Source organism: Tyto alba, unplaced genomic scaffold, assembly GCF_018691265.1.
Source record: "Tyto alba isolate M040663 unplaced genomic scaffold, T.alba_DEE_v4.0 Super-Scaffold_1000006, whole genome shotgun sequence".
NCBI classification, from domain to species: Eukaryota; Metazoa; Chordata; class Aves; order Strigiformes; family Tytonidae; genus Tyto; species Tyto alba.
In genome coordinates, this window is record NW_024881272.1 from 7,981,691 (window position 1) to 8,204,259 (window position 222,569).

General features: G+C 52.0%; 13 protein-coding genes and 1 long non-coding RNA gene across 21 annotated transcripts; 8 read left to right on the forward strand and 6 right to left on the reverse strand.

Annotated features, from left to right (window-relative positions):
* Positions 1 to 18,207: 18,207 nt before the first annotated feature.
* On the reverse strand, positions 18,208 to 33,839 carry TADA1 (transcriptional adaptor 1). The gene is made up of 8 exons (XM_032998576.2): positions 33,753 to 33,839; positions 33,463 to 33,554; positions 31,731 to 31,796; positions 25,033 to 25,130; positions 22,032 to 22,241; positions 20,835 to 20,986; positions 19,660 to 19,822; positions 18,208 to 18,657 (listed from the first exon to the last, which is right to left on the reverse strand). The coding sequence occupies exons 1-8, from the start codon at positions 33,824 to 33,826 to the stop codon at positions 18,505 to 18,507; spliced, it is 1,008 nt and encodes a 335-aa protein (XP_032854467.2). The 5' UTR covers positions 33,827 to 33,839; the 3' UTR covers positions 18,208 to 18,504.
* A 151-nt stretch (positions 33,840 to 33,990) lies between these two features.
* Positions 33,991 to 43,450, forward strand: PRDX6 (peroxiredoxin 6). Its single transcript, XM_042803237.1, has 5 exons — positions 33,991 to 34,174; positions 35,818 to 35,974; positions 40,480 to 40,626; positions 41,212 to 41,358; positions 42,728 to 43,450. Exons 1-5 carry the CDS (start codon positions 34,083 to 34,085, stop codon positions 42,857 to 42,859), a joined length of 675 nt encoding a protein of 224 aa, XP_042659171.1. The 5' UTR covers positions 33,991 to 34,082; the 3' UTR covers positions 42,860 to 43,450.
* Positions 43,451 to 44,927: 1,477 nt separating this feature from the next.
* On the reverse strand, positions 44,928 to 51,284 carry FAM78B (family with sequence similarity 78 member B). The gene is made up of 2 exons (XM_032998574.2): positions 50,959 to 51,284; positions 44,928 to 49,566 (listed from the first exon to the last, which is right to left on the reverse strand). The coding sequence occupies exons 1-2, from the start codon at positions 51,219 to 51,221 to the stop codon at positions 49,044 to 49,046; spliced, it is 786 nt and encodes a 261-aa protein (XP_032854465.2). The 5' UTR covers positions 51,222 to 51,284; the 3' UTR covers positions 44,928 to 49,043.
* Positions 51,285 to 51,646: 362 nt separating this feature from the next.
* On the forward strand, positions 51,647 to 54,823 carry PLPP6 (phospholipid phosphatase 6). Its single transcript, XM_042786359.1, has 2 exons — positions 51,647 to 52,124; positions 54,008 to 54,823. The coding sequence occupies exons 1-2, from the start codon at positions 51,710 to 51,712 to the stop codon at positions 54,376 to 54,378; spliced, it is 786 nt and encodes a 261-aa protein (XP_042642293.1). The 5' UTR covers positions 51,647 to 51,709; the 3' UTR covers positions 54,379 to 54,823.
* A 1,746-nt stretch (positions 54,824 to 56,569) lies between these two features.
* Positions 56,570 to 62,146, forward strand: FMO5 (flavin containing dimethylaniline monoxygenase 5). Of its 2 annotated transcripts, none has more exons than XM_042807189.1 (9): positions 56,570 to 56,794; positions 58,146 to 58,346; positions 58,564 to 58,752; positions 58,833 to 58,995; positions 59,236 to 59,378; positions 59,797 to 59,996; positions 60,355 to 60,704; positions 61,052 to 61,124; positions 61,374 to 62,146. In XM_042807189.1, the coding sequence occupies exons 2-9, from the start codon at positions 58,215 to 58,217 to the stop codon at positions 61,717 to 61,719; spliced, it is 1,596 nt and encodes a 531-aa protein (XP_042663123.1). In that variant the 5' UTR covers positions 56,570 to 56,794; positions 58,146 to 58,214; the 3' UTR covers positions 61,720 to 62,146. The 2 variants fall into 2 exon arrangements, with proteins under 2 accessions (XP_042663123.1, XP_042663117.1); XM_042807183.1 differs by lacking the exon at positions 56,570 to 56,794 and adding an exon at positions 57,604 to 57,759.
* Positions 62,147 to 62,222: 76 nt separating this feature from the next.
* Positions 62,223 to 67,381, forward strand: LOC122154833 (flavin-containing monooxygenase 5-like). Its single transcript, XM_042807176.1, has 8 exons — positions 62,223 to 62,967; positions 64,116 to 64,304; positions 64,384 to 64,546; positions 65,006 to 65,148; positions 65,401 to 65,600; positions 65,691 to 66,040; positions 66,452 to 66,524; positions 66,609 to 67,381. The coding sequence occupies exons 1-8, from the start codon at positions 62,833 to 62,835 to the stop codon at positions 66,952 to 66,954; spliced, it is 1,599 nt and encodes a 532-aa protein (XP_042663110.1). The 5' UTR covers positions 62,223 to 62,832; the 3' UTR covers positions 66,955 to 67,381.
* A 76-nt stretch (positions 67,382 to 67,457) lies between these two features.
* Positions 67,458 to 72,543, forward strand: LOC116963092 (flavin-containing monooxygenase 5-like). Its single transcript, XM_042807173.1, has 8 exons — positions 67,458 to 68,202; positions 69,351 to 69,539; positions 69,619 to 69,781; positions 70,241 to 70,383; positions 70,636 to 70,835; positions 70,926 to 71,275; positions 71,687 to 71,759; positions 71,844 to 72,543. The coding sequence occupies exons 1-8, from the start codon at positions 68,068 to 68,070 to the stop codon at positions 72,199 to 72,201; spliced, it is 1,611 nt and encodes a 536-aa protein (XP_042663107.1). The 5' UTR covers positions 67,458 to 68,067; the 3' UTR covers positions 72,202 to 72,543.
* Positions 72,544 to 72,911: 368 nt separating this feature from the next.
* Positions 72,912 to 81,009, forward strand: PRKAB2 (protein kinase AMP-activated non-catalytic subunit beta 2). Of its 5 annotated transcripts, none has more exons than XM_032998654.2 (9): positions 72,916 to 72,969; positions 73,998 to 74,142; positions 75,626 to 75,803; positions 76,046 to 76,212; positions 77,112 to 77,205; positions 77,788 to 77,908; positions 79,147 to 79,280; positions 79,601 to 79,669; positions 80,124 to 81,009. In XM_032998654.2, exons 3-9 carry the CDS (start codon positions 75,642 to 75,644, stop codon positions 80,199 to 80,201), a joined length of 825 nt encoding a protein of 274 aa, XP_032854545.1. In that variant the 5' UTR covers positions 72,916 to 72,969; positions 73,998 to 74,142; positions 75,626 to 75,641; the 3' UTR covers positions 80,202 to 81,009. The 5 variants fall into 5 exon arrangements, with proteins under 5 accessions (XP_032854546.1, XP_042663141.1, XP_032854545.1 ...); XM_032998656.2 differs by having other exon boundaries at positions 77,788 to 77,902; XM_032998655.2 differs by lacking the exon at positions 73,998 to 74,142 and having other exon boundaries at positions 72,912 to 72,969.
* A 154-nt stretch (positions 81,010 to 81,163) lies between these two features.
* On the reverse strand, positions 81,164 to 107,403 carry LOC104357392 (phosphodiesterase 4D interacting protein). 2 transcript variants are annotated; one of them, XM_042807162.1, is made up of 39 exons: positions 107,213 to 107,403; positions 105,997 to 107,170; positions 102,299 to 102,418; positions 100,434 to 100,553; positions 100,096 to 100,188; positions 99,766 to 99,981; positions 99,059 to 99,217; positions 98,582 to 98,695; positions 98,215 to 98,352; positions 97,734 to 97,913; positions 97,261 to 97,455; positions 96,546 to 96,689; positions 95,413 to 95,491; positions 94,783 to 94,871; positions 94,479 to 94,595; positions 93,893 to 94,030; positions 93,436 to 93,548; positions 92,550 to 92,677; positions 88,713 to 88,804; positions 88,431 to 88,591; positions 88,021 to 88,336; positions 87,766 to 87,934; positions 87,516 to 87,632; positions 86,957 to 87,431; positions 86,476 to 86,711; positions 86,205 to 86,256; positions 85,668 to 85,885; positions 85,156 to 85,350; positions 84,378 to 84,599; positions 84,084 to 84,215; positions 83,823 to 83,942; positions 83,564 to 83,741; positions 83,354 to 83,478; positions 83,011 to 83,112; positions 82,643 to 82,830; positions 82,259 to 82,396; positions 82,049 to 82,181; positions 81,902 to 81,948; positions 81,164 to 81,710 (listed from the first exon to the last, which is right to left on the reverse strand). In XM_042807162.1, exons 2-39 carry the CDS (start codon positions 107,143 to 107,145, stop codon positions 81,678 to 81,680), a joined length of 6,741 nt encoding a protein of 2,246 aa, XP_042663096.1. In that variant the 5' UTR covers positions 107,146 to 107,170; positions 107,213 to 107,403; the 3' UTR covers positions 81,164 to 81,677. The 2 variants fall into 2 exon arrangements, with proteins under 2 accessions (XP_042663096.1, XP_042663089.1); XM_042807155.1 differs by having other exon boundaries at positions 82,259 to 82,830.
* LOC116963099 lies at positions 107,213 to 115,103 on the forward strand. Its single transcript, XR_004407944.2, has 3 exons — positions 107,213 to 107,298; positions 111,841 to 111,844; positions 114,519 to 115,103. It is a non-coding gene; the product is annotated as an uncharacterized LOC116963099 (long non-coding RNA).
* Positions 115,104 to 118,463: 3,360 nt separating this feature from the next.
* On the forward strand, positions 118,464 to 122,298 carry PHGDH (phosphoglycerate dehydrogenase). Its single transcript, XM_042806929.1, has 12 exons — positions 118,464 to 118,785; positions 119,046 to 119,197; positions 119,357 to 119,422; positions 119,509 to 119,563; positions 119,648 to 119,746; positions 119,855 to 119,987; positions 120,082 to 120,230; positions 120,480 to 120,632; positions 120,757 to 120,889; positions 121,218 to 121,345; positions 121,542 to 121,770; positions 121,995 to 122,298. The coding sequence occupies exons 1-12, from the start codon at positions 118,648 to 118,650 to the stop codon at positions 122,147 to 122,149; spliced, it is 1,590 nt and encodes a 529-aa protein (XP_042662863.1). The 5' UTR covers positions 118,464 to 118,647; the 3' UTR covers positions 122,150 to 122,298.
* Positions 122,299 to 122,875: 577 nt separating this feature from the next.
* On the reverse strand, positions 122,876 to 126,204 carry HMGCS2 (3-hydroxy-3-methylglutaryl-CoA synthase 2). The gene is made up of 9 exons (XM_032998702.2): positions 126,092 to 126,204; positions 125,396 to 125,835; positions 125,005 to 125,130; positions 124,629 to 124,793; positions 124,389 to 124,557; positions 124,133 to 124,303; positions 123,523 to 123,629; positions 123,290 to 123,415; positions 122,876 to 123,207 (listed from the first exon to the last, which is right to left on the reverse strand). The coding sequence occupies exons 1-9, from the start codon at positions 126,202 to 126,204 to the stop codon at positions 123,101 to 123,103; spliced, it is 1,524 nt and encodes a 507-aa protein (XP_032854593.1). The 3' UTR covers positions 122,876 to 123,100.
* Positions 126,205 to 127,335: 1,131 nt separating this feature from the next.
* Positions 127,336 to 129,057, reverse strand: REG4 (regenerating family member 4). Of its 2 annotated transcripts, none has more exons than XM_042785194.1 (6): positions 129,019 to 129,057; positions 128,189 to 128,276; positions 127,972 to 128,069; positions 127,753 to 127,890; positions 127,566 to 127,671; positions 127,336 to 127,418 (listed from the first exon to the last, which is right to left on the reverse strand). In XM_042785194.1, exons 2-6 carry the CDS (start codon positions 128,250 to 128,252, stop codon positions 127,345 to 127,347), a joined length of 480 nt encoding a protein of 159 aa, XP_042641128.1. In that variant the 5' UTR covers positions 128,253 to 128,276; positions 129,019 to 129,057; the 3' UTR covers positions 127,336 to 127,344. The 2 variants fall into 2 exon arrangements, with proteins under 2 accessions (XP_042641128.1, XP_042641131.1); XM_042785197.1 differs by having other exon boundaries at positions 128,189 to 128,329; positions 129,019 to 129,043.
* A 2,739-nt stretch (positions 129,058 to 131,796) lies between these two features.
* Positions 131,797 to 219,600, reverse strand: NOTCH2 (notch receptor 2). Its single transcript, XM_032998544.2, has 33 exons — positions 219,408 to 219,600; positions 209,316 to 209,397; positions 199,083 to 199,342; positions 198,067 to 198,402; positions 191,398 to 191,520; positions 176,259 to 176,492; positions 175,299 to 175,454; positions 173,983 to 174,171; positions 172,734 to 172,847; positions 171,457 to 171,570; positions 167,916 to 168,149; positions 167,289 to 167,399; positions 165,423 to 165,615; positions 163,716 to 163,861; positions 163,066 to 163,185; positions 162,803 to 162,955; positions 159,783 to 160,011; positions 157,112 to 157,313; positions 154,403 to 154,556; positions 153,276 to 153,460; positions 152,323 to 152,455; positions 149,967 to 150,212; positions 147,854 to 147,966; positions 146,778 to 147,307; positions 145,660 to 146,007; positions 145,273 to 145,415; positions 144,211 to 144,421; positions 143,492 to 143,588; positions 142,839 to 143,007; positions 137,495 to 137,796; positions 136,988 to 137,135; positions 136,390 to 136,487; positions 131,797 to 135,545 (listed from the first exon to the last, which is right to left on the reverse strand). The coding sequence occupies exons 1-33, from the start codon at positions 219,487 to 219,489 to the stop codon at positions 134,202 to 134,204; spliced, it is 7,299 nt and encodes a 2,432-aa protein (XP_032854435.2). The 5' UTR covers positions 219,490 to 219,600; the 3' UTR covers positions 131,797 to 134,201.
* Between the last annotated feature and the right edge of the window lie 2,969 nt (positions 219,601 to 222,569).

Sequence of the window (222,569 nt, forward strand, 5' to 3'; positions counted from 1 at the left end):
TCAGTACAGATGACACAGATAACAGGAAGAAAGTTTATTCCCCTGAGACTACTTTTCCCTACCAACATGCTTAGCTCTCTTCAAGTCTGTGTACGTGGGAAAGAGCCCAGATTACCTTATTTTTTACAGCATTTTGTCTCCTTTCATGGTGTCTGCCCTGGACAGGGAGGGAGCTGCAGTGTGGCCAGATCCACCAGTTCACATGGGAACACCTGGCAGCGCTGGGTCGTGGCTGCTGGGGTCCACCTGCACCCCAGCCGCAGCACAAGAGGTGAAGTAAAGCCTCGCTGCCCCAGCTCTGCTTTGGGCAACCCCCCCAGAGCAAAAGCAGCCCCGGCCCCACTCCCTTCATAGCCAGGGACGCCTCAGCTGGCCCCGGGGATGCTCCTCTGACATGCAGTGAGCTGAGCCTGTCTCCAGCCTCTGCAGCCGTTCCTTGCAGGTCCAGCTCCTACCACTCCTTCTCAGCCTATGCCATGCCAAACCTAAGTCCACCTCTTACACATGGGGAGGTTTTTTCTTTTTGATCCCCTTCCCTGCAAAAAACAAAACAAACAAAAAAAAAGGTTTGCACATACACAAAAATAAGACTTTTCAGGGGAAAAAAAAAAGAGAAAAAAAGCCTGCTAAAAAAATCCTGCTTCTACCTTTCTGTCTCAATCCTGAGCAACCTTTAGTGCCAATAATAATAATAAATCTGTATTTTTTCCTGGGAAAGGCTTTCTGCATCATAGCTCTCCTGGAGATGCAGCAAGGGCTGCACCAGTGGCAGTACTGCCTGCTTCCCATTGCCCTGGGTTCAGCACCCTGGGGAGAGGGTCAAATGTGTGTCCTGCCCCTCCCTGGGGGTCCCTGGGATGGGTCCCGTGGAGGGGCAATGATCTGATAAGACACACCAAGCAGTGACTCAACAGGTGGCTCTATTTCCCTCGAAACTGGTCAGGAAAAGCACTTGCAAGCAGTGAATACGTGCCTGAACATGTTTAATGTGTCTGAAGCAGGGTTTAGCACCCAGCCAGGTCCCTGCAGGAGCTCACCCAGAGCCCGGCTCCTTTCCCCAGCACCCAACCTGCGCCTTCAGCTGGTGCCATCTCCCCTGCACATCAGCTGGGAGAGAGCCACCGGCTCTGGCAAGAGAAATCAACTTTTCCCTTTGGACTGCAGCATGGGGGACAGGGCCAGGCTGGTGTGACATGGGTGTAAGCGAGAGCCGGCCCTTTCCACCAGCCCTGCCCAAAGGCGCTTGCTCGCCTTTTGCCCCCCCACTCCCCCCCACCTACGTGGGACAGGGAGTGACCCTCAGGAGAAGCACCTTTTTCTCCCCGGGCAGCGTCAGTGCCAACCACAGCGCAGGATGTCTCTCACTCGCCGTCTCCCCGTGACTCAAGTAGGTCAACCGAAGGCAGGCCGCGAGCGAGCAAGGAGGCAGCCGTGGTGCAAGCGGGGTTTTCTCTGCTCTTAATGCCACAGGCTCTCATCGCTTTGGGACATTTTCCAGCCCTGGTTTGAAGACGGGGGCGATGGGAAATCTGTCCACATTTAGGGCCGCTCCTGCACATGCCCTTTGGCAGCTTCCCCTGGGCACCGAAGCGTGTGTGAGCCCCAGTGGGAGTGAGCCCACCGGGCTGGGGGCTTGGCTGGCGGGGCTGGGACAGAAGGGAAAGTGGGCCACTGCCTCCAAGCTGCTGCCCCACCCTGCTTTGATGGTGAAGTATGGAGGTACCCATAAGAGACATCTCTGTGAGGTACCATCAGATCTCAAACGATTTGTGCTGTGCTTTGCCAGGTTTCATACCCACTTTCCCATCTTTCGGGCAAGTTTGTCCCAGTCATTTTTCTACTTCCTCTGCTAATTTCTTTGTGGTTGTGTTACTCTTGCCAGGCTTAACGCTATAATTATTCTAAGGGATAAATAATATTTGTGGTTATGACTCATCAGTTGCACCATTACCATCTACAAAATCAGTGTAGATCTGGGTAGAGATTCTGGTTAGCACTGGAAAATAAAGCCCCCATGGCTTTATGTGGCACCTACACTTGTCTCAAGGTTGTGACGCACTAGCCCTGCCTGGTGGGCTCCCTTCTCCTGTGGTGACACTGGAGTGAAGAGGGGACTTTTTAAAGCCACTGTCTCCATGGCGTTTTATCAGGCCAGCTGAAACGTATGAAGGCTGCCTTTTGATCCACTTCACTTTCCAGCATTTGCTTGATATGGTTTTGTTGCAGTTTAACTGCAAAGAAATCAGCATTTTTGCTGGAAAAAGACTTCTGGTATTTGGTGGCTGAAGAAACAACAAAAAAAAAAATCCCAGAGAAGTTCAGCTGATAAGGTGGTGGAGTCATCTGCGTAGTGCTAGGAGCGGGTGCAGTCATGTCTCCCCACCTAGCGATATCATCAATACTGCTATGACTTGTGCAGAATATAGGATGGAAAAAACGAAAGTGCTCGAGTCAGCTGGAAATTTTCAGGTTGGAGCGTGTGTCTGCAGGCAGCGCCGCTGCCTCCCAAGAGCCCACCACAACCTGCAGCCCCAGCCACACAACAGCCCCTCTCCGAGAGCCACACTCGGGTGCAAAAACTCCTCCAGCAGCCAGAGAGAGCCCCAAACCCAACACGGCGACCCTGGTATGGAGAAAGCCGAGGTGGAGGGGCTGCTCCAGTCTCCGAAATGGAGACGGCTGGTTTTCCTTCAGCCATGCGTCCTGCTGAAACAGAGGGCTGGGGTTTTGTGGGGCTGCCTGAGAGGCAGATGCGGGGCAGCAGCTTTGTCAACCTCTGGCTATGCCCAGTTTCAGGTAGCTAGATAAACGCTCCTGTGCAGAGCTCCCTGTACCTTCTCGCTGAAATTATTGACCCAGGCTGCCTTACACACGTAGTAGGAGCCTGAGAGCCCGTACGCCTGACGTCCCAAGTCTGGGGCAGCGTTGCTTCCCTAAGGCAAACACCCCAGAGTTAGTGGGTGCCAGCTGGTCCCTGTCATCTCGACTTGGGGTCCCTCAAGCTGAGCAGGGGTGTTTGATGTTGGGCACTGTGGGCTGGTGGAACTTCTCCACCCCATGTGTAGGCTTTTAATGATACAGCATGTATGTATTCAAACACGGGGTAAAAATGCACTACCTAAGGCTGTGATTGTCCCAGGGTCAAAGCAATCCAACACTTGCATCCCCAAGACTTTTGTAACTCTCCTAGACATCTTTAAAGATGAAAAACCAAAACCCTAGGTGTCAGAGGCTGGCAGGCTCCTGGGGCAGAGGGTTTCTCTCAGTGCTGGGCACCAGGTCCTTGAGAGGAATATTGCCTGCAGAGCAGGGTCACAGCCTTGTCCCCAGGGTGCCATCCTCCATCCTGCCCTCACTGCAGGAGCCGCTCGAGGGCAGCTTCAAAGCATGTCCAGAAGCCCCAGCACTTCTCTGGGGCCCCAGAAAGGAGCCAAGCAGCTGGGGGGATTGTGTGTCCATGCCCAGCCGGAGCTGCCTCAGAGGATGAGAGAGCCAAGAGCACCCGAGCTGCAGCTCTCTGGCACCATGGGCAGCTGGTGTGCCCCAAATCACAAACTTCTTGGGAAGAGCTTACTTTCAAACAGTTCTTGCCTTTACAGGGAATGACAGTCCCTCTATCTTCGTGTTGGGTTTGTCAAGAATTGTGGGAAGGAGAATGAGCTGGTTTCCTCAACAGGCAGTTTTGCCATGCTGATAGGAATCAGGGAGGAATTTCCCTGAAGCCATAACCCAGCAATGCCCCCAAAAGCAAAACAGGGATAGCTGTGGCAGGGGAAACCACTGGAGTGAGCCCCGTGAGCTGCGTCCTGTCCACAGCAGTGCCCAAGCTCACTCTGACCACTGCCCAGCTCCCACTCTCCTCTCCACCTGTATGGACTTTGATGCTTCTTTCAGACCTCTTTTCAAGCTGATGCCTTCTGGACTCAAAAATTCTCATGGCAATCCACTGGCTGTCAGTTAATCCAGAGGATGATCAGTTTAAGCAAATTTAATCACTGCTAAATGCCACAAAGTATCACCCATCGTTGGGAAAACTCGGCAGTGGGAGGGCTGGATGGCTTGCTGGGCGGCCTGCCTGAGTCTTTCCCCTGGCTCAATATCAGCCTCTGTACAAGCTGCTAAATATTGGGATCCCGTTCTCAGTTTAATTCACCTTCTGGTGACTGCCTCGTCAACAAGGTGTGATTTGCTCCAAGAAGCCATGTGGGAGGAATGGAGAATAGTTCTTAAATTGGATTTCAGACTACTGGGAGCAGGGAAGTTAATGGATGGAAGCTATTGTTTGGGAAGCCAGCTCACTTATAGCAGATCTCTGTGGTGTGTAATGATTTAAGCCTCTAAGAGAGCAGCTTTCCTCCGCTTTCTGGTGTTTATGTACGCTATCACGTGGTGTTAGGCGACATGGCCTTGTTGGCACCAGCTCCAAGAGAAATGAGTTCACATTTCTCAGATTCCCTGTGGTTTTCTGCAATATTAATTAATTTGAATTACTGGATCTGAAGTTTCTCTGAGACTCACACTCTAATTTACAGCATACAAGTTGTCCAAGAGAGGATAAATTACAGGAAATGAGCACACAGAGAGGCAGCGGTGGGAAGGTAACTGCTCTGTCACACATCTGCCTGGTGAGGTCTTCTAGGGACCATATCCGTGGAGATCAGGTCTTTGAAGATGCTGCGAGTGATGCCAGGGGTAAATACCCCTTCCCACACACTCCCTGCGTTCCTGGAAGCAGCGTCATATTCCGGTCTCAGCAGTGACTATTTGCACATGGTGCAAAGCCCTAACCAGCAGTGAGGGGCTGGAGACTGTGCTGTACTGTTGTGCCGAAGTTGTGCCTCTCATCAGGCTTTTACATGGGTTTCTTTTCTTTTCCAACTTGACAACATCCTCCCCACCATAGAGTACATCTTGTCTTTGGACCTGTCTATGGGAATCAAGAAAATGATCCATTAAGAGCCTTTATATGTTCTGGTGGTTTTGTTTTGGTTTTTGTTTTTTTTTTTTTTTGCAACCACATCAGCTGGGGTGCATAGCATGTGCCTCTGGGCAGAGATGGGGACGTGGGCTGGAGCTGGTCTTACCATCATCCCCCCTCATCAGCAGTGTGGTGCCAGCCCAGGGCTCCAGCCCCCCATTTGGGTGCAGGGTGCTCAGAGAAGCTTTCAGCTGCCCGTAGCATCCCCTTTTCAGCCCATTTCACCCCAGGCATCCCCACTGTCACTTCCAGTTCACCACCTGCCCACAGATGCAGCGAGGTCCTGGTGGCCTGCCTTTAGCCTTGCACTCCAGCGATGGGCTGTGAGAGTGGGCTGGGGGGAATCTCCCCCCCTTATCTTGCTGGTATTTGCGTCATGGCTTCATCAGGCTTTGGAGGAGCATTTCCCACTGTGTGTGACTGCCCAGGGGCTTCGTGGGTGTCTCTCAGGGGCTGGCCGTGGCCTCGGCAGGACTGGCTGGGGACTGCAGTGATGGATCTCATTTGCTCAGCAGTTCTCTGACTCACCAAGATGAGTCTGAACCAAAGTGCTCACAAAAACACTACGGGAAGAAACATGCAAAGATCGAGATCTCATTTACCAAGACACCACTGAGTCCTCTCTGTTTTTTCACGGACATGTAATTTACTGGGTGCAGACCTCAATAAGGGGAAAAGCAGCATCTTAGTGCCAAGTGAGACCCTGGACCCCTCCCCAGGTGACCTCTTAGCCAGGGGCCAGTGGGGACTGGGACACGCATCAGCTCTTGTGCTTGAAGAGTGATGGGCTTCTGTGTGGTGATCCCGGGAAGGAATTAGACTTTAGATGATGTGCTTTAAATAGAAAACTCACTTCTGAAGTGAACAGAAAACCACAGATAAGGATAGCGCAAAGATGTGGCTAAACTGCTGAGGAATTCCCCTGACAGAGCAAGCTGTGGCGGCAGCCCCAGCCCTCTCTGATCTCCCTGCTGTCCCCCAGTCTCAGTCTCTGCTGGCCCCACGCAGCCATCACGGATTAGCTGAGGCACCAGGGGATTTCTGAAAGACCCAGAGCAGTGCACGGAGGCACGGAGCTCCCTGCAGCAGCACACCCTGGGCTGGTCCCGTGCCTGGCCCCCAGCACCGTGACCATTTGTTTGCAGGGTCAGTGATAGTCCCGCAGCACCCGCCCGGCGAGCCACACACAGTGGAGAGGGGACATTGGCCCCTGGCTAACACACCTGCTCCAGAGGCTGAGCCCCATCTCCCAGCTGGCCAGTGCAGCAAAAAGAGGCTTTTGGAACCCCCAGGTCTGTGCCACAGGAGGATGGCTGCTGCTCCCCAGCTCCTTGTGAGCCCCCGAGAGGCATGGGGACTGGCCACAGCTTTTCCTGCATGGCTGCCGGCCGGTGCAGTTCTTCCTGCTCACCCAGCCCCTTCCTGGCCCGGCTGTAACACCGGATTTCTCCAGACTTTAAACAAGTCAGGGAGCAGTGTGCTCCAGCCCCACTGTAGCAGGCAGCACAAGGCAGGCAGGCAGCAGCATCACCCTGGCCCGAGGGAGCAAATGTTCCTCAGACATGACCCAGACATGCCCCAGACATGTCTCCATGCTCTGCTCTTTAAAAGAAATCCTTAGCTCTTCTCTCCCTCCTCAGTTTCGGTTTGAAAAGCAGCTACAGCTTCTTTCGCCTGTGACACCAACAGGAAACAGGGACCCGTGGCTGGGACATGGTCGTGCCCCAGGGCGCCAGGCTCGCCGGCACGGGGCACACGATGCCCTCGCTGCATGGGGTGAGCCTGGCCCCGTGGCACTGACACAGGCCCAGCAGAGTGGGGGGCACAAGACTGAGAACATGTTTCTGCAGGGACGGGAAATTTTGTTCTTGTAAAAAAACTGATGGCCAAGGTCATCCCAGCCGCTTCAGTTCAGCCTCTGGCTAGGGATCACATTTATCCCTGTGGTTGCTGTTTTCGGAAAGCATTACCAAATAAACCATCAAAATCTCAGAAAGCAGAAGCCGTGGGTAATGGTCTTTGAGCTTCCTCTGAGTTTAATATCAAAGCAATCAACAATTATAGGAATAGAAAGGAGACCAGGCAGTGAGTGAGCCCTCCCTGGGAGCACCAAGGTGCTCCTCCATCACCTGGACAATCTAGTATTTGGGCAGTCAGGCCTGTGCTTTTATATTTTACATATTCCCTTTTACTAGCAGCAAAAGCAATAGCCATTAAGTGCTTGGGGGAGCAGAAATGTTAGGGGCACCAGGAGGTCGCGGTGTTCCCTCGCCACAACGCCAGCAAAGGCACCCATGGGTGCCTTGCTCTGCCTGCTCCCCTCCTGGTCTCCAGCCATGCCTCAGGACCATGGAGGACACACCGTGGCAGGGCCAAAGCCGTGGAACAGACCACGGGCACCTCTGAGCTCACGTGCGAAGCTTCAGAAAAGGGAACCATCAGCTTATTCCCACAGCAGGCGCAGAAGCACAGCTGTGGTTAAGCACCAGCTCTGAGGTATTGCTCATTTGCATCGTGCACTTACCTCAGCCGCTTTGATGTCGCACGTGAGGTTATGGTGCCCGGGGTGCCTGGAGCCTGTCTACCCCAGGAGGACAGGTATGCCCGGGCTACTCTGGTGAACACGACGACCATGGCCAGGCAGGCAGGCTGGCTGGCTGGCTGCAGGCTCGTCCCTGCTCCCTCCCTGTCCCCACCATGGCCAGCTGAGCCAGTGGCACCGTGGTACCCAGGCGACCCGGCCCCACTTGCCCATCACCGCTTTCTTAGGAGGCAGCGAGGGCCTGGGGGGTCCGTGGGCCGGGAGGGCACCTGCTCGTCTTTAGGCACTGAGGAGGCTGCTTCTTCCTCAGTTTATGCCTTTGTGTAGTTTCTGCAAGACGGGGCATGTCCCTGCGTGCTAAGTGGTCACTGCCACCCCTCGGCAGCCCCTGTACCATCAAAGGTGGCAAGCTTGCAAAAGGCTCCGCTCACAGCTTGCCCAGCGTGATGGCAAGATGGACCTCTCTGGGGCAGAAGAGACACAGCTGACCTCGATGGGCCCCAAACAGACCCCAAACTGGGGGTTTGTCCCTCAGGGTCACTGCAGCTGGTGTTAGGTGCAAGCCAGCCCCACTGCCCGCTCACTGGCATTTAAAGGTGTGATCACCCCACGGCTGTGGCTGCTCTGTATTAATGATGCTGTTCAGCCTTTGTTTGCTTTATTCCTTTCTTTTTTTGGCTGCGGATGCAGAGGGTTAGTTTTAATGGGATCAGCTGTGTGCAGGGGCCAGCACCCCCTTGAGCACTGAGGTGGAGGAGGCCCGTTTAGATGACCCAGGACACGGGCTCATTCTCTACCATGCCAAAGATGCAAATACACCCACTACTCGCACAGCAAGTCCTTGAGAGATGGGGATAGGTGACCGGGGTGAGCTGTAGCCCCCTCCACGCAGCAGGGAACAGCCAGGATGAGCAGGAACCTGCAAAACACAGTGCGGTCAGCGCAGCAGCTCCCGGTGTGAGCGCCGTGGCCATTCGTCACCGGCGACCGGTGGTGGCTGGGCTGCGCTCAGGTGTTTTTTGTGTGTGTGTGTGTGTGTGCGCGCGCTGCCGGGTGTTTGTCTCTTTTGTTTTTTTTCCACCCGTGGGCGTCCTGAAGACTCAAATAATGCAAATCACCCCCGTCACTGTCCAAGTGGGGCGAGGGGAGCTGGAGCCCTCAAAACCGCAGGGAGCACGCGAGGCCAGAGGGTGCAGCTGCCCTGCCAAGCACTGACACGTCCCTCTGGCACTGGCCAGCAGAGCATGAGGCTGGCCTGAGGGAATCTCTTCTGAAAAAAACACCCTAAATCAAGCCCTGCGTGTTGTTTTTTACTGGCAAGCTCCAGGAAAAGGCAGGAGAGCTGTCCTGGGGGTGGAAGGGGGAAAGGGGGTGTAGCCTTGGCAGTGGTGATGGACTTCCCGATATTCCTGCACCCTTCTGGAGGGGAATCATGGTGCCAGGAAACCACGGTAGCGGCCGCACAACTCCACACTGCTCCCTGCACCCAGCTGGCTGAGCAAAGGCTGCCCCCAAAACCTCGTGGGATTTGGAGACCAAGTTCTGCCATCCCTTCCTGTCAGCTCCCCAGACCGGCTTTTTCAACACTCTTACTTAATAAGAAATAAGGGAGGTAGGGGGGAAATATTCCCATCTTTCTGTTCTCTCCTCTCCTGTTGCAGCTGTCGAGCATCCCACGTTTTTCCCCTGGGAACAAGGATGCGGAAGGCTGTGGCGTTGCACCGGCTGTTTTGGAAACAGGATGCCTGCGCTCGGGTACCGCGCGAGCTCTGCTTGGCTGCGTCAGCGTCGCTGGCTTTCGCAGCCGGCGGGAGCGAAACTGAGAAAGCTGCAGCGGAGGGATAACGCAGCCAGCATACCCACAGCCCCGGGACGTGGGGCTCAGCCGCGCGTGGGGCCGAGCAGCGGCACCCCCTCGCCCTTCAAACGGGGGTCAGCGATGGGAGCCGGGCCTCGGCAAGGCAAACGGGGCGGGGGGGCACGGGCTGCCCCACGCGGGGCCGGCTACCCCAGCCACGCCGGCAAGAGCCCACGGCCACAGGCAGCTGTGAGGCTGGGGCAGCTGGGCCAGGCAGGCTGTTTGACTTGCTGCATCGGTGTGTACAAGCTGGTTTTGGGCAGGAGAGTAAATTTTTTTTTTTTTTTTTTTTCCCCAAGGGCTTCTTTCCCCCCTTTTTTTCAGCACTGCCTTTCAAGAGTTTTCTGAGCTGCAGCTGCTGACCCTCAGGATGCCTCCCAAGGCTGCGTGTGGTGCCTGTGGCAGCTCCAGAAGGAACACCAAGCCAAGCCAAGGACTGTTCCTTGTCTCTGGCTCCGGGACAGACACACAGCTTACCTCTCTCGATGGAAGGTCCTGGCAGAAGAAGGGCCACCACGCTGTGTGGTGTCTGATGCTTATTTTGGAGGTCCAGCCCCAGCTCTCACACATCACTTGCTCGCAGGCTCCAGGGAAAGCCAGAGAGGCCAGCTGAGACGCTTTGCAGAGCAGGAAGGATTCATACAGATGAATCTCCAACTCGTGAGAGAGGAGAAAACCTGCTAATGCCCCTGTAGCATCAACCCTCTGGTGCAAGCCATTGGCCACCTACGAAACAGCAGGGCTACACCTCCACCAAGCGTTCCCAGGATGTGGGAGCGAAGCTGATGGACAGCCACGCTCCTCCTCCCCTTGTCCTATCTTTAAGGAGCACAGTAGGGAGAAGATGAGGACAGAAGGGAAACTGGTGGATAAACATTATTCTGAAGCTATTTATTATGGAGTTATTCATTAACTCTATTATAAAAATCAGATTTGACAACTTGGAACAATCTTCCAGTGAATATTTTGGAGAGGTTGGGGGCAGAGGCAAAAATAAAGCAGGCTGATCTGCCTTGTGATTTCTTTCTGGTGGGAAAATAGCATTTTCGTGAGAAATAAAGTTTCAGTGGAAAAACATCTGAAATCTTTGCTTTTCCCTAGAGCAACACAGAGTATCCACTACCATCAGCATTTCATATAGTCTAATAGCAAAATATTCATCTATGAAAATCAAGCCTACAGTTGACAGAAGGGCTTTGTGCCAACCTCCTGCAGTGCACAGACAAGCACCAGCTGATGGCTCGGCCAGACCCTGTGTGGAGCATCTGCTTCCGAGACAGAAATACAACCACCTGGGAGACTGCTCCCTGCAGTGTCTTTACTGCTGCAGCCCAGCCCGCACTGAAACTTAAAGACATAAAGGAGGCTCTTCTGTAATTACCAGCGTGACAACAGTCGAGGACTGCCGGGGAAGACTGCTCAGCCGGGGCCAACCTCCAGGGATGCGAGAGCAAGCTGGCCAGCTGTGCGTGGGGAGGGAGGCGTAAGGAAGGAAAAGAGGCACAGGCCTTTGCCTGCGTGCATCACTGCCAGGCCTTGGACGGGAGCACCGCCTCCACACCCCAAAACAAGGTCTAAAAACCATCAAAGGGTTTAAAGAGGTTACGGGCTGCTCCATGGCAAGGCCAGCAGCCCTTCCTGTGAGACAAAATCAACCCCAGCTCCTTCTTATCGAAGTGGAGTTTCAGAAGTGGCCGTCATTGCACAGAAGGAGATATCTGATTGTGGGAGCTTTGAAATTTAACAAAGACATAACAAAACCCACCAACGGGAAACTGGTTTCAGAAATTCAAATGGAAACAATAGTTTTTAATGATAACTGACAACAAGGCAGCCACTAAGCTGATGCTGGCCATCTTTCTGAGGGAGCTCTCTTCAGAGCCCGTTCCTCCAGGGCTTACCCAGGCACCAGGTCCAGATGGAGCAGAGCAAGCTGCCGTGTGCCATCCCAGCCAGGCATCCAGCCCTGCTCCCGGGCACAGCTCCCCAGCATCTGGCCCCACGGGGCAAGGGTAAGGGCTAGATGTGTGGCTGGCAAGAGGGCCACGACCACTCACTGCAGTGGCAGTTTGAAGTTCTTTTCCACACGCTGTACCCATCGCAGGGAGGGCAAGACGCCAAGCAGAGCCCCAGGAGCAGCTGGTACTGCTCAAAGGCAGGAACTTCTTGTCCTCAGTTAAATGGCCCTCGGGAAGAACAAGAGCCCAAGTCCAGGCTGCCGATAGTCCACCTGAGCATCCGCAGGCTGAGGATAGGCTGCAGTCATAAAACCCCCATCAGCCCGATGTTATCTGGAGACACAAACTCATTTCCTGGCAAGAAATGAATCAAAAAAATTTATAAAAAAACTTCACTTGGATGAACTTCTTGGTAAAAAAATTATTCTTACACAAGTTTTCTGTCCAGATATAACTTGATGCTGCCTCTGCCTTTCATGATCCGGAAAAAAAACAAAACAAAACAAAACAAAAAAAAAAAAAACAAAACCAAAAAAAAAAAAAAAAAAAAAACACAAAAAACCACATTAATCATCTGATCAGGACCTTGGACTATAATGAAACTTGGAGCTGGAGGTATGTCACAGCAGCAGCTCAGTGGTGGCCAGCAGCCTGTGCCTGACCCAGAAGAAAACTGCACCGTGTTCCTGTCGTTGCTACACAACCAGACCCAGAGCTGTGTCTGCATGGGGATGCCCAGGACACTTAACAGGGCTCCTCAGACAATGCGGAGTCTTGGAGGCAGATGAGGGGCCCTGATCTCAGTGTGAACTGAGGTCTTTGGCCACCTGAAGAAGGCAGACACTCGTGATTTGCACCCTGGACTTTGCACGCCTTGTTAACTCTCCCTGCTGCTGCGCAAATAGCAGCTGAGGGGTGCCAAGCCCACAGGGGCCCCTTCAGCCTGCGGTGTGTGGAGCACACAGAGCTGGGCTTGCCTCCACGTGTGCTGAATACTGACCTCAGGGACACGAAGGGTGCACTTGCCTGACACTGCCTGGCCTTGTAGCGACACAACGTCTTTTTCTGCAGCAAGTGCGAGGCAGGCAGGTGAATTCTTCCTCTCCTCCTGCCAACCAGATCACACCAGTAACCAAACTGGTGAAGAAATGCAATGCCACAAACAAAACTTTTGGCTCTGAGAAATTCTTTCTTCCTAGGAGACTGTTGAAGTTACGCTGCTAAAGCCTCCCCCTAGCAGCACGAGCTGTGCCTCTCGCTGGGAGGAGAGCTTGCTGGCACCATGCTGCTGCTACAGCACCGCTGCAAACCCTTCTGCACATCCTTTCAGGCCAGCAAGACACATCCATCTGTACCTACAAGTCCCTGACAGGGAACAGCCGCCACCACCCCTCTCTGTGGCTGCCTTCTCAGAACTGGGGAGGCAGGCACTCTTCTGTGGAGACTTTCTTCTTTCTTTTTCTACCAGACTGCAGCAATAGGTCCCATTCTTCCTCCCACCCCAGGAGCACAAAAAGAGGTCACCTTTCTTGGTATTGCTTTCACTTGGCTGGACAGCAGAGCATTTCTGCAGCCCCAGTTTGGGGCTCTTGGGCATTCACGGTTAAGGACACAAATGCAGTGTGTGTGGTTTCTTCTTAAAGGCAGTCTCATTTCCTCATTTGCCTCCCTTTGCCATAAATTTCATAGAGGTCAAGTAGGAGGAAGGTGGTACAAAGTCATTGGTTTAAATTTTTCTCTATTAAGAAAGCAGAATCTGCATCTAGGCACTACTAGCACACAGTTTCTGGCCCTCAAGCAGATGAGCCACTCTTTGCATCAAGACCAAGCCCAGCTTTGCTGGGAAGGAAGAACTGGGGCAACAACCACAAAAGTGCACCTCAGCTGCAGAAGGAGGAGTGGGAAGGCTGAGAGGGGCTATGTGAGCAGTTAAGCTCATAAGAGGCAGTGCAGTGCGTGTTTGATAGCAAGTGTTATGCTCCAGGTTTCTGCTGTGAACCAGCAATGAGAAACATCTTTCCTGCTCACCAGTCTTGGGAGCAAGAGTTTGGCTATCTGGCGGCGTTGAGGAGAGCTACATTCACATCTCTAGGACCCTCCTTGGCACCCAGCTGGAAAGGCTTGGTCAGGCTGAAGCCAGGTCTGGCAGCTGGAAGTGTCTGGAAGAATAAAAATAACAGATTTTCTTTCTGCATCCTATGCTCTCAGGGGCATGGACCACACCCTGAGATCAGATGGCCATCTTCACCCAAACTCAGGCCATGAAGTGAGCCTGGTGAAGCTCTCGAGCACTTTTTTTTTCCCTCTGCATGCTGTGGCTCATGGTTTTCCACTGTAAATCTAGAAGAGGAAGCCAAAAGCACTAGAAACTCCCAACTGGCAACTTTCAGTACATTGCACAGTTCCTAGTGGATTAAGAACAGGATGCAATTCTCGCTACTGGGGACATGACAGGTGACGTCTCATCCCTTCCCTTCTCTCTTTCCATACAATACTCTGGGGTGAATGTAACAGGTTCTAGGCCAAAGGTGCAGCAAGAGGCACAGGACTGTGGAAAAAGCCTTCAGTGGTGAAGATGGCTGAATCGCACAACACGTTGCCTAAAATAACTGTGAAAGCTTCCATTGTAAGTTTTTCAGCTAACATCTGTCAGGAAGATTTTGGTCAAGCTCAGTTTGCCATAGACCTGGCAGGTTCTTGGTGGATCTTGGGGCAGAGGATAAACCCTTTCAAAATAATTTCAGTGCTACTTTGAGCTTGCCGCTTTGAAGTTCAGCAATCTTATTCATTTTAGAGGGCTGATTACTGTAGTGAAGACAGACGTATGTCCCCTCACAGGGAAAGCCACCAGCCAAACAGCAATATGTATCAGTACCATCACCCTGTTCTCAGGGCAGGGCTCCAAGAGCACTGGTCAGCGATCCAGAGTCCAGCTGGATCCTGGTTACTAGTGGCACTCAATACTGGGACCAACACTTAGGAGTCAATACTGGGGTTTCTCCTGCTTCAATATCTTTGCTACTGACCTGGATGATAGGATGGAGCACGTGGGCAGCAAGGCTGCAGATGACACCAAACTGGGAGGAGTGGTTCCTACACCGAAGGGCAGCGCTGCTAGTCAGAGGGACACAGTCAGGTTGGAGAAATAGGCAGAGAAGAACCTCAAGAAGCTCAATGGCAAAACGCACAGCCCTGCCACTGGGATGGAGTGACCCCTCCCCTGCAGCAGAACAGGCTGGAGGCAACAGGCAAGAAAGCAGCTTTGCAGGAAAGGGCCTAGAAGTGTGGATGGACAAGCAACCCGGCAGTCAGCAACGCACCCTGCAGCAAAGGGCACCTGCCAGCAGAGGCACAGCCGGCCGGGGGAGGGCAGGGGTCCTGCATCTCTGCTCAGCCCTCCCGGGGCCGTCCGGGAGGGCTGGGTCCGGTTTGGGCTCCCCAGCGCCCGGATGGTGACACGCCAGAGCAAGTTCAGTGGAGGCTATGAAGATGGTTTGGGCTGGTGCACGCAACAAACAAGGAGAAGCTGAGCGAGCTGGCTTTGTTCAGCCTGGAGAGAAGGCAAAAGGGAGATCTCACTGTTACCTGCTACTCTCTGATGGGGAGCCACAAAGACACACAGAGGAAAAGCTGAAAGGAAACAGGTACGACATAAGAAATTCTGATGAGAGCTGCAAGGAAAACCTTCACCACCAGCATGGTCACACACTGGAATAGGAAATGCTACCACTTCTCTGGTCTCATCTCTGGAGCCGGACAACCCGCTCTTACTTTGAACTTAGCCCTTCGTCCAGCAGCAGGTGGACAAAGCAGCCCCCAGCCAGCCCTCCCAGCTAAACTACCCCAGAAGCCTATGAAGCACCACTTCTCACAAGGCCTCACACTTTGTGGGAAAGTGCATTGAGAACATGTGCCTTTCAGTTTTCCGATCTGTGAAATAGGGCTGACATGATTTCCTTATTTGAGCCTTTGTTGTCTAGCAGATGTCCCATATAACCCACTTTTTTCAGTGTGGAATAGATGACTCAGCTCTTCAGAGCCTGAGGCTGTCTGCAGAACCTTTCCCCACCACATGCAAACAGAAGAGCGCGGCACTTCTTGTGCCGTACTTAGTATTTTGTTTCAGAACTCACTTGTGATGCTCTTGGAGGCTGCGTGCTTTCTTCAGATCTGAAATCCTCAGAGCTGCCCAAAAGTTTCTAGCAAACAAACTTAATGCTTACATTTTACACCAGAAGCATAACAATTACCTGGGAAATCCCCCTCCCACACCCCAGAATCCGCACCTTGGGTGACTTGGTGATCTCACCACATACAGTTACTCAGGGTCAACGTTGCTTTTAAAAACTGTCATGTAAAAGCCACTGGGGTCAACTCTTAAGCTAAGGCTCACTCTGGAGAGCTAACACGTACAAATGTAATACAAAAGAAATGGCAGTTGAGAGAAAGGGACCAAAAGACATCTTCCATCCCCTCTCTCACACTCCCCTCTTAACCAAACGCTGCCGTACCTCGAGAGACATGACTTACCTAGTTATCACTGCTCTCATCCTGCCAGGCCCTGCTGTAGTTCTCTGCTGCTGCCTTTCCTGGCTTCTTCCTAACCCTAAGATGGGCTGAGATGAGAGCCACCGATACCAGCACAGGCACTGCCGCTTGCTGTGCCCAGCACCACAGCACATCCTGCAAGGGGATGCAGGAAAGCCAGGGACACAGCGAGAGCTGCACAGCCCCTTGCTACAACTCTGGTCCAGTATGAACAACCACGTGGGGGTCAAGAAAGGAAGTTATAAAGGAGATAACTGGGAGGAAACACCACCCTCTGCAGTCCCGGGGGCGCAGTAGAGAAGGAAACTGCATGGGAAAGGGGAAAGATGACAGCTCTCCTATCCAAATACTTCCCAAACAGAGGAAGCCTACAATGGAGGGGAATCACGGGCTTCCCTTTTCATAGTCCCCCAGAGAAACCTGTTTCAATTAATTCCACTACCTGGAGGCACAATAAGCCAAGTCATCCTTCAGCAGGTACATCCATAGGTATGGTTAAAAACAGGTAATATAGTAATTAATATATTTTAATAGACTTCTCGTGTTATAATAAGCCTCCGTCTAAGGCGCACACAGCTGACTCAGGAAGACAGAAGGGTACCTGAAACGCAGCAGGCGGGATTTCTCCTTTTCCACAGGGTGACCTGCGTGCCTCCCCGCGCGGAGAGGTGTGGCCGCATCGGTTTTGCGACGAAGGAATACGAGACGCTTTGTTCACGCTGTAAATCCAAGGAGCCTGCAACGCTAAGACAGTGACTTGGCACATGCGCTCGCTTGGGAGGTGCTGTCCCACCTCCACACCCAGCCGGGACGGTCAAGCTGCCTGCTTGTGGTACTGACGGCACAGAGGCTGCCTCGTCGTACGTCCAACAACTCACAGAACATCTGGTCACCACCACTTCAAGACGGGTGAGTCAAGGATTAGGATAAATTACTCATAACCTTGATTTTATTGCTTATTTTGATAACTGCTGAGAGATTCCTATGACAGCACTCACCTTCACGTTTTGTGATGCAGAACAGTTCGAAAGGCAGTCTAGAAAGGACCTTTCCCTTTCTGCCTTGTTTTCTCAGCATTTCTAATCAGAAGTTCCCCTGGTAGAAGAGGAACAATGTCAGCTTACAGAATTGCTCATCCTTACTTCACAGCCAGCCTGCCCTGTTTCCAGTTAAATGAATGTGTGTTGGGTTTGTGTGGCAGGATTTTAGCAGCAGGGGAGGGGCTACAGAGCTGGCTCGTGCAAGAAGCTTTTCAAAGCTCAGCCAGCTCTAAGTCAGACCCACCTCTGGCCAAGGCCAAGCCAAATAGCAGTGGTGGCTGCGCCCCTGAGGTAACATACTTAAGAAGGGGAACCTGGGAGAAGGAGTTGGGAGGAAGACACCTATGTGAACACCAAAGTCAGTGGAAGAAAGGAGAAGGGAGGGAGATGCGCTGGAACAGAGACACACACCCCCCTCCCCACAGCCTGCGGTGGGAGGGCAGGCTGTCCCCCTGCAGCCCACAGAGGTCACTGGTGGAACAGATGTCCACCCACAGCCGGTGGAGGACCCCACACCAGAGCAGGTGGCTGTGCCCCAAGAAGGCTGGGACTCTGTAGGAAGCCCACGCTGGAGCAGTCTGTTGCCGGGAGGAGTGCAGCCCGTGGCAGGGACCCATGCTGGAGCAGTCTGTGAAGAGCTGCAGCCTGTGGGAAGGATTCATGTTGGAGACAGTCTGCTCCCTTGAGAGGGACCCCACACTAGAGCAGAGGAAGTGTGAGGAGTCCTCCCCTTGAAGGAGCAGCAGAAACAAAGGGTGATGAACTGACTGCAATCCCTATCTCCTGACCCACCCCCCCTGCACCGCTGGAGGGGAGGAGGCAGAGAAATCTAGAGCAAAGCTGAGGCTGGGAAGAAGGGAGAGGTGGGGGGAAGGTGGTGTTAAGATTTCTTGTATTTCTCACTGTCCTACTCTGATTCTTAAATTAAGTGGTGGTGGTGGTGTTTAAATTAAATTGATGTTACTTTTTTGTTCCCCTATTGAGTCTGTCTTTTGCCCATGACCATCACTGGTGAGTCATCCCTCCCCGTTCCTGTTTCGATTCCCATGCTGTCTGTTTTATTTTCTCCTCCCCATCTCTGACAGGGAAGGAGTGACCGAGCGGCTGCGTGGTGCTCAGTTGCCCTCTGGGCTTAAACCAGAACAGAATGGAAAAGGATCCAACCAGCTGCAACAGAAGTTGGACAGGGCTCCAGGAGACTGAGCTCAGAAGGGAAACCACCTGAGGGGAGGATGAGGAGGCAGATTCCCCATGCTCACAAAAGAAAACACAAATACACCTTATTTAAAAACCAACTCTTTCCACCCCCTCACATTTATTTTTCCTAAAAAAACCAGTCTTTGCAAACAAACCTCTTGTTTCTTCTTTCCAATTCAGTGGGATTGCTGCAAGCACTTCATGGCACATGACTCTGGGGAAGCAGAGAAAGTGTACCGCAACTCAGTCATATTTCCATAGGAAAGTTGACTCATAGCTTATGTCATCCTCGAAATGCTGACACAGGTTTGTAAGAAGCATCTGAATGTCAAGTCCAAGGAACAGCACCGTAGCCACCTGAGGCCCAGCATGGCTGCCTGGCTCTAGCAGAGCAGGAGACCCTCCTTTGCTGCCAGGCGCTGGCGATGGATTTTATCCTGCTGTAGCTCCTCATGGTTTGGATGCCAGAGTTTCATGACAATTCTCTCAATGTTTAGAGCGTAGACAGTGTGTGCAGGAATAACTTCTTTGTGTACCTGGAGATACACACCAGAAAACAAGTGTCACGCTTTTTCATACACACTTCCCCATGCTGCCCATGGAAGAACCTCCCTCAACTACAGAATGATCAGAGCCAGCGCTGCGGAGCGGGAACGCAGGCTGTCACACACGAGGAGAGCTGCAACTTCCCAGCACTGCCACACCAGCCAGCACAGAACCGCCTCTTACGCCGTTTTGTAAGGGAGTGGCATGGTAAGGAAATCATCATTTTGCTCTTGCGATGACAAGCAGTTTGTCATCAAAACCTTCCAAACAACAATTCTGACTAAACACATGAGCTGAATGCTTGACGACAGCTCTTACAATGAATGGCCTGCCTCCACAGCCTTGAGACAAAAACCTTAAGGCCTGTTCACAGTAGCAGAGATCAAGGGGGAATTTTTGAACGGCTAATTTTAGACAGTCTGGATGTCCCCAAAGCTGCCAGAGTGGGAGGGAACCACAGGCACGCATTTCCAAGGAAGATTCATCCAGTCTACCACAGACAACTCCCCAGGGTTAGGGTGATTGTAGCTAACCCACCGCAGCAGCCTGCATGCCAGGACCAAGTATTCCTCTGAGTACCCCGGTGGAACTGGAGGAGTAAGAAGTGACATGCCAGGCAAGTTGTTTTGCTGCATCACTGTCAAAATCTCAGTCTAGCTCAGTTCTGATATACTCACTGCAGTCTAGCTACGGAGGAAGAGTTCACCCTTGTTACGTAGCTATAAGCACAGACAGGGATTCCCTCATCAACTCTCTGACCAAGGGCAGCGGAACAGGCATTAAACCATGAGCTGTGACTGTATGTTAACTGTTACCTGACAGTGGGAACAAGTCAAAGCCAAAGAATTGTAAAATTGAGAGGGAAATAACGAAACAGACTGGAGGAGGAGAAATCAAATCCCTCTCCATGCATGTAAACCAAATCTGAGACTGGTAGCTGGCGCTCAGGACAGCGCTGCCTGTGACAGGACAGTGTAATATGAAGAGCTTACCTGTAATGCCTCAAAAAGGTCATACATGTTCACTGGCGGGAGGGATGCTGGTAAGGTGTCTCCAGAGCACGCCAGGAGCAGAGCTGCCTGCTGCTCGGCATCGTCGGGCGGGGGCTGCGGGGCTAGACCCTGACCGGCAGAAGGTGTCGCACAGGTTGGAGGGCTGCGGACAGAGCAGGCAGCAAAACCAACAGTCAGGAAAATAATACAGCCAGCTTTGGAAGTCACACAGCAGGGGCCTGGCCCCAGGGCTCGCTTTTTCTGTATTAGCTGACTTAGCCCTTACGTACATAAAATTATTTCAGCTGTAATTAAAACTTCTTTAAAATTCCGGTTTAATAACAATAGCGCAAACCAATCCTCAACATGCTTCAAACCTGCTTAACTGATCTCAGCTGGGCAACTTTTGTTATTTACAGCCAGCAGTTTCTACCCAATATAAAAATTAAATCACCTACAGCATTAAATTGAAAGACACTAGCTGTTAGGCAGAGTTGTTTGGTGTGGATTGCATTTGTAGTGCTATAACCAAATCTTAAAACACCCACGACCTCCTGTCAACTGCTAGAAGCTGCCACAGACAAACACAACTGCCTTCTCATACACACACGCTGCCAGATGCACAGCACAAGCTGTTTTGACATTGAGACTTAGGAAAACAAGATGACCTTGAAGTTCTGCTAACTGGAAAGGTGTGCCAAGGAGCCATAAATACACTTGGATGCAGGAACTGACAGGATGGCAGTGTCCTGCAGGTCCTCACCGACACTTCACTCCTATGCCACAGCAGCAGTGTCCCCACAAAGGCAGGGCTCCTCTGCCCAGGGGCAGTTCCCCCAAGAGCAGCAGAATTCCTGTGTCACACTCTACAGCTTCCAGAAAGAAAGAATTACTAAGGACATTCAGAAGGCCAGGGGTCACCTTCGTAAACTGATGGACAAACACAGGCAAGGAAGAGAGACTTAACACTCTCCTAAAGTCCACTGCTAGAGAAATCCCCATATTTTCCCTCCCTCTTTAGCCATACAGTCCTCCATACCGACACCTTCTTATGTGTGAAAGCTGAACACCATTACTAACAGATTCTACTAAGTAAAAGGAGAAACTGAACCATAGAGTAATTCTGGGACTAGCACATTGCATTTGAAATTAGCAGTGCGTGGAGAGCTCCTTACCACTCAATTAAATTGTTATAAGCAACAACACTGTTCTTCAGATATGGCTGAGGGTTAACATTGCTTCCAAAGGCATACTTGAAATGGCCATCTCTCAGGCGATAGGCTTTCCGCCTGGATATCACAGATGTCAGAATATCCTTCAGGTGGTTCTGCAGTGAAAAACAATCTTGTTACGCATGCTGATTTATTCACTCTACCAAGCCACAGCTAGGAAAAGTGCCTCACTAATTGGCAGGACAGACATAGCGCTGCTGTGATGACGAGGACCTAGCGATGTAAGGGAACCAGGATCTGGAGAAGTTACAGTAGGTTTTTCACTATCTGACGCAGGCATCACAGCACTGTGTGAGTACTGTCTTCGTTAGCCTGTGAACTGTACTTTAACATGTCATGCACTGCTTCAAATGTCAAAGAGGTTTTTTAAATGCTAGGAAATTCCCAACCTCTGATCCCTTTGATAAAGAGTTAAGAGATTTCATAATTGGCGCTAGGCCTTACACCTGTACTGAAATACTGGCCCTAAAACTACAGTGAAAAGCCACTCACTCCTCTTTTTCAGACTGTTCAGTTGTCTGGAAAGTCCTGGAGAAGGAACTGTCTGGAAAGAAAAAAAAAAATAAAAAAAAATAGACAACTGCTTCTTAATTTGGCCTCACCCCCAGATGGGGAATTCAGGTTGGCCTCCACACTCTGACTTCAGAAAACCATCCACACATCAACACTCCAAGTAATGTCTGTATCATTCCTGGGATATGTCAGGTAATGAACCACTGATGGCCAAAACTGGCAAGAGCAGGCACTTCAGCTGCAGGCATTACCCAACTCTGTCACTTCGCTTCCACATGCCTGTAACTGATTATTTTTTAATAGAACTGTTTAAACCAGAGCTCCTGTTTTGTCCCTGCTTTAAAGTGACAGGAACTGCATTTTCCCAAACAGCTATTTGAGCATGCCTGAAGTTCATACACAAGTACTTCAAAATCAACATTTGCAGGCAGAAATCCAAGACTTTACATCTATGATGCCACAAATCTGGAAGCCCTTTGATTCTCATCTTACCCCTCCTCCCAAGGCAAACGGACAATCAGAGAAGCAGGTTTCCTCTCCCCACCGAGGGACACTGTCCCACACTGCACACAGAGTCTTTTGCTGCTGGTACAACGAGAACACCACTGCTACCCAGCCCAGTCTCACCTCCACAGCATAAACAACTGCAGTCACTGCCTCCTCCGTGACATTGTCTAGCCCGTGCTCATATGCGGTTACAATCATCCTTCCTTCTAACTGGCCACGTGTAGGAAGCATCATGGTATGAGAACACAGCTTCAAATCGTCATCCTCCTGAGGATCCTTTGCCACAAATTGCTGGGCTCCAGAGAGCGGATTCTGAGGCTGGAACCGGTGCTGTTTCGAACATTAGAGCATAAGGAGATAAATACTTGGTCAGAACCTTTGGGTCATCAAGCCAACTATCCCTTCTCCTGTTGGAAAGCAAACACTTTTAAAAGTTTGGGTATCCACAACATCCCGCACCAAGAAATTCTACAGTGTAATAACACACCACACAAAGCATCACCTCCTCTGGTCTGCTCTGCACCTCCCACCTGCCAGATTCCTTTGATTTTCCTGTAAGTCTCAAATGTGGTCAGTCATTATCCCTTTTGTCTGTTCATGCTAACCAGGCCAGTGATGACTGTATGGACTTTTGCATCTCTCAGTCACCTCCTTCTATACCAAATAGTCTCGTTTATTTAGTCATTTCTTGTACAGAAGGGTGTATTTTTACTTACTAACTGTACAATTTTCATCAAAATTAAAAAACGTGATCCTAAGCTTGTGTGATTATGTTATTCTTATATTTCTTTAAAGCCTTAAATGTAACAACGTAGCCAAATTCCAGTTCCAAATTTCATACTTCAGTCTCCCCGTGCACTTTAAGTACTCTAGGCAGAGCTGTGTTACTGAGCAGCCACTGATTCCAAGATGGATTATAGCTATTTTTCGGAACTGACTCACTTATTTACAAAAAAAACACCCACCACAGAGCAGGAATTCATAGCAGAAGGTGGCAACCCCCATTTCCCAGGCCACATGTATTCCACCAAAATTCCCTTGCTGTGCTGGTGTCTCAAGCTCTGAGTGCTTGTGGTGGCTCCTGGGAAAAGCCTCGGTCCCCAGGTAAAGGGGGGAAAAAAAAGCAGATGGGAATAACTGATCCTTGAGCCCAGACATATGCTTGGCTCAGCCCCAACCCACAAGGGAGGAACATGACCCTGGCTTAATTACTCCCACAACTCCTGTACCTCAACTCTCCGAGCCACAGATCCAGTGGCTCTGGAATGAAGATTGCTGCAAGGCTCTTATGAGGCATCAAGACAAACATATACTTTAAATATAAACAATGAATATACAGCAAAGTGGATTTCTCACATCTTAGTTTCAGGAGAGGAAAGGAGGCTGCTTTATTCAAAGGACAGTGTGGCATTTAACTCAGAGTGAGAAACCAATCCACCCACTAATGATGTGAAAGCAGGTTTCCCTCCCCGTAATTCTGAAGACTTATGCTTTCATTACAGGAAAGCTACATGCCTGTATGCCTGGAAAAAAAAAGACCTTCAAAATGTAAGCAGCTCTTAGAGGAATGTGGTTTGGGAGAGCAGAAGCCAACTGGAATGAACCCATGGTCAATTCACAGCTGTTATTCTCACCAGTGAGAGAAACATCAGGAAATACAAGGCACTTCAAGTTCACACTACTCAGGAATCCCACTAGTAATAGACAATCCTGCTGATCCTAACATCCACTTCATACAGCATTCCAGGAACACATGTATAAACACACACTAGAAATACGGTGTAATGTAGGGGTATCAGAGCAAACCAAATTCCAAGATTCCCACTATGTCACGACTTGTTTCTCAAACTCTCCTCTACTTTATACTGAGAAGTTACAGTGAAGTTTTAAAACAAAAACATAACAGACTGCCATTAGAATTCAGATCAGAGCTGTGAGCACTGCAAAATATTTCAGCAGTTTCTGAATACAATGAGCCTTCAGCTGGACTCGCATCCCTTTGAAACATTAGCCTGAAGCATGCATAGTGCCTAATTATAGTCCCTAGAAGTGCAGTATGCGCTCCAGCTGAGCCAGGCTAACCCCTCACAGCGTAAGAGCGGGAGGTTTTGCGTGCCCACCACCTTTCTCCCCTACCCCCAGCCCCTTCCTCCTCTGTGCTGGCTTTGGCATTCATCCAAATGAATGATCCAGCTGAACAAGCCAGCAAGAAAAGCTTGGTGTTTGCGGTCTTTTTTGCTTGGTTAGCTTTCTGCCTTGTCAAGAGAACTGAATCAGATCACGATGGGCTCAGACACCCGATAAATCTGGCTCAGTGAGGCACAGACGCTCTCTCTTCCAACAAACTGTTAATTCAGTTTGAACCACCTTATCAAACCCCACCCTTGGAAGACAGTGTCCCATCCCGATCCTCCTTCACACCAGGCCCCCTCCACACCGGTCTGGCAGCACAGAAACAACTGCAGAACGTGCGACAGTGCCGGGTGGACGCACGGAGCCTTCGCTGCACAGTGACATTGTGCATTTCCCTGCCACCTACCAGAAGACAGCATCTTTGCAGAGCATTTTCAAATCTCAAACAACTTGAATCTCTAAAAACATTCCACCCAAGGAACATCTTACTTCTAATACTTTGGACTGCAGAGTCCTGTGGAGGGGATTGTGGGATCATACAATCACGGAATTCTGCCTGAACAAATAGGAAATCACTTTTGCTTTAAGAATTCAGCAGATGTGTGAAGTGAACAAGTTATTATAGAGAATGTGAAAGGGGAATGAGACTATGAAAGACCTGCCCACTGCAGTGACCAGAGAGCTAACGTTACTCCTCGTTGGTTCCTGGAACACAAGCCTTTGCAACATTGACATTTAGGTGCTCTTCCATGGATTCTCTGGTGCCTGACAAAGCCAAGTGACACTGTAGGATTTGTCCCAAGAGGCTTCCACGAGAGAGGCAGCAGCCACTAACCCCCAGCTCTTGCCCCAATACAGCACTCAAAACAAATGAGACATACATCATTGTACATCATCCCTGGGAATAACAAAAACTAGATGCTGTGCAGAGCTCTTCACCCCCAACAGAATGTCAGAGAGCCACAACCATTTGACTGGGGACACTTACATCAAACTTTTGTCGAACCGAAGAAATCTTTTTCTTTCCTTTGGGTTTTCCAGGTTTAGTTGCAGAGCCACCTGGCCATGGGAGAGATCCAGCACCTTCTACAAATTGAAAAGAAAAAAAACCCACTCTATAGCTGTTGCTGATTTAGGGCCAGGATGAAACTGTCCACACAGGAAAACCCTTAACATCTGGCCCCCAGCTAAGCCTTAACCCCAAATTAACAGCCATGGCCAGAGGAAGGATTTCTTGGGGAAGAATGCTTTTGGCAGCCCTTCCCTTCCATTGTCAGCCCCCTGCTAGCTTGACTCACTCATGAACTGTTACTTAAGTAGAAACTTCTGTCCACACACCACACAAAAATGCATGGCAGAAGGAGAAATGAGCACAGCCTCCAAGGAAAGCCAGAAGAAAGGAACAAGCCATTTGTTCCATCAGGCAGGCGATGACCGATGACGACAGGAGCTAGCCCAGAAGGGGATTCTCCTCCCACCAACTCCTGGATCAGGTGCTGACCTGGAGGATCAAGCTGTCTGATTCATTACATCTACCTTTACAATTCCCCATCAGCTTCAGCACGCTTTGTCTCCGACTCTTGTGAAACATCATGGGTGGTCATTCTTGTTACACTGAGGGGAAGGGAATGGGGAGGTGGGGGGGAAGGGGTAGAAGAACTGCAAAGGCCACTGAGCCCAGGAGCAGGATGATACCAGTGTGTGCAGTGAGCTCAGGACTGACCAGAACTGGCAAGCAGCTGACTGTGTAGTACTGATAAATAAATACATTTGGCCACATCACCTTGAGGAGACTGCTCAAAAGTCTACTGTATGCTGTCTGACAGCTACACCTACAGTACGCCAAACCACATCCTGACAATCACAGAGCTCTCGGCAGGGACAGCCTAGCAGATTTCCTGCTGACGAATCTGCAGGATCTGGGCACAATTCTTTCAGGTACATCAGGGCTTAAGACAACTCTGCAGTGGATTTGCATGCGCCTGCTCACAGTGAACAAGAAGTGCAACCCAAAGACTGGACAGCCCTCTCGTGGCTACAGAGGCAGCCAGCCTCTGCTTTGTGCCACCAGCACCCTTCTCTCTTGGTTTTGCACTGCAGACGAGCACCCTTTTTCCTTCGGAGCAGAGCGTGCCCTGCGCTGCGGTCCCGGCCCACCTCCAGGGAGCTTGGACAGCTCAGCTCTGAAGGTACTTCTGTCACCTTCGAAGTGGAGGCTGGAGCTCTGCTCCCAGGCACCGCTGCCAGCACAGCGAAGTCTCAGATGTTCCCTGGCCACACCTGTGCCAGCACTTGCCATTTCCTCTGGGCACGGACGAGACGTGACAGCAGCCACCCCACAACTCGGCCTCACGCGCGTTCACCGAGCACTGACAAACAACCAGGTCTGGGCCTCCCCCGTTACCGCAGGCTGCCACGGCTCAACCCCAGCTTCACATCAAGCTGTGTGTTTACCTCTGGCTCTCGCAACTATGTTTAATTTGCTGTAATCAGAAATTCATAAATACAGTTACACTACAGCCCTGTTTATAGGGAACGAGGCTGGCTGGAAGTCCTTAGCTACATGGAGCTTCCCACACTCATGGCTGGAACACAAGCACAGTGTCCTCTGCCATGAAAAAAAAACTTCAGAAACACGACTTTAAGTATCAGGCTAAACCAGAGGATTCAGGTGAAGTTTTTGAATGGTCAGATGCTAAGAAGAGGTTGAAACAACCTATATACACACACAGAGGGCATATATTCCCTACTAAAAAAAAAAAAAAGTTAACTAAAAAGTTGAACTACATCCTATTAGTGAGGTCAAAACCAACAGACTCCAACAAACCGTTGTCAAAAACCACCGGTCAATTATAGGAAATTAAAAGATAATAAATAAACCCTCTCCAAAAATCATAAAGCTGGTGTCACTACTCATCACTACAACATCGCAGCAGAGGCCCTAATGAAGAAGGAAAGCACCATGGACAATCATCTCAAGGATCACTATTGGCCTTCATCGAGATCTCAGGACTTTGTCATAGGATCTATCACAACAATGCTACTTCTCTCCCAAGGTGTTTTGCTCTTTACAGATGAGTCCGTTCTTCCTCCTCCTCTCCTGCATCACAGGTGAGACCCCTTCTAGGCACGGCAGATTAGGTGTGTTAAGGACAGAGAGGGAAACCACCTGGCCCATTTCACAGCTTTCAATAAAAGCACATCTCTCTAGCTTGCAGCGTCACCCCAGACCCTTCCTCCCTGTCTGAAGTCTCATACAGCTCCTTCACAGCCTCATTTATAAAAGTATCCTTAGCTGAAAAGTATCCTAACTGTGAAGCCAAAGGTACCCTAACTGTGTGACCAGGTGGCAGAGACAGAGAAAGTGGAATGGATGGAGACAGAAATAGCAAATAACACCTTTTTATCTGACAATGCATTACATATGAATAGGTTATAGCAGAGTATGAATTTTTTAAATTAATTGTTTTAAAAAATAATATAGTAACTTTTAAATCAAGTAGTGTTTAAATTTTTAGGCTTTGACAGTAGACCTGAAAGATGCAACTTAATTGAACCTCAACCTGCACACTTAACAAAAACTCAGCCAGGCTTACCTTAGAACAACGAAAAAATGAGATATTATCTCCTATTTCCCATTATAATGAGCCCACAGCAGAATTTTTTTGGCTCCTTTTCCAGGTTTCCATATTACCAAGCCTGACTTGCACTAAATGAAGAAAGCAAAATTTCCCTCTAGTATTCTAAGAAAACCAGTACTTGCCTTCCTGGCCACAAATGACAAGGCTGGGTTGGCTCAGGCATCAAACTTGAGATGTTAACAGCTTTTATTTATTCTTGCTAGCAAGAGAATTAAGTGTTAAAAAGCCACCAGGACAGCTGCTGATAGGCCTTCAAAGATGAGCAACAGATAAGAATGTTTTTCTAAGAGCTGCCACAGTCTCTGCAGTGATGGCACCAGCCAGTCCAGACAGAGTGTGTCAGGTTTTCCTTACGTGCTGCACCCGCACTGCGCAGGAGGAGAGGACAAAGATACACACACAGAGAGAAAGTCACCACAGAGAAAATCAACCAGGCACAGGAAACATGCATTTTCCCACCCTCGTTTATTTGATCTTCAGTCGGTTTGCTGTATTTTTGTTTTGACTTGGTTTTTTTATCTTCTTGCAGGGACAAGGGTTTAGTTAAACATGCTCTGATGACCCTCCTCCATCAACAACTCACACTCCCATTTTATTCCCTTTCCTCCCTTCCCAGCTCTCTGGAGAGAAGTGGAACACAAGCAACCTGGGCCCATCTCATAGTTGGCAGCCCTTCAAGCAAAGCCTGTGGGCAATCCTGATGTACTAAAATACTCCTGCTATCCTGGCAAGAGTTCTAATTCACTGAACCATCTCCTAGTTGGCTCCAGACTACTTGTAAATAAATTAAATCCTGACATTGCTAACTCAAGTGCTTGCAATTGTCTCAGTTTTATCGTTAACGTTTAGCTAAGCAGGGAGGTAACAGTTTAAGTGAGATATGTATTGACTCAAAACACCTTGCTAACTTGATTGCTTGCAGTCCTCCAACAAGCAAGGTAAGCTTAGTGAGCAAGTCCATGCAAGGCTAAGAAAGGCTTTAAACTGGAGTTCCTCTTGATGGACTTTTTTGGGGAAGAAAAACCCCAGACTCAAAAATTCAGAAAAGCACTTCTGAAAGTAATGGTAAAAAGAAAATACCAAATAAAAGGATTTTCTTGTAATGGGAAGTGTGCCGCTCTGCTCGGGCTGGTAGAGCCAACCTAAAAATCACTATTAGGGCACTCGAGGATTTTGGATAGCATGTTTCTGGGAAATTCCACTCTTCAGGCACTTTCACAGCTTCCCAGCTATGTTACAGCTGGGTGCCACTCAAGTATTTCTGGGTGTCTTTACAAACGTGGCTACCTGAGGTAAGAACATCACCCATTTTTAAAAGGGGTAGAAAAGTCAGATTTAGGATTGCTCAGGATGCTGCTATGCCCCTCAGTGGGAGCTCAGCAGGAATTAAAGCAACTGGTCGTTCTTCAGATCAGATTAGATAGGAACTTCCCTCCCTCTCCACCACCTAGTCCCAAACATCCTGGGCCACACAGGCTTTTGAACCAGGACTTGAAGTCTGCATGGCCAACAGCCTAAGCAGACAAGAGGGGAAATGGAAAGCGTTCTCTCAAAGGGTCACATTCACCTGTGTTCCCCTATGAACCCAGGTGGAACCACTACTACCAGAGGCAGCAAAATTTGGATCAGATGGGTTTGTTTGCATGGTTCAACATACATTATAATCACTCCTTAAAAATACCCTCCCCAAGGTTTCCTATCCTAAATGCCACAATATCAAATACACTTTAACACTGACCACACGATTTTTACTGTAATACAAAATAGCATTTTAAAGATAGTTCTTTCCCCCTGGTCTCCACACGAAGGTGGAAAGTACAAGCATCAGTAACCCTTGTGATGGCGTGCCAAGTGCACAGAGCACACTTCTTTAAAGTTGCTCGTTTCCACGAATCATGAAGTAAACACCTTCTACCCAAAAGACAGTGGTAGAGACAAAAGCTTGTTAGCTTTCCATTCTTACATGGGGCCGGGGGGGGGGGGGGGGGCAAGAGAAAAATAAAAACAAACAAAAATCAAGCAGGTGTCAGACTGGCATCTAGGGGGAGAAAAAGAAATCTAGACATCGACATCTAGTATTCCACTCATACTGCACTTTCCTGGGCTTGCATGTAGTACAATCCGCTACACCACACAGAGCAAACTGGCAAGTAAAACGTGTGTGTAATAGAGCTACCAGAGTGGCCCAGAAAGAGATATCTCAATACAGATTAGCTTCAAAATCGTTGGGAGACTGCAGTGATCCAAGAGCAGCAAAACAGACTCTAGCAGGGACTAGCAGTTTGTACAGTTGACTAGAGAGCACTAAACCATGTCTTTAAGAATACACACGTGACTAAACTCATTTTTTTCAAGCTGGCTTTTGCAGATCTGTGGACAGAGAGCCAACAAAAGCCTGACTAAAAGCACTGGAGGCAACCAGCTGGTCAGCTAGCACTCCGTTACATGCTGTCACTGATCTGCTGGAGCACTATAAAGAAGGGTTCTTCAAGGGCTCTTAAAGAGAGTAAACTTCAATGAGACAAGAGGAAAAGTCCTTGCAAGGACTTGACATTAAAAAAGGTCAGGCAGGAAATAATGAGTATATGGAAGGCACCTGTGGAGCACCACACTGCTTTGTGCCAGGGCTCGTAATTTTAACACATTCCTAGACAGCCTTGAAAAGGGGGTACTGGAGAGCTGGTAGAGTTTGCCGACAGATCTGAGCTGTTCAAGGCAGGGAGGATGAAGCCTGTCTGGACGGCTACAGAAGAGCTGCACGAGAATAAGTGACTGGATAAAGAGACAAAGGAAGTTCAACACAGTTAAGCACAGAGTGGTGCACACAGGAATAAACAACCCCAGCTTCAGTCACAGGGCAATGGGCTCTAACCTGACTACTGCCACTCAGAAGCAAGACCTCCAAGCCATGATCTCTACTCCAACACCAGCACCAGCTCAGCGCTGAGCTCAGAGAACGCAGGCACTCCCTCCCTCCCACTCCTAATTTAGACTCAGCTACTTCAGGTAGTACTCACAGGGGAATCACTGTTCTCATGCCTTCTTTTTATAATCTAGCTGTAAGTACTCTAAGATAAAGTCAAGGAGCAGCAAGATTTAGACATAAATCTTCTGAATTACATGAGTGCAGACCACTAAAGAGGCCAAGTCTGGGATGAAAAAGGTGTTCCTAAACTTCAGGAGCAAACAAAGCAAGTTAGGAGGTGGGGGAGGTGAGCATTTCATTAGCACAGCTGGTATAATTAAGGACCAGCTATCACAAAAAGCTGTGGGTAACCAGAAGTTTTGCATCTTTTCCTTCCTCTAGCTACATCAAGTACCCTAATAACAAGTATTCTCTTATCTCAAAGAACTCATCTCTCAGGTCTCGGCCCATCAGAGCTGATTTTCTCTCCCTTGATACACAGCAGTTTCATATCTTGAAGTGCAGCTCAGCTGTCCTTCCTATCAGATCTCTGGATTGAGTTCTTCCAAAGACCAAACAAAATATACCTTGCAACCCTGATGACAGCAATTCTGCATGCTTACAAAGTTAAAAGGTTAACTGTCTGCAGAAGCCTGAGTTAATTGGCCATAGCTCAACTGAGACTCACTGTAAGCATTCTCAGTAAGCATTTTTCGATCAGATAGCTACTAGATTTCAAGATCAGTCAGGAACATCCAGCTCCCCAAAATGACATCCCTAGCAGAGAGAAGAACAAGGAGTATCACCAAGTTCAGAAGAGAGAGGAAGCGCAAGCAAAGCAGATCAAAGACAAAGCAGCATCTCCCTTTACACATCAGCTACAGCACACACCAATCCAGAAATCAAACCATCTTACAGCACACAGCAATCCACTGTTAGCTCAAGCATACACAGCTTATTTATAAAAGAACCACTACTGAAATCAGCTGGATCACTACTTTGCTACCTTTTTCCCTGTGTGGCAAAAAATATGAATATTAAGGGTCAGAAAATGATAGTGCTCTGTATAAAACCCACCAAACGCACATGTGGCGAAGTGTTACTACCCTTTTGTTTTTAATGAGGCTTCTCAGGACTTACCTGGTGCAGAAACCAAGATCTGGCATCGGGTAAGAATAGCCAGGAGGAAATCGTTGTGAGAGTGGACTGTGTAAAGACAGAGAGCTATTAGCAACATCCCCCACAGCGACCTTAAAGTAGCTCACTGTGCCTTTCCACAGTCGTGTTTTCCCCACATGCTTAGCTACACAGGCACAACTTTAAGTTCTATCAGACCCAGAATCCGCTACTACCATGCCAACAGAAAGGATACTACACATGGCGTAGAAACAAGTAAGGTCACCTCTCAGTGTGTCACCCTGTCCTGGCTTTGGCTGGGACAGTTAATTTTCCCCCTAGTAACTGGTACAGTGCTGCATTTTGGATTTAGTGCGAGAATAATGTTGATAACACAACAATGTTTTAGTTGTTGCTAAGTAGTGCTTACCCTAAGTTAAGGATGTTTCAGTTTCCCATGCTCTGCCAGCGAGCAGGTGCACAAGCAGCTGGGAGGGAACACGGCCAGGACAGCTGACCAGAACTAGCCAAAGGGATATTCCATATCACAGGACATCATGTGTATAAACTGGGTGGAGTGGGCTAGGAGGGGCAGATCGTTGCTCAGGCATCAGTCAGCAGGTGGTGAGCAATTGCACTGTGAATCACTTGTGTTTTATTTCTCTCTGTTATATTCCTTTTCATTACAATTACTATTTTTTTTAAATTATATTGTATTCTATTTTAGTTATTAAACTGTTCTTATCTCAACCCATTAATTTTACTTTTCTTTTTTTTTGATTCTCCTCCCCCATCCCAGTGGGAGGGAAGAGGAGCGAGCAGCCACATGGTGCTCAATTGCTGGCTGGGTTTAAGCCACAACACAGACACACACCAACCCAGCCCCCCAGCAAACAACATGAAACAAAACATCTGGTGTAATTAGCCAGAGGAGGCTCAGCTGTGCCCCCTGCCACGCTGGTAGCAGGGCTTTTGGTTTTTCTAGAAAAGGCCCCTTAAGAGCCAGCCCCAGGAAGGTGAAGTTAAGTCAAATAGGTTCTAGATAAAATGCAACTTCAGGCTACTGGAACACGGAGTGGGCAATTATGTGTTAGAAGGAGCGAAGACAGACTTCACAGGCAGGGTCAGAAGGATCCGGGATCCTTTCTGGACTTTGAACCCCAGCACCAACAGACTCCCTGCCCTTCCCCACAGGGATCAGGAAGGGGGAGGTCCAGAGCCCCCAGGAAGCTCTCAGCAGGGCTCACTAATGCCTGTGGGCCCTCACATGGGTGAGGAGGAAGGAATCTCACCCTTCCAGGCTCCAAGCTGCCACCCCCAAAGGCCAGGAAGGGGATCTGCCAGCTGCAAAATCACCTAGATGAATTTGGGGGTTCCCTCTTCTGCTTCAGCCACCACAGCCCTTCTGCCCCAATCATAGGGAGAGTACAGTAAGGAAAGGACTGGGTCTCTACAGTGACATTTTAAAATGGCTTTTTTTGTTGCCAGGACAATATATTTTACCTTTCTACTGTATTTACACGAGGCCAAATTGGCTGTCAGTGCCAGGGCCACGACTGGTCTTCCCTGTGCAGGCCAGGTCACCTCCCACCTTTTCAGCTCTCTAGCTACCAGAACCCTGGCCGTTCTTACTTCCCTCAGAGCAATCTCCCCACTCGGGAAGCGACGTGCAGCAGCGGGGAGCTCCCCCCCGGGCCTGGCGGGGGCAAGGCAGCCTCAGAGCTGGCAGCAAAACAGATACAAGGCGGCTCTTTACCATTGTCCTGCGTGAGGAGCCTGCGCGCTTCCAAGTCAAACTCCTCCTTACTGATCTTCTGCTTGAACCAGAGCTTCAAGTTGGCCCAGTACCTAGGGGAGAACAGGGAAATGTGCAGACACCAAACGAGAAGCGTTGTTTAGAAAAAAACACTGCTTTCCCCCGCACCAGCGCGAAGGGGCCGGGCTGAGGGTCCCGCGCAGGCCCGGAGCGGCCGAACGGGCCGCGCAGCACCCGAGCCCAGCCCGCACTCCCCTCCCTCAAGCTCGGCCCTCCCCCGCCGCACTCACTGCTTCACATTCTCGCCCAGCGCCTCGCTCAGGCTCTTTTTAGCCGCCTCCAGCTCGCTCACGTAGGTCGCCATCCCCGGGGCCGCCCCGAGCGAGGGGCTGCAGCCCCGCCGCCCTCCCCGCCGCGCCGCAAAGCGAAAAGCCGCGAAGCCAGCCGTAAAGCGCGGCGGCCCGCCGTCCCGGGGGGGGGGGGGCGCGGCCGCGGTGGCTCCGCTCATGCGCAGCGGCGACCGGCAGCCGCCGGAGGAGAGGGGGCGGAGTGGCTCCGCGCATGCGCAGCCGGGAGCCCGCGGAGGAGCTGCCGTTGCCGCCGTTGCCGCCGCCGCCGCCATGCCGGGGCTGCTGCTGGGAGACGAGGCGCCCAACTTCGAGGCGGACACCACGCAGGGCCGCATCCGCTTCCACGATTTCCTGGGAGACTCGTGAGTCCGCCGGGGGGGGGGGGGGGTGGGGGGGGGATGGATGGAGCCGCCGGGCAGGCGGGTGCTGCGAGCTTCCCGGGCGCACGGGCCCCTCTGAGGGGGCTGAGCTGCAGCCCCGGGCCCTGCTGCGGGCCGCAGGCGGGCAGAGCCCCGGAGGAGAGGGAAGGGGCGCTCTGAGCCCAGGGAAGGGCAGAGCCCGGCTCCTGTGGCACGTACGTCCCTTGCGAGCGCGCCCGGGCACACGGAGGTGCGTGGCGGAGCGGTGGCGAAGGGCTCTTGGTCCTGCTTGAGCCCGGCCTGGGAACCTTCAGGCACCGTTTCCCACAGAGCCTGTTGCTCCGTTGCTGGCACAAGCGGGAGGGTGCTGGCGCGGCACCTTCGGGACTGGCAGCGCTTGGCAGGCTTGAATCGGCGTTTGAGCCCGCTTCTGGCCGCGGTGTGAGCCTGGGCAAAAAGAACCCGCTTAGTGAGGAAATAAGCTGCAGGGCTTCTTAAAACTGGCTGTTCCAGCCTGGCCCACCAACAGGGCAGCTTTCTTGGCCAGCTTCGACTCGGTTGTTTGCTGCCTTTTTACTCAAGTAGCGTACTTACTGTACCAGTGGCTGAGTAGCTGCCCCATAATTTCGTGGCTAGCATGGCAGAGCTGCAGGCTGCCCCACTTGATCCCTCCAGATCCGTTCCCAAATCTCTGAGACAGGACCTTCCCTAGCCGCTGTGGCTGAGCACTGGGGCCAGGTGAAGAGCAGGGCAGTAAGCCCTGTGAGTGCTGAGCTGAGAAATTGTGAGACAAGTCCCTGGCAGGGAATTCGAAGTGCTGGAGGTGGCTTTGTGTTAGCCTCTGGAAACTCCTGAGAGCTGGGAGTAGTTTTGCCATAAACCCATCTCACTGCTGGGCTGCATTGCTGCCTTTCTCAGTGAGCCGGTTGCTTTACCTGTAAAGTGGGGTGACTAGTATTGGCCTGCTCTAAAGACTGCAATATCCACTGGTGGGAAGTGGTGGGCAAAGGCGAGGTGGCAGTATTGTAACTGTAGCTGTAATGTGTTGTTAACTTCTGGCCTTCCCCGTTAGTTGATTAATTCTTATTTTTTAATTAAGTGTGTTGGGCAGCTCATGGCAACGGTTGGGTTAACGTTTGGTCCTATTCCATTATTCTAAGCTGCGTGATACATGTGGGTGTTTCTCCTCAGAGTGGTTGGTGGGGTGTACAGGGCAGTGAGAGTAGCCTTGTAAATCAGTAATGATCTCTGCAGTAACGTGGCTGGCAGGTTGGCATCTGTCCTCTCACACGTGTGGTCTCTGGGGCACAGAGTGTACATGTGGCTCCCCCAAACTTCCTCACGCGGCATGGTGTCTACCTCCACGCCAAGAACAGTGGACTATTCCAGCATCCTGTGTGGGATCCTGGAGGGAGAGGGGGAGTGAGGCACAGGGAGTTTCGCAGAGCACGATGCACGGGGCTTGCCTCGTGAAGGCTTCTAGCGATAGGGAAAGAATTGTTCCCGGAACAAGATTTCTGCTTAGCAAAGAGACGAGCTGTTCCCTCACTAGCCTCTGTGCAGTGCAATCTGTACAGCTTTTTGTCTGCACTACAAACCCAGAACGACATCTCGCCCTAACGCCACCTCCGGCTCTCTTCTTTCAGATGGGGCATCCTCTTCTCCCACCCGCGGGACTTCACGCCCGTTTGCACCACGGAGCTCGGCCGGGCGGCGAAGCTGGCGTCCGAGTTCAGCAAGCGCAACGTGAAGATGATCGCCCTCTCCATTGACAGCGTCCAAGACCACCTCTGCTGGAGCAAGGTGCGGGGTGTGGGGAGGCGCGAGGGGGGGCTTGTACTGCTGCCTTGCTCTGAAGACCAGAGGGAAAACCCACACAGAACAGAGTACAGGCTTGGAACGACACGTCTCGGATCCCGAAGCATGTAGGATAGGAGGTGCTAAAATTCAGAGCGGGAATAGGAAGGTCTGCTCCATCTTCATGGAGCACTCCACAAAGTCCAGGGCGCTCTATGCACTGACATTTTGAAACAGGAGGAAAACAGTATTACTGCTCTTCTGCTAGTACCTGAACGGGTAAAATGTATGTGAAGGTGGTACCAAAAGCTCAGAGGAAGGCAATCTGTGCACAGACCCTCAGAAAGTTCTGTAATAGAACAGGAAAGGAGGCATCAGAAGTGAACAGGCAGTCTTCAAAGGGTGCGATTCATGCACAAGCAGGGAAGAGAAAACAGAGAACAAGCAGGAGCATGTTAAACATAAAACCACAAATAGGAGAATGCTCAATGTAAAACCATCACAAGGGAGTATAAAAAAAGAACGGGAACGAAATAGCTTGCTGAATGAACATAAAAGGAACTAATGAAGAGCTTCAGACGCAGCCTCAGCAATGGTGTGCTGCCAGGGAGTAAGACCTGGACTCATCGGTGGTAGCAAGTGTAAAATAAGCATTTCAGACAGATATGGCCAGAGTGTAAAAATCCCTGGGTGAATTACCTGCCTCTTTCTTTGCTCTTAAAATTGGGAACGTTCTCACGCATTTTCCAAGGGCGGGACATGCACGCAGTAAGAGGTTGTAAAGCTGAGAAATTTCTACACTCAACTATTGTTTCATGACTGACCGGCTTTGGAAATTACCTAATTGCCTTATTGCTTAAACTGACCTTCGTACCTGAGTGGTGCATGGCCGATGTCCCACCAAGCCTCAGAAGGGCCTGGGAAAAACAGCATACAAATCCCACACCAGTAAATGAGATTTCTGTGCTGGTCAAACTGGCTGAAACCAGTCAAATTAGCAGATAACATTGCATAAAATATAACAGAAAGTTTGGGTTGTGCTTTTGTAAGGGAGTCACATCTCTGGGTTACCTAAAGCCCTTTGAATGATTATAGGATATTGCTGGCTTGTATGAGGTCCTCAAATTTCATGGAAATCAGCTCTGTGAAGGGCAGGCTCTTTTCCGCAGGGAGATAAGAGGAAGCGTTGAGTTGTGTCAAGGGAGGGAAGCAGTGAGCTCCCTCGAGGGTCTGGGGGGACGCGTGGGGTTCAGCATACTCAGGTGATCTGGAAAAGAGATGAACAATGAGCTGACTCTGCTGATGCTGTGGAATTGTTCAGCGCAACCTCGGGTAAAACCAGGAGAAGCTGCAGAACAGCCTCTTGCCGCTGACTGATGGGAGGTAGAGTAGCGCGTTTGGAAAACCTTCCAAAACAAGCACAGAGTAAGGCAGAGGGCAGCAGTCCAAGCTGCGGTGAGCTTTCTGTCAGGCTGGGAGAGGCCTCAGACACAGTGGTTTGGAAATGTCAGCTCAGCAGCTGTCAAAACCGTGAAGGTCCTACAGAGCAAGAGATCCAGTTGGTGAGAACAAATCCATGGCAGACTGGAGTCTTCCAAGCAGCTTGTGTTTGAAATTGCCCATCTCACAGACTACAGGGGAACAAGAAAAGCTGCAGAGGGGGCACACAGCTGCCCGCAGACTTGGGCAGGTTTGCTTCAGTGCAGAGTAACGGGCCCTTTAGCCTGGGAATGGGAGGACAGGTCAGGCTGCGACACCATGAGCGGTGCGGGGAGCGTGGAGGAGCAGTGAACGCTGCATGCGTGCATTGTGGAGGACATAAGGGAGGGCAGGGATGCGATTGCTCTGCTCTTAGACCTGCCCATACACGTGATCCTTTTCCTTTGTCCTTGACAAAGCGGAGAAGAACTTCAGCTAACATGGAGAACTAAAGAGCTGAACTAGGAAGGCAAGTGTTAGAGCCTGCCGCAAATGAGACCAGGGACAGTGCCCCAGAGGTTCTCCTGTTCAGCCACAGGGAAACAAAGAGCTTAACAGAGATACCAAACCTTGGCAGAAGCTGCCTGTCTGGACAAAAGCAGTCTTCATTAAATACTAGATTGCAGTGTAGAAATTGCAGTTTCGCTAGATCTTTACTTAGAAATCCTAGGAGTGAGCAAAAGTTTGGGCAGACCTCTCTGTGCAACATATCTTTCCATACATGTGCTTTCTCTTTGGATGAAGCGACTAGCAGTAGTGAGAGGATGAAGCTGTTTTTATCTAGAGCACAGCCTGTGAGGAATCAAGTGGGCAGGAGGGATGACTGAAATCCTGCATGAAACAACAAAGAAACTTCTGCTTGCTTTGCTGCCAAATTTCAGTGGACAGATGGGGCCTGGAAAGGTGGGACGAGGTGGGACCAGAGTATAGCCAGTCATTCTCACATCACATTGCTCAGCTCTGCTCTCCCAGCCAAAGATGACACTGCTGTTCTTATCCATCCCTAGCCAAGACCCAGAGACTTGCTCCAGGACTCAGAACAAGCCTGTAGCTCATCCAGGGATCGATCCCACTCTTTGACCTCCCCAGCCTGTGCTCTGCTTCTCCAAGGGTTGGCTGAACGCATGAGCTCCTTAAGCAGGGTTGACTGGCATGTGCCATGCACATCAGAGGAGGTTTCAGTGTTCTCTGGCCACTGATGCCTTCGCCTTGGTGAGTCAGGGGTGAATAAACCACTCCAACAATATCTGGTTTCAGTTTGGACTCTGGAGAGAAGAATAGTTCATAGAGAAGTGAGCGAGTCTTGAGTGTCTTTTTGCAAAATAGGGTGCGGTTTGTGAGGCTGTTTTGTATAGAGGTTCCCCAGGTCATGAAAATACGTGCATTTTGGAATGAGTTACAGTCCACAGGACTCGGGTATTGCTTCTCAGAAGCTCTCTTCAGTCCTCCAGCCCCGGCTCTGAAGAGGTGGGGGAGTGTGTCACTGTCTGACCTTCATCTACAGCCTCTTGCAATTCTGTGGGGCATTCAGATGCCTTTTGCCTGGGCTGGCCTCTGCAGCTCTGCTTTCCTTCCCCACTCTGCTTTGACAGGACAGGTCTGCAGGAGAATAGAACCAATTCCTTCCTTCCAAGGCAGGCCTGACCACAACCCAGCCAAAATAAACAGCCCCTTTTTGCAGTGCAGTGCTGACTCGGAAAGCCCTGGGGAGAAACAAGTGAAGAGAAAAGCTGGAAAGGAAACATCTTGCCACATGTGCACCACTTGACCTGCTTACAGCATCCTGAGCAGCCAGGGCAGGGTTACAGCCCCTAATGTCACCACCGTCACCCTAGGAGGGCTGAGGAGTTGTGCAGGGCCTGCCTGCTCTTGTTGCCTCTGGCGTGCTCTGAGCAGCAGTGCCAAGGGCAGCATTTCCAGCCCTGCCCTTCCCGAGTTCCCTCGGGGCAGGACCCAGCCTGTTCCCCCACGTTCAGAGCCCAGTGAAGGCAGAGAGACTTGTACATATAAATTATCAGCTCAGCTGATAAGGTACCACAGTGGTGCACGGGAGACTTGCATCAGTGCTGGAGTCAGTTTTGTCCCCTTGCAGCATAAAGAGGATGGAAGGAACAGGCAGCTCTGTTCTGGGGCAGAAACCTTGGATTAAACTTGCTTTAATGCTGGCAGCTGCTCTGCTTGTGCAGCCTTGAGCAGGCTCCTCCCAGCCCTGCTGTGGCTCAGCATGACCCATACGGGTAGTACCACAAACTACAAGGATAACTTGAGTGCTTTGGCCAAGTCCAGACCAGATTCAGAGACACTCAAAATACGGTCTCCCTGTGAAGCAGATCAAGTTCGGACTAGCACAGGGAGCAACCTCATAAACTGTGGTCACAAGGGAGAGCCTGCACAGCTGTGGAAGAGGATGCTTTTCTCTTCTGTCCCAGCTTTGGTTCAGAAAGGAGAGTGCAATGTCCCAGCACCTGCACTCAGACTTTCACTCTGTTTTCAGGAGCCTTTAGTTAAGTAAACTAGGAGTGGCTTGCTGAATGGAGCTGGTCCCTCGCACAAGATCTGTGAAGTGTTTGACACTTGTTAGCTGTAGAGTTGCTGATTTGCTCTGCCACTAGAGAAATTATTCCTTAAGAGTACAGTCCAGTTCAGGTGTGACACCAACACATCTGTCAGCAGTGCTAGATCACTTACTGGGAGAGGTTTGGAAGAGGGACACCTCTGCTCTCAGGGAAAGGTGGTTAAAAAAAAAAAAAAAAAGCTTCCCTTTTTCTCCATACCCACTGCCTGGGAAAGCAGTTGGTCAATGGGCCGTTCTGAGGTGAGCAACAGGCTGTGAACACACAGACAGCCTAACTGACCTCTAAGAACAAGGCAGGATCTGGCCTGGCACACAGGTTTCTGGTTTGTCGCCTGGTTTCTGGAAGCAGAGAAACTTCATGGAAAGCCGTGAACCCTTGTCTGTGCCGTCCCAGCCTGAGACCACGGGGCCAAGCAAGTCACAAGCTCCTGTCATGCCGATGGTTTTGTCTCTGCAGGACATCAATGCGTACAACGGGGGGCAACCCGAGGAGAAACTCCCCTTCCCCATCATTGCTGATGCGAACCGGGAGCTCGCCATCAAGCTGGGCATGCTGGACCCAGATGAGCGGGACAAGGACGGCATGCCCCTGACCGCTCGCGTGGTGAGTACCTGGCCCTGGAGCACTGCTGCCCAGCAGCCTTCTCAGCAGTAGGCATCGCCTGCCATCCTGCCCTCTGCCCGTGGGGCTGAGCTTAAAGATGGAGGCAGCTTACCTGGATGGACACGACCACCTACCTTCAGGAGGTAGGTTGACTTCCTTGGGCTAGATCCGTGGATTGTGCTGCAGGAAGGGGCTGGCACAGCGCTGGCCTGCTGGCAGCATCTCCATCTTGCTGTTGCCACCAGCTCATCCCGGTTGTGCCTGTCCTAACACAGAGAGGACAAAAGTGCTTGATCTATCTGCTGGACTTTCCCTCTCCCCTTCCGTGCTTGCATTAGAAGGGTGCAGGTCAAGGGGAGGAAACATTTCAAGTAGTAAAACAAACTGGCAATGGAAACAGGAGTTCCCAGAGCAAACACTGTGTTTTCCCTGTGCCTGGGCACCCCTTGTTGCTCTAGGAGATCCCTACCATGGCATCTCCCCTGTCCTGCCATCAAGCAGCCACCTCCCAGGAAAGGGAGGAGCAGCAGGGCAGTAGGACAAACATCTTCTGCCCAGCCCCTAACCCTGTCTCCCTGTGTTCAGGTGTTTGTTTTTGGCCCAGATAAGAAGCTGAAACTCTCCATCCTGTACCCAGCCACCACCGGGAGAAACTTTGATGAGATCCTGAGAGTGGTGGACTCGCTGCAGCTGACGGCGTACAAGAAGGTCGCTACCCCCGTGGACTGGAAGGTGAGGAGGGGAGCAAAGCTCACAGCCGGGCACTGAGAACGTGCATTGAAACACCAACCAGCCTCCCTTGGCCGGGGACCCACAGGGTGGGGAAAGCTGATGAGGTCTTGGGATGGGAGTTAGTTCCCAGCCCAGGCCCCAGGGCTGTTGCAGTCTGGAGTCAGCAGTAGGAACTTCCTGCCCCTGCCCATGGTCCCTGGTGCCAGCAAATACTGGGCTTGGCCCCTTCTGGCTATCAGTACTTAAGCTTTGGGGCAAGGCAGGTCCTGCCCTTGTTGTCTGTGATAATGAAGGGCATTACCAGGTGTCAGTGTGCCAAAGTCTACTCAAAGCCAGCCAAGCAACAATCATGGGGCACCGCTCCCCAGCCGGCTGGCTGCTCTCCTGTCTTTGAGCCAGGATGGGTCAGCACGGGCACCGCTCTACTTTGCCCAGCCTGTACACAGCCAGGTCCTCATGGAAAATTACTGGTTGAAGTTGCTTAGTTGTGGCCATCCCTGTTCAAGTAGCATTATTTAAAACTCCCCAAAACAGTTGGGCATCCAAGATAAAGCAAGGACAAGCAGCACAGTCTGGCTGCTTCAGCTAGCCTGTGTTTCCTCAGCCCAGCAGAACTGTTCAGCTCCGGGACCTGTCCTGCTGCTGGCTTTGATAGCTGTTAGTGGGGAATCCTGCCTGTCTGGAGCCAGAGGACACACTCCCACTGTTATAGGGTGCCCTGGAGAAGTCCTCCTGTGTTAGGAGGCAGGACCAGGTTCCCAGAGCATTGTCCCAAGCACCCACTCCATCTGGGCAGGAAGGCCCTGTAGGCACAAGCCTTGGAGGTCGAGTAACTCAGGGTATGGGTGCACTTCACCGTGCCTCTCCACCCCTCAACACCAGTGTCCGTGGGCTGAGTGTACAACAAACTGCACCCTCACTTCCTGGGGCAAAGCAGAGCGTGGAGGCAGCCTTGCCTCTGAAGGCTCCTGTGTCCTGCAGCACAAGCTCCCAGCGGTGTGGGGCCAGCTCCCCCCCCCCCAGCCCACCTCCCAGGGAAGCACACCTTTCCCCAGGGCTTGGCACGCCAAGGGGGTGCCAGCGCCGCCTGTGCAAGGGGAATGGAAGAGCAGAGTAAGGCCTGCGTCATGGAGATGCCCAAATTCCCCTCCCTGTTCCCGTGGGAGTGCTGGCGGGGAAGAGCTGGGCTGTGGGATCCCGGTGGCAGGGCTGGCAGACATCACCCACAACCCCTGGGGCAGCTCCCACTGGGTCCTCACTGCCGGCTCCAGGCCGAGCTGCAGGGGATGTGCCTGGGGCACTCACGGGGAAGCAGCATCCAAGCCTGCCAGCTCCTCTGCTGCTCTCACGGTTCCCATTTGCTCCCCAGCCTGGTGACAGCGTCATGGTTGTGCCCACCTTACCTGACGAGGAAGCCAAGAAGCTCTTTCCCAAAGGAGTCTTCACGAAGGACCTCCCGTCGGGCAAGAAGTACCTGCGTTACACCCCGCAGCCAGAGTGAGCGGTTCTGCCCATCCATCCCGCTGGGCTGCAGGTCGTTCGGTGCCAGGAGCCTTCCCCGTGCCCAGCTCCTGCCTCCCTGACACCGCACAGTCAGCAGCCTCGCACCGTCACACTGATGGTGCATCACAACCCTAAGCCAGTCCTTCCCCCCCCCCCCCCATCCCTTTCATCCCCCACATCCTCTCAAAATTAAAACCCTGGGTGTTTTCTTGCCTCGAATCAGCCCTGCAGGGAAGCAGTTAGCAGACCAGTCGGGGCTCCAGGGCTCGTGCTCTGGAATCTCTCCTGTTCAGCACCGGCCGAGCTTTCCTCGAGGCACGGTGAGAAGCGTGGGGTCAGCAGCCAGGCCCCAGAGGGGTGTCCTGGGCTCACACGCCTCCCGTCGGGGAGCTTCGCGGGCTCCCAACTGCTGCGTGCCTTTCGGAGCAGCCGTCACTAATGCATTAACACCTTTGCCTGGTCCCGTGCGTAGGGGGGGAGCTGCAGAGCCAAATCTCCCACTTCTTACTGCTTTCCCATCTCTTGCTGGAAGTTGTTTTCAAGTTTTATGGAAGAGGGAGTAGAGTAAATAAACTGATCTTCAGCACTATCCTGCTGTATCCCTCATCTGCCTCTGCTGGCGTCCACAGCACCCTGCACCATTTCCTTTGTTCCCTGCGGCCGTGCAGCTGGGACGCGTGCTCCTGGGCGGGTGGCAGCGCCACAAGGTGCCCTTGTTCTTGCTCTATAAATAAGACACTTTGGAAACACAGGTTGTCCCAGGGCACGCAGTCTCAGTCAAGGTGGCGGGGCCCAGGGCAGTTGTGCTGCCCCTGCTTCACGGCAGAGCCTCGGTGGTGGGAAGGAGGAGAGTTCTGCTCAGGGAGCATGCCTCAGCCGGGCCGGCCGTGAGCTGCTGGGTGGGGGGGGTCCTACTGTGCTTCCCAGGGCATGAGCAGGCATGATACAAGCCACGCGAAGTCCTCCCTGCCCTCCTGCAGCTACACCTCAGGGATCTGTCAAGAACTCGCTCACCGAAAAGCTCAGAGGCTGCCTGCCAGCGTCTCTCGGTGCCCAGCACAATCAGCAACGCTCAAAATGAGCAGCTGTTAAATAACCCGCCTGGCTCAGGGCACAAACGTGCCCCCGAGCAAGCGGGGACTAGTAGGGTTGATGCTCGTGGTCAGGAACACGCTAGATGCAATGAGAATCCTGCAGACCCTGCTCCAGGGGCAGCACCCACACCCACCTGGGACGTGGCCTCAGTCCTTGGAGAGCCGCTGGCTTCTCCCAGCGCCCGTGGCTGTACCCCACCCCGGTGTGCAGGCCAGGACACCCCCTGAGGACATTCTTCCCCAAACACAGCTGTGTTTCAGGGACCTCCCTCTTTCATTATCAAAAAAAAAGTATTTAATTGCCTCCAGGAACTAGACTGAATATATTTTTTCCCAAAATGAGTTTTAGATGAACCCTCATTATGAAATTCTGCATTATCCCCATGGATTACTTTTACTGTAAAAAAAACCTCAGTCTCTGGGTTGACTCTTGTTTCCCCTCTTTCACTCTGCAAGAAGTGGGAGATCTGCAATTTCAAAGGGGAAACATCCCTTTTTTGTGTAGTTTTTTTCAGCTTTATCAAGCTTGGCAGCTTCCCTAGTTCCCCACAGTTGTGCTGCACGAGCTCTTGGGTTTCTTGGCACGCAGGCCTGGCCTTGAGCTTGTTCCCCAAGGGAAAAAGGGCTGCGTGACCCGCCCTCCGGAGCCTTCCAACCAACTGCCCAGTTTTTTGGAAGCTTGACGACACGACCCCCGTGGCGAGCTCTGTGTGAACAGGCTGCTCTGAGCATCCCCGGAGAGGGGCCACGGCAGGGCGAGCGCAACCTCTGGGACACCAGAGAAGCCACCTGCAAATCGGGACGAGGGGGAGCAAGTCCCATCGCCGGTCCCAAGGGCTCAAAGCCGGCAGGGGCAGCCGTGGTCCCACTGCCGAGCTGACGGCCAAAAGCCCCCGAATTCCTTCCTGCTCCCCCACACCATCGTGGCCCCAGAGGTGCAAGCCAGACAGACGGACTCAAGCAAACGCAGCGTTTGGTTCCAGTACAGCTCGAGTGGTTTTCTTTTAATCCCAGAGAAGTGAAATGCAACATTTGTTCGAGTTGGTAATAATATCCAGAGACAGAAGTCCAAGCCCCCTACTCGGTAAAGTCATTTGTGTTTAAGGCACTCTGCAAAACCAGCTTTCCTCTTCTCCTTCCGATTTTCCCCACGCGGCAGCAGAATACCTGGTTTGGTCTTTTCTCCATAGCGACACCCACACACGTCCTGGCTCTTCTCACCATCTCCGGGAATTGGCAACAGCAAATCCAGCAGGAGCCGAACGGAGAAACGCCAGGAGGGTGGATCCATAAATACGGATGGGCACGGGAGGGAGCACAGCTCCCGGGGAGGGGGCACGGGGGCTTCGCGCTTCTGCGGGAAGGGGACAGGCACCGGGTGTCCTCCCTGCAGGCACCAATGTGATTCCCCTTCCTTTCTTCCCCAGCACATCCCCGGGGCTCCGAAAGGGGATGGGAGCACCGGGGGCCCGCAAGCATCCCTCCCTGGCGGCACCCCAAAATGCACAGGGGGCTGGGCGGGGGGGGGAACCCAGCTGACCCCACCACGCAGCAGAAATGACACACCCCCCCCCCCCGACTTTCAGCCATCAATAAATACAATAAATAACTTAAACCTTAAATAAATAAATAAATAAATAAATAGATAGATAGATAAATAAATAAGTGACCCAATGATGGGGACGGAGGGGAAACGGGGCACCCCAAGGCTCAGGGCAAGGGGAGTGTGTGGGTGGGCATTTCCGTGACCTGCCCCTCCCTGAGATAACGGGGTGCTGGTGCAAAAAGGGGGAGTGCAAGGAAGGCGGCCCACGGGGTGGTTGGACAGCCAAGCCCGTGGGTCCGGGTGTTTGTCCCTGGCATGGGCTCTGCAGCCAGGGCTCCCGCTCGGGGTGCCCATCGGTACGGCTGCAGGCCACGGGGACGTGAGCCAGACCCGGATTTGCAGGTGGGGGCTCCCACCCGCCGCCTCCCCTCCCTCCCCTTCACCTGAGCGTCGCGAGCCCTGCACCCAGGCTCCCCCCGTCAGTGCCACCGAGCTCGGGCAGACGCTCACCCAGCACCTCCACCCAAGTGTCAACACGCACCTTTTGCGAACACGCCAAATGCCTGCAAATTTTTGCAAACATTGTTTGCAAATTTTTTTTTTTTTTGCCAACAATTTTTGCAAACTTTTTTCTTTTTTTTTTTTTTTAACGGGGAAATGCCCACAAAGACAACCCACGCATCAAACCGAGTTAAGTGCATCAAATCCAGCTGTTGGAGAAGGAGCGGGCGCGGAAGCCTGGCAGAAGCCTGGAGGGGTGAGCTACAGGCATGGCCCCGGGGCTCAGCCAGAGCCTGCCTGCAGGCTGGGGAGCCCTGGGAGCGCAGGCACACGGCTACGGCCAGGCCCCCAGCCCAACACCGGCACCAAGCACCTCCCCGGGGACGTTGCAGACGCACACACACGAACAGAAACGGCGGCCGCTGCTGCCTCGGCGTGAGGCAGATGATGTGCCGAGGCTCCGGTCGGCCAGCACCTCCCAAAAAACGGCAATGAATTCAGCAGCATCCCTGTGCCAGCATCCCCGCTCTCCCACGTGGGTTTTGGGGAGCTGACTCACGCAGCCTGTCTGGACGTGGCATCCTCTCCCATCGGGGAGCCCATCTCAGGGCTACCTGTTTGTTGGGGAACCCCTTCCTCTGGCTTTTTAGCTCTGATGCTGCCAGAGGCATTTCTGTCCCACTGGGTCCAAAGTATACATCTGACTTATTTCAAACCGAAAGCTCTTTCCTCCTCCTCCGCCCCCAAATGTTAAGGAAAATTGTATTTAAAGTTTCTAGCCCCTCTCCACACACGCTTTTTGAGAAACGAAACATCGGTGACGGCAAAAGCTGCTGTCAATCCCGCGGCAGGACAAAACCACGTGCAGAGTCTCACAACAGCGGGACATCTTCCCACACCAACAAGCTAACCAGTAGAAGTTTTGCTCCAGAAAACACAGCAAACCAAAGCTCAGAGCCCCCCTCTCCCTCCAAACCTTTCCCACCACAAGGCTGTAGCCCCCAGCGAAACCCAGACGGAGGCACCGAAAGCAGCAGCTTCTCAACCCCGCCGTGAGGCCAGGCGGGAAGAGCAGGACTGCCAGCCCCAGCACCAAGAAATGTGCATCGAGGCGTCAAAACACGATGCTCCCAAAAGAAAAAATAAATAATAGAAATCAGCAGCAAACACTACTGAGAATAATAAGGAGCATGAGGATTTCACAGGGATTTTTGGTCTAAGATGCCCGGGGAGCCCCTTTGCCAGTGGGGACCAGGGTGCACATCCCTCCCTGGAAAAGCACAAGCCGTGGCCGAAGCTTTGCAGGAGCTCGGCCGCGCTCTGCGGAGCGATGCCGCGGGGACGTGCCAGCACGCCGTGGGGAGCAAAGCAGCGCCGGGCCGGGTGTCCCGGCAGCCAGGCTGAGGGCAGCGCTGCAGGAAGGGCTTCGCGTGAAAGCGCCGAACGCGGCGACCCTCCCCAGGCTCTCCTTGGGGATGGGACAGAAGATGGGACCATCCCAGAGGGAATTACCCCCTGGAGATGCGGGTAATTCCCAGTGCAAACCTCCCGTGGTGCAAAGGCAGGGGCGTGAGCCGGAGGAGCTGCAGGGCTCGTGCCGGGATGGAGCGGAGAAAGTGGCAAAAGCTGTAACCAGCTGCCCAGGAGCGACGGGGCACCTGGGGCACTGGCAGCACAGCCGTGGCTTACACCTCTGCTGCATCTCGAGGGCGAGATTTTGGGAATTACAGGTCACAGCCCACAGCACGGCACCTGCTCGTGGACCAGACAATGCCAGCCATCCAGGCAGTGAGGGGCGAGAAGAAAGGCAAATAAAACCCCCTGTTAAGACCCCAAGCAGTGCAGCAGCAGGAGGCAGCATGCTCACCTCCTCGATTCCACGCAAACCCAGCCCTGCTCCATGCAGCTGCTGCTCACATCCCTGCCTCTGACCCATGGGGAGGTGACCCCCAACCCAGCAGAGCCTGGGGAGTTACCACAAGGTGTGCCGTCCCCTCCGCCAGTGTCCCTGCCAGCAGGCACCCTGCTCCGTGGGTGGCTAAGGAGGAGGAGGGTCTCCACACGAGCCGGCATTGGTGTGGAAAATGAGCAAGCACTCAACTTCTTGCAAGGGACTTGGGCCCGCAGTGGAAGCGTGCAAGTCCCAAGGTACCTCCAAGCTGGTTTGGGTACCCCACACACAGAGTCAGCGAGCAGCTGGGCTGGGTGGACGGGCACTGCTCCCAGCTTCTCACTCGGCTGAGAATCGGCTTTGCTTCCGTAAGAGAAGGGTCAGTGAGATTTCGGGGAGGTGGGGGTGGAGGGAGGTTGAGGAACTGCAAAGATTTAGTGCACCTTAAAATGAAAGGACATCTAACCTGCCCTTAGATCTCACTCGAAGACTGAAAAGAGCTATGGCATCTCCTACACTCACAACTACTCCAAACACACCCAGACGCATGCAAAAATGTGTCCCGCTTCCCCTCGGCTGCAGAAAACCCCTCCCGGGCAGCGGCCGGGCTCCGGCTCGGCGCCCCAGCACTGCCAGCTCCCGCTCCGCTCCCGGGCCCTCCCGCCCAGTCCCAGCGAGCGGGGCGATTATCGATCCGAAATGCATAGGTATAGACACGGCGGGGACACCCGCGCCCCCGGCGGGAAGGGTCACCGCAGGAGCCCCCCCCCGCGTCCCGCAGGCATGGCCTCCGGTTCTACCTCCAGCTGGGCGGCAAGCAGCGCTCGCCACGGGCACAGCTCAACCGCACTCACGCTCCTCGCACCGCGCCGCAAGGGAAGACGGGTCAGTTAGGTCAGACAGCCTCGCTGCCAGATGTAAGCCCCTAGGGGTACTCAGATTCTGCTTCCTGGGAAATCCTCCAGCTCAGCAATCCCTCTTCTGCACCCCCTGTGCCGGCCAGGCCCTATTACTAAGGAGGAGCCGCGTTTCCAACCACAGCTACGAAGGCAGGAGAACCCAAGAGGTCTGCTTTGGCTCAGAAACCCCGTTTTGCTTGCAGCGGGCTGACAGCACCCAGGTCCTCGCGCGCGCGCGCACCGGCGCCGCTCTACTTGGGAGGTATCACGACTATCGGCTGGCCTCGCTTGGGTCTCCACATGAGGACTTGGGCATCGTTGGCGTTGGGTTTCACTAGTGCGTTTGGTGGGATGGGCTCCATCCTGCTGAGGATCCGGGGCTGCTCCTGCTGAGTCCTTCCCACCAGCCGTGCCCGCTGCCCCAGCAGCTGCATGGGATCAACCTCAATGTCCACGCGCATCCTCCACTTTATAGTCTGCAAGATGATCTTTTCCTTGGTGGTGGTGTTCATGGCCACCAGCCACGTGGTAAAGCTCTGGTCCCTTTTGATCCTGGTCAGCAGCGGCACGTTACTGTTGCTCACAGGGACAGCCCACGTCACGCTGGGGTAGAAATTGTCATTCATGCTCACCGAGAACCTGGAGATCTTGTTCGTGGGCCCGACCAGGGTCACAGTCTCTGTGGTGTTTCCATACCAAGGGTAGCTCACGCCATCCGAATCGCTGATGGCTTTTACTCTTCCTTCTCGCAGGTCGGGCAGCTCCCAGCTCGACCTAGTGAACGGGAAGAGAAAGGCCAGGTTAGCAGGGAAACGGCAACGCCGGCGCCCAGCGAGGGGCAGGGGGCCAAGCAGCATGGGGACCCTCTCCCCGCCTGCAGCAAGCTCTCAAGGACCTCCCTCAAGAACAAATTCGGCTTTGGTTCCTTCAATGAGTCCCTCAGGGCCAGCTGAAGCTTTTGCTCTGCCAGCACACCACTATTTTAATTAACCTGCAATCAAACCAACCGGGCCAGAACTCATTGCTGAGCCTCTCCGGGGTCAATCTCTCCTCAGTCAGCTCCTGCGCTGGAGGAGAACAGCCTTCCCCATCTTGCCAGCTGCAGCACCGCAGCCACGGCACTGGCCAAGCCCGTCAGCAGCCTCCTCCTGCGATTTTTATGCCTCTAAATATACGCGCCTGCAAATAAGCGTGTACAATAATTAAACACCATAATCACGCCTGCCGCTGGGTGCCATGAAATCCCTGCAGTATGGCTGGGGAGGGGGGGAGCGGAAATTCCAGCCCCAATCTTGGCTGTCAACCACGTTAGCAACACCGCGCGGCTACGGCACAGGAGACAATTGCCACGTGGCAATTACAAGCCGGGAGCTCTGGCGAAACCTCCCGCCGAGTCCGAGCTCTGGCTTCAAACGCATCTGGGCTCTGAAGCCACCCGTGAGTGGCCGGGGACAGGCGGCCGCCGTGTCCTCTGTGTGTGTGTCCCCCCGCCCCCCCCCAAAAGCGACAACCTCGGCTCGCTCCAGCGTCACCGAGCGCTCGGGAGCCACGTGCCAGCGAGCGGGCAGCACGAGGACCTGCTGCTCCCTCAGCACCCGTGCATGTTGCCTTGCTTGTTACCCAGTGCCAGCACCCCCCCGAGGCACCGGGACCCCTCCGGTAGGAGACACGGCGAGGTGGCCCCCTCAGCGTCCCCGTCCTTCCCCGAGTCACCGCTCGGCCTCGGGAAAAGTTGCATTTCAGGGGCCATTTCTGCCGAGCGCTGCCAAGCTTCCCTCGCATGCCAAGGGGGCAACTCCCCCAGCGCTCACGACCTGGCCCCGTTAAAAAAAAAAAAAAAACAAAAAAACAATAAAAAAACGAAAAAAAAAAACACACACAAAAAACCAACCAACCAACCAAACAAACAAAAAAAAAAAAAAAAAAAAACCACGCGACTCTGTGGACACAAAGCCCTCGGGGCTCAGGCCCCCAGCTCGGGGAGCGGGCACCGGGGTGGAGGTGACACCCGTGCGCGGCTGTGGGTGCAGACACGGGGCGTGGGGGGTGCAACCCCCGGTGCGTGGGCGTGCAGCCCGGGGTTCCCCCTTTGCCGTAGCCACCCCGGTGCCCGTGCGCCGTGTCCCGCCCCCCCGTCCCCCCCCGCGGGTGCCGGCCGGTGCTCACACGCCGAGGTCGCTGTAGGTGTTGTAGAACTCCATGTGGTTGCAGGCCTGGATCCAGCCCACCACCCAGGTGTGCCGCCGGGCGATGGGCGGCATGAGGACGCGGGCCGAGGCGCGGAAGTAGGGCGTGCGGTAGCGCAGCACCACCGGCGAGCTCTCCTCGATGGCGGTGGCCGCCGGCTCGATGGTGGCCGACACGTCCGACACCACGATCTGCTCCCGGCGCACCCGCGCCTTGCAGGCCACGCTCTGCAGGCACCCCATCGCCGCCGCCGCGCCGCCGTCACCCGCCGCCGCCGAGCCGCGGGGCCGGGGGGGCGGCTCGTCCCCCCGCCGCCGCCGCCGCCGCCGTCCCCCCCCCGCCGCCGCCGCCGCCGCCGCCTCCGCCGCGCATCGCCGCCCGCGCACCGGCGCCCGCACCGGCGCCGGCAGGGCGAAACGCGCCGCCGCCGCGCCTCTTACGGCCCTCGCCGGCTGCCGTACGCCGGCCGGGGCGGGGCGGGGCGGGGCGCACCGAGCCCTCCCCCGGCAGCGGCGCGGACCTCCCCTCCGCCAGGGGGCGCCGCAGCGCCGGGGCGTCGTGGCTCCATGGCAACCGGGTGATGTCACGGAGCGGCGGAAGAGGAAGCGGAGCCGCCCGGTACCGGAGAGCGAGGTGGTGGGGGGGGGGGGGGAGTGGGGGTGGGTGCGGTGTCCCGGGGACACGGCGGGAAGGGGGGAACTGGGCGCCGGGCGGCCCCCCGCCTCTTGCCATGCCGAGCCCCCGGAGCAGCCGCGACCGACGCGCCGGTGGCAGCGGCGGGGGCAGCAGCCGCCTGGAGTTCCTGTCCCTGGTGAGCCAGCGCAGCCCCGGCGCCCCGGACAGCCCGTCGCACCGGCGGGAATCGGGCAGCTCCGCGGCCTCCCCGCTGCCCGAGGAGGACTGCATGAAGCTGAACCCTTCCTTCCTGGGCATCGCCCTCAGCTCCCTGCTCGCCATCGACCTCTGGGCCTCCAAGCGCCTGGGCGTCTGCGCTGGGGAGGACTCGGCCTGGGGCAGCGCCCGTCCCCTCATGAAGGTCGTCGAGGTTTCGGGGCACGGCATCCCCTGGCTGCTCGGCACCTTGTACGGGCTCTGCCAGAGCGACAGCTCGGCGGCCAGGGAGGTGCTGCTCAACCTGCTCTTCGGTGAGGCGGGGGGCTCTGCAGGGCGGGGGGGGGGGGGGGGGGGGGGGATCGCCGGAGCAGAGGGGGAAGGATGGGAACGGAGCTGAGCAAACCTCAGCCCCCCCCTCAGCCCCGAGGGAGCCAACTGGTTTTGAGTCACTGGCGCAGGCTCATCTGGGGTGCCCGGCACCAGAGCGAGTAACCCCGCAGCCGGAGGGCGCGGGTACAGCTCATCTGTCACGGCTCTTGACAGCAAAACTGCTCCTGCAGTTGCACAAAACTTTCAGGGAGCTGAACTCTCTTTGAGTTCTTCGGCTTGTCAGGACTGGGCATTCCAGGCGCGGCTGCCTCATGTTGAGACACCAGACCGCTCCCTGAGAAGCTGCTCTGGCACACAGATGTCTGCACCCTCGGGCTCCCTGCGGGCAGTACCTGCGTGGATGGATCTGGATCAGCCAGTGAGGAAGCTTGGTTTGAAGCATGTGTTTTGATCTTGTGCGCTGTCATATTCCCCCCGCTAGCATCCTGTCCTATTAGGTATACTTAGATTCTTCATTTTTCCTCATTTTGAAACTGTAGGAACTCCAGAGCGACAGACCTCATCAGGTTCCTAGTTCTTACTCTTTCATTAAGTTGCAAATAGCCAGTATCTCACACTTATCACTCTAATTTAAATTTGTTTGGTAGGAAACACGTGGGGGTTTTGTGCACCTTTTTCATCTGGCAGCACAGCGTTACATTACAGTCCCACAGCAGAGGGAAGGGACCTGGAGGCCTCCAACCTAACCTCTGCTCCAAGGAGGTCTGTCCCAGCACTGGAGCCTCATCCAGCCCTCAGTGCTCTGGGGCAGAGCCACCCACCTTCCTGGGGCCCTGTCCCAGGGTTGCAGCACCTGTGTGGGGAAGGAGTGTTCCCTAATGTCCAAGCTGAATCTCCCAAACCATATGTAAAAATGCAATGGAACTAGGTTTACATGGGGGGGGGGGGGGGCAGGGGGGGAGGGAAATACTTGTTCACAAATGATTAACCCAAGGGAATGAACTAGAGCGACCAAAAGATTTGGTGTCCAGAAACAAGCCTTAGGACAAGCAGAAGTTGGCCTCTCACAAGACTTCCTTGGAAGGGGGAGCCCTGGCTGTGAGCACTGCGCTAGTTGAGCTAACAGGGATGGAAAAAAATCACCCTCTGCCCTACACAAGAAGCTGCTCTTTTCAAATCCCGGCTGAACACTTCTCACAGGTGCTTCGCCTCCGACTTTCACCGCAACAGCCTGTAGCTCTCTGAGGGCGAGCCACCATTATTTACATCATCCTTCATTCAGCTCTTGAAAACCAAAGTGTGGTCAACTTTTTGGCGTTGCTCCCCGCAGCAGCAGGGAGAAGCCAGACCTCGCGCTGAGCTGCGGCTGAGCGGTTGAGGTGGGTTGATCGTTCACCCAGGTCAGTTTGACCCCCAGCCAGGAGTCAGCAATGCCGAGTCAGCACGGGCTGTCAGGACTATTAACCCCTGTATTGCCTTCAGATTAAGGATCAGTTTGTGCCCCAAGTCACAGTGAGATCAGATTTCACACAGAAAGAGCAGCCCTTGGGCGCAAGCTGGGCAGAGCCCCATCGTTGCCTGTGGCAGGGAGAGGGTCTGGTGTCACGCAGGGGCTGTGTGCAGCAAGAACAGGGCTTGAAGACGCACTCATGCGGGAGAAGGCCAAGCGCTGGATGAGCGCCATGCTCTCCACACCCAGGTATTGCAGCCATGGGAAATACTGCCTTCTCTTAGCAGGTTTTGGTAGCCAAGTGCTTTTCTTCTTAGCTAACGGCTTCGCTTTGATTCTTGCCTTGTGTGCCACGGAGGGAAAGCAAAGAACCAAAACCCCAAACCTTGCTCACTCGCTGTTACTGTCTCCTAGCGTTGCTGCTGGATCTCGTGCTGGTGGCAGCGGTGAAAGGGCTCGTCAAGCGGCGGCGGCCCACCCACAACAAGATGGACATGTTCGTCACCATCTCGGTGGACAAGTACTCCTTCCCGTCGGGCCACGCCACCAGAGCCGCCCTGGTCTGCCGCTTCGTCCTGCGCCACCTGGTACTCGCCGTCCCGCTGCGGGTCCTCGTGGTGCTCTGGGCTCTCATCGTCAGCGTTTCGAGGGTCATGCTGGGCAGGCACAACATGACGGACGTGCTCTTTGGTTTGCTGCTGGGCTACGCGCTGTACAGCGTGGTGGAGTACTGCTGGCTGTCCCCGCTCAGCGCGCCTGCCCTCTTTGCCCTCTGGAGCCATTGATGGCTGGGTCCCTCCCAAAGGAGGAGGTGTGCACCTGGTTTTCTAAGCATGCACAGGGAGGGGATACTGGGACTTGCACTCACATCCTAGACCCCATCTATCCAGCCGCCAAGATTTCACACTAGCGGTGCTGCAGACTCCTGGGCCCACACTTAAAAGTTTGGTGCTGCCTTGCCCTCCTGATGGGCTGTGAGGCAGGGAGTGCGCTGGCCAAGCAGCTGCACTGACTGTTCTCCCGTGAAAAAAATACCAATCCCTGCAGAGCCCCAGAAGGGCTCATCACATCCAACTGGCAGCTCACTGCCGATACCGTGAATCTGCATGCTCTTGCTGGGCACCTGCTGCAGTAGCCCGTGGTGTACGTGGTAGTTGTGGCTTTGCAGAAATTTCTCTGCAGTCCCCCATGTATCTATATGCTGTAAATACACGGATCATATTGCTGTCATGGGCACAGCCTGCTCCATAATGTCTGCCTGGAGGGGACTCGCTGGGATCTGTCCTCAAGTTTACAGAAAGCTCTGCCTTCCTAAGCAATCCATCTCTTCTTTATTGCTCTCAATTTAAGCACTGCACTGAGGCCTGATCTTAAGCAATAAGGACACAGGCACCTGCCTCCCAGTGCCAGGGAAAAGGATGGTGCAGCCAAGGCTTTGATCCACCCATGCCATCTGCAAGCCAGCGGGTAACAGGAAGCAGCTCACAGCTCCTGAAGCCCTTGTGCAGAGCTTTGCAGCTCCTTCGCCGCAACAAACCCCCCCCCCCCCCCCCCCCAGGATTTTCAATCTCCCAGGGGGTACAGTACATTCACAGCAATTCCCATTTGTCAGCACATTACCAGCGCTGCTGGGCAGCCTACTGCCAAGTGAGCCCCTTCCCCGTAGCCAGCGATCCACCCTTGCCCAGGCTGCTGGGCAGCCCCAGGAGCTGAGCCTTACCTACACCTCCCGCAGCAAGAGGCCCTGACTCTCCTACCCTGGCACCGTTGGTCCCAACAGCCTGCTGTTTTTCATAGAGGACTGATTGTCCTTGGCAGAAAGGGAACCACGAGAAGCCTCTGTAATGAGCCAAGACTGAGCTCAAACCAGAAAAAGCACAGAATCGACACCAGCAGGGAATGAGAGCGCTGCACTGAGCTTAAATAGTGCTCCCGGAATGGGGGTGGGGGTGATTGAGCCCAGGTGAGGCTCATCGTGGCCATCAAGGTCTATTAGTGAACTCAGGCTCTGGAAAGCACTGATGAGTTGTATTAAAACCAAGTAGTGTTTAAGTGTGTTGTATCCTGTGGGTGAAGGGTGCAGGAGCAGCCTGAAGGCTGCTGGCACAAGCACCCCATCTTTGTCACCCACCATCAGTTATATGGTGCTGAAATGAAAGCGCCTGACGTGACAAGGTTCCCCCTAGAGCTGAGCCTTGACCCACCGGCATGCTGAGTTGGTGAAGCTACCAGCCTCAGTACCCCCCCAAAAAAATAATCCCCTGGGTTGCAGCACATGCCTGGCAGCCGGCTGAGCCAGTCTGTCCACAGTGGCAGCTGGCCACCCCGGCCAGCCCTCCTGCCCCAAGGCAGAGACAAGCTCTGCGGTGGCTGCGGGATCACGGCTAGGCGCCATGCTCCAGTGTGGTTAGGATTTGGGGTGATCAAGCCTTGTTGAGCTGTGCCAAAACACCTGAGCTCTACTTTTTTCCCCGAACACAGGGCGCTTTTCAGCCAAGCGGTTCTTGCAGCCGTTGGGGTCTTCCTCTCCAGGCCACGGAGGAGTACAGCAGCAACTCCACATTTGTGGCTTGTTCCCACATGCACGTGTGTGCCAAGAGTTGCCCCCAGCTCACTTGCAGGACCCTCCGTGAGCTGCTTGGTGACCCCCGCCATCACCAGTGCGCAGCCCCTTGTCACTGCTCCTCCGAGCATGGGTGCCAGCCCGCTGATGGGAAGGAAGACACTGGTGCTTTCTGCTTGCCTTGTCCCACGGCACCTCAGCCTGCTGCAGAAGCCCTGAGCAGACATGTCTGCATCCAGTACCCACTACGCTAAGTATCCTGGGTGCTTGCCAGGCATGGGGGACCATGGCTGTCCTGCAGTTATCAACAAGCAGATCTTGACCGAAATGCCGTGGCTTGACCCCTGTACAGTCCCGCAATCCCCTGTCCCTGCCAGTGTGGTTCAGCCGGGTCATGAGTCCAAGCACAGTGCAGGCAAAGTCCAGGGCTTTGCAGCCTCTTGTAGCTGCCAACAGAGAAGGGCAAATTCGAAGGCAACCAGCACAGAGGTTTCATAGCACCTGGGCTGAGAGCTGGGAGAGACTGTGGCCTTTGGGCAGTCCCTGCAGAGCTTGCAAGAGAGCCAGAAGCCAGCTGAGAGCGGAGCAGGGAGGGTAGCGCTGCCTCCTCGCCGTCCCCGTGCTGATCCCCCTGTCCGGTAAGAGATGTTTTTGATGCTTTTCGACAGGCAGGCACAGAGCGTGGGTTGACAGCTTAACACCCCTGCCCCTGGCAGAGATCAGCCCTTGCCAACAGCAAGGGACAGAAAGAGCTTTATTGCACTTAATGCAAACATACTGTGAGTTTTAGAAGATTAAAATCATTTCAGCTGCAGGGCTTCGCCCTGCCACAGCCCTGTGCCTTGCAAAGCTTTGGGGTGAATCTCCCCAGACAGAGGAGAGCAAACCCCCTGCAGCCCCCGGGACCGTCTGGCTGCAAGCGTGCCACGAGCCAGCGGTGCCACACGCTCTGCTGCCAGAGAGCCTTTTCCTAACCAGTCCCACCACCCTGGCACCAGCGACACCCCAGCAGCGCGGCGCTCCTCGCACTGGGGTCCCGCTGGCCCCAGGACTCCGATGGCCCAGGAGCGAGCTGCGGCTACGGGGACGCTGTGCCAACATACCCAGCCCAGGGGCACGGGGTGTGGGTGATGCAGTGCCAGGTGCCACTCGGAACAGCCGGAGCCACGTGTGCCCCCAGGTACCAGCATAATCAGGGTTGGGCTGATCCTGATAATCCCACAGGTAAAAGTTCAGGGCAGCGTTTGTTTACTCGGTGTGCAACACTATGGGGTCCGGCTGCGTCTCTGCCTCTTCCTACACTGTCCCACGCGGGGATTTCTGGCAAGGCACCTGGAATGGCTCCTCACCCCTCCGTCCGAGGCTGTGGCAAGAGCTGCTGCCGGAAAAGCCAAGCAGGCGGCCGGGAAGCAGCCGGGTGCTGGCTTCCTCTCCCCAACCCCGTGGGAGGAGTGACGGAGGGGGAGGCCCCGCTCGTCGCCGCCGCGCACCATAAAGCCAGGCCACCGTCCGGCGTCACGGCTTGTGGCAACCGGGCAGAGACCCTCGCGTGGCTCCCTGCCTGCCGCCGGCCTTCCCTGGGCTGCCGCTCCCACGGCTGCAGGTCGGTTGAGGGCCACCCCGCGGGCTGTCGGCACGCAGCGGGCACCCCGGGTGGCACGGTGGGCAGCCCCCCCGGCGAAGGGAGAGGGCAAAGGGCAGGCGGGGGGGGGGCTGCTGCCCACCAGGGAGGGAGCCATCCGTCCCCACTCCAGCACGCCTTCATCGCCAGGATTTGGCGTGGGCAGGGAGATATCGAGGCTCCCTGGCACTCGATAGCGTTTCGCCCCATGGCATCCAGAGGCAAACACCGTGATGGTACAAAACCCCAGCACCAGCCAGGTCCCTGCTGGGGGATGGATAGCAGTTGCCTCGCAGCCCCAGATAAAACTGGGGGGGGGGGGGGGGGGGGGGGGCTGTCTCTCAGTTTGGGACCTCTTTGGTGCGCAGGGCCAAGATTTTGCTCAGACCCGCTCTCCAGCACTGACCCCAGGCAGAGACCCGGTGGTGGAGGACAGCATGGTGAAGAGGGTGGCCATCATCGGCGGGGGCAGCAGCGGGCTGTGCGCCATCAAAGCCTGCCTGGACGAGGGGATGGAGCCCGTCTGCTTCGAGAGGACCGGGGACATCGGAGGGCTCTGGAGGTTTGAGGTAACCCCTCTCGGCAACGTGTCCTGCTGGGGGTCAGCACCGTGGCAGCGGCTGGGGATCAGTGGTGGCTGGTGGGGTGACACGCAGCCGGCCACAGCGGGGTGCTGGGGGCGAGGCTGAGGGCAGGGGCTCCACGCAACGGGCCACCACATCAGCCCCAGCCACCCCTCCCCACCACTGCCCCTGCCCAGCGCCGAGCTGTGCCCTGCTCCCGCAGGAGCATCCCGAGGAGGGCCGCGCCAGCATCTACCGCTCCCTCATCATCAACGCCTCCAAGGAGATGATGTGCTTCAGCGACTTCCCCATCCCCGAGAACTTCCCCAACTACATGCACAACTCCAAGGTCATGGAGTACTTCCGCATGTACGCCCGGCGCTTCGACCTGCTCCGCCACGTCCGCTTCAGGGTGAGAGCTGGGGGGGGGCCCGGGGGGACAGCAGGGCCAGGGGGCGCGGGGTGCCTGACACCCGCTCTCCCCACACCCAGACCAGCGTGTGCCGCGTGTCCAAGCGCCCCGACTTCGCTGCCACGGGCCAGTGGGAGGTGGTGACGGAGAGCGAGGGGAAGCAGGAGGCGGCCGTCTTCGACGCCGTGCTGGTGTGCACCGGGCACCACACCGAGGCACACCTCCCGCTGAGCATCTTCCCAGGTACCCCACACCCCGGCATGAGGAGAGACCCCAGAAAACCCGACCGTGGCAGTCTGTATTCTCCCTGCTGCTCTTCCTCCCAGCCCCAGCATTTCCCTGCCTTGCTTTGGCTCCAGGAGCACTCCCACGTTCTCCAGGAGGGGTCTGGTGGGGCCAGGGAGCAGCCCCGCTTCAGTTTTTGGGGAGGTCACTCTCCAGCCCAGTGCCAAGAAGCCAAGCATCCTTCCCCCCTGCCCACAGGAATCAAGAATTTCAAGGGCCGCTACCTCCACAGCCGAGACTACAAGGATGCTCAGGATTTCACAGACAAGAGGGTCATCGTCATCGGGGTTGGGAATTCAGGGTTGGACCTGTCTGTGGAGATCAGCCGAACAGCCAAGCAGGTGAGAAGCGGGAGTGGGGTCCCAGTGAGCAGGGCAGCTCCCCATGGGTCATTGCTAGCTCCACGAGGACACCAGGACCAAGGTGCTGGCACAGCCACCTCTCTATCCCAGCACTCGCTGCATTTGGCGGTGCCAGCACCTGCCAATCCCAACTGCCAGGCAGTGCTGGCAGTCTAGACTCAAACCCATATGGAGAACCTGATTTCCAGTCCCGAGCTCCAGGCTGGGGCTGCTCCTGCGGCTCTTCCCTACCCCTCCTTGCTGGGCACTGACTGCCAGCTCTTCTCTGCCCTCTGGGTCTTCACCCAATGCTTGGGCAGAACAAAGAGGAGCAATCCTGGTGCAAGGATATGTCCCCCCAGGGGTGTCCCCTCAGGAAAGTCAGTCTCCAGGCAGCGACACTTGCTTCCTTGCCCAGGTCTTTCTCAGCACCCGCCGGGGCGCGTGGGTCCTCAACCGCGTTGGAGATCAGGGCTACCCCATCGACGTCGTCTTCACCACCCGCATGAATATATTCCTGAAAGAGCTGCTGAGCTCATCTGTGATGAGCATCTTCATTGAGAAGCAGCTGAACGCCAGGTTCAACCACTCGCTCTACGGCCTGAAGCCAAAGCACAGGTGCCAGCAAATGCTCCCCCTGCCCAGGAGGGACCCTCCGCCTGCCGCTGCGTCCAGCCCCGCTTGGCCATTTCCATGCTCCCTGTACCTGGGCTAGGGCTGAGGCACCAGTCCTGGAAACCCAGTTAATAGCTGCATTGTGCCCAGGCAATGCTCGAGGGAGCTACCACTGCCCCTTCCAGGGACCCCTGGTGGCACCAATGCAGTGGCGGCTGCCGAGCATCCCTGGGGGACCAGCCCCACTTGTGATGAGCATCCCTGGGGATGAGCATCTCTAGAGCAGGGAACAGTGGCTGGAGCGGGACACGGAGCAGAGACACCCCACTCCAGCACTCTGATGGGTCCTTGTACCTTTCAGGGTATTGGACCAGCACCCAACCGTCAACGACGACCTGCCCAACTGCATCATTTCGGGCAGGGTGCTGGTGAAGCCAAACATCCGGGAGTTCAAAGAGACATCTGTCATCTTTGAGGATGGCACCAAGGAAGACATTGATGCCGTGGTCTTCGCCACAGGATACATCTTCTCCTTCCCCTTCCTCGAAGGCTACGTGAAGGTGGTCGAGAACCAGATCTCTCTTTACAAATTCATGTTCCCCACTGACCTGGAGAAGCCAACGCTGGCTTTCATCGGCCTCATCCAGCCCCTGGGTGCCATCATGCCCATCTCTGAGCTCCAGTGTCGCTGGGCCACCCGCGTCTTCAAGGGTAAGCGAGGCGAAGCTCCCCTGTGGCTGCAGCCTGAGCCCGCACCCCTGGAGCTGGGGCAAACGGTGCCCAGCCATGTTTGGGTGGCAGCTGCCAGTTGTGCCACCGTGGCCGCAGGCGATGGCATGGCCACCTCTCAGCTCTCGTGGTGAGCCAGGCTTTTGCCTGAGTGGCACAGGGACACCCGTACCCTGAGCCTCACCGGCTGCTCACTGGCATCTCGAGGAGTTTGGACACGCCTCGGGTGCCAGGCCGCCCGCCACAGTGGTGCCAGCAAGGGCAGCACCACAGTGGCCACTGTTGCCAGCGGGGTGCAGCACCCCCATGCTGTGGCTCATCCTCCCTAGGGCTGCACAAGCTGCCCCCACAGCACGACATGGAGGCTGACATCAAGAAGAAGAAAGAAGCGATGGCAAAGCGGTAAGGCGCCCCTGGGAACAGGGAGGGGGACAGTTTGGGCACGGCTGCTTGTGGGCACTCATCCCATCCTCTGTGGCTGTGTCCCGGCACATTTGGCCACACCAACAGATGGTTCGGATGTGCTTGGCTGCTCTGCCCCCCCACCCCGCTGATCCTGCCCGATGGAGCTCTGTCCTATATTGCCCTGCCGGAGTGCGGGGCATTTGCCAGCTCTGCCACAAGCACCCACCTTGCCCACCCTGCCCGCAGGTACGTGAAGAGCCAGCGGCACACCATCCAGGTGGATTACATCCCCTACATGGACGAGCTCGCCTGCCAGGTGGGGGTCAAGCCCAACCTGCTCGCCCTCTTCCTCACCGACCCCAAGCTGGCGCTGGAGGTGGCCTTCGGGCCCTGCACGCCGTACCAGTACCGCCTGCGGGGCCCGGGCGAGTGGGTGGGTGCCAGGGAAGCCATCCTCACCCAGCGGCAGCGTATCATCAAGCCCCTGCAGACGCGGCACATGGAGAAGGAAGCATCGGCCCTTGCCATGCCCCTCGTCTTCAAGCTAGTTGGGGCCGTGGCCGTCCTCGCTGTCATTTTTGCTTACTTGTAGGTGCCCTACAAGTGCAGGAAGGGAGGTTTTGTGATGTGCTGGGGGGGGGCGCTGCCCGGTCCCCCCCTGCCCTGCGGCAGCCTGTCCGTCCCAGTGCTGGCAGGAGCCCTCCTCCTGCCTGGCACGGCCCCACCGCGGCCGCACCGCGAGCTCAGGGTGCACGGAGCCTCCCTGGCTGCTGAAATAACGCCTCTGCGCCCGCTCTGCACCTCCCCCTGGAGAGCCGCTGCTGGGGACGGACAAGGAAACCTGCTCACACACAGGATAAAATCCAGTCCCTCTTTGAGCAGCGCTTTTGACCCAGCGGGGACTTATCAGCTTCTCTGTTGCCGATAACCCATCTAAGCCACCACTGGCACACTCACGTGAGAGCCAAGTAGCAAAAGCACAGCAGACTTCCTAACTGGATAAAAGTGTGTTAAACAGAGTCAGGCGTCCGTCCCATCACTGATACCACAACATTGCCCTACGTGCTGGGGGAGATGGGCACAGGTTTGAGGTCGGCCTCAGCTCCAGCTCCGTGGCAGCACACACACACGTGCACACGTGTGTACCCACAGCAAAACAGCCTCGCCCAGGGCGTGCGCCGCCAGAGTGGGTCGCGGTGGTCACAGCGGCACGGCTCAGCGTCACCCTCATCCCCTGCATGCAGCCCCTCCAGAGGATGGCTGGGTGGGCTGGGGACCCGGAGCGGTGACGGGGGGCTTCTGGCCACCACACGCCAGGGCTGGCACAGCTGCCAGCCACCAGTACCCTCAGCATCCCCCCGCTTTTGTTTTCCATGCCGCGACCTGCTGAAATCTGGAGCGCAGCTACCTCTCAGCCCCGCACCCCAGAAATCCTGGCGCGGCGTCTGCGTCGTTAAGTGCTTACAGAGCCTAATGATCCCCTTAGGAAGGGCAGGCGCAAGCAGGTGTGGCACGGCGGGTGGGGGAAACCTGTAGATCATGTCTGGAAGAAATAAACCTTGTGACACTCCGGCTGGTTACCCACGGGAAACACGGGAACAGCCATCCCCGACCAAGCGGCACCGCGTGTCCCCCTCGGTGTGACCCACCAGGCTCCACATCCCCCTGAGGGTGTTTCACCCCCAGCATCCCTGCACTGCGGGACATGGCTGCCCGGAGAGTCGCCATCATCGGTGCCGGTGCCTCTGGGCTGTGCGCCCTGAAGTGCTGCCTGGACGAAGGGCTGGTACCCACCTGCTTTGAGAGAAGCGGGGACATCGGGGGGCTCTGGCGCTTCGAGGTAAGCCCTGCACCATGCCAGCCTGCCCCGCGGCAGCAGCACGGATGGGATTGGGATCGGTCGCTGGCAGCTAACGAAGCACCACTCCCCTGCTCTGCGTGCATGCGGCAGGCAGGTTTTCAAGGAAAACCCCAGGAAAGAAAAGCTGCTGCAGCAGCGGGAGGTCCCCAGGTGCCAGTCAGTGTGCCGGCCACACGGGACCCGTCTCCTTCCCACCAGCAGCAGGACAGAGCCTTGCCAAGGACCTTACCCCAGGGCTCACTCCCCCAGCTCAACCTTCCCCCTTTCCATCCCTCCCTTCTCAGTCTCATCCATCCCTTCCTCTGTTGTTTTGCTCTTGGTCCCCTCCAGCCCTTTCCTACCCATCCTGGTCCCACCTGACTCTGCTGCCTGTCCCAGTTCCTGTCCTGCCCAGCCCCTCCCTGGAAGTCCCAGTTGCTCCTCTCCCTGCTGCTGTGCAGCTCACCCACGCAGAGGCATCGAGCGCCGCCTCCTCTGTACTTTGTCTCTCCCTGCCTCGGGGGAACCCCCCCAGTTCTGCCCCTCACCTAACGCGGCTGCTGACTTTTCCCCTGAGGACCCACTGACAAGAAAACAAGCCTTCCCACCGTGCCCTGATGGGTGTGGGAGAGCCCGGGGGGACATACATCGCACCGCGCCAGCGTGGCGTTTGGGGTGGCTGGGCTACCAGTCCACTGGTTCTGCCCATGGTGAGTCAGAAATAGGGCCGGTGCGGGAGCGCCAGGGCAGCAGCGCCCAGTGCCGGGGCAGAGACCCGGCTCAGCTAGAAGCACCAGAGCTGGCTCACCAACCAGTGAGACCCAGTGTGGCAACCAGAGCAACGGCACCACGGGCAGCTTTGGGAAAGCGCCACCTCATCAGGGCCGGGAGTGGGAGGCAGGGAAACTGAGGCACAAGACCCCACAACCTGCTGTCACCACTGCATGGCCCCTGCCAACCCAGAGCTTCCTCTTCCCTCTTTTGTGGGGCGGATGGTCACACCCGCAGGAGGGTGCTGGGTGCAAGGATGGGTATTACGACCTCCCGTGGCTTAATCCTGCACCCAGAGGCACAGCAAGGCGACAGACAGGGCAGACAGGCAGCCCTGGGGTCCCTGCCCAGCGCCGAGCTGTGCCCTGCTCCCGCAGGAGCACCCCGAGGAGGGCCGCGCCAGCATCTACCGCTCCGTCATCATCAACACCTCCAAGGAGATGATGTGCTTCAGCGACTTCCCCATCCCCGAGAACTTCCCCAACTACATGCACAACTCCAAGATCATGGAGTACTTCCGCATGTACGCCCGGCGCTTCGACCTGCTCCGCCACGTCCGCTTCAGGGTGAGAGCTGGGGGGGGTCGGGGGGGACAGCAGGGCCAGGGGGCGCGGGGTGCCTGACACCCGCTCTCCCCACACCCAGACCAGCGTGTGCCGCGTGTCCAAGCGCCCCGACTTCGCTGCCACGGGCCAGTGGGAGGTGGTGACGGAGAGCGAGGGGAAGCAGGAGGCGGCCGTCTTCGACGCCGTGCTGGTGTGCACCGGGCACCACACCGAGGCACACCTCCCGCTGAGCACCTTCCCAGGTACCGCCCCACGGGCTGCCCACCCGCTCCCTGACACCCCTGGGGCAAAAATGCCTGGGGGGCTTTCAGCTGTGGAGACCCTCTTTGGGTGGGGAACAGGCTGGAACACATCGTCATCGGGGTCTGTTGGGACAGCACAGACTCCAGCTGCTCCTGTGCCCCCAATGCCTGGCAGCAGGTTGGAACTGCAGGAGGATTTGGGGACGGGAGCACAGAGGTCTCCAGTCCTACTTCAAGCCAGGCTAGCCCCAAAGCCAGAGCAGAATGCTCAGGGCCTCGCTCACCATTTCCCAGGCTGGAGTTGCCACCACCTCTCTGGGCACCATCCCCAGGCTGCATCGCTCCCGTTGGGTCACACTGGTCCCAGCCTGTTCCCAAAACACACCACCAGTGTGAGCAGGGGGACAGCCACTCCCTGCGCCACATCCCTGCCCAGAACAGCTTCCCTCTCTCTTCCAGGGCTTGAAAAATTTGAGGGTTGGTACCTGCACAGTCGGGACTACAAGAGCCCCCAGTCCTTTTCAGGGAAGCGAGTGGTCGTGGTCGGCACCGGGAACTCAGGCATTGACATCGCAGTGGAGCTGAGCCATGTAGCCAAGCAGGTGTGCCGGGAGAGCTGCTGGGGCTGGGGTGTTTATTATTCGGACCCCAGAGGGCACCAAGCAACCCCCTGCCATCTCCTGAGGGCTCCCCTCCCTCCAGCTCCTGGCCAGGACCACCCTGTCCCCTCTCGATGGGGGTGGCTGCTGTGGTCCCAGCAGCTGTGCCAGCATCCCTGTCCGAGGAGCACAGCGGGGACCATCCCAGTCCCGAGGATGCGGCCATGCCACCACCTCTTCTCTCCTTCCTCCCAGGTCTTCCTCAGCACCAAGCGTGGGACCTGGGTGCTGCACCGGGTGGCGGATGGCGGATACCCCTTTGACTTCTCCTACCTCAGCCGCTTCACGCAGCTTCTCCACAGCCTCCTGCCTCAAAACGCCACCAATTTTTTCCTGGAGAGAAAAATGAACGCCCGCTTTGACCACACACTCTACGGCCTGCAGCCCCAGCACCGGTGAGTGCCCCGGCAGCACCCCAGGTACCTGCCCCAGTGCTGCCCACCCCACTGCCCCAGGCCCATGCGAGGTCTGTCTGTACCTTCCAGGATCCTTGACCAGCACCCGACCATCAACGACGACCTGCCCAACTGCATCATTTCGGGCAGGGTGCTGGTGAAGCCAAACATCCAGGAGTTCACAGAGACATCTGCCGTCTTTGAGGACGGCACCAGGGAAGACATCGATGCTGTGATCTTTGCCACGGGATACAGCTTCTCCTTCCCCTTCCTTGAAGGCTACGTGAAGGTGGTGGAGAACCAGATATCTCTCTACAAATTCATGTTCCCCACTGACCTGGAGAAGCCAACGCTGGCTTTCATCGGCTTCATCCAGCCCCTGGGTGCCATCATGCCCATCTCTGAGCTCCAGTGTCGCTGGGCCACTCATGTCTTCAAGGGTAAGCGAGGCAGTTTGGGGGGACACAGCTGGGCTCCCCCGGCCATAGCAAGGCTGAGTTGTTCAGGTGGTGGCATCTTCTTGCACACCATCTCCTTCCGCTCACCTTTTTATTCTCCTTCCACTTCTTCACGGGGACAAAAAACAGTGTTGCATTTGGAAATGAGCTTTGCGCTCATCTTCTCTTGCAGGGTCCACTAACAGGTCCCATTGCCTGCAAACCACCTCCTCCCTTCCTTTCCTTGCCATTACTTTCTTCACCCACGCCTCCCACTTTGCTCCTGACATGGTGGCACGTCCCCGAAGAGCCAAAGGCTTCCATGTGCAAGCAGGGGCCAGGCTGTGCTGCCGAACCAGCCAGACCATGGCGGGAGCACAGTCCTTCCTCCAGATATAGCCTCCTCTCCCCCAGGGCTGCAGGACCTGCCACCGTCTGCCGACATGCTGGCTGACATCGCGCAAACCAAGGAGAAAATGGCCAAGAGGTAAGGACCCTGCGCAGGCATTGCCCCTGTCACGGTTGCCCCCGTGTCCACATGCCAAACCCGCCTTGCCCACCCTGCCCGCAGGTACGTGAAGAGCCAGCGGCACACCATCCAGGTGGATTACATCCCCTACATGGACGAGCTCGCCTGCCAGGTGGGGGTCAAGCCCAACCTGCTCGCCCTCTTCCTCACCGACCCCAAGCTGGCGCTGGAGGTGGCCTTCGGGCCCTGCACGCCGTACCAGTACCGCCTGCGGGGCCCGGGCGAGTGGGTGGGTGCCAGGGAAGCCATCCTCACCCAGCGGCAGCGTATCATCAAGCCCCTGCAGACGCGGCACATGGAGAAGGAAGCATCGGCCCTTGCCATGCCCCTCGTCTTCAAGCTAGTTGGGGCCGTGGCCGTCCTCGCTGTCATTTTTGCTTACTTGTAGGTGCCCTACAAGTGCAGGAAGGGAGGTTTTGTGATGTGCTGGGGGGGGGCGCTGCCCGGTCCCCCCCTGCCCTGCGGCAGCCTGTCCGTCCCAGTGCTGGCAGGAGCCCTCCTCCTGCCTGGCACGGCCCCACCGCGGCCGCACCGCGAGCTCAGGGTGCACGGAGCCTCCCTGGCTGCTGAAATAACGCCTCTGCGCCCGCTCTGCACCTCCCCCTGGAGAGCCGCTGCTGGGGACGGACAAGGAAACCTGCTCACACACAGGATAAAATCCAGTCCCTCTTTGAGCAGCGCTTTTGACCCAGCGGGGACTTATCAGCTTCTCTGTTGCCGATAACCCATCTAAGCCACCACTGGCACACTCACGTGAGAGCCAAGTAGCAAAAGCACAGCAGACTTCCTAACTGGATAAAAGTGTGTTAAACAGAGTCAGGCGTCCGTCCCATCACTGATACCACAACATTGCCCTACGTGCTGGGGGAGATGGGCACAGGTTTGAGGTCGGCCTCAGCTCCAGCTCCGTGGCAGCACACACACACGTGCACACGTGTGTACCCACAGCAAAACAGCCTCGCCCAGGGCGTGCGCCGCCAGAGTGGGTCGCGGTGGTCACAGCGGCACGGCTCAGCGTCACCCTCATCCCCTGCATGCAGCCCCTCCAGAGGATGGCTGGGTGGGCTGGGGACCCGGAGCGGTGACGGGGGGCTTCTGGCCACCACACGCCAGGGCTGGCACAGCTGCCAGCCACCAGTACCCTCAGCATCCCCCCGCTTTTGTTTTCCATGCCGCGACCTGCTGAAATCTGGAGCGCAGCTACCTCTCAGCCCCGCACCCCAGAAATCCTGGCGCGGCGTCTGCGTCGTTAAGTGCTTACAGAGCCTAATGATCCCCTTAGGAAGGGCAGGCGCAAGCAGGTGTGGCACGGCGGGTGGGGGAAACCTGTAGATCATGTCTGGAAGAAATAAACCTTGTGACACTCCGGCTGGTTACCCACGGGAAACACGGGAACAGCCATCCCCGACCAAGCGGCACCGCGTGTCCCCCTCGGTGTGACCCACCAGGCTCCACATCCCCCTGAGGGTGTTTCACCCCCAGCATCCCTGCACTGCGGGACATGGCTGCCCGGAGAGTCGCCATCATCGGTGCCGGTGCCTCTGGGCTGTGCGCCCTGAAGTGCTGCCTGGACGAAGGGCTGGTACCCACCTGCTTTGAGAGAAGCGGGGACATCGGGGGGCTCTGGCGCTTCGAGGTAAGCCCTGCACCATGCCAGCCTGCCCCGCGGCAGCAGCACGGATGGGATTGGGATCGGTCGCTGGCAGCTAACGAAGCACCACTCCCCTGCTCTGCGTGCATGCGGCAGGCAGGTTTTCAAGGAAAACCCCAGGAAAGAAAAGCTGCTGCAGCAGCGGGAGGTCCCCAGGTGCCAGTCAGTGTGCCGGCCACACGGGACCCGTCTCCTTCCCACCAGCAGCAGGACAGAGCCTTGCCAAGGACCTTACCCCAGGGCTCACTCCCCCAGCTCAACCTTCCCCCTTTCCATCCCTCCCTTCTCAGTCTCATCCATCCCTTCCTCTGTTGTTTTGCTCTTGGTCCCCTCCAGCCCTTTCCTACCCATCCTGGTCCCACCTGACTCTGCTGCCTGTCCCAGTTCCTGTCCTGCCCAGCCCCTCCCTGGAAGTCCCAGTTGCTCCTCTCCCTGCTGCTGTGCAGCTCACCCACGCAGAGGCATCGAGCGCCGCCTCCTCTGTACTTTGTCTCTCCCTGCCTCGGGGGAACCCCCCCAGTTCTGCCCCTCACCTAACGCGGCTGCTGACTTTTCCCCTGAGGACCCACTGACAAGAAAACAAGCCTTCCCACCGTGCCCTGATGGGTGTGGGAGAGCCCGGGGGGACATACATCGCACCGCGCCAGCGTGGCGTTTGGGGTGGCTGGGCTACCAGTCCACTGGTTCTGCCCATGGTGAGTCAGAAATAGGGCCGGTGCGGGAGCGCCAGGGCAGCAGCGCCCAGTGCCGGGGCAGAGACCCGGCTCAGCTAGAAGCACCAGAGCTGGCTCACCAACCAGTGAGACCCAGTGTGGCAACCAGAGCAACGGCACCACGGGCAGCTTTGGGAAAGCGCCACCTCATCAGGGCCGGGAGTGGGAGGCAGGGAAACTGAGGCACAAGACCCCACAACCTGCTGTCACCACTGCATGGCCCCTGCCAACCCAGAGCTTCCTCTTCCCTCTTTTGTGGGGCGGATGGTCACACCCGCAGGAGGGTGCTGGGTGCAAGGATGGGTATTACGACCTCCCGTGGCTTAATCCTGCACCCAGAGGCACAGCAAGGCGACAGACAGGGCAGACAGGCAGCCCTGGGGTCCCTGCCCAGCGCCGAGCTGTGCCCTGCTCCCGCAGGAGCACCCCGAGGAGGGCCGCGCCAGCATCTACCGCTCCGTCATCATCAACACCTCCAAGGAGATGATGTGCTTCAGCGACTTCCCCATCCCCGAGAACTTCCCCAACTACATGCACAACTCCAAGATCATGGAGTACTTCCGCATGTACGCCCGGCGCTTCGACCTGCTCCGCCACGTCCGCTTCAGGGTGAGAGCTGGGGGGGGTCGGGGGGGACAGCAGGGCCAGGGGGCGCGGGGTGCCTGACACCCGCTCTCCCCACACCCAGACCAGCGTGTGCCGCGTGTCCAAGCGCCCCGACTTCGCTGCCACGGGCCAGTGGGAGGTGGTGACGGAGAGCGAGGGGAAGCAGGAGGCGGCCGTCTTCGACGCCGTGCTGGTGTGCACCGGGCACCACACCGAGGCACACCTCCCGCTGAGCACCTTCCCAGGTACCGCCCCACGGGCTGCCCACCCGCTCCCTGACACCCCTGGGGCAAAAATGCCTGGGGGGCTTTCAGCTGTGGAGACCCTCTTTGGGTGGGGAACAGGCTGGAACACATCGTCATCGGGGTCTGTTGGGACAGCACAGACTCCAGCTGCTCCTGTGCCCCCAATGCCTGGCAGCAGGTTGGAACTGCAGGAGGATTTGGGGACGGGAGCACAGAGGTCTCCAGTCCTACTTCAAGCCAGGCTAGCCCCAAAGCCAGAGCAGAATGCTCAGGGCCTCGCTCACCATTTCCCAGGCTGGAGTTGCCACCACCTCTCTGGGCACCATCCCCAGGCTGCATCGCTCCCGTTGGGTCACACTGGTCCCAGCCTGTTCCCAAAACACACCACCAGTGTGAGCAGGGGGACAGCCACTCCCTGCGCCACATCCCTGCCCAGAACAGCTTCCCTCTCTCTTCCAGGGCTTGAAAAATTTGAGGGTTGGTACCTGCACAGTCGGGACTACAAGAGCCCCCAGTCCTTTTCAGGGAAGCGAGTGGTCGTGGTCGGCACCGGGAACTCAGGCATTGACATCGCAGTGGAGCTGAGCCATGTAGCCAAGCAGGTGTGCCGGGAGAGCTGCTGGGGCTGGGGTGTTTATTATTCGGACCCCAGAGGGCACCAAGCAACCCCCTGCCATCTCCTGAGGGCTCCCCTCCCTCCAGCTCCTGGCCAGGACCACCCTGTCCCCTCTCGATGGGGGTGGCTGCTGTGGTCCCAGCAGCTGTGCCAGCATCCCTGTCCGAGGAGCACAGCGGGGACCATCCCAGTCCCGAGGATGCGGCCATGCCACCACCTCTTCTCTCCTTCCTCCCAGGTCTTCCTCAGCACCAAGCGTGGGACCTGGGTGCTGCACCGGGTGGCGGATGGCGGATACCCCTTTGACTTCTCCTACCTCAGCCGCTTCACGCAGCTTCTCCACAGCCTCCTGCCTCAAAACGCCACCAATTTTTTCCTGGAGAGAAAAATGAACGCCCGCTTTGACCACACACTCTACGGCCTGCAGCCCCAGCACCGGTGAGTGCCCCGGCAGCACCCCAGGTACCTGCCCCAGTGCTGCCCACCCCACTGCCCCAGGCCCATGCGAGGTCTGTCTGTACCTTCCAGGATCCTTGACCAGCACCCGACCATCAACGACGACCTGCCCAACTGCATCATTTCGGGCAGGGTGCTGGTGAAGCCAAACATCCAGGAGTTCACAGAGACATCTGCCGTCTTTGAGGACGGCACCAGGGAAGACATCGATGCTGTGATCTTTGCCACGGGATACAGCTTCTCCTTCCCCTTCCTTGAAGGCTACGTGAAGGTGGTGGAGAACCAGATATCTCTCTACAAATTCATGTTCCCCACTGACCTGGAGAAGCCAACGCTGGCTTTCATCGGCTTCATCCAGCCCCTGGGTGCCATCATGCCCATCTCTGAGCTCCAGTGTCGCTGGGCCACTCATGTCTTCAAGGGTAAGCGAGGCAGTTTGGGGGGACACAGCTGGGCTCCCCCGGCCATAGCAAGGCTGAGTTGTTCAGGTGGTGGCATCTTCTTGCACACCATCTCCTTCCGCTCACCTTTTTATTCTCCTTCCACTTCTTCACGGGGACAAAAAACAGTGTTGCATTTGGAAATGAGCTTTGCGCTCATCTTCTCTTGCAGGGTCCACTAACAGGTCCCATTGCCTGCAAACCACCTCCTCCCTTCCTTTCCTTGCCATTACTTTCTTCACCCACGCCTCCCACTTTGCTCCTGACATGGTGGCACGTCCCCGAAGAGCCAAAGGCTTCCATGTGCAAGCAGGGGCCAGGCTGTGCTGCCGAACCAGCCAGACCATGGCGGGAGCACAGTCCTTCCTCCAGATATAGCCTCCTCTCCCCCAGGGCTGCAGGACCTGCCACCGTCTGCCGACATGCTGGCTGACATCGCGCAAACCAAGGAGAAAATGGCCAAGAGGTAAGGACCCTGCGCAGGCATTGCCCCTGTCACGGTTGCCCCCGTGTCCACATGCCAAACCCGCCTTGCCCACCCTGCCCGCAGGTACGTGAAGAGCCAGCGGCACACCATCCAGGTGGATTACATCCCCTACATGGACGAGCTCGCCTGCCAGGTGGGGGTCAAGCCCAACCTGCTCGCCCTCTTCCTCACCGACCCCAAGCTGGCGCTGGAGGTGGCCTTCGGGCCCTGCACGCCGTACCAGTACCGCCTGCGGGGCCCGGGCGAGTGGGTGGGTGCCAGGGAAGCCATCCTCACCCAGCGGCAGCGTGTGGTCAGGCCTCTGCAAACCAGAGCCTGGGACCGTCCTGCCCGCTCCAGCACCGTGCCCCACGTCTTCAAGGTCTTCTTCAGCGTCGGTTTGATTGTGGCCACCCTCGTCTATGTCTTGCTCTCTCCTTAACCTAGAATGAAGGAGGCAGCGGGTCCTTCTGGCAATCTTTTATTCGGGCTTGGGTGTTTCTGCAGTCTTGCTAGATCTGCTGTCATGTCATGAGGTACCGAGGGAGTCAGCTCCTGCTCTGTCTCGCCTTCCTGCTGTACCAGGGCCACACCAGGACTTTTGGGGGGCTGCTCTGAGGACAGGCAGCACTCCTCTTCCCTAAATCCTGGCCCAGCAACTCCGCAAACTCTACCCGTGGGTTAGGTCACCACAGAGGCAGTGGGGAAACCGGGAGCTCACCCGGCCAGGGCGATTTGGGGGAAAGGACAATAAAGCTTGTCCCCTTGCAGAGGGGACCAGGGACCATGCTGTGTGGGCTCTCTCAGTCTCCGGTATCCGTCCTCAGGCGTCTGTCCTGCCCACGCAGGGCCTGGCAAGCCCATGGGCAGCACCCTGGCCACTAGCACCCCACAGCCGACCCGCCCACGCTGCCGCCCAGCCCCACGGCCATCCCCGACCCCTTCCCCTGTCCTGCCTTCACCCGACATGGCGGGTGAAGCCGCGCTGCCCTCAGCCAACATGTCCGCCAGCCAGGCCAGCGGCCCTTCACAACAACGGGCGAAGCTGCCCTCAAAAAACATGGCGGCGGCCCGGCTGCGGGGAAGCCGGTCCGCGGCCATAGAGCGGCAGGCGGGGGCGGGCCAGAGCGCCCCTCAGAGGCTGGCGGTGGCGGCGGGGGGTGTCGCCATTTTGGACGGAGGCGGAGAGCGGGGCGGCGGCGGCGGCCAGGTGGGGCGGCGGCCGGGGCCGGGGGGTGACGGCGGGGTGTCACGGCTGGCCACGCCGCGGGTGGGTTGGGTGGCAGCCGGCCGGGCGTTGCTGCGGGAGGCGGTGGGCGAGGCTTGGCTGGGCGTCCCCCCGGGTGACACTGCGGTGGGTGGCGGTGGCCCTGTCTCACTTGCCGGTGCGGCCGCTTCTCCTCAGGGCCGTGGCGGAGGCGACCTGGCGGGGAAGGGGAGCTGGCGGCCGTGGGCCGAGCTTTGCAGAGCCCTCACCCCCGCCGTGCCTGCTCGGCGTGGGCCCGGGAGGAGGGAGAGTTTCCTCTCCCCGGTTTCCCGGCGCGTCCCCGAAACCTTACGGCAACCTCCTGGCTTGGTTCCCCTCTCCGAAAGCGGGGAGGCGGGAGAGTCCGGGCGAATCGGGCTTCCCTGGGCAACTCCAGCCCCAGGAGGGGTCAGCAGCCGAGCAGGCTGCGGGCAACTGAGGTGCTGAACAGAGAGCCCATCTCTCCAAAATAAACCCTCTGAGGCTAGCCGCCAGCGTTCCCAGTCACAGGTCACTGGCCGGGTGGGAGAGGCAGCAAGCATGACACATCTCTGGGGGGGAACTGATGTGGTTTCACCTGTCGTTTCCAGAAGGAAAGTGGGGAGGTAGGGCTGGCAGAGGGTGAAAGGGCCTTGGGATCCAGCCGGCAGCACCCACCTTACTGCGGACTGCAGCTGGCAGCGGCTTGCTGCCAAGCTGGGAGCGGGTGCGCTGAGACGCTGCGGAGGTTTGCTTGGCCCTCGGTGTGGGCAGCGTTTCCATCGGTCACTTGGACGGACTTGTGTCGCACCATCCGAGCGTGCTGCGCAGCAAGGGCTCGTCCGAACGCAGGAGGGGTTTAGCTGTAGAAGTTAATTAAGTTACTTAAGTTAAATACTTAAGTAAATTCAAATACTGCCGGCTGTGCTCGAAGAGCTCGCTGTCCCAGCGCAGCAGGGTGCCTGTGTGCACGATGCAGGAGGTGGGGTGGTCTTGTCTGTGCGGTGTTTCAGATGCCAAGTGCCGGAAAGGAGCCACCGCTTGAGAGAAACCTCGGGAGGCGTTTGGAGAGCGTGACCTATAAGGGACAGCCAGAGGGACTGGACTCATTTTAGAGAAGAGAAAGGGAAGCTTTCGACACCTGCACGTCTCTCTCAGGTCTGCCTTGGTACAAGAGCCTTCCCTACCTTCCTGCTCATGGATGAGAAGTAAGGGAGCCTTAGCGGAGTTACTGAGGAAGGAGCTCCTCAACAGCAGGTCTAGTGGTACAGGGTTTGTGAGGAGCGGGCTGAGCCTTCTCCAGGGCAGAGGGGGAAGGTGGCAGAGCAGGTGGTGTAGCTCATCTGACCTGGATCTTCAGGTATACTTGATCCTCACTGAGTGGGGGTGGGGGTACAGTGCCCTCTCAAACTGCCTTTTAGCCCTCAGGAGTTAAGAAATACTTCAGTAATTGCTCCGCAATGTTCTAAAGCCTGGCTTTGGCTGCCAGCCTTGCCTGGCACCCTTCATATAACTTGATCTTCTAAACAAATACCCAAATGTCGCAACTAAGCGCGTGGAGCAAGGCTGGCTGTCCTCTTGCCTTGCCCTGCGGAGCCCATGATCAGTGCAGTAAGCTGAAAGCTGCAAATTAAGCCTGGGAAGGGGGCAAGAACCCCAATCCATCCTGGCTGCTAGAAACTGGGTAAGGCCTGAGGAGTCCCACGTAGCTTGCAGTGGCTTTGTTGTTTGTCCTGAGAGGTGTGTAGCTGTTCATGGCTTGGCCTCGTATGGCCAGTTCTTCTGTCTTGCCTTCTGGGAGCTGGGTGAGATCGGGGGTGACGGCCCATCTCCAGCTGCAGAGTGGCCCTGGGGGTGGCTGGCATCGTCCTGCCCTCATCGTCTGCCTCTGGGTGGCCAGGCCAGGAGTGCTGGGAGTGGTGCCGCTGGTTTGGGACACAACAAGCAGACCTCCTCGCTGTGCTGTGATGCAGCTGACATGGTGGCTTGCCTGGTGAATCATAAGTGAATGCCGTTGAGGGCTGAGCTTTTTGCAGACACCACGGCATTAGCCCTACACCTTGGCCAAGATCCAGCTTGGGCGATTCCACTCAGACTCTTTAAATGCTCCCTGTCGCCTTTGCCAGGTGCAAGGCTCCACTCTTCTGCTCGCAAGCTCTTGGAGACTTGTTGGGAGCTGTTAAACAGCTGCTACTTTCACTCTCCGGCTGCTTTCGTGCTGGATGTTGGGGATTTGTCTGTAGAGCCTGACTGTGGGGCTGTGGAAGAGGCTGTTTTAACGCCAAGCAATTGATTTGCCAGTAAAGGTTGGCTTTATTCTTCCCATCAGCCCTTCTACTATGCTGACTGCCGAGGGCTTTTGTGGGATGCAGCGTAACTAGTATTGGTTTTGGAGTACCACAATCACCAGCTTATCTAGAGTGATGGTTCGTAAGGATATGGCTATAATTAGGTCAAGCTGTCTTGTTTGTTAAATTCCCATTCAGCTCCCAAACTTGGCAGTGGGAATGAACTCTGGCCCCTTTTTAGGATTGTCATCAGCCTCCCCTGGCAAAGAGCGTTGGGAGACGGCGCCTTTGCTCCTCTCCTCGCTGCCGGAGCCCGTGGGCACAGGCACACTGCTGTCCTCTCTCTCTCACAGGGGCTGCTGAGCTGTCATGGGGAACACCACCAGCGAGCGAGTGTCTGGGGAACGCCATGGCTCCAAGTCCCACCGCTCAGACGGCTCCGGTGCCCCCCACCCCGCCAAGGAGCACCCGCACAAGATCATGGTGGGGAGCACTGATGACCCCAGTGTTTTCAGCTCCCACGATTCCAAGGTAAGGGCTGGCTGCTGGCTGTCCTGTCCTGCCCTCTGGGTCCCTGGCTGGGGCTTCCGCTCACCGGCTGTGCGGGGCTGCGCTCCCAGCCACGTGAGGGGGCTGGGGAGAGCAGGGAGGCTGGAGGAGCTCTGCGATGTTCTTGTCTGGGATGTGCAGGCAGGCTTGGAGAGGCCAGGGGGAAGTAAAGGTGGTCCTGGTTGTCTCTGTGTCTCAGTCGGACTCTGGTTTTCTTTTCTCAGATTGCTGGGGACAAGGAGTTTGTGTCGTGGCAGCCAGATCTGGAGGAGTCAGTGAAACCGTCCCAACAGGCTCGTCCCACTGTCATCCGCTGGGCTGATGGAGGCAAAGAGGTCTTCATCTCCGGATCTTTCAACAACTGGAGCACCAAGATCCCACTCATCAAGAGGTAGCCTGTCTCTCAGGTCACTCTATGTTCTCATCTGCTCCATCGCAGGCAGTGTTTTCCCTTCTCTGTGCTGGTTGCTGTTCCCTTTGCTCACCTGGCTTTTCTCAGTTGACCCAAGCTGGAGGGTCTGAGCACAAATACGTAGTCAGGTTCTTCCCTGGGTGGTGCTGTGGTGGCGGTGGGAAGTTGTGAAACAGAGGGACAGGACAGGATGGGCTACTTTGCTTGTCCAGCCGGGTGTCACGCAGCAGCTAGTCCTGGCAGCAGAGCCCTGCCCAGGTATGCAGCAGTCCTCTGGAAGCTGTCAGCTCTTCCCTTGGCTGTGGCCTTACCCTGTGCCTAGTTGTGTTGTTGCCAGTGAGGGTTGTTTGTTTGTCCCTCACGTGTCTTCCTGCCCTAACGATGTTCTCGCTGTTCCGCAATACATCTGTGATTTCCGTGGAAACACTGTGTAGGACTCTGGGCATAATCCCAGCAAATCATCTGGAATGGATTTATCTCAATTGCAGGCTTCACAAACAGAGCTGTTACACTTGCTGCCCCCTTCCTGCGGTGCCAGCGCAGGGTTAGATGCTTTGCCCACGCATCCTCCCCGGTGTGTCTTGCAGGGGGTGCCTGTCACATTGACTTTCCCGGGGCACACAGGGCTGGACTGCCTCCTGCGCTCCTTGCAGCTGGACCCCTAAGGGTCTGAGCCACGCCAGTGCTCTGAACGCTCGCGCCTGCTGTGCCTATGCCTCAGATCACTGACGATGAGCAAGCCTAACCCTGCATGGAACGGTTGGGGTAGAGGGGCTGGGCAGTGCGTGAAAAAGTGCTGTTTGCTGGGACCCCGTGGAAGAATGGCATCCAGAGCATCAACAGGGTAACGCTGTTGCACATCTGTTCTCTCTGCACAGCCACAATGACTTTGTCGCTATCCTGGACCTCCCAGAAGGAGAGCACCAGTACAAATTTTTTGTGGATGGCCAATGGGTCCATGACCCATCTGAGGTAACGCTCAAAGCTTTATCCCTTCAGATCTTGTCTTCTTCGGGAGACTAGACATGATGTAATTGCAGCAGAGGGGGAACAGGAAGAGCAGAGGGTGTCTGCCAAAACAAAAGGGACTTCTCCATCCCATGAATCCTTTCAGAGGCTGGTTCCTCTGGGCTTAGACGTGCTGTATAGGGGAGTGTCGGAGAGGTACTGAGGGGCCTGGTAACACCAGAAGGGTTTTAAGTCCCATTGAGAATCGACTACATGGGAAGATGGGCCTTGGGGTCAGCACTCACTCGCAGGTTCTCCTCCAAACTGAATCATACAGTAGCAGCATGGGAAGGAGAGGACACTTACCCATTGGCACCTAGCAGGATGGAGAGTGAAAATAGGAGGTGATGTAAAAGCCTGGGAGTAAAGGGAGATCCTCCCAGGGTGAACAGCAGAGACCTGCAAGCGTAGAGCCGAGCTAGACGCTGCCCACATGTGCTCTCAGGTGTGCAGCAAAGACAGCTTGGGCTGGGAGGATCTAGGAAGCCCTGAGTGTGCTTCGATTGGAGGTGAACATAGGAAGACTCTTACTTCAGTTCTTTCCAGCCTGTGGTCACCAGCCAGATGGGGACGATTAACAACCTGATTCACGTCAAGAAGTCTGACTTTGAGGTCTTTGATGCTTTGAAGGTGGATTCCTTGGAGAGCTCAGAAACCTCAGGTCGGGGTGAGTTTTTGTAGCATTACAGCTTTGCATGTGCTATCTTCCACCTCCTCTGCTCTGAGACTCACTGCTCTGGGGGTGAAGAGAACCCCTGAGCAGAGGTGTGTGCCTGCACCCGAGAAGAATAGTGTTTGGCAGCATGTCCTCAGCAGCCCACAGCTGAGAGCTCGTCTCTGTGGAGGGGCTGTGCTGGTGTAACTTGTTCTGTGCTAGCGCTGTCCCAGAGCAGGGCCAGTGCCTGTGCGTGGCTGAGGCAGCCATTTCAGACTGGTGAACGCCGGGAACATCAGCCCTTTCTGTCTGCTCAACTGTGAGTAAGTCATCCGATCTGGGGTACAAGCTAGGTGAGAGCAGGATCCAGGTTATTTTCAGCGGCTACTCTTGGTTTTCATGCCAAGGTAATTTGTACTAGTGCTAGCGCATCGGAAACCTCCCTGTCCACTTGTGTTACAGCAGCAGGTTAGGTTACCATGCAGACACCGGCGGTGCTGGCTCGGTGTGTAATGCTGGCAGGTAGCTCAGTCGTGTTTTGGTCCAGGGCACTCTGAGTGCAGCTGCCATCTCTGCTACAAGCCTTGTCTCAGATATAGCTCAGCTTCACGTCTTTGCCCGGCCCAGCAGGAGATACTTCCTTGGAAAGAAGCCAGCAAGCAGCAGCAGCTCCAGGGAGGTGGAGCCCTTCTGGGCGTTGGTTGTTCTAAAATGATCAGGTCAGATGTGGCAGGGAGATATGGCCAGTCCAGCTTCCAGCAACCACAAGCTCCCGCAGTCCCTCACATGGGTTGAGCAGCTGCTCAGTCTAGACTTCCCCTTTGCCCTTTCTGGGACCTCCTCATCAGGCAGTCCTGCAGCACCCAGAGGGTGCAGGCGTGCTGCTTGCTGTGCCCCTGCTGCACAGGGTACAGCTCTGGGGCAGGCTGGCTGCTTGCTGCAGGGAGGTGAGGACCCAGCTGTGCCCAGAGCTGCGAGGAGGGGTCTCGGGGCAGATACCACAGGGTGCTTGTGTTGTGTCAGTGCATGTACCAGCTAACAGCCCTGCTTGGAGATGCCCAGGGGTCTCCTGGCTGCTTTTCCTGATGTGAAAAGGCTGAGCTGTTGTTATAGGATACATGGCCATGGCTCATGGAAGATGTTTGTGCCTGAAAGACCCTGCTGGGTCCTTCTCAGTTTCTTGGGAGCTGCTCTGTGCTCACCAGTCCTGCTTTAGCTGTTTCATGTCTCCTCCTTTCTCTTCTCTTTAGACTTATCAAGCTCACCCCCCGGACCTTATGGCCAAGAAATGTACGTATACCGGCCCGAGGAGCGCTTCAAATCCCCACCCATCCTCCCGCCTCACCTCCTCCAGGTCATCCTGAACAAGGACACCAATATCTCGGTGAGTACCAGCATACTGCCCACACTTACAGAGCCGCACTGGGGTTGGAAGGGGAGTCCTGTCTGCAGTGAGCCAGGTCTCCCCTTGGCTGGGGCCTAGCCCTTGGCATTTCCTGGGAGAAGCATCATTTTTCCCATTAACCACGCTGGTTTGGCCCCTTGCTCTGCCTGGTGCTTGGCTGAGCTCTGTTCCTGTTCAGCATCAGCCAGAGACACCAGTGGCTGAGGTTGCCCGAGAGGGCAGCTCCCTGTGATGGCTTGGGGGGGGGGGGGGGGGGGTCAGGGCTCTGCTGTTCCCCTGTGACACTCCTCTCCTCCTAGTGTGACCCCGCACTGCTGCCCGAACCCAACCACGTCATGCTCAATCACCTCTACGCGCTCTCCATCAAGGTAAGGGCAGGTCCCCTGAGGCCGCTGGAGGAGGGAAGGGGAGCTGCTGGGGCTCCCAGGAGCCTGCAGCACCGGTGGGGGGCAGAGCCGGGGGCAGGAGGCGGTGGGGCAGGGATGGGAGGACCCACGCAAGGCCAGCTTGGCTGCCTGGCGAAGCGGGGCACGCGCAGGGGTGCGGGTTGTGGTTTTCTTTACAATTCCCTTTAGCCGCCTCCCCACAGCGGGGTGGAGCTGAGCGGCTCTGGGCACGCTGACTGTGCCACCAGCCCCTTCCCCTGGCTCTGCCCTGGCTCCCCGTCGTGGGTGCTGGACGTGTCTCGCCGGCTCTGCTCCCCGAGCTGGCAGAGCCCTCTTGCTGCCGGCTGCCTGGGGGGGTGCCCCGCGCCCGGGTGGGCGCAGCCAGGTTGCGCTGAGCTCTCCCGCCTGCTCCGGCTGACGCCGTGGCCTCTCGCAGGACGGCGTGATGGTGCTCAGTGCCACGCACCGCTACAAGAAGAAGTACGTCACCACGCTGCTGTACAAGCCCATCTGAGCCGGGGCCTCGCCCGCCCCCCCCAACGCAGGACACGAAAAGCCGCTTTGTCTGCACACACTGGGCCACGGGACTCTGTGAGAACTGGCCGCTGGCTCCAGCCTCGAACCTGGCAGGGACGCGGGCCCAGGCGCTGAGCCCAGGGCCGCTGGGGCCTGTGACACTGCCCCATCCTACTGGTGTGGTTTGATTTAACCCTTGGTTTCCACCCACCTACAGCTCCCCTTGGCTTCTGTGAGTCTCTGGGGCCACTTTGTTTGCTGCTCACCAGAACAGCCTTTCCTCACGCCCAACACGGAAAGGGCTTCACGCTACCCGACTTCTCCAGCCTGCAAGCGCCCCGAGGTGGTCCTGGCACTGTCCCCCAGGCCTCCGGGAATGTGTCCTGCCTGCTGAAGGTTGCTGTGCTGTCCTGGTGATGGGCCTCCGAGGCCACCTTCATCCCTAGGGGCTCTGGGACACCCCAGCCTGCCACCCGCCCCTCGGCTCTGGCTGCAGCCCCAGCCCTCTGCCAGGTTCGGCGTCGAGCCAGCGGGAGGGAGGTTACAGCCGGACGCAGCCACGCTTACCTGCGGCCGGGACGGCCCCGTCGAGGACTGAACGCCCCGTCCCCAACCTCGAGTGCTTCTGCGGGGCAGGGCTGGCTTCGTCACAGCCGGAGGGGCACCTGCACCCACCCACGCTGGAGGGGGCCCAGGGAGAGCGGAGCAGGGCAGGTACCCCAGGGCCCCGGCTACACCGCCCGCCGCCGGAGCAGTGCCATGTGACAGGGTTTTCTCTATTTATTACAGTATTTATTGTTCTCGGTGCTGCTGGCCTGCTGTTGGGGAGGGAAGGGAGCGCCCGGTGGGGTATAGAGCTGCCCCTGGGGTGGGGCTCGGGGCCAGGCAGTGCCTGTGGCCCCTGGGGCTGCGTGGGGAGGGGGGAGCACGGCTGCAGAGAGACAGGCGTGCCAGAAACACCACAAGCCAAAGGAAACCTTTATTGGGGACTCCCCAGCCACTGAACAGAACGTGGCATTTCTTACATCTTCCTCCTGCGCCAGGGCCCCGACATGCCCGGGGAGCCCCTGAAACGCAGCTCTGATACCTCTAGCTATATACATATACATACATCCACGAGCAGGGACAGGTACGCAGCAGGGTTACAAACGGGACTGAGCCCTGGGGCGAGAGGTGCTCAGCGTGGAGGGCTGGGACACCCCACTCTAAGCACCCCGGGAAGCGTGGGGCGAGCAAAGCCCAAGCCAGCAGCTGCTGCGCCGCCAAGCGAAGGTGGGCAGAGGGCACACAGCCACTGTGGAAGCCCAAACCCACTAAGTGCAGCATCGGCCCCCGCCCCCCCCCCCCCCAAACTCCTGTCCACCCCTCGGCAGGAATGGGGAGAGGGTCTGCTCCAGCCCTCCGGCGTGGCACGGCTCGGCAGCCAGCGGGCTGTTCCGCGGCCAGGGGCATCGCTCCCTGCCCTGCCGGGGGCTCACGCGACGGGCAGGGCCTGCTGAGCCTTCACCTGGCGAGAGAGCACGCGTGGCAGGGAAGGGAAACACGGACACAGAGGCTGGGGGCAACCAAGGAAAACAGATCCACGTGTGTCCCCCCCCCTCCCTGCACCCCCCCTGCGTCCGTCCGTCGGTCACCACGGGGTGTCTGCCATTTGCGCCCATCCCCAGGGCAGGGGCCATCCCCTTGGGGCAAACTCACCTCCAGGTTCGTCCTGGCCTTGCGCAGCACGTCGTGCGTCCTGGTCACTGCGGGGGAGAGAGGGACAGCGAGGGTCAGCGGGGTCCCTGCGCCGCGGAGCCGCCCCGGGGGACAAGGGGACCAGGCCAGCTTGGCGGCGCCACGTACGCTGGCTCACGATGAACTGCTCCATGCTGTCCTTCAGCTGGGCTGTGCTGCGCAGCCGCTCGGCCGTGCTCCGCAGAGCATCCTCCCTCTCGCGCAGCTGGGCCCGCAGCGCCGCGATCTCGCCCCGCAGCTCCTGCTCCCGGGACGAGACGAAGGCGCTGAGCGGCGAGCGAGCAGCCGGCCCCGCCGGCCCCCGGCCCCCGCGCTTACCTTGCCCTGCTGCGGGGCAGGGCCGGCGGGCAGCACGGCGCTCCAGAAGGCAGCGAGGAAAGACGCGCACTCCTCCAGGATGCGGTGCAAGGTGCTGGCGCTGCCCCAGAGGTGCCCCGCGCCCGCCCACCCCCGGGCCTGCGGGAGAAGGGTGCGGGAGCGGGCGCCGCCGGGGCACCCGCATCCCGCTGCACCCCGGGACTCGCCGCGCCCGGCCCAAGGCAGCGGGGCAGCGCCGGCGACAGCCCCCAGGCTGGGGGGTACCCGCCGCTCGCCGGCCCCGCCAGCCTCGGGGGTGGTAGCGGGCTCAGGAGCTGCTTTCTGGGTGGGCCGGGGGGGGGCTGGCCCCCAGCCGCCGCCAGCCCCGTCCTGCCCACGCGTTACCTCCTGTCCTGGGAGCGGGCAGTTGGGCAGCCCGAGCGCCGGGCGCGTGAGACACATCAGCTCGTGGGCCAGCGCCTTCCCCTCCAGGATGTGCTGCTCCAGGGCCCGGTAGGTATCCAGGCGGCCAACGACGTGAGCCCCCGTCGGTCCCTCGCTCTTCCTCACCCGTGGCTCTGCCCCACGTGGCTCTGTGGAACAGGCTAGGTGATGACCACTGCCTGCTTCTCCCTGTGGCCCTGCCCATCCCATTCCAGAGGCTTGGCTCTGCCCCGGGCTCTCCAGCCCTTGCTCAGCAAAGGCGCTGCCATGAGTTTGTCAGGTCTCGGCAGCTCCCCGAGGCACACGTGTGGGCAAACTCCGGTACCCACCATCCATCTGCCGGCCCACCGGCATGTCAGAGGGCAGCGGGGAGAAGAGGGGAGCTGCCAAACTTGTGCCAACATCCCGCACCGGAGGAGATGGGAAGCAGCCTGGAACAAGAAGCGTCGGAGCCCCTGCGGAGGGCTGTGACCCTGGGGCTGCTGGGGGCTCGCCCTCCCTCACAGCAAGCCGGAGGGGCCACCACCTCCTTCCTGCTGCCACCACAGGAGAGGTGCGTGGGACCGCCCAAGGGTTGCAGAGGGGCCAGGCACCCCAAAATCAGCAGCTGGGCAGAGGGACTTGGGGCTGGTGGCGAAAGTTTTAGGGGGTTGGGCATGGGGGTGCCCATACCCGCACGGGTCTCGGCAGGGGGGCCGGGGAGGCTCTCGTAGACGTGCAGCTCGGCGCGCAGGGTCTGCAGGAGCAGGCGGTGCTCCTCACACTGCTGCTGCAGGAGCGTCACCGTGTGCTGCAGCCTGCAGAGGGGTGACACGTGGGTCCGGCGCCAGCCCGTACCACCCAGCCCTGCTGTCCCCAGGGCCACAACACCCCAAACCTGACCTGTTGTTGTCTTCCTGCAGAGAGCGCCGCTCGTCCCGGAGCTGCCGGACACCCTCCTGGTGCTCGGCGAGCTCCTCTGCCAGCCTCCGCTGCTCCCCACGCCTCTGGCCCAGCTCAGCTTCAGCCTCCCGTGCCCGGGAGCAGGCAGCCAGGAGCGCCTCCTGCACCCGCGCCAGCTCTGGGGACAGAGAGCACGGAGGTGTCGCTCGGCCAGTGCCCTCTGGGGCTCAGCCCCGGGATGCTGGTGGCCTGGCCCTACCTTGGGAGAGGTGGTCACGCTGGAGCCGCAGGGTCCGGTTGTCCTCGCGCAGAGCCTGGTTCTCCCCGCTCAGCTGCAGCCCCAGCTCTGGCGTCTGGGCATAGACATCACTGGGCAGTCCTGCAAAGCAGGGGCCGGGGATGATTGTCTCTTCCCAACACCCCGCCGTGCACGGGGTGAGCGCCCTCCCCGGGCAATGGGGTTTGCAATGCCAGGGCCCCCCCCCGCCCCGGCAGCCCTGGCTCCAGTGCAGCACCGTACCGCTGGCCTTGCCGGTGGAGGCCAGGCGGCGTTCGAGCTGCTCCCGGAGCCGGTCGTTGGTGCAGATGGACTCCTCGAGGCGCTGGCGAAGGCTGCGGATCTCCACCAAGTGTTCCTCCAGCAGGTCCGCCCCTGCCACCGCCAGGGAAATGGTTGAGGGCAGGGGTGGCTGTGCCACCAGCCTTCTGCTGTCCCCGCTATCCTGCCCCATACCAGTCGTTCTGGTGCCGGGTCTCCTCCCTGCTCCCCTACACCCAGCCCAGGTGCCCTCACGCTCTCCAGCGTGGACCTTACCCGTTAGCTTCTGGCTGGAGGGGTACCCCGATGGCAGGGCCCCGTAAAGCGGCTGGCCGGGAGGGGGTACGTCCCAGAGGGTGCGGGTCTCTGTGGCCCCCGGGATCTCAGCCAGACTCCGCAGTGCTCCGTGTCGGCAGAGCGATGCTGGGGCTTTGCTGCCCTCTCCGAAGGGGCCCAGGGGGGCTGTGGGCTTTGCTGGTGCCACGGGCAGCGTCACACCTGCACACACAGGGCAAAGCGGTGAGGAGGAGGAGGAACAGCGAGCAGGCAGGAGGAAGGGGGGTAACACACTCCAGCTATGTGCTTTTTGCCCCCTTCTCGCTCTGCCCAACATCCCCCCCATCACCGAGCCCCTGTCCTGGTCAAACCCATAGCCCCCGAAGAGCAGAGGCTCTCCCAGGGCATGCTGATTACGTGACGCAAGTTGGAGGGTCTCAGCCCCACTCTCATACAACGACTAACCAAACCAGCCCTTTCCCAGAGGCCCTAGGACATGCAAGTGCCCCCACCAAGGGCTAGTGCTGCCTCAGGCTGCGTCCATCCCACCCACCAGGTTCTCTCTACGCGAGAGCCACATGTCCCCGCTGTTCCCCAGCCAGAGCGATGGGATCCTGCCACGAAACAGTAGCCCTGGGAAGCAGGAGAAGGGCCAGGGCAGGACAGGCGGGTCAGAGAGGGTGGGGGGCCATGTGGCACGGCACAGCACAGCATGGAACGGCAGGGCACAGCATGCAGGGCAGGCAGGACCAACCCCATGCCAGAGGCACACGCTCACTTTCTCCCAGCTGCCTCCGGAGCACCTGCAGCTCCTGCTGCGCCTCGGCCAGGGAGCAGACGGGGGTCCCGCAGCAGCCCAGGAGTGGGGGGGCTGCGGGATGGGAGGGGCCAGCAGGCAGGAAGGGGGGAGCCCCGGGGGCCAGCGCAGGCAGGGGGGCACTAATGGGTTTGGATAAGGAGTCATAGTGAAGGCCTAGATACAGGAGAGAGACGGAGATGTTAGCACAGCTCTGGCTCAGCCTGGCAGGGACAGGACCCCCCCTCCCTGGGGGCACTGGGGACCCCGGCACACCCCGAGCAGCCCCGTCCCCGTGTCCGGAGGTGCTGTGGGCTGGGACCCTCACCTGCAGCCCCAGGAGCTGTGTGCTTACCCCCCCGCCAGTGCACAGTGCCACACGGGCAGCCCCTGCCCACGCCTGATGGGCACCTACTGCCGCAGGGACCCACACGCGACAGGGGGGCTGCGTGTCCCCAGCCCGTGGTTGCGGCCCCCGGGGAACCCCGCAGTACCTGCGGGTTGGGTGGGCTCCTCACGGCACTGGCTGCACTCGCTGGCTGCGTCCCCATCGGAGCAGGGCTCCAGCCCCTCGGACACGAAGGAGGAGCTGGTGGCAGAGCAGGAGGACTCGGAGGGCGGGCGGCTGCTGCCCGGGGACTCGCACCGTTCCTGCAGCTTCGCTTCCAGGCTCTCAATCACCTTCTCCTTCTCCTGGAGCTCCCGGCTGAGCCTGCGGAGGTTGCCCATCACCAGGACTGGCAGGGCAGGGTGACTCCCCCCCCCATCCCACAGCCCTTCCCCTCTGTGCTGTGCACCCTCCAGCATGACACCCCACACACCGTGTCTTGCCCATGCTGCAAGGCTGCCCGGAGCCACGGGGTGCCCAGCCCAAGCCTGAGGCTCCCCATTCCCAGAGCAGAGGCAGTCCGGGGATGTCCACCTGGAGCAGAGACCCCAAGGGCACCCCGGAACCCCACCCCAAGAGCAGTGACAGCCCTCAAGGTGCCCACGCAGAGCGGGTCCCCCAAGCCCTCCCTGGGAACAGGTACCTCAGTGCCAGCAGTTCGTGGCTGGTTTTATCCTCTCCATCTTGTCGATCTCCTGAAAAACCAAGCCAGAAAGGAATCAAGCAGTGTCTCCGTGCCCCAGGCTGCCCGTCCCCAGAACCAGGGCAGGACAGGACAGCTCAAAGCAGGTAGCCCACAGGGCACAAGGTGTCCAAATGGCCCCAGCCCTTCACAGCACCCGTCAAAGCACCCCCTCCTGGCCCACCATACTCCACAACTTTCAGCCCCAGTGCCCCTCACCAAAGGTACTTACTGGTGCCCAGCTTGTCGCTAAGCCTCTCGGCCAGCTGCCTGCCCTGGGCCAGCTGCTCCCGGAAGCCCTGGCCCAGGTAATAGTCGATGTCGGTGCCGCGGAGAAGGTCCTCAAAGGACCGCAGGGCATCGCGCAGGTGCTGGGCCAGCCCGCGGCTCACCCCGCGGCCCTCCCGCAGCGTCTGCCGCAGGTGTGAGAGCTCCCGAGCCTGCGCTTGGATCAGCGAGTCGTACTTCCTAGGAGGGATCAGCAAGCGGGGGGGTCCACGGGGCTGCCAGACCCACCCCCCCACCCCCCCCAGAGAGCACGGCAAGGACGGGGTGCTGTGGGGGGAGTCTGAGCACCGTCCACACGCCCCAGGAGCCCGGCTGCAGGGAATGCGTGCAAGAAACCACCACCTTTTGGGCAACCCCTGGAGATCCCCAGAGCCCCCTGTTTGGTCCCGATCCCCTCAGCCGTACCCCGATCCCCTCAGCCGTACCCCGGCCAAGTGGCAGATTGCAGCTCCTTGGGCAAAACGCCTCCAGGCTTGGCTGCAGGCAGCTGTGCCTCGAGGAGGGTGACGCGGTGCACGAGGTGCTGCAGGTCACGATGTGCCCGCAGGGCGGGTGGGCAGAGGGTGCCGTGGCCGTCCGACTGCCAGCCCTCGTCCTCGTCGGTGAGGCTGTGGGCCGGGGAGGCCGGGGCTGTGGCACCCGGTGGGGGCCGCTCGGCACCCGAGGTGTAGCCACTGGTGACAGAGATGGAGCGGGCACGGCGCTGCAGGCTCTGGATCACCTTGTTGGCGTTGAGCAGCTGTGCCTTGAGGTCCTGGATGTGCTGGTGCAGGGCCCCCACATCCACAGGGGCCATGGCTTTCCGGGCAGCCTTGCCTGCCCTGGGCATCCCTGGCTGGCACGGGGACCCCGGCTCCTCGCCCAGGCTGGGCTCACTGAACACATCCGCCTCCTCGCACTCTGCAGAGGGGACAGAGCACGGTGTTACTCCCCCTCGCCAGGTGGGCAAGGCACAGGGATCCCCAGAGCCCCATCTCTCCTTACCAGGACTGGTGGTCTCATCCCGGTCGGCTTCAGTCTCGCTTCGCCCACACGTCTCGTAGCCCAGGTCCTGGAAGTCCACCTGCACTTGTTTGCTCAGCTGCTGGGCCTGGGGTTCACCTGCTGGGCAGCCCCATCACCTCAGGGTCCCCCTCCGGGCAGGATTCACCGCCCCCGCCCCACATACAGCACACAGGACACGCCAGGCTCGGCACAGACCCCACCCCCAGTCCCTCCCGGGGTTTTAACTCACGGAGCAGGACGTGGTACTTCTCCAGCTGCTCAGCTTGTGCCCGCACCGTGGCCTCCGAGGCGGCCAGCTTGTCCTGCAGCTCCTGGCACTGCCTTTGGCCCTGCGCCACCTGGGAGCGCAGCTCCGCGCCCAGCCCCGGCCAGCCCCCGCCGGGGACCGTGCCCTCCACCTGCCAGAGGGGAGACGGGCTGTGACGTCCCCGTTTCCATCCCCACCTCCATCCCCACCCGGCTCCCTCGAGCCCAGGGCGCTTACACGACTCCCGTCCCCTCCGCCCGGGCTGCCAGGGCAGGGTCTCTTGGGCACATCGTCCTGGGGTCGTGCCTCCAGCGCTGGGCGTTTGGTGGGCACAGCCCCCCTCTCTGCCAAGACCCCCTGGCCATCCCCGTTGCTGCCAGCCGGGCGATCCCCAAGGGCGCTGCGGCTCTTCCGCTGCAGCCTGCGGGGCTCAGGGGCCGGGGGGCTGCCCAGCCCAGCCTCCTCCTGCTCCCCACTCTCCAGCAGTGATGTGGCTTCACCCATCCGCTCCTTCAGCTCCGCGTTCTCCAGGCACAGGCTCAGCATCGCCTTCCTGGGGGCACAAGGCACCATGTAGCGCAGACAGCGGCTGGGATGCACGTTACCCCCTCCAGCCACTGCTGGTTTCAGCATCCCAGGGCTCTTGCCTGATGTGGGAGACAGAGGAGAAGCCGGCTTCCTCCAGCTGCGCCTTCAGCTCCCGCAACTCCTCTTCCGCCCGCAGCTCCCGCTCCGGCACGGTGGGTGCCACGCTCCCCATCAGGGTCCTTTCAGTGCCCCCGTTTTCCTTAGGGACCCGGGGGCTGCTCTGGAGGGACAAAGACAGAGGGTGACTGGGGTGTTTCCGAAGGGGCTAGGACACGGTCTGGCAGTGGCGCAGCGCCCAGCTCTTCCAGCCCTGTTCCCCGTGCCATGCTGCCCCGACTCACGTGCTGGGTTTCCACGCCGCGGGCCGCCTCCTCCTTGACGCTGTGGGTGAAGTTGGCACCGGCATCATCAGCATCTGTGCCTGGGGCCTGACCTAGGGGACAGCACAGCAAAACGAGGCACTCAAAGCAGTGGCAAGGGTGGCATCGCTTCTGTCCCCTCCTCCCCGGCGATGCCTGTGGCCGCTGCGGGCAGCCCCAGGGCGGGTGCCTGCTCTCATACACGGCTGGTGCTGGGGCACTCCCAGCAGGACTGAGGTCTCCCCACTGTCCCTGTGCCCTGCCACCCCTTCTCTGCATGCTGGAACTCCAGCCCAGCACCCAGTGCTGGCCCCGCACCAAGTAGGGGGGAGAACAGCCCCAGAGATGGCACCCCAGCACCAGCACCTGCCCCAGCCACACCTCTGCCTTTGCAGCACCTCGTGCTTGCTGCCCTGCAGCAGAGCTAAAGGGACATTTGCAATCCCACGCCACAGTGCGTGGGGGCGGGGGGGGCTTGGGCCCACCCTGCCCCAGAGAGCTGAGGCGGGGGGCACGCTTTTCATCTTGCACTCACAGCTCTGCTCCTGGCCCCTTGGTGCAGAGCCCCAGCCAAGGGCTTGCACCCCTTGTCTGGGCAGTTTTCCTTCCATACAGCCACAGGGCCCTGCCTGGGCTGGGACACGGGTGTACCCCCAGTCCCTCCTCTCCCCAGGGAAAGGGGAGCTTGGACAGAACCCAAGCCCATCCCCTGGGGCTGCGCCGGGCCAGGTTTCACAGCTGCCTGTGCCCTGCAGGAGATGCAGCTGCTTTGCCCCCAGCCAAACCCATCACCATCAGGTCTGGAGCTCCCAGGAAAGGCTGAACACGGAGCAGGGGAACGCAGAGGAATCCTGGCAGGAGAGTGGACAAATGTTGCTGGTGGAGGAGAAGCCAGCAGGGATGCATACTGCTCCTGGGAAGGAGAGCCGAGGACCAGCCAGGAGCACACACCTTGCAGCAGAGCGGGCAGTTGCAGAGTGCACAAAGATGTCGGCACAGCAACTGCCAGGAGGTTGCAAAAATCAGGAGCACCTCACCGCCGAGCCTGAGCAGGCATCACCCTGCGTGTGGGGAGCCCATTTGCTGAAGCAGCAGGGAACAAGGACAGCCACTGCCGAGAAGCAAAACGCTTAGAGGCAGCCGGCAGCGCCCCGGTGAAGAAGCAGCTCCCACGTGTGGCATTCAGCGTAGCCAAAGCGCAGCCCTGTGAGCCCCTAGGGACACCACCTGCCAGGTGACAAACCCCCTAGGGCTACAGCTCGAACGCCTGCAGGGCCCCCAAGGGTGAGGGGATGCAGACCCTCGGTGGCACGTGGCTCCCAGCGTGGGTCACTGTGGCTCACGGCCAGGACAGCCGCTCTGGGGACGTGGCAGACCCACCTCTTGTGCCAGGACACAGCACCCCGCTTCTCACCGTCACCCACAGCTTTGCACAGCTCCCAGCGCTCCAAGACTGGGGCAGAAAAAGGGAGTGCAAATCTCAAAGGAAAGAAAGAAGAAGAAAGAAGAAAAAAAAAAAAAAAAAAAAAACAGGAAGAAAAAGAAGCTGGTGCTGGGGGAGCAGAGAAGCGTGCATGTAGGGCTGACTGCTCAGCCTGCTGCTCACAAAGCGCTTGAATCCTCCATCGCAGCAGGAACACACCAGGGTGCAAATTCAGAGGGACAGAGGCTGCTCTGCTCTGTGTTACCAGCAAAGGAAATAAGAGATGCAACCCCAGCACTGTTTTTCAGAGACTCCTCTTTCACACTAGCCTGAACGCAAAGTGAATGAGTTGCATGGCTTGAAAATTGCACGTGGCCCACAGGCACAGGACACCTAGGTGCCCAGGCTGCGCTGGAAGTCTTCACACTGCTGGGAACACGGGAAGGGAAGAAAGGTCCCCAGGGAAACTGAGAGAGGAAGGCGAGACCTCCACAACGAGCTGAGAAAGCACAAAGCACTGCACAGCTTGACAGAAGGTGCTCAGGCTGGTCCTCCCATAGGGCAGAGGAGTGCTCAGCCAGGGATATCAGGGAGAAGAGGAGGCCTTAAGGAATAGAGCAGAAAAGTTGGGATGCCTCAGCCTAGGATGATGCTTCCCTACCAGGCACTTTACAGCAGTGATGCGAGTAGAGGCTGGGGACAGAGCTGCAGCAAAATGTGCACACACACACACAAGAAGGGATGGGAGCTGCTGGAACGTCAGCCAAGACTTCCCTCATACCATGCCCCTGAGCCTGTGCTGTGTCCTGGGTCCGTGGGATCCAAGGGACCAGGGAGACAGCCGGGCACCAGAGCCAGGATGGAGGAGGGAAGGTGGAAAGATAAGGACAGGGACACAAAGGCTCCTACACTGAGAGGCAGGAGGAGGAAGAAAAGATGGTGTTACACAGAGAAGGGAGAGGAAGGGAATGAGATGAAACACAAGAAAGGAAAAGCTAACCAAGTACCAGAGCTGCTCAGCAGCCACCAGCTGTGTCCCTTCAGGCTACACGAGAACTGCTGAACTCAAGCCGCGGCTAAGTGCGGACGCAGAGGAGCAGTGCTGGCCGGCTGCGTGTGAAGGGAGAGCCGTGCTGCCCCCCAGCCCTGGCTGAGGCGGGAAGAGAAGCCCTCAGCATGGGCAGAGGGCAGGGGATAGGCGGTGTGTGTGAAGCTGGCACAAGGAGATGTGCAGCAGAGCAGTCACAGGTCCAGGTGGTGCAGCCCAGCAAGACTGAGCCCTCCTGCTCTACCCGCTCCCCGTTCAGCTTCCCCAGCAAGCAGAAGCAGATGCTCGGAGGTACAAAGTTTGCTCCTGCCACCCTGGGAAGTGATCGAGTGGGAGACAGCTGATCTGTAACCTGCGACGCCTGGGAAGGGCTGGTCATGGGAAAGCTGGTGCTATTGCTTTTCAGCTGTCACGCCAGCCCCAGCACTCCCAGAGGAGGTGAAAGATGCCCTAGCAAAGGTATGCGGTGGTGTCAAGTGGGACTGGCCCCAGCAAAGCAGAAACAGGGCCCTGCCCATGGCCCAAGGGGTGTGCGGAGCCTGTAAGTGAGATGTGCACAAGCAGACCCAGCCCAGACCCTGGGAGCAGGGACAGGTCTCAGTCACTCCAAACCATTTGTCAAAAAGAGGAGGAAGCTTTCCTTTGAAGGCACTCGCAAGCTAGGCTGAGAAAACTTAGTTAGGGGAAAAAAAAAGTCAGTAAAATCATCAATACAGGAGTAGGATTTGGTTTAAGCATAAAACGAATCATTGGTTCCGCACTCGAGACTTGTGTAAGAAGTCTGGGCAACTGCCACCAGATCTTGCAGCCCTTCTCAAATTCTCTGTCTCTAGAACCCACTTTTGCATATGTACCTTCTCCTTTTGGGCCAGCCACCATCGACCCAAGAGGTGGATGTCACGGGATAAGAAAAACGGTGAGGGGATACAAAAACTCACACTCATGCACTGGGGAGATGATAGAGAACATCTGGCGTTTCCTTCAGATAAAGGGAATCTTTATTCGGCCCATGGGGGTGGGAGGAGAAGGGAGATAGAGGGAAATCAACTAAAATGGAATGATTTGAATGTGCAAATACATCAGTGGCCACCAGGGTGGGTCAGACAAGGAACATACACGAGACACAGGTGGATTGCACTGATCGCCATTTCCGAAGCAGCACAAAAAGAAAACAAAAAAAAAGCCCTGCACCAGTTCTATCGTACCATTCCTAAGTACCAAAGCAACCCTCCCAGAGTCAGTGAGACAGGCTCGCTCGGTTAGTGAACTGTTTTCCGTGGCAGGCGGGCGAGCGCCAGTGCTCAGAAGGCATGCTGGGGTAGGACTCTCACACGCTCCTGTTCCCCACCTCCTAGGGTGCCCTGTGTCTCCAGCCTGCTCAAACGCTCCAAGCTTCTTCCGAGAGCTTCTTCCAGCTGTCCCCGGAGCTCGTGGACCCCCTCCAGCTCCACCTGCAGAGTGTGGTCTCTGGCAGCGCTAAGCGGACACGCCGTGCAAAAGGGAAGAGGGTTAGACAGGCTGCAGCGAGTTCATACCAAGTTGGCCCCTCCATCTGGGACTGCCTCTTGCTCCAGGCACAGGCCCTGCGTGCTCTCCCCAGGCAGCTTGGCCACCTCTTGTCTCACCTCCAAACCTCCCCAGCGCACAGCCAACCCCAAAAAAGGCTCCAGCCCATGGTAAGGGACTCCTAGTCACAGCTGTTCTTCAGTACTTACCCAAGCACTCCACTTATGTGCTCTCTTGCTATCAGGTAGCTCAAATATCCCAGAGGCTGCAGCCCCATGAAGGGCAGGGGATTAGTGCAGAGGACAGAGAATGCAGGCCCTACTGCGCTGCAGGACAACTGCCTCGATAAGCACCTAGATAGATCCTTATCAACCCAACAGTTGGTTGGGAATTTGACAGCAGCCTCTGAAAGGTGGCCAAGCGTGGGTAGGAAACGGAGCCGGGAAGGGATGAGCCAGGCAGAGATGAAAATCCCAGGGCCTGAACAAGAGGTGGCAGCGAGGGGAGTTCACGCAGTGTTTAAAGCTGGCCCCATCAAGGGAAGAAGGCAGCCTAAAACTTGGACTCCCAAAGACGCATGTCTGATCCTTCGTTTAGGCTCCCTCTTTCCCGCTGAGGGCTCTCAGACTTGCAGAACCATCACTGCTTCAGGGGTTGCCCCAGCAGACCACCCACCCTTGCCCCAGCAGCGGAGCAGGGCAGCACGGCGCTGAGCCAGCCTCGCTTACCTGTCCGGGTGCGTGTGAAACTTTACCAGGCTGCCGTAGAGCTGCCTCTCCGCCTGGAGAGCCTCATTTAACCGATTCCTTTCAGCCACTAGCCCTTCCAGCATCAGTAACAACTGGTTGGAGAGAAGAGACAAGATGCAACACTTAAAAAAAAAAAAAAAGACAGAAATTGAAGGAGCCATCTGGCTGCCCCAGAGAAACAGGGGCTTCCCCTTCCTTTCTTGCTTGTGTCCAAGTGATCAAATTGATCAATGTCACCCTTGGACTCCCAAAAGACTCTGCCCTCGAGACAAGTGCTGAAGGCAGCCAATCCTCTCCTCTATTCCCCCTGTCACACACAGGCAGCTTCCGAAACCGAGCACATCTCAGCGTACTCAGAGGCTGAAAACAAAGCCTCGTAACTGAGCACCAGCAGAAATACAAACACATCTAAGCTTGCCCCCAAATGGCACACTACCTGCTGCCTTCTGTTTCCAGTAGCCTCCTGTCCTCGTGATTCTGCTACGGCCACTTTCTCCCGAAGCACCAGCACTTCTTGTGTCAGCCTTTCCACGGCTGGAATCTCTTCGGGATCCACCAGCTGCATCTGCAGATCCTGAAAACCAACAGCAGGAGAGCTCAGTCAAGAAGGGATCAGTAACAAGGACAGCTGGACCTTCATAATCCTCCCTGAAACGCAGTTGCCAAAAGTTTCCAGTGTTTGGAAAGACCCAGGTCTCCTAAGAAAGAAATGCCAAATCACCCAGGGTGTATTAGGCACAGACAACAGCCCGGAGCAAGAACTGAGAAGGAACACAAAGCACTCCGCTTAAAGGACTCTCAAAGAAGGGCATTTGGTACACAAGGAGCAAAGAGCTAAATAACAACACTCCGCTGGTTGGGGCCTTTGCCTTCTGGCCAAAGTAACACAGAGGGCTGTAGGCAAACCAGCTGCAATACCATCCATGGACAGCCAGCCGCATTACTCTGAGGATGTGGGGAAAGAAGAGACTCCTCTGCAGCCTTCCCAGGCAGAACTGACCCAGCATAGCACGTTATCTCACCTTGATGAGGTCCTCTTTGATCTGGATGGTCCTGGTCAAGGACTCTATATCTGAGGCCTGCACCTGCAGCTCTTCCTCCTGCGTGGCCACAACAGACTGGAGAGCAGTGAGCTCTCGCTAGGGAGGGAAGAGAAGTCTGTGAGAGACCTCAGAAAGCCAACACCCCACTGCAAGCTGCTGCCCCATTTCTCTCACTGGGGGTACCCTCAGAAGAGGGGTGTCCAAAACCTCCAGTGAGGTGAGAGGCAGCCCAAGGGACTCCTGTAAGCAGGGGAGATTGGCACAGGCTCCATCACAAGCTTACCCTGCTTTCCCTTTCCTTCTTTGCCATTAGCTCCAGCTCCTCTTTGGCATTAACAAGATCCTTCTCCAGTTCTACTGCTGACATTGTAACTGCAAAGACAACTTGGTTACTGTAGGGATACCGTGTGTCAGCTCTGATCCCAGGATCAGACAGAATCCCTCTTCGGCAGGATAAGTCCATGATGCTTGCACTTCCCATCACACTGCCGCTCAGTAAACACTCTTCTTCCCTGCTTGATCCTTAAACAGCAGCCCAAAGCAACAGCAACATCCCAGGCCTGCTGTCCCAGCCCTGGCCAAAGTTCAGGTGTCCTGGCCCCAAGGCAAAACCCAAACCAGTTGCACTTGTTTCAGCCCAGCCCGAAAAGTCAAAAACCCTTCACTGGACAGCATCAGTGCTTGAGTAGATGCATCTCACCTCAAACCCAACACCAGCCTTTCTCTTTCCCATACTCCCACCCCCAGACATCCCTGAACCATCACCCAAAGGGGAGGCACAGCTTTATTTCAAAATACTCACTCTTACTCAATGCTCTTTACTCTCTCACAGTTTCATGGAACCACATTTCCCCCACAGGAAAAAGCCCTGGACATGTTTGGGGACCTCAAAAGAAGCTGTCACCACACTCACCTCCCTCTGTCCTGCAGCTGCTGTCCCGCTGTGGGGGTCCGGCAATGGCTGTAGCTCCACAAGCTCTTTGTGGCATTTCCTGAAAACACCAAAGCCTCCAGGTTTGCACCTTTATAGGGAACCTATCCCTTGCAGTTCCACCAGAGCTCCAGGATTGCAACAAAGCTGCTGGCTGCTTTGTTGGCATCTCTGAAGTGTGAGAAACCAATGAAGGGGATCTAGCCAGGCAGTGGGGACAAGTGAATTGCACCTCACCTAGGAGCTGTGGGCAACAGGGTGCTGGCCTGGTTTGATCTGGCACTGGGAAGTTGCTGGCAGTGAGTGTCTTCATAGTAAGGATTAGACAGGTTTCACTCAACTGCAGCAAGTCCACCTTTCAACTGAGACTCTACAAAGACCTAAATCTTCATCCAAGGATGTGGCCCAGAGGGACCATGCGGGAAGGAAAACACAGAGCTTGGCCCACATACACATCCCTGGAAGTCTCTAGAGCTCACTTTGATCCTGGGAACAGAAAAAAAGCAACCTGTTTACAGCTGCTTAAAAATATTCAACATGTCAGCTCACCGATAAACCGTTAACAGCTGCTCAAATAGGAGCGTGGCATTTGTAGCCTTGGAGTTGTGTTCAGCCTCAAAGGGGTTTTTAGCAAAGCTGCTCTAAAAATACCAACTCCAATTGTGGAAAAGACAGCAAACAGCCAGCAGGCTCTGCCAAGAATTAGTGGGACCTAAAATTAGCTCTCTTGTCCCCTCCAGAATGTGACAACGTCAGGGAGGGGATTACAATACAGTGAGGCAGCTCAGCCCAAGGAAGGACTGGGTCAATGCTGGAAGGTCAGAGGGTGAATTTCTTTCATACTCTCACGTGCCGTAAGGACTCAAATGCTGCCTGATCAAAACGAAGGGAGACACTGAGTGACAAAGGCTGGTGGAATCAAGATCAGAACATGCAGGCAGCATTTTTGCTCCTCAGTTTCTTCTCTTCCTCCTATAGGAAGTCTCTTCCTTAATCCCACTTTCATTTCTATCGTTCTCTGTGGTGCTTGACACTCTCCCACTTCCTTCTCTGGCAATCAGTTCTCTCTGGAGCCCCAAGGCCACAGGCAGAGAAACACAATGCACGATTCTTACTTGTACGGGCTGTTTGTCCTGCTTCAACAGCCTGGCACCAGCCGACTGGGTCCCGACAGGCTCCTTCCCCAACATGTGCTGGCGTAGGAGTTGTAACTCACAGCTCCTTTCAGCCAAAGCCTGTGCCATCTTCTCAGCAGCTGCCTGATTGAGCAGGAAAAATAGGGAAAGGCAGGGTTGTGATCAGGGGTAGGAGCCCTATCCCTCACCTTCCTTAGAGGCTAAGGGAAACCATCTTAATATTTATCTGTCACTTGAGACTAGAAGTCCTCTGCAAACCAGCCTGGGAGCTACTGCTCCTGGCCACGCACAGTGGCTCTACTGCAGCTCTCCCATCTCTGCTTGCCAGACAGCTGCAGAATGGCTCGGCCTCTCTACGCACAGAGGAACAAGCAACCCTCCTGCAGCCCCTCTGCTGCCCCAGGAGAACGGATACCTAGGGTGATCTGCACCTCCTTCCCCACCACACACACAAACCCTGCCCACTCCACTTAATAAGAGGGACCTGACACCTGAACACTGCTACAAGAGCTGCTGCTTCATAGATGCTCCCACGTGACAGGTTGAGACCAACCTAGAAACCGCTCATGGCATCTCACGTGGCTCTTCAACACCCAGCAGCTCCACCAAGCTACACCAACCGCAGTCAGAGAGCAGCTTCTATTTGCTTAACGCAAGGCGTATCCATCCACACCCCAGCCTCTCCACAACTCACTCTGCTCTGCTCCTCCTTGGTGCTCACAGCCTGCAGCAGCTCCCGGATTTCAGCATCGTGCTCCGTGGTCTGACGGCTCCTGTCGCTAAGAAGATCCTGCAGCATCTTCTCCTTGTGCTGGAGACGCAAGCACAGCTCCTCTGCTACCCCACTCTGTCCCGGGCCCAGCTTGCACAGCAGAGTTGCTGTAAGCTCCTGAACAAGGGGGAGGAAGGGAGAGATGGAGATGCATTGCTACCATCAAACCACAAGCTGTTCAAGGACGAACAGCTCTTCAGCCTGGGTGTAGCTAAGAGCACAGCGTCTCAGCACGCACAGGTATTTAAAGATGCCAAAAGCAGCCAGCTTCCAAAGCAGTGAGCACAGGTTCAAGCACCCTCCTCAGAGGCAGGCGGCCAGGAGGCTCTGGTTTGGGACCACTCACTCTGCAGACAAAGTGGCTGAAGGATCAAGAAGCCAAGCTAAGGCCTTACCTCCACCTCCTTGTTCCTGTCATGCAGGCAGGTCTGCAGCTGCTGGATGATCCCCTCCTGCTCCTTCTGCCTGCTGCAGGATTTGGCCTCAATCTCTTCCTTGAGCCAGCGGAGGTTTTGGCAGGTTGCCGAGACCTGCTCTAGTTCCAGGGTTTTGGCTTTCAGGAGGCTCTCCAGGCTCTGGGGACCACAACAGAAGCAGCTCAACCAGGGACAGAGACTTTATCCCAAATTAAGCAGAACTGGAAATACCAGCCTCTCCCGCTAGTGAAGTCACATATATTCACCCCTGTCTTCTCCATACACCACACTCACCTCTACACCCAGCTCAGAAACACAAGGGTTTCCTGCACAGGGCCAGAGGAAGGCCAACACCCTGCAGCTGCTCTCCCCAGCACCAACCAGAGCGTTCACAGGAAGGTTTGTCTAGCACCACACCACAGTCAGGTTGGACTCCGCGCGCCCAGGTACAAGCACTCACATGAATGGTGGCCTCGTTGCTGGACAGGACATCGCGCAGTCTCTCCAGGTCACTTCCACGCTCCCTTATTGACAGATGGAGCTGTTGCAGCTCTTGCTCCTTCTTCTCCAGGGCACAGAACTTCTCATCTACGGCTCGCTAGGGTGAGAGGGGGTGATGGCTCAGAATGGGGTAATAGGGCTCTGCAGCCCACCACTCACTGTGTAGGGCACCTCAGCTCTCCCTTTCAGAGGACTCCTCTGGAAGGCTGAGACATGAGGAGCATGCAGAGGTCATGCCTGGGGTCAGCCTGGGGGTGCACTGCTGGTGGTAGCCCAAAGGCTAAGCCTCAGGGAAAACTGAGACCTCACCAACAGACTGTGCTCACCTCCAGAGCAGCATCCCTGTCGCTGACTCGCTGCTGCAGTTTCTCCAACATGGCATTCAGTGCTGCAGGGCTCTTGTCCAAGCTTTGCTGGCATTGCAGAAGCTCCCTTGATTCCTAGAGGTCACACACACCCCCCACTAGTACAGCTGTCAGTCCAGAAACCCCCAAGAGCAGCACAAGAGAATCAGGGCTAACTACCTCCACCCTACACTTGCTCCACCTCCCCCATAAAAGTGGTGGAGCACCAGCACCTGGGGCTGGTTGACTAATGCCTGCCAGGGCTCACCAGGCATTTCTGTGGGCTGAGGTACTCAGATACCTGTGCCTTCTTCCTCATCTTGGGAGCCCAGAAGCATCTCTTCCCTTCTTCAAAGGGCATGCATGAAAACTACAGACTGACTTTTGCATGGCCAAACACCAAAGGAGGAGCAGGGGCCCTGACGAGTTATGATCAACTGGAATCTTTCTGCACCTCACCTGCAGAAGCTGTTCCTTGCGAGCCAGATGCTGACTCAAACGCTGAACTCTCTGCTCCTGGGCTTGCAGCTCACGGCACTTCTCCCACTCTACAGTCTGGAGCTGCTGAGCCTTGTCCTGCAGCTCTGCCTGAAGCTGCTGTACCACAGCACGCAGCTCCTGCACGGGAAAAGCACATACCTTGGCAGTCACTCCTCAACAGACCTGTAAAGAGCAGGCCAATCTGAAGAAGGCAAGAGCAACAAGGGCTGTGGGAACAGCCAAAAATGCTCTGCAACACTACAACTTTCACATCTCAAAACACACTTCCATGGTGATGAAGTTTGAATTTATTTCATTTCCCAGGGTATCCATCCATCTCTACCCCTTGCTCTAGCCACAGGCAGAGCTTTACAGTCAAACACTGCTAACCTGGGCAGCAGTGGACATTAACTTTGTAACACTGCAAAAAGAGATGCGACATTTGCACCAGCCAAAGACATACAAGTGACAACACACCCACTATCAAGTGTCTTTGCTGAATCTAAATCCTCAGATACGAAGCTAAGGAAGCTGGAGAATTCTCCCTGCCACATGTGACAAGGGGTTAGCCAAGTGAACCCAGACTGGCGTAGGCAGAAATGATGAATGAGAGCGGAGTACTAACTATGTCAGTGCTTCTTAAGTCATGTAAAACCGGAGACTTCCAGGTTAAGTGCTTGTCATACCTGGTTGTGTTTCCAGGTTGCCTCTTTCTGCTGTTCCTCCTCATGCACCATGGTCTCTAGGAGCTGGGTTGTCCTCCTGGCTTCAGCTAGCTGATGCTCTTTCTGGCGCTGAGCTCTTTTCAGTTTCCGCACCTCCAGCTTGGTGCAGAAAAGCGTATTCTGAAGATCTAGCAGTGACATTTGCTGCTCCTGGGATGAGAGTGGGCTCTCTGACATCTAACAAGAGTGGGAAGCAGAGAAACTCAAAGACTCACTTCACAAGAGGGATTTAAAAATCAGGATCCCTGCAGAACAAAACCTGATGTATTTGAGGCTTTCTGGGGGACGTACCTGCAACTGTCCCAGATGGCTTCTGTGTAACATGTCCTGCAGCTTGGCCATTGTCTCGTTCTGCCCATCGATGATATGGTACAGCTCTTCTGCCTATAAGTGAAAGGAGAGGAAGCCCAGTCACTGGCAAACCAAGCACAAATCCTCTCAGCCCAAGCCTCCAGTGTGGATTATGACACATGTCAGCATCGCACAAAAGTAAGAGCTTCGCAATAAATAATTTCATGAGATCCAGGATGCCTAGCAGTGGCTTAAGCATTCCTTTTTAGTCACTGCCAACAGAGCTAGCACACTCTTCTTTTTTGGTGAGCACCACCTTGTTCACCCAAAACCATTACCTTACTCTCTTTGCTCTTCAGGGCCTCCTTTAGACTCTGGATGGTACAATCTTGCCTCTGCGATGTTTCTTGGACAGATTTTAGTTCAAAATTCAATTCATTCAGCTTTTCCTGTAACAACTGAAGACAGAAATACATTGTTTTTGTAATCCTGCCTAATAATCTACATAAACACCCTTAGGACTCCCTCCACTCCTTACTCAAGTTCATACAGCCCAGGTGTTCACAAGATCAAGATAAACGCGGCTCCCTCTAAAGTCTGTAAATACTGTTTGAGCTGGGTGGAGCCTGGCGAGTAAACACAAAGGCTTCAGGCCCTCCACAGAACTGTTCCAGTGCTTCTGGTGCCTCCAATGCAGCCTCCACATGCAGGGCAGATGTTCCAGGATTGGGTTAACGTATCATACTGCCTCCCACATACTACAGGAGAGTCTTGCTCAGGTTGCCCAGCAGCCTTCCTAGTTTCTACCATTTGGTTTTGTTCCCTTAAGAGGGAAGGGGCTGCTTCAGCACAAAAACCTCCCAAGACATCTGAAGAAAAAAATAAAATCAACACGAAGAAGCTACACATTCTAAAAACTGTCCCCTTTGTAAAGGGGCAGCTGCAATGCCCTGGAAGACCTCAGAAACAAACTTCCAGCCCCTTCTCTTATTGTCTCCTTCAATGACCCAGGCACTCTTGCAGCTACTGCTGGCCTAGGTAATTCTACATTTGATCAGAGCAGTGGCTTATTTAGCCTCAAATTCTGACTTCAGCACAACAGAGTCTTGCCAGTGCCAGAATGCCAACAGCACGGCTGAAAAGCGAAGGGGAACATCTCACTAGTCTCTGTAGCTGGTTTACAACCTGAGAAACTTCTGCCTTTGACATTTTCACCCTAAAGACACTACCACCTCAAACAGTTTTCGGACTGTTCTCTGTTTTCACCATCACCTTCATGATGTGACGCACGTTGTACATTTAAGCAACTGCTTGTTAGCATTTCTAAACATGCTGCCTGTTGGCATTCTTCGTCTTGGATGATACACATCTTTCTTGGAACTTACTCAAGCCTCAATTTCTTAAGGAGTTGGTGCTGCCACATGATTTCCTCGTTGCTCATTAGTTTACACACCTGTCATGTTAACTCTCATCTAAGAGACACTGCCCCTAACCTGTTTAAACATTTCCAACTGCATTTACTAAGCCTTAGGCCTCTTTATTTCCCTGTAAACCTCTGTGGTCCAGGCAGTTCCAACAGCTTACACCTGTCCCCAGATTTAAATAAAGATCCCATCCCGATGTTTTTTCCCCTATTTTACCCCTCTGTTTTCCCAGTGGGTGTAATTTACCTTGGAGTTCAAGAGCATAACGAAGACCATCCACCCACCCCTTGCAATATCTGTTAAATTTTATCTGCCTCAAGACAACTCAGATGCATGTTTCTTTCCTAAGAAAGCCTTTAAATTGAAATGAAAACAGGACCCCCTCTGGGCTGATCTCCCTTACTGCTTGAAAAAAAGCAGCAGCTGTCTAAAAAGGGAGGTGCCCTTCCCTCCTGCACCAGGCTCAGCCCATGCAAATCTAAGAGACTGTGCATCTCTCCTTCACCAGCTCCTGAAAGGCTCACCAGGCGAATGGGAAGTTCTTCCAAAATAATGGTTTGCAAAAACAAATATGAAAAATTGACACAGCCCAGCTGCAGAAAAAAGTAAATGCTTTTAACTCAAGCTGGCAGACGACAGCACTGGGAATCATGGGTCAGCACACACCCTTGCTGGAAAGGAGATGCAGATGCCTGCCTCTGGTCAGGCTAGGAGGTACCCTCCAATACCAACTACATCAGATTCACTAGGCACTAAATTTGCTGTTCATGAAGAAATACCTTGTTAGCATCTTCAAACTGCTGGATTTTGCCTTGCAGCTCTGCAGCACAGAGATCGGACACATGTTCCCCTGCTGCAGGGTCACCTGGAGCCAGCTGCTGCTGTTCATCCTGCAAATTCTGAAAAAAAAAAAGAAAAAAAAAAAAAAAAAGAGAGAGAGAAATGGCTCATGAAATGGCTCAAGTCTTGTACCGTCTTCTTCTATTCAGCCATCAGCCCTCACAGACCTTGCAGCATGGGCTTAAACATGCCCCACTGTGCTTTTCTAACTGCCTCTGAAACATCATGCTGCCCATGCCTCCCTTCACCTGGGTGGCAGCTCTCTGCCTGACCTGCCAAAGCACCCTGCTGCCCCGAGGCTCTGGTCAGGCTCGCTGTCTTTCCTTAGTCTCGTACTGCAAACCCAGCAGCTCACCTGACTCTAACCACTGTCTGCAGGCTGATGATGGATCTGGCTCCCCACACTCAAGCCACAGCCCTGCAGCCTCCCCTCCTTTCCATGGGCCCTGCTGACAGCTTCAGAAAGCTTCAAAACCAGCAAACTCAACGCCTCCTTCCCATGCTCTGCCCAGCTTCTCTGTGTTAATCAAGCCCACAACCTTCAGCCCTTTCCACCAGTCACCCCCTGTTCTAAACCCCCTTCATTTGTGATTCTCGGGGCCCTCCTCACAGCTCCCCATGCTCCAGCACCCACGTCATGTGCTATTCCCTGCAGCTCCACAAACCACAGCAAATTCAGTGCCACGGCTGTAATTTTTTTCATGACACATATCCATTTATTAAGGAAACAGCCTACAGACACATGGCCTGCCAGACCCTACTGGCTGAGCACACACTAATCCCTTGTCATCCCTTCTTAATATTCTGCTACCTCCTGCCTAGTGAGTTGTTAACTCCTTAGAGCAGCATTCAAACCCAGCCACCCACCCCAGCCCTCACAGGACTCATTAGGTATTCATGAATATCATCAGCAATATGAGATCAATTGTACTGGTGTCTGCTTGAAGTGGGAGCCCTGGCAAGCACAGGCTTGCAGTGCAGAGGCTATGAGAATATGGCAGAGCTTTTCTGAACACACACAGGAGCACAGCAAAGGGAGAACTACTCTGATTAGCCCTCTCAGACTGAATCCTCATCTTCACCAGCCACAGAAACACTGTCTCTGGGAAAGACAGGCAGCACAGGTGAGCTTCCCCCAGTCCTGTGCACTGCCTCTCACATAGAAAAGCTTCCATACAGAAGCAATGCTTCCCTTTACCCTGATGTTCTATTAAGATTTTAGTGAAAACTCAGACACAATAAATAATTTTAAATTTGGCCAGCCAGAAGGCTTTGGATCAGACAGGGAGAGCTGCTGGAATCTGCCACACAGCAGATAAGGCTGATGAAAACAGAGGGGGGAAAAAAAACAAACAAACAAACAAACAAAAAAAACCACATGCCTTTCCTTACAATTTTCACATTCTAAAGAAAAACAAGCAGAAAGCCTGCTAAGAGCAGGGAGGGCAAAGGCAGAGCCAGTTCCAGAGTCCGAAGTCCCAAAACCCAAGCTGCCTCCCTCATGCTTCACCACAGCCACGTCAGGAGCACGGCTCCCCAGCGGTTTCTCCCACATCAGCATTTTACTGACAATCCCTCCCTCAGTACAGCTCCAGCGACGTCAGCCCACACTAACCTAGACAGAACACTTCTTTAAAAAATAAGAATAATAATCACGGCATTATCTGAGCCTGCCAAGGTCGCATCTGCCCAGAACAGCGGGTAAAAGACTGGCTGTCAGTAGGGCAACGCTTCCCTCGCTGCCAGCACAGCACCGCAGGCAGCTGCAGGAGTGGGTCTGACAAAGGCTTGGTTCAGTGGCATTTTCCCAGGGCTGCAATAGTGAAGGGGAAGAATTGTTTGTTCAAGAAAATGCCCAAGACGACAGTACCTACAAGGTCACACGCCCCAACACCAGACTGCTCTCAGCCATTGTAGCTTGAAGCAGTAAATTTAAAGTACTGCAGTTTCCCAAAAGCAATAAAGGAACTGTGGTCCTACATGTCCTATATATTCCTTTCATGTTACCAGAAAGGCATTTATACATATGAAACACTGGACAACAGTACCTGACTGTTAGAAAGAGTGTTGCTTGTACAAAGCAAAATAAAAATAATTTGTACAAGAACTATGTAGTCTACTAGCTGCACCCAACTTCTCATTTTTGCTGTTAAAGCCATCCAAAGGATTGAGCTATTTCCCCCTTCTGCCGGAACCTGACCCAAAGACCACAACTGCTGCTACCGTGGCAAGAAACAGGTAGTAAAAAGTCCCACAGGACGAATTCCTGGCAGGGCCAGTCAGATGGCAGAGGTTGGAGAAACTCCTCAAACGCAGTTCCCAGACAAGGATGGCGGTGCGTGACACAAAGCCAAGCCCTAAGCGTGCCACGTTGATTGTGCCACGTTCTGTTAAGAGAAAGCCTATTTTTATGCTGTAAATATATCCCTAGCAGTGACAATTAGTAGCAAGCAACACAGGCTACAGAAGCAGCATCAACACCCTGCTTCACATCTCCAGTCGCCGGCTGCCAGCGCAATGCCTTTGTGCACCAGATGAAAATTAGTTTTTCTATATTCCTCCCTAGCACCATTTCTTGAGCAGGCTGTTATGGAAAAAGCACACAGCTCTGGGAAACGCCCCAGCAGACGGGACAGCAAGCAGTGCTGGCTGAATAGGAAGCGTAATCCAGTACAGCCACAGTTGCCATAGTAATATACAAGCATTTTTCTAAACCCCAAGGCCACCTAGAGTATTAGACAGCACTAAGGCTGCTAATGGGAATGCAATTAAGCTGACATGGATATTCCTGAATTGAAGCTGACGGAGGCCTTTTATTCATTAGGGAAAGTGGTAAAGGACTTACAAGTTCAGCTTTTTGACTGCATACTAATGAAGACTTCATTAAAGCCAGCCAAACAGAGGCGATCTGGAGCTACAGGAGGACTACAGTGGAGGCAGGTAACAGCACCAGGAAGTGCTGTGAAAGCAGAAGCTTTCATCAGCTCTCAGAAACACCTGCCGCTAAGCGAGGAATCTTTTCAAAGGATCAGAAAATAAACCAATTATTCAGAATACCAACCCTAAAGCCATCCTCTGGCGCATATTCACCTGCAAGGAAAACACCTTTTCCTCAGGGCACGCACCACAGGTGGATCTGCACGTTAGGCAGGTTGGAGGCCTGATCTGCAGAGGCAGGGCTCTGGAGGCAGGCATTCTGACACTGAACCATTACCCAGGCACAAAGGAAACACGTTTGCTGGAAAACACATGCCCAGAAGCTCAGAACACTCCCTTTGGTTCTGAGTAAAAGTCATACTGACTTCTTAAAGAGAAAGCTGAAGTGAAACTGCTGTTTTCTCAGCAGAAAAATGACAAAGCATGCAAAGAGCTCATATTCATCTCACAGGCTGCAATGACAGCGAGAGCTGCTGGAGAGTGGAGAAGGTTAATTCCCCAGAACACAAGGAGGAAACAGAGGTTGGAGAATGACAGAGGAGAAAGGCAGCACACCTAAAAAGGACCGAGCTGCCTATTCTTAGCCCTGGGTTTGGTGACACATGGCTATCTATTATCTCAGCACAGAAGAATCCCTAGTGGGCTCAGCGCTGGGCCACAGGGATGCTGCTCAACTGAACAGCAGGACAATGACCTCTACCTGTACCCGCAGTGGCATATAATCCTCACAGAGGTCGTCCCACAGCTCCTGCAGTTCAGAAATCTCCAGGGAAAGACCCAGAGGAGCTCTGGAAAATGATCGCCTGTCTGCATTCAGGAAGGCAGAACCAGCACACGCTAAGCCAGCAGAAGTGCTGCCATCTGCCAAGTCACGGCTGAGCTTGGGAGGGGGCAAGCTGGACTTCACGGGAATAGGTAGCTTGCTGCCTCGGGGACTCTGAAGGGGTTTGTAGTCCAAAGCCTTGATCAAACTGAGGGCCAGCTCCAGCCTGTTCCCGCTCAGCGAAGAGTTTGGAGTCATGCGGTCATCTGAGAAATCATCACATTTCCCATTCCCTTTCACCCCCTTATCTCCATCTTCATCCTTCTGCTGTGGAGGGTTTGCCTCCACCGTCGTGTCCAGGGACTCAACAGAAGACGCAGGTGTGCCTTCCTCCATGCTCTCCCCATCCACTGGCACTCTGGCGCTGGCGGGCTCCGCCACATCGCACACGGATGACTCCTCGTTGCCCATGCTGGCCGACCACCGGCTGGACAGCCCGCAGGAGATGCTCCTGGCCACCTTCCGCGGCACTTTGCAGATTGCTTCATAGTCAGCATCAGCCACCCGCAGCGCAGCACAGCCACGGCAGCGCCGCGGGCGGTTACTCGCTCCCTCTGAAGCATGGCAGCTGTGTGGCTCCAAGCTGTGCTCTTCTTGATCCGTCCAATACTCATACCCAGAATAAGCAAAGTCCTCCTGAAGGAGGGCAGCATACCGTACATCAGGCAGGTTAGAAAGGTCCACAGTCCCATCCCCAGCTCTGTCATCTGCGCTAGAGTCTTCATTGTTCCTGCGGTACATGCTTGCAATGCAGAACTTGAGGCGGTCTTTCTCCAGCAGCAGTTTCTGCAGGCGCTCGATGGAGAGGGCTTCGATGCGTGCGATGACGGTGTCGAACCTGTAGATGCGGTCCAGCATGAAGGCACACTTGCTGCAAGCGAACTCGGATCTGCCATCCCGGCACAGCTCCCTGCCCAGGACGTGGGAGAGCAGCACCTGGAGGTTCAGCTTGGCCGCTGTGTGGAAGATCCATCGCCGCTGGTTGCCACACAGCTCCCGGGCACAGATCCGGCAGGTCTCCTTCATCCTCCCTCCTGACCAGCACCCGAACCTACTTCTGGGGGCTCTCAGAAGACCTTCCCGAGGCCTCTACCACTCGCTCAGCGCATCTCCTGGGGTACAGCTCCCTCAAGCCCTGAGCCCACCTGCAATTCTCACCCCACCAATCCCCCCTTTTTAGTGTGTGTGTGGGGGGGGTGTGACACACCGGTACTCCTGGTGCTATAAAAACATCCCACCCTGCAACACCTCCTTCACACCTCAGGGCTGCCCCCCATCTCGTGGCTGTCGTCCCCCCCCGCCCCTCCCCGCCCCTTTCGCTGCCCCCCTCTCCTCACAGCTCCCCCCACTCCGAGGCTGCCCCCTGTCTCCTCACTGCCCACCCCCTTCCCCGGGGGCGCCCCTCACCCCGGGCTGCCCCCCTGCCCCTCAGGCCCCGCCGCTCCGCCTCCCCCCGCCACCGAGGATGCTCCTGCCACGGCGGCGCCCGGCTTGTGGCTCAGATTTCAAGATGGCGGTAGACGGCAGCCCAACCCCCCATCCACGCATGCGCGGTGGCCGCGGCGCCTGCTGGGATTTGTAGTCCCCACTGTCGTGTGTTACGCATGCGCAGTGGCCGCCCGCCGCCCGCCCCGGGGACCGCGTAGAGCGGTGTCGGTGTGGTGACACTGTCGGCGACAGCGACAGCAACCGTGACAGTGCTGGGGCTCCGCCCCAATACCAGTGCCCAGCCCCAGTGCCGGCACCTCCACTACTGCCTGCTCCCAGTGCCAGTGCCACATCCCAGTGCCAGTGCCTATCCCAGTACCAGCCCCCTGCCCCACTGCCAAGTCCCAGTGCCAGTGCCAACGCCCAGCCCCGGCAGGCAGTGCCGGTGGGACAAGTCCCCGCAGCACAAGGCCACCAGCACCCACGCACCAGTCACCTGCACCCAGGGTCCCCCAGCGGGATCACCAGCTCAGGCGCTGATGGCCCTTGGCTGCTGGGGACAGCGCTGTGTCACCAAGACGCAGCGTGGCCAGAGCCGTGCGCCTGCCAGGAACACGCTGCTCTGATCCCTCGCAGCCCTGAAATCCTGGCTGGCACCGTGCCGGGCTGCTGGGGGTATTTTAAGACCGAGGATTTAAACGGCAGATGGGCGCAGGCAGCACCCTCACCCACAGAAGGGCAGCGCAGGCTGGTGGCCTCTCCCCCGACGCTGTGCACCAGGTCCTCCCGGCCCCCCCGGGACTCCCCAGCACCACAGCACAGCTATGCAAGTACCCGATGCTGCCGGGCTGGATGCGGCACAGCCCTGGCCACAGCCCCAGAAGAGGACGGGGATGACAACTGCCAACAGAGCCCTGGGTGACTGTGCTCCTCCCCATGGTGCTGGGATGGGGTCCCTCATGCTTGCCCACCCACCTGCCCCCCCACAGCTGGGGGCTCCTCCAGTCGCTGCTGCAGGTCATGCTTCTCGGCTGACAGTGTTTCCACGAGCCGGTTGCTGTCGGCCAGCTCTCGGGTCAGCTCTTCGATCGTCCTGAGAGGGAGGGAAGGGCAGGAGATGCTCAGGCACTGGGATGGCCCTGGGGACAGCTGGGGGGAGGCACGATCTCTGGGGCAAAGCAGAGCAGCCTCAGGGCTGCTCCCCCTTCCCCACAGGCCAGCTCTCTCCTCTTGGAGTGACCCATCCACACCCCCGGCTGCCAGCAGCCCCACAGCTCTGCACAACATCAGCCCCTTGGTAGCCCCCAAGGACTGGCACAGGGCACAGTCTGGCAGCCTGGATGGAACAGGTCCTGGGTACCCACCTCTGGGCTGTGGCACTGCAGCCATCATCACTCCTGTCCTCCTCCTTCATCCTTGCAGCTTCCTTCAGCTTCCCTGTCAGCTCCCGGCACCTCTCCGCCTCGGCTCTGGCCAGTGCCGTGGCCTGCTCGGCCTCATTCCGTGCCAGCCTGGCCTCCTGCGTGGCAGCAGGGTGAGCGCCCAGGCACCAGGCCCCCAGTCCCCCCCTGACCTCCACCTCCCCCAAGATCACCTCCTGCAGGAGCTGGATCTTGTTCTCCAGGAGCTCGTAGACGTGTTCCGACTCCCGCTGCCGTTCCTCATACTGCTGCCGGAGCTCTGCCTGGCTGCGGCTCGTCTGGTTCTCCGCAGCCACCCTGACAGGCACAGCACGGCATGGCACGGCACGGCATGGCATGGCACAGCGTGACATGGCATGGCACGGCACGGCACGGCACAATGTGGCCCAGCATGCTATGGCACGGCATGGCATCTCACATGACATGGCATGGCACTGCTTAGTATGGCACAGCACGCTATGGCATGGCATGGCACATGACATGGGCATAGCACGGCACAGTATGGCACGGCACAGTCTTGCTTTGCAAAAGCCCCCACCCCAAACCAGCCAGGGCTGGGCAAGCCGTGCCACCCCGGGTGCCCCCAGCCCAACTCCCCCCACACTGTGGGTGCCTTTTCTGCGGGACCCTCGTGCAGGGCACACTGTAACCTCCCAACGCCCTTCCCTGGGGACATGGCTCCTCCGGCAGCACCAGCTCAGGCTCTGAACCACCAACACAGTCCCCACATGCTCCCCAAATCAGGGGGTCCCCAGCTACCACGCCCCTGGCCTCCCTGACCAGCGGTGCCCCGCTGCGGGACACCCACACCACGGCCCCCGGGCACGACGTTGCCCTCCCCTGCCAAACAGGTGCTGCCCTTTATTTTTGGCTGGCGCCAGGGCTGTAAGAGGAGACCTGCGGGTGTCCAGCCCCATTGCAAACCCCTCCAGCCCCATTGCAAACCCCTCCAGCCCCATTGCGAACCTCTCCAGCCCCATTGCGAACCTCTCCAGCCCCATTGCAAGCCCCAGCGCTGCCCACTGCAGGCAGGGTGAAGGCAGGCAACCCCTGTCCCCTGTGCCCATGGTGAGTGGGTGCCACATCCACCCCGGGGCGAGGGGCTTGGCCAGCTCCACTCACCATGTGTTGTCCAGGGCTTGTTGCTTCTCCTGCAGCTCCCGCTTCAGGCTCTCCACCTCCACCTTCAGCTCGATGTTCTGCGGGGTGGGAGGGAGATGGGTAGGGTGCCCCCACACTTGCCCAGACCCCCCAGCCCTGATGCCCACGGGAGCGCATCAGAGGTGGCATGGGGGTCTCCCACCCCACAGCAGGGTTTTGGGTGCTCCTGGCATTTGGGTGCTATTCAAGCCTGCTGACACTGGGATGGGGTAAACCTGCTCCATCTGTCTGCACCCCAAACTGGCACTGCCACCCACCCTGGGCACCCCACTGGGTTGGAGGTGCCCTCCCTGATCCTCTCCCCACTCCTGCCAAAGGCAACGAGGGGCAAACTCCCATACAGCAGCTCCCGCAGCCCCAGTGCCGTGCCCAACGCTCTCCCTGGCATCCCCACCAGCTGCACCCGCCTGGCCCCATTCCCTCCCAGCAAAGAGAGGGCACTGAGAGAGAAACTCCCACTGGGCACCCATCCCTGTCCCCCCACGGGCGCTCACCCGCCGGTAGACATCATCCCGGCTGCCCTCGCCCTTCTGCTGAACGCGCTCCTCCAGAAAGTAGATGCGCAGCTTGAGGCTGAAATTCTCCTTCTTGAGGTCGTTGAGGTGCTGGGAGAGCGTGCGGTACCCGTTAGCCATGGCCGGCGCTCCATGGGGGGGGCATCCCGGCACCCCTCACATGGCGCCGCTGGGGACGCGGACCAGGGTCCCTGCCCGCCCGCAGCTCCTGTTGCCGGCCCCGCCGCGGCCCCTTTCCTTCTATATTTTTTTTTTTTTTTTTTTTTTTTTCCCCTCCCGGAGCTATTTGAGGAATCGCCGGAGCAGGGACAGCGGGGACGGGCGTGTGGTGAAACCCGAGCCCCGGCGGCCCCCACGGGCCTCAGCCAGGAGGGTGGCGAGGGGGAGCATGGCGCCCAGGGGGGCCGAGCCCCCTCTCCCTGTCCCACCGCCGCCTGCCCTTCGTCCCCCTCCCGCCCTCCGCACCCCACTGGTGCACCCAGGGGATCTGGCATGTATCCTGCAAGCACCCGGGCGGTGCTGGGGTGAGGGGTGAGTCCTGGGGGTGCCATAGGGGGTCCTGGCACCCCGCAGTCTCACCTGCTCGAAGTCCCGCAGGGTCTGCGTCTGGGCGAGGGGACCCATCTCCAGATCCCGGAGGAGACACGTTTGCACCAAGGGGCCAGGCTGGGGCTGAGCACCCGGGGGGCCATGGGACCCCCCCGGCTCGTCCGGCGCGGGGTCCTCGTCACCCTCACCCCACGGCCTGTCTTGGGAAGCTGGGAGGGAGCGAGGGCGAGCGGCAGTCAGGCGAGCAAAGCAACAGCTCCACGCACCGCCTGCCTCCGAGATGTCACCGGGAGGGGACACCGGGATGCCTCGGGGCCCGGTGAGCCGCGGGACGACCCATGCTGCCAGGGTGCTGAGCACCGGTGCATCACCCTTGGCGGGGCACGGGAACAGGGTGTGTGGGGTACGGGGGGAGCTCTCAGGGTGTCTTACCCGCCATGCAGCTGGCTCCGGGGAGCACAGCTGGTCCGTTGCCGCTGTGGGGGTCCCTGCAGAGAGAGGCACATGGCCATGTCACACACGGCATGGGGGGTCCAGTCCCCAGGGCCCCCCACGCACCACCTGGCTGCGCCAGAGGGGCCAGGGAGGGCGGTGGGGGATTTTACCAAAGGCTCTGCACGGCGGCTGCTGCGTCTCCCCCACCCCAGAGGGGTCACAAGAAGCTGGTGGGCACCGGGTGGGCGGCGGAGGTGAGCTCCAGATATCAAATGGTCACCCAAAAGCCTGAATGGGGTGGGGGTTGGGGGGGTGTGGGGGTGCGTGTGAACTACAGGCAAGGCAAAAAACCCTTGTGCATCCATGAGGAAGCATGGGGGGGGGACCGGGGGGTGCGTGCCTGCACAAGGGCACACGGGCGTCCGTGCATGCATGGGGGTGCACGCGTGTGCTCCTGTACCCGGGAGGCATCTGCTCTAAGTGCAGAGACACAAGGCTCTGGGGGCCGTGCAGATGGCCGTGCCCCCTTAGGAGCACTTTAGCCCCATTAGCAGCCCTGGCAGGGCCACCTGAGCCCCCGCAGCAGCCCGCTGCCGCCCCTGGGGTGGGGGTCTGGGTGCTGGCAGAGAGAAGGGGCTGCCTCAGGCAGGGCTGGCCCCCACTGCGCTCTGAGGGACCCCGTGCCTCGGTGCTATCACGGCTCAGCAGCTCCCCACCGCAGCAGTAATCAGGTTTATTTTCAGCTGAGGAGAAGTGAGTCATTGAATGAAAGAGGAAAAAAAAAAAAACAACCCAACACACAAATAATAAATAAAGGAAAAAAAAAAAAAGGAGATTTTTTTTTTTTCCTTTAAAAAAAAAATCAGAGCATTTCTTTTCTAATCTCAGCATGACAGCCTTTTGGTGGAGTCCCACGAGCAGGGAGGTGGACGCTCACCCCCAGCACCACGGTGGGCACAGTGTCCTGCCTACATGCAGGGGGCTGAGCCTCAACGGCCGGGCAGGGCCAGCACGTTCCTGTGGCACAGGCCATGCTAGGGGCCCTGGGGCCATCTCCCCAGAGCCGGGCACACCATACCAGCACCTTGCAGGCAGGGGATACAGCACTGCCAGCTTGGGAGGGAGCAGGGGGGATGCGGACACAGGGTGCCACAGCCGCTGCAGCAACAACCCACCATGAGGGGAAACTGAGGCACGATGGCTTTAAACACACCAGCAGTGGCCAGGCGTGGCCCTGCACCCTGCCAGGCACCATAACCAGCATGATACCCAGAAACTCAGTACCTAGGGGCACAGAGCCCAGGGGCGTGATATTCAGAGGCACCCAGAGGTACAATAACCAAAAGCACGATGCCTGAAGAGACCCCATAACCAGAGGCACAATATTCAAGGAAGCACGATCTCTGGAGACATGACACCCCGGGCGGACCGATACCCAGGGGTGCAACACCCAGAGACAAAACACCCAAGGAGGCACGATACCCAGACTCAAGCTGCACAAGGATGCACAATATTCAAGGAAACGCAGAACCCAGTGGCACGATATCCCAAGGCATGATATCCCAGGAAGCAAAATACTCGGAGAAGCACAATACCCAGTGAAATGACATCCAAGGAGGCACGACACCCAGAAGCAGAATACCCGGAGACACAACAATCAAGGAGGCATGACAGCCAAACGCCTGATACCCAAGGAGACATGATACCCAGAGGTGATACCCAGAGGCACAATATCTGCAGAGACACAGCACAGTGCCCAGGGAGGTGCGATACCCAGGGGCACGACACGGGGAGGAGGTGCAATACCAGAGGAAGCGCAACAGTCGAGGAGATGCAATGCCCGGCGGGGCGATACCCAGGCAGGAGGGTGACCAACCCCTGCAGACCCAGTGCCGTGGGGGCTCCCTGGGGCCACCCTGAGGCAGGGCCAGCCCGGCGGCGTGGCTGGCTGTGGGGTCTGGGGTGAGCGAGCAGAGCACCCAGTTTCCCACAGCCCAGCCAGCACCCCACAACACCAGGACTGGGATCTCTGTGCCAGGCCACGGGGACACTGGGACCAGCAGGAGCCCCAGGCTCTGCCACAGCCCTGGTAGGCTAGGCTGGATGGGGGCTCCCCCCCTCCCTGTCCCTGTGGCCAACACTGGGAATTTGTTTGCTGAGAAGGGGAGGCCGCCGCGATGCTGCTGGGGCTGCCGGAGGACAAGAGCCCTTTCATGCTGGCCGTGCCACCCCAGGGCAGGGAGCAGAGCTGCCGGCACAGCACGGAGCTGGAGGGGGGCACAGCCCTGCGTCCCCCCCACCCTCCGGAAAGCACTTCCCACCCCGTGTACCTTCAAGCCCTGGCACGAGGGGTGCCACGCGGCCCTGACTCAGAGCACCCACTGACTCAGAGCACCTCCATGGCGTTGCACCAGGGATACAGTGGCAGCTTGCCGGCACCGGCCCTCCGAGGTGCCGCCGGGGTGGCCTGTGCCACGGCATGTGGGCAGCGTGAGGGTGGCCTGCTGCCCCACGGGTGAGTGTCCCCAAACCGCCCAGCACCACGAGACAGCAACTCACCTCCTCCTGCGGCTGGGTCGCCTCCTGCAGACGGACAGAAGGGCAAACGGAGGGATGGACGCCAGCCCCCCCAGCCCCGTGCTCGGCCACAGCCACTCTGGGTGCCAGCGGCTGCCTCCGGGCTGACAGGGCGTCCGTGGCGAGGGCCGGGCAGGGCCAGGGCGAGCGCGGCGACGTGGGGCCGGGATGCCGAGCGTGGCACAGCCTGGCTCCCCACTGACTCGTCGGCACAAATGTTTCAGCGGGGGCTGTCACGGAGGGAGGTGGAGCCGGGGACAGCCGGCCACGACCGCGGCCACCGCCTGTGCGCCTGGGGGGGGGTGTGGGTGAGTGTGTGGGTGTGGGTGTGTGTGTGTGTGTGTGTGTGCGCGGCACACGGCACGGCCACCCGCCCGCCCGCAGGGCACGGCAACAAGGTCTCCATTGAGCGCGGCGGGACGGGGGGAGCCGGGGGCCGGTGTTACCCACACTCCTGCCGTGGAAGGCTCCCGGCGCTGCACCGCACGCGTGGCAGCCGGCACAGCTCCCGGGGCCCGGCAGCCCTGGCTGGGTGCCGGGATAAGCGGTCTGGCCGGCGGCTCAGGCTGGAATTAGGGGTGGACAGAGCCAGGGGGAGAGCAGGGAGGATGCAAACGCGGCTGGGGAGATGGGGCAAGCCAAACTCGCCATGTCAGCACCCCAAACCGCAGCCCTTCCCACGGGGCCACCCTTGGCCCACCGCCTCCCAGCAAACCTCCAGGAGAGCGGGCCCAGCGAGGGGCCCAGCAACCTGGTGTCCCACAACCCCACCAGCAATGCCAACCCACGGGACACCAGCAGCAGGCAGGGGACACCCACGGCCCAAGAGGGATGTGGTTTGGGACAGGCAATGTCCGGCCCCACACAGCCCCGAGGGAGCACACCCGCATCCCGGCCGCATCCCCACCGCACCGATGCTGGTTGGTACCGGGGCCTCAACCTGCCGCGGCATCACCCGAGGCCCAGCGTGGGCACTCGCAGCCCCCCCCCTCCCACGCGTGCCCGGGGCACACGGACATCCTGACCCGCATCGCTCACGGACACACGCAGCCCCGGATGACACACGCACACACGGACACGCTCCTCACCTCTGCCGCGGGGCTCGCATCCTGCCCCGCCGGGCACGGCCGCACCGCACCGGGAGGCACTGGGCCGGGCACCGGGCGGCACCGGGCGGCACCGGGCGGCACCGGGCGGCACCGGGCGGCGCCGGGCGGCACCGGGCGGCACCGGGAGGCACCGGGCCGAGCCGGCGGGTCTCCGCAGGCGCTGCCGGGCCGCCCCAGCGTGCGCCGGGGAGGCGGCTCTGCGGCACCGGCCGGCTCCGCCCGCCGCTGCATGCCCTCCTCCTCCTCCTCCTCCTCCCTGTCTCCATCCTTCATCCATCCCTTCCCTCCCTCCATCCTCCCTCCCTCCATCCCTCCCTCTGACTCTCCATCCTTTCTTCCTTGCACTTTCCCTCCCTCCATCCTCTCCCCACTCTATCCGCCCCCCCCCTCCTCTCTTCATCCGCCTTTTCATCTCCCCGCTCCCCCCGTCCTGCAGCCAGCCTGTCCTGGCTAACACAGTCACCCCCCATCCCTCTGGCCTTAGCTCCAATTCTTCCCCACCCTTCAGTCCCCCTGGAACAATCCCTGATCTTTCCCGGTACTCTCATTCCTTCCCCCAACCTCCCAGTCACCCCAAAAGACCCCCAAATAACCAAGTGCCCATGGCACTCCCAACCATCTGTTTTGAGACCCCAGTTACCCCCAGTCCTCCTTGTCATGCCTTAGCACCTTGCTCTTCCTTGGATGTTCCCATCCCAGCCTGACACTCCCCCATCCCCTTTGTCACCCCCAGAGCCCCATGACCCCCCCAAGAACCCTTCCAGCCCCACAACACTCTCACTTGCTCTCTAATGTTCCATGACTTCCCAGTCCCCCACTGGGACAGCCCTATCACCCCCCCATCACACTTGGCCCCACCATCATCCTGACCCCCCTTGAACACCCACCATCCCAACCTAACACCCCCAATTTCCCCCACCCTTGCTTCTCCTATGCCACTCCCCATCCCAACCCCAATAACCACAGTCTCCTTTGTTCCCCCCCCCGCTTAATTCCTTTCCCGGCTTGATACCCCAGTCCCAGTGCTGCCTTTGCCCTCTCCTCCAGCCCCATCCACTCTGCGGGGACCCCCCTCCCAACACTCCCCCACTGTCTGGCCCCACTCTCCTCCATCCTGCACCCACAGCCCCTCAGCCAGCTGTTCCCTGTGTCCCCCGTGTGTCCATCCCCTCCCTCCACCTGCAGAGCCCACCCAGGACCCCGCTGTTAATGGGGTCAGCAGTAGGGTGCCATATCCCCATAACCCCCACAGTCCATCCCAGTCGTGGCTCTTGGGCCACCACAGCCCACGTCTCCCAGGCACCCGTCGCGGTGGCCCTGCCAGCTTTGGGGTCCCCTCCAGCCCGAGGGGCCCTTCCTGGGGACCCAGGCAGGGACCAGATTCAAGTCTCTCTGTCTGGCTCCCTTGAAGGACCAGGAGTGGGGGTGCCCTGCTAGCAGCGCCACCCCACCCGTACCCCCCGTGTCACGGCAGGTCCCCGGTGAGGGACGGGATGCCGTGGGGCTGTGCCTCCGGCGCCGCTCCCCCAGGAGAGGGCACCCGCCGGCCGGGAAAAGCCGGCAAATACAGCACCGCGGCGGTAGCGGTGGCTTGGCCACGCGTGGCCTCCTCACAAGCGGGCCACAGGCGTGGGAGAGGTGCCACAGAGATGTTACGGAGGCGTGGGGCAAACCCAGGGGGTGCCAGCAAGGGGAGCAGGGCGCTGGGATGCTCGGTCAGCCGGTGCCTTGAGCAAGGTCTTAGTGGTTAACAGAGCCAGGGCTGGTGGCAGGGCTGGGTGGAGCTGTGTCCCAGCCACGTCCCGCAGTGTGGGTGCCCCCAGCCCACGCCACAAGAGAGGCTGTGGAGAGGGAGCCCTGTGCCGGTCCCCGGGTCACACAGCCCCGCCGAGGGGCCATTTCGGGACCTCACTGCAGATTTCACCAGCCGCTGCCCTTGACCGCGTCTCTCGCCCTGTGTCGGCTGCCCTGGACTTTCCCCGCTCTGGCGTCACGGTTGTTCCCTGGCCGTGGCTGCGGTGTTACGTAGCACGGGGCTGTAGGTAGTGCCAGGGTGTACATCGCGCCGGGGTGCACACGGTGCCGGGCTGTACGTAGCGCTGGGCTCCCGTGGCGAGGGCAGCCACCCCGGCCACCTCCCGGCTGCCGGGGCAGATCCGTCACTTGGGGCTCCGAGGGGTTTAACAGCCTCTGGGGCCACCCCAGGTCTCACCCAGGGTGATTTGGTCCAGCCCTGCTGCTTGGGGCGCCCACAGCCTGGGGAAGGGCTCAGTCCCGTCAGGACCCTGCTTGGGAGCGCCGTGTCCCTGCTGCCCATCCCCAGCGCGTGGAAAGTGGTGGGCAAGGAAGGGCCAGATCCTGGCTCCCCCTTGGGCAGGGACCTGGGGTCTGTCTGGTCCAGCTGCGCTGGGAGGGTTTGGCCCTGTGAGCAAGGGGATGCCCTCCATCCCTCACCATCTGCCATGCTGGGCTGTGCCCCGCCCTGGGGAGTCCCCACACCATCCCCTCTCGAGGGTCAGCACTTTCCCCCCCCCGCGAGGTCACTGGACACAGCCAGGTGGCTCTTGCCCCATGGAGGGCGTTTGCTGGGCGGCTCCGGTGCACCCCGCGTCATTGGGAGCCGGTGGCCAGGGCTGGCCCCCTTCCCCCAGCCCCTTATCGGGGGCATTGCTCAACAGCGGGTGCCATGTTGGGGGGTAGGCAAGGGCCTTGGCACTGCCTCACTTTTGGGGAGTTCAGGGAACCCCTGGGTGAGGTAGCGGGGCATGGCTCAGCTCATCATGGGCTGGGGGGCCAGGCTGCTCTCCTGCCAGTGGCACCCCTAACTTTGGAGGGAGCCACTTACACCACCATGGGTGTCACCACCGTTCCCCTTTGGCTTCTCTGCGCTGTGATGTGCTGGACAGGGAAACTGAGGCACGGCCGCGGTGCGTGGGGGTGGGGACGCGCTGCCCCCCACTACCCCCCGGCTTCGTGGCTCCCCGGCCCAAGGGGTCCTGCCGGGGCACCCCCTTGCTCTGGGGCTGCTGGGGGGCCCGGCACACCCCCCGGGCCCCTCTCCCCTCCTCCTCCTCCTCCCTCCCTCCGAGGGGGGGGGGGTGTCGGGGGGAGGGGGGTGGGCGGGCTGGGGCGGGGAGGGGAAGGAGGTGGGATTATGGAGACGGGACCCAATGAGCCCGAAAAACGTGCCCCGCTCGCAGCCCTTTTAGCGCGGTGTCCGGGCGGCAGCAGCCTCCCGGCGGTGTGCGGAGAGAGCCGCGGCCCGGCCCGTCCCGTCCCGTCCCGGCTCGGCCCGGCCCGGCCCGGCCCGTCCCGGCCCGGCCCGGCCCGGCCATGGCGCTGGGGAGGCTGCAGAAGGTGCTGATCAGCGACAGCCTGGACCCCTGCTGCCGGGAGATCCTGCAGGCCGGCGGCCTCCGGGTGCAGGAGAAGCCCGGGCTGAGCAAGGAGGAGTTGCTGCGGGAGATCCGGGTGAGCGCGGCACGGCTGGGCCGCATCCACGGGTGGGTGGGTGTGTGGGGGGGTGGTGGTCCCGGGTGGCAGCGGACCCCCCCCCTCCTCGGCCAGCGGGGCCGGTCTCCGCCTCCCGTCTGATGCAAGATCCCGGCCGGTTTCGCACGGCGGATCCCAGCCCCCCGGCAGCGGCTGTCCCCAACCCGTCACCCCGCTGGGACCGCCAGCCCTCGGCCCCGGACCCACTCGCCGTGTCTGTGTTCCCCCCACCCACTCAGGACTGCGATGGGCTCATCGTCCGCTCGGCCACCAAAGTCACGGCTGACGTGCTGGCGGCGGCGGAGAGGCTGCAGGTAGTGGGCAGAGCGGGCACCGGCGTGGACAACGTGGACGTGGAGGCGGCCACCAGGAAGGGTGTCCTAGTCATGAAGTAAGAGCAGGAGCATGGGGACGTCCCTGCCTGTGCTCCTGGCACATCCCCACTCGTGACACCTCGTGGCCACCCCCCCTGCGGGTCTCCGTCCTCACGGGGTGCCGACCCCTATCACCCCGAGGGCGACACACCAGTGACACCATTCTCCATCCCCAGTACACCCACTGGCAACAGCCTCAGCGCCGCCGAGCTCACCTGCGGGATGATCCTGTGCTTGGCCAGGTGAGCGTGGGACAAGACGGGGGGGGGACAGAATGTGACCCCCCACAGCCCCCTGCCCCTGCACTGACCGCTCCCTCCCCTTCCAGGCAGATCCCGCAGGCAGCCGCCTCCATGAAGGAGGGCAAGTGGGACCGTAAGAAGGTAGGAGGAGGGCGCAGGGCCCCGGGCAGGATGGGGCGGCAGGTGCCTATGTGGGGTGCACTCACTCTCCACCTTGCACCCTAGTACATGGGCATGGAGCTGAATGGGAAGACACTGGGCGTGCTGGGGCTGGGGCGCATCGGCAGGGAGGTGGCCACCCGCATGCAGGCTTTCGGCATGAAGGTAAGGAGCTGGGGCAGGGAGGAGTGATGGGGAGCGTGGACCCCCCCCTCCGGGTCTGGCCATGAGCACCGTGCCAAGCTTCAGGGGCGAGTGCCTGCTCTGCCTCAGACCATAGGCTACGACCCCATCATCACCCCCGAAACCTCGGCCGCCTTTGGCGTGGAGCAGCTGCCGCTGGAGGAGATCTGGCCCCGCTGCGACTTCATCACGGTGCACACGCCGCTGCTGCCCTCCACCACGGGTAGGGGCCGGGCCCTGGCACGGTGGGGTTTGGGGCAGGGGGGAGCCGTGGCAGCCCCCCCACTGCTCACAGCAGTCCCTCCCTCCCTTCGCAGGGCTCCTGAACGACAGCACCTTTGCCAAGTGCCGCCGCGGCGTGCAGGTGGTGAACTGCGCCCGCGGCGGCATCGTGGACGAGGGCGCGCTGCTGCGGGCGCTGCGGTCGGGGCAGTGCGGCGGGGCCGCCCTCGACGTCTTCACGCAGGTCAGCAGGGCCACGGGGAACATCCCCCCCCCCCCCCCCCCCCCCCCCCCCATGCCTGGAGTCAGCTCAGCATCACCTTAACTCTGCCCAAGCCAGGCCAAGGCAGCCCAGCAAACCCTGCGGGGCTGGGAGCGGGCACAGCCCTGCCCCAGCTCCCCTCCTTTCAAGGGAGGAGGGGGTAAATTCCACCCCCTCCGGGCTCCTGGGTGGGTGTTGGGGGCTGATGGTGGGATGGGGCTGTGTTGGCAGGAGCCCCCGAAGGACCGCGACCTGGTGAACCACCCCAACGTCATCTGCTGCCCACACCTGGGTGCCAGCACGCAGGAGGCGCAGAGCCGCTGCGGCAAGGAGATCGCCATGCAGATCGTGGACATGGCCACGGGGAAGGGGCTGGCCGGCACGGTGAGTCCCCCCGCCAAGGCACCTGACCTCCGTGCCTCGGTTTCCCCCTCTGTAAAGCACGGATGTGTTGGGAGTGACCCAGTGCATTCACTGGCTGGTTCCCATCACGAGTCCTTCCTCGCAGGTCAACGGGCAGGCTCTCAGCAAGGCTTTCGCACCCCAGACCAAGCCCTGGATCACCCTGGCCAGGGCGCTGGGCACGGTGCTGCGCACAGTGGGCAAGCAAGTGCAGGGCAGCGTGCAGGTGTGCACCCAAGGTGAGCCGGGCAGGCTGTGCCCCGTGTCTGGGTACAGGGACCCCCATGGGTGGGAAGGGCAGTGGGATGCGTGGGGACCTACTGGGCTGGGTGGATGGGAGGAGGGATGGGAGGGCAGCCAAGAGGGAGGGGTGGACGGGAGGAGGGTGGTTGGTGGTGGGGTGGGAGGATGGCAGGCCGTGGGCGTATGGATGGGTGCACGGATGGGTGGGAGGATGGGAGTAGGGATGGGTGGGTGGGAGGACCAGCCTCAGGATGGCTGCTCCAGCTTGGGGCTGACCTCTCTGCTGCTGGCTCATCCATCCCCTGCCTCCTCCCTGCACCCCAGGGACACCCCTGCGGGAGGCCGGGAGCTACCTGACACCCGCCGTGGCTGCGGGCATGCTGGCTGGAGGGGCGCAGAAGGAGGTGACCCTGGTGAACGCCCTGCTGCTGGCCCAGGAGGCTGGGCTGAAGGTGCGTGGACACCTAGGGCTCTGCACGTCACCCTGGCACACCCAGACCCCCAACCCCATCCTTCCCAGGGGTTTCCCTGTGGGGCTGTTAATGCAGCCCTCAGGCTGGGGGCCATTCCCTGGGGTGGCCTCGGAGGATGTCCCTTCCCCACGCCCTGCCACGTGCAGGACCTGGGCGCTGAGCATCTCTCCGGCAGGTCGCGACCACCCACGGCGACGTGGCCCCCGAGCCCGACGGCAGTGCCGGCTTGCTGCAGGTGTCCCTGCAGGGCACCCCGCACCGAGCAGCGGGGACGGTGCAGGGCAGCACCCCAGTGCTGCGGGAGATCAATGGGGCCACCTTCAAGCAACCGGTCCCGCTGGCTGGCCCCGTCCTCATCTACAGAGCCAAAGCCTCCGAGCCCAGCACGCTGCCCGTGCTCACCGGTGAGCTCCCCGCGTCACCCCCGAGGGGGGACCTGGAGAAAAGGACTTGGTGGGGAGGGGGAAGAAACATCGTGGACCTTTGAGGGGGGACCTGGAGAAAAGGACTTGGTGGGGAGGGGGAAGAAACATCGTGGACCTTTGAGGGGGGTTGGAGTGGGCAGAGCCCTGCTACCTGGTGGGTGCTGGGGCAGCCTGCGGCCCCTAACACCCCTCCTCCTCTCCAGGGCTGCTGGGGAAGGTGGGGGTCCAGCTCCAGTCCTACCACAGCTCTGGCGCTGTGGCGGGGGAGCAGTGGAGCGTCGTGGGGCTCTCAGCCCCCCTGTCCGACCTCGGCGAGCTGAAGCCACGCGTCTCAGAGGTCTTCCAGCTCCACCTGTAAACCCTGACCACCAGCAAGGACTCTCCCCATGGCCGCAGCACCTAGACCAACCCCCTCCCTCAAGCGGGGGGAACATTGCACCCAGCCATCCCTGGCCTCCATGCTGGGCTTGGGGTGGCCTCGTGCTCAATAAAAGGTCCAGGAGGAGAGAATATGTGATGTCTTGTCTCTGTGGTCCCTTGTCCTCGACCCCAAACCTCCTGCAGGCTCTGTCCCTCCTACCCCCAGCCCTTCCCACCCCCCTGGGCCCCACTGCTGTTTGCTCAAGGGTGCAAAGGTCTTTGTGGTTGCTGTGGCCCCACCAAGGTCCCTTGGGGCCACGGTCCCGTGCTGGGACATGGCCCAGAGAGCAGGCAGTGCTCCAAGGGGGGCTGAGCCCTCCCGTGAGCCCCCACTTCGCCTGCCCCCTCCTGCCCGCTGGGAATTGTCTCCCTGGGCAATTGTCACTTTTGGGAATGTTTCACTTTGCTGGCGTCGCGGGAAAAAAGGGATCTCACCAATCCCAGGCTGCAAACCCAGACTGGGGAATCGGGGTTTGCTTGGCTCCCCCAAAACATTGGGGCATGCTGCCATCCTGGGGAAATGGGGGTACTGAGGCATGTGGTCATGGCTGGTGCCCACAGGATAAATCCCATAAGGGGCCACGCTCCAGCCCCATGGTGGCTGAGGGAAGGGTCCCCAGGGTGGGAGGGGACCACTCGCAACCAGGAGCCAGAGCCGGGCTGCTGCCCCCTCTCATCCGCGCCTTTATTCCCCTGTGCCACCCAGGTTTGTGCAGAAAATGCCACCATCTCCACCAGCTCCAGGGCCAGAGGCACTACCAGCTGCTTCTCAGCCCTCCAAGTGTCCAGTTTCCAGCAGAGGCCAGTCCTGGATTTGGGGGTGAGCCAGAATGCTGGCGGGGAGGAGAGCATCCCCCCTCCTCCCCAAGGCTCACCCCTCCGGTCCCCCCTAGACGGGCTTCCTGGCGTATTCCCGGCGGTACTTGGCATCCACCCGTGTCAGGTACCAGGTGCCGGGGAAAAGATCTGCCTGGGAGCCGTGGGGAGCGTGGTCGGCTGCGGGGAGAGGGCAGTGATGCTCAGCGGGGCCGTGGGGGTGCCAGTGGGTGGGTGTCGCGTCCCCCCCAGCCCCACTCACCCAAGTGATGGGTCTCCTCCCGCCGCTTCATGATCTCGGCGAAGTCCTGCGGGGCCACGCGCTTGCGGGCGTCCAGGCGAGCCGGCAGGTCGGCCAGGCTGGACACCAGTTTGTCCAGGGGCGAGCCTGGCCGTGGGCACCCCCCGGGTGAGACAGCACCCCCGAGAGCCCCAGCTCCACAGCCCCACGCCACCCTCCCCTCCCGGCCCGCCCCCCTTTCCCGTGGGGCTCACCCGGGGCTGCATCCTGCGAGACGCGGAGGGAGAACATGCTGGCAGCCAGCCCCGAGCCGTAGGAGAAGGCGCCGATCCGGGAGCCGGCCAGGTCCCGTGCTGAGGACCTGCAGCGAGGGGTTAAGGGGGATTTGAGGCCTGGGGACGGGATGTGGAGCTGGTGTAGGGGGTTGCCTCCTGCTCCCTTTGCAGGCAGGGGGGGTCCTGGAACTCAGGGCTTAATTGCCCAAGGCATGTGGCCCTGGGATGCGGTGGTGCTGGGGGGCCCTAGGATGAGACATTGGTCCCCCCCACAGTGTCTGGCTGTTCCCATGGCAAATTTGTTGCAGGGTCAGCCATTCTGCCAGGCATAAACCCGTGGGGTTTTCATCCTCCTGGCACCGACAGAAGGGCTTTATGCGCTGGCCCGGCTCCAGCGAGCTGGGATGAAAAGGCTGGCAGGGAAATGGCGCGGAGCAGGATGCATCCGTGCTGGGGGTTATGTGCAAGGAAAGGGTCAAGTCTGCTGGGGGGGGATGAGCAGGTGGCGCCTGCCAGCCAGGCCAGGGACTACCCTCCCCAAAATCACACCCCCCCACACCCCTGCAGCCAGAATTTTGGAGGAACTCACTGTGCCAGGAGGGAAGCCAGGCAGCCGTACATGGATGGTGTGTACATGTTGCCGTTGCGGGAGGAGAGGAGCAGGGAGGGCTTGGTCTTCTGGTTGAAGATTTCCTGGCTGGCCGCCTGGAACGCCTTCTCCACCTCCTTGCTGGTGTAGGTGTCCTCCAGCTTCACGCCGCTGCCCAGAGAGAGGCCGGCTCGAACCCCACACGGGCACATCCCCGGCCAGGCTGGGGGATGGGGGACACAGAATGGGGACCCACCGAAAGGACTGTAGCCCCTTGTAGAGGCCGGCAGCTGTGTCAGGGTTTGGGGTGGCCAAGAAGTCGTTGAGCAGTAGCCGCCCCACTGACTTCTGCACCAACTTGCAGAAGGGCGTGTGGAAGATGATGAACTTGAAGTCGTCGAGGGTGAAGGGCCGCTGGACGCCGGCTGGAAGGCAACGTGGGGCCGTCAGCATTCGGTGGGGTGGCATGGGCACCCCGGGGGGTGCCGCCGCTTACCCTGCTGCCACTGGCTCTCCGCTTTCCGGCGGTACACGGCGTAGCAGCGGTCCAGCGCCCGCAGGTAGCACTGGATGGAGAGCTGCCCGTCCACCACCGGGTACTCGGAGGCCAGGTCCGGCTTGTAGAAATCGTAGGCGTGCTCCATGTGGGTTCCCCGCAGGCCTGGGGGCACAGGGGGAGCCAGCGGTGGGTCACTCACTCCGTGGTACCCACAGGGATGTGGCCGGCCGGGATCCTGGAGCGCCCAGCACCGGGCAGGCACCAAGGCTGGCAGAGCCAGTGCTGCTGGAGCTGAGCAGCTCTGTCTGGGGCTGGGACATGGATGTATGGCCCCCAGGGACAGCACCCGTCCCCAGGGTCTCATGACACCAACCTCTCTCCAGCACCAGCGGGGCGTTTGGTCCCACCAGCATAGCGATGGCACCGGCACCTCCTGTGGGCCGCGCGTTCCCTGTGGCATAGACGGCGATGTCCCCGCACACCACCACGGCGTAGCGACCTGAGGGAGGACAGGGGGGTCGGCAGGGCCATCAGCCTCCGTCCCATGGCCCTTGTGCACTCCCATCCCCAAGCTGCCGGGTGTCACGGCCGAGGCGGGCAAGAAAGAAGGGTGATGGAGAGTCTGGAGGAGCAGCAGCTCCCTTTGAGGCTTGCTGGAGCATCTCTGGGTTTCAGGCCACCTCCTGCCTCCTTCCCCCATCCCATGGCACCCACCCAACATCCAGCCCCCCCATCTCCACGGCACAGTCCCTGCCCAAACCCACCGTCCCAGGCGCTGGACTCCACCCAGGCGGCCGCGTTGAAGAGCGAGGCCGTGCCCCCGTAGCAGGCGTTGGTGGTGTCGATGCCCTCCACGTCAGTGTTGCCCGAGTCGTGGAAAAGCTGCATGAGGACGGTCTTGACCGCCTTGGACTTGTCGACGACGGTCTCGGTGCCCACTTCCAGGCGGCCGATGGCGTCCCAGGAGAGGCGCCCGCGCTCCACCAGCCGTTGCACCACCGTCAGGCACAGGGAGTTGATGTCCTCGTGGGCGGCACAGAAGCCCATCTGCTGCTGGCCCAAGCCCCGCGTGTACTTGCCGGCCTCCACACCATCGTACCGCTCCAGCTCCTCCTGCTCCACGTACTGGGCGGGGAAGTACACCTCCAGCGCCAGGATGCCCACGTCCTTGGGCCAGGCACCCGTCACGGCAGCGCTGGAGAAGCTGCGGGGCAGAGGGAGCGGCGACGGTCCCGCGGTGGCCCCGAGTCTCGGGGACAGGTGGTGGCCCCAGGCAGATGCCACCAGCGAGCACCCCAGGCCACGAGTAACCCCAATCTCTGCTGGTTCCCTGCACCCAGCAGTTCTGTGGGGAGGAGGGGGAGCATCCCCTTCCCCAGAAAAGTTTAAGAGCATTACCAGCTCCCTGACCCCCACCCCAGTTATGCCCCCCACCCCACCCGATCCATGTGGGTGCTCACCATGCCCTCTGCGTGGCCATGGGGTGCTGGGCCCCCCGGGGTGCCCCCTCTGGCCCCGGCAGCACCCGTTTTCCCCCCCAGCAGCGTGTGGCACGGCCGACCAAGCGCAGCATCTTTGCCCCGGCCGCTGCACAAACGGAGGGATGGACAGCGGGATGGACGGTGGGATGGGCCTTGCGTGGTGCTTTTATAAACTGCGTGGGCAGCACGGCACAGCCCTCCCGGCCCTTATCAGCACGCTGGACCCCAGCGCTCAAAGGTCAGCGAGCTCCAGCCAACGCGACAGGGACAGCGAAGCAAGAGCTGGCTTTGGAGGGGGGGAACTTGCAAGATGTCTCTGTCTTGTGTCCCAAAGCCTGGGGACGCTCTCGGCTGGAGCTGGGGCTGAGCAGCAGGACAGGCTCTCCCGTGGCCCAGCTCCCTGTGCCATGGGGCAAGGGCAGCTCCAGTGCCCGTGGCTCGCCGGCACGGCTGCGGTCACCGTGCCGTGTGCGAGGTGCTCTGTGCCCTCCCTGACTGCCCCCGCGGGCCCGGGGAGGGAGCAGATGGTGGCCAGGGCTTTGGTGCCGGCACCATCTGTGTCGCCTGGGATGTGGTCCACCTCTGTCACATGCCGTGGCTCCGGGAGGGGGGGAAAAACCCGTGAGCTGGGTGGGGGCAGAGCCATCTTCAAAACAGCAGAAAAAAACAGCCACGTGATGCCTGTGGCAACACTGCGGTGACACAAGAAGGGACCTTTGGTCCCAGTGCTGCTGTCAACATGGCCATGGGGCAGCATTGCAGCCCCTGGAGCCCTGTGGAGCTGTCTGCACCTTGGGGGACACCCATCCCCACGCCTGCATGCCTGTGACAGCTCCCATCCCCACCCACATTTGTGCCCCAGGTCTCCTCCATGCCTGCACCCTGGGGACACTCCTGTCCCCCCTACCTGCACCCCAGGACACTTGTCCCCTTTGGCACCAGAGGGCTGGGGAGGAGCAAACACAAGTGCCCGGCCAGGAGAGCCACTGGCCCCGTGGCTCCCGGGGACTCGCCCCCACACAGCTCTGCCAGCACCAGAGCCCCCAGAAACTGGGAAGCTCTGGGAGCTGCAGCAGCGCCTGCCTTTCCCTCACCCCGACCAGCCGGGGCTTTGCACCAGCACCAAGCTCGCACAGCACTTGCATGCTTCTTTTTTTATAGATGTATTTTCAGGAGTTAGGGGGAGAAGAGCATCACCAGCACGGGGTGCCCCACAGGCCCAGAGGTTGTTCTCAGAGCAAGGGGGTGAACTTGCAGATGTAGTGATGCTTCTGGGAGCAGTCGGCACTGGACCACAGGTTGAAGCCTGATGGAGAGATGGGCCAGGGGTTGGGGGGGGGGCCACGGCGAGGACAGCTCTGCCCGCCACAGCCCCCTGAGTGGAGACGGACCCAGAGGAGGAGGAGGGGGGGGATGTTGGCACTGAAGGTGGACGCGGGGTCCGGGCACTCACCGCTGAAGTGGGTCAGCATGCCGCAGGTCCCCCTGTGGGTACTGTCCCCAGCCAACCCACTGGTGACGCTGTACTTGTCCCCACTCACCCACTGCCAGGCCCGGCTCTGTGCAGGGAGAGGGGGGGTCAGAGGCATGGCCCCGATGCCCGCCCCCCCCCCCCCACCCTTTGCCACCCGCCGCCTCACCTCGCGCCCGTAGCGGAGGCCGAGCCAGACGGGCTGCACTCGCTGGTAGTAGGAGATGACCCTCCGCAGCGTGGCCGCCTCCCGGGGCTCCTCCACCCAGGCCAGGTGGGCGCCGGCGTGGTTGGCCTGGCACTGACTCTGCGGGGAGAACCGTCAGTGCCGGGGCACCCCCGGGAGATGGGGGGATCCCCAGCCGCCTCCGTACCCCGGCGGGCTTACCTCGGCCTCGTCCCAGCTCCGGAGCTGATGGAAGTACCTGAAGCAGCTGAGCTTGTAGTAGGACCAGCCCTTGGGGCAGTAGCTTATGTACCGGGCGCCTGCGGAGGGACAGCGGTGGGGAGGGATGGGGGACGGCCGGTGTCGCCAGCCGGAGAGCAGCCTGGCTCCGTCCTAGCCCTGCTGCGAAAGCGGCTGCCCCCCGAGTCGTGGGACTCACCGGCCGGCTGCAGGAGCCCCACGCAGCCCAGCAGCAGGAGGGCGAGTCTGGCCGCTGTCACCATCCTCCTTGCTCCTGGTAGTGTCGCCTGTAACAGCTCGGGGGGGTCACACCAAGCCCCTCGGGGACCGAGATTGCTGCCTGTGCCCGGAGGGTGCAAACCCAGCCTGCTGTGGACTGATTCTGGCCCCCTTCACCCGGGTGGAGGAGGTGGCACCCTGGGGGGTTGTGCCTCCCTCTCCCCTCCCTGCCACCGCTCATCGCCCCGTGCCTGCACCCCATCCCCCAGGCACAACTCGGGGGTCCCCAGCCCACACTGGCAGAGGGGTGTCCCGACCCCATCACTCCCAGCCTCAGCAGGAGGGTGAGCCAAGCTGCTCCGTGGGGATGTGAGGAGAGCGCTGCCACGGGCACGGGTGGGGGGACATCGGGCAGCAGCAGCAGCAGCAGCAATGGCACGGGCAGGGCCGGGGCCGGTTGGGCTGCAGGGGTGACGTGCACGGCATCGTTTTCACCCCCCAAGCTCGTAGCGCTGCCAGACGCAGGCTGGGGAGGCAAATCGGCCACATCAGCGCAGCTCCCCTTTATCTGAGCTAATCCCCGGGCACCGGCATGCCGATTTGCAGGCTCAGCTCGTCTTCCTCTCAAAGAAGCAGCAACAAAAGTCAACGCGGGGATGAAAATTGCATCGTTGCAGCCCGCCCCATCCAGCAAGGGCAGCGCTCAGCTCCCCTGGGAGCTGCCGGGGCTGGGACCAGCTCCTGCTCGCTCACAAGCCACCTCGGAGCATACTGAGGTCCGAGCTGCCCCGTGAGGGTCCCCTTCCTCACCTGCTGTCTGGAGATCAGGAGGAATAACGGCTTCTCGTGGGTCACCGGGAGAGGAGAGGAGCTGCCCTTTATAGCCCGGTGCTCAGCAGCATCAGTGTTTGCCCAGCTCAGGTGATTCCCACCATTAAAATCGTTCTGATGACTCCCCTCCATCCCCCCTACTTTGCTGGAAAGCTGCCCAGATCTCCGCTCTGTTTGCATTCGACATTGCTCCAGAAAAGACAGGAAGAACCTCTCCTAGTTGGTCAACAAACCCCCTGCAATTAGCGTTAATTAATAACACAAACACAGAGATAACCTTGCGGCAGAGCCCAGCCTGGCACTGGGCAGGGATGCCCGCTGGCCCAGCGCTGGCTGGCCTGGGGGGCTGGCGGGGGTGAGCCCCGGGGGATGCTGCCCCGATCCTGGAGCATCCCTGCGGCGGGGCCGCGGGTACCACCCGTCGGCGTTGCCCGTGTCCCCAACCAAGGGATGGCACCCGGCCGGGCCCCGGGCCCTGCCCCGGCTCTGCCATGCGTCACCCATGCACCGCCCTTGTTTGAACTGCCTGGGGATGTTTGACAGCAGGCTGCAGGACGCGGGGACGTGGGAACAGCCTGCGGCCAGGGGCTGGCGGGCACCATCAGATAGTGGGGGGGGGGGGGGGTGGGGTGGGTGCCCGGCCCCCCGCGCTCGACAGTGACGCAGGGCTTCGTCAGTCCGCGTCCCTCCAGGAGGAAAGGGGCAGGTCCTGCAGCAGCAGCCCCCCGCTGCCCCCCCTGCCCTGCGTGGGGCACCTGCAGCCCTGGCAGTGGGGAGGCTGCTGCTGGCAGGGAGCCCTGGAGCGGGGCTGTGCCCGGCGCCCCGGCAGCCGGAGCCCTTCGGCACGGTCAGGTCCTCGCTGCTCAGCCCGGGGTGTCCCCTTGCCCCCGTGGGAGGTGGCTGAAGCTCATCGACCCTACTGCTTCAACCGTGCTGGCTTCTAACACACCAGAGCAGCTTTGAAAGCTCTTCCTGCTGCCTGTCCCGTGGCCTCCTGCAAAGCTGCCAGCTCCTGCCCAGCGCCCTGCTGCTGCCAGTGCCCGGCTCTGCTTCCCCCAGCCCTCTCCAGGACCCCCGGAGGAGACCACTGGGAGCTACCCAGGAGGCAGCTACCCGCAGAGGATCCAGCCCCAGATCTGAGCCCCGCTTCCCCCAACACAGAGGGCTTGCAGCTGGCTGTCAGGCTCAGGCCACGTCCCGCGGCTCCTTTGTGGGAGCATTTACCAAAACACGAAGCCAGCGAGCGCTGCTACACCCACAGGGAGCAGCTCCACGCCAGCATGCAGAGGCACGTCTGGCTTTCGCCCTAGGGAGGGAGGAGGATCAGACCCATCTCCTTCGCCCACACAGCTGGGGTACGGCTGCTGCTGCTTCCCGAGACCTCTCAAGGCTCAGTCAGCTTGCCAGGCACCCTCTGGGATCCAAGAGGTAAAGCCTTTTTGTGTCCAAACACCGCTGCTGCCTGCTATCGTTTTTCGTGAAAGAAACGACCTTACAGAGGAGATCAGCCACTCCAACTAATGGGGAAACCCTTTAAACACAGCATCTCCCACAAAAGACTGGACTCCACCCTTATTTTATGAAAACTCAGGAAAACGTTCCCTAAAGGAGCCTGAAGCTAATCCATTACTCCTTGGTTAGATAAGGGATGCCGCAGCTCCCTGCCTGGCTGGTTCAGTTAGGCTTATTTGGATGCAACACGAGTTTTCACAAGTCTCTCATCATCCCGGGACAGGGAATAGGCATGCACCGTCCCAGAGGAGACACAGTTTCAAGTCTCAGCATGACACAGCTGTGCCAGAAACACAGCAGAGCTTGCTAAACTTTGGCACAGGCCTGCAACCTGTGGGAGAACGTGGATGAAAGGCTCCTGGAGGTTTGTACTTGCCAAGCTGGCTCTACTGGAAGATAGAAGAGCTGCACTGTTTGAACATTAAGCCCTTAAAATGCCCCCAGCAGCTTTATCCCTGCTAGGCTCAGCTCCAGGCTCCATCCAAATCCCAGAGAGAGAGCTGGAAACCAGCCAGGTGAGCACTAGTGGAGCTCAGAGCTTCAGTGGCACCTCCCTGCTCAAAATACAGGAAGGCAGCCATTGTCAATTTGTTCTCGAATTGTTGAAGTCAAAACTTTTCATCTCTGAAAACAGCACGGAGGAGCGGCGGTTCCCTGTGTCAGGGGCTGGAACATCGCGCATCTTCATGCACCAGCTGCCAAGCCAAAGCCGGGGAGGGAGGCAGCCTCAGCCCCAGGGATGAGGGTGCTCCTCCCAGGTGGAAAAACAGCGAGCAGGACCTGAAAGGGCAAGCGAGTCCATGGCTCCAGTAGCCCCTGCCTGACCCACGCTTGCTCACAACCTTTCTAAAAGCCATACAAGAACCTCAGACCTTCCCTGGCTCCCAGACTCCCAGGCAAGTGACAGTTCTTATTCAAAGCATCTCAGAAAGGGCCCATCCCAGTCCCTCCTCGTCCTTCCCAGTACGCCCAGCTGCTGGGCTGCTGGTTCCTGCCCCCTTCTCCGCTAACCAAGAGACCCAGAATCCTCCTGCTACACCCCAGCTAGGCTGCTTTCGGTCCCCGAGCCACAGCACAGAGCACTCTCGATCCCCAAGAGCTCTCTCCTGACATGGGCAGCGCAGATCCTACTGAGCCCTCCCTGGCCAGGGCTCTGAGCAGCTCCGGAACACCAGCGATTCGTTTATAATCCCAAGCTGTGCCGTGACAGCCGGGGAGACAGACGAAAACAGCAGCACACAGACGCTGGGCACATACTCTTTATTCTGGGGATAAAAATTGCTTATACATTTTGCAGCAACTATTTTCATAAAAGACTTTTATAAAAAATGTAAAAATAAGCAAATATTTTCCATTATTAATACAGGAAAATGCTGCTGTGTGAATGGTTACTCTACAATTTATGAGATAAAATACCACCTTAAGGAGATATTATCTTTACAAGTAGTTAAAAAAACAAAAAGAAAGGCAGAGGGCCATCGTATTAACACGCCAGGCACGAAACTGGCTTCATTCCACAGAAATCACTCATCTTGTAAAAGGTAGCCACATATATAAAAAGGCACTTGGTTATTTGGGGCTAACGAGGAAAAGCCCTTTGTTTCTTTAGCGTTGATGTAGCAACACTTCATTATTTGCAGTGAAACATGTACCTGGACAGACCTCCAGGAGCTTGCAGGCTCCTGCCTGGAGACCTGAGTCGGTTGCAGCTAAACTTCACAGGACACACTGCAGCGAGCGTGCCGGGGAACGTTGTGTGCGTCGTAAAAAGCAGTAACTTCAGAATTAAAAACTTCAGCCCAAAACGACGGCCCCGGGAACCAGCTCCTCCTGAGGCCCTGCCTTCATGTACCATTGAGTCAAATCGAAAGAAAAAGCTTTTACTCTTGATTAGAATGGAAAGAAACATCGGAGGAAATACTGTACACGGTAGGATGCTGGATGGCCGCTGCTCGGAGGGGAGCGGCCTTCTCTGTCCTTTGGCGGCAGCCGACAGCCCCGATCTCTTTGGAACGTGTGTCTGCAGGGTTCCCCCAAGAGGTAGGAGCAAACCATCCCTGGAAATGTTCACTGTGGCTGCTGACTGGTTCAGAGCCCTTCAGGGAAGCATTACTCTTGCGGACAAAGCAGAAAGAGCGCCTGTTTGTCTAAGGTCAGCGACCGCTGGCTTCCGTAACTCCAAAAATATGGGGGGGGGGGACCTGCAGGGCAAATGGCACTACCGTCCCACAGAGCACGTGGGGCACCTCAGATGGAAAATCTCAATACAGGCTGAAGCCGAGAGAGGAGGACAGCCCCAAACCTGTTAACCAAACTGCGTCAGACAGCGGTTTCTGAGCTATTTGGTCTGCTGCTTCAGCCCAGCTCCAGGCTTCAGGCACGCTGCTGCTGCTGCTGCTGCTGGAAGCCTGCTTGGGAGTCAGTGCTGCAGCCTCCCGGGTGGAGGGGGAAGACAAGGCAGCCCTGTCCCAGGTGCCTGGAGCAAAAGGGAGACTTTTCAAAGGGCTGGACACTGTTCCTGACGCAGAAGGACACACACTGCAAACATATAACGACATCCTTGACATTTCTTGATAATACCATAAAGAGGCAGCATATGGTATCTGGAGGACAGGACACACAGCCACCCTTGGATGGAGGGGAGGGGAGTACTGTGCAAGAACGCTGGGAGCTTGTGTTACCGAGTTTTGAAACACTCATGCTCATCCCAAGAGCTTCCCAAAAGGCCTGCATTGGTTGCAGGGCATCTCTTCTGGCACGGGAGCCCGTGAAGGTGGTCACGGACACACCTGGCAGGACAGGGGCACGGGGAGGGTAGTGTGTCAAAATGGTCAGGCGTGTCTCAGGAAGACATACAACATGGGAGAGATGTACCTACAGGCCACCACGGGGGGAAGACCAGGTCAGACCAGCGTTTTTAGGGGAAAACAAAAACAAAAAACCAAAAACCTAAGAGAAGACTATATGTATATATAATCTCATAATACCTGGGGGGCAGGCAGTGAGAACGCTAAGGGGTGTTAGTGGGTCTGTATAAGACAAAGACTCTTGAAGAGGAAAGGGTGAAGTTCCGTGACAGAAGGTGTCACTTGACCTGCAGGTGTTTTGGGAAGTCCGGCTGGCTTGCTGAGCAAGAGCAGCCGAGGGAAGGAGGGGTCTAGGAATGTGGGTGCAGCTCTGAGCTGTGTCAAGACAAGGCAACTTGAACTCGAGGAGAACTAGTAGAAGGTGCTTCAGAGAGAGGTTATGTGGGTAACAGAAGGAGTAACAAAATAAGGATACAAAGCTGGTTTTGGCTAAATTTCTGGAGAACCAACCACGAGAGGCATTAAGCTGAAGAGCTGTCTCCCCAGAGAAACGGTGGAGCATATTTAAGAGCAGACTGGTGAATCCAGTGCAGACAGCAATCACACCCAAGGTGCACGGGAGTTGGTTAGCAGTGACCCAGCTGGTCTTCTCCATCACCAGCTTCTACAGTTCTCTGTTTAGCATAAAAGCATACAAGCCTACAGTGACCACAGTCCCTCCAAGGAAAGAACAGCCTGGGCTCATTAAGACTCTTGGATACTAAAATGGTTCTTCATTTCCATCCTGGAAGACCTTCATGAGTTCTGGAGTCCGCTTTAATTGGGCTTCACCTTGGCCAGTCTTCAGGCATACACCTGCATGTTGTTCCGCTGCTGCTCTGTCATGTGAGCGGCCGCCGGCCCGCGCTGGCTGTTACCGGGACTGGTCGCCACATCAGACCAGTCAGAGGCAGAGTGTGGGGAGGAGCTCGACCACTGGTCTGGAGATTCGGGTGACGGAGTCAGGTATGGGTGCTCCCCTTGTAAGTGCCGGTTGTGGCTAGGAGTCCGTTCTGTGGCCGAGGAGTAGCAGCTGTGCTGTGACGGAGGCGTGGGGTACTTCCCCATCGAGCTCTGGAACTGGTGGTAGGCCGGGAGGACCGTCTGAGCCACCTGCCCGTCCTGCTGAGGGATGGCAGCCACGGAGAACGAGGCGCTGGGCAGTTGAGCTAAATCCGGTATCTGGTACATGGAGCTTAGAGGACCAGCCATGTTCTGAGCGCAGTTTGACTGGGCCTGCTGTGGCAGTGCTTGCTGGTTTATGCCACCCTTGGGAACCAGCTGGAAAGTCATGATAGGGGGCAGAGACTCCCTGGACACTCCCATGTGCTTGGCATCTGCTTGAACCAAACCGCTCTGCTGCGAAACGCTGGGGTGTGAATGCATGACCGGCGGCACCATGCCGAACATCTCGTTGTACTGGGACTCGTTCACCTCCATACGGTTCATCCACTCGGTGGAGACGTTGGCCGGCCGGAGCCTGGCAAGCCCACTGTTGGGAGGGGTGGTTCTGTGCTGCGAAAGCAGCTGGCTGACGGACGGCAGCACCGTGCTGGACCCGCGTCCTAAGGGCTGCATCTCGTGGAGGTTGGAGAAGGACATGGCGTGCGCGGCCTGCACCGACGGAGCAGTCAGCAGCGAGCTGGGCGACGAGTGTAGCACCCCCGGCGACGGCATCACAGGAGACGATGTTGGCTCGGAGGCAAAAGCATGGGGCGACTCGAGGGAATCAACTGGTGACAGGGTCACTGAACTCTCCGAAAACTGCCCTTTGCTCTCACTGAGGGACTTCTTCCTTCTCCTCTTTGCATCTTTGGTGAGGTTCGTGGGCATGATGCCTTTGGCATTCGGTTTTCGTGACTTCTTGCTTAATGAAGCATGCTTCAGGTTGAGGAAGGACCTATTCGGGCCACAAATGACTGGGGAGAGGGCAGAGTTCAGCATGGCACCAGGGTGCCCAGCGGGGCTGTGCGCCACGTTGTACTCGTTGAGAAGCTGCACGATGTCGTGGTGCATCCGGTCCTGGGCCACATCTCGGGGCAGACGGTCCATGTGGTCTGTGATGTCTCGATTGGCAAAATGGTCCAGCAAGATCTTTGCTGCTTCGAAACTGCCTTCCCGAGCAGCAAGGAAGAGCGGTGTCTCTTCCTGAAAACACAGAGAATAAGTATTTTAGCGGCTTCACTGTGGGGGGACTGACTTACAGTTAACAATCCCTTAGTGGTGCAGCAACACCTGGAAGCACTGCTTAATGCAGTGTGGCATTAGGTGTCTCCAAGAACAACCCACCCTGAGAGGTGCCCATTGGAAAAGGCAGATTACAGGAGATGATTTCAGACATGGCAGTGGAGCACACAGGCTAAACTATCCCACCAGGAAGTGGAAAGGTACGTAGGACTAAAACAGCCCAGTAAAGAACTGCAGCTTGTCGGTAGCTCTAAAGTCCACTGAGCAATACATACTAATCCAAAGAAGAAGCCCTAGGCAGAGGAAAGAAATCAAGGCCTAAGATACAGAAAGAACTAACAGTGACGTTACAGGAGGTCTGCACAGTGCAGACTGTCTCTCAAACAGAGGGGCTTCTTCCCCATATCCAGCCTGCATTGAGATCCCTGGAAATGTGACAGGACGTGACTGCTGCTGTGCTGCCAGATCGGGCTCTCGGCTAACCAGAATCCAGCTGCTTGACACCAGCAGCACTTCACCCTGGTGCTCTCACACACCACTGACTGTGTATTGCATTCCTTTTCTGCAAGAAAAGCAGGACAGCACTGATGCCCAGGACTCGGCCAAACAAGGAAGAGAACTGCTCTCCCAACATCAGAAATCCTACAAGACATCTGGCACCTGGGGACAGTTCCAGTCACAGTCTGGGTTTGGAAGACTTGCACTGAGCACCCGGTTTAGAAAATCTGAATTTAGCTCACTACCAACAGCAAAGAGATGCCTTGACTTAGGAAGCACAGCCATGCTGAGCACACCCAAACCATACCTTGTTATCCTGCATGTCTCTGTTGGCTCCATTTTTCAGCAGCACTAGCGTTGCTTCCACATTGTTGACAGCAGCAGCCCAGTGAAGAGCAGATTTACCTGCAGGGAAACCCAACAACTTCAGTAACAAACCAAGGAGCTATTTTCTAAAGCACCAAGATGGACAGAGTGCACTGAGGGAAGAAATCAAATGCAGTGCAGCTCACAGCACGTGAACACGTCTTGAAGTCACGTTTACACTGTGGAAATCACCATGCTGTGAGATATGTCTACATTACAAAGATGCAATGGGTCTTTCAGCCCTTGCTCTGGGATTTTTTATTTTTTAAATAACCTATCCACAGAGTCATGCATGCAGTCCAGGAAATCCCAGCATATTCAATCCCATATTTCTTCTGCTTCTCTTCCAGGACTGTCTAAACCACCGCGCAGCTGCCTGAAGTCTATTACTGCTGGGAGGATTTCCGCAGGGGAGCCACGTATCTGATTTAGCTACAGTATATACGAGCAGCCCACACACTGGGACAACAGAAGCCCACCTCTCCTTGCTCGCACCATGACAAATATTTGCCCCACCCAGTACGTCATGTTTGCATTACCATGGTCATCTACGGCGTTCACATCTGCCTGGCAATTAATTAGCTCAGCCACCATTCCTTCCACAGCCAGACGTGCAGCCAGAATTAACGGGGTCGTGCCATCATTCATCCGAGCATCCAAGTCCGTCACTCTGTTACGAATCAGGATCTGGACGATGGAGGAAGACAGATTTTTTTCAATACCGCTGTGGACCAAAGCTGAGCATTTGGCAGAAACTCAAGAGAAACTTTATAATGAAAAAGCAGCCTGAGCACTAGAATGCAAGGACCCAGATAACAGGTGACGGAGGCAAACAGACCAAACAAATACATGCCAGATGATTCATGCATGCTGAGTTCTTCCAGCTATGAATACCTGAGGAAACGGGATGTAAAATACAGTTTCGCCTGGCCATCACGCTGTGGAAAGCATGAGAGCAAGGCTGTGAGGGATCAGAAGGCAGCTTGGGCTGGCTTATATAATTAGAGAGCACGGCTACTCTAAAAGGGGTTCTTCGGTTGCCGTACCTGGAAGACACCCTGGGCGTCGGCAGCTACAGCGGCATGCAGGGGAGTCCGCCCCATGTTGTCCCGTGCATTAGCATCCGCACCAGCATCCAGCAAACGTTTTGCAGCATCTGCTCGGGAGTAACGGGCTGCTAAGTGCAGTGCCATCTCCCCAGTGCGGTCTGTTTGGGCCTGCAGGTTGGCACCTTGATAGATCAAATCGGTTATTATATTCGCTGAGGAATCTTCTGCATCCTCATCGTCCTCACTGATATCGGAGCTGCCCACGCGCAGAGATGCCAGCATAAGCGGAGTACATCCATCTGCAACGGAAGAGGTATCACAGTAACCTGATGGTGACAGCAAAGGAATGGAAACCCTCTCACAACCCTCTCCCCTTGAGCACTTACAGAGAATCCCTCCAGTCACCATAATCCAGACCTGTTCTCTTATCTTAAAGCCCAAGAGTCAGCAAGTTGTTTTCCTTCCAAGCAGGACTTCAATACCTACTGCAACCCCAAAAGAACTTAGATACCTCTCAGATAAGTAAGATCATTATAAGACAAAAAGAAGTTTGCTGCTAAAGTGGCAAAATTCCTCAAAATCTAAAGGCTAACTAAATTCCTAGAGAGGAGCAGGGGCTATAAAAATCAAAGACTTCAGATGACTAAGAATAACTGTTCACGTGGATGTTCTAATCACATACCTGTGGAAAACAAACAATTGACAGAGAAAAATTTTTGAACAACTAGCCACCGTTTATTGCTGGCATTTTGCAGATATTAACCAGAAGTGAAATGCAGACAAGAGCCTTCATATCTATAACACACCAAAGCCTTAATGAAAAGGACCCTGAAGTTGTGACAGTCAAGCACTCAAAGCTGAAAAATGCCCCAGGATGACTGCCTGAATCAACCTCATCTTGCTTTTAGTAACGTCCATGTCCAGAGCCCTAAACTGACCAAGCACACTCCGTACTTTCACAGAAGCACAGCACGGAGGAAGGGAGTGTGGAACAGGTTCTAACGGAGTATCATTCACTGGTGTGCCAGCAGCACCCTACACACGCACAACCCCCTGTTCCCCCTGCACCCCTCCATCGCAGCACGGACTGCTGGAAGTCTCACACTGTTTGAGTGCTTTGGAAGATACTGGGCTCCTGTCTTTCCACAAGTCTCCAGTGATAGGTTCACACTGATGGGACATCCACAAAGGCTACGTTCACATTCATCCAACCAGGATCCTTGAATTGTCGCTGGAAGGAGAAAGGCTCCTCCAAACCTCTAATTTAACTTAACTCTCTTGGAGGAACCTCTCTCTCTGCTGATCAGAGAGGGCAGTCCAGGAAGACTAGCTCATGCTGCTGATTTTTCTCCCGTGTTAATACCCACCTTGATGCAGTGTAATTAAGATTTAAAACATCCCCACATATTTTCAGTGACCCATCAAATGCCAAGTGTTTCAGTATCATCAGACTCTGAACATTACAAGATACTTGCTACCTGAAGCCACAGACTTCAACTGTAGACACTGATGCTTGCTTAATGATTTTACTGCTTTACTCCACACATCATAGGCACCCAGAAAGTAAGAGGGACTAAGATGTCAGCAGGAGTGAACCACTTGTGCTAAGTGCCCCACTGGAGCCCTGCCAAGGTAAACACAAATTTTGTTTCTCCTGTGTGGCTCGCTAGCAGAAATTCAAGACAATCTTTCAGCAATTGCCTGATTTCTCCCATGGACAAGCAGGGGACCTTCCTGGACCTGACAGCCAACAGCTTCCCTGCCTGCACAGCTCTCAATCTACAGTGCACTGTGTGTGAGCCCTGCAGAAAGCCACGCGGCAGAGTCAGGATTCTGCGCAAACGAACACGGTGATGATCTCCTATTGAAAGTAATATATACAGCCCTAAAGCCCTGCTCCCATTTCCCAGCTTCCGATCACCTAGCTTCCCTGACTCTCTGTTTTAGGGCAGTTCCAAAGCTTTCCAGAAATGCAGTTCTACCGCAGGGAAGTGTTGAGCGTGGCAGAGATGAGGTGCTGAGCGCGGCCAGGCTGGCGGCGGCAGCAGCAGCAGCCGCAGCAGCAGCAGCAGCAGCAGCAGCAGCAGCAGCAGCTGCAGCAGCAGCAGCAGCAGCAGCAGCAGCTGCAGCAGCAGGAGCAGCAGCAGCAGCAGCAGCAGAAGCAGGAGCAGCAGCAGCAGCAGCAGCCGCAGCAGCAGCAGCAGCAGCCGCAGCAGCCGCAGCAGCAGCCGCAGCAGCAGCTGCAGCAGCAGCTGCAGCAGCAGCAGCAGCAGCAGCAGCTGCAGCAGCAGCAGCAGCAGCAGCAGCAGGAGCAGCAGCAGCAGCAGCCGCAGCAGCAGCAGCAGCCGCAGCAGCAGGAGCAGCAGCAGCAGCAGCAGCAGCAGCAGCAGCCGCAGCCGGCACGCTCCTCCTGGTGGCTCAGTCACAGGGGGACAGGCTTTTGCCGAGCGATTTTCTCAGGATTTGCTGGATGGCAGCAAAGTGCTGACGTATGGGCCTGGGTTCAGTTCCAAGATCCAGTCCTGTCTATAGACCCTACTGCCCGTTGTCCAAGGCTATACACCTCCTTTTGTGCTTCTCCCTCCCACTGCTGGCTCTGCTTCCTTGTCCCAAATGAATACTTCTCAGTATTCAAGTCAGGCTGTGGTTTCCTCCGTACTGCCCTGACACAAAGAGCAGGGCGACGGAGCACAGAAAGGAGCTTTCCTTTTCTCCAGCACCACAGCCCTGGGAAAACCACTCGCTGGAAAGGCCTTGCTTGCTCAGTCACTGCAGTTGTCCTGAACGGATCATGCCCAGCCGCTCCGTAAGGACACAGCTATAATATGCATCAAATCCTTGGAAAAATTAGCTGTGACCCTCCAGAAACCCTCTCAGGTATGTGCAGCTCTTTCCAGAGCTGTGTAAGTTGGCCACACACAGGTAGTTTTGTGAGGCTTAGCAAAAAGCACATCCAGCTAGACAGTCACAGTTAAGTGCTTGATGGACTGCTAGAAAAAAAGCTGTGGACACAATGTCTTTTTTCCTCCTTCCAGCTTGTTTTCTGAATTAGCTGGAAAAGAACTCAAAAGGATCCAGCTGGAGGCAGACACACAGCATGGAAAATTCCAGTCTGAACCACTGAAGTTTTAGTAACTGTAAAAGAGGGGCATATAATAGGGACAGTTCATCAGTTTTAATTATAGGTGGTGTTACCAGTTATGCCTATAATTGCATTACCCTGGTTACACACTGACAATAACTCCCTTGAAAAGAATGTCCTCACCACTCTGGGGACACAAGAAAGAACAGCATGGGGAGACAAAGGTGTCAGCAGCATTTTATAAAAACTCTTCTGTTTGCAGTCTTTCAAGAAGACAGCCCCTGAGTAAATGTAAGACTTGGAGCGAGATGGTAAAGCCAGAAGTTCACCAGATAGGTACAACTGAAGGACTCAAATAGGTACAACAGACTGAAAAGCTGGGAGGTAAAAAGCCCACTGGCAAAGTTTCTAGGCAATACTTCTTTAGGAGACTGGGCCTCTTGGATCCCCCTGAATTTGAGAGACCAGAGAAGCTGCTGGATTAAGAGAAGGAACAACACCTTGGTACACCAAAGCATTTCGACTTGCCTCTCCTCTCTCTAGAAAACATTTCTACTCTTCCACCTGCCACCTGGGGCTGTGGCCAGGATCTAACTCAGCCAGCTTCAGGTGGCTCCAGCCCAGACACCTGCACCCAAGTCAGTCAGCCTCAACACCCTTTGTAATTAGGGGCAGTGAAGCATTACTGCAGTGAGTCATCTAGTCTTCAGGAGACTTCTGCTTGAGACAGGGATGAACTGTCTCTCATAAGTGCCTGCTGCTTCACTCTGCCTGCAAAAGGAAGAGGAAGGTGGCCAGGGCAGATGGATAGCTACATTAACTGTGAGGAATCCTACCCCTCCTTCCTGACCCATTACTCCAACACTTCTCGGACTTTTTAAACGATTTCTTCCCCTGACAGTAACTCAGCTGCTTGCTTCTGATGCTGCAAAGGGGGATAGCTTATAGCAGCTTGCTGCAAGCTTCACAGTTGCATCTGAATGGCAGGAAAGCAACTCACAGGTCAGTGTTATTCCATTGCTATTGTTGGACAAAGCTTTGAGTGAACGTGGAAATAAGGAGTCTGAAGTCTTAAGAACATTATTGCCTGCACTTGGAAAGCTTTTACCCCGCCATACAACTAGAAACTTCAATAGGGGAAATAAAGAAAAGCTTAAATTTGGCTGAAACTGATGGTTTATGTTCTCACACTCGTCAGACAGAAATCCCTCCTTCCCTGTGCTTTGCATTTAGGAGAGCAAACGGGTCAATGAGCAGAAAAGACAATAGAAGGGAACAGAGAGAATGGCTGCAGTCATCATTAAATTGCATGGAAATATTCCCACAAAATCCAATAAAAAGCAATTGCACCACTATCACCAGAATCACCCCTTCATAGATGAACAAGAGCCATACTTGCAGCTCTTCCAACCATGATAGTTCTTGGTCAACTCTCTCCTCTCAGAACACAGGAATCGGTTATTACCAGATGACCCACCCAGTCCCTTACCAGGTTACACAGCCTTAGTGCTACACAAAAAAAAAGCAGCAGAGAATTCTTACTGCTTTTAGTCCTCTGAGACCAAAAGAGAGCCAGCCTGTGTGTATGTGTGTTAAAGAAGTTTCCTTCAAAGTTCACAGTTGTGTTAAGGTGATCAACTCATTGAATTTGTAAGTTGAGGATATAAATTAGTGAATAAAGAAAAAAAAAATCATTAAAAAGCTTGCTGCGTTGCTGCTCTGATCCAGCACAGATGTGTCACACACTGCTGATCAGAGTATATTGTCCGCCAGAAGTCATCTTATTCAGGAAAAGGTCATCCTTGCTTCCACCCCAGATAACACACACCTCCTGTATAAATCCTGCTAAGTTGGTCCTTAGGGAAGTCTGCCACAAATCTCTGCAGTGATCCAGCTAGAGGAGCTGGGGGTTATTTCCAGCACAACTGTGCATTCTAAATTTCTGCCGCAACGGCATTCTGACAATATCTTTTAGGCACGCATTGTTATAAAGGAGATCCTATAGCTGTAGTTCCTACAGGTGCTTGCAAAGTGAACTCTTTCTCCTGGTTACATGATATTCCATGTGCTACAGACCATGATCCACACTCTCCAGCTTTCTTTTCTGTAGTGCACATGAGCTTTCCTCAAGTACCATAGAAGTTATGATGGTGTTCCTGCATACTCTATATCATTTTTAAACGTTAGCAGTCCCAGCCATTGGAGACAGGGGAGGATGGCGACTGGCTGGCAGAACACATGGACATTCAGAGCACTGACCTGGCCCTCTGACATTGACATCCAGAACATCCACTTCTTGATCTGCTTGAGGTGGTGTAAGGGCTAGTGACGTGCTCCCGCAGACGTCTGCTGCCTCCAAGTGCTGCTGGGTCCACTGGCGCTGATCTATCTGCTCATCACCTTCCGGGAGCAAGGCTTGATCCTCAGCCTGAGCACGGGAAATAAGCAGTTGCTTCAGAATGGTCATCAACTGGCCAAAGACACTGAACGTTCTTGGGGTTTTCTTAGTTTTGTTGGGGTTTTTTGGTTGTGGGGTACTTTTGGTTTTGTTTTGTTTTGAGCTAATGACAGTCTCCATTTACCTCTGCTTGGTATTTCACAGTCCCATCATATCTTATCAGGCCTGAACTTCAAGACATTACACTGCTGTTAACCTTCTCTGCCCTTTTGATGCAGCAGGGCCTGGGTAGGGAGGGGACACTGGAACAGAAGTCAAGCTGTTTCTCTACTGGCCTGTGGTGGCAGTGTTAACTTAAGGATTTGCTCCTCAGATATCATTAGTTATACATTACAAACCCCTAAGCAAAGGGAGATTTTGAGCAAGGGGCATCCTCTGGAAATTCATGCAGCTGTTTTTCTCACTAGCAGTTTCAGTGGTAAGCATGCAATATTCAAGTATTGGAGCTCCTTACCTTTGCTCTCTTTGGCTGAGGCCCACCATCACCTGCCCAGTGTTCAGTTGGTCCAGAATCTGCCAGGTTACCCTCTGGTATCTGGACTGACAGATTTCTAAGAAACAAGAAGAACACATTGCAGGCTGAGCAGGTGCTACTACTGCTCCTTACACTAGCCTGCAGAGACCAAGGCTGGGATGCTTGCAAGTTTGGTAGCTTGCAAACAGACATACCAATAAATGAGAAATCTCAGGCAGCCAACAGTGGCATTAAATGCATTTACAACTGCAAACTTGGTTAATTCAGTGGAAAGCCAAAACTCCATAAGTGGGATACTTCTTTTGAAACTTTCCATTATATCTGAGTCATGTCTTTAATGCATTGAGCTACATGTATTAAAAGTTCGTTGTCACTTATCAACCTAAAAATGTCTCACCTGTTCCAGAAGGAAATTATGCAAACAGTACCCAACCGCTGAACTAAACAGAGTGTCAGAAAGCCAGGCATAACGAGGAGATCAGATCCCTTACCGGCATTTTATAGATTACAGTTAATTAAAGTTCTTCTGTCCGGGACAGATGTATTACAATTTAGAGAAATTGCCGAAGAAGTTCTAGCTTAAAAGGCAGCTTTCTCTATGGAGTTAAGTGCCTTTAATGAAAGATTTATACACCATGTTCTCAAAATCCTCTAATGCACTAATAAACTCACTGTCAGTGGCCTAAATGCAAACTTACTTGAGTCCAACAGCATCTTCCCCAACCGGCTCTCTGCGCTTATGATTACTAGGATCCCTGCGCAGAATGAAGCCCTCTGGGAGCCACAGCGAACCATGTTTGCGCTTACGCTTTGCCATCATCACACCCAAGAGAAGGATTAAGAGGATTATCAAAGCTGCCACAGCAAGTAGGTAGAGCAACTGGGTCTTTGGTGGTAACAAGGGTTCACCTAAAATTCCAGTTAAAATACAATGAGATTAACAAAGTGGAGACGATCTTAAATCTACATACTTTCTTTTCTCACTCAGAGTCTTTCCCACAGAGAGTATATTGTCTCTATACTGTGATGCATGCAGAGTAAAGGCTTGAGGAAGTTTAAGCTCTGCTGCAACTGTTGTAAGAATACACTCTGTCTTTCTAGCTTCCCTTGATCTTGTTTCTCAAAATATTTTTTAGAGTATATGACTGCTGAACTGAAGGTCTTGCTCTTTCCTCGAGTCCTGATGGCTGAAGACAGCCACCCTCAATCAGTGTAGAGAGAGCTGATCTACATAAAGATACAAGCACCACCCAAGTAGGAATAGTGATATTGCCAATCTAGTAAGAGGTTGCAGCTGAGCCTCTGACTGAGGGAGAGGGGAGCAGTAATCAAAGGGATTACACAATGCCAGAGGTGAAAATGTCTGGTAGACTGAGAAATGCCCCCTCCTCCCCCTTCTCTCTAGTGGCAACTTTTTAATTGAATTCTTGGCTTAGAGCACATGAATGGGTTTTAGTACAGACAAGATCACTGCAGTGTGTGGTGCACTGCTGCAGCACATGAGAGATTACTGTTTCTACAGGTATTAAATGACAAGGCTCTGAACTTAAATGTCCTGCCTTACTAACCAGATGTCCCCCAGAGAATAAGTATATTGAACATACATACTTCTACAACTGGGGATGAACAAGTTTGTACCCAGAAACCGTACTGAACAGTGAGACATATTAAGATGATCAATAATCCGAGCATGAATTTTGCAAGCTCAAATTTGCTGACTGCCTTCCTCCACAAGCAATTTTCCCTCTGCAATTACTTACTCTGGACAGACACGAAAGGATAGGGCAACATGCCCTTGATGGCCTGAGCAGCTAAGAGAGCTGCAGCAGCTTCTGTGTTCTGAAAGCATTGCTCCGAGTCCTCTGCGCACTGACGGTTGTCAATCTCCAGGAACACCCTGGTGCTGCAGAGACACAGTAAGAGGGCACAGAAGTCAGCGACAGAAACTTCTGCCAAAGCAATAGGTTAAACCGCAGCCTTTCAATTTAATCTTTCCACCCCAGCACTGAATTTGGCAGCTGCAATAGCTTTACAGTTCCTCATAAAAAAACAGACTACAGCCCTAGAAAGTCCAGAATGCCCCAGACACCTACAAGCAAGAGCTACCAGCACAACAAGGCCAGAGGAACACAAAGGCATCCACTCACCCAATGACCTCTTGCTCTAGTTCTCTGTGCTTGCGAATGATCACAAGCGATCGACGACTCCGTGCTGCCGATTTCTCCCCATAGTACGGGAATACCATGGGGTTTCCCTGGGAGTCCAGCTTGATTCTCAGATTGGTGTGCAGGAGAGTTCCCAAAGTGCGTAAGAAGCTGCGAACATCACCCAGCAGCTCGTCAGGGGGCATCAAGACCACAATGATTAGCGTCCCTTCTGCCAGCTTCTCAGCTTTGTCACCAGCACAGTCCAGACCGTCCCAGCCACACTCCTCACTATTACAGCCCTGGTCACAGCGGCCATCTGCGTAGTGATCTGCACAATACTTGTCATACCTAGAATAGTGAAAGGGTTACAGGCAGTATATAGGACATACACATTCTGTACAGTATACCTGCAGACTAGGGGCCAGCGTCTTACAGTCTTCATAATCACTGTAGGTAAAAAACACACTCATAGTCAGGATATAAGGAGAAGCTTTCAATATGGGAGGGTGGAAGGAGGAAACACAGAACAGCCCAAGAACATGTGGTTCAGTTCCGGTACCAGTGGAAGAGAACTGCTTGTTCTGTTTACTAAGGTAAAGCTATAACACCTCCTGCCTCACCAAGGGAGAATCAGCACAGCAGAGCTGTAGCATTTATCATAAATGAATGAAGAGAGAGAAGTACCACGACAAACAAACTGGAAAACACATTCAGAGGTAGCAAATACAGCTGGGATAAAAATACTGGCACTGCTGGTATGGGGTGAAATTCAGGATAGGAGACAGTACTATCAAGATCTAGTACAAGGTGAAACGCCTCCTATTTACGTTTCCACAGAAAGCAGGGCACATCCATCAAGCAGGTTAACACATTACCATTGCTCAGGCTCTCAGCTTAGTTCATAGCATACAAATTCCAGAACTTCTTTCCAAAAACAGACGAAAAATACAGAAATCAGCAAAAACTCCTTGATGCCAAACTTTCAGCAAGAGCAAGGACCAGCAGCAGAAACAACAGAAGAGATGGGAGCAGCAGGCATGAAGCGTACCAACTACTGAAAGAGCTAGCAGGAGATGTATTAGCGACACAGAGAAACCGTTCCCAGGACCAAGCCTTACTTGCATGTTTTGCTGTTTTGCTGACATTCAAAGTTGTCAAACAGGCACTCGGGTGTGTTGCAGAACTCGTCACACTGTCCATTGAAAAGCATCCAGCAGCGCAACGAAGAGGAGCAGTTGGCCCAAGGATCTTCCATTCTCAGGGAGCAGTCGCCTCCATCCCACTGGCAGGCATGAGTGTTACAGTCCTCATCACAATAGCCATCTTTTGCTTTTTCTGCACACTGGGAATCCAAACATCCTCGGGGCTCTGGGCTGAAAGTTACGGGCTGTTCACACTGGCTGCCTTGGGTGTAAACAGGGCACTGACAATAATAGTAAGGAGGCTGAGAATGAGGGTGGCAGCTTCCACCATTCTGGCAGGGGGCACTGGCACAACCCGTGTTTGTCTGGCATTCCTCTCCCACAGACAGCTTGGGGCAGTAGCACCGTGGACCGGAAGACGTCTGGATGCACTGCTCCCCCTTCTTGCATTTCACTTGTCCACAAGTACTGTGGCTGCTGAACTCACATTTTGCTCCAGAATAACCCTACGGGAGGAAAAAAAAAAAAAAAAGTCAAAACAACCAGGCTCACAAACTTGCTCCTCAGCGCTCCGAGGGCTGGAGGCAAGGTGTCATGTGCAAACCCTTTCTCCCCCATAATTCCTCTAGCCTCAGTGAAGGAGCCATGATTTTGTGGACTTATGTCAGGGGAAAAACTAGGAACTTACAAGGCTCTGTTACATCTTGAAATGGGCTTAGAAAAGCCATGAACAAGGAGAGTCTTGCAGTAAGGACGTAGAACACAGGATAGCAAAAAAAAAAAAATGTTGAAATTTAATGCTAGGTTTAAGACAGAAAAGCTCACTACCCTGTCTCAACAGCAGAATTGTTTGGGGTAACAGCAGGCAGCATCACTCTCCTAGAGCACCTGGAAGCTCAAGGATGTGGGTACAGAATGTCCAAGGACACAGCTTTACAAGTAGTACAGGAAGGGTAATCTCCCCCTACAGTGGACCAGTGAAACTAATGACACTGTAGCCAGAGAGCTCTAGAGCTGAGGCAGGCAATCCAGTTTCAGGATGCGGTGCTTACCGGAGGGCACTGGCAGATGAACCCATCTGGCATATTGCTGGCAACAGCACAGGAACCTCCGTTCTGACAAGGCTTCCGGGGACACACATCTATTACACTCTCACAGTGACGACCTGAGATGTAGACACATGGGGAGAGGAGAGCAGAGAAATGCGTGTGTGCGTGCATGTGGAAAAGCCGTCACAAAGCAAAACACTCCAGTGAATAGCCAAGGAGTCAAACACTCCAGTGAGACCTTCCCCTCAGAGCAGGCAGGGCAGACTTCAGATAACACAGGCTCTCTAAGAAGCTGCCTAAGTAGCAGCAGAGGAAGGCACAGCCCTAGAATCCACAAGGGGTATTTGGGGAGAGCTCACCTTGTCTTCTTCCTCAAGAATATGTGCAACCCGGCACGATGACAGAATCTGCTGCTGTCACCCCCAAGTCATCCAGGCACAGAGGCTGAAGGTGCTGTACCACATAAATTTGGGGGTTCCTAAGACTTCTTGACTTTTTGGGAGATGCTCAATGAGTCCAAGGGCAAATCACACTCTAACCACGAATGAACAACCCTCAGGACCAGATGCAACACGAGCAAATGGGACAAGCAAATGGACTCTCCTCAGACTGATCAGCTAGACGGAGAGGTCTTACTGCACTGGCTAGTATCTGCAGCAGCTCCCAGGGCCAAACTCTGACAGCAGACTTTAAAAAGATGAGGATGACCTAAGCATGACTTGGACCCCCTAGGAAAACGTTAATAGAAGTCTCCACACATGTGCAGCCAAGACTGACTGCTCGCAGACAGAAGCAGACAGGGCAGGATGGCCCACGGAGTCCTGGCATCCTATCAGTCACAAACCACAGCAAAGCCACCCCATTCCCTCCCAGGCAGAAAGGTTAATGTGGAATGCGCAGAATACGAACAGCTAGAGGAAGAAGCATGCTCCCCCTCTGTGCCTAGCATTTCCAGACAGATTTCATGTCTGAGACACAGCAGCTCTCTCTGCTCCTCCTAGGGTGCAGCAGGTCTGCACTCCCCATGCTGCAAGTTCCAGCAACCCTTCCATGAGAGCCAGAAGCAACATGAGACATAATAAAAGCAATCTTAACAGAGAAGCTTAAATATAAACCTATCTGATGACTTGCACTGGTGTCCCACTAGCTAGCCTGGCTCTACTTCCTTCATATGTCGCTATTCTAGGAGCTTCTTTTGTCAGCCTAGGTAAAGCATTAAAAAAACACCACATGGATTCTTCAGATGTGTGTCTCTGTGATTTCTTTGCACCTGACAATCAGAAATTTAGTGGAAAATCACAGCATCTTTAATTTTTAAGAAAAAAATAAACAAAAACCTACTAGTAAAGCATGCAGAGAAGGTCACTGGTAAGCAGGGAAAGTGAAATGTTTTCATGGAGGAAAACTAAATACATAAGAAGTAAAACTGACATGGAAACTGGAAAGCTGAAAGTTAAGACACATCTGGAGACCATTAGCTGAAACTTATGCCCAGTGGGAGGCAGAAAGCAGAATAGCAGCAATACTAACAAAGAAGAGATCTAGAGAGAGTGAGACATAAGTTTGCGCAGTGTGAAATTCTTGCAAAGCTGTGCTTCAAAGTTGGGTTGTAGAAGAATCACATCACTAAGCTAGGAATGTACAGTCTGCCTATGCATAGTATTCCATCCTGACCACATCACCAATGTAAGGAAGAAAGGGAGCGAGGAGCAGAAAAGGAGGCCAAAAGCTAATTATGGATACCATGACACTGATTTATAGAGAAAATTCATATGCTGCTTTCTTTGCAAAAGGAAAAGCCATGGAGAAGCTGACATGTGAACAGTTACACTACCAATATTAGAAATGTGAGATTATGATGGAGAGAAAAATACCATGAAAAAAAAATTCTGGCAGCCAAGTGTCTCAGGAGATTCCTTTGTCTGAGACAGCTCTGGAAGCCAAATTTCTTAGAAGGTTTAAAAGAAAGGTTTGTTTAAAAACTGAGACGTGGTGTAGGGAAACAATCAGATACTGTAAAGGGAAGTGACTAGATAACATGACTGCCAGAAAGGGAAAGAATGACCATTTTTCAAGATACTGCTCTGAAATTGGAAGCATGTTTACGACTACTCACCAGTAAAAGCACTACGACAGATGCATGTATAATCATTTATCAGCTGAACACAGTCCAGACTTCCACGAGGGTTACAAGGATTAGAGAGGCATTCGTTGATATCTCCCTCGCATCGCTCGCCTGCAAAGCCTGGGAGACAAATACAGCTGTAGCCCCCGATCTGGTCAATGCACTGCCCTTCATTAAAGCAGAGGGGTACTCCTGAGTCTGAAACGCAGTCATCGACGTTCTCCTCACAGAAACGGCCTGTCAAGACAGTAAAAAGTAACAATTTGAGGATATGGTGTCATGGCCCCATTTCCTACACTGCTCATCAAGTTTTAAGACCACATCACATGCAGTCCCAGATATAAACAGGTAAAGATCCCAGCTTAATTCAATCCATACCCCGTGCAGACAGACAGACTCAGATCAGACCTAGGAAGCATGTGTTTTAGATCCAGGCTGCTCTCAATAGTAGGTCATACTGGTATTTAGAAGCTTTCATGCTTGACTTAATTTGAAGGCATAATTAAAAACACAAAAATAAAACAAAACCAGAAAAGATGCGCCCAGTTTAGCCCTGTGCCTGAACATCGCCGGAGAGCCCTGTGCTGCCCTCGCAAGGCTGTGAGCTTCCCACCGTTCACTGAACTTGGCAGTAACCCCGAAACTCGGTGAAGAGCATTTGTAGCATCATCATTAAAACAAGCAACAACAAACCAACAGAAAAGCAACTGTGATAAAAAACAGATTCCTGGCCAGCATGCCATTCCTGCAGTTTGACTTCTGGGGACCTACAGTAAACTCTCAACACTGGCTAGGGATGGCAGTTTCTCCCTCTCCCTATGGAGTTCTGTTCCAAGAGACAATGTCTGGTACTGGTTCTGCCTCCACCACACAGTGAAACAGATAAAAAGGGACAGAGCGGGTAAGCTGAGCAAGTAGTTTTGTCTGTTAATACAGTTGAGCCACCCAGAGTAAGTAAAGTCATTCACCTAAACATGGAAGATGCTTATATTGGCATCAGTAAAGTATTCACTTCAAACTGGGCCAGGGACAAAAGCTAAGTCTTATAGTCATAAGTAATTGTATCAATTTTCTCTAATTCCTTTCAGTTACACACACAAAAAAAAAAAAATGTCACATCCAAAAAGTAATTAATCTCAACAAGTAAAGACTTAAGAATTAAAAGCAGTACATTCAAAATGTCTCAAAGGCGGGTGGGTGCTTGAGTAGAACAGAGAAATTATGGTAGTGCAGAAACTGGTGCATAAATATACACTTTGATGTAGAGACATAAGAAGTAACTTTTTTTTTTTTTTTAAAATTGGAGGACCAAATTAAGAACTGTACATGAAAAATTGCTAATGCAATGATTTACATTGAGATAAACACTTATCCAGACTGGGAAGATGTACTGACAGCCACACTAAAGTGAATGAACTGGTAATACACATGGGCAGGAGGCAAATAGAATAGATTATTTTATAATTCTACTTAAATTTACTTTATGAACCAAGAATTTAGTTCTATCTGACACACATCTGGAGATTCTGCCTACACTGAGGTGACACTTCAGAAGGAAAAGGTAAATTCAGAGGAGTATGAAATCTTTAAATGACTTGAGAAATAAACTTAAGGAAAAAAGTCAAGTGAGAAAGCATTCACTAATGGGTTAAATGTGCAATCCTGAATATTTTCAAAGGTAGGAGTCATGGCCATCAGGTCAGATGTAACAGGGAAATGGCAGGTTAGGTTCCAAGAAACATGACATTAAACAGGCTGTGGAATCATGCTTATTGAAACCCACCATTATGTAACTGTGGACTTTTTTTTTTTTAAGAAAAATGAGTTTTTAATAGAAGAGCTCAAATTTGCTGAAATAATTTAAGCTAGCCTAGAGGCAGTAAACTTTTTTTCCACAAGAGACTCCAGGACAGAGGACAATGCAGGGCCAAAATCTAAACAAAAGTAAAGGACACTGGAAATTATGCAAAAACTAAGCAGGTTTTCTGTATATTTCACAGTATCTTAGCCAAAAAGAAACTTTAGATATATTGTATCAGAACAGATGGGGTTGGGAGAGACCTTAACGGTCATCGTGTCCATCCCCCATTGCCAAAGATGGATCATACATTCCCAAAGGACACTGTCATGACCTATTCCTTTAAAAGAAAAAGAAAAAAAGAAAAAAAGAAAAAAAACCCCAGCATTTATTTTTAAAGAGAAAATATGTATCTCAAGGGATTCAGTGCACTTTGGGAACATTCTTCAAAAAAAATAATGCATTCCCTTTAGACTCTGCATCATGAAACCAGTAGTCAGAAAGGAAAATTCACTCTTGTAACATTCACTTAATTGCTGAGCTTCATACCCCGAGTTCCTGGTGGACAGGAGCACTTGAAATGATTGACGAGGTCTATACATGTTCCTCCATTCTGGCAGGGCTGAAACTGGCACTCATCCACTTCATATTCGCAGTTGACACCCTGGTATCCAGGCACACACTGCCAGTATAAAAGTAAGTGTGAATAATCTCCTAACAGATACAGTCGTAGACATCTGAGAAGGGCTACCGCAGACAAATCGAGCCCTCAGTGGGGCAGATTATGACTGCCTTTGTAGCTATACAACTGCAAGTGATTTCAAGGGCTGCACAGCCAGCCAGCTTAAGCACACAACTGACCCCCCGACTACTCAACGGCACACTGCATGTTGGAATTTAAGTGACTATTCCTGCAATACATAGCAATCAAATCCTGACACTGGCTTAATAGTTTTGATTCAAGGTTTGCATAAAACTCATCCTTTCCTTCTGGGCACGAGCTTCCAAAGTGTTCTACCATTCCGAAAAGCTTAGGAAGGTCGATATACCACAACCTCATGGTCTACACTGCTCTCTGCATCAGCTGTAGGAAACAGAAAGCAGTGGAAGGCATCTCCCACCCTGAGAGGCAAGGGATACTTTGCCCACCCAATAGGGAGGATACAACGTTCCTTTAATGCATTTTACACACATTTTAATATAAACTGCACTTTGGGCAAAAAATCTTTCAAGGTAAGAACTCTGTCTCCGACAAGGCAAGGAGTTCAAATGCCCATCAACCACACTTTCTTACGATCACACCTCTAATTCAGTCTTAAATGCCTCTCAGGAGCACTGCTTCTACCACAGCTAAATTAAAAATTCTTTCCAGGTGCGGGTTGCCTTTATCCCCTCTTTGAAGCTATTCTACCACTTGCATGTGTTTCTGATTTGTTTTGATTCCTTGGCTTTACAATGCTCTAAATATGTAGGCCTCTTCCTACTACCCCACCATGTATTACCTCGCACTGGTATCCACCCAGGTGATCCCGGCAGGTAGCACCGTTCTGGCAGGGGCTGGAGTCACACTCGTCCAGCTGCACCTCGCAGTAACTGCCCGTGTAACCCACCTGGCACTGACAGTGGTGCGTGTTTCCAACATTGAGGCAGTGGCCAGAGTGCTGGCACAACTGGTCCACTGTGACTCCTGAAACAAAGTTTAAAAAAAGTGAGCAAACACGTAAAACGCACTTGCCACCAGTGTTGGTAGCTCAGCCAGGAAGGAACATAGCTACACCCAACAAACTGAAAAGTTGAAACTCAAAAATTTAAGAGTTACTCTTTAAATTACAGTGGGTCAGAACCACAAGTGGCTTCCAAATGAAGTCACTGCTCTGTCCCCTTCGGATCATCAGCGTCAACACTGGCATGAAGTATTTGTATTATTTTACCACTGGCTGGTGAACGCACACCTGAAGTACTACTGTTGCAGTACAGAAGTTCAAGGTACCTAGAATGTCTGCAAAAGGGGTGGGAGCTTGACACCCTTCTTTGGCACTGAATCTGCTTGTTTGGATTTTCTGGACTGAAAACGGCATGACACTGCCCATCAGACTGGGCTACAAGCCACCTTAAACCCCAAATCTTTTACATGTACATCATCTGAAGCAGGAAATTACTACTTGGAGGGGGAAACAGCACACTTAGTAGCCAGTATACTCTGCAAAAATACTTACAAAGATCATGAATTACAAGATACCTTTTTTGTACAAGGACAACATGTCTTAAACCTGACCTGCCTGGGATTTAAAAGAAAGGCATAAACAGCTGATGTATTTTCCAAAAAGGCAGTCCACGTAAAACAGTATTACTGAAACTCTGAGACTTCATAAAATCTTTAATTCTTCTTTTGGAATATTTTTATGGTAGTAGCTAGCTTCTTATGTCAGGGAGAATCAAGAAAGCCTTGACTCCCAAAACGACCATGCAGAGTTTTGTAGCTTAAAAGTGATCATGATCGACCACCTAGAGGCATAGCTCTCTGGGATTTCCAATGTATGCTGTGTTCACAGGCGTATGAGGAAAGGAGGCACAGATTAATGATGTATGGGGAAATGGTTTCAGAAAAGCACGGAGGATGCTTATTTACCCCTTTGTGAAGCTGCCACTTTACACGAGACATTGGGCACATCGCAGTAAGCACCAGTCCAGCCAGATGGACAGACGCATCGAGTCTGGGCTCCATTCTGGGCACACGTGCCTTTATTCTTACAGGGAGACTTGCTGCACAGATCCATAAGTGCCTGGAGAGAAAAAACCCACAATGTGATACATGGCCGGCACAGTAGGAAACAATAATGAGAGTACAAGTTCAAGAAGCAAAGAAAGGAAGCTCTGCAAAACTGGTTCCATGTGGCATTGGAAAGAAAGGGACAGTACTTCCCAAGTCTAAGCCAGGTGCTTCACGACCTGTCTGAAGAGTTCACATGCCTCAGAAGGCGCAAATGTACAGACAAGTAAACCCCAGATGGCAGCATCATTTCAAGGGTAAGCTGATCCTCACACCTTGCTAGGCAGAGAGATCTTTGGCTGGCTGGGTTTGAGAAAAGTCAGTTTTATCTCAGACTAGGCTTCTAATTCCACATTAGTACGAGGCTTCCAGCTACCAACAGTAACAGGTGCCCTTTCTTCTCCCAAACTACCCCCATGCTCGCTGGTTTTTGAGGATATGTTCCACATTTTGTCTTTGCTTTTCCTTTTTATTACTAGCACACCATACCTGCTTTTGGCCCCATTTGCTCTAGTACGGTCTCTCTGGGTTTTCTCTGAGATTCGGTTGAAACCCTACAACTGTTCTACGAACTGAAGATGGCCCAAAATATACTGCTTTTCTTGATTCCTTGTATCAAAAACCAGTTTCCAAACAAAGAGACTAAAACTCAGTAAATCATCATATGAAAGTGGAGCGAGGACCCAAAATAACTGTCTGACCTAATATAAACCAGTCACTAACCATCATTTCCTTTTTGAGCACTTAGTCTTCAAAGTACTACAGCTATTTGATTGATTTCAAGCTGACTTGAGGGAAGGATGAGGTTTTTTAAAGCGAGTAGTACTGAATTTTGGCTGTAAAATACAATTTCAATTGCAGAAAGTTCTGCTTTTCAGATGCAAACCGTCTCCTCACAAAGATTAAAGTAGAAAAATCTGTGCTTTCACAGGCAACCAAAAAGAAACTTGGAATTAAGTTTTATCACATGTAGTTGAGCGTGAAGAAGAAAAACACCGAGCCTCTTGCTTCTGCATTTGTAATGAGTAGCTGACTGTTTTACATGCAAATTCTATAACTTATGAATCATTGTCTGATTTTGTGATGCTTATTTAGCTTTGCTAATTAGGTCAAGCCAGTTTACCACTAAAACAAGAACCACAGCATAGCTGTAAACTATAAATCTCTCCAATACAGCTTTGAATAGTGCTTATAAATTTAGGAAGTTCTGATTCCTTGTATAAAATGAGTAGTACATTATGATCAAGCTTCGCCGCACATAAAGCAGACTTTCTGAGAATGCACAACGTTTAATTTGGGAACAGGAACATTAATCCTTTTCTCAAGTAAAAACAAAGCAAACATAACAGAAGAGGAACTACTGAACTTCACAGTACTTTACAATCACTCTCAATGCTAATTCTCCCAATGAGGTTTAAGCAGTGTGCCCAGAATGCATAATCAGGGTAGCAGAGGGGCTGCTTTTTTATCTCACTTCACTACTTTGCATTCACTTCCTCCATTAGCGATACCTAGAAGCAGACCTGACAATTTAATGTCTAGCAACATACTTCTGGAAAAGCACCTCCCCCACTGCCACTAAAATGCTTCTTCTAACACCCCCTGCTTTACAAAGACACACTGGGACAAATGACAGTTGCAAAATTCTAACAAAATTGTAGTGTTTTCCAGTAGTTTAAGAAATTCACGGATATTTTTTTTTTAAATGGCAGCACTCAGACTGCTTATGAAGGAAGCCAATATAGTGTTTACTGTTCCAAAGCTAGAAATAGTCTCACATCATTATTGCTGTTTCGATAAGCATAAAATAAAAAGAAAAAACTCTGATTTGAAAAATCAAATCAGCATTCTGTTCCCACTGTGATAGGCCAAGTTTGAAGTTTTTAATAGGTACTAGTCAGTCATTTACAGTATGAGTTTGCAGCTCCAAAGCTCAACTGTGGAAAACTGTAAATTGCCTGAACTGAAGTCTGAAAGTAAGGCTAGAGCTTTTTATTGAGGTTGTGAACAGGACAATCATGTCAGTTACTGCCTCAAAACATTTTCTGGCTTCTTACGGAAAAAAAAAAATCTACAATCAACCTGGAATAACTACACCTCCCTGTAAAAAAATAAACCAGTTAAATCAAGTTCCTGCTAATCAGACAGATTTTTGCTTTGTGTGTGTTTGGTGTTTTTTTTCATACAGGCCTCTGCTGTCAATCAGGGCAATTTTATGCTTCGAATGAAATGCAGCCATTTTCAAAGCTAACAGCTGTTTTTCATTTATGGAGAAAACTAATCTAGAAAGTTCCAGTGACACCTGTCCTCATAAATAACCAAGCATTCCTCTCTTCCTTGCAAACAGACACTTTTGATTTCTGGAGTTTTGAACGGGGGCACCTACTCTGTTAGACAGAGGCTCTGGACTTATTTTTCCTGGGCTAAAGGGCCGACCACCTCTTAGCAGAACCGAAGGCGCAAGAGCTCTGTCACATTTGGTACCTCACATCTCCCCCAGTCACTTCTGCTGTTGGACAGGTCAAACAACAGTGCCCTGTGCAAATCGGGCAAGAAGGCGTCACCCACCTGACAGTTCTTCCCAGTATAACCCAAAGGACATATACATCGGTATGTGCCTAGGCTGTCCACGCAGGAGCCTTTGTTCAAGCAAGGATGTGAATCGCACTCATTAATTTCCATGAGGCAGAAGGGTCCTGTAAACCCCACCGGACACTGGCAGGTAAAGGAGTTGATCCCATCCACACAAGTACCTCCATTGAAACAGGAGCTGCAAGAGAGCGAGAACAAAGGTGAACTGAGACAAAATGCAATTAGCTCACAGCAGGTAAACACTACTGAAATGAGAGAGAAAATCGGATTACAGGATCTTCTGACCACTGGCAAATTCCTGCTAATGAAGCATAAATCAGGTAACAGCAATTCAGGGGGACTTCAGCTCACTCGCCAGCTCACTGTCTTTTACCTTGGCAGATGAAGAAAGTAAAGCAGGGTTCAATGAGTCATAAGTGATGGAGGAAACTTATTCAATAAAATCTTCCCAGCTTAAATGTGACCACAAACAGTACTGTACCAGGTAGGCGTGTGGCTTGCTCAAACTGATAAATTTTATACAAATTTTATTACAAATTACAATTGTATTACAAATTATGAGAAACAAAACAATTTGCCTTTCTTTTAAAGCTTCAAAGGAGTCACAGGTATATTTTCTCAAGGAAAAAGTCTGTATAACATGCAAAACAAAAGCATGTTCTTAATTGAAATTATGTGAAAGTATTGGTATTGCTAAATTCCTTCCTCCTCTTCTCATGAGAACCTTAAGTCCTTGATTTGTAAAACTACTCATACGTGCCCTGGCAGAATTCAGATCAAAGGAATTTTCCCCCTTCCTCCAATCTTCTGATCATAAAAAATTCTGCCAGATTAGATGTCCTATGGAGAAGTGACTGGGAAAGTTAGGAGAAGTGATACCTCATGCAAAATTGACTCCTTTTTCCTTTTAAAGAAATGCCTGCCAGGAAAATCCTGCTCCTCTGAAAATAACCCTAGATCAGACTCAGGATAATCAGTTTGATAGTGTACACAAAACAAATTCCATGCCTGTTGTCTGTTTCGTGCACTGTCAAAGGGTACTTCCATGAGGGAAGGCACTGACTCACCTCCTTGAACTTCCAGTGCAAGTTTTAAGTATCTAACTTCTAACTGTGATTGCAGTAGAGATGTCAACATCAACCTACTTATCAGAGATGTCCCTCTGCCTCATGGCCTGAGTTCTGTTTTACAGCGAGCAGAAACTGCTGTTTACATTAATGGCAAAACAAGAAAGAGAAGACAGAGGAACTGTCAATCACTTGGCATGTTTCACTGAGATCAGGTACCCATCTCCAAAAGAAGATGGCACTCTCTCCCAGGCAGCTTCTCACACAAGACATGGAAGAATTATTTGAACCGAATTCAAATTAGCCAACCATCATGGCACTCTTAAATATAGCTCAGTAAATTTTGGTTGAGAAGGTGTGACTGGTTTAGCTTGGCAGAGCGTTGAAAATTGCTACATCCTTCATTCATACCTGCAAGACTGGTTTCTATCCTGACTGATAACAAAACAAAACAGGATGAACGTCAAGGAAGAACCAGGCTTCTGCTAAAACACCCAACATATTTCACTTGATTAAACTGACTGTTGTGCAAATTAAACACACCCTAATCAGCAACACAATCCTGTTCTTAAGCAGAATATATTAAAATACTTCCTCCCCCACAAATGCAATTTTATAAAGGATAAGAAAGATAATTTCTTTGTGTGCAAAAAAATGCATGAGAATACCAAGAGCTTTGCATTTAGGCGCCTTATTTTTTTCTGGTAACTAGACTAGAATAGACTATTTTTATTTTTTTTAACCATTTCAAGCTTTATCATAAATTGTTTCCATTTAAGAATCTGAAGTTACTGACATCAATCCTGAAAATGCTTAAAACAAAAATACAAGGGCAGATGATGGATATACAGGGTTAACTCTCAAAGAGCTTTTAAAACTACCCAGTGAACCATTTATACAAGGACCAGCTGTTGAGCATTTTAACTCTGTTACACACACACACACACACACCCCTCCTGCTTAGAATGACCTCAGGTTTTATCTCTACACTGCTAAACCACATCCAATTTGTGAGCATTAAAAGATCCCTGATGATTAAACTTTTCCAGTACAGAATTTGTGGATTTAGTGTTCCTCCCGGTTGCTTCCTCATATTATTTGCAGCCAATAACTCCACTCAGGGATAATTTAATTTTCCTGCCTTTCTGAAAGTTGGCCATTGCTTCCATTTTTGCAGCTTTCATATTTCTCAATACAGTAACTGTTCATAACCAATCAATTATTTCCCCTCCCCTATATGATAATGGTCTTATAAAAATATAAATTATTTATGTTTTGATAAAATAGCATCTGTTACTGTCTTAACATTTGTTAAGCACTGTCATATTCCTCCTACAACAGAGCTAGGCTTTTAACTAGTCATGCAAACAGAAGACCAACTTTGACAGGCAGCTATTTCAGCTAGTATCCTGCACAAGGTAAGTGAGTTTTCCTTGCACGAATCACAAGTATGTCTCAGCGACAAAAAGCAGGAAAACAGATCCTCATCGTTAAAAACTTCTTCTGGGTAGGATTGACTTCAAGCCACGAGCACATGTTCTGTGGCTCCTTAGTGCAGCAGCACAATGAAGTTGTCTCACCTCTCCGTGCATTCATCGATGTCGTTCTCACAGTTGGTTCCCTCAAACCCAGGCTGACACTTGCACGTGTAGCTGTTGACATAGTGGGTGCACGAGCCTCCATTCCTGCACGGCTCGCTCAGACATTCATTGGTATCTGTTTGACATTTATCTCCATGAAATCCAGGTAGGCAGATGCATGAGAAGGAGTTTATCCCATCCACACAGGAAGCTCCGTTTTGGCAGGGATCTAGGATAGAAACGTTACAGTAAATGTTAAAATGGGTAACAGTCAAAGGCCAGGCCTAGAGTAGTCACTTTTAGGAAAAAAGTATCACGCAGCCCAGAGTGTGACAGACTACTGACAAGTTTTTCTGAACCACTTTATGGATGACATAATTGCAAAGCATTATCAACAACAAATTCACAAGAACGTGTGGATCAAGACCAAGCTTCAGGGCCTACAGGTTTCTCTGCTGGGATTTGTTCAACCAAACCCAACAAAACCAGACCCAAAGCCTCTTGGTTTAAAATTCAAACTCTGCTTTTTTGACAAATGCCTACCGATAAAGTCAATACAAACAGCACAGCAACTTTCTTCTTCCTTACGAAGTCTTATTCATAGGAGAACTTGGCCCGTTCTCTCTTTCCCAGACACTGCTCAACACACAAGAAAACTTGTGTGCTTAATTTTTAGCATGAAAGTAGTCCAGTCAAATCAAAAATGTATGTGGATATTAGTGTATAAATATATGAGCACTTCTGCATTACTGAGCACTTAGCATTCTTCCTAGTATCAAAGGCTGACTGAGGAAAGGCTGGCAGAAAAGCTCACAAATTCATACACCACCGTGGATTCCCCTCACTTCTGCATTTCTTGACGTTTTCTTTATCCCTACCATTGTCCTGATACTTGTGTGTCACCATTTTTGGGCTTAACCCACCCCCTACTACTGTATTCCTTCTACTTTCACAAGTACCAATCTGCCTGAAAGTTCTCCACTGTTCAGTAGTTTCTTCCTGCTTTGCTCCATCCACTTTTGGATTTAAGACCCACATTCCTCTGTCAGACACTGCCTCTAAAGCCACATTCCTTTTCTACTCTGCATTCCCTAGACCAAAAGCCTACATATATGAAGGCAGAGAGGGAAATTGGGAGGGGAGAGGAAAAGGGGAGACAGGAAGTGCGATGAAAAAAGGTTACAGAGGAGGTTTTTTTGATCTGTGACTATCTTTAATTACTACTAAAATACAAACTTGAAAATGCAAATAGATTCCACCAAAAATGTGCAGTTCAACATAAGTACAAGACCATTCTGTTCACTGGTAAACAAAGAAAACAGATGTGAAAGGTAATTAAAGCTCATTTATTGACTGAGAAATATGCTCACATGATAAAAATTTGTGTTATAAGACGCACACCTGCATCCATTTAAAGGTCATCTGACTACTGCAGAGAAAAAGCACATTCAAAGTGAGACCCCTGGCAGCTATAAAATGTTGTGTCTATGGCAGCCAGCCATTTATGACTGAAGCCAAAAGCTGCGCATTAATTTTCTGTGCCACACATTTACTGACAGAAAAAGGAGACTCGAGTATCAACTTTTCAATAAGTTCTTGTTGTTGGAGGGTTTGTTTGCTTCATAGATTAAAGACATTTGGCTCAAGCCATGGAAGGTTTTTGTTACGCTAAATGAAATCAGCTGTAGCAGTAATCTGAAATTCTTCTTCAGCCTCATGGGTGTGCTGCCTAACACAGAACGTGGGATGAATCTCACAGCTCTCAGGACACTTTGGAATAGAAAGACATTTCCCAGCTGTTTGAGAGAAAGATGGACACTTTAAAAACATTTTTATCTTCAGACTCCCATGTAAAAAACTAACAGGACGAGTTGGCTTCAGTAAGCAAAGCTCTGGGTCAGTGCACAGTGACACTTTTTGTACTGTACCTGTTTGCTCAGAAAGAAGCCATCAAAAGTTCAGGCTGAGCCAGATGTCTTAGAAGTTCTTTCAGCAGTGCTGCTTTGGGGTCTCCCACGGTAACTTTTGCTAATAGACTTGTTTGGATCCTTCTCTACAGCAGCCACAGATTTAATTTTTTTTTCAATGCAGAACGTAACTCTCTAAATTCTTACCTTTAAGACTTTGGTTTGGTTTTAAGCTATTCTAATAAAAAATAGAGGTTTGGGGTTTGTTGTTTTTTTATTGTTTTGTTTTGAAAGAGAAAGCCAATTAAAAAATGACAACATTGGGAACTCCTCCAAGGTTTGATAAAGCACTTTTGAAATATTAACAGATGAACACTTAAACAACTGACACTTCTCAAGAGACTCTGATTTTATCTGATGATAATACAGAATATGCCCAGTAAGAAAAAGAAGTTACCATGTACTTGGTTTCCTTGGAAACAGCAGTGCCAAGGGCATTAAGTTAATATTTGCTTTCTTGTAATTTAAACAATTTCAGTACTCATCAGTGTATGGGCTATCCTCCTGCAACTGCTACCTATTCTGGAACAGAGGGCCTTCCAGCTACTTAATTTGCTTTCAAATATGGATTAGCTGGAACGGCCACAGGACCCACTCTTTCCAGAATATTAATGTGAGACAGAGACATTTCAGGAAAGACTGTTATACCCCAGATTCCCACCACACCTCAACCAAGCTTAACGTTGAAATACAGGTAAGCCCTGCAGTGTTACTTTAACTTGGTGTATTAAAATTTCAGGCAAATATAATTCTTCATTTATCAGTGCCCCTTATTAAAGTATGCAAACTTTAAGGACATTTTCAATTTAAGAATCTGGGAACAACTCCTGCTATCAGTTAGAATGCTGTAGTCCATTCCCAGCGGCTGAATGTTAATGGACTTTAACTGCCTCAAATATGCAAGTCTTACAAAGCTGAGGTCTGGGTTTTTTTTTTCTTTTTGAAAAGAGATTATCAAAGAACTTTCAGTATCTGTCAAATAGCAGTCATTAATAGCATAGCAAAATTATTTCTATGAAAAACTAGAAGACAGAACAATCTGCTGATACTCACTTGAAAGGCAGTCATCAATGTTACTGTCACAGTCTCCTCCAGTGAAGCCTGGCCGACATTCACACAGGTAGCTGCCTTGAATATTATGGCACAGAGCATGGTTTTTGCAGGGCTTTGAGAGGCATTCATCAATATCCACTGTACATCTCTCCCCTGAAACATGGAGAGTCCAGAAGTAAGACAACCCATAAGGCAATGATCAAAAGGCTCAGTGCCAATACTGCTCAGGGTTGAAAGCACACTATGTTCCACATCCACATTACCTTCCCAGCCAGGGGCACACTGGCAGGTGTAGCCTTCAGAGTCAGGAGATTCTTGGCAAATTCCCGAGTTCTCACAAGGATCAGGGGAACAAGGAGCAACCACTACCTGGCAGTTCACACCTGGAGAGCAGAAGGGGAAAAACCATGGAGAGTATGCCACTAAGAGCTTGGTGCTTCTTGAAAGAATGAATAAAGAGATTGTAACTTGCATGATTATCCTACACAGCATTTCCATATTTGACAAATCCCAGCAGAAGGAAAAGGAGATCAGAGCACTCCACATGGGCTCAGTGGATACTAACAGAGAGCAGCCATGGTAATTCCGAGTTTAATGCCCCTTCAATTCACAGTGCATTTATATATCTCAGTCTAGGTTTCTTACAAAGAAAATTAAGCCAAGCTTCCATCAGAACATTTCTTAATGAGTCCAAACATGGCTTAGATATGGTCTTACTAAGTATTCTACTACTGTATCATGTCTATATGAACTGACTGTAACTTAATTTCATACAACCATGGCATTTCTTGTCTTGACTCCTATTTCCATGAAGTTTATTGAATTTTATTTTATTTCCATGAAGATTAAAATGGCACTAGGGGTGAAATGGAGTGGAAAGGAAAAAGAGAATAGAAACTCTCTGAATTTTCACCTTTGAATCCTTTCCTACAAGTACATCTATATCCATTCAACAGATCCTCACAAGTTCCTCCGTTCTGGCATGGGTTTGATTTACATTCGTTCCCTTCTGTTGAACAGTAATCTCCTATCCAGCCTGGGTCGCAGACACACTTGTACCTTTAAAGGCAAAAACAGCAGTAATTTTAAAGCATTCTGAAATAACTCCTCTACCATTTTTTCCTGCAGATTAGTTTTGGAGAGAAAACCAGAAGACTCTCTTTAGGAAAGCCCTAAATTACACTTAGATTGCTTACCCCAGGTGTATAGTTATGAAAATACTGAAAATAAATCCTCCCTTCAAACCACACTTCCATCTCTTACAGTTGTCACAAAGCGCTCAGTCAACCGGCAATATGTTTCTGCTTTGATAAGACCATCTCAACACATTTAAACAAAGGCAGAAAAAAAAGATTTAAAAAAGTGGAGAGGAACAATAGGTTCCAAAGATAACTAGACTCTCTTAATACAAAGTAGTGGTTACAAATGAAAACAGCCGGCTGGGAGCAGGAGCAATCTTCTCCATCATGTTTCAAAATCTGAAGCAGAGCAGCACTCCACCCGCATGACGTAGAACCAAGGACTTGGTGAATCACCCTGGACTGAGGCCACACAACACGCACACTGGCCTCCCTCCCTGTCACACAAACAAGACTTATTTTATCTGGCACTGAGCGTAAGGTGCACATGGGCATAAATATGAATGCAGGTAGAAGATGATAGACAAAATGAACCAAAACATTTGTTTCCCAGGCTTACATAGAGGCTGAATTAGCAATAAAGGCAGCCTTCTTCCCAGCTCCAGGGAAAGTGCTGAATCCTGCCCTACAGAGCTACCCACAGCGGTAAATCACTTCCTCGCCCAAGTGCTGACAACATTTTCCAGGATGCAGCACGCATCTGAGAGGCACTGCTATTCCACGTACAGTTGGGAAGTTTCACAAACACCAGACCTACCTCCCCAAACCTGTTGACTCCGCAGGCCCTGCGCTCATTACCAAAAAGAGATCTGATTCAGGGCTCCTGAAATCAGCATTTGGTCTTTCCGGATGGGAAGTTTCAGAAGCAACTACTGTCATCAAAAGAGCCAGAAAGAGCTTTCCCTTTTTCTCTCAGGCATGCAACAATGGGACTAAAGCTGTCAAAATCTCAGCCTCAGACAAATTGTTCTAAGTCAAATACCGCTCTGTCTCCTAGTGTCAAAAGTTGTCTGCCTGTTCCTTAATACAGAGTATTTGAGTAGCAAGTACAGCACTAGCCAACAAAGATAGTCATCTCCACACTAAACATTTTAGAGTTTGATGGAATAGATAGCTGCTGCTCCCCAGAGATTCAATTTGGAATAATTTCTTTATTTTAATTGCATTCACTCTACTCACTTGAATTGTCAAACCCTCCCTTTAGACCGTGGCAGTCCACCCTGCGCTACATGCCCATGCAAAGACAGCAAAGAATACAATGCAGGACAGAAAAATCTATGTTGAAAGAGCACAGATATCAGCTGGTGACTAAAGGTCTACACCTTCCTGTGATTATGTCATGGGCAGCAGATAAGTCTGGATCCTATCTGAGAGATTAGAGAAAAAACGGAAACCTCAAGTCAAGATGGAGCTCCAGGCAAAGCAAGAGAAAAAATTTATAGAAGGTAGCAGGTAAGTTTATTGTGACAGTAAGTACTTACCCACTAGTAATATGTGTGCAGTTGCCATGTACACAGGGATTACTAAGACAGCCATCTGCCTGTGACTGGCAGTGAGGATGATGGTAACCCTCGGGACATACACATCGAAAGCCATTGACTTCATTTATACATGTTCCACCATTATGACAGGGGTTGGACGTGCATTCATCAATGTCCACATTACAACGGGGGCCTAGGAGAAAACCCAATACTTATTAAGTAGTATTTCTTATAAGAACATTTGCTTTGCACACCCATGAGCACATACGTTAAGACACAACTCAGTAAAGCCAATGCAGTCAGACAGAGCTTGCATGCCTCTGTGCTTTAACTAAAGTCAAGAGAAGCATTTTTGAAAGATGCAGCACTTTTTTCTGCCTGGCAAACAGCACTTACGCTCAACAAGTATTTAGAAACCATTCGAGAATCTCAACAGAATTCCACTAAAAATCACCAGTTATTATTGATTAGGAAGGCAAAAATCACTCAACTCTATCATGCTTGGAAAAAACGTCTTGAGTTCCACTTGTCGTAGCCCTGTTCTTCTGCTTTGAAAGTACCTACCCTTTGAACAACCAGTACTGCTATACTGTCTGCAGTAAATATAGTTCTTGTGGTTTACTGCACAAAAGGGACTCTAAAAAACACCATTTCCTGTTTTGCCTGCCTCTGATTATGACTGCAAGATCCTTGAAGTAGTGACCATAAGATCTTGTGAGGCTGGAAAGCTAACCAAAGTGAATGTTGCAGTAAGTTGAAAGCATTTTTAACATAAGGAAAGGACAGGGTAACAAGACCCCATGCAAGCCAGCTCTTTAAATACTGGACTATGCCAATTCATTATATTACTGAATTATTTTAACAGCATAACAGTAGGAAGTCCAGTAGGATAACAAATATGGTACGTCAGCAACAAAGAAGGCTGAAAGGCAAGAGTGATCAGGATCATGCTTCTTCCTGCTTGGGGGACTAAAGAGTACCACCATGCCAGAGCCAAAGGAAGGAAGGAGCGTCAGAAGTTTAGAAATATGCCAAGAGAAAAGCACAAGACACATGAAACCTCTTAGTGCTATTTCTAATGCATTTCAGATCAATTCTAATTAGAATCATTCAGTAATAAACAGTAACAAACATGATGAGAAAACTGTTATAAGCAGTACCAACTGCCTTACAACAATTATTTTATGAGCATATTACCCTACATGGCTCAAAACATACTAAATCCATTATAAACAGTGTTGAGATGTGCTTCAGTCATCAGAAATAGTCCTGATGTAGATCTACAGCTCTAAGCATGGATCCAAAAGTGCCTAAAAGCTTCTTTTCTCAGCCTTACTTTTAGTGTATTAGAGAAGACTTTATAATCTAAAAAGGAAACAGAACAGACCACACTATGAAAGAGAAGTACTGAAAAAACCAGGTTATTAAGTTGGAGACTTCAGAGTGGAGAGCAGATCGTTTTGGAACACTGAGTTAATGCTTTGCTTTCACAGAAAGAGAAATGCTGTTCATGGTCAAAGCCCAAGGTACTGTCTAATCAAACACCTCTCTATATTGTTCCCAGTCTCTCTGTCCCTGGAAAGAAGCTGTAAATAATAAACCGAAGTCACATGGGTTTATTTGTTATAAACCCAAGAACCATGAATTGGACATAATTACCTAACAAGAATGGCATTTCACAGCACATTTCACATTCTTCTGGTTGGTAGAACTTGCTGTAATGTAAGATGCTGAGATTCAAAGATTAGAAGGATTTACTGAGATACTAACTGAATCCCTTGTAGTCAGTATGCAAAGAACAGCTTCCTTAGCTAGCTGGATAACTATCTGCAAAACAATTCAAAGCTATCAGGTAGCTGACTTTACCTGTAAATCCAGGTTTGCAAGCACAATTGTAGCGATTAATGCCATCAATACAGTCCCCGTGAATGCATGGGTTACTTGCACAGTCATCAAAGTTATTTTCACAGTTCACTCCTAGAAAAAAATAGTTAGACAAATAAGGAGGCCAAATCTTACAAGGAAGACAACAAAACTATATCCCAGAAATAGCCAAATTAAGAATCCGACCTGCTTCAAAGTTACACATGCATTGCAGCAACTTAAACAGGTGATGATGCAGAAGCACTGCAACACCAAGGGAATGCCACCTGAGTCACTGGGTGCTGACTGAATATGATCCTGAACTTGTACTAAATGTTTATACAAAAAAATAAACTGTTTTGAACACCATGCCTAGTTTTTTCTGCATGCTTGAATTTTGGAAGTAAATAGGGGGTAAACTCTTCCAAGATGAATTGCAGTACCAGTAAGGGTTAGGCAATCCACACAAACGCACCAAAATTCAGCAAGGAAAAGTAATGTGAAAATGACACTCCCATACCATAAGCTTATCTCTGTATGCAAATTTAGCACACACCAGAGCACACACCAGAAATAATTAAACACTTGAATTCTGTTAGAATCCAATCCTTCCGCTTGTGCTTTATGTACCTGAAGTGCCCAGCAAACAGTTGCACTGGTAGCCATTCACCAAATCAATGCAGCGCCCTTGATGGAGGCAAGGATTGCTGTGGCATTCGTCTATCTGCTCGCTGCATATGGCACCCATATAGCCAGGATTGCATATACATGTGTATGAATCAATTCCATCTTGACATTCCCCATGGTGGCAAGGATCAGGATCACAGTTGTTGATATTCTCCTCACACAGAAGGCCAGTAAAGCCTAAGGAAAAATGATGAACAGGAGTAATTAAGAAGTTAACTGGTGTGATGCTGCAGTGAGCATAACACAAATATAGAAAGAGTCATATTAAGAATCAGTAAAGTGGCAGACAGCACAAAGCGTAACTGGGCATCTCAACGGCTGCCCGTTTTCCAGCCCTGGAAAACAACATTCTTCGACTGCTCACAGCATTACAGAACAACATCTTGCATGGAGAATCCTGGCATTGGAAGTGGTTACCTTCAGTTTTTTCAGAACGGTAGCAATGAGAGGAAACATGTAAATCTCCACCAGTAATATTTACTCGCATCAGTATAAACTATCTGAAGGTACTCCCCCATCATCATTTCTTCTACACAATACCGGGGGGGTGACTTTTTTAGAATGAGAAATTACTGCAAAGATGCTGCAGAAACCTTTCCAAGGGAATTCCCTTTGATCATGTCAAAGTTTCTGCAGTTCTGCTTATTAAAAAGTTTCTTGCCCCTCTCATTGAGAAACCTTTCAGTAACTCCAATCAAACACCAACTGCAAATTTATGAAACACTGCATGCAACCTCTTCAGTTAGGAGCAATGAAACAAGCCGCAATTTGGCCTATTTCATTCTGCTTCAGCTGGGAAACTTCCTGAGCAACAGAGAAGGACAGAATCTATTCACCAGAAGGGCTAAAAGAAGCTAAGAGCCGCAAACAACTCCCTCAGGAGCCCTGTTTTCCATGACGGAGCAGAGCTATATGAAGCAGGGACAATTTAAAATAAATCGATTTCAGAGATGAGGTTTTGGAGCAACAGCTCATGCTGCCTGCTGGCAGCTGAAGATTAGGAAGGTAGAACTTCAAATTTCAGACACCAACTGGAGACTGATACAAACCAAGCTGCAGGGAATTTCAACAGCTGAAGAGTGATTCTCACCTGAGTATTATAAGTGGATAACAGGCTCCCCATTTTTCATACAGGTTTGTGGTTATTTCTCTGGTCAAACATACCAGGTGACGGCTAACATTTCCAAGTTCTGCGAACGTATGCATGGATGAATGGGTGTGGAAGTAGGTGGGGAGAGGGAAGGGAAGCTAGTTAGAGAGATGGATATAAAAAGATGTTAGGGAAGGAAGAAAAACAAACCGATAAGAGGACGAACAGTGGCAAAAAAAAAGGGGGGGGGGGGAGAGAGGCAAAGAAAAGAGGAAAGACCTAAGACAACTCAAGAAAAGAAAGCCATGATCTACCACTGGGAAGGAGAAGTGGAATAATGCCAGAAGGGAAAGAAAAGACAAAAAGCAAGCAGTAAATAGAGCTATCTGTACAGCATTTGGCCAAATATTTTGCAGTTTTCAATCACTTCGGCAGCTGGCGATTACCATTCAGGGAACACATATCACTCATGAGGTTAATAGAGCAAGAACATACTCAAACATTATTTTTCAGTAACTGACCTGCCCCAATGATGAATTCCACATTTCAGTCTTATAGAAGGCTGTCAATATTAAATATAATACTTAGCATGAATCTGTTCAAAAATTACTACCTTGCCTCCTATTGTAGCTCAACTGAACCGCTTAACTATCAGATATATTTATCAATCTCTTGACTGAACATACCTTATCAATATGTGATTTCCATCTTTGCAGGCAAAAGTTAGACTAGAAAAAACCACACTTGAATCTAGAACATAAGAACCCCTCAGACAGGATGGAAAAAAGCCCTAGTACAGAGTCCCTTTTCCATTTTCAGCCAAAGTACTAACCAAGGATTTTACTAAGAGCTGCTGCTTCAGTAACATACCTTTGGTTGCTTTCAGCCTGCTCCTTGAAAATGCTCCATACATCATGTGCCTTCACAGAAGCAGTAGTCTTCCCCCCTCATCTGGGAAACCTAGGATTTCTGTACTGAGGTGGTTCCAGCAATTTAGTGCCCAAATTCAGAACATGCTTTTCAAGGCACAGCTCTCCACATTGTCCTTCACTACACAACCCAAAACCCTACTGGGCCCAATAGGCTCTTCACTCTCGGTGAATGAAAACAACCAGACCACACACCAGCTTGAGAAAGACTTTCTAAGATAGTTTCCAAGTTTGGAGAAGATTTGAGCTTTTTCTTCTTTTTGCAAGTGTCAGCTTATTCTGTCACATGCAATAAGCGAAAGGATAATTCTGACAACAATAATTATTCCTCTCCTAATTAGAACTAATGCATTCCCCTGCTTCCAACAAATTCATTGTTTCTTCAGGACTTTGGGAAGGGGGAGAGGGTGTACGTGAAGAGATGGGGGAGGAATTTTTAGGCTAATCTTGGATATATTCTGTACAGTGCAGAATAAATTAGTGAAGTAAAACTTGCCTTAACAATTTGATTATTGGAATGATTAAAAATGAGGAAAATTGCACATCAGGCTAGCCAACTTAATAGCACATTTTTGGGGACAAAGGTAGCTCCAGGAACCATTCAGACTCTTCCCTAAAGCCAAGGCATTCCACTCCTGAATCTGCATCACGAGCAATGCATCAGGCACCATTAACTGAAAGCAACCAAAAGTCGTTCCCTACTGAGAATTAGAGCGTAACAGCTCTGAATCCTCTTATTTAATCAGATGTAAAAATTAAAATAAAATATATCTACATCACTCCTAGAGGTCTGAAGATAAGAAAATCCCATAATCAGACCTGACACTTCCAAATGTGTAATTAACCAAGAAGTAAAGGAACTCAGTGTATTAACCAAAAAACACCTCGGTTCCATCTACAGCTCTGTCAAAATTTATGTATGATGACTGACAAATCATTTTAACTACATTCTGGCAGGCAGCTACCATGTGGTATTTCTTCCAGTGGACACAATTTTTACTGCATTTCAGTCCTCCACTTTTGACATAAAATAGCCTGACACAACAGAAATCAGAATACACAGCAGTACTGCTCTGTCCATCTCTTGTTCTTCAACTGTATGCTATATAATCCGACTTGGAAGAAAGGAAGGTAAGCCACAGATAAAAGGCTTCACACTGCTGTTTTTCCACTCATGGATTCCATAGTCAATACAGGAGAAGCTGTTGCCTTCTGAGAAGCAAGAGATGGGGCTGAAAGCAGGAGGCCAGAACCCCCATCAGTTGTGAACTTGCTGCTGTCACAAGTGAAAGGGCTTCTATACTTAAATACTATTCTCTGCTGCAAAGAAGTAGACAAAGCTTTGCAAGAAACAAGCAGTATTTCAGAGAAAGAAACAAAGAATTCTGACACTTCTTTGACCATCCCTTTATGTATTTAGGTTACATGCGATCTCCAGCCCAGGGGCTCTGAACACAAGACTAACCTGTGGCGCACTGGCACTCATAGCCATTGGGATGGTCGATACATTTGGCTCCATTGAGACATGGTGTGCTGGAGCAGTCATCTATATCAATCTGACACACAGCACCGCTGAATCCTGAAAGGCAGAAAAAAAGATGAAAATCCAGAAGTAATTTGAAGTAGTTAATCTAAACAGCTGCGCTGCCAAGAATTATTTATTAGTAAATCCTTAAAACCACTCAAATATAAGCTCAGTAAAACTAAACTCAGTTGCATTATTAAGCATATGCACTAAGCCCTGGGTGTACTGGTTCCTCATCCAAACCACAAGCCAAAACATAGTTTCTATGCTCCAGGTCAGAGGAGCCTCAGCTTGAAAACTGAGATGGCCAAGTCAAACAGAAATAGAGCAGGTGGAGCACAAGTGGTGGCCACTGCTGGACAGTATGCCTGTCTATAAAACTGAGAGGCCACAAATAAAAACTGTCAAGTAATCAAAGTAAGTCATTTAAATGAAACAGTAACGCACACTTCACTAGAGCCTTCAGACTAGAATTACTACAGCAGTGTGGAATGCGGTACAATATAGCACCGTATCTTTCAATGCACTTCTTGAAACAGTTAACGAACTATCAACAGGGTATGTCAGATGATGCAGATCCTTAGGCACTTCAGGAAAAAAAATTAAAACTCCAGGAATGTTTCTGGAAGAGCCAGAACATCATTAGTCAATAAGAAGGGATGCAGAGCAGGCTTTTGTCCAGTATATTCTGAACTCAAAACTTTTTGGAAGCCATCAGAAAAACAAGTGATTTTACTCTGTAGCTAACACTGATCCCTCGGCTCAGCCTTTATCCTTCTTTTCTAAAGTGGAGACCCAATCCACCTCTCTCTTCATGTAAACGACAAACTATACTGATGGAAAAATGGCTTCTACCTAAAAACCTCAGAAAAAGACAAAACACATGTGGAGGCTCTGATTTTTAAAACGTATTTAGAATTATTTACCTATATCTCACTATGATATCCACAACGACAGAAGTTCATGCCGCCAACTACCCTTTAAGATGAGACATCCAACTCTGTGTTTCTCAACACTTACCCAGCTACAGACACAATACTATTGCAACCAATGCATGTCTATTCTTATTTACCTGTGATTGCAACTCACTCGTTCAAACAGATGCTGCACTAAGACAACAGAAACTCAAGAAACATGCCACCCGCAATCTCTCACTGGTTATTTATGCAGATCTTGGTAAGGTGAAGCAGGAAAATCCTCCAGAAATAAGTACTTACCAGGAGGACAAACGCAGAGAAAGCGGTTTACTTTATCAAGGCACTCTCCATTGTTCACACAGGGATTACTTAGACACTCATCAATATCTTCTTCACAGTGAACACCTTTAAAACCTGTTTAAAAAAAAAAATAAGAAGAAGTGACTGAAGGCCTTAAAAAGTGCCCTTGAAAGTGTAATTGCCTCTTATACCAGTGCTGAAAGTCTAAGCCTAGTTTCATTGCAAGTTTGCAGTTTGGACAGAACCCACGAGGTTAGATCACACACCAGAGATTAAAAAGGGATGTTGAATGTGTATTTTTCACCGTTGCTGAACATGCTCATTTAATCATCATCCTCAGAAGTTTCTTCTGAATTCACATCTTATGTTTTCTTCCACTTGATGAGAAGAGGTTATGTTTTAACACTTTGGAGATATCAATATATTTGGTTATGAACCAATACAAGGCAAAAGATAAAGAAACAAACATAGCAGATAATTTTAGCTCAAGGCTTTTTAGTTAATGACAGGGTAAAAGGAAAATGCTAAGAAGGGTGAAATACTTGGGATGAGTTCCACCTTTCAAAACAGATTAGATATTAATAAAAACTCATTCTAGTTTTCATGGTCTTGGCTGATCACCTGCAGGGGTCACAATTCTTTCATTATACTTTATAAGACTGCAACTGTCAACTTGCACCCTTTTCTTTTTTTACCACTTTTTATCAGAAAGCAAAATAGCAGAACATTCATATGCTGGACATGTAAATTTCACAAGCATAATTTCAATCAAATAACTTTTTTTTACAGTTATTCCCTCAGGTCAGTGGGAGCTTGCATCATTTGGGTTATTTTAAGCAGAGAAAAAACCCAAACACTATTATCTAAAATCTTCATACACATATCTCTAAACACAGTCATTTTTTTTAAGTTCGCACCTGCTTTGCTTTCACAAATGTAAGTTTCTGAACACATACTTTACCAGGTATAGTAACATATATGTTGCTACACATATACTCCAGCTCAGAATGCTAACTTACTTTGCTGATGCAGAGACTGGTTTCTTTCTCAGTCCTCTAATTGCCTTCTCCCTCCCCCACACAAATGCCAAGTCCTCCTGGCTGGTGCCACCACATCAGGCATCATTTCATTTAGCCTCACCCCTTTGCAATTTTGTGTTCCACCTCAGCAGAGCTGGCAACCCTCCCTGTGCTCTTTCTGATTCTTTCCTTTTGCTGGAAGCCCTGTGTTTGTCAGAAACTCCCCTCACCTGGCATACAGAGACAAGTGAATCCTCCGATTTTATCCAGGCAGGTGGCATCATTTTGGCATGGATTTGAATGGCATTCATTGATGTCCATTTCACAGCGAGGTCCTGTGTAGCCCTTCAAACACTCGCAGTGGAAAGAGCCTTCTGTGTTTACACATTTCCCAGCATGTTCACACGGATTGCTGTTTGCTGCAAGAAAAATATATATATTCATGTGTGTCAAAACCTTCCCTCAAAGCAGGAAAGCCACAGCATTCTTTATTAGTCATGGTCTTTTCCAGTGCATATTCCTTCCTGGCAAGTAATACCAGGGGAAGACTGTTCATCCTTCTGGGGAAAGGCTGCTATGATTGAAGAAAACATGTGGCAGTTACTTGCCTGTCAGAGGCAAAAAGGAAGATTGCTGTCATTACCAATGAACCAAAGAAGCACCTCTGGTCCATATTACTAGTGACAGTTCTTAAGAGGAGAGTATCAACTAGCAGGAACTAGAGAATTAATGGTGCTTTCAAGGCCTTATCTCTATATCATCTTTTACATTTACTTCACTCCTGAGGCTGACAAGATGCTGCTACAGCCACAAAACATCCAAACTAGTCTTCCGTGTGTTTTCAGAAAGAAATGGCACGCTTTTGCAAGGCTGACTGAGGAACGAAATTCAAAGTAGTGCTTCTTTCCAACGCTTCTGCGGGTGCTGATTCAGTATTACCTTCATGCATCACACTCTAGAAGCATGAACTAGCACTCATAAAACTATAAGCAAGTCTGTGAGTCCAGCTAATCCCCAAAACAACACAGCAGCATGATATCAGAGAACTACAGCTTTAAAAGCCTACACGGTCACCAGTCTCGGAAGGCATTCAAATGGTCCAGCCATATTCTGGCTGTCAAACAGCCTTGATGTATTTCTACCAAGGCAGGAATTGCAACAAGTCTCACGCTAACTGTGGTACTTTCGTTGTACACTGCAGTTCTAAGCGTCAGCTTAATTATCACATCTGTTTGCGTGCACTCCTCGCACAATGGTAAAGCTCTCTTGCACAATGAGGAATGGTTAGGCATCTCACTGCTTTTCATTCTCCACAGGCTCACAGCTCATCATGGACAGCTATTCTGACCCAACTCTTTGCCCCAAGCCTCACACAAGATTTAAAACTCATCTAAAGACACTGAAATGGAAGGGGGAGAGCAGGAAAGGAGTCACACTTAGGTTGAGAAGCTTCAACAAAATGTGTATTCTTGCCCCTCTGTTGGTTCATAAAGCAAACAACCCAACTCCCTCTTCATGTACTCACAAATAACAAATAGAAACTCACCCATTGCACACTCATCCACATCCTCAGTGCAGTCTGCTCCCTTATGGCCTTGAGGACAGGTGCAGATATAATGTCCATTCACAGGATTGGTATCACACAGAGCACCCTTCTGGCATGGATTGCTAACACATGCATCATCCAAGTGGCACAGAAGACCTAGAGAAGCATCCGAGTTTATCCAAAAAGTGAGAAATAGCAGTCAGACTGTATGTTACACAATCAAATCCTCTGTCCTGATATTTCAAATAGAGACTCCCACAGCCAGAAGCTTGAGCAATAACTTATAGGCTTCAACCTATATGCTAAAACAGGGATTTCATGACATACTTCCAAAACACAATATTTAAATACAGATTCTGTGACTTCAGAGGTGTCTCCAGCACTTCTGAAGCAGTACAATGGCTTACCATTACCAATACCTCCTCCTTGGAGCAGTTAACTAACTTTTATCTCTAACCAGCATGATGATATTTCTGACAGCTGAAAACACAGGTGCACACGAAGTTCACCTTCTTAATTCAGATATGCTGATCACTTGTATTTCAGGGTAGTAGGAGACTTTCATATTTTTACCTACCCTACAACAGCCAATTTTCCACTATAACAGTGTGGGCATCCTCAGCCAGGCAAAAGTATCTAAATTTGCTTTCTGGCACAGAGCTAGTCACCCTCATGCATAACTTCTCAGGCAAATACAGATCCTCCTAAGTGCTAGAAAAAGATCTGCTTGCCTTGCAATCTAAACTGTAATAAGTTTGTCTTCCAGCCTAATACAAATACTTTTTTGTCCTAAGCTACAGAGGTTTAAAAGGTCTTTACTCATGGATAGCACATGTTTTCTTTTTGTTCTTGGTTTGGTGACAAAGTGTGTAAAATAAACACATCACTTTAAACAAATGTATAAACTTCAGGAAGTATTTTCTACCAAGTGCCAGGCCTATGCAAGTTTTCTGCCCTTACCCGCCTTTCCTTCTGGACAAATGCACGAAAAAGAAGCCACTCGATCAATGCAAGTAGATCCATTAGCACAGGAGGCAGTGAAGCAATCATCAATGTTCTTACTGCAGTCGTCCCCGCTCCAACCATTGACACAGACGCAGGCATAGCCTCCGTTGTGGTTGGTGCAGGTACCTCCGTTCTGACAAGCGTTGGGCTGGAGCTGACATTCATCAACGTCTTCAGTACAGAACTGGCCTGATGCACAGAAAGAAACAAGTTCAATAAAAGTTGTGACACTCAGACACAAGAAGATTCTTGCACAGATAACATAACCAAGGGAAGCACTGTAGTCCAACCTGATTGCCACTTCTTATTTCTAGGACCTTTGAGACTGAGAGCTTCACAACACTGGCATCTAACCAGGCAAAAGACAACTAGCATCTGTATCTGTCCTCGGGTAGGAGCTGAACTGCAAATAACTTTGGAAAAGTACCATGTGAGAGCCAGCAGACAGCCTGCAGTATATGAAGATACATCTGAAAGGATGTGAGAAGCAGAAAGAGTGAAGGTCTGCCTGCAGAGCAGCCAGAGGGACTAAGAAGGGAGAAGACAGCCTCACATGAAAATCTCAGTCAAAGCAGCGCTAACAGGCCAGCAGCAAAGTAACTCTTGTCAGGAGAGCTTAATTCTTTCCTATAATAATTACGCATCAAATATTACTTGATGAGGAAGAATAGAATTCTTGAGACTCCTCTACCTAAAACACTCATTTTCCTACCCCCAGGTATTTTCACAGATAACTACAAATAGTTGGTGGTTTTTTGGTTGATGTTTTTTTACTTAGAAACAAAATAAATACTCTAATAAAACACTTTAATGACTAGATACACTGGAGGGAAGAAAACAAATGTATACTGTTTCAGGGAGTTTTAAGGAAAAAGACCACTAGACCACTAAGTATGAAATCAGTTTCACGGGACACAGAATTTCACAGTCACATCTATAGGAAGCTCTGCAATTCGTATTTACTATTTATTTACCCAAATCCATCTTGCTTTGACATCAAGATCTAGAGAACCTACCACTTGCATCAATATTTTGTTTCAACACTTATTCATCTTCCCAATTAAAGTTGCATGGTTTACTTCTAAGCTGAAATTGTTGAGTTTAAGCTTCAAGTCATTCTTGATTTGAGTTTCTGCAGCAGATAAAACCTAATTGCTAAGCACCAGTGGATTTCTTCCCAGGCTGACATATGGGAGCACATGTGCAACCACAGAGTACTGGTCACAGTCCACAGTCATCTTTTTGATATTTTCTCCCCTTTCTGTTACATTAAGCACTGAAAGGTTGACATTTTTTTTTTCTTTTTTTACACTTTCTTATAACTTGCTTTTACCACTCTTCCCAAAATGCTGATAGGATGTACATAACAGCAAAAGCCCATTTTTTATCAGAGAACAAGATTAGATTTTTTTGTTATGACCTTCCCCCACCCTCCAGCTGACACCACCACCTCCCTCACTAGCTTGCAGCAGCTTTCCATTATTTGGGTCAAGACTCTTAAGTAACTGTGTTGCTACTATTAAGATCCTCTCATTTGTCATCTCCAGCTACTCTATCAGCTGCGCACTTACATTTACCTGGAATTCCCCCCTGTATTCCAAGAATAAGAAATTCCAAAGCAGGCCACGCATCTTCCCTGCCAATTTGCCTGGGCTCCAGTTTATTCAGGTTTGTCAATTTAAAAACACTCATCAGATGTTGCTTACCAGTCACCTTGTTTATTAGTGGCCCAGAAATTATGATGCAAGTGCACACACACACCCTCCTCCAATATAAAGAACTGAAATCTTTATTGATGGCAGGAATGTAAAAATGTTCAGTCTTAACCATCTCCATCTACTATACTAAAATCATGATTCTTTTTGTTTTCAAAGTACTAAACAAATCTTAGCCTTTGGTCCTGTGAGCCCTGGATTTTTTTTCCCTTTGTGGCAAAGAAATATATTATTATTTAATAAAAAAAAAAAAAAAAAAAAAGAAGTTGCACAACTGACTTTGTTCTGTGCATGTGTTCCTTCTTCCAGCAGGCCTACTTCAAAACAAGGATTTTATCACTTAAAAAAACACAGTAAAATTTTAAGAGTAATAATAATTACAATACAGTTTTCAGAATTAATCCTCACTTCCCAGTTTGCTTAGTAAAACAGTTGGGGGGAAATCTAACACTTCATATTGTTATCTGAAAAACACAGATCTCTACCTTATGAAAAAACAGAGCCATGCATTTGTCATAATAGAAGTCGTTTGTTCATTAGCTTTTGATATTAGCTTATCAGAAACCAAACTGAAAAGAGTCAGTTATCTCAGACTGGTTCCTAGTAGTCGTGCGTATCTCACAAATCAACACAACTGGCTTCCTTTAAAAAAAATAATCAAGACCTTATTTGCTTATTATAAAACTGATTTTCCTTCTTTTCTTGGAGACGGCCCAACCCAGATCAAAGAACACAGTCTGTGACGAACACTCATCCAAAGCACAATCACTTTGCAGAAGCGTTCTCGAGGCATTTACATCCTCCTTTTGACTGCGGCCCATTTAAACTCGGTATCATTAAAGCATAAAGAGTTTTCAGTGCTGAAGTTGCCACACCACTCTGGATTGTTACGCCTCTCTCAAAGCCAGTTGCCTTGTGATTGGCTGAATGGAACTCCTGAAATACAGCATTTTGTGGGTGATTGTTGGTGGACTGGGGTCGGGGGCATGCATGCATGTTTGTGGTTTGTTTTGTTTTTTTGTTTTTCTTTTAAGCAAAAATGGGCAAAAATACTCCCTCATATAAACTCTCTGGGTTTGTTTTTAACTTCCCATTTCGAATGTCACTAGTAATATCAACAGTTATGATTTATTTTAATTTTTTTTCCCTAGCACTTTTTCTCCACTTCTAGAAAGGACAAGACCAAGTGGCATTACTGATGTCCTTGCAATAACCCTATGTCCTAGGCTATTCCATACTTCCATAGCCCCAATATAAACCAAACTTTTTAAAGTTATATCCACGTCTCCATAAGAGAAGAAAAAAGCAGAGCTTAAACGTCTTTGAGCAATTCAACGGTATTTCAAGAACATACCATGTTTGAGGTCCTTAAATTTGATCTTCACTTAGCTTCTCAGATTTCTAATATTCCTTTTGCAGCTACCAGATCACAATCATATTTGTGTTTAATTATGAATACAAATCAAACAGAGCTCCATCTTAATAGAGTTTGTTTTAAAAACAAAGGAAATTCAACTCAGTGTATTGAGTGGCATAAATGAACAATTAACTATTGCATTTTACTACTGAGTATTTTAATGAAAAAAACTTGTTCTTTATTGAAGTTATAATTGAAATCCAGACTCAACTTCTGGACAAAAATATACAAATCAAAAGCAACATAAGGCAAGCAGAGCATATCAATCTAACCACATTAATAAGTACTCAGTCTCATCACCATCAGGCAATGTAAGCGTAACAGTTTTTGAAAGATTCTGGAACTGTGTTTTAAAATACTACAAAGCCCATGCTAAAATCCAAGGTGCTCTCAATTTCTTAACCGGAGTCGGTGAATTGGCAAGAATGAAAAGCAATCTCAAGTTTACTGAAAATGCTTGAGCCCTTATTGAAGTGGAGCTTGAGTGGCTTGAAAATTCATTGTGTAGCCCAAAGTCTTCAAGAGAGAGAAATAAAGGTTGTGTTGGGTTTTTCCCCCCCAAAAAAAACATCACACATATTTGTAAATGGCTTTCAAAACTGCCCTCCCTCAAATCGGCATCATCACTTCATTCTTAGTGGGACTGCAGGATGGCTACAACGTCTCATTCTCCCAAAAGGGCTGATTTACCCCCAGAAGAGACTTCAACATCTTGTGCAAATGAAAGAAATAGAGGAATGTTTTGGGCAGGTGCTGCAAAGAAAAGAGTTGATCCTTCTGCTGTTAGCTACCTAGGTCTTCAATGTAGTGTCTGTCCTGAGAGGTTCCTGAATAACTTTTTCATGGCAGAGACAGAAGTCTCTTTCAGTGTTGGACATAAAAGAGGATTTAATTTGAAAACTTCACCATGAATATTCCGCACAAGACTTGTCTCTGCCAGGTTAGTCAGGTAGCTTTAAAGCAAATGAGACAAAAGAGCTCTGAAACAGTTTACTTCAGGGATGCTGATTTGACTTAATTGCAGCTCAACCAAGTATATTTATTTGTAGTCATGTACCTGGTAAACTTATTTTCTGGTTGTTAAGAGTTTTAGGAAGAATCAAGCCTTTCATTCATAGAACTGAAATTCAGCTTTCAAGTGCAAACTCCATTATGAATGGTAGAGTGTAATACACGTGTTCGTAACCCTAGTGCTTCTGAATGCCACCACCACTTCAGCTAAATGTTAATTCATTTAGCTGAAAGTTTCTGGAGGCATTTATTTTCTTGTGCTCTTGCTAGTTGCAACTACATTTCTAAAAAACACAGTAAGTATAGGGTAAACTAGTGAAGGCAAGCTCAAATACACTAACTGTACAATATTTTAATAGAAATGTAGAAACATACATATAAAAGACAACAAGAAAGGAAACACAAATTACTCCAAGAAGCTAATAAAAGCCTAACCTGACCTTGATATTTGCAGAGCCTGGGAAATAAGCAAAATGCCGACTCAGGTTTTAAGTGACCTTGTACAAAGTAAACAGCTAGTCCATGTGGTATTTCAAAATTGAAAACTAGAAGTAGAAAAAGGGAACAGCCTCCAACTCTTAGCACTTTTTGCCCACTATGAAACTAAGTTACTTCCTGCATATTTCCCCTCACAAAAGCCGTATGGAGTAAGACAGACATGCTTGCTGCTTTGATTGCTCCCATGTTCAGACCAGCAGGAACTGCACAGGAACTCCAGGACCTTCTCTTTAGGCAGACGTGGGACAAAGTGATTCACAGCCCATCAAGTAGCTATACCAGATTTCATTGATGAGAAACAGCCAATCCCTTCCCCTAGAGATCTTTACGTTAAAAAGAAAATAAAGCCTCATTTATAAAGACAAGGCAGATAGCACATAAAATGAGTACAATCCTACACTGAAAAGCATAGTATTAGCTTGAGCAAAGAAGAAACCAAAACAGTCACCCTGGGAAGCAGGAGCAGATGTCTCCAAAAGCCGATCCTACCAAACCATACAGGCTTTGACTAAACCCCAATTCCAACTGCACTCATCCTGCAGCTGAATGCAGGACCTTCAGGCAGTTCAACCAGAGGTCTTAGTCTTTGGCAGAGCAGACTTTCCATAAAGGAAAAAGTTTTCTTGGCCTCTTAACAATGCTCCAGCAGGAAAGACTGCTGATGCACAGCTGGAGTACCAGAGGCTAAAGCTCCCGAGAGGAGATTTCACATGCAGTTTAAGCATTAAAAACATTTAGTAGGACAAAGGATGCAAATATCTTCTTGTGCCTTGAAAAAAATCAGTTCCTTGAAAACTGAGCTGGGTAGAGACAGCAATGTCTGTTTCTCTCAAAATCACAACAGCACTGGACTCAGACTAAACTGGAAATCAGAATATCTTAAAAGTGTAATGATACTGGAAGGGAAAGATAATCCATCAAGAATCACAAACTGGTCCACAAGGTCTTAAGAGGCTCACTGGAAGAGGAGCATCAGGTTTCAAGAAGCTCTTATGCCCCCATCCTCTCAGTATCCCACCAGAAGTTTGTCACTTATCTCAGCCTAGCACTCCAAAATGCAGGGAAGAGGTCACTAGCTCTCTTGAAAGGGCTATCTGGGAAACTATAAACCAGATCTAGACAGAAACTTTCTGAAAGAGTAATTTAATTCACAAACTATTTCAAAGATTCCTGTATAGTTTTTAAACACAATCAGTGTAGCTAAGGAAAGCATGGCTCATTAGAACTGTTTACATTTTTTCTCCAAGTTTCAAAGGACTACTAAGCAAGAAGGTGAACAGCACCTTATCAAGACTCAAGAACAGGCTAAGAGATAAGAAACAGTATTTATATAAATGACTGAATCTACCTGCAGCAGAACGTCAGCAGTGCCACACTGCAAGCGACCACGTGGTTTCTTCCCCTCCCTAACCACCCGTGCGTATTCAGGATGCCGGCTGGCAGACTGCAGCTGGCTGGGGAAGGACATTTCTCTGTCCAGTTCTTTCTTGTAACATGGAAAATGTCTGCATTGACTGACTAACCCAAAGCATGTTGGTCAGTCAGGTCAAAGCTCAGTGTCCTCAACTTGCTGCGTGAGTCTCATCAACAAATGGAAAAAGAAAAAAAATGCATGGAACCATCGGGGCCTTCTGGTAAAACGGTGTTTATGAACAATACTTTAGCTCCCATGTTTCTGAATTGTGTATTTGTAAAAATATTCAATTAATCTTTAACCCACAGAATTATCCATACTCCTTGAAAAAAGTAAGTTACAATTAATGAATACATACAAGCACTGCAGCATTTAATTAATGGCCTGGAAGGAGACGAACAGTAGGCAGTGCCATCTTTTAACAAAATAACATTGATCTTATCCAAGAGGAAGGCAGGGAACTTCAGACAGACTCAACCAAGCGAGGTTACCGGCCAGTGCAACAGCAGACAAGGCTCGATGCACAAATGCTAAGTAAAATACAAAGGCAAACAGGCTTGTTGCAGCAGAAGGTTTAGGTTAGGCACTCCTTGAGGAAATGCTTCAGCTTCCCTGGAAGAGTTCAGTGGGGACCTCTGCTCAATCACAGCTTTCATCAACAAAATAAACATCACTGACAAGACATTTGACTACAAGGAAGAACTACTAATGCAAACAGTTGTTCTTGTGTAATAGCAATGACATAGCCTCAGTCTGGAATACATTTTGCAGTACTGAAGCCACCACCTCTGAATAAAGACACTGAAAAGGGGTGGAGTTCAGAGTCCGACAAACCTACGGAGAGAAGAATTTCATAAGAGACTTACAAAGCAATTGTTACTCAAAGGCAGAAAGACAGATGATAAAAAGTGTAATACAACAGTTATTGCAGGAAAGGTACAGCACATGGAAAAATATACAAATGAAAATATTTGATCATTTATATAATTCGCTTTATAGACAAAACGTATCTCAAAGCAAAGAGCTTCAAACTTCTCCGAAAGAAGCAACACCTTTATACAGACAAGAACATCCAGAGCATTAAAAAGGTAATACTGCGAGAAAGGGATGTCAAGCATGATGTCCAGATCACATCCAAATTCCGGAGTCTCCAACACAGCCATCTCCACAGCTTCCTGCAGGCAATCGGACGAATGTAACTGCTGCTTTCAGCTCCACTGCTCTCCAGCCTGATGGCTTCAGGCACACACACGATTCAATGGACTGCACTGTTTATAGCTGCAAAAAGTGCCCCCAGTTGCATGTGTGTTTAACAGTTTTCCTGCTTAAGTATTACAGTAGTTTCTCCTGAAAAAAAAGGCTGAAGCCAAGTATTTTCTCCCGTTGCAGGGGTTTTCTAAGGAAGTGAGAAGTACCACAGCTCTCAAAAAAGCGTTCCTTCCCCAGGATCTCACAGCATCTTTCTCTCATTTGAAATACAGAATTACAGAGCAGTAAAGCAGTAGCAACCATTCCCAAAGCTCAGGTATTGGGATTTTGGTTTTTTCTTCAATAGATCTACTGTATCTTGTGTGATGTCAAATGCCATCCAAGATATAAGATCTTAATATAGAATTTGAACAATTGAAGATTAATCTACAATTGTAGCAAGCAGAGTAAACATCTGTGTTTATTTTAGACTAATATGGTGGAGAAAAGAGTTTAATTTCATAACCACACTGGGAAGCATGTAGTGGAACTAATGGGCTTTTACAAGGGATTTTACAACCCCCAAAATACAAAACTCTGGGCTTTAAGAGACTTACACACGCCCTGATCCATTAAATACTGCCCTAAATCACTCCCCACAGACTATTGGGTAGAGAGGGCAGTCCTGACAGAGCTCTTCAGAGGCAGTAATACGAATGAACAGAACCAAATTAATTAAAAATTATTAGTGATGAGCTAATGACAGACTGATTTCATATGGCAGGGGCAGGTGAAATGACTGGGGACAACAGCAGGGCAGAGAATTAACTGAAAGGAAACACACTTCACCAAGCTACTCTCCACGTTGCCCTTCTCTCTACTTCCTCTGGAAAATCCAGTGAATCAGGGAAATACCTAACAAGTGAAAAGATCATGTAACAGTTGGAGCCAAACCTTACAACAAAAACTTCATATTCTCAAGCTATCTCAGCAACACATCTTTAGTAATTATCCAAAGACAAATCACCTCATTCTAAGTACAAGGGAAGGGACAGATACTGCCAGAAACAAGTCAGCTGCAGATAAAATAACTGTTACCTATTAGCCCAGTCTCACAGCACACATCCACAAACCCAGCCTCACCAGCATAGTCTAGCTTATTTTGTTTCGGTGCCAAACACATGCAAGATGTACTGAAAACTTAAAGACAGCTCCACAAGAGATTATTTGGCACATTTGATCACAACGAGTACTTCCCGGCCTGGAAAGTCACCAAAGGCACGAGGGAAGACGCAGCAGCGTGGTCTAAATTGAATGCTGTCATTCTGTCATCAGATCAGTTGAGCTGTTAGCACCTCAGGTGTTTTATTACAGCTACCTCCTAACCAAGGCTTGCTGTTAGGAAATGGAAAGCAGCACAAAACAAATGGGAGGTTGTGGTAGGTGTTCCAGAATCCATACTGGATAAGGTACTGACTAATGGTGTAACTTTTAATGCCTCTGAAACCAATCTGCTCTGCACAACATTGGGATCAAGTATCAGAAGAGAAACAAAGAACATCCAGGACAAAGTTTGTTTATGTCCAGTGCTTCAAATCATTCGTACACTCAAACTTAGAGCTGCCAGCTCCAGAAGCTGCCACATGCTCCCTGCTCCCTTTGTATCTGCCAGTTCAAACAAGAAAGAAGAAAAGGAATCATAATCCCTCTTGGCCTCTTTCAGAGAGCTGTCTCTTGGAGATACTACCGTAGTGACAGCAAATCACCAGCCAACCTGCCAAGTTTGGCACAGACGGATCTCAGCCAGTACCAAAGAGGCTACTGTGCTTTTTAATAAAGTCTGGAAAAGCACCAGAAAGTCTACCATTGCTACGCCACTGGGAAAGATAGCTGCACTTCCCGCGGGAGGCTGGCCCAGCCTCCCTGTACGAATACAAAGGTAAAGACTGCTCTTTGCACGTTATGTATGTGCATACCAACCAGAATCAGAAAGGAGTGCAAGCCTGACAGCATGCTCTGGCAAGTAATAGTCAATACTCTACAGAAAATAGTAAGGATGTATATGCCATCATTTAGGAGACTGGCATGTTCAATGTTTATGATCCATGTCACCTAGCATCAGGGTTAGTACCTCTACATTTTGAGCATCTAAGTATTCCAAGCAAGGCAGTAGTTTTTTTTGAAACACCAAGTTAACATGACTTGTTACTGGATACTTTGTGATACAGAAGCTGAGGAAAGTGGTATTTGGCAAAGAAAGTTTTAAAAAACAAAATACCAGAGCATACGATCTTACATAAAAATGTTAAACATTAGCCTTTTGATGTTTATCCTCCCTTCTTAGCAAAGAAAAGTCACGTCTGCCCAGAGTTTAAGGCTGGGATTTTCAAAGAAAACCAAGGTAGGGAGCAAATATTACTCTAATTAAATAGGAATCGAACCCTTAACTCACCCCTTTGGAAATTCCTGCCTAAAGCTCTGCAGAAAAAGTAACCCTTGTGCTAGTGTTTAAGAGCATATGACCAAGCTAACGGCTATTTTAATTAAAAAGCATAGCCCTGCTGCCTGAAGAGCTTTTCTGCTCAAGACAAACATTTGCTTCTTAAGCTAGCTCCCAATGCTGGAGTTATTTGGTGGAGTCAGCTGTTAGCACACTGTGCTTCCCTTGAGACAAAAGGTCGCCTAGATTTTTAAATACACAGTTCACTGGAGCCCCCTTTTCAGGGGAAAACAAAGCCTAAATAAATACAACTGCCATGGGAGTCTCGCCTTTCCAGCCACAGGGCTAGAAATAATGAAAAGAGGCAAGCAGGCCAAGCCTGCAACTGAAGCACTATGATGTAGATCTTCCAAAACCCACTTGAGCGTGGACAGTGTGTCCCCCAAGCCTAGAGACTCATCCCACAACTCCTGATGTAGCTCTTCAGGAGCAAACTGTGCAAAGGACTTAACTCAATGGAGGATACAAATCTTCATCTCTGCTGGGTGCCATTCCTGAAAGGTGATTTGGGCCAAACATATATTCAAGCTGATCCTCCAAAGCACTGCAAGCTTTCCCCAGTGAGGTAGGAGTCCTTCTTAGCCAAGAAAAACAAAAGCATTTACAGCATTTTATATTGTTAATCACTTCAGTACCCCAATTCTCAAGTCATCTTTCTTGACACAAAGCTGCACAAGTTAGATCAACAGACTAAACAGGTGCATTTTAAACAAAGCCTGGTTTCTTTCTATGAATTATAGTCTGGAATGACTGAGCAGTCTTTAAATTCTCAGATGGTTTCACCATGTCCTGTGAAAGGACACCCTAACCTTCCACATGACTTTACAGCCATGGATTGCCATCACTTCCTTTGCAACCACTCACCCATGAGACCACTCTCTGAATTTTAATTCCTGATCCCAGACCAAAAAAAAAAAAAAAGAAAAAAAAAAAAAGCAGCCGGACTGGATTTTTTTACTAGATTAGTGAGTTAAAATGGCATACTCCGTGCTCCAACAAATACCAGAGTCAGCTCAGGGGAACGGGAAGAGTGGCTGGGCACAGGGAGAAAAGGCAAAGACACCTTCTTCCTCAGACCACATCAGGCTGGTTTAACTGCTGCAGAACAGCAGCATAGAGTCTTTACATAGCATAGACATTAGCCAGGATTTTTGGCTAATTTTGACTCAAATCGCACTTTAAACACACCCAATTCTCTGGCCTGCCATGCACAGAGGAAGGAAAAAGAGACTTCAAACTTTCTCAAAAGCATCCTGATCCATTTCCAAGAAAAGGTGAGCTTTCTTACACATCTGCAGCAATGATGCCTTGAAAGGAAGCAACTGAAAGAAACACTGGTTCTGACAAAGGATTTAACCTGGGACAAGAAAAAATCATCCTCAAACAAACAAATCAGTTAACATTCAGCAACAGGAAAGATCTGGGGCAGTTTCACCGAAACACATCCAAGACTGTCGACCTCAAATTTCTAACTGGCAAGACAATCACTATAACCATATGAAATAAGAGAACTTTGAGGGTGACAAAAACATTAGTGACAGCAGGAATTTCTCGTCATTGTTTCTGAAAGTCAAGATTTTATCTTTCCGGAAAAAGCAGCAAAATGAGAAAGAGAAGGCACGCACTTCAACAAAAAAGGAGCAGTGAGCTCTATTTGAGGAGTAGGAAATTAGAACGAAAGTAAACAGTGTCTCAAAAGCTGGATTCTAGTAGCAAGCAAAAAAAACATTTAAAAAAAATGTGTAGTTATGTAGTCCAGTCTACCACCTGTTAGGGAATTACAAGAGGCAGATGGTTACCAAAAGGAATCGGGACAGATTCTGTTTCAGTAAAGGATGCTTCAATATTACTTTACACAAAACTATTCTTCATCAGATGTAGTACAACTTCTTGATTTTTCTAGCAAGGAATGGGACTGGTTTCTCTACAACGTGAAGCACAAACTACACTAACAAACATGCTAGATCATCATCCACAGCACAAAGATTAAATAAAGACTAAAACTGCAAACAGACCCATTTAAACTTCTCCAAGGTTATTTGAAAGAAGAGTCTGCAGAATTGTTATGAAGACAGCATATCTACACTGTTAAGTATTTTTAGAAATTTTAACATCCTTTCACTTCTGGCTGATGTTTTTAAGTAAGCATGCATACTTGTGTCTTTTTTTTAATTTTTTTTTTTTAAGCAGCACACAATGTCCTCTAGCCTCAAGGTCTCATTGGAAGCTTTTGATTTCCTGAAGTGTTCACTCCCACAGTTCGACACTGTTGGGCTATAAGCATTTATCAGGACAGACTCCAAAAGAGTTGTTTGCTCAGCTCTCCCCTCTTCACTTACCTTAGAGATGATTTACAATGTTATAAACCATGTTTGTGCAAAGGATGGACCTGCGCTTACACAACATTTCCTTATTGCCGAATAACTCCTTTTTTTAATTGTAGTTTACTCCTGTCAGCATCAGCTGCAGTTTCATCTTGATAAAATTTATCTCTCCAAACTATTCTCGTAGTTCTCTGTCTACCTTCCCCGTTTTGTGCTCTGCCTTATGGCTCCAAGCTGGATGTGTACTGTTATCTTGCACGTTCTTGGTCTCTAACTGAAGATGCAGGAAAGGGACTGAAGTCCATTCAGAGAAACATTTAAGAAAATGCTACTGAGATGACAGAGCAGAGTCACCGCTGGGATGACCTGCAGGACCACGTTAGAACAAGCAGCATTCAGGTGACTTGCAAGATGTTTGTCCACTTGCACCACAGTGCTGCATTCACTGGGGAGCTGGACAGGACTCTGGGGTGTCGTGGAACATCATTTGAATACACATTTATTGGGCAGAAGGAATATTACAGATACAATAAATGAATTCTTAAAGGCCAGCTGCCCAAGCACATTTCACTGCAGTCTTTCAAGCAAGGCAGCATAGAGAAAGCCTCAAACACAGCCCTCCGTTGCCATCGTGAGCCTTCAGCCTGCAGAGATGCTCAAATCAGCAGTCACACTGCAGCAGAATGGCTATCACTAAGGCATCCTGTGCACGCACAGAGCGACTGCCCTACAAGTGTCAGACATACCAATGTGAACATACACAGCTACTTCTGAAGTTACTCATGTTTTAGTTTGAATATCAAAACTGGCACTGTTCATTTCAGACAAGAGAGTTCAGTTCCCCAACGGTTCTAACATCTACTGTTAGGAAACAGCAGCTTGGCTGTTTGAAACGGTGAGACCAGTTTTAGTTCCAAACTGACCTGATTCTTGAAATCTAGAAAGCCAATGGCCTCAAGAAGCCATCATCTAAAACCACTGTTGCACCAACAGCCTTAACTTCACCATAAACAAAGGAAATTCTCAGAAAGCCCATTCCATTAAATTGTTTTAGAAAACCATGGGAACATAAGTCTTAGGGAGTTCTCTCTCTTTCCTGAGTTTCACTGAAGGGAAGCTACATCATCTTCATCAACACAAGGTTTTCAGGAGACTGTCCACACAGAAGGAAGATGGCACAAGACTAGGCCACAACACAGGTCTAACCATTTTTCCCAATACTAGTTAGTCAGAACCCATATTCAGAGACAGAACCACCACAACTGCATTGCAAAGAATTTCAGTGGTTAATCAGAGAGACAATCTACCACAAAACCAAAACACAATCACAGCCTATTACCACCAAGGTCTCTTCCAGGTGAGTTGTAGAAGTCATCCCTAGTTGACAGCAGCTATCCACCCAAATCCTGTAAAACAAGCTAAATTTACAATGCCTTCACAAAGCAAAATATTCCATTGTAGATTATATACTCACACTGTACACACTCATGATCCATCATATCCTCTATGCTTCAAGAATAAACCTGAGATTAATTTACTACTGAGAGATACTAGAAGGCATAACAAGGTTTATAATTTCTGTAGCATGGAGCAAGATTTTAAGGGTCACTGACAGGTTGTTGGCTCCACACCAAAGCTCTCTCCATGTTTTCCTTTGCAGGTTTCACTTTCTGCAGGCTTTAATAACACACAGACAGAGAAGCAGTATAGAAGTAAGGGTACTTCCTCATTAAGGGAGGGACTCAGTTTCTCCTATTCATACCTGGTTTCAAAGAGCTATGCAAGAAGTGGTGCATTTCACTCTCTTATGTGGTTTTAACTTAATTTAAGAATATATAAATTTTTTAAGTTAATGAGGGCTCTTAAATAGCAGCCTTCTTTGCAGTTAATAATGACCAGTTTATAATGAGAATCATGCTCTTTGAGGAAAAAAAAGGTAGAACAGTATGAAACCTCTGGTCTCTAGCAGTCAAACTCCTCACAGTGTGTTTGTCTGAACTACTAATCACTGCAGATGTTCTGGTTTCAAACATAATATTTTCTCAATACAGAGAAAAATGTGCTAAAGGTTCTTCAAAACCTGAGGAACTAGCTCAAGATTATGTTCCAAAACAAGCATCCCAATTTATTTTATGTAAGGCAAAATATAATGAGTCCATACCTCAGTTTTCGGGCTGTTTTTTTACCTATGATTTTGAAAGAAGGACAAAAATATACTCAACTGAAAAAGCGTGCCAGCTAAGAATGACTAGTATGACTCAAAAAAATCCACCCCAAAACCGGAGGTATTTGTTTATTTTTGAGGTTTGAAGACATTTTGTGACAAAAGATGATACAGAATTTCCTGTAAGCTGTTTCTTTACATCATGCATAACACTTTCTTGAAATTCACTTTTTCCCACTACAGACTCAGAGTAAAGCAGACTCATCTCTGAAGCAAAAATAGCTTTGCTAGTCAGAGAACTCCAGATAAAAATCAGTCACATCAGGAAAATAATAGTAGCAAAAACATAAGCTTCCCATACATATATTTCTCTTCCCTCCCTTTCTCCCACCTAACCCCCCCTTCACATTTACCCTGTTCCTTGGCTGTGTTATTACCTACACGAGGATCATTATCCCAAGTTAAAAATATCCCCAAATATATCAGCAGAACACCACTATATGTACCCACCTGTAATAACAAAGCCCTGTTTTGTACTTTTGGAACACACATATCCTCTTACAAAGTAATCCATACAAGCAGAAGTGCAGCTCCCAGAGTCGCACTGTATTGTGGCTCAAGAATCACGGTACCTGCCTGACAAACCCGAGCGCATGTAAACCAGGAATACTTCCTGGTGCAATGGGAAATTGCCCTCCATCGTGATGGCTTTGATGCAAACGATTTTCTTTCAAGGGTTCCACTGACATCTGCCCCCAAGACCGCAGAACAAGGCACACGGGAGCTGCATTCAGCCATATGCAACTCCAGTTATACATTCAGTGAAGGCCAGAAGTCCTGCATTTGTTTTTCGTAGTACATACCTGTCCACTGTGGTGGGCAGCGGCAATTGTACGTGTTCACACCATCCACACATATACCCCCATTCTGGCAGTTGTGATTTGGGCAGTCGTCAACGTTGTGCCCGCAGACGCTTCCCTCAAAACCTGGACAAAGCAGAAACACAGCAAACTGAAATGGGTTTCCAGCCCCTTCTGAAGGGAATTCACCCTTCATGCACCTTCGCTCCTTCTTTTTTTCTTAAACACTTGCCCTGTTAACATAATCCTGATGAACTTTAAATCTAGCACACTGAGCAGAGTCTTCATTGAATGCCTTTGCTGATAGCATGCTGGTCAGATTACACAGTTAAAACACTACTACTGTGGGTAGATGGCCAAAACTGTTTTCACAACCAAAAAGACAAGGGTATTTTTTATTTAAGTGACTAATGAGCACTGTCACTCAAAGCAAACAAAGTGAAGACCAAGACATTCAGCTTACTATGACGTAAGCTCATCACTGCCCACCAAGTAGCAGTTAAAAGCATCAGCTAGGGCAAGTTTTTCCCATGGCAGAAGAGTGCCTGGCATTCACTTCAATACCTCAGCACAGTTCATATGCCTTGGCTGTGTCAAAGAAAAATCATCTATCATTTGAAAATGAGCTTCCCAATTCCTGATTTGGCCCTCTTCAGTGTTAGATAATCAGTCAATCAACAAATCAGCTACCACCCAAGCAATGCTTACACACTAAGCTCTGTCTGAAAAGCAGAAGAAACCAGACACCCTTCCCCAAAGAAAGAATCAAGGCTCCTAATGAACGTAGCCACGCTGGCAAAATATCCTTGCTAGATGTCCCTCTCCTTCCAAATAAGGAGAAGTGGGGACATTAGGGAAGGAAGTCGTCAATAATGAATTTTCCCTTTGATTTTTCCTGATTTACTTCATGCTTCATTAAATAAACCTGCCATTTCTGCTGGATGAGAGAGCTATTTATCAAAGCACAAGTGGATGCATACTAATATAGATGAAGCAAATGATTCCAGAACACACACATTAATTTAAAACATCAGCTCTGCCTCTTCACTGCTTTGGAATGTAATATTAACATGACACAGTGCTCTCATCCAAAATTATGCTTTAACCCCTCTACTTTTGATGCCCTATTCCAGGCGCTTCCATAATATCTGCGTCAAGTCACACAGACCCTCAAAGCAACATCTGGTCCAACACAGATCATGCTGTGTGGCAGATGAGACTGACTCTGTAAAGCTGATGCAGCTTCTCCAGACTACTGCTACCCTCAAGAGACTTGAGATGATTCGTATGCATTCCCATCTCTTGAACTTCTTCAATACTACAGGTGAGAGTCAGATGCGGAGTGCTGTTGTCAATCTGTATCACGGGCATTAGCATCCATCAGAAAGGAAGAACAGATTCAACATTAAAAAAAAAAGACAGACCTGTAATGTTACCCTCTTCCTTCAAAGCCTTTCCCACCTTCACCCCAAAACCCTGCAAATTTCATGGCAGTAAGGAAGGTTAAAATGAAGAGGAAATAGAACATGGCTAGTCTGAATCCTAATCATCACAGCAGTGCCTTCTTGGCAAAAGCTGCTGAGAAACAACTATCAAGGAATACAATTAGTATCAGATCACTGTGCTTAAAACTGTATAAAGCTATCATGAATGACTAAAGGCTGTAAAACACAGGGGTGTCCTATCAGTCTGCTTTTCAGCTTGAGGAGAATCATCCCACTGACCACAGATTGCACTCATGCCAGCAATGTGATCAGCATGGAAATACACCCAGAACCACAAATGTGAAAGGTTTAAGTTCTTATCCTTTCAGCTTAGGCAATATGAAGACCTACCCTACTTTCTAGTAAACAAATTCCTGACAGCAGGCATTTCTTTAAAACTGTCTGACTGTAGTGCACACAAGTTTAATGTGGCCTAATGATTCTGAGTAATAATAAAGCATGGAAGTCACTCCAATACTAAAATCTCACCAAGCCACTGTATATTTTCATGTTTTAACCCACTATAATACTATCTAAGAAATGGTCCTCAAGCATCTCACGCAAATGTAGAAAACCATTAATCCCACACTAAAAGCTGGAGGATACCACTAGTGACAGTAGAATAGAAACAAAAAAGAGTTTACTGAAAAAAAAAAAAAAAAAAGGAGGGGCAGGAGGGAAAGCAATGTAGTAAAAAGTTTAAGATAAATAACACACAGCCAAGTATGCTCAGTCAAAAGACATCTCCAAGGGAAAGAGAATCAGGAAGGGTTGAAATGGTGAAGATGCCACTATTTTGAGTGCACAGCTGAAGAAGACAAAAGTTTCCTTTTTGGTAACTTCCCGACTCCCAAATTCCCTTTAAATTTGTCTTACTATGAAGAACAACTTTGGCTCAGTTTCAGAAAATCTAAAAGCTGTAAAGGCATAATTTTTGTGTCCTCTTTAAGTCCAGTTTACACTGCAATATTGCAAACTGCTTAAGTCGTAAATAAAACTGTCTCAGTAAAGTTTAGCTTTCATTCTTAAAAATCAGTCCTTGAGACCCAAGGTTGACTGAGCCAACATACCTATGCTTGAGCACTACAAGCATGAAGTTGCTCTGAGACATGTCAGCTTTTACTAAGCTGGGTCCCAGTATCCACTTTTGCACTCACATAGCCTGACTCTTTTCCAGAAAGCCTGGGAGTTCACTGTTTTGATGTATTTGGACACCTGACTCTGTTTCCTGTCCCCCCCTGCGCTGGGACTCACATGTTGTCCTTTCCTTTCTCCCTCCAAGAGAACAGTTTGCAATACATACCCTGACTTTTGCTCCGTATCTCCAAGCACATTAAACTAAGGAATGAGAATCTCAAGGGGAAAAGCGTTCCCACTGCTAACTGTGTGTTGCTCTTCCTCTAGTACACAGATAGACACAAGCAGAAAACTTTACTCTTATGTCATCTGAAATCTCCACCCCATCCCAGAGCACTGTATCCAATTCCATCCAAATCTTAACCCTTAAGCTTGTTTTAACCTACTACACCTTAGACTTTCTGCAGGACCAATTAGGTATGGGGACAGGAAATCATACCTGAACAAAAATATCAATTTATTGCCAGATTTAGGGCGCGCTGACAAGAAATTAGGGATCTCAACACAGAGTGCTAAAACTGACCTGCATCATTTTAACATGGAAGTAGGGTTCTGCATACCAGGTGCCCGACAGCAGTTGCCTGCATCCAACTCCAACCGTTCAGCTTCTTGACACAAACGCGAGATGGGCCACTCCACGCAGGAGAGCCCACTCACCCGGGGCGGAGAGGCACGCATGCCATCTGGTAGGCCAGGACTGCTGCCATGCAGAACCTCACACCCCACAGGGAGCAGCTCATCTCTAAATCGCAGCAAGCAGGGTCTTCCCCACCACGGGGAGTTCGGCCTGCCCGTCAGATCCCGCGCAGGATGCTCACCGCGCTGCACAGCGGGACGCTCCGCTACGAGCCGGTGCGAGGTTACTTCCTCTTCCCAGGAAGTGTTCCAGCTCTCATAAACAGCCTGCTCCAGCCTGACAGATCGTTTCCTGAACAAGCCCTTGGAATTCCCTAGGGTCCTTATCTTAGTTAATGGGTAATTATTTTGATGGATAACAATGAACAATCACTTTCCCAGCTAAGAGCTTCCTCTATTGACTTGTTTAACATTCCATTAAAGGTTAGTTGCCAAATGAACTCCTTTTTTGTTAAGTATTTATAACTACAAGCTCATTCTTATATTTAAATGAGTTGCTAATGCTTCAGGTTTACTATCTTTCACAGAAGTAATTTTTTTTACTATGACTATCTGTAATGATTGACCTAACATGTTCACTTACCTACAATCTTTATCTAAATCAAAGCCCAGAAGAAAAAGGATTATGCTAGATGGATAGAAAACAAGTTACCTTTCATACAGATGCAATACTGATAGTATATATAACTCTTCACTTACACTTGCCACCAAACACTGACCTCTTCTAACACATGACTTCATGAATTACCTAATGCAAGATTTGTTTGGTAAATCCACAAGTGAAATGGGAACCTGAGAATTTAAAAAAAACAGCTTGACTACAACGTGAGCAATCAGTACTTGCACTACTGTAGAAAAAGCTGCTATGAAATGTAACTCCAGGTTGTAGGATTTTTTCGTATTTTCAAATTCTCATTCTCATGTATCTGTATTTACAAAAAATTAAATTCACTCAAAAGCAAAGAAGAAAACATCTACAGGAAAAAAGAAGTACAAGAACTTATTTTGGGACCAGTCCAGGAATAACCCAATTATGCTTAAATTGCTGCTTGGGCACAATCAGTTTCTTCAAAGCAGTGTCACAGGTCACAAGATGCAAAATCACATTAAAAGCCATTCCAGCAGTTCAAGATGTAACTGCCTCTACGGCCATAACGCTGAGCTATGGTAACATCTTAAGGCCGTCCAGAAGGAAGGAGTAGAGTAATTCCATTTATAGTCACAGAATCATCGGCATTGCTCCAATTCAGAGAAGGAGTCTAAAGAGGAATTTCTAGTTCATACTCTTGGCACTCTCTTCCAGCTGAGCAGGCCCTGTTCACATCTTCCCTGGGTGTGACAGACCACCATTTCTCTTCTCTCTGTTGACCTTTCCTTCCCAGACAGAACTTTTTCCAACACTTCAGAAATTTCATGCTGCATGATTGACTGTAAGGGGGAAGAAATGACTGGGTGCCTTGCCTTTATCAAAGAGTTTAATGTAAGAATCCTGGCCTCTTCAACCTCTCTTTTTGCCGTTTTTCAAATGATTAGTTTTAAAAATGAAGCTAGCAAAACAACATGGCCAATTTAAACAAATACAGGAAATGCAGAAGTGAAGGCTCTCAAAGCCACATTAACTCATCCCCACTGTACCCTTTGTACAACAAGTCCAAAAAAGCAGCTAATAATCCAAAACGTGTGTGAGCAGTGTGGGTGTGTAGCTGTTACTATAGTAATCTCATTTTCATTTCCTGATCATAGTTTAGCCAGCCCACACACTTGTCTAAGGGAAAATGCGCTCCTACCCAGTCTCGTGCCCCTGTAAGGTTCACAAAATCGAACTGTCTTATCAGCTTTAGATCAAGTCCTTCAAATTTCATCTTCCTCTTCCCCCCACCACACTGTTCTGCATGAGATATCAAACTGCTTAAACTGGCTACCCAGATCTAAGCAAATTCTGAATTTCTGATCAATCCTGTTAATCCAGAGTTACTTAGTTTACAATTTAATTTTTAAAAGATGTAAAGCAGAAAAGCAATAAATTCCCTGAGAGCAACTGTCAATTAAGATACAGCATTTTCAAAGACCCTGTATGTTCAAGCACTGTTTCTTCAAGCGCAGTTAGAAATGGTTGCTTTCACATAAAAATAAAGATGATACATCCTTCTATTTTAAGATCGACTTTCCTAAATTCTTGAAAGTCACATGCTTGCTCAGACAGCCCAGAAAGTTGTTGTGCAGGCACTAGCTAAGGTTGGTAATGTACATTTAAGGTCATTTGAGCCAACGCTTCAAGATAAAGGTCTCTAAAAAGAGAGTATTTTTCACAAATTGAGTTCTAAATGCTCTTTCCGCACATACCTATGACTCCAGATGATCCTCATGAGAACGCAGTCACTCTACATTCATCCTAAACAGTATATGGCAGCTACATCTTTCACATAAGTAACAATAGAGAAATGCTTAAGGGAAGAGAGTTTACTTTTCTAGATTACCACACACCAAGTGTTCGCGTGCCAAACTGCAATACACTTAAGTAGGAAGTCTAGTCAAAAGCATTTCCAAACAATCAGTTTCCCATGGAGTTGAATTACTCAGTTAAAAAAAAAAAAAAAAAAAATCAGCCTAAAAAGCCCCTGATATATGAAAACAACAAGTTCTGTCCCATGGTCAGTATAACAAGTGGATGGGGAGGAGCAGAACAGCATGAGACCATCAGGGTCCCAACCAGGTGACATATGGTCATCTGTAAAGATGGGTACCTTGGTGATTGGGGCCCAGTTTGACACACAAACCCAGCACAGCCCTGAGCAAGCATGTCATCCCAGCTGTGGATGAACTCAGGACAGCTAACAGCATCAGAAAACAAGCAACCATAATTTATCTGGAGGTATAATAGGACAAAAAGGGTGTGGTGAGGTGGAAATGATATCTCATAGGATTTGGAGAACCTGGAGGAGAAAAGGTAAGGGAATAGGAACTAGTATGTTTTAAGAGTAAAGACTGGAAAGGAAAAAGACAAATGTTGATCTTCATTCAAGCACTGAAGTTAACTGTGGCCTTTACTGACACAAACCCATGTATTTGTAGGGGTTTATGTTCATTACGGATTCCAAATGGGCATTAGGAGATGCTGCCCTAATGTCCTTGAATCTACTGTACAATTCTTACCTATTTGATTCTTGCCTCTAACTGGGTTCCAGATAAATCTGCCATTCCTTGCCTTCTTCCCTTTTCTTCCCTTCCACATTATGAAATCCTTACACCCAGAAATTAACATCCTAGCAGAGCTCCCTGCCTTGCTGAGATTTCTCCTTTCAACCTTACATTACACAAGTATCTCACAGAAGCTCCAAGAGAAGTTTTCAGAAGAACAGACAGTAACGCAGTGAGAAGACTACACAACCAAGCACTGCGAAGAAGCAGCATTTACCTGGCAGACAGTTGCATTCAAAGGTGAAGTCACTTGTTTGATGGCAAGTTCCTCCGTTCATACAGGGAGATGGGGAACACGGCACATAAACACTCTCACAGCGATGCCCTGTGTAGCCCGGCTTGCACTGGCATCGGAACGAACCGAGCAAATTGACGCAGGTCCCACCATGTTTACAGAGGCCTGGTGTGGCACATTCATTCACATCTATCTCACACTTCTGGCCAGTGTAGCCAGGTAGACAGACGCAGGAGAATTTATTTCCAGATACAGTACATGTACTTCCATTGGCACAAGGTTGAGATGTACAGGCATCAATCCACTGGCAATCCTTTCCTGTAGGATCAAGACAGAGCACTCTATTAGTAAGAAGTTATTTCTATGGAAAATAGTATTTCCTTCATGGTCCCTCAAAATTATTGGTGTACTAAATCTTAAAATTATTACAGGAAAAGTTATGTCTGCATTTTACAGAAAACGAAATTAAAAAATCCATGTGTGGCTACAGCACAAGAACATTTTATTTACAGGGTGGCAGCAAGATACAAGGTTGTGATTTATAAAAATAACCCATGACCTGAAATCATACTAGACCCTGACAGCCACTTCTACTATGTCCCCTTCAAGAATGAAAGGAGTGAGTTTCCATGCTTCCCTTCAGGCACCCAATTATAGTTTTCCCATAAGAAAGATTTTGCTGGCCAAGTTTACTTCATTTATTCTAGAAGGTAGACTCTGAATTCAAAGCATAACAACCACTCCAAAGTAGCTTCTGCACTCAGTTTTCCCACATGGACAACCCCACAAGATCTAAATGTCTTTCTGCTTACGTGTAAAGGGTAGGGAGCTTGATTCCCTACCCCCCTTTGCTTTTTTTGGTCATGAAGTCATTTAGACTTCTCATTTCCTGTCCTGGAGCTAATAAATTTGAGAGTATATTATGACTGCCCCAGAACGTTCCAGGATGAAGTAATTCACAACTAAGGGAATCTGGAGGTACAAAGACAGAATCCCACCTGTGTAACCTGGAGGACAGACACACTCGTACGTTTCCTGGCTGTGGGGATGACAAGTTCCTCCGTTCAGGCAGGGCTGGGACACGTAGCAGAGGTGCGATTCAGAGTACTGACAATCTTCTCCCGTGAACCCTGGAGCACATTTGCAGGTAGCCTTTCCTATCAGAGACGTAGTTTCACAAGTTCCCCCGTTTTTACAGGTATTGCTTTCACAGGGGTTCCTGTACTGACAGTAGTCTCCAAGAAAGCCTTCTCGACACCTGCAACAGAGAAGAAGTTACTTGTGGCACATTCACCTGAAGCCTTGCTGTCCTGGGAAGACACCAGGAATGAAGTCCCATGACCACCGAAAGCCTTGGAATTTGCCACAGTTAATGGTAACACTGACAGACCCAAATGCTAACGTCACAGATGTAACAGGCCCTCCTCTGGGATTGCCCTAAATGACAGCACTGAAAACTTAAGTTCAAATTGTGAAATCGCTCATTACAAAATAAATAAATAAATACTGCATACATTCAGGGTTACATCAGATGCAAGAACTTATTCTTGCACTTCTCTTCAAAACTGCAGTAAAAGCCTAAGAGTCAAAGAACTGCCCAGTAACAACTAATTCCTTGCGCCTACTCCCATTCTAATAAGCATCTTTTTTTCAGAAGAAAATCAAGCGGTTTCAGTAACAGGTATTAACACCAGCGGGTATTACCCATCTTCCAAAATATTTATAAACCTTGTACAAATGCAATGTCTGAGGGCCTGAAGATCCACAGCAGATCTTTCGCCACAACGCTCCCATGAGACAGGAATATACTGTTATCCTCATGTTGATAAGCACATCTGGGACTGTGACATGCTGAAGTCTGCACTCAACTAGCAACACAAGCACTGAAGTCAGGTCTCCCACGCCCCTGGCTAGCACCCTAACGGCAAGGTCATTGTTCCTCTGTCTCCCACAGAAAAACGAGTACACATACACTATCTACAGCTAGGGCAATATTTTATACAAAGATCTGCAATTGCAGAATAATTGCAGTTATTTCTCTCTAACCTAAACTTATGTCAATACAGTCTGACTACACTTGTCAGCTGTAATCCATCTTTTAGCTGGCCTTTGTACTACAGATTTTCCATTTAACTTCCAGAGACATAGGACCCAGGCAAGCAAGCCTGCAAACCCCACCTTTGTGTCACTCACAGTTCCATTTGCTTCTTGCAGGTAGCAGAAAGCTGCAAGAGTGTATGCTGGATAAAAATAACACCTAACGTACAGAACAGGACCATCCACTTGCAGTTTTTTCTACAGTGCACAGCTGCATGTTTTCACTGGTAAATAACCCATGATACACACAGCCTGAGAGAACATGTATTTCACTGCAAAAAAATCAGAGGTGAACATTAGAGATATTTTGTTCCAGAATAGGATAGGTACAATTATTAAATCAATGAGTTACTCAAATCCAAAGGGAGGCGAGCCCAACTGCAAGAAATACACAGTCTCTAGTTAGCACCCAGACAAGAACATAACAGTAAAGAGACTGCCTTTTCCTTAGACACTGAAAAGTGTATGGTGGATTAAAAACAAACAAATAAAACACACCTAACTGTATAGGCCTTAAAATCCATCTCAAACATCAAAGAAAAGCCATGAAGCTGTGTTTTAGACAGAATACTACAGGGATCTGCCTTTGTTCCTATGCTATTCAACACTTCTATCAATGAATAACAACAGAAAACATCCAATGCAGGTCAAACATGTAGGTAAGAGAGAAGACAAATTCCTGATATAGAGTAGTAACATGAACTGCTTAACAAGGCAGTGAGCACAAAGTGCACTTCAGCACTGCAAAATCATACATCCAGAAACAAAATATACACAGCATCCTCCCCAAAACTGATCTGGGAAAGACATACTTGCTCTGGGGGTTCCTAACTGAACATGAATTTCTAGTGTGATAGTTTGGCCAGGAATATTTTAGATGTACAAGCAGCAAATATCAAGTAGGAGTAAATGAGATTATGCTACACCTGATACTTGAGTGGCACAACCATGACCAGACCATTACATCAGTTCTGATGTCTGCTCTTTAAGAAGGAAGAGCTGAAAAGAGTTCAAAGAAGCCAACAGTAATGATTAATAGAAAACTCTTGACAATGAAAATCTCAGGTGGCTCAGTCTATTTATCAAAGGGAAAAGGGAAAGAGATAGTTAATCAAAAGCTCCAAGTACCCCCAAAGAAACTCAGATTTAACAATAATTCCCAATCTAGAAGGTACAGGGATAACAGAACTGAATAGTTAAAAGTTCGAGCCAGATATATTCATATTCAAAATAGTAATATCTTTGTCTTCACAGACTTACAGTCTCTCAGCAGTGGAGAGAAACAACTGGAACAAAGCATTTAAGGTTGCAGTGGAATTCCTCCATCACTCATGCTTGTTTAAAAGAACACCAGGATTGGCTGTTTAAGAAAGAGTATGCACGCTAGTTCAAACACAGCTATTCAGAGAGGTTATTATCCAAGTTACGCAAGGGGTCATTACTAGATGACCACAACTGTTTTTTCTCATGTTAAAATTTATTAACTAGCTTTAGCCATATGTCTAAACCAGGAAAGTCATATAACAGATGTGCATAATCATAATTTACCATTCCCCACACCCAAATTAGACTTCTTTCACCATACCTTAATACTTTCAACTTTGTACCCAAGAACAGACATGAAAGAAGAGTTTTTGCAGGGCAAGGAGGAATTAATAAAGTTACAGAAATCAAATCCTGAGACAATACCATTTGCAGAATATCCTCTCACTTGTGCCATCCTCAGTACAACAGCTGAAGGCTGCCAGTCTGTGCGAGCCGCTGCCATATCACTCAAGAGGCAATCTTCAGGTATTCTGGGCTTACACCACGGCAGTTCTATAAGGCTTCCTTTCACATCCCAAATCCCTCCTCGACATGGGCTAGAAATCAGTCCAAACGCCAGCGGGCTACAGCACGGCTTTGTAGGCGCTCGATCAGATAGAAATCTGGCACCCAGCAAAGACGGCTGTGCCAGAAGCTGGAGGACGGCTCGACTCCCACGGCATTCAAGCCTGCACACGGTGCACTGGCTAGCTCTGCTCGGAGACTGTCTGGATAACTACAGTTAAATCATGTTTCTGGACATCTAGATGCAGCTGATGAATGTGTAAAGTCAAATTGAACTTCAGTCCCAGAAGTCTTACAAGATTTTGTCATAGGGATTTCTTCTGGTTTCTCCACCATGAGCGATGAGAGGGGGCTTGGGCAGCTCAGCTGTCTTCAGCGTCAGCAGTACACCAAGCTTCTCAGACTAACAGCAGCAGGCACAGGCCATGCACTTATTCTCTTTATCATGAAAGAAAGAGCAACAAACCTGAGTTTCAGAGAATCCCAATGAGGACATCTCATCAAACAAGAGGTCCTCCAACACTACGCACCATCCCAACAAATACAAAATAAACCAAAACACACCTAAAAGTTAAGTCCTAAAGTGCTTTTTCATTGGAAGGCTGTAAAAAAAAAAACTAGAAAGTCTAGAGGAACATCTCATGTTTTGTCCACAAGCAAATAAACCACCAAAAAACACCTTCTCTCCCACCCACCCAACATTCAGGGATACTGGAAGGTGCATTTAACTGTGCCTCTAGGTAACAGGGAAGAGGGAGCCTCAACACTGATTAAGATTATTGCTGGTATGATTTAAAAGGAAAGCTGAGAGCTGTGCTTTAAGATGACATTCACAACCATCACCCACAAATGGCCCAGCATTTTGTACACAAATGTTCTGGTACAAAGTTGAAGAGCACTCCAAGACCAGGCTTGTTCTGGTATCTTCTGAGGCTAATCAGAAAAACATGAGGGAGCACTCCAGCAGGGAACAGCAAAAGCTCTTTTAACTTTAGTTCTTCATATTTGGAAGGACAAAGCCTTACAGAATATGCCAGAGGGAACGTGCCTGCCTGTGGGAAGATGGTAGGTCAGGTACACACAGCCCTTGTGCCCACCATTTTGTTCTCCTCCTGGAGAAGGGCTTGGTCACACAGTTATGCAATTTTCCCCTCCAGCAATTCAGTGCAATCCTTTTTGAATGTTAAAGAACAAAAAACCTACAGTCCAGATTTTCGACCATGTCTCCTGTCATCAACATTTCTAGGCACAAATACTAGTAATTTAGTTCTAAATGTTGGTGTAGACAAAACTGCAAATATTTGCCCCTGATTCATGTTGGGCACCGCATTGTTTCTCTAAAAATAGAGGCAAACACTGAAAAAGTGGGGTTTAAGTCCAGACTTCTTCAAAGGATATGATTATCCTCAACAGCAACTCCAGCTTCCCACCACCCCTGCTCTGCTCTCATCCCAACCTACCCTTTCAAGTTTTCTTTAGGAGAGAAAAGAAAAAAAGAGCCACTTGTCTACAGAGCAGCTTAAAATTGTAGCAGCTTGTGTCAGCTCCAAATGACATGCTCAGAACAGGAAACCGAATCTTTTCCAAATAAAAGCCACTGGTTTTCCTCAGTTTTCCATCTAACACTCAGAAACAGAAACAGGAAGATGAAGTTTGTTCTGGCACTTTCTGGAAGCACATGAGGTCTCTTAACCTACTTGAACAGGAATTTAATCTTTTAAGAACAAATTTCACATACAACTTAATTCAAATCATGATTTCTGAAAGCTAGAGGGTTTGAAATGGGAAAATGTCCTGTGGGCTGCATCAGCTATGCAGCTGCTTCTAATTAAAGCTTCTCCTTTACTCTCTCTGGGCTACTTTCCAGCACAAATACTTTAGTCAGAGCTCAGCCCTTTTTTTTTTTTTTTTTCCCCCCTCCTCCTTTTCAGCTCCAGCCTGCATTTGCCTTAGCTCAGGCTCTCGTAGAGCTAAACAAGAGACGTAAGAACAAAATGAAGGTATTTATCCAAATTTGAAGTATCCACAAATCCACAGAGCCACATTCACTCTAACGACCTAAGGCTACAAAGTGAAAGTAGAAGACTCACAAAAGCTGCATTTTTGGCCCTTCTGCCACAAAAGTACATTGAAGTTACCTCCCAATACTTAGTTTCAAAAGACTTCTGGAAAATGTCTGGCCTGTTGGAAAAAGCCTCCTCATCTGCCGTACTGTATTTGCTTGGGCACATTCATAGGACAGCCTCTTCAAATGCACCTTATAGACTGCTTTAACCAGTCTTCCAGATGTTTGATTTTCATGGGAGTTTCCTATTTAGGCCCAGAGATATCATCTGGAGATGCACAGAAGGAAGCAGATGGTTTTAATTTAAAATGTGAAGGGAAGAATTTCCTAGTAGTCTTGCTTCTCCCCCCCCTCAACCCAACACTCCCTTCACTTTGATTGGAAGATGCTTCAACAGAGGGGGTAAAAAATGCAGTCTGATGACTAACGTGAGAAGGGTCTCAGCTATTCTGCTACAGATTTTAACCAGGCTTCTCTCTGGCTCCCAGGTTCTGACTCCCACACCTACACCTTCTCTCAGGAGGGAGAACAGGATTCTCTGGTTAGCTTTACAAACGCTCCTTCCCATGTCTCAAGGCTCCCATTTATGCGTCATACTTTGAATGCAAACTGTGGGATGGGACGGCCTCTCTGCTGTGCGTTTAAAGCAGTACACAGCTATTGTTTCTAGTCCACAGAAAGTGCTTCCACAGTGTACCGAGGAGTAACAGCAACCCAAGTCTGAACGGGCAAGGCTTAGTTGAGCTCTTTCTGACCATTGGCACTCTGAACAGCTTTTGGTCTGTACAGGTAAATCACAATAGAGAATTTTGATTGAGTGACTCAAATCACCACTGTTCCCAGATTTGAAGCTAAAAGTGTGTGTACTCTCCCCTTTTTCCTCTGCCCTGGTCTCTAGGGTCTCCTTTAACTTCTGAAAGGAGACAGAAAGAAACAGGAAAGGGCAGTCCATTCTCAGAAAGGGATGACTTCTCAACTTTTGCATTTAGCCTCTTCTGGAAAAACTCTCAGACCTCATCCTGCTACAAGGTCTCCTATGGGTATTCCCCATTCACTGGTCTAGGAGTGATTAGTCTCTTGAGATAGATACTGAGGAGATATCTGCTACAGTCTCGGAAGCAGATCTGCAGTCTAGGATCTTGCCTTCAGCCCCAGAAGTCCTCTTAAATCTGAGTTAAAAATTCATTTATGAAGTTCCAGCTGGAAAGAAAGGTAGGTCAAAAACCTTGTAAGGGGTTTGGAGTTACAGGGGATTAGACTTGAGATAGAAGCCCCCCCTACAGCCATTCTGTTGCTGCTTTTGAGTTTAGCATGCTTTGGAGGTCCTGATGTTGCCGCTCTGCAGGTAAGAGGTAAAAACTATATCATGCAATGTAAAATTGGGCACAAATTTCTGCACCAGATGAGAAAAACACTGCTCACTAAAGAGACACAGAACCACATAAAGCTGCACAGACCCCAACAGCTTTGGCCATGAAAGGTTATGCTGAAGGAGACTGTCCTTTTGGCATCAGCCAACTCCAGCAGTCTCCGCTTTTGACTAAGCATGGCCAACAAGCCATTGTTGCAACCGTACTATTATTTTTTTTTTTTTTTTTACCATCAGGACCCGGCAAAAGACAATAGAGTTAAAGCAGTACTTTGGTTCATACAGAGGTACCGATATCCCTTCTGGTCACACGATGTGCAACAGTCCTAAGGTCAAGAAATCCAATCTTAAAAACCTAGAACATACGAGAAGTAGCAAGGCCAAATTTCCTCCCTAAAGCTTGGGGCACCCCTACCCCAACTCCCTCCCTTCTCACTTCTGCTTCTCTCCCTGGCACAGTCTTGCTTCTGCTCCCTGCCACTGGGGAACAGGGGAGGGAAGTTGGGAGACGCCACAGCTGCCAAATGTGGGGAAACCAGTTAAGATACTCTCCACTTCAGGGCCCTGCCCCACTCCAAGCACAGAGGGACTGCCCAGTCCCACACCGCCTGCAGCAGAGCCGACTCTCGTGCTCAGAAAACAGCAGGCAGCGTTGCCAAGAATCTATGCTCTGCTTGTCCTTGAAACAGTTCCCTGTACCCACACCTTCTCAGCCTGCCTGCAACTGCAGAAATACTCCAAGTTAACAAGTACTATCCCCCAGGCTCTTCCTACTACTACTTTTCCAGTCATCTAGCAGCAGGGGGATGAGAAGAGGTTTTCCTGTGATGCTCACAATTAGCATTAAGCAACTGTTATCCTGCTTCTCTGCTGGATATGAGAGTATGCAAGAAGGTTCCCTCATGCCTAACACCTCAATGTGCAAAAGGCTGCCTGAAGATGCTTGGGGGGCAGGGAAATGAACCCATAGCAACAACAAAAAAAAAAAAAAAAAAAAAAAATGCAACACAAAGCCAAACCCCAAACTGAAACTGGCTTTTGTCAAAGCAGGACCCAGAAAGCTTGGCAGGACTGGTCTCCTTTGTACTGCTGCTGCAGATATGGCCGTATTCCTTGGAACAGGGTCTGCATCTTCACCACACTAGTCACTGAATGGGTGTAGAAAGATCTCTCAAACAAAAATTCTGACCTTGGAAGGCACAAACACAAGAATGTGTAATTTTCCAAATATAAAATCAAGGTCAAAGACAGTCAGTAATTCTATCAAGCAGTGCCACAAAATGACAGCCATCAGCGTCACCAGGGAACAGAGCTACATATGGGGCACTCACAAGAGCAATCTGATAAAGATCCAACTCTGATTTCCTTACAAGGGTCACAATCGCTGCTCCCATAACAGAAGCCAGATGCACCAGAATAAAGGTTCCTTAGCAGAAAACTAGCTTTCTCTTTCAATGGAGCAGACACTACAGGATTTTCTGACAAAGCAAGCTGTTTCAGCACTAAGCTGTCACTCACTGCTTTGCCAAATACCTAGACTAGTTGTTTTGCTTATCAGTGCTTACGTTACTCATGTCTTATTCATCACATATGATTATCTCTGATGCAGGTTCTCCCTCAGCTGTTTGCTTGTTTCTTACAGACAGCAAGATTAACTAGATGGACTGACCACAGGCTAGAACAAACAACTTGGCCGAGAGGATGTACAGGAAGAAGAAGAGAGCCTATTATAAGAACTTACTGCCCAGCAGAGGAAGTACTGCTGAAAACTTGAAAAAATGGAAGGGGTGGAGATTTAACTCATCAGCGAGTGATCCTGCAGAGCTAGACGCCAAGCCACTTGCTTTAGTAATAAGTTCAGTTTCCTGAACAAAACATTCCTACTCTTACAGCCATCAAAAATTCAGAAAGTCATTTAGGTTACTACACCAGATAGAAAGTTCCCCTATTCAGAGTTCCTCATAGTACAGGAAAGAAAAAAAAGTTAAAACCAAAACAGGATGCTAAGAATCAGCCTGTTAAAGGTAGACTCTCCATAACCGAGTGGGGGTTTTGCTATTTTTTCCTTCATTTCTGCAAAAAACAGTTCTTGAGCCAGAATTAGAAAACAGACATATACAGGGCTCTATTAACCTTTCCAATTAACTCTGGCACCTGCAAAGGGACTGAGCTGTTACTTGAAGGCAGGGTTGGCTTAAGACCTGCAAGAAGACTTTGCACAAAAAGGAAGAAGGCAACATTAGAATTATAAATAACTGTGTGTGCTAAAAAAAAAAAACATGTAAGAGTGGTCAAAGCTGCCACTGTGATAAGGGAAATGTGTTAAGACTTAGACTGCATTACAAATACTGAAGTTAATCAGATGAACCAACTAAACGATTTTTTTTTTTTTTTTTTTACAGTCTAAGACATGGTCAAGAGGATCATGCAAGTTGGAGAAGACATCCTTAGGAAGGTACAAGCGGCAGGAACCTCAACACCAGTCTTGTTTATTACCTTCATCGTGACCCACATACTTTGGCTCCAGACTAACACACTTAAGTATAGGTCAAAGACCTACTAGTATCACACAATTTTTTGTTTCAGTCTTAAAATACAGGTGAAAAGCAGGAAAAGTTCTGGCCTTCTTTTCAGAAGGGCAGCTTATTTCTGTTGACAGCAATATAAAGCGATGGAAGGGAAAAGACTAGGAGGCAGTAATAGTTAAAAATTAAAAAAAAAAAACAAAAAACACAAAGACAAAAACCAACAACAAGGAATAACAAGTTACACATTTGCCTTTCTATGGCCTTTCTGCACACCAGGTATTGATTTGAAACTGAGAACCTCAAATTAGATTATGATTTCCCCTTTGTGTGCCACAGGTGCAATTTAAGTATATCGAGTTTTATGCACCACATTAACAGAAAGAACTAAAGGTTGTGAGTAGGGAGGATGGATGTGTAGAAAAGGGTGAGGAGTGGAGCTGTGTGTTAGCCAACCTAAAACAACAAGACAAAATTCACTAATATTTCAAGAATGTTAGCATTAAGAAGAGGGACTTAGCTTGCTAGAAAATGGCACAACTTGCACTGATGAAGTAAGCAAGGTTTAGAAAATAATCCATTTACTGCAGTCATAGTAAATAAACTCTGCCAAACAAGGACAATTTGACTTTTTGCAAAATATCACTTTATTTAAAAAAAATGGAAATACTGCAGTTCAAAAGGTAAACTGCATTTCGATAGATACAATATTCTCCAGATACCACACACTCCACCAAAGCTTCTGCTGGCTGATCAGCTTTCCATGCAGCAGCAAAGAAAAGGCACCACTGAAGATGGGTGTCAACATTTACCAAAATCAATTATGTGATAAAGTCAAATGTGGGTGTGTGTGGGGATTTTCTGTTAGTTTGTTTTTGCAGCTCCCACATATTACTTGCTCTTCAGCATGTGGAAGGGAACTGGCACACTTCAGAGTGCAGAGCAGTTCTGAAAAACCTCATAAAAATTCAAATTGGGGCTGAAACTCTATAAAGTCAGGCAAGCTGTAAGATGGAGAGCAAGTTCCAACTTAACTTGTGGGGCTGGAAGCAAGGTACAGAGTTTACCTCTATGGTCGCTTTGGCCTTGCTTCCTAACCTAATGCAAAGAAATCAAACTGACAAGATTCAAACCCAAAAATCTGAACAAAAATTCCAGATTTCTTATGTTACAAAAATCTAGCATGTAAAAACTAATGCATGATCAGGAAACACCAACTGTGCTGAAACTGTTACGCTGAATGCACCCAATAAGAAAACTTTAACAATTCACATTTCCTTTCTGGCTAGGACCCTGAATGACAGAAGACCAGTAATCAAACTGATTAGAAATTAAACCAACTTACTTGCAATATCCTGTACCATTTTGATACGGAATGCACTTTCCCTCATTAACACATGGCTTGGAATCATCCATACACTGCAAAGCTGAAAGAAAAGAAATCAACAGTCAAATCAGTAGCCATACATGTCAAGTCAAAGCTTCATTAGCATACTTTGGGGAATGAAAAAAATCTTACAGTACAAAATTTTATATGACTGGAACGAACACAAAGACACTATCACATATTTTAATTTAATCTCTGGCAGCATCAAGAGAGCCAAACTGAAAGAAGAATCAAATACAGATTTGTTCATCAGGCAACTAAATGTTTCCAGAATTTCTTTTAGGTAGCTTTTCAAAGCAAACCATGCACTAATTTCAGCAAGCTACAAAGACATTCGTGTCAGCACTTGCGTATTTTGGGTTGCCACCAGTTACTACTTTCTGATCAAAATTCTGGACTGACATTCTCTGAAGTAAAAGGTAACTACTCCTAAGCCTTCTTTCAGAATATTTTGTCTCAAATTCTTTTCTTCTTTTCTACTATCTCTGGGGACACTCGACACTGAAATAGTGGCATCTGTCCCTCATAAGTTCGCAAGCTGTGCGTTTCTAGCAATTCAGAATTTGCTACAACGTTATTATTGTTGTGGCACTCTGACTTCAGTCAGGAATAAGTGAAAACATTAGAGATGTGAAAAGACTCCAGGGGAGAATTTGGTATTTCTAAAGAGGAGGTACCCTGTAGCTCCAACTTGACATTTTCAGTATTGTGTCTTTAAAAATCATTAGGTATGACACAGTTTAGGGCTAGTCAATTTTTATCCCAATCTACTGGAAGCTCTAGTGAGGTCTGTTCTGATGGAAGCAACACATCAGCTCCAGCTCTGGCAAGTGCTTGTCTCTTCACAGGGACCTGCAGCAGCACACTGCGGCTCCTTCTGAAGTCACCGGAGTGGTGAGAACTATGGAAGCCCTGCAGGAGCAGAGGGCACTCTAGAACCACAAAAATTTAGCCAGTCCACCTAGACCACAGCCTGCCATTTGATTAGCAGCAAGCAGTGGATAAAGCTCTTGGAACCAGAAGATCTGGGCCTTATCCTAAACTTACCCACATACCAAGGAGTCACAAGCTCTTCTCAGCCTCCAGTTCTGTCTCCTGGCCCCCAAAACACACACACTTCTGTGCTTTTACGTGCCCTATTTCAACCACCTTACTGCATCTGGGAAAGCATTTAACCAGTCTTAGTTAAAGGCACTTAAAGGCATCAGTAACATGAACCACCTAAACTGCCCACTTATGGACCAGCTACTATAGGGCAGAGTGCCTTTTTTTTTTTTTTTTTTTTTTTTTTGAGGATGGTTTTCCTTTCCTCAACAGGTATTAAATTTTCGATTAAATTCAACAAGGGGCACCAGGGAAAACTGGTCCAAACCACCACCAAAGTTTATATGCTAGTGACTAAGCAATAGGGCTCAGAAACAGAGAAGTTAAAGCATCAGTCTCACTAAGCTCTCCCTGCAACCAGCACAAATTCAGCACAGCCATTAGACAACCTGGAGCAGACTCCAGTTACTGCTATCCAGGGCTTGAAGGGTTATTTCTCAATAACCGTGGAGCACGTAGGCAGATCACATGCACTATGAGGTACTATAGGAGCGTTTCACACTTGCAATCCCTACAGAGAATACAGTCAATTTAAATTCAGTTGCCCAGGAAAATTATTAATATTTCCCACAATACCAGTATGGCTGTTTCTCTTAGCTCGATTTCTGAAAAAGGGGCACTCGGATGGTGTTGCTTCTGCAGAGCTCTCGGGAAATGAACAAAATTCCACTCTGAGCCCCTTTCAGATAACCCCTGAGGTCAGGGTTACCAAGCGACAGAAATATTAACACGGATTCTGCATGGCATTCCCCCCCACCGTGGTCAGAACCACTTACACTGATTTGCACCTGTCTGACAATTTTTATCGCATTTAACAGCAACATCCATGAGGCTTCAACTCCAAACCTCATCTGCTTCTGTCTAGCACTACAGCAGCTTGTTTTCACAGCAAAGATTAGCTCCAGTTCTCACAGTTCGGTTACACTGTGCTCAAGAGAAACTGCAGAAGGACCTGTAATGATTTGGACTTCTCTTACGACTGACGCTATTCCAGGGAAACGGAGGAAGGTTAACATGAGCTTTACCACATTTCAGAGAACCGAGAGGGGAAGCAGACTAGGTATTCTCAACTCACTACCTTGAATTTTCATTCTTTTCACACCAGTCGAGCCAGTGAAGCAAATACTCACAGGATTATTTCTTTTGTGCCCATGCTTTCAAACACAATTTTGTAATCTCCTCGAGTACCCGCGTCCCCAGTGAGAACTGAGCAGCCAGTTGATTTTGTAACCCACATAGTAAAAGCTTAACTAGCACTTGGCCAAAACTACCTCCCAGCACAACTGCACGGAGGGGAACAAGAGGGTGACGGCTTTCAGGGTCGCCATAAGGATCCAAATCAGTGATTCCTGGTTAGCTTGCTAGGCCAAATAAAGACACACCAGAGACGCTTCAGCAAAGTAATGATTAATTTTCTCCTGTTTTTTGACAAATTATTCCTGCCTTGAACTGCTGTTTAGCAGGTCATTAAACTACTACTCGTCCTTAGAATTCTTTAACAGAGACACATAGTGAATGGGGCAATGCAGACAGCTAAATATATATTTTGTATATAGTAATTTAGAAGTGAAAGAAGCTAAGAAAACAAAAGCAAAAAGACTTTTTTGTACTTTTTCAGCTTAAGACTAGAATAGCCTGAATAGAAATACATGGAAATGCAACTAAAGCTGAAGCGAATGTAAATGTAACCATATTCTATATTAAAATGAGTATTAAAAAGTAACATGGCCACTTGTCTTAAAAAAAAAAATCACAAGGGACATTGAAGACTACAGTTCTCACAGTAAAATTAGCATTTCTGTGCACAAAGCACTGTCTTCCTGTATTTCATGATATCTTTAACAATTTCACAATGCATGCAAAACCAAGGCATTTCAACATGACTTACTTCAAAAGCTACTTTTCTGCTACTCTACCATGTTGTGCTCAAGAGTTAATAGCATCAGAAACTTTACCTTCTACCTCAGCTATCATAAAAAGTATCTTTCGTTGCATCCATTATGTTAACTGGAAATAGTTTGGTGTGTACAGCATGAGAGAAGACAGTCCTGTCTTGAAAAGATAAAGCCACTTTTCTAGAAGCCGTATACAGATAGCATCAGCATGCTGTCAAGGCTCTGAGCCTAACAGGCTGCTTTTGACAGTTTTCCTCTGTGTTTAAAAAAACAGCAATGGTGAATTATTTGCTGTTTTTCTGGACTTGCTGTAGCTTGCCAAAAGCACCACGACTGTCAGAAGCTGGGTTAGCCCAGGCCAAGCACAAGCAGTGATGTTTCAAGTCTTCACACTCCCATGCAGCAGAGGGCTCGTTCCAGTATGCCAGCAGGTCTTCAAGGGGAAATCCCACGGCTTTTTAAGGTATTGAACCACCTCATGATTTTTATCAGTCCTTCTGGGCATATTACAGGAATATTGGGAAGACGCCCTATGATTATCAGAAGACTGGCTTCTTATGAAGTGGGCAGGCCACCACTTGGTGAAAGTACCACCCCATTTCTAGCACACGTCGTAGCCAAGTTTGAAAGACTCTCCAGACAAGGGCTCTAAGTGCATGTGAGACGAATGTTATTGGCTCTACGACCCAGCCTAGAGTCCATGCAAACCCTTGCACGTGCCTGCAGTTAGACACAAATTCTAACCTGACATTTAACCAGCCTACCAGGACTATTTTCCAAGGACGGAGGAAAAAAATAGGTAGCCACTGCCATAAAATCAGCATAAGCAGAAAGCATTACTTACAGAAACACTATAGGAAGTACTGCGATTCTCAGCATCTGAATTCACTAAAGTTAACACTTGACTGGAATTCAGTTTCACCCAGGTTTAATCTTTTTGGCTAGAGACAGTTAAAGCAAATCTAGAAGGGAAAAAAAAGCTGTGTTTCTGCCTTATCGTTCTTTCAGATGCAGAGACGATCTGGAAGTTGTGATCTGGTTTCTATATTTCATCTGCCCACTATAAATTCAGATACTTTCTAGGCCATAAATTTAAAAGAAATTAGTGATGGATTAAGATCAGAAGCTGTAAGTGTCAGAGTTCAGCTTTTAAGAGAGAAGACCGCTATAGGGAAACAGAGCCACAACCAGAGAAAATCTGAAAGGGCTTTGTTGTAAATACTAAAAGGAAAGCAATGCCAATAAACTCCTTACCCACAAGTTCAGAAAAAGTCAAACAGAAATAAAAATGCAAAATACCAAAACAATTAATGCTGTGAGGAAGAAACGTTGTAAAGCTGGTTTCCTGTAGCTTTGTGGTTGATTATCCTGTATCTAAGAAGGTGCAGACTCTGACCAAAGGTTTTACTTCAAGTAAAGGGAGAACAGTATTCTGGTAGAGAACACGGTTGAGCTGCTAGTACAGCCTTCTCCTTGAGAGGACACTATATGGATCTGCCTCTCTTCCCTTTCTGTCCATAAGTTTTCCATTAAGTTCTCAGAAACTCAGTATCTCTTAAGAACCTCGACCTGCATCATATTTGGTTGAAACTTCTCCATAGGTTCAAAAGCTCTCTTGTGGGAGAGGGTGGAAAACAACCTACCTGAACATAGAAGAAAAAATCAGGCTAAAAATGCATTAAAGACTAGAAAGAAAACTAAAGGACAAAATAGGTTTCAACAACCTTTACATACTCAGTGGATCTTCTGTCTTGATTGACAATCATGAGAAAAAGCCCATCATTTCAACTGTGTTACCCATCTTATACGAAGAGAAAGGAGGAGAAAGGATTCAAAGCCCTCAAACAGCAGCGGCATGGGATACATAGGGAATCCTTACGAAAGCTCAGGCTGCTTGCCAGTGGCGGATCGACTCTGAAGAGGACAACCATCAGCATGGTCAGAAACACCAGCTACACTAAAAATCAAGGGGTCTCAAATTCCAAGGGAGAAATACACAGCTTCTGATTCCCCTCGAGAAAAACAAAGCATGAAAAAAGAAGCTAAGAAAATGCTGAAACATGAGGTGCAATTCTGGAGGAAGATCGGTAGGTCCTCAGTGTGCAGAAAGGGACAAAATCCTTCCACAGCAGAACCTCGCACCACACAAACAGCTGCTGAAAAAGCTGGTAAGGAATAAGAAGCACTGCACATATGGAGAGAATACCCGAAGATAACCAGATTTTGGAGGAAAACCGCGAAGGAGTGATAACTAATTATGCTATTCACTAACCTCAACAGATTACAGTTCCAGTAAGATTACGTACCAGGGAAAAACCCAGTTAAAAAGTGCTAGCTGAAAATATGAAAAAAGCTCCTTCTTTTTTTCTTACGAACGGATTGCCACATGGAAGGTAAAGGAAGCAAACTAGTAAAAGCCTCATATTCAACTCATTTAGAAAATGTTAACATTTTGGGGAATTTAAACACGCCAACCAGTTCACGTTTCACAGACAGGGTAGTAGTTACTGACAAAGTTTGTCTACAAGGCATGGAAATAGTCTGTAAAGTAAAAGTGCTCTAATCAGATTATTAAGACATCTCCGCTGTTTTTACACACAAAAGCCTGAAATCAATTGGATAATGCAAGACTCATCAACTGAGAAGCTGAGCAGAGCTCAGAGGAGTGTGAAGGCACTCAGGCAATGTCCTATAGCTTTTCAGAGAGAAAACCCCAATATCTAGACTGGTTCCCTTCACTAACTTGTCTAAATAAGTGCTAAAAATAAATGAATAAATAGAGCAAAAACAAATACTTAAGTGGATTTTAGAAGAACAAGACTGTAAGAAGAAAAAAAAAAAAAAAGATTTAGTAGTTCTTCAGGGTTTTTTTTAATTTCAGAGTGCTAACAGCAAATCTGACTACATTAAGCTCTCAGACACACTGCATGCCCTGTCATCATGTTTCAAATCTCTCCTCCAAACATCTAGGAACCGGCAAAAACTACTAATTTGCCTTCCTAAGAACAGAGCTGGGAATCACTGTGCAAATTCACAGATAGGGTTGAATTCTTCCTATCACCAGGGTCTTAGGCCTAAGAGGCTGCAGGAGGACTGCTATTTCTACCAGATGCAGCTACAGTTCATATGACACCATTCCTGTTGAAAAACTACCAGGAAAAGTTCAAGCCATACTACATACTGAATTCAGGATGTACTTGTAATACAATTCAAAAGTCTGTCAGTCACCATATTCTCCATTTCCTTACACAGCTACTGTTCCCTGCCTTTCCTTACTTTCAGTTTTCCAAACAAAGCCAAAATGCCTAAAATCCAACAACATGCAACATAAAGCATTTAGGGTTTTTTTTTTAAAAAAAAAAAAAAAAAAGTTTTCAACAAAAAAATGTAGGGAAGGCAATTAAAGAGCTGAAGAGGTATTGGTGTTTCCATGGCAATCTGGCAGACGGGAGCCATGCTCACGTCTTCTTCAAAGTCTTCCGTCATTCTCCAGCACTAAATCTTTATTAATTTGAACATTAAGCATGTTTGCCTGTGCAGAAATGCTAGCCTGATACTTGTGCTGAGCAGCGCTTCTGCAGCCGTCCAGGGTGATGTCAGAGAAACGAGATGAAGGCTTGCTGCATGGAACAAACAGCAGATGCCTGTGCCATTTTGAGATACAAAGCTCTTTTTTCATCCTCGTAGCGGTCTAAAAAAAGGATATGTGCCCTAGGAACAGACTATTTTCTAAACAGAATGAACGATTATTTCTGCAGCTCTCAGATGACCCTGTTTAGAGCACTGTTTCTTCTAGATGGGCGCTGACAGCCCTCGACTTCTGTTGGCAAGATGATTTCAGAGTAAATTCATAGAAACTAAGAATATAACCACAAAAGGACTTTTTAACACAGATGCTTAGGGAAGCTCTTTTTTCCTCCCCAATACGGATGACATGTCCCTAATGTGTCCCGAAGGACTGTATCATTCCGCTGCTTAACAGTCATTAGCCAAGAGTACAAACTTAAAGGACACAATGTTACACCTGGAGTTACAAATTGTGACCGTTTGGTTTTGCTGTTAAGTAAGATTCCCAAGTCCAGAAGGAAGAGGCTGCCAGAGTCCTGCTGCCCCTTCTTCCCCTGCTCCTTGCCCGGGGTTCAAACCCCAGCTGCCGGTCCCCTCTCACAGCACGGATACCATTTTTGAAAATGGGAGAAGCTGAAGAGGGCCAGAGCATCTTGAAGAGCATTACCCACTCCCTGAAACATCAGCAAGACACCTAAAAAAAAGGGAGGGAGGGAAATAACTGTGGAAGCCGACAAAAACCCAGCCCACCCACCGTAAGAGATTCTAGCGCCAAATGCCACCCGAGGCGTGAGTCCTCTTTTCCCAAGGATTCAAGTCCTGAGAACGTCAGCAAGAAGATCTTCACGTATTTCTAATCTGACTAAGAGATGCCCTGCAGGAAGTGATGCGAGTGAGCCAGATTCTCATCACACTCCCTTTTGAAAGTCTAAATCAGCAGCTTTGATAAGAACAAATTCGATAGACAGTAACACCTTCAAAAGATCAAGTAAAACTTGTTCTTCTGTAAGCAAATCCCTATCAAGCAGACCGGCATTGTCAGTGTTATCTGAAGTCCTCAAAAGTTTCACTGTCTGAATACTGAAGATCCCAAACTGCAGTCCACATCAACGCACTGCCTTTGTGCTGCTCTACACTAGAAGTGGATTGCAACCTGTCAGAAATATGGGCTGAGAGCCAACAGCAACCTGGTGAAACCGGGCTTAGCAAAACCCAAGTGTTAATAATGACAGTGGGTAACTAGGGTAGGCTTTACAAGTGAGGATTCCGGTTTCGCCCATTGCTGCCTGATCCGAAGAGGAGCAAATCGTTCACAGCAATTATCAGGAGAGTATCCTCACCAAAAGCGCAGGTGTTGCTGCCCCACCCCAGCTTACTGCAACTTCAACTGCAGCCTTTTGCAAAACTAAACAACGGCTCAACTGGAAAAGCAAGTTGCTACGCCACTGGGCTTGCATGATGAGGCAGAGTTGAGTAGTCCAAACCATAGCACTTAGTGCATCCAGGAGCCTCCTATTTATTGACCAAGAGGGCTGACATCAGATACCTGCCCGCTCTTGCACAAGAGCATCAAGACAGTTGAATATGCACCTGAAAATACCCTTTCGGTGACTTCATCTTTCCCTTTCCCATTCATTCAAGCCACAGCTCCCACTCCCAAGAACCAGATGCAGGTCAGTATCTCTTGAATTTTCAGTCTAGATTTGTCATCTCTGACAACCAGCCTTTGTTTAGCACGGGGAAGAGATTTCACCCACAACGCCAAAAACTTCTGCAGCATGGGAGGACCTTGGCTGGCCTGGTAGGTATTGATACCCAGTCAAGTGACAAGAAGCAATACCACAGCTACTCCTCCTCTCCGCCCCTGTCAGAGAAGGAATAGGTAGGGCTAGCAATAAACCAGTAAGTTACCAGTATGAAGGTACAGTTTAACTAAGTGCACATGACATTTAGCCTTTGCAAAAATAGCATTTTGCCATCTTCCTGGACTGCATAAGCCACTTCCAGAAATAAGAGTCCTACTATGCACCACACCTCTAGCCTACCAAAAGAACATATTTCTGAATTTGTAAGACACCTACCCTTGAAAGACCCCTTTATTTTTCCAGTCCCTTTTGAGCAAATCTGGCCAAAACACATTCATAAAATAGCTTTTTTGGTGGTTTTGGGTTGTTTTTTTGGTTTTTTTTTTTTTGACTCCAACCACCTTCTTGCAACATATTGGTCAAACTAAGTCAGATTTCAGAGGGGGTTACTGAAAAAAAAACCCCAAACAAACAAACAAAAAAACACCCAAACAAACAACATTTCTCCCAGGAGACAAATAATGATCATTTCAAAGTCAAAACAGAAAGACTGATTAACCTGACTACTCTGTATCCAAGACAGCAGTAGCGGTCAAAATTCTGCAGACGCCAGCTTCCACTCCCAACCATACCAACAAATAAAATTGCTGAAATTACCAGCGTCTCACTCGGTCACGCACTAAACAACTTCCACTACCACTTTCTCCCATCGCTGCGCTCTCCGCCAGTCCTCTGAAGAGCAGTTCAGCCTCTCAGGAGCAAAAAGGAAGAAAGACTGAGAAGTCACATAAGCGATCAGTGACTGCTGGTCCCCGAGAGCTTTAGCGCGCTGCAAGGCTGCGCGTTACTCTGGGAGAGGCGTGAAATCCATCGCAGCCCGACCGCTACGGCCGTGGACCGCGTCCCCCAGCCCGGCTGCAAAGCGCCTTGCAGATGCCAACACGTAACGGGGGACAGTGACAAAAAGCAGGAGTTCCTTCCGATGGGCACACACGGCTTCGTCGCGCCTGAACCGATCAACAGTGAAAAAGAGGAGAATACGTAGAAATTCCTTCTGGATGCGTAGATATTTCCTCAACAAAGAGGCCAGAACGAACGCGATGCATAGGTATTTCAAGCGGCGGAAAGCAGCAAACCATTTTCTCCCGTGTTTTGAAATCGAAAAACCTCAAGCACTCGGGCCGTTTTTGCAACTGTACATATATCACTGCCGCGCACTGCCAGCGGCAGACGACTTCCATTTCGCTTTTCCGTTACGTGTAAACCCCCCCCCCCCCACACGGGAGAGCAGCCCCCCACGGGAGGGACCTGCACCGCCACCCGCGGGGCGGCCGGGCTCGCAGGTGAGCCGGGGTGGGGGCGTGGGTGTGTGTGGGGGGGTCACTCCGCACACAAAGAGGCGGGGGGCACCCGCCACGCGATGACACCCCACGCGCGGCCGCCCCCCCCCCACTCCTCCTCCTCCTCCCCCAGACTCGGGTCCCCTTCCCCGTCCCGCCCGAGGGAGGAGGGTGACACCGAGGCCGGCGCGGCCACGTTCGAAGCGGCGCCGGTCCCCCCCCGAGACGCCGGGCCACGCAAGGGGCGGCTCCACGCAACCCCTCAGCCTCCCGCCGAGGAGCCACCCGCGCACCGCCTCAGCCCCACAGCCCCCCCCACCCCACCCCCACGCCACTCACCGGCCGCGGGCTCGGCGCGGCTGAGCACGGCCAGCACCAGGCCGAGGAGGGCGGCGAGCGCTGGCCCCGCTCCGCGGGCCATGGCCACGGCCCCGCTCCCGCCGCCACGGCCACGGCGCGACACGACGCGGAGGGATCTACCCGGCCGCCGATGGCGCCTGCAGCCGCCCCGCGCGGAGGGACACGGTGCCGAGGAGCGAACCGCCCGCCCCCGCTTCCTCCGCCGCGCCGCGCCGCGCCACGCCCCGCACCGCCGCGCCACGCCCGCCGCCAGGGGGCGCCCGCCCCGGCGGGCGGAGGGGCGGGGCCCGGACAGACGGACACCGGGCCGTGGGTGCGTGGGGCTGGGCCGCGGGGACGGAGCGGCCGGCGGCGGGGACACGCTGCGGTGCCCCCCGTGGGATGGTGGCAGCGGGGGCCCGCGGGGGACGAGGGCGGGGAACTCCCACCGGGCGCGCTGCCCTGTGCGCAGGGGTGGGGTGCGGGCAGCCGCCGGGCAGGGGTGGTGGCGCGTTGCCCGAGGGCAGGGACCAGTGGGAAGAGAAACCCCCAAACCAGCATCGCCCGCCGAAGGTTGGCCCTGGCGGGAAGGGGACCCTCCGGAGTGGGTGTACGAGCTCACCGCCCCACGGCTCAGCCCCGCGGCTGCTGGTGCTGCAGAAAGCCCAGGAGGGGACCTGGGTTCCCACGGAAGGGGTCCTGGGAGGACAGCAGCCGAATTCAACCCCGGGATGCCTCCCAGTCCTCAGCCGTCATTTAAAGCGTTAAAAATCCTCCTCCCCTGGCTCCAGCTCCCTGCGCGCACTGAGAGCCCTTTGTGCGCGGGGCTGACACGCCAGGCTGGCCCGTGAAGGCAGGATTGTGCAGGGTTTCGGGGGAGTGAATGAATAAACCTCACTGTTTCCCCCCCCTCCCGTAATCCACCAGATCCCGGAGCTCCTCCCAGGCGTGGAGCTGGATGGTCGGTGCCCCACCACCACGGCGAGGTACGCCGATGCAACCTGGGTGACGAGTCCCCCAGAGCTGCCAGCGCTCCCCATCGCGGCTGCTGGCGAGCAGCCAGTGGCGCCTGGCAGCCGCGATGGTGCTCCTGGCACACCTCCCTCCCCGCAGCTCCTCGCCTGCTGAGGTGGAGGCCAGACCCCCTGCACGGCCAAAACTTCCCACAGATAACATTATGGATGGCAGCAACCAATGCTTAAGCTTAAACGATCACGAAGCCAAACTGGGAGTTGAGGAGGGAGAGGCGGGAACGTGACTGGAAAAAGGAGGGCTTGGGGATGCTTTCCCTAACACAGCTAATTCAGGAGGAATTCCGGTGTTTCACTGAAAGTTGCCATTTCCAGCTCCCCTCAGCGCTGAGCATGACTTACTATCCCTGACCTTGAAGCGGCCGGTCCTCTGCTGTCTGCGTTTCACTTGGCCTGAGCATAGGCTCCCGGCCCCCCGCGCGGGGACAGCCGCCGCGGCCGCCCCGGCGGGGCCCTCGGGAGCTGCTGTGAGGGCACCCAGCTCCCCCTGACAAATGGGGCTCGGCGGGGGAATCCGGCCCGGATGAGGGAAGGCAGCGTGTGGCTCCCGCGGCTCTGGGGAACCTGCTGACTGCTCCTGTCCTTCCACTCGGTTCTCGGGGGTGCACGGGGGCTCAGCTGCCCGCGGGGGAGAGCATCCCACGGCGGCTCTGTTGGGCAGGGGAGAGAGGGTTGAGAGCAGCCACCAGCAAGGTCCCCTACGTGGTAGAGGCTGGGAGGGACCCGACCTGGACGAGCAGTGCGGGTTTTGTGGCTGGGGAGGCGAGAGCCGAGCCGCCCACAGCCACCCTGGCCCGTGCCAGGAGGGAATGCGCAGGGCAGAGCGGGAGGGGGACAGGGGCAGGCACCCCACCTTGTCCCCAAGCCAGAGCTCCTCAGTTAGTTCCCCATCCTCCCCATGGCTCTGTCGTTAAGCAATAAACTGTTCGCAGAGGAGTTAAAAATATGTTTCAGCATTATTTTGTCTTACATGCCCCGTTACAATCCCGTTAACACTTCCGTATGCAAACAAGTACGCAGGCCACCCGCCGACAGAAGTGACCCTCCAACCCTACCACATGCCTTCTCATCCCCAGTTTCCCACCCAGAGATGGCCAGCACTGGGACTGGAGGGCTCTGGCAAGATTTTCTGCAGTTTCCATCTGGTTTCCACCGTGCCTTGCCCCACTTTGCCCACAGAGCGTCTCGCCCGGGTGCGGGAGCTGAGCCCCGGCTGCCCGGGGTGGCGAGGGGAGGCGGGCAGGGTGGTGGGCAGGGTGCCGGTGCCTGGCAGAGGTCTGGGTGCGCTCCGGAGCTGGAAGCGATGCCAGCTGAGGGATTAGGAGAGCTGAACAGACTCCATATCCACAGCATTGCTCGTTAAATGGCCCCGCAATTAGGGAAATCCTGGCACTTTGGCTGACAAAGGCAGGGAGATCAAGCCCTCTCTGCAGCTCCGTGTTCTGAGTCTCACTCCGCAATGATTTCGGTTGCCTGCTCCACCGAGCAGCAGCACGCTCATTTTGATCTCAGCGTGTGCAGACCGCTTTCCAACCCCAGTGCTCTTCAGGCTCCCTGCTCTGCTGCTTCAGAGCCAGCCCCATGTGCTGGCCTTCGAGCCATCACCCTGGGCTGTCACCGGCAATAGCGGGGGTCCGGGGAACCCCCTGGGTGATGCTGAGTGGCTGATCTCTGCAGATGGTGTGGCTGGCGATGAAAGGGGGTGAAGGCATCCCGCCTCCCGCCTGTACTTGCTCCGCTAAGGGAGGAAGCCCACGGGGGCAGCATCTCCCCATATCCCTGTGCCACATCGCTCTGCGACCGGGGGGACACTGCCAGGCAGAGACGGGCCGGGGGGCTCTGCTGTGCTCTGCCCAGCACTCCTCACAGAAGGCAAAATGTATTTAAACACTCCGAGGGGATTTTTGGGTGTCTGTACATGGTCAGCAAGTGGCACGGCACTTCTCCCCTGTCCCTCACCTCAGAGGAACTGAGCTTTTACGTCAGGTTGTTCAGAATAAGTGGTGTTTTCTTGCAATAACCTTTCAGTGACATTGCTGGTGGTTCAGGCATTCAGACCTCAGCTCAGCCCACACCCAAACATCTGCCTTACATACCAACGTTTTATAGACCCAGATAAATGTTGCCTCAT

Excerpts from the sequence above, each read along its gene's own strand:
- LOC116963092 (XM_042807173.1), top strand. The coding sequence starts at position 68,068 with ATGGCTGCCCGGAGAGTCGCCATCATCGGTGCCGGTGCCTCTGGGCTG. Across the intron at positions 70,384-70,635 it reads TGAGCCATGTAGCCAAGCAG|GTCTTCCTCAGCACCAAGCG; the intron begins GTGTGCCGGGAG and ends CCTTCCTCCCAG. Across the intron at positions 70,836-70,925 it reads GGCCTGCAGCCCCAGCACCG|GATCCTTGACCAGCACCCGA; the intron begins GTGAGTGCCCCG and ends TGTACCTTCCAG.
- REG4 (XM_042785194.1), bottom strand. The coding sequence starts at position 128,252 with ATGGTGACAGCGGCCAGACTCGCCCTCCTGCTGCTGGGCTGCGTGGGG. Across the intron at positions 127,891-127,971 it reads GGAGCTGGGACGAGGCCGAG|AGTCAGTGCCAGGCCAACCA; the intron begins GTAAGCCCGCCG and ends TTCTCCCCGCAG. Across the intron at positions 127,672-127,752 it reads GCCTCCGCTACGGGCGCGAG|AGCCGGGCCTGGCAGTGGGT; the intron begins GTGAGGCGGCGG and ends CTCCCTGCACAG.
- HMGCS2 (XM_032998702.2), bottom strand. The coding sequence starts at position 126,204 with ATGCTGCGCTTGGTCGGCCGTGCCACACGCTGCTGGGGGGGAAAACGG. Across the intron at positions 125,131-125,395 it reads GGAGTCCAGCGCCTGGGACG|GTCGCTACGCCGTGGTGGTG; the intron begins GTGGGTTTGGGC and ends GTCCTCCCTCAG. Across the intron at positions 123,630-124,132 it reads CTGGCTTCCCTCCTGGCACA|GTCCTCAGCACGGGACCTGG; the intron begins GTGAGTTCCTCC and ends CCCTCGCTGCAG.
- NOTCH2 (XM_032998544.2), bottom strand. The coding sequence starts at position 219,489 with ATGGCCCGCGGAGCGGGGCCAGCGCTCGCCGCCCTCCTCGGCCTGGTG. Across the intron at positions 209,398-219,407 it reads CCGCGCCGAGCCCGCGGCCG|CTTTGCAGTGTATGGATGAT; the intron begins GTGAGTGGCGTG and ends CTTTTCTTTCAG. Across the intron at positions 168,150-171,456 it reads TGAGTGCCAGTGCGCCACAG|GCTTTACTGGCCTTCTGTGT; the intron begins GTTAGTCTTGTG and ends ATTTTTCCTTAG.
- PLPP6 (XM_042786359.1), top strand. The coding sequence starts at position 51,710 with ATGCCGAGCCCCCGGAGCAGCCGCGACCGACGCGCCGGTGGCAGCGGC. Across the intron at positions 52,125-54,007 it reads GCTGCTCAACCTGCTCTTCG|CGTTGCTGCTGGATCTCGTG; the intron begins GTGAGGCGGGGG and ends ACTGTCTCCTAG.
- LOC104357392 (XM_042807155.1), bottom strand. The coding sequence starts at position 107,145 with ATGAAGGAGACCTGCCGGATCTGTGCCCGGGAGCTGTGTGGCAACCAG. Across the intron at positions 87,935-88,020 it reads GCGGAGGGGACGGGAGTCGT|GTGGAGGGCACGGTCCCCGG; the intron begins GTAAGCGCCCTG and ends CCCCTCTGGCAG. Across the intron at positions 87,432-87,515 it reads GGATGAGACCACCAGTCCTG|AGTGCGAGGAGGCGGATGTG; the intron begins GTAAGGAGAGAT and ends TCCCCTCTGCAG.
- LOC122154833 (XM_042807176.1), top strand. The coding sequence starts at position 62,833 with ATGGCTGCCCGGAGAGTCGCCATCATCGGTGCCGGTGCCTCTGGGCTG. Across the intron at positions 64,547-65,005 it reads CCCGCTGAGCACCTTCCCAG|GGCTTGAAAAATTTGAGGGT; the intron begins GTACCGCCCCAC and ends TCTCTCTTCCAG. Across the intron at positions 66,041-66,451 it reads GGCCACTCATGTCTTCAAGG|GGCTGCAGGACCTGCCACCG; the intron begins GTAAGCGAGGCA and ends CCTCTCCCCCAG.
- FMO5 (XM_042807189.1), top strand. The coding sequence starts at position 58,215 with ATGGTGAAGAGGGTGGCCATCATCGGCGGGGGCAGCAGCGGGCTGTGC. Across the intron at positions 60,705-61,051 it reads GGCCACCCGCGTCTTCAAGG|GGCTGCACAAGCTGCCCCCA; the intron begins GTAAGCGAGGCG and ends CATCCTCCCTAG. Across the intron at positions 61,125-61,373 it reads AAAGAAGCGATGGCAAAGCG|GTACGTGAAGAGCCAGCGGC; the intron begins GTAAGGCGCCCC and ends CCCTGCCCGCAG.
- TADA1 (XM_032998576.2), bottom strand. The coding sequence starts at position 33,826 with ATGGCGACCTACGTGAGCGAGCTGGAGGCGGCTAAAAAGAGCCTGAGC. Across the intron at positions 19,823-20,834 it reads TATAACAATTTAATTGAGTG|CCCTCCAACCTGTGCGACAC; the intron begins GTAAGGAGCTCT and ends CTCTGTCCGCAG. Across the intron at positions 18,658-19,659 it reads ACCTTTTTGAGGCATTACAG|GTACACAAAGAAGTTATTCC; the intron begins GTAAGCTCTTCA and ends GTGTATCTCCAG.
- PRKAB2 (XM_032998655.2), top strand. The coding sequence starts at position 75,642 with ATGGGGAACACCACCAGCGAGCGAGTGTCTGGGGAACGCCATGGCTCC. Across the intron at positions 77,909-79,146 it reads CTCAGAAACCTCAGGTCGGG|ACTTATCAAGCTCACCCCCC; the intron begins GTGAGTTTTTGT and ends TCTTCTCTTTAG. Across the intron at positions 79,281-79,600 it reads ACAAGGACACCAATATCTCG|TGTGACCCCGCACTGCTGCC; the intron begins GTGAGTACCAGC and ends CTCTCCTCCTAG.
- FAM78B (XM_032998574.2), bottom strand. The coding sequence starts at position 51,221 with ATGGGGTGCCTGCAGAGCGTGGCCTGCAAGGCGCGGGTGCGCCGGGAG. Across the intron at positions 49,567-50,958 it reads ACCTACAGCGACCTCGGCGT|GTCGAGCTGGGAGCTGCCCG; the intron begins GTGAGCACCGGC and ends CCCGTTCACTAG.
- PHGDH (XM_042806929.1), top strand. The coding sequence starts at position 118,648 with ATGGCGCTGGGGAGGCTGCAGAAGGTGCTGATCAGCGACAGCCTGGAC. Across the intron at positions 119,747-119,854 it reads TGCAGGCTTTCGGCATGAAG|ACCATAGGCTACGACCCCAT; the intron begins GTAAGGAGCTGG and ends GCTCTGCCTCAG. Across the intron at positions 121,346-121,541 it reads CCCAGGAGGCTGGGCTGAAG|GTCGCGACCACCCACGGCGA; the intron begins GTGCGTGGACAC and ends TCTCTCCGGCAG.
- PRDX6 (XM_042803237.1), top strand. The coding sequence starts at position 34,083 with ATGCCGGGGCTGCTGCTGGGAGACGAGGCGCCCAACTTCGAGGCGGAC. Across the intron at positions 35,975-40,479 it reads ACCACCTCTGCTGGAGCAAG|GACATCAATGCGTACAACGG; the intron begins GTGCGGGGTGTG and ends TTGTCTCTGCAG. Across the intron at positions 40,627-41,211 it reads TGCCCCTGACCGCTCGCGTG|GTGTTTGTTTTTGGCCCAGA; the intron begins GTGAGTACCTGG and ends CCCTGTGTTCAG.